This window comes from Myotis nattereri, assembly GCF_964212035.1.
Source record: "Myotis nattereri genome assembly, chromosome: 1".
NCBI classification, from domain to species: domain Eukaryota; kingdom Metazoa; phylum Chordata; class Mammalia; order Chiroptera; family Vespertilionidae; genus Myotis; species Myotis nattereri.
In genome coordinates, this window is record NC_138075.1 from 215,529,643 (window position 1) to 215,818,000 (window position 288,358).

Here is a 288,358-nt window from a genome sequence, read left to right on the forward strand (position 1 = left end):
CACTCAGATGGGGGGACCGCTGGCCCTTGGAAGGGGTCTCTGAGCAGCAGCGAATACACCAGTGGTGAAATCAGGTGGTCCTGGTCACATCCTCTGAGCCACTTGGAGCATGTGGGGTCTGATCACAAAAACCCAGCTCACCTAGCTTGAATTAGAAGGGGAGTGACTTTTCTCTTTTAACCAAAACTTCCAGCTGGATCTAGGTTATATAGAAGCTGACTATCTTCAACTCTTCATTCTTCTGTGTCACCTCCATTTCCAGTCATCTCTTTTCTCTTATGGCCCCTCCTCAAGCTTCAGTCAAAAGAAGGCTCTTCTTCAAGTCACTCTCAGGATGAGCCTGGGTTGGTAGTGAGGCGGTCACTGACCAATTTCCAAAGTTGTTCAGGTGGTGTATTAACCAATTGTGGAACCACTGGGTGACTCAGCCTCACAAGGACCTCACATCCAATGGGGGAAGTTGACTCCAATAAAAACTGGGTTGGGCTCGGCCAGCGTGGCTCAGTAGTTGAGCATCGACCTATGAATCAGGAATTCATAGTTCAATTCCCAGTCAAGGCACATGTCCCGGTGGTGGGCTCAATCCCCTGTGTGGGGCATGCAGCCAATAATGATTCTCTTTCATCATTCATATTTCTATCTCTCTCCCCCTTCCTCTCTGAAATCAATAAAAAAATATATATTTTTTAAACTAGTATGGTATTAGACTATTGGGAATGGATGCTGTGTGAACAATAAATATCTTACAATCACATTGGACAGATCACCAAAAATACCGGAGTCTCAGTTTTCTCATCTGTTTAATGGGTATAAAATACCAATCCCATGAAACTATTAAGAGGATTAAAGTAATGTAAACAAAAGCCCTTGTCATTAAGAGAGCCCTATTCAAATATAGGATATGAATATCACTATTGATCTTCAATAATAGAAAATAATTAAATGGGAAGAGAAAAAAAACTAGAGAGAAATGAATTCATAAAAAGGTATGTCATTCACAAGAGAGATGAATATGGCAGCAGAGAAAATTAATCTAGGCCTCAAATTTAAAAATAAAGGTGTCCCCCTGGCTGGTTTGGCTCAGTGGATAGAATGTTGGCCCTCAGGCTGAAGAGTCCCGGGTTTGATTCCGGTCAAGGACGTGTGCCTGGGTTGCAGGCTCAATTTCCACTGTGGTTGTGTGTGGGAGGCAACCAATAGATGTGTCTCTCTCACATAGGTGTTTCTGTTTCTCCCCCTTCCTTCCACTCTCTCTAAAAATTAACAGAAAAATATCCTCGGTTGAGGAATAAAGACAGAAAGAAGTCACATGGCAGTTTGCTGAAGAATGAGTCCGGACATTGGCAGGGGGAAACTCTGTCTAGGATTGGGAGCAAGGAAAGTCTGAGCATCCCGAGGATGAAGAGGGGCGCTCAATCTCGGCAGCCAGGGGTTGGGAGCAGCAGGAGCAAACAGCAGTGGGAACCCACAAGGAGCTCCAAAGACAGATGTTAGCGTTCTTCTGTAGACAAGAAAAATGCTGACTCTCCTCTCCAAATGTACATAAAGGCTTTCTGGGCCTACCTCTGTTCCCTGGCTCCCTGGACGGCCTTGGGTCGGCACTACACACAGTTGGAAAGATAAAGGCATTAAGGTTTGTTTTATGGAAAGCAAACATTTGTCCAGCATTTAACTTGGTAAGAGCTGCGTGGGCAGGGTCATTAGATAATGCTTATTTCTCTGGAGGGAATAGGCCAGTGGGAGAATGGTGGGGCAATGGTGCCTCCATAGAGTAGCAGTTTTGCAGGCGAACATCTGGCTTAAATCTCACCTCTACCAAAACCTTGTTAAGCACTTCCAAGACTTCTGTGCACCATTTTCCTTGTCTTTAGAATGGGCTTACAGATATGTGCTTGATCTCCTAATCATAAATGCCCCCAGAGGTTAAGAAAAGGAAGATAAGATAACCTCTTGTTAAGATCCACAGGGCCAGGACTATATCTGCCTGTTTATTGCTTCGTTCCCACTGCACAGAATAGTGACAAGTACAAAGTATGTGCTCAGGGTGTTGTGTGTCAAATAATTCTACATGAATTGCTTTGTTTATTCCTTGTATTAAAAGGCAGATGTTACTCGTCATTCTACACGTAACCCAAATAAAACAAGACCACCTTAAAAGAAGCACAAATCTTACCTGATGGCAATGAAAAGCAACAAATATGAAGGTTGTACCTCGGGGGGTGGGAGGCAGGATGAGGTAAAGAAGAAACCGCATTGCACAGCCAGAGCGGACCTTCCTTCCCGAGCTCAAAACTCCACCTCCCCAGGGACCGCCCATCTCACGTCTTCTCTCCTCAGCGCTCAACACTCTCAGCCCCCAGAGGTTCGAGAGCCCTCTCTCCTCTCCACTCTCAAATTTTTTTCTCCCTGCGGCAGTCTAATAGATTTTCTTTTTTTCTCCCCAAAACATTTCTGTTTACACATTAAATTTATTTCAACTGAAACAAGAATGTAATTCCATATTCTTTTTTAACATTTTTATTGATTTCAGAGAGTAAAGGATAGGGACAGAGAGAAACATCAATGATGAGAGAGACTCACTGATTGGCTGCCTTCTGCATGCCCCACACTGGACTGAACCCGCAACCCGGGCATGTGCCCTGACTGGGAATCGAACCGTGACTTCCTGGTTCATAGTTTGACACTCATCCACTCAGCCACGCTGGCTGGGCCCATATTCTTACGTTCATTGTGCATTAAATACCAGTCCTGCTGCAGTCTTCCCAGAACCCACTGGCCCCTCATTCCTAACTGCCTTGGTCACAGTTGCTTCTCTGCAGAGCTTCTGACACTAAAGGAAGCATTTTGCTTAGATTCTACAAATCTCCATCTTGACTCTTGTCTTTATGTTTTTCTTCTCAGCGTCCATTCTCATCACCACAATGACTCCACTACCTACTCTAAAGTCACAGGTTCTTCTGTCTCCTCCTAAGCGTCCTGTTTCCTCTCATCCTCATAAAGTGGATGCTGAGCCCCAGGACTGCTCTCATCTGGAAATTTTTTAATTCTAGAGAAATTAATTTGTCAGCATCTCCTCAGAGCCATTTAGAATAGATTCATAACTTTATCCATTAAAAATGCACTCATTTATGATCCCTATCATACACATCATCTATATATATAAAAGTCTAAGCAACCAGCCGACCAGCTGAACAGCCGGTAGCTATGACATGCACTGACCACCAGGGCGGGAGACGCTGAATGCAGGAGCGGAAACCACAGGCATGGGAACAGGAACAGACTGATTAATCTCAGAGGGAATGAGGAGGAGGGGGGAGGGCAGGAAGATCTTATATGCATACTAGATGCCCGGTGCATGGATTCATGCACCAGTGGGTTCCTTGGCCTGGCCTGTGGAAATCAGGTAAAAACTGGCTCTCCCCCTGAGGGGTCCTGGATTGCGAGAGGGTGCAGGCTAGGCTGAGGGACCCCACTGTGCACAAATCTGTGCACTGGGCCTCTAGTTAGAAGACAAGCCCTTTAAAAATAAACTGTGCGTGGAGAACCCCAAACAAAAGGAATCCAAAGAGGACCACACCAAGACACATCATAATTAAAATGCCAAGAGCAAAAGATAAAGAGAGAATCTTAAAAACAGCAAGAGAAAGAAACTCAGTTACCTACAAGGGAGTACCCATACGACTGTCAGCTGATTTCTCAACAGAAACTTTGCAGGCCAGAAGGGAATGGCAAGAAATATTCAAAGTGATGAATACCAAGAACCTACAACCAAGATTACTTTATCCAGCAAAGCTATCATTCAGAATTGAAGGTCAGATAAAGAGCTTCACAGATAAGGAAAAGCTAAAGGAGTTCATCACCACCAAACCAGGATTATATGAAATGCTGAAAGGTATCCTTTAAGAAGAGGAAGAGGAAGAAAAAGATAAAGATACAAATTATGAACAACAAATATGCATCTATCAACAAGTGAATCTAAGAATCAAGTGAATAAATAATCTGATGAACAGAATGAACTGTTGATTATAATAGAATCAGGGACATAGAAAGGGAATGGACTGACTATTCTTGGGGGGGAAAGGGGTGTGGGAGATGCGGGAAGAGACTGGACAAAAATCGTGCACCTATGGATGAGGACAGTGGGTGGGGAGTGAGGGCGGAAGGTGGGGCGGGAACTGGGAGGAGGGGAGTTATGGGGGGGGGGGAAAGAGGAACAACTGTAATAATCTGAACAATAAAGATTTAATTTAAAAAATAAATAAATAAATAAATAAATAAATAAACAAACTGTGGATCTATAACACAGCAGCTGGCTCTCTGCTCATTACAGTAGGCACCAAGGCTAATGTTTAACCACAGCCTCAATTAACTTGGACTTCAAGACAAAAATCCTCAAGATCCTCACTGTTAGGCTTATTTCCCAATCTTTTCTGTGAACTGGTAATGAAAACCATTTATTTACATAAATAAACGGATTTCTTCACATTTCTTGTGCTTTGTTCCCTGTGTATTCATTTGCTCCATGATTTGGATTTCCCCTCAGTAAGAAGATTTCCCTGATTGTCAATAAATTTGAGCTACAGCAAAAGACATTGCCAAATTCAGAGGTTTCCCACCGCTGAAATTTTTTGATGTTACATCAATGAAATTTATAACTAAAATAAATTCCACTTCCATTCCCCATTATGAATTCTCTGAGATGAGTAAGAGTAATACTGGCTGAAGGCGTTCCTATATTCTTTATATGTATAGAGTTTATTCAGTGTATGAATTGCGGATGTCTACATTCATTACATACACGGGGTGCTACTCCTGTGTGAGTTTTGTAATGTTGACAGTTGTTTGGGCCCTGCCCAAAGGACTTCGTACAATCGTTCCATCCATAGGGCTTTTCTCCAATCCTCACTTTAGGCAAAGCTAGAGTCATGGCTGAAGACTTGGCTTTCTCACAGTCTTTCTATTCATAGGTTTCATGTTTATTATTAATTCTTTGGTGTCTGGTAAGGTCTGAGTATTTGCTAAAAGCCCCATACTCATTACATTCACAGGCTTTCCCGCAATATGTGTTCTCCAACAGAGTAAACATTGAGCATTGGCTGAAAAAGCCTTTCACATTTATTATATCCACAGCATCTTTTCTCCAGCATATACTCCTTGATGTTGAGTAAGATAAGAGCCATGGCTAAAGACCTCCTACATTTATTATATTTACAGATTTTTATTCCATTACGAATTCTGTGATGTTGGTAAAACTTTGAACATTGATGAAGGCCATCCCATAATCCTAACTCTCAACAAATTTCCTCAGGATGAAATTACTGCTCTTAAGCAAAAGAATTAAGTAATTTTCAAATTCATTACCATCTCAATATTTTTTCTTCTTTTATAACCAGTTTTATGCTTTATGGTAAATATGTTTCTTTAAAACTTTGATCACGTGGCTGATGTTTGTGTGTTCTCTATCAGAAAAGGCTGTTGAACAAAAACAAACAACAAATAAAAACTAACTTCAGATGAAAACATCCCCCAAACTTGTTATATTTGCGTGTGTTTTTTTCCCACAGAACGAATTTCTATCATAGCTACCTCTGTCCTCAAATTGTTCATCCCTTCCCATTTTTGCCTGAACAAAACATCTCTAGGATATGGCTTGCATGATTTTCCCATCATTAACTTCCTGTGTAGCTCTTGGTAAAAGTCCAACTTTGGACTTCACTTCTTTGCCGCACAATCAGATTGCTCCCCTCTCTATCGATGGCTGGTTCTGTGGAATACATTTCTAATGGGACACATGATCAGAAGTGAAAACTCACAGCCACTATGATGAGGAAATAATGGCTCCCAAGAACATGCGCATGTCCTCATCCCTGGAACCTGTGAATATGTTACTTTACACAGCAAACAGGACTTGGCAGATGTGACAGGGTAAAGACCTTGCAATAGAAGATTAGTCTGAATTGCCCAGGTGAGCCCAATGTGATCACAGGGGTCCTCAAAAATGGAGGTGGAGAGTGGAGGCGGAGGGTGGAGGCAGAAAAGAGGAGAGAGGGAGGCAGGGAGATGTGACTGCAGAAGAAAGGCCAGTGATGGGATGTAAGAAGGACTCCATCTGCTGGCTTTGAGGATGGAGGAAGGGAGCCATGAACCTGAGAAAGACAAAGAAACAGATTCTCTCCTACAGCCTCCAGAAAGAAGCACAGCCCGGTGATACTTGCCTGTAGCCTACAAATTCGCGTTTCAGACCCCTAACCTCCAGAATTGTAAGATAAAACATGTGTGTAGTTTTAAGCCAATGAGTTTGCAATAATTGTTATAGCAGCAATGGAGTACCAAAGCATCAAGTGGACTGCCATGACGGCACATAGGGTAGAGCCATCTCTACAGGTTGTCTATGGCGGGCAAGGGAGCGTGCCTCTCTCATCTCCCTTCAAGAGAGAAGCTGCTGTGAGGAGTATAGCAGCTGACAGCGTTGTACTGGAGCATCACAGAATTGTCAGTAAGAACCACCTTCTCGCCTGGGCTGCCCCCAGCCAGTGAGGATGGTGCGGGTACCAGAGCCTAGCCATTCATATCCAACAGGGGCTCCTCTAAAAGGAAATCTTTGATGTGGCTTCCCCATCAGCCTGGCCAAGACTTCCTCAGAGCTGCACTACAGACAGACACTCTTCTTACTAAATTCTCCTTCCCTCCCACTCTTTCTTCACAGCTGTCAGATTTTCCTCCTTCTCCTTCTGATTCCTCTCTCTTTTATCCTACAGGCATTTCCTCCAATAAATCTCTGCACTTTTTTATTCCATCTTGGTGTCTGCTTCTCAGAAAATAAGAAATGAAACATCTAATGCAATGCCTGGCTGGCATTGCTCAGTGACTGAGCATCGACCTATGAACCAGGAGGTCAGGGTTTGATTCCCTGTCAGGGCACATGCCTGGGCTGTGGGCTCAATTCCCAGTAGGGAGTGTGCAGGAGGCAGCTGATCCATGATTCTTTCTCACCATTGATGTTTCTATCTCTCTTCCTCTCTGAAATCAATAAAAATATTTTTTTTTAAAAGAGCTGGCTTCTTGAACCATTCACTCGTGGGAGAGGCAGCATCAGTGAAGATTTGAGGAAAGACACTGCTCTCAGAGACCTTTTGGGTGAGTCAGTAAATCACGGCTGGATTGCACTGGTTCCTAGATTTTCTTTCCATCCTCAGTGTCAACTTCTATCTAGGCCTTTTCTTGACACCACCTCTAATTCAGTGGACACCGAAGTGAGTATGCAAAACAATTCATTGATGGCTAGGAAGTTCTTTTTTTTCCATCTTATTCTTTAAAAATTCTTCCATAATTTATAAGTAAATCAATAGACCTATAGTGGGGGTACATGCACAAAAAAGTTCGGCTGATGGGTGAACAGTGTAAAAACTTTGGACACCAGTTTTTAATATCTCATATTTCAAACTTTCCAGATCCTTTAAGGTTATTCATTTTTCAATCTTTCACTCACCATATATTTATTGAGTGCCTACTATGGGGTACCTGTGCTCAGTGTGGGACTACATTAAGGTGGAAAATTTCCTTGCCCTTACTGGGATATATAGACAGTAAAAAATTATTCAAAATATTTATGATTATATCATAATAAGTACAATTTTTATTTTTAATAAAGTAGGTAATTTATTTACATTGTAGAAAATTTATTTTTTAACATGAAAGAAATATTTTTAATAAAGTAGGTAATTTATTTACATTGTAGAAAAATTTTTTTATTATTATTATTAGCTAAGGTATTACAAATGTTTCTAGAGATGATGTGAGGTGCTGTTTCAAATGAGGTGGTGACATTTCCTCTCTGAGAAGGTGGCATTTAAGTACAAGTTTTAAATAAAATAAAGGCATGAATCAAGCAAGGATGGGATAGGCTGCTATGACAAACAGACCCCACAATACAGCTTCCCAAACAGGGTCAATATTTATTTCTCTATTGCCTAACAGACTAAATAGTATAAGTAATGCAGAGCTAATACAATAGGAGCTGGAAATTTTCTTTGTCTTATCTGCCATCCCCTTGAGCGGGATCAGCAAACTTGGTCCACTGTCTGTTTTTGTCAATAAAGTTTTATTGGAACACAGCCATGCCCATGCGTTCACATGTTGTCTTGACTTCCTTCATGGTCCAGGTAGAGTTGAATAGTTGTGACAGAGACCACATGGCCGTCAAAGCCAAAATATTTACTATGGGCAGTGCCCTCTGTATTGCCAGGATTTGTCTCTTGCTCCAACAGTGTCTGGACAGAACTGACCTGGGATGCCCCTCTTCCAGCCTCCGACCACCCTCCAATCTCTTTCCCAGTCACCACTTTTAGAACCACCCCAGCCGTCCTCAGCCTCTGAGACCAGCCAATGCTGGTTGTTTTTTTTTTTTTTACCTTAACTCCTTATTGCAGAGCAACCATGAGCTCCCAAATTTGTCAGAATTATTCCACCGAGGTGGCGGCTGACGTCAACCACCTGGTTTCCCTACACCGTGGGCCTCCTACACCCACCTCTCCCTGGGCTTCTATTCCACACCTACCTCTTGCTGGGCTTCCATTTCCACCATGAAGATGTGGCCCTGAAGGGCGTGGGCCCCTTCTGCGATTTGGTGGAGAATAAATGTGAGGGCACTGATGCAAAACCAACGCGGTGGCCACATTCTCTTCCGGGCTGTGAAGCCTCCCCAGAGGAGTGGGCAAAACTCAGGACGCCAGGGAAGCCGCCAGGGCCTTGGAGAGGAACCTGACCCAGGCCCTCCTGGAGCTCCCTGCCCTGGGTTCTACCCACGCAGACCCTCAGCCCCGTGACTTCCGGGAGAACCACTTCCGGGGTGAAGAGGTGAAACTCGTCAAGGAGGTGGGCAACACCTGACTCACCTCTGCAGGCTGGGCGGCCCCCAGGCTGGGCTGGGCGAGTGTCTCTTCAAAAGGCTCACCCTCAAGCATGACTAGGAGCCTTTGGAGCCCAGAGGCCTAGGAGGGGCCTCTCTACATCCCCCTTGGAGTCTGGCTTCTGCCTGAGCCTCTCCCTGAAACCACTAGGCATCCTTGTACCAACCTGGAGCTCTCTCGCATGGGCCAAATGGGAACAAGAAAGCTCTTTGCAGGGGAAGAAACATTTTTTTTTACTATGTGCCACTTTTCTGTAAAAAGTTCCCGCTCCGAGCTTTGGCTCATTGTTTAGAAACGCATTTTAGTGTCACCTTTGCCCTGGTAAGCAGTTAGCTTCACTGAAGCAGGAAAGACCCAGCAGAGAGAGGCACGGGCCATTTCCCTGGTCCTCACTGTCCAGGTCACTCAGAAAGGCTTGGGATTACAAGCACATAGTAGGATATGTAGCCCCATGCTCTCTCCCCTTCCCCCCCCCCCCCAACCCTTCCCCCGGCGCTCCCATAACGGGATTTTTGTGTTGTGACCCCACCAGACTCACCATCCCCAGAAATACCCTAATCCCACACACTGGCCCTCCCTCCTCACTGCTCTCTGGGGGCAAAGAGTTTTTGGTGTGCCTGTCACCCAGTGTAGGAGGAGTCACAGCATGGAGGGTGCTTGGAGCTGTGAATCCTTTGAAGAATTTGCTTCTTGAACTCAGGAAATCCCAGCAGGACAGTTAGGAAGTTGGGTCAGAGATAGGAGTGGGTCTACCTGGAACGCGACCTCCGCTGGGCAAGCACCAGCCCACCCTGCCCTGTGGCCCTCCCAACTTCAGAGAGACTGACACTATCCTGGGCCTCCCTGATGGATTGTACTACCCAGGGCCTGGCCAAGGGCTGATTGGAAAAATGTGGATCTGCATTGTGTCAAGATTTCACAAAGAGAGGAAGATAAAGAGAACCTCTTCTTTCCATCCCTTGTGTTTGTGAAGTTTGTCAAGATTGAAGCAACTCAAATAACATCATGATTTGTGGCTGTGAGGCCTGGCATCATCCTACTTCATTGCCAGAGCCGTGTTTAACTCGCAGATAAAATAAAGAGCAGGAGACTTGAAATATCATTTCAAGAGATGCTGGTGCCTCTTCCAAAGTTTCAGAGGGCAGGACCATCTTCCATCTCATGGCCTGTGCTATATAAGGGTTCCCCTGCCCCACTGGATGCATAATTAGATCCCAAGAAAGAAGCCAGGACATGAGATGCCATTGTATTGGGGGCTTTATAATCAATCAATCTAAAATTGTGAGATTATTATGCTAAGCGAAATAAGCCAGTCAGAGAAAGACAAGTACCATATGATTTCACTTATATGTGGAATCTAATGAATGAAAGAAACTGACAAACAAAATAGAATCAGGGGCATGGATATATGGAACAGACTGACAGGTCAGAGGGGAGGGGAACTGGGTAAAAGAAAGTGAAGAGAGTAGCCAACGAGCACATATACATAGCCCATGAACACAGACAACAGAGTGGTGAAGGCCAGGGGAGGGGTTGCAGGGGCTGGGTGGAGGTGGGCAAGGGGGCAGGGGGATGGGGGGAAAATAAATAAATAAAAGCAACTCTTTTAGATTGGTTCTCTGTGCTAATCAGAATGGTATGAAAGGTTGGATGAAAGGTTATGTGGCAAAGTGAAAGGGGTGAACCAATAGAAGTGTGCAGGAATGAGAAGGGGTAGGCAGTGGGTCACACTGGCCCATTACCAAGAGTTAGCATGTAAGTGAGCAAAACTGCCTCAGGAGAGACTAACAGGATCGGGCACCCTCTGCCTTCCCTAAGTCCCTCCGAAGGCCCAACCTCTCCTGGTTGCTCCATTTCTGGTACCAAGTCCTGAATGGGGTTTGTGCTAAGGTGAACATGACTGGTAAGAGCCCAACATGGTCCCAATCCTGCCCATCTGCTTGTTAACAAGGATGAAAGACGGACTCTGGTGCTGGCATTCCAAAGCCAAGAGGGAGAGGTTTGGAGAGGATGCACCTTCCAAGGCCTCCTACTGCACAGCCAATGGATGGGTGCCTCCTGGGCCCTGGAGTACAGGGAGGCGCCTGGCTTTCTGAAGGGTACCGGGGCAGTGGGGGCGGCTGGGGGTGGCGCTGGGGGAGTTAAAGGAACGGAAACCTGGGAATGGCATCCAATCCCAAGAGAGGAAACAAAGGAGAGTTAAAGGTTGTATGGTATGAAGGTAAGAATGCTCCATATCACCACTCTGAAAAGCAGTTTGGCAACTTCTTACAAAACTAAACATATACTTACCATAAGGCCCAGCAATATCATTCCTGAAATTTTTCCCTAGAGAAATTAAAACTTAGGTTCACACAACAACCTGTACATGAGTGTTTATAGCAGCTGTACTTGCAGTTGTCCCAAACTGGAAACAACCTAACTCGTCTTCCATAGGTGAATGGATGAACGCTCTGTGGTACAGCCAAACAAAGGAATACTGCTCAGCAATAAAAAGAGAACATGCCATTGATATACACAACAAACTGAGTGGGCCTCCGATGCGTTGTACTGAGTGAAAGAAACCCAGTGTGATTCCATTTATATGACATTCTCAAAAGATGAAATGATGGTGGAGAACAGACCAGTGGTTGCCAGGGTTTGGCGTAGGGGAGGCTTTGTCTCTAAAGGGCAACGTGAGGGAGTTTTTTTTGCTTTGCTTTGTATTGTTTGTGATGATAAAACAGTTCTGTCACTTGATTGGAGTAATGAGTACACAAATCTATACATGTCCACAAATTCATAGAACTCTATATACACCCGCCCTCCAAATCAACTGTACTGTATGATCATTTAAGACATTTAAAAATTAATAAATCTTTTTTTTTAAAGTGCCTGGTATAGCTTATAGAGATTTGAGTACCAATTCTTAGCAGATCTGACATCCCTCCATCTGTTCATTCACCCATCATTCATCCCTTCATCCATCTATATATTCATTTATCTATCCATCCATCCATCCATCCATCCATCCATCCATCCATCCATCCATGCTGGGCAGGTATTAAGGATGCGCAAACAGAAAGCTGAGTTTCTGCTCACAAGAAACTCATCTAATGGAGAAGACCAAAACATATGTACTACTGAACATAGTTTGATAGAGTTGTGTGCATGGTGGGATGGCAGTGCCTAGGAGGAAACCCTAAGTCAGACTGAGAAGAACATAGATGGCTTTGCCCTCAAAGGATCTGTCTCCTCATTTGGAAGTTTGAAGGAAATAGGTCTTTCTGCCTCAACTATTTTACAGGTTTTTTTGGGGGGGAGGAATCAAGTTCATAAAAAGGTCTGTAACATGCAGAGCATGGTCATACAGAGAGCCTTATGATCATTCAGATTCAGAGGCGCTGTTTGGTCTCTCAGATCAAATGGGTGGATTTAAGAAAAATGACTTTGTAGGTGATGTTACAGGGGGAAGAAGACAAGATGTCTCTGCAGCTTTTCCAGGCTGTTATGAAAAATGTTTTTATAAATTTGTTTTTAAAGTTTTTTTCAATGAAAACTGAATTTTACTTCTATTCAAGCTTTCCCCTGCTGTGCTAACAATTTGATTTCTACAAAACTGTCTGGAAGTGAAAATAAAATAGACCTATTGTAGGAATTATAAACTAAAATCATATGTGATGTTTTTTTTCTAGTATTCATCCTAAAAGATCTCTCAGACTTCCATTTGTTTTCCTGTAGAAAGTAGATCTATAACCGATGGGTATAAGTTGAAGGTAGACATTATTTTGGCTCATACATAGAAGAATCTTTTAAAGGGTAGAATAAATAATAATTTTTTTTAGTACTTATTATATGCCAGGCACTGGACTGAGTATTTTATAGTCATGATCTCATTTAATTCTAGCAACAACCCTGAAGGTAAATGCTTACTTCCATTTTGCAGGTGAAGACTCTAAAGCTCAGAGGGGTAAGTATTCATTTAAGTCTTTCAGAGAGTCAATGTTAGTGCCAGGATTCCAATACAGTGTGTAAATTACAAGCACAAGAGAGAGATTGAGAGTAAAAATATATTTAGCATAGTTAATAAGTGTTTAATACCAGAATATAATAGAGCTCATAAGTCAATGGCAAAAAAGGAAGTGCATGGAAAATGAGAAAAAAATGAGTGGGTAATTCACAAAAGAAAGAATACAAATGATCAATAAAATCCAAAAAGATGTTTAATATGACCAGTAATCAAAAATGCAAAATAAAACAAAATAGCATTTTCATCCTTCAGATTGGGGGAAATTGAAAACATTGATTAAAGTAATGGATGATTATGGATAAAATATGGAACCTGTACATTATGGGAGGGGGAAAATCTGGCACTTCCATTCCATTGTATTTTTTTAAATGCACATATTCTCTGACCCAGCAATACCAGAGTTCTGGTGTTCTTCCAACACCTGCTCATGTGCTTGAAAAGTGTGTGCAAAAGTGTTCACTGGGGCTTTGTCTACAACAGCAAAATTCTAGAAATGAACTTAAGTCACTTAGTAGAAAATGATAATAGTGTGGCATATCCAAAACATGGAATACCACACAGTAATTTAAAAGAACATGGTAGATTTATATGGGCTGAAAAACCTCCAAGATAATTCTTAAGTGGAAAAAGAGTAAGTTGCAGGAAAAAAGATACAATAGAATATCCATGGGTACATAGATGGGTATTTAATGTACAGAAAAAGGATATAATATAAAATAACAACAATGAATACTTCCAGGAAGGATCCTGGAAGTTGGTGGTCAAGTTTCATTTTTTTGCATGAGCCTGTCCAATTTTCCCAACACATTTATTGAAGGGACGGTCTTGACTCCATTCTATGCTCTTGCCTCTTTGTCGATTTCTGGGTTCTCTGTTTTGTTCCATTGATCTATATGCCTATTCTTGTGCCAGTACCAGGCTGTTTTGATTACAGTGGCTTTGTAGTATAACTTGATATCTGGTATTGTGATCCCTCCAACTTTGTTATTCTTTCTCAATATTGCAATAGCTATTTGGGGTCTTTTTTGGTTCCATACAAATTTTAGGAGTATTTGTTCTAGATCTGTGAAAGTTGCTGTTGGTATTTTAATAGGAATTGCATTGAATCTACAGATCACTTTGGGTAGTTTGGATATTTTAATGATATTAATTCTATCAATCCACGTACATGGTATATTCTTCCACTTGTTTATATCTTCCTTTGTCTCTTTTATCAAGACCCTGTAGTTTTCTAAGTACAAATCTTTTACCTTCTTGGTTAAGTTTATTCCTAAGTATCTTAATTTTTTGTTGCCATGGTAAATGGGATTGTTTTTTAGTTTCTCTTTCTGAGGGTTCATTATTGGTGTATAAAAACATCATCAGTTTATGGGTGTTACACCATACACAAGAATAAACTCAAAATGGACAAAAGACTTAAATGTAAGTCATGAAGCCATAAAAATCCTAGAAGAAAATGTAGGCAGCAAAATCTCATATAGCAAAATTTCACCAATACATCGCTTAGGACAAGAGAAACACAGGACAAAATAAACAAATGGGACTACATCAAACTGAAAAGTTTCTGCACAGCAAAACAAACAAGCTTCAAAATGAAAAGGGAACGCACTGTATGGGAGAACATATTTGCCAATGATATATCTGATAAGGGTTTAATTTCCAAAATATATAAAGTACTCATACAACTCAACGAAAGAAAAACAACCCAATTAAAAAATGGGCAGAGGAGCCTAATAGACACTTTTCCAAAGAGGACATACAAATGGCCAAGAGACATGAAAAATGGTCAACGTCACTAATCATCAGAGAGATACAAATTAAAACAATTAGATACCACCTCACACCTGCCAGAATGGCCACCATCAATATATCAACAAACAACAAGTGCTGGTGAGGATGTGGAGAAAAAGGAAGCCTCATACACTGCTGGTGGGAATACAGACTGGTGCAGCTACTATGGAAAACAGTGTGGAGTTTCCTCAAAAAATTAAAAATGAACTTCAATTTGACCCAGTGATCCCACTTCTAGAAATATATCCTAGGAACCTCAAAACACCAATCAGAAAGAACATATGCACCCCTTTGTTCATAGCAGCATTATTTACAATAGCTAAGATCTGAAAACAGCCCAAGTGCCCATCAGTGCATGAATGGCTAAAATAACGATGGTACATTTACACAATTAAATATTATGCAACTGTAAAAAAAGAAGGTTCTCTTACCATTTGAGACAGCATGGAGGGACCTTGAGAAGATAATGCTAAGCAAAAATAAACCAGTCAAAGAAAGGCAAGTATCGTATGATCTCACTTATATGTGGAATCAAATGATTGCAATAAACTGATGAATAAAATAAAACCAGAGACATGGAACAGACTGACAAATATCAGAGGGGTTGGTGGTAGGAAGAGATTAACCAAAGAACTTATATGCATATATGCATTGCCTATAAACACAGACAATAGGGTGGTGAAGGCTTGGGGCAGGGTGGGAACCTGGTGATGGGAGGCTAGGAGGGGAAAGCAGGGTCATCTGTAATACTTTCAACAACAAAGATTTTTTTTTAAAAAAAGAATGATAATGTGACATTAAATGACATCGATATTCCCATCTGTTCAGCCCTCTTTTACCTAATAAACATTTAGCGAACGCTTCTAATGCACCAGACATCGTAGGAACAGCTGGAGTTGAGTTGTAATTGCAGCAAACATGGCTGATGGAGCCCTGCCCTCCAGGAACTCATGCTCATTGTGGAAACAGGGACTGTGAGTTACAATACCACAGTGTAAGCTCTGAGACTGGGCACGTAGGTGCTGCAATTACTCTGGGGCCTGTTAGTGCCCTTCTAAGATAACTGAATTTCAAATCAAAGGTTTTATTCTTGACTGGCATATAAATAATCATTTTTTTTCCTTAAATCTGACATTTCTCCTTCCATTTTATTGGTCCATGAAGGTGGCTAAGATCAAGAGTTTCACTCTGACCCTCCCATCCGCAGTAATTAGGCCAGGTCAGCATTATGGTGCTTAAACATTTCAATGCACTTGTGCTTCCAATTGCTTTCACTTTTAGTCCAGTTAATGGATTCGGAAGCTGTTAATTTCCCAAAATAGCAAGTGGACACGTGGGTGGATCAGATGCCAGCTGGGCACAACTCTCTAAAAGGTTCCCGTAAGAGCAGTGTTGCTGGCTCCCCACACCTCCAGGCATGTGAACCTCAGGTTTTTAGTGACCTAACAGTGTGCAGCCGCCTCTTCCTGGCCTAATCGGAGCACATTACTGAACGATGATAATAATGATGATGTTGTAGGACTCTTGGCTGGCAGAGGTGAGATCCAGACCTCTCCACCATCCCCTGAGATGTTCTTGGGGAATTTTGTCCTTTAATTTAGGGAGGAGAAAGGTGTTGGATGGGGCTGTGCAGCAGGACAGCAGGGAGAGAGGGGGACAGGAGGGCCTTTGGATGGAGTTTGTGGAGTAGAGCAGCTGGAACTCTTTTCACAGGAGGTTCTGGCCCAAGTGGAGCCATCTGGGTGCTCAGTTCCCACCCCTGCTTGCTGGGGCCCACAAACTGACCATTGTGGAGATGTATGGAAACAGTGTTCTTTCCATGGACTGTAACCTACAACCAAGATTACTCTACCCAGCAAAGCTATCATTTAGAGTTGAAGGGCAGATAAAATAGTTTCCCAGACAAGAAAAATCTAAAGGAGTTTATAGCTAGCAAACCAGTATTACAAGAAATGTTAAAGGAGCTTCTTTAGGAAGAAAACGATAAAAAATATGAATAATAAAATGGCAATAAATACATATCAATAATTACTTTAAATGCAAATAGATTAAGTGTTCCAATCAAAAGCCATACAGTGGCTAAATGGAAAACAAAACACGACCCTTACTGTCTACAAGAGACTCATTTCAGATGCAAAGACACACACAAACTGAATGTCAAAGAATGGAAAAAAATATTTCATGAAAATGGAATAAAAAAACAAGGCTGAAGTAGCAATACTTACACCAGATAAAATAGACTTTAAAACAAAGACTATAAGACAAAGAATGACTCAGCAAATCCACATTTGGGTATTTATTTGAAGAAACCCAAAACACTAAATGGAAAGACATATACATCCATATGTTTATTGCAGCATTATATGCAATAGCCAAGATATGGAAGCAACCTAAGTGGATAAAGGAGTAGTGCATATACACAATGAAATATGATTCAGCCATAAAAGAAGAATGAAATCATGCCATCTGCAACAACATGAATGGATCTAGAGGGCATTGTGCATAGTGAAATACGTCAGACAAAGAAAGACTAAATACCATATGATTTCACTTATATGTGGAATCTAAAGAACAAAATAAATGAACAAGAACAGAAACAGACTCATAGATACAGAGAACCTTTTAAAGACTGACAAATGAGGAAAGGTGGTTCGTGAAAAAGGTGAAAAAAATAAGTACAATTTGGTGGTTACAGAATAATCATGGGATATAAAGTACAGCATAGAGAATCCTATCTAATAAAAGAGAAACATGGTAATTAGCCATACGTACACTACCCTTCCCATTGGCTAATTAGGGCGATATGCAAATTAACTGCCAGCCAAGATGGCGGCCGGCAGCCAGGCAGCTTGAAGCGAACGTGAGGCTTGCTTGCTTCAGTGACAGAGGAAACCAACGTTCCCCGCCTGCCTTGCCGGCCTCTGAGCTTGCAGTTTGAAACATTGTTACAAATATAGATGCTAAACAAAACCCCAGAAACCTGCTTTCAGCCAGCTGGGATCTCAGAACTGGAGTTGATACAGTGTTTCAATTATAGAACCCAAACAAACCAGATACCTGCTTTCAACAGCAGAGGCCTCAGAGCTGGAGCCAGAGCTAAAGCTGGCCCAGAATAAAAAAAAGAAAAAAAGGAGCAGTTGGGAGCTTCAGTCACCCGCCAGCCTGAAAACAGCCATCAGCCCCTCACCCAGTCTGGCCAGGCACCCCAGTGGGGACACCCACCCTGAAGGGTGTGTGACCAGCTGCAAACAGCCATCATCCCCTCACCCAGGCTGGCCAGGGACCCCAGTGGGGACCCCCACCCTGATCCAGGACACCCTTCAGGGCAAACCACCCAGCCCCCACCTGTGCACCAGGCCTCTATCCTATATAGTAAAAGGGTAATATGCCTCCCAGCACCGGGATCAGTGTGACAGGGGGCAGCGCCCAAACCCCCTGATCGCCCTGCGGCTCTGTGTGTGACAGGGGGTGGGGCCACAACCTCCCTATCTGCCCTGCTCTGTTCCTGACAGGGGAAGGCGCCCCAACCCCCTGATCAGCCCTGCTCTGTGCCTCATAGGGGGGAGCTCCCCAACCCCCTGATCGCCCTGCGGCTCTGTGTGTGACAGGGTGCGGCGCCCCAAACCCCTGATCGGCCCTGCTCTGTGTGTGACAGAGTGTGGCACCCCAACCCCCCCCCTCCCCGCCCCCCCCACGGGCCCTGCTCTGTGTGTGACGGAATAGAGCCATAACCTTCCCATCAGCCCTGCCCTGAGTGTGACAGGGGGCGGTGCCCCAACTCCCCTATCGGCCCTACTCTGTGAGTGACACGGAGGAGCTCCCCAACCCCCTGATCGACCCTGCTCTGTGCGTGACAGGGTACGGAGTCCCAACCCCCCTGATGGGCCCTGCTCTGTGCGTGACAGGGTACGGAGTCCCAACCCCCCTGATGGGCCCTGCTCTGTGAGTGACAGGGGGTGGTGCCGCAACCTCCCCATCGACCCTGCCTTGAGTGTGACAGGGGGCGGTGCCACAACCCCCCAATCGGCCCTACCCTGAGCATGACTGAGGGTGGCATCGCAACCTCCCGATCCGCCCTGCTCTGTGCATGACAGGGGGCAGCGCCCCAACTCCCCAATCAGCCCTGCTCTGAGCCCGACCAAGGGCTGCACCTAGGGATTGGGCCTGCCCTCTGCCACCTGGGAGCAGGCCTAAGCCAGCAGGACGTTATCTCCCGAGGGGTCCCAGACTGCGAGAGGGCACAGGCCAGGCTCAGGGACCCCCCTTCCCCCCGAGTTCACAAATTTTTGTGCACCGGGCCTCTAGTATAGTCAATAATATTCTAATAACTATATATGGTGCCAGATGTATACTAGACTTAGTGGGGTGATCACTTGATAAGTTTATAAATGTCTGATCATGGGGTTGTATACCTGAAACTAATATAATATTGTATGTCAACTGTAATTGAAAAACAAAAAATACTTTTTAAAAAAGTGTGTGCAGTGTCACTTATAAAAGCAGAAGCTAAAAGTAATATCAAAATATCCAACTGTATGGAAGTATTTTAGTAAATTAAAGTACACACGCTTAGTGGAATAATAGACATCACTAACATGATAGAAAGGTATTGAAATGTGATTATGAAATAATGCCAAGCGAAAAAAATGAGTATGCAAAAGAGTAAGTATGCCAAACACATTTTAAATTATCTAAATGGTGAGGTTATAGAGGTTTTTACTTTCTTCTGTTTAAAAAATAAACACTTTTTTTTTCAGAATGCTACTGAAGCCATATATCTCATTTTGAAAGAAAAATTAACTTAAAAATACATTTTCAAAAAGTTGTAAAGTGAATATTTTATATAGAGTATGATTCCAAATTTGCTTTTTTAAAATATGTGTTCAGAGGAAAAGGCTGGAAGAATATTCACCAATATCCTATATAATAAAAGGCTAATACGCAAATCAATCAGATGGCTGAATGACCAGTCACTATGATGTGCACTAACCATTGGGGGCAGACACTCAGTGCAGAAGTTGCCCCCTGGTGGTCAGTGTGCTCCCACAGGGGGAGTGCTGCTCAGCCAGAGGGCTCATGGCTGGCAAGCACAGCCTCCGCGGCAGCTCTAAGGATGTCCGACTGCCAGCCTGAGGGCTCCCAGACTGCGAGGGGTTGCAGGCCGGGTTGAGGGGACCCCCTCCCCCTGAGTGCACAAATCTAGTGCACTGGGCCTCTAGTTAATAACTGTTATTTTGAAGCATTTGTATTGAGGATGATTTTAATGCTCCTACCAACATGAAACATGGTAAATTCATCATCATCATCATCATCATCATCATTTACTGAGCCCAGCTGGGTGCTTTGCACTCGTGACATGTGGTGTCCCAGCAGCCCTCTGAGGTGGGTGTTACCCCTGTTGGCGCATGTCCCAGGTGAGGCGATGGAGACAGAGAGGCAAAGCTACCTGCGTGAACCCAGCTGGGGTTTGCTAAGTGACAGCCTTGTCAGACAGACATGGAGCTTGCCTTCCTCTGTAGCAAGGGGGGGTGTGTTGTTGTTGTTTTTATTCATCAGAAATAATCCATTATAATTTCTCCCAAAAAGGCAGCCATCTTAAGAAACAATTGCTTAAAAACACCTACAAGATCGACATGTATTTTTTCCCCATTATAACGTGAATCGCATGCTCACTGCAAATCTCTTCAGAAATGAAGAGACGTAAGTAAGTGTAAAGATAACACACATTTCAGAGCTCCACCTGACTTATGTGCTTTTTTTAATTTTATTTTTCAGCTACAGTTGATATTCAATATTATTAGGTATAGGGAAACGAATATTAGTTTGTATTCGTTTCAGGCAGCCAGTGGGAGAACTCCAGGGGGCAGTCGCACCTAGTCCTCCGTGGGGCAAGGGGGCATGAACTTCAGCATGCCCCCTTCCAGACTAAACCAGCGTGGCCAGCACAGGGCAGGAGGTAGGGAAGTCCGGCCAGTCCCTTCCAGAAGTCTGAGACAGAGGAAGGAAAAGAGGAAAATGCCAGCATCCACAGCGTGGGGGGGGGGGGGGGGTCTGGGAGGAGAATGAGGAATAAGGAGCGTAGAGATGGGCAGTCTGAAATCCCGAGGAGAATTTTTAAAAATGTCAGGCTGCCCTGTGATGTGCGATTTCCCATTAACTTCCTCTGGCTTCTGGACTACGTTTCTCTGAACGTGGCACCACCTTAGGAACAAGTCACGTGCAGCGTGAATAGACCTAGAGGGCATTATGCTGAGTGGAATAAGTCAGGCAGAGAAAGGCAAATGGCGTATGATTTCACTCATATGTGGAATCTGAAGAACAAAATAAACAAAACTGAAACAGACTCAAATGCCGAGAACAGACCAATGGCTGGCGGAAGGGAGGGGGCTCCCGGGACTGGGTGAGAAAGGTGAAAGGATTCAGAAATACAGACTGGTAGCTACAGAACAGTCCTGGAGATGAAATTACAGCGTAGGGAATATAGTCGGTAATAGTGTGATAACTGTGTAAGGTGCCAAGGGGGACACTGGGAATATCAGGGGAAACACTCTGTAAAGTATATGATTGTCTAACCACTCTGCTGTATACCTGAAGCTAATACAAAATAATACTGAATATCAACTGCAATTAAAAAATGAAATTAAAGCCCTAGCTAGTTTGGCTCAGTAGATAGAGTGTCAACCTGCAGACTGAGGGGTCCCAGGTTGGGTTGCAATCAGTGGCATATGCCTGGGTTGTGGGCTCAATCCCCAGTGGGGGGCATACAGGAGGCAGCCAATCAATGATTCCTGCTCATCATTGATGTTTCTATCTTTCTCTCTCCTCTCTCTCTCTCTCTCTCTCTCTCTCTCTCTCTCTCTCTCTCTCCCTTCCTCTCTGCAGTCAATAAAAAAACATATTTAAAGAAAATGAAATTAAAAATATAAATCAGGTGGAGCCCTGAAATTTGTGTTATATTTACACTTATATACTTTTCTCCACTTCAAAAAAAAAAAAAAAAAGTGCCGTGAGCATGTGATTCATGTTATAATTAGAGGCCCAGTGAATGAAATTCGTGCACTGGGGGAGGGGAGGGTGTCCCTCAGCCCAGCCTGCACCCTCTCCAATCTGGGACGCCTCGGGGGATGTCCAACTGCCAGTTTAGGCGCGATCCCTGTCAGGTATCCCTCTCACAATCCAGGACTGCTGGCTTCCAACTGCGCACCTGCCTGCCTGCCTGATGGCCTCTAACTGCCTCTGCCTGCCAGCCTGATCACCCCCTAACCACTACCCTGCCAGCCTGATCAATGCCTAACTGCTCCCCTGCTAACCCGATCGCCTCCAACTGCCCTCCCCTGCCAGCCTGGTCACCCCCAACTGCCCTCCCCTGCCTGCCTGGTCGCTCCTAACGGCCCTCCCCTGCCGGCCATCTTGTGGAGGTGGGCACCGCCATCTTTGAGGGCATGGCAGTCAATTAGCATATTCCCTCCTTGTTGGCTGTGGGTGCTGCCATCTTTGAAGGTAGGGCAGTCAGTTAGCATATTCCCTCTTTATTAGATAGGATGAGTAAAAACAAATATCGATCTTGTAGGTGATAAGATGGAGAATGGTTTGGGGAGCAGCTATGGATTTCCTTAGCCAGGAACCCACCAAGATTGCTCGTGTTCCATCCTCCTGGGGCAGTAGTTGCCAGAGATGAGTCCCCAACACCCAAAGACTGGAGGAGTCACCCAGGCTCACGCTCAGCCCAGCACTGTGTGTCTGGGAGTGAGAGGCAGGCCTTGCACCGTTTCACCTCACTTTAGTAACTTAATATCAATTTGCCAGGAACGGTGCCCAATCAGAGGATAGGGCTCGAGGCGAGAGGGGCCCTTCCATTTCACCCAGTCTATTTATCGTCTGTCTCCCGGGGTGGACTGAGAATTTCCATCTACTTGGCTCATGGCTTACCCTCAGCACCTGGCACAGTGCCTGGCACTTAGAAGGTATCTAATAAGTGTGTGCTGAGGAATGAAATGAGGGCTACCACCCTGGAAAACGCATCACCTCTTCCCTTGAAAGCCCTCACGTCTCTCCTTGGAATTCTCTCTTTTTTAGTTTAAATCTATGGTAATCCTGGCTCAGAAACTCAGAGTGAAAGATCCAGAGTGGGCCAGGAAAAAAAACCCACGCAACAGAGCTATAAAAGGATATAATAAGCAAGCAAGTATTGGCTCTCCTAATGCTGTGCTCTTTATACATGTATTTTCCCAAACACATACTATATGCCAAGCACTGTGCTAGGGAACTGGAGATACAGACCTTTAACCTGGCCATGATCAAGGGGGTAAATAGAGCATCCCTGGAATTAATCATAAAGCACTAATAATAAGCGAGTGTCCAGTGCTATGTTTCAGGTGTTGTTCTATTAGTAAGTGCTCTCCCTCTGTGGCTTTTTGTTTTTTTAATCCTCACTTGAGGATATTTTTCCATTGATTTTTAGAGACAGTGGAAGATAGAGGGAAAGACAGAGAGAAATATTGATGTGAGAGAAACACATCTATAGGTTGCCTCATGCACAAGCTTGGACCAGGGCCCAGGCCGGGAAGGAGCCTGCAACCAAGGTACTTGCCCTTGACCGGAATCGAACCCAGGACCCTTTTGGTCCCCAGTTTGACGCTCTATCCACTGAGCCAATCTGGCTAGGGCAGTGATGGCGAACCTTTTGAGCTCGGTGTGTCAGCATTTTGAAAAACCCTAACTTAACTCTGGTGCCGTGTCACATATAGAAATTTTTTGATATTTGCAACCATAGTAAAACAAAGACTTATATTTTTGATATTTAGTTTATATATTTAAATGCCATTTAACAAAGAAAAATCAACCAAAAAAATGAGTTCGCGTGTCACCTCTGACACGCGTGTCATAGGTTCGCCATCACTGGGCTAGGGCCTCGCCGGGTAGGTTTGTTTACAGGTAGCATTGAGTTGTTATGCACATTCCGCAGCTGAGCGCGCTGAGACAGAAAGGTGAAGTAATTTGCTCATGTCCCACAGCTGGTGGTGAAGACCAGGCTTAGGTTCCTGCAGTCTGACACCTGTGCTCACCCTCATCGTGCCTTGCAAGGAGCTTCCTGAGAGGTGGCCCCGTGGTCACTGGCCTCCGTCTGAATCGCCAGGGATGCAGGATAAAAGTGCAGACTCCCAGGCCTCTGGGAGGGAAGCCTGGAATCCACATTCTTCAACCACTCACCTGTGGTTCAGATACGCACGAAAGCCTCTAACGCACAGCACTCACATGTGCCACGTTCACTCCTGTGAGTTTACAAAACCTCTAGCACCTGCCCTCCTAACCCCCTCCGCCCCCATGCCTGCCCACTCATCCCCAGAATGGAATAGGAATGTGGAGAGAGGAAAGGGAGGGAGAGAGAAAGGAAGGAATGAGGGGAGGGAAGAAGGGAAGGAAGAAGCTTGTCCCAAATTGGGCTCTATGGGTTTCAGGCCAGGGCAGGTCAAGCCTCGCCCTCTGCACCTCTGCCTTGGACATAGCAGCAGGCTCTGCACAACTATGGGGGCAGCAGGCTGGATGACCCTCCAGGGAGGCACCTTCTGCCCAGGGGAAGTACTCGGGGCAGCCAGCCCATGGGGCCGGCAGGGGAGTGGAATGTAGCTGTACCTGATTGTTTCTGCACTCTGTCCCATCCGAGGGTGGGGTCCGTCCCCATCCGCACCCTGGGAAGAGCCAGCCAGCAGGACGAGTGGCTGGGAGGAGGCGCAGAGAGAGGCATCCTGGCTCCAGGGGGCTGCAGGGCACTAGGATAATGAAGAAAGCTTCATGCTACAGGAAGTGGTGCGAGGATGGGCTGCGGGTCCACTCGAGGGGTATCCACCGCTGGTTCTCTCCAGCAAACCACGTGGCCACTTTGAGTCTCAGTTTCCTTGTGCATAAAATAAATAATCATGATTGTTAGGTGGCTAATAATACTACCTGTGACTTACTGAACACGTTCTGTGTGTCAGGTAGTGCCTGGAGGCAATCAGTCCATCTCCATAACAGATATCTTTGAAGTCATTTTCTTCCCCATTTGACAGAAGAAGGAAATGAGTCTTAGAGAGGCTAAGAAACTTGCCTACCCATCAGGCATGGCTTAGTGGTTGAGCATTGACCTATGAACCAGGAAGTCATGGTTCGATTCCTGGTCAGGGCACATGCCCGGGTTGTGGGTTCGATCTCCATTGTGCGGTGTGCAGTGTACAGGAGGCAGCTGATCAGTGATTCTTGCTCATCATTGATGTTTCTATCTCTCTTTCCCTCTCTTTTCCTCTCTGAAATCAATTAAGAAATATATTTTTCTTTTAAAGAAAGAAATTTGCCTAGTGCCCAGCAGGTACCCAGTGAGACCAGGATCTGATCACAGGCCTAACACCAAAGCCTCTTAATAGCTACTGCCTGCTTCTCCAACGTTCCTGCCACTCCTGGTGTCCATGAAAAAGTGCCTGAAACATGGGATGGTCATGGTTTCAAAGAAAAGAGGTGCCACCGTCTTCCCAGCCCCACATCTGAGCCTTGATGGTAAAGATGTCTCACTGAGTTCATCTGTGTCCAGCAGGGATTCACCAGGACAGAGTGTGTAGCTCTGTTGACTGAGAGATTGTCAGTACATAAGGGGACCCAGAGGTATCTATCCAATGGACCAAGTTTCAGCCCAACCAAGCAGATGTCAAAAACAGGGGTCCTGCTGTTGCCTGCTTTCCCAGAGGTCTAAACTGAGGGGCCCTCTGCGTGATGGGCATTAAGGGGCTTTCAAAACCACAGAGCTTCATAGAAAACCCAGACCTCCCAGTCCATCCCCCTCTCTAATTCCCCTCCCCCGTGTGACCCTCAATCACTCCTGCTTCCATCCCTTCCTCAAACAAGCCAAGCTCCTTCCCACCTCAGGGCCTTTGCACTTACTGTTCCTCCTGCCTCATTGCTTTCTCCAGGTCTTCACCAGCTTCCCACTCCTTGTCACCGAGTCTCAGATCCTGGTTCTCTCCTCCAGGATCTTTCCGGACCACTCCATCTCCATTAGCACCCTCAGTCCATTCCTCTCCACCACGTCTTCCTGCCTTACTTCCCTTGTGGTGCCTAACGCGACCTGACATAATCTTGTTCATATTTGCTTATGGGCCTAGAAAAGTGCCTGGAGAATGGTGACTCTCAACAAATATGTGCTGAGTGGATGAACCAATACATACATGAATAAAAGAATGAGAAATCTTGCAAAAAATTTTTTATAATACGGTTCCAGGAACCTCTATTCAAAACTACCCTCTCCTTTCGGTTAACAAGGGCAGAGAGCACAGAAATAACACTGTGGTTGGTAACAACCAGCCGGCAGTTATATGCACACACATGGCTGGGCATGGTTCCAAAGCTAAAAAGGCACTAATTGCTTTTCTATAAGGAGGCAGAAGCACAGCCCCTCCGTGTCCTTTAGTCCTGATGGTCTGCATTATCATATCTGTTACCGTGTTAATGGTTCCTGTCTCACACAGCCAGTTTGGGCCTCGCTCTGCCTATGTCTGGGATGGTGGGCAGGTTCCTATGCAGAGACCAGAGGGACTGGGGGAGTGTGTGTATGTGCGCTCGTGGCCGTGTGTGTGTGTGTGTGTGTGTGTGTGTGTGTGTGTGTCCACGTGTGTGTGCATGTGTGTGTAAAAGCAGCGACACTTTGGGAAGGGTTAACTCCCGGCCAGGCTATGCTCAGGGCCCCAGGGCTGGCCCAGGAGCGGGAGGGGTGGGCCTGGAAGGTGGAGCGGGCTTGGCTTGCATTGGCTGCCTTTTCCAAGACAGGAGTGCAAATGCTTGGCCAGCTGGCCTGAGCGTAGTGAACTCAAGTCTCCTGGAGGAATGGCTGGAAAAGCCCACACCTGGAGGACCCTCCCTCCCTGCCCCTCCACGGCAGGTCGCATCTGGGAGACGCTCGGGTCCTCAGAGGCTTGAGTGACAGTGAGCAATTCACCGGCTCGCCAGCACTGGGTGGAGAGCAGCAGGCAAGGATGGATGCGATCGACAGCTTCCTGGTGAATGGGAGCAACATCACTGTGCCCTGCGAACTAGGCATCGATAATGAGACGCTTTTCTGCTTGGATCGGCCCCGTCCGTCCAAAGGTAGGCGGCAGAGACTCTCCTTTTAATTCAGAAAACTCGAACGGAGAGGGAGAGATCAGCAAAAGGCGAGGCTGGCAGAGAGAGCAGGACCACGTCTCCCTGAGGCAGGGCTGGGAAAAGTCGTCTGGGCAGAAGTTTGGCTAAGAGATCAGAAAGCAGAACAGAGTCAGATATTCTCTGTTGCCCTCAGTCAGGAGAGTGGGATTAACGGCCAGGACTTGGGGGAACAAAAGCAGTGGGAGGAGGCGCTGAAGGCAGTGCCAGCGAGCCAGTGTAGACGCTCCAACTTACCAGCGTCACAGAAAAGGTGCTGTCAGGAGCCAGCTGTCCCCTTTTCTTGGGGCAAATCCGGCGTGAAGAAGTGATTAACGCTCAGCGGCTCGGAAAGAAAGCCATCCCTTCTCCCTGGGGAGCTTTGTTCTTAAGAAAAAGTGGTTCTCTGAGTGATCCTTGCACAAACCAACCTTTAGGAAGCAGCAGAATCACTCTGCTCGCCTCCTCCCCCTCCCCACCCCCACCCCCACCCCCCAGGTTGTCTCTGCAGAACATTGTCAGTATGGGGATCCTTGGGTTCAATGATCACACCCCTGTGTGTGGGGGGGGGGGGGGCGGTGGGGATCAGGAGGAAATAAGCATGTGCTGAGGTTTTAACATTCTGCTCTGATCACCTCCATCTCTCCGTCTTGTCCCTGCTCCCCCCTGCAGAGTGGCAGCCGGCTGTGCAGATTCTCTTGTATTCCCTGATATTCCTGCTCAGCGTGCTGGGGAACACCCTGGTCATCACGGTGCTGATTCGGAACAAGAGGATGAGGACCGTCACCAACATCTTCCTGCTGTCCCTGGCCGTCAGCGACCTCATGCTCTGCCTCTTCTGCATGCCTTTCAACCTCATCCCCAACCTGCTCAAGGATTTCATCTTCGGCAGCGCCGTCTGCAAGACCACCGCCTACTTCATGGGTGAGTGGCTGTGGGGGGTCGGGGGGGCCATCTCTGGCGCTCGCCCCTGACCCCCCTGGGCCCCAGAGCTTCCCAAACCCCTGACAGCCTCAGCGGAGGGGCCCTGCTGAGCGTGAAAGACAGAACAGCCGGCTGTGCGGGCTGTGTGCGAGGTCACAGGTGCTGGCTTCAGGGTGGCTCGGGCCTCACCACTCCCCAGAAGTCCCTCCTAAGTGTATGTTTCTGAGGTCATTTTCTTGGAGTGGGATAAGTTGATAAGAAGCCATGGAAGAGGTTCGTTTTGCTTGTTTCTGTTAGAAAAAGAGGTGCAAGCTGCTCGCTCACTTTCTGGAAGCTGTTGATTGTAGCCTGAGCTCTACCCAGCCCCAAGCATGGTTTGGGGTGGCGAGGAGGGGGAGGAGGGTTCTTGCCTTTGCTGCTCTGACTTTGCCAGGGAACAGGGGCTGTGTGAAACCCCGGTCATCACAGCGCTGGGTGCCCTGCTCAGGACTCACTTCCCAGCCGGTTCCCCAGAAAGCACGGCCTCCACATCTAGACGATGAGTTGAATTTGCTCGTGGGGGCTGTGGGGTCACTAAGCCGACCCTGAGATATGCAGCTCCATGCCTGTGCCAATCAAAATGTTGATGAGGAGGAGCAGGATAAAAGTCACAAGAGCTAATATTTTGTAGTTCTTGTTATGCACCTGATGTTATGCTAAGTGCCTTTACTTCCATGATCTCATTGTATAAACCAAACACCCTAAACACAGTTAATTTTCGCTGTCCCCCAGAAGAGGGAGCAGAGGCACAGAGAGGTTAATAATGGGCCCACGGACACACAGGCGGTGAGCCGCAGAGCTGGGATTTGAACCCGGATCAGCAGGCACCCCACAGGTATGAGCACACTGCCCGCCGCTGTGGCTCTCCTGGAGCTGCACAGAGTCATGTCTCTCCGTCCCCTTGTCTGCACAACTGGGTTGTCCCTGGCCTGTTCTGAGCTCTAGTTTGGAGGAAGAGGAGAGGCGGGAAATGGACAGACTTCCATGACCGGAAGCTTTAAAAGCCTGGGTTTCTCCCCCCTGAGGAAGCGGGATCCAGCAGTAAGGAGAGTTTGAGGAATTCCTGGCCTGTGTGGCATAGACCAATGCCCAGGAAAATGCCGTGGGTGTCCAAGTCCTCGAAAATAAAAATAGGCTGCTTTACCCTCAGAGCAATTAAACAATGAAGGAATCATGATAACTAGCATCCCATGGTTCCTTAGGCTTATGATAATATTATTTAAGAATCTTAAGCCAGAATACATAAAAGGAAATCTAAAATTTGCTAAGCGCCACAAAATGGTTAATTTTACGTTATGTGACTTTCGCCTCAATCAATAATGTCTTTAAACATAGCTAAAATGAAAAGCAAGATAATGCTGCAAGTGCTTGCAATAGTGTAATGGTGTTCTGGGACTTGTGATTTCAGTCACTACAAATCTCCCCTTCATTTGAGTTCCCTTCAGTGCTATTGCTGGCAGCCAACAGGCATCCAGCTCCTACGATATGTCGTCAAAAAGGGAGGGTGGGTCTACAGTCGCTGTGGTCCCATCACGCTGAGGAGTTTGGGCTATCCTCTCTACTCCAAATGGCATCGCCTCCTTAGGTCCAGGGAAGCACAGCAAAGCTGGTCTCAGAACATGAGTTTTTATTTCATGGTTATTACAGTTTTCTTTAAGTCTCTAAGAAATACTATGCATATTCTCCCTAGAAAAGGAACATTTTTTTATACATGGTCTCAGAGGAATAATTTATGTCCTCAGGCTAAGAACTTCTGCTCCCAAACTCAGATAAAGTCTTAGGTTTAGTATATCACCGTAAGATATAATCAGAAGAAGTGACAGAATTCATGGGTGAAGAATGAAGGGAACTTTAAGGGGATACAACATTATAATAAAGTAGACGCACACAAAACACCAAAGTTAAGGGAAATTAAGCTTTTTTGACTCTACTTCCATACATCATCTTAAATGAGTTGTTTTGATGTCTTTCTCAATTATGTTACATACTTATTCTACAGAATACAGAAAAACAAAGCATACAAAAAAGCAAGAAGAACAAGAAGGAAGATGCTAGACTTCCATGCAGAGAAACCTGTAGTTACAGGATGGAATTTTTCCTCTTCACCTTTTTTATCATGGGTGGGGTTTATTTTCCACAAACTACATTTTGAAATTTAGAATGTTTCACTCCTATAAATAGTCTGTACTAGAAATTTTCAGAAAGAGTTTTAATGCCCTTAGCTCAGTGACCTTTTGGGGTCACAGTCCTTGAGAATCCGGGTGATCAGGTCAACTTCACTAGGCAAATGGTGCTCAAAATGAGAGCTTTTCTGTGGGTTACTCCAAAGTCTCCTCTATGGCATAGGAACATGTTTCGTTCACCTGGTTATTAATTAATGAGCACAGTCATCCTGAGAAAAAGTGAGGTTGTAATCAAGGTCCGATGTACTTATCTGAGCATTTGGCAATAAGGTGTATTTGCAAATACATTTCTTTACTTGCTTCCTTCGATCGTTTTTGGAACGAAGCTGGGAATAGACCATTTTTCAAAGAAAACATATACATATATGAGATTGCTTTACTCTCGGAGCAATTTCCTTTGATAGCAAACCCATGCAGAGCAGATATGCTTAAGCAAATGTGCAAATAAACGTTGGATTTCAGAGCCGACAAAACCGACCGCTTTGTTCCTCCCCAGGCACGTCTGTGAGTGTATCCACTTTTAATCTGGTCGCCATATCTCTGGAGAGATACGGTGCGATTTGCAAACCCTTGCAGTCCCGGGTCTGGCAGACGAAATCCCACGCTTTGAAGGTGATTGCTGCTACCTGGTGCCTCTCCTTTACCATCATGACTCCGTACCCAGTTTATAGCAACTTGGTGCCTTTTACCAAAAACAACAACCTGACGGCGAACATGTGCCGCTTCTTACTGCCCAGTGACGTGATGCAGCAGTTCTGGTAAGGTTACCAGGTGTCCATTTGTTTGGTACAACTATTGAAGTTTTTATAAAAACTCAGATGTATTGTCCAGAGTGCCTGGGGTGGGGGGCGGGGGGGGGGTCAGTTTCCTGAAAACATTTGGAGAAGAATCATTCTAACCTCTTTCTAGGACAACAGTGATAGCAGACACGCAGTGCTCCGTTTTAAATGCCATGTGTATGTTAATTCGATTGATCCCCTCAAAACCTCGGTACTATTATTGTCCCCATTTTACAGATGAGGAAACTGAGCCGCAGAGAGGTTCAGTAAACTGTTCAGTCCTCAGCCTAGCTGAGCCAGAGCCTCTGTGCTTGTCCACTGTGCAGTGTGTTTCCGGATCGCCTAGAGGGGGTTCAGGCTTGATGATTGGGCGGCTATGATTCTCTAAGAATGAAAGATAGAGTGAGGATGAGTCTTAGACCCCGTGTGGTTTTCTTAGAGCTGCAGGGATGATACTTGTACAGAGCACTTGACTGCAAATAAAAAGGCAAGATTCCAAACCTGTTTCTTTGCTGGGTGACGTGGGACAAGTTTACGTAAGCTCTCTGAGGTAGAAGTTCTTTATCTCTACCAGGGTTTTGTGATACAGATCTTTTTTATCTACCTCATCGGGCGGCTGTCAGATTCCAATAAGAGCATGTGTATAAAACTGTCATTAAATATCTTTCAAAAGGCTACACAAATGCAGTGTATTATGCTTACTTATTCAAAGCATGTTTTACAAGCAGGGAGCTAGACATTTTAAAATGCTCAGAACTGAGATAATCTGCTTTATTTGCCTTCCTTTTTTTTTTTCATTTCAACTCAGTAACACACACACACACACACACACACACACACAAGAATTATGTTGCAAATGAGAGGGACTTGAAAAGAAATCTTATCAAAACATGTCCAATTGAAATGAGAAATGGCTCGGCCACCATGAGCCTCTGACAATTTTATGGCCTCGTCACGTAACCTTACACATGCCAGGCTGCAGTGACTGAGGGGTCAGACTCATAAAAGAGGAGGCCATGACATTCAGGAAGCAAACGTGTTTAGAGAAAGCACAGCTGTGCCCACCAGGCACCCAAGTGGGCACACCCCGTGCCAATGTGCCACCGCCAGCCAGAATGCCATATTTTGCAAAACAAAGTAGGCTTGCCATGATCCCTACCTGTGCTGGTGATTATTCAGTTGTCACAAAGTCAACAGATGGCATAGTGATATGCTTAAGATCACAGGTTCCAGAATCATATGACTTGGGTTCGAGTCCCACCGTTGCCACTAGCTGTGTGACTTGAGACAAGTTATTTAAATCTCAGTTTCCTGTAAAGTAGGCCTTATAATACTCCCTACCTCAAAGATTATGATGGGATTAAATGTAATAATAGCTATAGAAAATGCTTACCTAGTGTGTAACACATTTAATAAGTCCTCAATGAATGTAAGCTCATATGTAGACTTGTCTCAGGCACAAAACATTTCCAATTTAACAAGTCCTTCTTAAGAGACTTTATCAGAAAAAAAGAAAAGGAGCAAATAACTTCTAATGACTGAACCTCCAGGCATGGAATTTCCAAGGCTAAGAAATGCTGGTAATGACTGTGTTTGCCCCGACTAGATTGAATAGAGATGAACCCTATTGATTTCGTCCCATCTGCGTTGGAAATACTGGATTGCCGGTTATTGGATTTCTTTTTATTTCATTAGGCACACGTTCCTGTTGCTCATCCTCTTTCTTATTCCTGGAATCGTGATGATGGTGGCGTATGGATTAATCTCTTTGGAACTTTACCAAGGAATAAAATTTGATGCTAGCCAGAAGAAGTCTGCTCGAGGTAACTGTCTTGCAGCTGTATGTTTATGCCAAAAGATCACACAGCTTGCTTTCTGTAACTTAACTAGACATCCCCATGGTCAGTCTCAAGATGAGCATCTCTGCTTCCTCATCTGAGCAATGGGGAAATCATTCCTCTCCCAAGGGCGCCGAGTGGAATAACAGGAGATAATACACACAGCCCCCAATGGAAAGCCGTGGCCCACATGTCCCAGACTTTCTGTAATGTCGTATTCAAAAGGACCCCCTTCAGCCACTACAGCTCATTGTAACCCCAGTCCTCCAGCCTGTCCCCTCCCTTCACTGTCCCATAGGAGTTGCCACCAAGCCTCACCCTGTCCCCATCCATTACAACCCACTATGCACTGGAATTCACCCCAACACCTTTGCTGTCATAACTTTTCCCCTTGCTCACTCCACCTCTTCGCCTCGCTCTTTCCCTCGTGTGTGACTTGGTCTCTCCGGCCTCTTTGGTTTTCGTTGATTGTTGCTCACTGTCTAGATTCCTCATGTGAAAGCAGTCTGGAGGCTTAGCAAGTGAGCAACAACCTTTCCACCAAGGAGCCCGGGAAAGAAGGACAAGCGTGTGAATATTCATTCTTCAATCATTTTTTAAAATATATTTTTATTGACTCAGAGAGGAAGGGAGAGGGAAAGAGAGAGAGAAACATCAGTGATGAGAGAGATCATTGATAGGCTGTCTCCTGCACGCTCCCCACTGGGGATGGAGCCCACAACCCAGGCATGTGCCCTGACCAGGAATCCAACTGTGACCTCCTGGCTCATAGGTCTATGCTCAACCACTGAGCCATGCCGGCCCTGCCTCTTAGGTTGTTTTTAAGCCTTAGAATCTACCTATATAAAATGCTGTTTTATTTTGTATATTATGGACTAGTATGTCATATATCGCATACGTTGTTGTATTAGTTTTAAGTGGCTTCTCATTGGTAGGAAAAGGTAGTATAGATCAATGCTGGCCCATGTTGCCTGCCCCATCCTTCCGTTCAAGTTTGATTGGCCCCCTTGTTGGAGGGGGTGCTGGGCCGCTGGGCGGCATGGCCCGACCTGAGCAATAAGCGGCGTCCTTGCCCACGCAGAGAGGAAGGCGAGCACCGGCAGCAGCAGCGGCAGGTACGAGGACAGCGACGGCTGCTACCTGCAGAGGCTGCAGCCCCGCCGGCAGCTGGAGCTGCAGCGCCTGTCCGTCGCCAGCGGCCGCGGGGCCAGCCGCATCCGCAGCAGCGGCTCCGCCACCAACCTGCTGGCCAAGAAGCGGGTGATCCGCATGCTCATGGTCATCGTGGCGCTCTTCTTCCTGTGCTGGATGCCCATCTTCAGCGCCAACGCCTGGCGCGCCTACGACCCGGCCTCGGCCGAGCGCCAGCTCTCGGGGACGCCCATCTCCTTCATCCTCCTGCTGTCCTACACGTCCTCCTGCGTCAACCCCATCATCTACTGCTTCATGAACAAGCGCTTCCGGCTGGGCTTCCTGGCCACCTTCCCCTGCTGCCCGCACCCGGGGCCCCCGGGGGCGCGGGGAGAGGCGGGGGAGGAGGAGGGCAGAACCACGGGTGCATCTCTGTCCAGGTACTCCTACAGCCACATGGGGGGCAATGCCCCCTGAGGGCAGAAGGAAGCAGGGGTGCTGAGGGAGGGAGAGGAGAAGAAAGCAGGAGCCAACAGGAGGCAGGCAGTGAGAGAGAAGGGAGGCTCCAGTCCAGGGGGAACTAGCCATGGTTGCTCCTCATCCTGCCTCCTGGTGCTGGGATGGGGCCCTGGCTTGTTTTCTTGAGTTCAAGGCAGGACATTTTCCCTAACATCCCCAGGAGGAAACCTCAGCAGGCGGGGCACTGAGTCCAGCAGGGTTCATGCTGCCAATGTAATTGCCAGCCTGCACCTGCGGGGGGAGGGGGCCTCCTGAGCTTTAGAAGATTCTAGGCTATCGAAGGTGGGCTCTCACTCATGTGACACACTTCTAGCCTCTGCTGATGAGTTGGGGTGGCTGCTTTGCCCCTGGGGAGTCTATTCCTCATGTGCGTTCTCTAGTCACCCCCTCATCGTGACCACAGAAGGGAAGAGGGAGCAACCCCTCCCCTGGCTGTTTTCTGTAGTAAGAGAGCAGCGTGACTTTATCTTCTTGAGGTCTGTCTAGGTCTAGGACGTGCAGAGGCCTAAGTGTGTGCCATCATCAGAATAGCACAAGAAACTGTCTCAGAGACGGAATTTGGAATTCCTGTTTCCCAAGTGAACAGAGAATACCAGGCAAAGCAGCTGGATCAAATGGTACTCTGCGATAAGGAGTGGTGAGTGCCAGAAGGCGCGTAGAATTTTTGTCCATGTTAATGCTATCTATTGCTTAACTCCACTTTCACATGGTGATAGTAAGCCCCGTGGCTTTTTTGCCTCAAATTAATTTTTCTTACTCATCTGGCACTTCCTCTGTTCCAGAAAGACCTCCAGGTTACGAAGGAGAGTTGTATGCTCCGCGTGCCTGGCCCAGCGTGGAGACACGCGTAGTCGGGCCCAGAATAAAAACTGGCATCCTTGGACTCCGTTAACAAAATAGCTTTTGACTGTCGAAGCTGCCTATGCCTTTAAGTGCAATCTACCCATTTGCTAATAATTGTATTGATTTTACATACATGTGTACACTGAACATATATGTTCTTTATATATAAGTATATTCTTTGGTGTGTGTTTAAAAAAGAAAAGTATATGGATGCTGGAATTCAGCAGTGTTATAATTTTACATTTCTGTGCAACAGTTGGAGTTTCGTGTGATCGTCTTGTCTTTGCAAAATCAGTGTTGAAATCTCTCTTCTCCAATTTACAAATCTCAAAAGATAAAGATGTGAGCTCTACATTTAGATAACAAGAAATGCCTTTCTAGACTAGAATGTGTCAGTCCAGCCTACCAGCACTTCTTTCTTTTGGGGGGTGGGGGCAACATTGTCCTGTCTGCTTAAATAAATTAACAAGCATTTTTGACTAAAACAAGTTTACATGCCAGCGTAGGTAAAACAAAACAAAACACAAAGCAAGCTATAGCTTCCATGGTTCTGAGCATCTAACAAGTGAGTTTTTTTTTTCTTTTTCTTGTTTTCATGGGGCCTGACATGTTACTTCATAGCACACAAGGGCCAGTGGTTTCAATTATTGAAAAAAAAATCACTGTGGAAGAGAGAAAGGGGAGGAGAATGGCAAGAATGATAATGAATGGGGGTAGGGACGTTGTCTAATTTAAGAAGATAGGAGTGTCACCATTTGTTTTTTTTGGGGGGTGGTCACATACTAATGGACAAGAAATTGGAGGATGTAACTATTTATTATAGGAGACTTTTCAAGTCAGATGTTCGTTTTTCTATTCCTCAGACTGCAATAGAATGTTAATATTCATAACCAGTCATCTTAAAGATTTCAAAGTAAAAATTCAGCTGCTAAAATGGTAATTATAAAAGGAGTAAGAAATTGAAAATGTCTACAATATTTGAGTAAATCCTACAAAATCTACAATTTTTCTACTAGAAGAAGCTTTCCCCTCTGACAGTGTTAGCATATAAATGAAGATAAATGACCCCCCCCCCCCCATTCTTGGGAAACTCTGGAATTTCCAACGGTGTAATAACCTAAGAATAGGTTGCTAGATTTAGCAAATAAAAATACAAAATGTCTGATTAAATTCTAATTTCAGATAAAGTACTCATGCTAAAATATTTTTTAGTGGAAGTATTCAGGTCCCATGCACTAAACACATTCCTATAAAGTAATTTTTGACTCACATAAAAATATAAACAAGATTTCCCAGATATAGACCAATAAAATACCCCCTTCACTAAATTTCTTGGAAGGTCTTTCATGCAATAAAAGCTTTTTAAAAATAAAATAAGAAAAATACTATTAACTTTCTGAACCTGTGCCTGACCTTTGGGAATGGTAGTATCAACAGGCTGATTTTACTGTTAAATTTATTTATTTATTTTTTAATCCTCACCTGAGGGTATTTTTCCCATTGATTTTTTAGAGAGAATGGGAGGGAAGAGACAGAGAGAGATATACATCGATGTGAGACGCATCAATTGGTTGCCTCCCACACGCACCCGAGGGCTGGGGACCTAGCCTGCAACAGAGGTAAATGCCCATGTCAGGAATCGAACCTGGGACCCTTCAGTCTGCTGGGCGATGCTATAACCATTGAGCAAACCAGCTAGGACTCTTAAATTAAAAACATAAATCTATGCTAGTATTTTGTTGAGTCAGCTGCCTTTATTTTATGCCAAAGTGGATTACCAATTTGAATTTGAAATACAATGACCATAGAGTTAAGAAAATAGATTCACCTAGTTTCTGGTATTTTCTAGTGTCTTCTGGTAGCTTCCACTCGTCGGCAGAGTGGCAAGTTACAACTTGAATGTATCTTTAATCTTGTCACACCATGTGTCCCAGTGGCTTCCTCACCCTCGTTACTGCGGTGATCTCTCACTATAAACGTGTAGTGATGAATGCACAGAGCATGCATCCATGTGGTTAGTTACACAGGTTTGTGTGTGCTTAACAGCTAGCTCCTCCATTCGGTTAAAATGTCATATTCATGAGGCCAGTGACAGTAGCTGCTAAACCCCCACTGTATTCCCTTCCAGTGTTTTGCCTGGTACTCTGCACAAATAGTACTGGGTGCTCAATAAATCTTGTGCCTGAGTCTGCTCTGCCTCCAGTGCTTTTGGGGGGGGCTCTCTTTCCATCCACGGCGGTGATTCTCGGCAAGGAGGGCACATTCTTGGGGCGGGGGACAGCACCAGGACTTCTAGAGGGCTTTTGCCAACTCCGCATGTATCCCCACCCAAGATTCGGCTGTGTGAGCATTTGCAGCCATCTCTCCCCCCCTTTTTCTGTGTAACTGGAGCTGTTACTAATGGGAGGGTGTTGTGCCTGTGAACAGTGTAAGACACAGATAAAAAAAAAAGTGTTGGGGAAAAGGACAAATACTGTAGATTCCACTCAGACGAAATATCTGAAGTCATCAAAATCGTCAAAACAGAGTGGAAAGGTGGTTACTTGGGTTGGAGGAGGTGGAGGGGGAGCAGTTTTGGTGAGTATGCATAGCGTTTCAGTGTTGCAAGATGAAAAACCTCTGTTGTGCAACAATGTGAAGATACTTAACACGAGTGAACTCTACACTTAAAAATAGTTAAGGGGGTGAATTTCTATATTTTGTGTTTTTAACACAATTAAAAGGGGATGGGAGGCGGGAACCACGAGTCTGTAGTATCCCTCTGCTTTGCTCCTCCCTGCCTTTTCCCTTTGGGACAGCATTAAAACACCGTGACCTCCTTTGCTTAACCACAAATGCCTCCTCTGAGGGAAAGAGGATGTCCTCTAGCCTGGAAGTCCAGAACTCTGTGTCCAAATCTTAGCCCTGTCACTACCTTGTTGTGTGGCTCCAGGCAAGTCACACACCCTGTCTGGGCATCTGTTTCCTTGTGCAGAATGAGAGGTTGTTGCTTCATCTCTGTGTGATCAGTGGATCAGAATTTGCTATGTCCCTTATCCCACAGCTTCCCTTAGTTCCATGGGCATCCCATCAACTTTGCAATCAGAGAGGCCCCCTGACCCCCAAGCACATAGCCATCTCTGAGGAGGACTTGACTTCCAGGAAGGCTGTCAGGGCAAGAAAGGAGAGGCCCATGGAGGAACCTGAGGGCTCTCAGCCCCTCGGTCACCGCTGCCCAGAGCAGCTTCCGGGAGGCAAGTCTCTGGACCACCAGCTGCGTGCCTGTGGAAATGTGGGCATAAAACTCACTCCCACAATGAATGTGGCCTGGGTGAGAGGGCAAAACCATTATTAAAGCCGGCTTGGTGCACTGTGCAAGTTGCTGGTGACAGCAATCACTCATAGAAGGGATAGATGAATGTCTACTCATTATAGTTTCTGATTTAATTCTCAACATGAGGCACCATGTTCCACATCTCACAGGTAAGGAAATTAAGGCTCAGGGGAGCTGGTACATTCCAAGGTTAGGGAGCTAGGAAATGACAGAGACAGGATGGAGCCCCATTCTAATGCCAGCAGGCTGCCAGCAGGCTTAGGTGACACTTAGCAGTCTACAGAATCAATAGCTGGCGATTTCCTTCCTGCGATGCTTCACAGCTCCTCATCCTCCGCTACAAGGACCCCAAGGAGGAGATACCCATGTCTGTTCCCACCTTCCCCCTCCCTCCAGGACATTCGGTCCCTACCTCACCCCCCCCCTACCCCCGACCCCGCACCCCCTCCCAGCTCCTCTGATGTGGAGGATTTCAGAGCAGGCTTCCTGCATGTGTGCCCTCCCTGCTTCTATCCCTGTGTTTATTTTTTTTTCCTGTGTTTATTTTTAGAAGGAAGATAACAAATCCTTTGCCACCTCACTGGGAAGCCAGGAGATACTATCAGTCAACAAGCTTTCACCTCTTTGGCAAATTGTCAGTCTTGTTAACGTAGATCTATTTTCTCAGAATCATCAGAGGAGAGGCAGATACAGGCCAATTTATCCATCAGCCTGAGGACTAAAACTCCTGGCCTGCTTTGCCAGCAGTACCTTTTTATCAAGTCCCCCTCCCTCGGGAAGTCTGCAGATTGTTGCTACCTGCAGGCCACCACTAGAATCCTGGGATGTCCCCCGAAACCCCCAAACCCGTCATATCTGAAACAGAGCTACTGTCATATCCCAAGTCGCTTCTCCTGATTCTCTCTGCCTGCTCGTGGTACCCCCACTCTCTCAGATTCTCAGGCATTAAAGTCTGGCCCATCTTTTAAAGGATGGTGTCAGGACATGGTGGGGAACGCCAACTTTGGAATCAGAACGACCAGAATTCATATCCCAGATCCGATGCTCGCCAGCTGTGGGCTAGAAGCTGTCACTCAGCCCCCCAGTCTTAGTCCTCAACTTAGCACTCACAGGGGTCTTGTGAAAACCAAATTATATTAAACAATATGAAATAACATTACATTTTCAGTGATATTTTCAAAGATATTAAAGGGGACTTTTCCAGACTCAGTTCGTGCCCGTGGACAGGTGCCTGGAAAATGCATCACCTGCTTGAGAAAGTCACACACAGGGAGGGTGAGGGCTATGAAAACCTACAAAAGTGCCCCCAAGGGGAAGAGCCAGCATTTGCACATCAGCGATGATAAAGGGCATTGACCAATGAAGAGGAACCACAGGCATCACCTTCTTTCACCCCTAACCCTCCTGCCATCCTCAAGATGAAACCAAGCAAGGGAAGGAGGGGAGGAGGAAGGGAAGGAAAGAGAGAGAAAGAGAGAGAGAGAGAGAGAGAGAGAGAGAGAGAGAGAGAGAGAGCACTTTATCTCTACCATAGTACCATAGCTGTCTTGACTGGGACCTATCTGACTTAGGGAATAAAAAAGAAACTTCAAACTGGATGTGAGACAAAAGGTTTGGTTGCTATCATACTGAACACCGAAGATGAAGGTGTTCTAACGATCAGATGGGGAAGCTATGGCTCTGGGCAGGGGACAGGAATAATCTAACAGACAGGGATTGCAGACAGAGGTAGGAGAAAAGGAAAGCTATTCCCTAACTGCCCTACATCTTTGAATGAATGTATCGCATGCGAACAGACTCCGGCAGACGGTAGGTACTTAATGAATGCAGCCATCAAAAGCAGTGTCTCAGTCATTAACCCCGTCTGGCTGGTCTTTTCAAGTTTTATTGAGAACACGCTCATCAGAATCATTTGTTACTTATCACCTAGAAAGTCAAAGGAGCTTCTCTGGCAACCCCAATTCTCTCTCACCTCAGTTCACCCCTCACTCTGGTGACAGATTGGTTTCACAGATATGAGGTCCAGGTCCTCTCACCCCTGCCCAGGAATTCTCAGTGGCTCCCCATTGCCTAAAAGCCCCACTTCCTTAGCTTGGCACCAAAGTCTCCAGCAACTGGGACTCCACCTTCCTTGCTTGTTGGTCCATGTCCTCTTCCTTTCAGACCCGGAGTTGCTCTTCCCCAAGCACTTCCTTGCACGCCTGCCTCCCTCCGCTGGGGATGTGCTCTTGAGCTCTTCCTGATAAACCCTCCTCTTTCTTCCTGGCTCAGCTCACATGTCATCGTCTCCATAAAACCTCCCAAATCCTTCCCTGAACTCACATAACACTCCCCTTGTAAATTTCCAACAAATCTGCCCCCCCCATCCCTGTCCTACTTTTTATCATTTGCATTATACACAGGCATTGAAGGTATTATGTTTAGGAAGCAGGGCTGGGGAGGAGAGTCTAGATCTGAGGAATCAATCATAGTGAATCTGTGCTAGACATAACAATCTCATTCTCTTTTGTTAGTTTTTTTGTTTAGAGGTAAGTGGTTTTCACATTTTAACACAGAGAAACCTTATTTTTCTGCCCATCTCCTGCTCCCCACCGTGCCCCAAGCAATTCTGTATGGATGCCCCAAAGAGGAAAGAGATAATAGCCTAGTTGTGCGAGTTGAAGGAATGGGGCTTTGAGGCAGTGCCTTGACATCTTCGTGGAATCCCGTGGGTTCTACAGAACATGGTTCAGAAGCCACTCACTTAGCTCTATTAGGGCCAACCATCTGTGAGCCTGGAGCCTGCAATGTCAGCCTGTTTTCCATCACGACTAGCCGGGAACTTCAATTAAGCGTGGCCTCCCCAGGCAGGACCTTCCCTTCCACTTGCCGTGCCCTTGGTTTTGAGGAGGGAGCAGGTCACTTTCCATTAGGCTGTCAGTGACAAGCACCCTCAGGCGTCATTCAGGCGCAGCCTACCAGACCCTCCCTGTGCGGGTTCCTGCCCGCAGTGCACCGGCCTGGGGAGGGGGCCTGGGGAGGGCCAGCCAGAGTCGGGGGTTGTCTCCTGCCCCATCCTGAGAGTCAGTCTTTCCCAGACTGGCCTGTCCAAGCAGTCCTGGCAGGGCTCCTACCACCAACCTTTCCGGTGAAAAAATAAAATCCCAGCTGGCTCTACCCCTGCACTAAAGGGCTGTGATTTCCTAGATTCCCATCTCCCCTAGGGGGATAAACCACCTCTAACCTGAGGTCTGTCCCCAGCTCCCACCACTGGACTCCTCAGCCCTGATGAAAGCTTGCCGAAGGCCTCTTCCCACTGATGCTATGACAGCGGTTCAGCCTATCAGCAACAGCCACGGTGCCCTTCCGAGATTTGGTGCAGCCAGGGCTTCAGTTTACACAACTCATCTACACAACCGTCATTTACTGTGTGGAGGGGAAGGAGTCCGTGGCCCAGGAGAGGGCCTGTCGGGAGGAATGCACGAACCTTCCCCATGGACTTCAGCATCTAGCTGTGAGCAGACCCTGGGACAGGAGGTCCAACATGTGTTACAAATTGTGTCTCTCCCCGCAACCCCCAAGTTCATATGCTGAAATCCTAACCCCCAGGCCCTCAGAATGTGCCTATTTGGAGGTAGGTCCTTTAAAAACGTGACTAAGCCCAGATGGTGTCATTCAGTGGTTGAGCGTTGACCTGTGAGCCAGGAGGCCAAGGTACGATTCCTGGTCAGGGCACATGCCCAGGTTGTGGGCTCAGTCCCCACTGTGGGGCATGCAGGAGGCAGCCGATCAATGATTCTCTCTCATCATTGATGTTTCTGTCTCTCTCTCTCTCCCTTCCTGTTTGAAATCAATAAAAGTATTTTTTAAAAAGAGATGATTAAGTTAAAAAGAGGCCATTACAATGGCCTAATCCAACTCGGCAAGTAACCTCATAAGAAGAGGAAATGGCCCACACAGGGATATGCTAGCACAGAACGACAACCATGTGAAGAGGCCGCAAGAGCGTGGCCCCAGTAAGCCACGGAGAGGTCTCGGGTGAAAGCAGCCCTGCCGGCACCGGACCTGCAGCCTGTAGACTGAGGAGAGATAACTTTGCTGTTTAAGCCCCCTCGTCTGTGGTATTTTGTTGTGCGGCCCTAGCCGACACCCCCGCTCCCTGAAGGATGCAGGGCTCAGAGGCCACTGTCACTCCTTAGACCTGAAACCAACCCGAGCTGCTCAGAGAAGACAGAGCCTCAGAAACACCCGGTCCATGGCGCTACCTGGAACCCTGAGACCACAAGATGAGTGCTCCCACCTGCTCCTACACCCCCTCCCCCTCCGCTGCCTCTGTCTTTCCCTCTGTCTCTGGCTTCACCCCACAAGCCCAGAGCAGCAGCTGCGATAAGGAAACAATCAGTCAGGAAACAAATAAATGAGAAGGGCGGGTGAGAACACGAATGGTGGCTGGGGAGGTTTGTGCTGAAAAATTCCCCGCGTGGGGCCAGCAGATCCCGGGTCTCATTCTGCAGGCGTTGGTGGCCACATAAAATACCAGATGCCACTTAGGTCTGAACGTCAGATAAGCAAGGAATAATGTTTTCGCAGAACACGTCCTGAGCCATGTTGTGTTTTTATTTGCTAAATCTGACGACCACACCCAGGGGCTCACCGGGGCAGGTGCAGGGGGCGGGGAAGGAAGGCCAGGGAGTGGACGGAGAGGTGAGAAGACATGGTCCAGAGCAGCACACAGGGCGGGCGGGGCCTGGCACACAGCGGGTGCTGAGCAGTTAGGAAGAGGGAGAGCTCGCCTCTGGGTGATGTGTCTCTGGCCGGGGCTGACGGGGCCGGACACTGTCATTGTCCCTGCAGCCCCCCATTGGGAGTCAAGGCAAAGAATCCCAGTTGTGTTTGTTTCCTATTGCTTAACACATCACAAACGTGTGATCTTCCAGCTGTGGAGGTCGCCTGGGCTGAAATCAAGGTGTGAGGAGGATTGTGTTCCTTCTGGAAATTCTAAGGGAGAACCCATTTCTTCCCTTTTCAGTTTCTTGAGGCACCATGGCCTTTTCATCTTCAAGGGCAGCAGTGTAGCCCCTTCAAATCTGTCTCTGCTACCTCTTGCTCCTCCCCTCTCCTTCTCTCTTTCTCTGCTGCCCCCAACCAGCTCCTTCTGACTGGGGCCCTCCTGTCTCCCTCTTATAGGACCCCTGTGATCCATGGTCCACCTGGAGAACAGTGTCGTGCCCACAGGTTCTGGGATTAGGGTGTGGACATCTTTGCAGGCCATTCTTCTATCTACCACCAGGTCTCTCCCCTGTGACCTCCACCACCTTGCCAAGGCTTGTGAGGGGGACACAGAGCCTGACCAGGATCCATGGCTCCTGGCTTCACAGCAGGGCAGCGCTGGCAAATCCAGGTGCTGAACTCTGTGGGCTGGGACTCCGGCAGGGCCATGAGAGGTGTGAGGGGAGGGCGGGGGTCCCGGCAGAAGGAATGTGGATCTGAAGCTGAAATAAACACAGCAGGCTCATCTCTTCTGAATACGCTCCTCGGCCTGCCCTGTGGGGACGCTTCTGATACTCGAAGACCCGCCTGAAATATTGCTTTCAACCAGGTTTGGGTGGAGAGAGCACAAATCCTTTCTCTCAAGGTCACAGCCCTGGGGCAGCCTTGGGCCCTGCACCTTCTCAGCCACCGCTCCCCTGGCAGGCCCCCGGGAGAGACTCTGGCCCTTTAGAACAGTGGCTGTTCATCTGTAAGGAAGCAGCACAAACTCGGAGGCTTAAACAACAGAAATTGATTCTCATACAGGCTGGAGGCTGGACGTCCAAGATCACGGCGTGGCAGGGCTGGTTCCTCCTGAGGGCTGGGAGGGAGGATCTGCCCCAGGCCTCCCTGCATCCTGGTGGTTTGCTATAAACCTTGGCATTGCTTGGCTTGTAGATTCAACACCCCATCTCTGCATTTCTCTTCACATGGCGTTCTCCCCGTGTTTGTGTCTCTGGGTGCAAATTTACCCTTTTTTACAGAGAAGCCAGTCATACTGGACACAGCCCACCCTGTTGACCTCTTTTGAACTAATTACATCTGCAATGACCCTGTCTCCAAATAAGGTCACATGCCAAGGTGCAAGGGGGTTATGGATTCACTTATGAATTTTGGGGGTACACCATTCAACCCATAACAGCAACATAGAAACTTCAATCTCCTGATGTCACAGCGCTCTGTGAAATGGGCATGAATAACCATGTCCATGAAGTAGTCACCCATCTCTCTCATCGTTTTCATAGAATGCTGACCCCTCTGGTCCTCAGCTCACGTCAGAACACACTCTGCCCCATCCTCACGGCTCCTTGAGGTGGGTTTTATTACCCTCCTTGTACAGCCGAGACTCAAAGAGGTGGAGAGACCTGCCAGGGCCACATCACTCATGAGGGCAGAGCATGTATCATTGGCCCCTTCAGAACAGGGACCAGGCCATCAGGCTCAAGAACTGGACTCGCCAAGGAATGTCCCCAAAAGGGAATTGAGTCTCCTGTGGGGAATCGAGCAGGTGCCTGGGCCTGAACGGTTCTGGCAAATTCTCTGTATTTGGGTGTAAGAAGTGCTATCAGCCACGGAACAGTCACCTGCATCGGTACATGGGAAGCGTGAGCACGTGGGGAGGCCAGCCTCCAGAGACAGAGGAGTCTACACCGGGGCCTATAGAAGGAACAGGAGGTCTCAGGTCACACTCACACGGACGCAAGGACTGACATTTGCCATTCAGTGCTCACAGACACCACTCCACCCTGCCCTTGGAGAGTGCAGGCAAACAGAGCAACTTCCCCAGCCCAAAGCAGGACATCCTGGTAAAAAGCAAACGGAAGCGAAACCTAGTTTTCAAGTTCGGGTTTGCAGGAGAATGTGGGAAGACTTGAATACAAATTCGGGTTCCTGGGCCTTGTCCTGACAGTCTAGTGCGGGGCTCAGGGCTGTGCATGGTTAACAAACCCCTAGGCGGTCTGTTCGCAGGTGGTTCTTGGGGATGTACTTACAGAATCTCTGCTCTGAAACTTTCTGTACTTTAGAAGGGTTTATGGTGCAATGGATCTTACCACAGCCCCTGACCGTGAGCCGCAGGTGGGACTGAACAAGAAGCTACATGGTCCAGGGCAGGGAAAAGAATTCCACAGACATTAGGGAATAAACGAAGAGCTTGTGGCATTCCCAGGGAGAGCCATGCTGGCTGACTCAGCACGCCCTGGCTAATTTGGAGAGCACTCCTGTGGGAGCAAGCAGAACGGTGCCCGGTGTTGTGTAGCATGGCAAGCAAGGCTACGAGGGCACATTTAGGACCCTTCGCCTTGCTAGCTGTGAGCCCTTGGGGAAGTGAACAACCTCTCTGTGCCTCAGAACTCTAGTCTATGAAATGAGGGGAGGGGGCAGTGTCCCCCTCGGAGGGAAGCGCAGAAAACAAAGGAGGTCATCCTTTTAAACAGCGCTTACCACGTCAAGGGTGCTCAAAGGTGTCAGCGAACACTGTCCACCATGAGTCTCTGTTGGAATCCTTGCTGCTGCTTCTGAAAGGCTCCTGAAGAGGAAAGCGCACACATGCGATGCTCCATAAACACGTGCTGGATCCCAAGACACGTGCACCCAGCACCACCTGACCGCATTGCTTTGCATTTGTAAACCTCGCTCAGGTGCTGCTCCTATCTCCAGCCTTAGGCCCAACGCACCTGAGGGCAGGCCTAGTGCCCTTGATCCTCTCCACGGTCCTCCACCCAGGGTCTGCCCCAGGTAGGTACCCATGACACCGACCAGCCCCCAAGTCACTTGAACAAAAGCCCAGATAGAGATGGATCCCTGGGACAGTTATATCATTTCCCTAACCCCTCCTCTCATCCTTGAAAATGGCTCACCAGGGCTTCATTGCCCACAAAACTGGAAAGGCAAGGTTACCCGTTCCTCATTCTGAGGCTCCTTCACTACCCTGATGACTTACGGATAAGCACAGGTGGCCCTCATCCACCTTGCTCAGAGCTATGCACAGCTGCTCTGGAAGAGGGGGAGGTCAGGGAGTGAGCCCGGCCCCTCAGGCGCCCAGAGGCAGGTTTCCCTGGGTGGTTTTTTTCATAATGGGAACGGGCCCTGCATCTGGGATGGGCAGGAGGCGGCAGCAGGTACTCCGCTCTTGGCTCTTGCCCACTGTACTCAGGAGCCAGCACCACCAGAGGAAGAAAAAATGCTGCTGTCCACAGCCCTTGACATTCCCAATCCTTTTGTTTATTGAGGTGGGTGCTGCTGAGCTGCCAGCAAATTGCAAGATCCAAGCCAAAGGTGAGAGGCTCTGCGCGTGCGCGCTGCAGAGCAAACGGGAAAATGTGTTTAGGTCTGCCCTTGTCAGTTCCGATCTGTCAATTTCTTATTTCTAGCTCGGCAATGACAAAATACGCTGATTAACTATGAAAATAACCAGATATTGAATTTCCTGTGCAAAAGATAATCTCATTAAGGCGAGTCTGAAACTCTAGGTCCTGGCCCCCTTACCCCTTGTTCTTACAAGGGGAATTTAGAGAAATTCAGGTATACTGGACAGTGGCTGGGTTTTTAGTGGGGAGGGTGGTGCTACCTCCCTCCTTTCTCCCCCCACCATCCTCTGCAGTATCTGAACCAAGAATATAAAGGTCCAAAGAGGGTCGTAGAATCTGATCAATTTTGGCCCAAAGAAGTAAAGTGAGTGGAGCCTGGAGCCCTGAAATTTGGGGTGAATGATGGAAAATCCTTCACAGAATAAAATTATGGTGCCTGATAGGGTAATATGACCTACAGACCCTGGTTCCCATTTGAGCTTCATTGTCCTTATTCTGTGAGGACCCAATAAAACTAAAAGGGATTAGTTCAATGTGAGGCACCGTGTGAGGTTGGTAAAGGTGGCCTTCGATGCCCAGGCTGCCTGTGGAAGATTAAATTACTGTTCAGCAAAAATTACTGTTCCTCTTGACACCAGCACCTCTCCATGGGAAGCATGTACTTCCCTGCCCAGAGTTATTGGGATTGATTGTGTGACATCTTTGGCCAAAAGGATTTAGATTTAGAGGAATAGGGGGGTGGGAGGGATAGGGAGCAAGTTTTGAGCCTGGGACTGAAGAGGCATTAAATGTTTCCATTCACTCCTCAGTTTACATCTGGTCCTGATGTAACTGAGAAACACTTGGAGCAGATTGGGGACCTTACCCGCCACTTAGAACCAAGACCAGCAGAGCCTCGCACAGAGCAGCTGAACCCAAGCTGACCAATAGACACTTGAGCCAGAAATAAATGCTTCACACATGTCACTGAGTTTTCGCATGATTTGCTGTGCACTGCCCTTCTCCTCATTTCCTATTACCTCTCTCTGTCTCCCATCTTTACCTCTGTCTTCTCCCTATTAAAATCTTTCAACCTAAAAGGTCTGAGCCTCTTATCTCTTAGACTGAATTTTAACTACCAACTTTTCCCTCCCAAATATATGTGCTTTTTAAGTCACTTGTGTCTTTGCATAAAGACAGACATTGCTTTTAGGACTTCAGCAAGTGGGAAAGGCAAGTACAGACTGGGGACATCATTCTTGGGTCTCCTGATTTCATATTCCTAGCAGTCTAGGGTGAGGCAGACCCCAACATATAGATGATTTTTCTGAAAAACTCCAAATTCTGACCAACTGTGGAAGAAGGGCTCAGCAAGAGCCATGCCTCTGTGTCATTCTATCACTTGCTTTGGAAAAGTTGAAGAATGGGCTGGCAAGTCTCGCTGGGTGTATAAGGACTTCCCCACCTCCCCACCCCTCCCTTACAGTTTGGCCAGATCCCCAGTCCAAATAGCAGTGTGTGCTCAGAAGGATGATTCATGTTAGCAGAAGGCTCCAGAGAATCTCTCAGGGCCCTTTTGTTTATTAAATATAAAAACCCATGTTTAAATGCAATGTCAAAGGTATGACACGGACCAACAGGATCCAAGACAGGCTGTTGGCTCTAACCTTCAATAACTAGATGTTCTTCAAGTTTTGATTTCTGGGCTTACAGCCTCTAAAGATTTTCCAAGAACCTCATCCTACTCAAGGAAGAGGTCAACAGAGGCCGGCAATGCCTATCTTTTTCTTTCCATCATCTATTCTTAATGGCAGAGGCTGTGGCCTTCATGTTGGAGTAGAGTCCATAGTTGGGTCAAAATTATTGTCCATAGAAGGCAGTCATTCCTGACTGCCTGGCCTGGGCTAGAGAACACCACTGTGTCCTCCCATAGAACCCCGACTTCAGGTTATTCATTCATCCCCTTAATAAAGAGATACTGAGAATCTGCTGTGTGCCAGGCTCTGCTCCCGGACCTGGGGGCACATGGAAGATGGATAATGCCCAGGTGCCCTGGTTAGATTCTGGAGGTAGAGAGACAGACAACATACAAGTAAATAAGTGAGCGATTTGGTAACCAGGACTTTGAAGAAAATAAAACAGGGTGGCCCTGACCAGTTTGGCTCAGTGGATAGAGCATCGGCCTGCGGACTCAAGGATCCCAGGTTTGATTCTGGTCAAGGGCATGTACCTTGGTTGCAGGCACATACGCAGTAGGGAGTGTGCAGGAGGCAGCTGATCGATGTTTCTCCCTCACCGATGTTTCTAACTCTCTATCCCTCTCCCTTCCTCTCTGTAAAAAAATCAATAAAATATATTAAAAAATAAAATGGGGTGATGTGATACATGTGAATAAAAGGGGGTGCCTCACAACTAGGTAGGGTGGTCAGAGAAGAACAGGAGCGGAAGCTTCCATGCTGCTTATCCTGTGACAGACGTATTTATTCTAAGTACTTCATGTGTATTACCTCTTCTAATCCTTACCCCAATCCCATGGGGTGGGTGCTGCTATCACCCTTATACAGATAAGGAAACTGAGGCACAGAGAAGTAAAGTAACTTGCCCTGCATCACACAGCTGATAGGGAGAGGAGCTGGAAGGCAGGCTAGGTGTTGGTTCCATAGTCCATACTCCTATCTAATATGCAAAGTATTGATTGCCTCATGGAGCAGGTCACATTGGAGCTAAAGTAATAAGTAATTGAAGTAATGGGAGCCTGAGTAATTAGAAAGGGTCAGTCATGTAAGGATCTGGGAAAGAGTGTCCCAGACAAGGGGTCAAGAAGATCACTGTGGTCTTCTAGTCAAGAGATACGGGGGGTTGGGGGGGGGGGGAGGTGTGGACCAGAGGGGCAGCCGCAGGCACAGAGAGAAGTGGCAGCTTTGGGATCTGTGTTCCCTCTGTGGTGTTACTTCTCATTGAAATGTCACCTTTCCTGCTGAAATACAAGCTCCAGGAGGGCCACACCTCACCTGTTCTGCTCACCTTATGTCCTAATGCCTCATATAGTCCGGAATTCATAGGTACGTTTAATAATTCTTTTTTGGGTTAACAAATTAGTTAAGTAAATATGTCCTCAACCAGTCTGATGTTGGTTTGAATCCCCAACCCTTCACCTGTTCCTTGTTCATCCCTGAACAAGTGACCGAACTCTCTGCTCCTCATGTTCATTTCCTGGGCCACGGGGATAATAAGACGACCACAGGATTGCGTGTTGAAAGAATGAAATGAGACGTCTTGTAAAAAGTAAGGTCACCGTAGAGTAAGTCCTACAGCAATGTTGGTGTCTAACTTTCTTTCCCTACTACATACAAACCACAGTTGTTCCAGTGACATGAGCCCATTGTAGAATCTAGAATTTAAAGGGACTCTGAGCCCTGTTACTCACAGTGCAGTCTAAGGACTAGGCCATCGGTCTCCCATGGGAGCTTCTTAGAAATACAGACACTCAGGTTCCACTCCACTGAATCAGAGCCTCTGTGGGAGGGTCCTGGTTATTTAAGAAGCAAACCCTCCCCTCCCAGGTGATTCTTATCATTACAGAGACAATTAAAATAAGTTGAGCCTGCTCTAGGCCAGGGTACCATCTATTTTATATTGTTCCAGCTACATGGACCCCAACCCACTACCTTGCTGCCTGGCCTCTGAACATCGCTGCTAACCCGCTCCCTAGCTGCAGTGGCTGACACCTTCCACTCCCAGCCGAATTGACCACCTGACTCGATGTCCATGCTGGACCCGTCAGCTGAGCTTGGGAGGGTCCAGTAGCATCACACACAACAGGACAACGAGCCTGGCTGGCTGGCTGAACAGTGTCGCAGCTCCCGGGAGAGGTGGCTTCTCTCTGACAGGCCTCCTGCCTCACCTGCTGAACCTGAGGGGCTCTGTCTGTTTACCCCCTGGGATCCCAGAACCACTGACTGGCTGTGGAAGGCAGCCTCAATTCTGAACCATCAACCACACGTTTGTTTAAACCCTGAAGACAGAAGTCCAAGAGGACAGATTCTTATTAGCCTAGCCAACAGGTCCCAGGTCTGTTTATGTTCACAGCTTATTAAGCAACTCTAAGCCTAGATGTCATAAAATGTTGTTTTCATTTCTAAGATATAATCAGACCTTCCGGAAAGAAACTTTTCTTCTCGGTGCAGAACTCACCTTAGGAAGGCGTGGGACCGCTTTGCATTCTCGGTGAATGTGCTCACTCGGGGTTGCTGGGCAAGCTGACATAAGAGCGCCTCGCGGAGCACCGGGCCACCTTTGTTTTGCACCTCGATGCACCTGCTTGGAAACATCACTTAGACACCATCTGTACTGGGATGATGACAGTAATCAGGCTAACACATTCCTTCGTAAGGGCGGAGACCCTGTCCGCCATGACTGCCCCCCTGGGCACAAAGTGGGCGTCCAATTCCTATTTCTTAATACGTGCCATGAAGCACGGAGATGTAAATGGGCTTTGCGGAGAGGCTCCTCAAGATGAGGAAGGAGGCCCCTACAGTGCGAGTGTTTATCCAGAGCTGTTTGCCTGGGAGCCTTACCTGTGCTGCAGCTGACTTCCTGCCGTCACACCAACTATTTTCCCGCCAAGTTCAAACCTGCTGCCATCTACTGGCCAACACTGAACATCACCTTTACCTCCGTGTACTTCCACTTTAATTAAGCCTACGTGGAACTTAGAGCATTTGTGGGTGAAGGGTGCCTTTTCCTGCGTACTATGAAGATGTGTAGAAGAGAATCGTTTGTAAGCAAAACAAGGACCTAGAGTGTGTCTCTGTGTTTTCTCTTGTCTGACTATGAGGAAACTTCGTGTGTCGTTTTAAATGCCTCTCGACTTAGACTCACGTGTCCTAATTACCAGCCCATCTGCAGAGCCTGGGGGCTTTGTGCGGGCCCGTGGGTCATGGGGAAATGGAGGGACCCTCACATCCTTGTGTGCCCTGAGCAGGTGAGAACAAGGCAGCACAGATGAAGAGGGTGTGGTTCTGGGGTCCCAGGGGGTAAACAGACAGAGCCCCTCGGTTTTTCCTTCCCAAATGTCCTGAGATGGTGCCTGGGCTGTCCGTCTCCTCCTAGAACTCAAGGTTCCTGAGATCAGCGGCCTCGTCTATCTCCACTCTCATCTCCCGGCACCCAGCACAGGTCCTGGCAGGTCGCAGGCGCTCAGGAAACAGATGCTCTGTCACATCAACAGGCAACGAGTTTATTAGAATCTTCTGTTGCAAGGAGAAGACCATTTCTGGGTTAAGCCAGAAGAAAAGTTCTTGACCTGGTCATGGAAGAACTGGGAATCTGATATGGCTTTTCAGCCAGTGGGCCTGGGGTTCCCCTGGTGAACCCAGAACCCCCACGTCTGCCGGGTCTGAGCCCAGGCTTTCCCTGTGTTTGTTTCATTCTCCAGGAAGAAGCTGGCAGCAATGCAGTCCCCACCCAGCCTCCCAGGTTCACACGGATCAGCGAGGAGAAAGCCAAGTGGGCTCTTGCCAGATTCCCGGGAATCACTCTGGTTGGACCAGCTTACCTCACGTTACCAAGCCTGAGCCCATCTCCGTAGGCGGAAAAATGCAGTGTTTTCATTGGCTCATATCTGGGTCATATGCTCTGCCCCAAATCGCTGAAATGCTTCCCTCACTGACCACGAGGTTGAGCGGAGAGCGCGGGGGAATACCTCCTATGAAGATCTGTTATGCTATGGAGGAGAAAAGGGGACGGATGCTGAGGGGAAGACACAAATGGTCCCTCCGTACCATCCATGTCAGGGAGATGGTAATAAGAGCAGCAGCATGGAGGGCGGACTTCTCCTGGGTACCACTCTGGCACTTTACAAGCATCTGTGCAATCCTGCCGACAACCAAATGGCTGTATCCTTAGTCCCCACTTACAGGTAAAGCGGCACAGAGAGGTTAAGTAACTTGCCCAGCCCAAGTTAATACAGCTCCCAAATGGCAGAACCAGGACTCAGACCCAGGCATCCATTTTAAGCCCATACCTTTTTTAAAAAGTCCATACGCGGAAGTACAGCAGATATAAAAACTGCAGAGAAAGCCCAGAAAGGGGACAGCTGACACCCAGTGCCAAGCAGAACCCTGACACATAGTAGGTGTTTTGTACCTATTTACCAAATGACCAAATGGTGCACTGGTTCCACCCACGTGCATGGAATGTCTTCACACTGCAAGTAACTGCATTTCCGGGAAAGTACTTTCTGCTACTTCTGTATCCTCCCTGGCTGGAGGCTCAGGAGGGGGGGGGGGGGGGGGGGGCATTTTTACTTTTAGGGGGAAATGAGGAAGTGAGCGTGATTAGAGGAAATATTCTCCCCCCCCCCCCCCAGTCTCAAGGAGAATTCTCACTCTTTCTTCCACCTTAGATTTTCACCCTGGGCAGTAATTCTGGAAACGGCTTTTCTGGGTGATCTTGATGGCATTCCCGCACCTGCTCTTCTGGGAAGCCTTCCTCAGAGACCACACCTATGCCACCTGCCAACAGTGGGCAGGGCCTGCCAGCTCCCACATGCTGTAGACTCGAAGATCTAAGCGAGCACCTGCCTGCAGAGTGAGGGCCTGGGATCCTGGTGTGGGGGGGAGGGGGCGTGCAGAGAAAGCCATTGGTCCAGAGCTAGTCCCTCCCCTGGCCATGGTGTCTGCAGGGCACCAGGTGAGCATTTCCCAAGATTGAAATGAGCAACTCTGCGGACTGATGCTCCTCCTCTGAGTAAGCTCTGTGCTTGGGTCTGAGCTGGACCTCCAGGCGTGAGAGACACACAGCACTCACTCATTCATCAATCCATTCACTCACTCACTCACTCACCCACTCACTCACCCACTCACTCACTCACTCACCCACTCACTCACCCACTCACTCACTCACTCACTCACCCACTCACTCACTCATTCCCTTAGCCACCATTTCACTGACTTATTTGAGCAATTACCAAGTGCTGACACTCTTTCAGGTTCTTGGGTTTGAAAGAGAGGGACAACGATCCTCCTCTTCCCCATACCCTTGTGCCATAAGACACCCGCTCATTCTATGAAGCTGAGACTCTCTGGGGATCAGCCATTAAGCAAATAATCACGCACAAAGGGACAGGGAGCCGATAGCGGGAGGCCTGGCAGTAGGGGTGGGAGTGACAGGGAGCAGCTCCCAGAAGAAGTGATGTTGGGACCGAGCCCGGCAGAGTGAGCTCCAGGTGAGGGGTGTTGAGGGGAGGGGCATTCAGGCAGAAGGAAGAGACACATGGACAGGCCACCATCTCTTGGCTGTTCCATCAGTTGATGAACACTAGGGTTGTGTCTAGTTTGGGGGTATTATAAATGCCGCTGCTTGAAGCACCCACAGGACTCGGCCCAGACCTATGCTTTCATTCCCCTGGGTGTGGGAGTAGGGGCCGTTGCTTTACTTGGTAACATACCAGGTGCTTCAGAAAATGGAAGTGGCCCGTCCCTCCCTGTTCATCTCTGAGGGGCTGGGCCTGGGACCTCCCCAGCTCTCACCCCACGTTGCTCTGCCCTGTGGCCCTGTCCCTTCCCCACACCCCTGCACTTTGAGAATCCAGGACTTTTATAGAAATGGATTTTTAGAGAGGAAGTGCCTGGGCAGGGAACGGGGACTGAATCTCATTTCCCGGGGCCTGGCCCCCTTGTGCGCTGGGCTCAGGGCTCGGACGTGGCAGTTGCTCTTTCTGTCGAAGGCCCAGGCTCAGGAGCCCGTGGTGGCCCAGGGAAGCCACAGAGAGATGGGTGTGCTGGGGGCAGGCCCTGCCAGTCCGCTCCAGGGTCACAGCCCCACTGGCCCAGACAGGCTGGTGGGAGACCTGCTGAGATGCAATTTTATAATCAACCTGTAATTTGTTATCTCAGAAAATAAATGAACAATCAATACTGCTGCTCCCCACGCCCTGCCCCCGCCAGGACAGGAGCCAGCGGAGCCTGGCCTGTTTGCCGATCCATGTCCTCCCGTTGGTTCAAAGGAGTCTTCCGTTTACTGTCAACATTTGCTTTTGAACCCTTTTATTTTTCATTATTTGCTTCTGCTTGGCCTTGCCCGGCGTGGGAACACCCGGATGCCGGGCCCTCGCATTCTAGCTGTTGGCATCTGTGGGATCCTGCACACCTGCGTGACCCTCAAACACCGGCTTATCTCACCTGACCAGGACACCTTCAGGCTCCCAGAGGTTGTGCAGAGGAGTGGCTGGCGGTGACCTCACCCGCTCCCCCGGGAAGGCGGCCTCCCACCCTGTAGGAGAGCAGGTCCTCACTGCTGGCCAAGGAGCCTGATTCAGCCTCCGCCTCTCGGTCCGTCATTGACTCCAGGCTCTGAGTTCTATGCCCTTGACCTTCGGGCCCTCTTGCCAGCACTAAGTGGGCCACTGCTGTGCCTCTAGTCTACTCGGAGGTTCCCCTCCCCTCCAGGGCTCATCCCTCCATCCAGAAGCCCCTCTCTAGCCATCTCTAGATAGACGTGCCTCTGGGTTTTGCAGAAATCCCAAGTCCTGGCACGGCTTTCCTTAAGAGGGCCCGCTTCTATGGCAAGGAGGGAGAACTCTGCCTACCTCCTCCCAGCTCCGCCTTTATATTCTCTGCTACCCCGGCAGCTCCTGCATTTTGTGAAACTCAGTTTGTGATGACAAACAGTTTCTGGGTGGCTGGGGACAGGGAGCATTCACCTTTCTTACTAGAGAATTCCCAATGCCTCTCAGGCATCAGTGAGACGCCCCTCACCTACTGTATGCCAACCGCTTTACACATTCACCTGCATTTTTATCTTTCTCAACAACCTCAGCGAGGCAGACACCACTACCCGCCTTTCACAGGCGAGGAATGCTATTTAAACACCGAGCAATGATTTAAATGAAAACTGTATCGTAATTCTATTTGGAGGAAAGGAAGAGAGAAATGGGCGTGAAGGTACAGACAAGCAAAATCCTCATCTGCCATAATAGCAAGAAGCTGGCAGAGAATATTGATAGGTCAAGAGACAGAGTATATGCATGTTAATTAGAAACACAGGTAAATGCCAGAAGGGAGAACTGAGTGGAACGCAGCTAGCTCTGGGGAAGTGGAGAGAGATGAGGAAAGGTAGTGCAATTTGCATTCACGCATTTTAGTGCTCTATGATCGTCCTTAACCTCATGGTTGCATTACTTTGCTTAAAAGAATAAAATAAAAACTTTTAAAATTGGGGGAGAGGTCCTGATTTAACTGAGTAGCAAATACTGGGTTAACCCAAGGAAATCAATTCTTAACCCCAAGGGCAGAGGTTCCCAAACTCCCTTGACTCTCAGCACCTTGAACATCTTGCTAATTTTTTCATGGCTTCCTGGGCTAAAGGAAATACCCGCCTGCTCTGTTTATGAAGGAATTCCGTAAAAACAACTTGGCAGTCACTTACACAGTGTTTGACAGATGTCACTATGTGTCCCACAAATTCAAAATATCCTGTGCAGCCCTAGCTGGTCTGGCTCAGTGGCTAGAGCGTCGGCCTGAGGACTGAAGGGTCCCGGGTTCAATTCCGGTCAAGGGCACATGCCCGGGCTGCTGGCTCAATCCCCGGTGGCAGCTGATCAATGATTCCCTTTCATCATTGATGTTTCTATCTATCTCTCCCTCTCCCTTCCTCTCTAAAATCCATAGCAATAAAAATAAATAAATAACTATCCTGTGTAAAAAAGTTCACCTCATGGCTTTCCTATTTATTGTCTGTGCCCTGAGCCCATGTCTAGCATCTTTCTCTTTATATTGGTGAGGATTCAAGTTGAGAATAAACACCTCGCTGAGTGTCTGGCACGTGGTACACAGACTCAGCACCATGAGGAATATAAGAAAATTCTGAATTGTACCACGAAGGGCTGTGGGGGCCACCTCCTCTGAAAATATTTACAAACCCTACCCCCCATATTAATTGCGAATTAGCTAATATCCTAACAACCTATCCCCCAGTGAGTGGACAGTCCTGCCCACTTTGACTTACCTAATAACAGGAAACCTCATTGACAAAAACACCAAATTGTTTGTTTACCATCCCATGTTCTTGGCTGCCAAGAATCCCTCACTCGCGATGTTTGTCTTCTTGTCTCTGCATTGCCTCTCTGGTCTTGCACAGTTCCTGTGTCTTCCAGATGCTCGTCACTGGTGTGCCATTCTTTTTTTTAAAAAAAATATATTTTATTGATTTTTTACAGAGAGGAAGGGAGAGGGATAGAAACATCGATGAGAGAGAAACATCAATCAGCTGCCTCTTGCACACCCCCTCCTGGGGATGTGCCCGCAACCAAGGTACATGCCCTTGACCGGAATCGAACCCGGGACCCTTGAGTCTGCAGGCTGACGCTCTATCCACTGAGCCAAACCGGTTAGGGCAAAGGTGCCCCATTCTTTATCAGCTTCTGAATTAAGGCAGGGATCTGGGTGGTCAGGACAGACTGGACACACCATCCAATGGTGTGACCAGAAAGCACTTAATCATCCATTTGGCAAGTACTTACTGGGTACCTACTATGTGCCAGGCTCCTTGCTAGGCTCTGGGGACAGTGAGGAATGTCCCAGGTCTCAAGGAGCTTTCAAGCTGGTCGGAGGAGAGAGAAATAAACAAATGGACAAGTAAACACACAAAATGCCAGGTGGCGGTGAGTGCTGTGACGAAAAACAAAGCCGGTGGAGGGGACAGAGTGTGCTGGGAGCAGGAGCACAGTGTTGCACAAGGTGTTTAGGGATGGCCACTGGCAGGAAGCGAGGGCAGCATGGATGTTGGGGCCATCTGATAAGACTGTCCCAGATACCGGGAACCGTCAGTGCCAAGGCCCTGCGGTGAGAGCCTATTGGTGAAGTCAAGGAAAGACAAGGAAGCAGTGGAGCACAGTGGACCAGGAGAGGGGGGAGATGAGGACTTTGAATTTTACCCAGAGCGAGACGGGTTCCCTGGAGCGCTTTCAGCAGCAGAGGGACGCATTTGCAAAGAATCCCTCCGGCTGCTGTGGAGAATAGGCTCTGTGAGGGCAGGGAGGCAGCTGGAGGAGCAGATACAAAGCTTCTGTAATAATTCACGTGAGGACCGTTGGTGGCTTGGCCCATGGTGGTGGAGGTGTAAGTACTCAGGGTTTAAATGCACGTTTTGAAGGAGTCACTGACGGAAAAGTGTGTTTAGGTCTGTCCTTGTCAGCTCTGATCTGTCAATTTCTTACTTTTAGCTCGGCAATGACAAAATACACCGATTCAGTATGAAAATAATCGCTGATACTGAATTTCCTGTACAAAAGGTAATCTCGTTAAGGTGAGTCTGAAACTAGTTCCTGGACCCCTTACCCCTTGTTTTTATAAGGGAAAAATTTGAGAAATTCAGTATACTGGACAGTGGCTGGGTTTTTATTGGGGAGAGTGGTGCTTTCACCAACACTCCCCCCCCCCACCCCCGCTCCCGCCACCCAGTATCTGACCCAAGAATATAAAGGTCCAGAGAGAGTCATGGAATCTGCTTTTGAGGATTATGCCTAAGCAATTGAAGAATGGAGGTTCCATTTACCAAAGGGGAAGGTTGGCTGGGTAAGGGGAGCCCATGGGGTGAGGAACAGAGGAGAGGAGGGAGTTTTAGATCTAAGTTTGAGATGCCTGTTAGCCTTCAGACGTTGAACAAGCAGTTATCTCTCCAATTCTGGGGTTCAGGTGAGATCTCGGCAGGAAATATGAATTGGGGAGCCAGCCCCATAGAGACATGCGATGGGGAGAGCTCACCATGGGAAGAGTGAGGTTGGGGGAGAGGAAGGGCCAGGCCTTTGCCCTGAGGCTATCCAAGATTAGGAGGGTGGGGAGGTGAGAAGGAACCAGCAAAGCCTACTGAGAAAGATCATCGGGAAGTGGGAAGCTTGGTGTCCTGCAAGCCAAAGAAAACGAGGTTCAAGTATCACATGGTCTCACTCATATGTGGAATCTAATGAACAAAATGAAGTGATGAAGAGAACAGACCCAGACATAGAAGCATGGAACAGACTGATGAACCTCAGAGGGAAGGCAAGGGTGGGAGGGGAGATATTAACCTGGGAATTTATATGTATACTAGAGGCCTGGTGCACAAAGTTCATGCATGGTGGGGTCCCTAGGCCAGGCAGGCGGGCGATCAGGGCCGATCAGGGCCAGACTGATTGGGGCCCGAAGGCCCCGGCGGGATCGGGAGAGGTGGTGACGGTCGGTCACCGGGCTGGGTGCACAAGGAACAGATGTCAGAGGCCGATGCTGCCCTCACGCCCCGCCACCCCACAGTTCCCTGGCTCCTCCCCTCCTCCTTCTCTCAGTGCTGGTGCCAGTGCCAGTGCCGTGCCTCCACCAGGGGCCTGCTGGCCGGGGGAGGGACAGGAGGAGGTGTCGGGAGAGGTTTTGATTCCCAGTTTGGAACGTGCAGGAGTCAGCCAATCCATGATTCTCTGTCATCGTTGATGTTTCTATCTCTATTTCCCTCTCAGAAATCAATCAAATATCTATTTTTAAAATGCAAGGTTTTTAGAGGAAGAAAGGTAGGGCAAGGGAGCTGTTGACAGGGGGGCATTTGAGATCTTGCTCACATTTCAGACAAGATAACACAAGCTGGTCCTCAGGGGGTGACAGGTGAGGAGTGGCAGGGGGTGGAGCAGGGCGCTGCCGGCTGCGGAACGAACTGTAGTAACTAGGAATGTCTGTGATAGTGACACCGAGCATGTGTTGGGCCATCGCTGGGATCATTCATCCCCAAGAGGTTTTGATTCCGGACGGGAGGAGAAACACGGAGATCAGCAGGCCTTTCTTAGCCTAGACCAGTGATGGCGAGCCTATGACACGCGTGCCAGAGGTGACATGCGAACTCATTTTTTTGGTTGATTTTTCTTTGTTAAATGGCATTTAAATATATAAAATAAATATCAAAAATATGTCTTTGTTTTACTATGGTTGCAAAGATCAAAAAATTTCTATATGTGACACGGCACCAGAGTTAAGTTAGGGTTTTTCAAAATGCTGACACGCCGAGCTCAAAAGGTTCGCCGTCACTGGCCTAGAAGGTGACGCGGGCGGTAGGAGTGGGTGTCCTGCTTCCCTACAACTGTGAGCACACAGTGTAACTGCACGTGGACGTCAGTCAGCAGCCACACCAATGCCCAGCCAGCCCTGGGGGCTGTGTCCTGCGCCCTCTGGCTGTGCTGCGGCGCCATTGGCCGGGGAGGCCGAGGCCACGCCCCCAAGCGCAGGTAGTGTCAGAGCTGAGGTGGCTTGTCAGCACTGCGTCCGCCACGGAGCTGGACGGGGAGCAGCTGTCCCTGTGACTGGCTTTGGAGTTGGAGGGGCTGTGCTTCCTGCACGTCACCAGTGAGTCCCTGAGTTCGCAGTGCGCCGGGCGGGGCCTGGGGAGGCCTTTCCCTCCTGCAGCTGTTCTTCCCAGGGTGGCGGCATTGGCCATTTTATTTTTTTCCAATTTATTTATTTTATTGGAAAGCAGGCTCTGGGCTTGCGGTTCCTGGGATCCCTGGGCCATAGCGTGCACCTCCAGGCCTCAATGCGCCCCCCTCCGCCTCCTCCTGTATCGAGCACCTGGCACCTGGTGGTCAGTGGGCATCATAGCGACTGGTCAACCGGTCATTCTGATCGTTCCGCTGTAATGGCTGCTGGGCTTTTATTATATAGATAATGCATGACCCACGGACACAGACAATAGTGTGGTGAAGGCCTGGGGCGGGGGCGGACTAGAAGGGGCCAATGGGGGCGGGGCAGGGGGGGGTCAATGTAATATTTTCAACAGTAAAGATTAAAAAAAAAAAAACTGGGTGGAATCAGCTGTGTCAACTGGGTGAACGGCATATGCAACATTTCAAAGCAACACTGATAAAGCACTCTGCACCTAGGTAATGAAATATGGGCTTGCCAATATTTTATAAGCAGCTCAGAAAACAGAAAGTATTTCCTATGCCTTCACATGCTGCTTCAAAATACTGTTGCAAACATGCTGTTGCAAACGGCAAGAAGGAAGAACTAAAAAGGCGAAGCTTCCGGTGGCCTGGGCTCCAGCACCTACCTACAAAGTCAAGCTCTGCGGAGAAGCTGGGCGGGTTTGAGAGCCAGGCTCCCACACAGACAGCTGGTTGTCTGTGAATCTCAGTGCCCACACCTCTCATTTAGGTTTTTGTGATAGTCTCTTGAACTTTGTAGAATTGCTCTCCTAAGTAAGGGAACCCAATTGAAAATGATGGTTTGGGGTTTGCTTTTTTCAAACCAGTTTTAAAACTCAGGAGCTATTCGATGTGCCGGTAATTTCTGGGCGCAGCAATTTTGTCCTGGATGCTAAAAGGCTCTCGATTTGACGCATCGTTACCTAACGCAGGCCTCTGCATCGTGACTGTAATTGTATGTGAGCATTTCGGCTTTCACACCGGCCACCCTCTCAGCTTGCTTGTGACTTGGTATATAAGGCCTTCCCAATTGTAATGAGAAATTTTAATTCTGTGCCTAAAAAACAGTGAGGCTAATTCTAAAACCATTCTTACTGAGTTAATGACGCGGAACACAGTGGCGTTAGCTAAAAACAATCACCCTTATGGACTGAAGAGACATGGCTCTTTCGTCTGAGGACACACCCAGCCGTGGACAAACTACGGCCCACGGGCCGGATCCAGCCCGTTTGAAATGAATAAAACTAAAAAAAAAAAAAAAAGACCGTACCCTTTTATGTAATGATGTTTACTTTGAATTTATATTAGTTCACACAAACACTCCATCCATGCTTTTGTTCCGGCCCGCCGGTCCAGTTTAAGAACCCATTGTGGCCCTCAAGTCAAAAAGTTTGCCCACCAGACCCTCGCTACTCAGTGGGGTTCTCTAAACCCACAGCATCCGTCACCTGGGAGTTAGAAACTCGGACATGGAGACCCACACTTGCAGGCCTACTGTGAGCCAAGGCTTTTTCACACCCACTTGGGGGAGCCTACAAGCAGCCGTTTGAGAAGGGCTGTTTACAACAGGCACTGCCCAGGGCTCAGTCTTGGACCTCTTTTCTACCTTCTCACCTCCCTCAGGCTTGTACAGCCATATCACTGTTTCTGGGAATGAACAAAAACCAGGTCCGAGCAAAGCTCATATTGACCTGGGAAGACCCAAGCCACAGCAAGTCCTGACCCGACTGAGGACAACCTAAGCAGGTGCCGGGGCTCTGAGGCTGCAGAGCCAGGACCACAGCTAAGGGCTTTACGTTGAAGCTCCTTCCTACTAAACTGTGTGCCGGGTCTCTTCCCCCCGCATCGCATCCCCCCCTCTCCCCTACAAATGCCTAGTGGAGAGCTGCAGAATCAGCCACCCCAATGAGAAAGCAACCTGAGCACCATCACGGGTGGGCTCATTCCTTCATACTCTGGTCTCTGAGATCTGGTCCCCTGAGGCCAGCATATGAGGTCCAGAAACGGAGCTCGTTAGACTTGGCTATGAGGGTAAGAGATAAGACCCATTATCTTCACCTGGAAGCTGGACAAGGCGCGGAAGTATCCAGGATGATTCTATGTAGATATGTGTAATTTGGCATATATATATATATATATATATATATATATATATATATATATATATGGCTTGGCTAGGGGGGTTAATAACATTATCCAAGAGGTCAGGGAACTAAAATCATAACTTAAAAAATCCAAACACCTGGCTTCTGGACACTTTCAAGGTAACATTAGGAGATTAAAGTCAGCAGGGACTACATTCATATGCTAGAGGGCTGGCTATACACCTTTAAATTATTTTTTAGCACATTTAAAGTGCCACCTATAAATCCCAAGTTAATAAAATAACCTATTTGTTTAGTATGAATGTTCCTTGTAGTCAAAACCTGTCCCATTTCTGTATTAGAGTATCTGTCTGCCTTTTCTACAAACCAAGATGAGTCATTTCTACATGTGCATTAACATCTTTATCTAAACTACTAAACACCTATGTGCCAGGCACACAGACCACCTCACCTCCTCCTCAGCACAGAGAACTGGGTGTGTGACTGTCGTCTCCCAGGTCCTGACAGGGCCTGTGGCATACAGCTCTGTCTCTTGGCCTTAAGCTTTTAGGACCTAACTTACAGTAATCAAGAGGAATCACCTCATTTGTACTTTATACACATCAACTTGACTTGCCTCCCTCAGGGTTTTCTAGTACTAAACCTTTTTTTAGGGTTTCTACTTTGTACCTTTCTAGTTTTTGTTTTATTGTGTGTGTTTTTGTGTGTGTGTTTTTTTTCAGAGACGACTGCCTTCTGTGATCACTCTCCACTAGAACCGTATGAAGCTTGCCCTCTCCATCCCTATCACTGACAACCATCCAGGGAGTCAATGACCACACACACACACACACACAGACAGCATCTTTCATAAAACCGCTTAGAAAGTGATTGTGTACTCTTTACAGGAAGGGGCACAAGATTATTCTCTTCTAAATTAATCACTATCAATCTTAGCCTTTAAAGGCCTCACAATACAAATTCCAACTGCACTGTTCCTTATTTATTTAACAATTACTATTTTTAGAGCAAGATGTCTTTAGCAAAATCCTGGTAACTTTATTTAATACTTTTTTCTTTGAGAGGAGGTCAGATAAGAAATAAACTATGGCCCTAACTGGTTTGGCTCAGTGAATAGAGCGTCAGCCTGCGGACTGAAAGGTCCCAGGTTCGATTCCAGCCAAGGGCATGTACCTTGGTTGCGGGCACATCCCCAGTAGGGGGTGTGCAGAAGGCAGCTGATCCATGTTTCTCTCTTATCGATGTTTCTAACTCTCTATCCCTCTCTCTTCCTCTCTGTAAAAAATCAATAAAATATACTTTAAAAAAATAAACTATGACTTAAAAAATACAGAAATTTCCCCCTTTTACCGTTTCCCTGTTCAACAAAAATAGGCACTGTCACTCTCCCTAGGAGCCCCAGGCAAAAAGCACAAACCAGTTTATGTTCTTTAGAATCAGGCCAAATGACAACCTTATATTGAAAGGTTATTAAGTAATATTCTCCAATCTTGTTGGAATTAGCTAGAAATGTTACTGAATTGGGAGAGAGGCCCCTTGAGGGACAATCCCATTTCCCCATTCAAAAGGGAGGAAAAAGAACTCCTCCCTCTCAGTGCAGCAGCACCCAGTAAACAACACTGAGGAAGGAATCAGCGCAGCTACCACTCGGGCGATGCAGACAGCAAGGTAGGGGTGTCCGTGTGCAAACGGTCACGTGGAATTTAATGTCATCGTTATGAAGTATTCTGACACCAAGACGATAAAGCATGCACCAGGCCCATTCAACAGAAGACTTTTACAATGGTTTACATTTCCTTTTTATTAATTCCTTGAAACTGCCCATATTGCAGGTTTCTCATGGATGAAATATGGAACTGAGCAGATTCTTTTTTCTACAAAATTATGGTATAAACTTGCTCAATTTTCTATCTTATTGCTAACAAACCTTACAGGCGCACAGTTTGTAAAATAAACCCCTTAAGGACTGAATGTGTAGAGCATGCTGCAAGGTACAAGAAATAAGCTGAAAATGAGCATATAAACCTACAGTTGGACCAACACAGTACTGAATGCTGGCAAACATTTATCACAACACAGGGAAAATTAATAAGAGGGGACACAGTTCAGTCCTGAAAGGGTTAAATAGAAACCCTAATATATTATTGTTTCTAACCATCCAACCCACATTACAGTGCTTGAAACAAAGTCAAAGTCTGGCACAGAAAATTACACACATTTGTTCAGTATTCATCAGAAACAGCTGCTTTCGAAATCAAAAGTAAGTAACTTGGTTAATAATTGAATAGCATTTTGTTTCAAAAAGGAACCCCCCTCCCCCCCCATGGATTATCTGGTTAAACATGACTAGTTAGCTTTCAAAAACTGCATGGGGAATATTCTGTGAGGGCACAGACGGTACCAGTTTCATTAGAAAAATAAACAAAAACTAACCAGTTATGATCACAAATAAGTCTGTGCAGCAAGAGTGACAAACAGGTCACTAATATATATATATATGAAGATGCCTTCAGTTGCCACAGTTTAAGAAAAGTCAGCAGCAGGTTAAATATTACTCTAGTGTTCAACTCTGAAGTCATTCAAAATACGAAGGGCATTCTACTTTTAAAGCCTTTCGCTTGCCTTCCCAATCGGTGTGATCCATTCAATGGAACTAATAAAAACATATTGGATCACAGACTCGGCTTCTATGCACATTTTTTAGAAACTACATAGAATCATGAGAGCAAAAGATACACTTCTAAAGCAGAATTAAAAAAACTCAAATGTACTGTCCTTTCACTGAAGCAGTTACCATTCTAAGAGGGTCTTCATGACAGAAAATGACCGGCATCTCTAATAATGCCACCAATGGGGGAAGGGGGGGGTACCTTTTACTATAAAGAGGACAAGGCTCCTATAAATTATACACTCAAATGATTTACAAATCCACAAAACAGATTTTTTTAAGCAGCTGACAAAAGAACTCCTCTAACAGTAACTACAACAGACAAACCATTTCACTCTTCAGTTTGTGGTTCACAGAATGACCAAAAATAGCAGGGGAAATGCCTATATAATAAGTACATTCTTGGACTTATCAAAAAAACAAAACAGGAAAAGAGTTTACAGCCTAATGTTTCAATTGTCTTATTAAAAGAAACAAAGAGCCAAAATAAGATATATTTAAATAATCGACAAGCAAAAGTTCACTTTTAATAAAGTCATAAACTTGAAGGATTATTTTTGAGCTGCAAAGCTGGGTAAGGACGCTTCAAAAGTGTCTCATCTGTTATCAATTAATTTAATGTAATTTTACAACTAAACACCACACCTGGGAAGTGGAGAAAACGTGTGAGCCATTAATAATAAAGCAGAACTGAAAACATTTGCACTCTGAACAAAAGCACTGTGCAAAGGCTGCTGGCATGACAACAGAGAGAAGAATAAATACTACTCGGAAAAAGGCAAGAAAAAGCCAGTAAACAGTCAAAACAAAGGAAGATAAGGCCACACTGAATTCTGCCCTTCATCACTGACAGATTTAAGGAGTGAGGCAGGATCGGCTCACAGAGAGAAGCTAGTGACTGGGGCAGTGTGGAGAGAAGGCTACGTGCAGTCTAATGGGTAATTGATTGCAAAGGCTTGCAGAAAGAGAAAATCAGTAACTCTGATTCTACCACGAATATGTTTTACAAATAAATGACTTCTCCCTTGAAACTGAGGAAGAAGTGATTTAAAGATGTTAGGAATCCTATTTACAATGACACAATCTGAGCAAAATGAGTGAAAACAGCAAAGTTGAAAAAGAAAGATGCTACTAACAATGATGTCGAAAATAGCCCAGGACACCAGAAAGACTATGTTCTGTATGGAAATAACGAATGTACAGTTTTCGCTCACAAGGTGCTTTGGCTCCTGTTTTATGGGACAGTAAAAAGCTTACCACCATCTAGAGGTAGTTTTTACTCTAACAAGGGTGACTGTATTACTAGACTGTGTCCTAGGACATTACACACGTGGTTCCTGTACTAAATGTAGCCCAACGAGTCTGCTGCTATTTCTAAGGACCGAACAAAGGCACAACCAAAGTGCAGAAACAGAAGCAATGTAAAGGAACGGGGGAACTTGGCATGTAAGGCCAACATCACCGTGGACGCACTCAAATCTTAACTGAAGGGCAAAGAAATGTTTTCTGAGTAGGAGACATCTGTGGAGATGCTCAGTACTGGGGAAGAAAAGATTTTTAAAAAAGCAGAGAGAGAATTGGAAAGATAAGTTACATTTGCATTTTTATAATCTCACAACTATCTGTTTCTAAAGTACTTGTCTTCCAGCTACTTTAGTTCACCATCTAATAAGAGCATCTTGTTTTAAGGTTACAATGACATCTTGGACTAGGCTACCAAAAAAATAAAAGGTCAATAAAAACATGCTTCTGCTGAGATTTTTCTCATTATGCAATAAGGGCACCATCTTCCACCTGGTAGCAAATATTTCTATGATTTTTTGTTGTTGTCATATGTCAAAAAGGCAGAAAACACCCTACTGAATGAAATCACTGGGAACATTACAAGTTCAAAATAAAATGTTTAACTTACACATAATACAAATTATGTACAAGATCAGGTGGGGGAAACCTGAACAAATCCTGAAACATGGAGACACATGTTTGCATGGGGGAAGGGGAGAGAACACTTCAAACACCAACATGTCCTGTGCCATTAACTCATTCATGACTAAATGGCCACACTTAATCCCATGTAAATGTTAGAACCACTTGGATCACCACTATAAATACATTTTTTTAAAAAGAAAACATGAAAATAATTGTCAAATGTCTGAGAATAGAGACTAGTTCATGTACGTGGCATGTATTGCAGGCAAGGCAGAGGCATTTCTTAAAGCTTTTGCACAGACTTCATATAATCTTTAAAAAAAAATGCAGGGCTTTACAAGATTTGACTTGCTGAAATCAAAACAATTTCAACTCATAAAAAGTCGTAAGACTTCAGCTTTAAAAAAACAAAGAAAGAACAGTTCCAGCCGTAGACCAAAAAAACCTGGGAGTATGACAGTGAGACTCGGCAAGCGTGGTCAGGCTTGGAACCTGAGCGTACTGACGGGCAGAAGCTCCGAGGGGCAGGGAGAACACCTGCTGGAACAGGTGTGCTCTATGCGGTGCTATAAAAGGTATGGTGAACATGTACCTTTACTAAAGCTTATACAAGGTCCTTGGTCCATAAAACTATGTTAGATTTGTGTCTTCTAGTTTCATTTTTATTCCAGCCACATCTCTATTTCTTGCCCATTTAAACAAAACCAACCAAAAATAACAGCTGAAAAAAACCGGAGTTCCCAATAGTTTTTACATGTCGATGATGTTTTTTTGTTTTACTGTGGCTTCTGCACTTCCAATCAGCACTTGCGGATCATGGGGTTTTTGAACAGTATCACCTGGTATGAAAAGTTTTCCCAAGAAACCACAAAAGACTGTTCACTTTTCTCTCTCTCTCTCAACATTTTGCCGCACTGGAGTCAGTTTAAGTCCTAGCAACAAGACGGTAGTTAGGACACCACTGTTGCTGTAGATGATGTGACGTTGGTTGAATTTGTGCTGACGTTTGTGTAACTGCCCTCGCTGTTTGTGTTTGATTCATTAGGGGGCACTTGGCTTGAATTGGCTCGAAGGATTGCTCCCGCTGCACTGCAGTGTGGCCGAGGCCCTGGTTCTGGTGTGTAGGTAAAGGTAAGGCTGGTGGAATAAATGATTCCATCATTTCGGACCAAAGTTACTGGAACCTGGACTGGCTGCCGGACCCATCTCCAACCTTCTCGGAATGCAGAAATGTCTGGGACAACACAGAGCATACTTTCTCCACACCTGAGGAGGAAACAAACACAAGGCAAGTTTTAGAACTGAAGCTTAAAATTGGGTTGCTTAATACATAACAATCAGTATCAGGAAAGAGTCTCAGATACCCACCCCCTCCAACTCTGGATGATGTAAAAAGTTTTACCAAGTACCTGTACATCGTTTCTGCTTCTACATCCCCAAACCACACTCGTAAATTTGGAGTGAAATTCTGTCCTGTGAGTTCAAGCATTGCGACGTCCCCGCCACCATTTAGCTGCAATTCACAGAAAATCAGAACAGCATTGAGAACACTTTTCACTCCTCATTAAAGTGCACAGATTAGTTTTTCATTCAATTATCATTTGCGAAAAATGGGTGATTAAAGTGCTTCTTTTAAATCACATGCTTATAAAGACAAAGTAAGCTTAAAAATCAAGGTAACATCCAAGTTGGTTTTAAATTTTTTTTGCATAAAATTAGGCTCTTATTTTTGTTTTTCTATTACCAATAACATAGAACAAAATACCCAAATCACAATATTTGGAGAAAACTCAAAATTATTGTGAAATAAAATTATGCTAAGTCATAGCTGAGAGAGGTTACAAGGAGGGAAAAGTCAACTTGTGAGTAGGTAGTCTCACCTGAAGACTCTCTACGACAGGCACGGGTGTGACAGGGGCGAGGACAGGGCCCATTCCCTCGTAAAAGGTATACTCTGCCTTATCCGTACTAATGATTGTCCAGGAAGCTCCATCATTTATCATCTCTTTATTTGGTTCTTTTGGGCATGGAGTGGCCTTATGAAGAAAGTATAAAAATTTTTATATGCATTGCAGCATAAGACAACTTTAATAAGTAACATTTTTAGACTAGAGTTAGCATGGAAAGAATTTAGTAAAAATTTATAAACTTCACAAGCATGGTGCTTTGCCAAATCCTAAATAAACACAAACAGAACCCTATATAATAAAAGACTAATATGCAAATCGACCGAACATTGGACTGACCGATTGCTATGATATGCACTGACCACCAGGGGGCAGACACTCAACGCAGGAGCTGCCACCTGGTGGTCAGTGCAATCCCACAGAGGCAGCGCCGCTCAGCCAGAAGCCCTGAACTGGGCTCATAGCTGACAAGCGCAGCGGCAGTGGTGGGAGCCTCTCCTGCCTCTGCGGCAGCACTAAGGATGTCCGACTGACAGCTTAGGCCCAGGAGCGGGCCTATGCCATTAGTCGGACATCCCCAAGGGCTCCTGGACTGCAAGAGGGTGCAGGCCAGGCTGAGGGACCTCCCCCCACCCCCGAGTACATTGGGTCTCTAGTATTAACATAAAAACCTGACACATAGTTTTTATTATAATACTAGAGGCCCAGTGCACAAAAATTTGTGCACTTGGCGGGGGGGGGGGGGGGGGTCCCTCAGCCCGGCCTGTGCCCTCTTGCAGTCTGGGACCCCTCGGGAGATAACGACCTGCTGGCTTAGGCCTGCTCCCGGGTGGCAGAGGGCAGGCCCAATCCCTAGGTGCAGCCTCTGGTCGGGCTCAGAGCAGGGCTGATTGGGGAGTTGGGGCGCCGACCCCTGTCATGCACAGAGCAGGGCGGATCGGGAGGTTGTGATGCCACCTTCAGTCACGCTCAGGGTAGGGCTGATTGGGGGTTTGGGGCACCACCCCGTCACACTCAAGGCAGGGTCGACGGGGAGGTTGGGGCACCGCCCCCTGTCATGCAAAGAGCAGGGCCCATCAGGGGGTTGGGGAGCTCCCCCCTGTCACGCACAGAGCAGGGCCCATCAGGGGGTTGGGGAGCTCCCCCCTGTCACGCACAGAGCAGGGCCCATCAGGGGGTTGGGGAGCTCCCCCCTGTCATGCACAGCATAGGGCCGATAGGGGAGTTGGGGCACCGCCCCCTGTCACACACAGAGCAGGGCGGATCAGGGGGTTGGGGCGCTGCACCCTGTCACACTCAGGCCAGGGCCGATCAGGGGGTTGGGGCGCTGCACCCTGTCACACACAGAGCCGCAGGGCGATTGGGGGGTTGAGGAGCTCCCCCCTATCAGGCACAGAGCAGTGCTGATCAGGGGGTTGGGGCGCCTTCCCCTGACACGAACAGAGCAGGGTGGATAGGGAGGTTGTGGCCCCGCCCCCTGTCACACACACACAGAGCTGCAGGGCGATCGAGGGGTTTGGGCGCTGCCCCCTGTCACGCTGATCCCGGTGCCGGGAGGCCTCGCTGCTCCGCTGATCCCGGTGCTGGGAGGCATCTTACCCTTTTACTATATAGGATAGAGGCCTGGTGCACGGGCGGGGGCCGGCTGGTTTGCCCTCAAGGTGTCCTGGATCAGGGTGGGGGTCCAGCTTGGGTGCCTGACCAGCCTGGATGGGGGGATGATGGCTGTCTGCAGCTGGTCACACACCCTTCAGGGTGGGGGTCCCCACTGGGGTGCCTGGCCAGTCTGGGTGAGGGGCTGAGGGCTGTTTTCAGGCTGGCGGGTGACTGAAGCTCCCAACCGCTCCTTTTTTTCATTTTCTTTTTTATTCTGGGCCAGCTTTAGCTTTGAGGCTTGGCTCCAGCTGTAAAGCCTTCGCTGCTGAAAGCAGGTATCTGGTTTGTTTGGGTTCTATAATCGAAACACTGTTTCAACTCCAGCTCTGAGATCCCGGCTGGCTGAAAGCAGGTTTCTGGAGTTTGTTTAGATTCTATATTTGTAACAATGTTTCAAACTGCAAGCTCAGAGGCCGGCAGCGGCAGGCAGGGAACGTTGGAGTCCTCCGTCACTGAAGCAAGCAAGCCTCATGTTCGCTTCAAGCTGCCTGGCTGCCGGCCGCCATCATGGCTGGCAGTTAATTTGCATATTGCCCTGATTAGCCAATGGGAAGGGTAGCGGATGTATGGCTAATTACCATGTTTCTCTTTTATTAGATAGGATGAAATATTTCAGTGACATATTAAATAACTGGTAATACCCTTCAGAATAAGCATTTCTGAGTATACCAGTACCTATATAATTTTTTAAATAAAAGGTCAGTATCTATGATGTAAATAGCTGTTTAAAACTCTTTAGGTATCCTGACTTGCTTGGCTGGCTCAGTTGGTTGGAGTGCCATCCCATTCACCAAAAGGGTGTGGGTTCAATCTCTAGTGGGGGCGAGAATGGGAGGCAACCAATCAATGTTCTCTTTCTCTCCATAGCTCTCTCTCTGGAAATCAATGAAAATATACCCCCCCAGGTGAGGATTAAAAAAACAAAACAAAAAAACCTCTTTAGGGATTCCTAAGAAAGAGAGATTAGAATACTCTCCTGCTTAGAAAACAGCTAGAAACCCATGTACTTTCTTAAGAAGCAACCAAGATGTGAATCAATAACCCCCACCCCTACCTTAAAACACCTGGACCAGTCCATCAGTGCTGGGCTGAGGAAACAGCTGTGTGTGGCCATACCTCTGGAACAGGTCTCCAGATGTTTACAAACTAGTTTCCCATGAAAGCATAACTCTCCTATTAAGTAAGATGCCCATGTCATGAATGTCCTCAGGAAAGCCTTCTGAATAAATGTAGTTAAAAAATAGCTTTTGAAACATGTCATCATTACTATCTTGGAAGACCCCAAAATAAATCTGGTGAGAAACTATGAACCCTCCCCCTCCATATACAATGTGTGCACACAACTTCAGGGTATTCACTGGACACCTGAAATCTACTTTTGGGTTATCCAAGAGGCCTTCTGTCCCCCAGAGCTAGATGTTAACTGTTTCTCGGAGAACATGTTCATGAGTTTTGAGTTCTTCCCTGAGGCAGGGTGACCATGTCGGAAGACTGTGGGTTGAGAACCCTTGGACTTGAGAAAACATCTGAACACAGCTTCATGTATTTGGATACAATGAACATTAAGCAAGAGCTTCCTGTTTCTGTATGCTATTGACCTAACACACATTTTAGGTTTCACCAGTAATTTAGAAACCTACCTGAAACTGGATTATTCTTTCTTGAGAAAGGCACAAGTACATTCTTTCTGTATCCTTAAGGTAAAATGCACATTTGTGGAGCTGTGACACAGGGTCATCTGCGTCCAGTAATGCAGTCTGCTTGTCAACTTTTCTGATTATCTGTGTGTCAACAATTGAACAAGAAAAGGCTGTCACATATGGAGAGTTTTCAGTAGGTATACTTTCGATAACCATAGAAATAAGCTATATAATAATACATCCCTTACTTGTCATGCACAAACATTTATAAACAACAGACCAGGTATAGAAAATGCCTTTAGATCGAAAGCATGTTAGAAGGTGTGACCTGTCACCTCTTCCAGAAGCACATTAAGCCAGGGCAGGCGCCTTGCTTTCTAGATCAGGGCTTTTACACTTCAATGTGCACACAAGTCACCGAGGGTCCTTGTTCTGAGCCCATAAATCTTGTGTGGGGGCCACAGATTCGGCATTTTTAACAAACTCCCAGCTGATGCTAATCCTGTTGTTCTATATCAATGGTTCTCAACCCTGGCTGCACATTAGAATCACCTGGGAATCTTTTTAAAATCCTGATTTCTGGGCCTCATCCTCCGGAAATTCTGTTTCTTTGTTATGGGGTGGGGCCACAACATTAGTAACAAAGAAACAGAATTTCCGGAGGATGAGGCCCAGAAATCAGGATTTTAAAAAGATTCCCAGGTGATTCTAATGTGCAGCCAAGGTTGAGAACCACTGGTCCATATTTTAAGCAGCAAGTTCAGATGACCTTTCCAATAAAATACAGTGACAAATTTTTAAAAAGTAAAAATAAATGACATAATCCAACATGAAAGGAAAAAACTATCTTTAAAGGCTACATTGGTGTAGTAGTCAGCGTAGTCCATTATCCAATATATATATAAATGATACCTATTTTAAGTGTGTATACACACACACACACACACACACACACTTAAATACTTGTAATAGGTATCATTTTGCAGATTAGGAATGGACTCAGGTGGTCAGGTACGTTCCTCAAAATCACCTGCACTGTAGCTGAAGGACCAGAATATGATTCCAGGGCTGGCTGCTTGCCCAGTCTGAACTCTTTCCATTACATGCCACGAGATTATAATCCAAATATTCCACAAAACACAGATGGATAGCTGAAAAATAATCCTATCAACCCTCAGAGCCACTGGTCACAGGGAAGGCAACCACTAAGTGTTTGATGATTATGAAAGTCACTCCCAGTAGTAGTATACAAACACTTAGAACTATCTCCATGTGAAATCAAACGAAAACTTCCTTGACTACATGTCCTCGTCCCTCCCCCTCACCATCCCATTTCACTTCTCTTTACAGAAAAGAAAACTCTTCTTCCTCACCATCCAGCCTCATGAACTCTTTCCAGACTGTTGTCTCCAAGTCTCCACTACAACTGCTCTTATCGAGGCCACCAAGGCCTTCCAGGTGAATCAGTCCTGTGCGCAGCCTCTCTCCTCATCTGATCAGCTTTCTCGGAAGCGTCTGACAGACATTCTCCTTGCAGAGACACTGCTCTAATTGGCCTCCCAGTGCAGTCCTCAAACCTCTTCCCTCCCCTCGCCATACCTGTACTTCCTGGACTATTTAGAGCAGTGGTTCCCAAACTAATTTGGCCTACCACCCCCTTTCCAGAAAAAATATTACTCAGCGCCCCCTGGAAATTAATTTTTTTTAAATTTTAATAGCAATTAAACAGAAAGATATATGTATTAATGTTTCTACCTTTTTCGTAAAATATAGTAAAGAAAGGTGTAAATTAGAAACACTGAAGTTTGAAATTATGAAACTATTTATTGAACTCAGAATAGAAAGGTAATACAAAAAGAGTTAAAACAAATGCACCTGTGGCCATCACCGCCCACCAGGGGGCGGTAGCGCCCACTTTGGGAATCACTGACTTAGAGGCTGGCAACTCCTAGGTTTACATCTCCAGCCCTACCCTCGCTCCAGCACTCATCTTGTATATTTAATAACTACTCAACAGTTTCACTTAAGATGTCTAATAGGCTATCTCAATCTTAATCAAAAACAGAATTTTTTATTTTCTCCGAAATCTCCCCCAACCCCAGCTCAATAAATGGCAGCACCGTTTACTCAATGCAAAACCTTGAAGTCACCCTTGACTCCTTGTTTTCTCACACCCAATCATCCAATCTGTTAACAAATCCTGTTTGGTGTACTTTCAAATAAATCAGTCACCACTCATCATCTTGCACTAGCATTACAATCCTAGTGCAAGATACCACTGCCCACTCTTGTCTGAATTATGACAAAGGCCCAACCACCAGCATCTCTGCTTCCACAGTTACCCCCTATGTTCTCCCCTCCCCAGAGCAGCCAGCATCATCCGCCTGTGCATAGATCAGCCGCCATTCCCTGTTTAAAACCCTCCAGTGGCCTGTTATCATACATGGAGAATACAAAGCCCTTAGGCTAGATAGAGAAGAACTTTACAAGATGTTGCCCGTGGCCAACCTCAGAGCCTCCTTTCTTGTCAAGTGCCCCTCCATCCCTCCTCCAGCTCTAGCTGCAGTGGCTTCCTTGCTGGTCCCCACACATTCCCGCCTTAAGTTCTTTTTGCACAGATTCTTCTGTCTTCCTGAAATGCTCCTTACTTGTTTGTGTTCCCCCAACTTCATTCTGGCCTCTGTTCAAATATCCCCACTTCAAAATAACTTTTTTGATTACTCTAAAACATTTTCCCAATTCCTATCCCTTTATCCTTTTAAAATCTGCCTTTATAACGTTTATATTAACCTTTTAACTTATCATACCACTTATATTAATCTTTTAAGTATCTCTTTAGCTGATTTTCTTCTATCTCCGAATTAAAGCGTAAGCTCCATGAGGACAGAAAGTCTGTCTTGTTCACCTGGCACATGAAGTTTCAGGACTATTTGTATAATCCATGTCTGCATGTAGGACTGTAATGCTTTGCTCCACAATGAACATCCTTACTAGTAATTTCTCACAGAAGTTTTCTAAGGATTGAATAAATCAACATATGTGAAAGTGCTTAGAACAGTGCTATTAATATTATATAGCACTGTTGATTTTTACCACTTGATTGTGTTCACAGATTTTTCTCCTTTAAATCACAATTGCAAAAAAGTCCCAATCTTTAAGTTCTTCATACTTGCACATTTTTAGCTCTGCAGTCTATTAGAATATTTGTCATTCTACTTATACCACCACTAATTTTTTAGTTTAAATAGTACATTTTTAGTAATTAAAGCTTCTAAGTCTGAAAGATTAATGAAACATAAGCAAAATGTTTCAATTCAATGCTAAAATCTTATGGCCATATTTAAATTTAACAAGGATTTTAGAGAAATAACTGATTTTTTTCAATGCTGTTAGTCTAAAGCTTCCTGTAAAAGTCTGTAAGCACTCACGCATGCGTCTCCCACCAGGTTCAGAGTCATGATGCACCTACAGTACTGCTGTTCGTGTATCCAGTTCCTCTACTAGCTAGTCATAAACTCATTCAGGACATGGGCCATGCGTGGTTCAATTTTATTCTCCACAATATTTCTTTGGACACATAGTTGAATGAGCTAGCTCTCACCAATAAAGAAACCAAGGATGTCCACTACTATTTGTCTAAGGAAATGCATCAGTTGGCTTTTAATGCCAAAGCAAATAAACAATATCCTTGAAATAGAGTGATACATAATGAAAAGAACTCAAGAAAAGAACTTGACTTGGTTTGTTTTTTCATTTGCATCTTCCCATTTTTTTACACCCTTCTCTCCCTACCTTTACTCTTTTTTTATTATAATGTCTCAGTTAATGTTTTATACATTAATATTACTACATTATCTTAGCGTATGAAATTTTAAGGGCAAATAAAAATCACCTTGTAAAACCATGAAAACATAGAAAAATAAACAATAGACAAAGAATTATTGTATTTACTTAATTACAGACTCAGTCACTGCTGAAATAGTACCAGAAAATGTAAGCCAGTAAAATATTTCACCAGAGATAAATATATATAGTAAATGTTCTTCCATTCATCCCAATCCCCAACCTGACTTTGAATCCAACTTACTTGAAAGTCTCCATCTTTACTATAGCTATATTGCTTTTTGTTTCAGAAAAAGAGGGTGAGCACGTGGGAGGGTATACTCAGAGCCTTTGCTTTCATTTTGGTAAGAAAAGCAGTTTTTTACTATTTCATGATCTCCCTAGTGAACAAAAATCCCTACACTATATGCCTCTCTCCCAATTTCATTTCCTTTTTAATAAATTTTTCTTCTTGTGGAAGAGTAAATTGGTAAAAATTAACTTATATATATTTCTAAAGAAATAAGAACATCTATGTTTCTGAAAACTTGGTCCTATTTGGGATGCAGTAGGTACCACAAAAAAATGAATACAGTGTGATCTGCATTAAGAAATCACAATGTAATTTTACAGCGCCCTCTATTGAACATGCTCAGATACACAACCAAAAAGGAAAAAATGCCACCAAAACTTACTAGAAACAGTTCGGCAGGAAGTTATTAAGAATGTATTCATAAAAACTGGCTAATTGCCTTAAAACATTTTAAACATAAAGTGGGGTAAAAATGTCAATTATAAATGCTTATTGATATCTCTTTTTAAATTAAAAAGCATGAGCTTGAATGTTGTGGCGTTTTTGTTTTCTTAATTTTTACTACACATATTATAAAAGCAAAAGTGGAGCCATACCAATCTCGGGAGTGCCATGCCAGTAACGGAACACACAAGTTTGACTGTTTGTCCATAATGGATGTAGCCATCCCGAACTGTGAACTCTTCTCCTTCAGACTCATCATCATCCACTGGTGGAGTGAAACAGAGATCAAACTGTTATCTTTTAGAATTCATTCATCTGCTTAGGAAGATAACAAAACTTAATAAATATACCCCCACATCTTGTTATCAAAAAGAATTTAAAAGCTTCACACCAGAAACATCAAATGCAATTTTAATACTCACAGAGATGAATGTAAAATGCTCCCCACTGCTGAGAACTGGCATGGAAATTACCTCCTTCTACATGCAAGTATCTGGTACTAACGGTCTGGGATCGAAGTCGATTAAACAGAGCCACCTTGGTTCCTGAGGCAATGCATACTGCAGAGAAAAAATAGCTCCGGTTTAGGTGACTGGAGGTGAGACAGAGAAAGAAGGGATCGGTACCTGGCAAGTTATGGTTGTTCTTTATTATAATTTAACTCAGCGGTTCTCAACCTGTGGGTCGTGACCCCTTTGGCGGTTGAACGACCCTTTCACAGGGGTGGCCTAAGACCATCCTGCATATCAGATATTTACATTACGATTCATAACAGTAGCACCATTACAGTTATGAAGTAGCAATGAAAATAATTTTATGGTTGGGTCACAACATGAGGAACTGTATTTAAAGGGCCAGAAGGTTGAGAACCACTGATTTAACTAGAGGGGGCCGCAGGGCGGTTGGCCAGCTGGCCCACCCCCTGGTTGAACTCCCAGTTGAACTCCCGGTCGAAGGGACAATTTGCATATTAGCTTTTTATTACATAGGATATTTACATTATATTAAATTAGTATTATAATTTAACATTCTTTTAACAAATTTTTAACCCTCCAAAAAATACAGGTTAATACTCCCGACCCCCCCAAAAGAGTCAAGGTAATTATCATTAACAATGTCAAGCTGAAGACATAAAATATGCCCATAAAAATCATCTTTAAATGAGAACTATACAATATGTCTAGAGAAGTGCTATTCAATAAAGGAAAATTATTAAAATAATAAATGTCCAACAGTGAAAATTGATGAAATAAATTATAATATCTATTACCATTTAAATAACATGTATCTAAATGCACTGATAAGAAACTATTCATAACAAACCAAATACAATGATGTTCAAAAATAGACCCAGAGTCATTGAAGCATGAACAGACTGTTGAACTTCAGAGGGAAGGCAAGGGAAGGTGGGTGGGAAGAGATTAACCAATGAACTTGTATACATATATGCATAACCTGTGGACACAGACAATGGGGTGGTGAAGACCTGGGGTGGGGGAAGGATGGGAGTAGGCTGGAAGAGATTAACGGGGGGAAAAAGAGGGCCCTTATAATACTTTCAACAATAAGGATTAAAAGAAAAAAAGAAAAGGGACAAAAAACTCATCTTCCTAGAATATCGCTGAATGGTAAGCAGACTATAAAATACTTGGTATGTATGGTTACATCAGGTAAATGTATATATTCATGTGACTGCACATGTGTCTCCCTGTGCTCATATCCAATCCTGTGGAAAATACTCATAGGGAGGGTCAAGGAGGGTTACCAAGTAGATGACACTTGCCTCTAGATATTGTGATTAGAGATTCTGATTTCTTCTAAATACCCTCAAGTATACAGCACTGCATGAATTTAAAAAACAAAACAAAACAAAACAAAAAATAGCCACATCTATGCAAGCAAGAAAATATTCTGAAAGTAAAATGTTCTCTGTCACCAAGAAACTTCGTTAATAGAAATTCCAAGTTGAAGAGGTTAAATAAAATCCTGTTATTTGAATTAGAAATAGCCTGAATACATATCATTATATGCCTCCTGATGCAAGAACACTTCACCACTAGGAAGTGACCCTTGCCCTCCAGCAACAAAAAAGAACCAAAGAACAACTAACTTAAATCTGACCAAGCTTCTCAACTGACTGACAAAACTCTCTCCTTGACCAAACTTTAGACAGGCTCCCCTGGGTCCCTTCCAGGGGCCCTGCCATTGGCCCAGTTATTGCAAGAATCTTGCTAAGCCATCCTCCCACTCTAGTTATCTGATCAAGTTCCTCCCCAGCCCCCAAGCTTTACATCTGATATCCTGGGCCTGCCCTTAGCAAGCATTCTGTTAGACTGGTTTGTCAAAAATCCCTCTACCCCGGATGTCTGTTCCTAGTAATGTTCCATCCACTGACCCTCCCAGCCCCTCACTCTGCTCCTTGCCTATAAATCCCCATTTGTCCTTGTTGTATTAGGATTTGAGCTCAATTGTACATTGAAGTCTCTTTTCCCTATTGCAACAGTACTGAATAAAATCTGTCTTTACCACCTTTAACTAGTGTCAGGCAGTTTCTCTTTACCACCACCAATATACAGAAAATACATTAAACTACATCAAGGAAATGAAATTAGCAAAATCCACTCTGTGGAAAGCTCTCATGGCCAAATGACTCGGTCTCTTAAATAAATAAATTACAAGGAGAGAGAGAGAGAGAGAGAGAGAGAGGAGAAATGAAGAGGGAATCTACAGATTAAAAATACTCAAGGACGTGTCAACACAATATATATTGTAACTTCTGGTGGGCCTTATTTAAATTTTGATTCAAACAAAGAGCTAAATAATTACATTTTATACTATTTCAACACTGACTAGATGTTTGATGAAATTATTTCTTTTTATAATTATTTTATTACACTAGAGGCCCGGTGCATGAAATTCGTGCACGAGGGGAGGGGAGGAAGAGAGAGTATGTCCCTCAGCCCAGCCTGCACCCTCTCCAATCTGGGACCCCTCAAGGGATGTCCGACTGCCCGGTGTGGGATCGGGCCTAAATGGGCAGTCAGACATTCCTCTCTCAATTCAGGACTGCTGGCTCCCAACCGCTCGCCTGCCTGCCTGCCTGATTGCCCCTAATCGCTTCTGCCTGCCAGCTTGATCACCCCCTAACCACTCCCCTGCCAGCCCCATTGCCCCCAACTGCACTCCCCTGCAGGCCTGGTTGCCCCCAACTGCCCTCCCCTGCTGGCCTGGTTGCCCCCAACTGCCCACCCCTGCTGGCCTGGTCCCCCCCAACTGCCCTCCCCTGCAGGCCATATTTGACCACATGGGGGGCGGCCATCTTGTGTTGGAGTGATGGGCAATGTGCATATTACTCTTTTATTAGATAGGATGTTTATTTTCATGTGATGTCATGGTGATTATATTAAAAAACAAGAAACTTCATCTTTCAGAGACACATAGAAATATTTATAGACTAGGGGCCTGCCGGGAGCCGGTCCATCCTTGCTGTTTCGAGGGACCTGGCATATATGGCATACTCTTCTTGATATGTTTGCTCACCTTCTTTGCACTGTGTGTTTTAGCCAAGGTCTCCTCTCTGAGAAAGGTTGTTTCCCCAGGTAGGGATTTTCCCCTGAAGTTAGGGAGGGAATAAAACCCCTCAACTAAGTGCCAGGCGGGTAATTAATCACTTTAACTATGAACAATCATGCTTAAGCTACATAATCTTTACTCCCTGGAATGGAGATAAGAAACGCCCTAACCTTTGTAATAGAGATTGATAGGATTGAATCAACTGGTATAAATACAGATGTAATAAGACAGCAAGGGACAGAGAGAGAGACAGAACCTAGGCACAGAACCTACACAGAACCTACAGACAGAAGAACTTCGCTGGAGAGAACATGGCAAAAGATCCTGGACTGAACCTGACTACAGAAATTGGCAAGAGAACCTGACTAGAACCTGGTGACTGAACCTGGCTGGAGAACCTGGACAGAACCTGGCTGGAGAACCTAGCAAGGGAACATGGCTACAGAACCTGGCTGGAGAACCTGGAGAACCTGGCTGGAGAACCTAGCAAGAGACCATGGACACAGAACCTGGCTGGAGATCCTAAACAGAACTTCGCTGGAGATCCAGACCAGAACTTGGCTGGAGATCCTGGCTAGGCTGCTGATCAACTGAACGCTGTCTCCGTGTCACTCCTTCTTCGCCGACTCCGTCCACACCTTTGGGGACCCCTGGACCTGCTGGGGTTGGACCCCGGCAGGGGCCCGGTGCACGAAATTCGTGCACTGGGTGTGTGTGTGTGTGGGGGGGGGAGTGTCCCTCAGCCCAGCCTGCCCCCTCTCACATACTGGGAGCCCTCAGGCGTTGACTCCCATCACCCTCCGATCGCCTGATCGGCCCCTTGCCCAGGCCTGACACCTCCGCCAGAGGTGTCAGGCTTGGACAGGGGACCCCCATCTCCCCCTGATCACTGGCTCTGGCCCCCGCCCAGGCCTGAGGCCTCTGGCCCAGGAATCATGCCTGGGCAGGGGACTCCCATCTCCCTCTGATCGCTTGCTCCACCCCCCGCCCAAGCCTGACGCCTCTGACCCAGGCTTCAGGCCTGGGCAAGGGGACCATCATATCCCCCCAATCCCCGGCTCCGCCCCCCACCCAGGCCTGATGCCTCGGCCAGAGGAGTTGACCCTCATCACCCTCTGATCACCAATCACCGGATCGGCCCCTTGACCAGGCCTGAGGCCTCCGGCAGAGGTGTCAGGCCTGGGCAGGGGACCCCCAGCTCCCCGCGGTTGCAGGCTCCGCCCCTGCCCAGGCCTAACGCCTCTGGCCTGGGCGTCCGGCCCAGGCAGCGGGGACCTGCAGTGGCAGCGGGGGGCGCCGCGATTGTGGGCTTCGCTTTAGGCCCAGGCAAGGGACCCCTAGCTCCCGGGACTGCCAGCTTCGACCGTGCCCAGCTCCCATCGCTGGCTCCACCCCTACTTCCTGCTATCACTGGCCAGGGCGGCAAAGGCGCTTGATTCTCTGATCATGGCTGGGGGGCAGGGCAAAGGCGGCCCCAGGGCCGCCTTTGCCCTGCCCCCCAGCTCTTAGCTCCCCCCTGGGTTTCAGATCACTGTCAGTGGCAGGGGGCTTCTTCCTGCTTTCCCTTTCGCCTCCCTGCATTGTGCCTACATATGCAAATTAGCCGCCATCTTGTTGGCAGTTAACTGCCAATCTTAGTTGGCAGTTAACTGCCAATCTTAGTTGGCAGTTAATTTGCATATAGCCTTGATTAGCCAATGAAAAAGGTATCGTCGTACGCCAATTACCATTTTTCTCTTTTATTAGTGTAGATGATACAATGTCTTGGATTTGCATCAAACTAAAATGAGGGTAGAGTGGGGTATAGAATGAAGATGAAGTTAAAATCATGGTTAACGTTAGAACACAGGAGGTTTCATTTCATTATGCAACTCTGTCCAGTATGTTTGAAATATTCCATAAAATAAATAATAATAATTACTGAGTGAACTAAAGAATCAATAGGATATAAAAACCTGTAAGTTCATAATAAAAATAAAACAAAACAAAATAAGAGCAAGCAAACAAAACAAAAATCCTAAAACCTCATTATCACCTTCAAAGAATATTGTTGGTCTGCAAATTAGTAAATAAGCATTTATCCTGCTTTTCTTCTACTGACTACATTTGAAGCAAACAGCTAGCAAATGCAGAAATGATGAGTAAAAGTATTAGAAAAGTCACCATTTTTCAGCCCTTGATGAACTATTTGATTTAAGCATTATCAATGACTACTACTAAAACCTTCAGATTAAAGACTTCTCAGAACTTTGTAATGGATAGGCTGGGCTAATAATAGCTCAATTTACTATAATCAATCTTAACATGACAAGAAGTGGGATGTTCAGATATTATATGACTTCTGATTCCACAGGAATGAACATATATAGGACCAGCTAAATCTAAAATAAAAGCCTTGAGGTCTAACCACCAATTTATGGAAAATATGAGACAGAGAAATATGTAATCGGCCAGATCTGGAATGTGGACATTCCACAGGAAAAATGACCCGTCTCTTAACAAATAAATGATAAGGAAGAAATAAACGGTTGGAGAGGGAGAGAAGAAACTTACAGATTAAAATGCATGATCTTTGTTAGGATCTAGTTAAGCCAATTGTTAAAAAACAACAAAAACACTACTGTAAAACCATATTTCTGAAGAATGTGATAAATCTGCACATGGCTTGGCTTTTACATCAAAGAACGGTCAACTCTGTTAGGTGTAAGAATGTTAAAAAAGAAAGTTATCTGTTAGTCACTACTGAAGAAATGGTAGCTGAAAGGATAGGACATTCAAGATTTACATTTAAATATTCCAGCAACTGGAGAAGGAAGTGCTGGTGGTGATGGAGATAATGAAACAACTGATAAAAACCTGCTGAGGCCAGGTGGATGGTCACCTTATGCTACTTTCTCCCTTTCACTAAGTTTGAAAGTTTTCATAAGAAGAAGTTACAATAAGAAAAACGGGCATAGGGGTTGAAATGTTTAATGCAAACAGACAGCATTCATCTCTTGAGGATCTAAAACTCTGCTGATGAGACAGCAGTCTCTGGCAGAGAACCGTGTTAAAAACGTTGTGTAGGTTCTCAGGACGGTCTTGCAAGGCCCATCTGATATTACAGTGTCCCTCAAAGAGGCGCTTTTGACATTCTTGGTAAATCAACTTTGTGAAATGGGACTCTCTTGGCCCAAGACACCCAAAGCTAACATCACTCCCTACAGTCACTGTGACAGCAAAAGGGGAAAAAAACTCCTATTTTCTAAATGTCTCTGGAGAGCAGTGATAAACCAAGTCTAGTTGGTTCCCAGACCAGGTATTGTGCATTTAAAAAAAACAAAACAATAAAGCAGCAATAATTAATGAATGCGACATCTTCAGATAAAGTGAGGGCCACAAAAATATTAGTAAAGAATGAATTGACTATCAAAACGCAATTTTTAATTTAAAAATAGTAAAATTTATCTTAATTCATGGTGGGAGTTGGGGACAAAAGAAAATTGAAGTATATACATACAGTCAGCATTTTTCAATGACTGCTTCTTTTTGGACGGTTTGGAGATGACTTTTATCCGCTTGCTGAGGAACACACCAATGTCATCACTGTTGCCATAGAACATCTTTACAGACAACATGAAATGCTTTCTCTTGTCCGAATCAGATATGTACAATGTTTTGGCTGTGCAATAGTTCTGTGAAAGAAAAGGAAAGTTTTAATAGCACCAAAACTGTGTTGGTTATGGATCTATAACTCTGTATGGTCATGGCTAGTTTTGATCAGGCTTACATGAAGTAATTTCAATAAGGCTGAATAAAACCAACTATAAAATTACTGAAATTAATCTCTGATGACAAAGTACAGTCTTCCTTATCAAGTCTATAAAATACTAACATTGTGAACTAATTTACCCCCTCTAAAAGAATTTTAAAGACTAGTCTTTTTTTGTTTTATATAACTCTACATCTATATCATAGAATTATCAGTATTAGTGGTAATTTTTAAAAATAGAATTTTATAGCTAAAAGAAATCTAGACTGTCTTTCTGTAAAGAAAATATATAAATAAGGCCATCAAAATCCAATCAAATTATGTAAAAAATTTAGTAGTGGTTCTTCCCAAGATAGCACATTCAATGTAAACACCAGAGTAACCACCTATAATCCTGATGAAAACAAGGTCAATACTAGTTGGATGACTACAAAATATCTTACATCAGAAAGGGCTTCAATGAGTATATTTTACTTAAAAGACTCTTCTTAAAATGTTAACTTTGCCTAATGGGATAATTCATATTGTATCATCAAAAGAACTGAATTTAAAGGTACTAGAAAAACTAAATCCAGCAAGACATGTCAGTCTATCAGAAAATATATTCTGGTAATTAAGAGTTACAGCACGTGTAAAACAGCAAAGACACTTGAAAATGCTACTTTTTCAAACATGTATGAGAATTCTAAAATCTCTCCTATTCCCCCGATCTCTGTGAATTAGGGAAGGGACTAAATTAATGACCTTTTCCAAACTAGGTAAAATGATACTCAAACAAAGCTAAAGTATTTAAAATATCTGAATTATCTACTTTAAAAAAAAAATCAATGCTCTATTTTAAAATTAGGCTAAGCACATTTCTATGACTACCTCTGCTGTGTATTTCTTTTTAAAAGCAGGGCAAATGTCACTCATTTAAAAAAATAAATAAATACATTCTAGGGTTTTAATCTTTGAATTTTACTCACAGGCAATTTTAGTAGAACAAAATAATGCCATAATTTATTTTACTTCTCAATAGCAAAGTTATATTTAAATCTTTAGATGCCATCTTGAATATTTTACACTCAATTACGTTTTTAAAAATCAAAAGTGTGGTAAAAGTTTTGAGACTGTGTTCTGCAGAAGACAAAATGAAGACAAAGCTAATCATACTAATCCTACCTAATAAAGAGGGAATATACTAATTGACCCTCACACCGTCACAAAGATGGTGGTGCCACAGCCAATAAGGAGGGAATATGCTAATTGACCCTCACGCCATCACAAAGATTGCGGCGCCCACAGCCAATAAAGAAGGAATATGCTAATTGACTGCCACACCCTCAAAGATAGCGGCACCCACAGCCACAAGACGGTGGCACCCAGTCCCCTCAGCTCCACTGGAGAGGCAGGTGGGCCTGGCTATTCTGTGCGCCTACCTCTGGAATCCCCCAGCCGCCCAGGGCCGGCCGAGGCTTGTGCTGCTGGCAGTGGGAGCAGCGGAGGTGTGATGGGGTGTTGCCTTCCCCTGATCACCAGGTCACCTCCCGCCCCTGAGGGTCCTAGAACTGTGAGAGGGGGCAGGCCGGGCTGAGGGACCTCCATCCAGTGCATGAATTTTCATGCACCGGGCCTCTAGTCTATCCTATCTAATAATAGACAAACATGGTAATTGACCGTACCTTTGCTACACCAACAAAGATGGTGGCTAATTTGCATACTGCAGGCAGGGCAGGACAGTGTGAGCCGCCAGCCCACCGCCATCCAGGGCAGCCCCAAAAGACCCAGGAGCCAGCCTGCTTTGCCGCCGGGGACGCAATCAGGTCCCTGGCAGCAAGGCAGGGCGTGACCCAGAAGACCCAGAAGCTGCCTGATATGGCAGTAACTCTATCAATAAGCACTTTGAAAGTCAGTGGCATAAATGCACCAATTAAAGGACAAATTATGAGGGTGAATCAAAAACAAAACCCACTTTAAATATAAAGACACATATAGATTAAAAGTAAATGAATTAAGCTGCAGCCTGTTTTGCTCAGTGCATAGTGCATTAGCCCGTGGACTGAAGGGTTCCAGGTTCAATTCCAGTCAAGGGCATGTACCTCAGTTGCTGGCTTGATCCCCAGTCCTTATCAAAGCATGTGCAGGAGGCAACCAATCAATGTGTCTCTCCCTTTCCGTTCACTCTCTCTAAAATTCAATGGAAAAATATCCTTGGGTGAAGATTAACAAAAACAAAGTAAATGGATTAAGTAACATTAAAGAGATTATAAGAAAAATATATTCCAAATTTTGTTAGTTGTATAATGGTTATGTTTAAATTATTAACACCTAAGAAACTGGGTGAAGGGTACATATAATATGCTGTAGTACTTTATAGGTTTTTTTTTACATGTATAAGATTATTTTAAATTAAAATATTAAAAAATTAATAAAATATTAATTGAAATGTATCTACATTACATGAAAAAATCTAATTGCTTCTAGCATAATTTATTAAATTGTGCTAAAATTTACAAGGATTCAATTTAAAAATATCTAAATTCTAAATGATATAATAAAAAATATATAATAGTGCAGTTATAAGCACTTATCTGAAAATAAAAATTTAAAAGAAGTGAATTTAAAAAAGGGATTAGCCAAAGAAAATATATGCACAACCCATGGACAGACAACAGTATGGTGATGGCCAGAGAGAAGTGGGGGGCAAGAGCTGGGTAGAGGAGGCAAAAGGGGGAAAATAGGGACATCCTATATAATAATAATAAAAGGCTATACACATTGACTGAACGCAGAATGACCAGTTGCTATGATGCACACTGGCCACCAAGGGGCAGACACTGAATGCAGGAGCTGCCCCCTGGTGGTCAGTGCACTTCCATATGGGTTGTGCCACTCAGCCAGAAGCTGGCTCATGGCTGGCCAGCGCAGTGGTGGTGGCAGGAGACTCTCCCACCTCCGTGGCAGCACTAAGAATGTCCAACTAACGGTTTAGACCTCCCTTGTGGGCCTAAGCCTTTAGTTGGACATCTCCTGAGGGCTCCCTGGCTGCCAGAAGGATGTCTGACTGCAAGCTCAGGCCTGATCTCCCGGGGAGTGGGCCTAAGTCGACAGATGGACATCCCCCAAGGGGTCCTGGACTGTGAATGGGCGCAGGCCAGGCTGAGGGACGCCCCCTTCCCAAGTGCACAAATTTTTGTGCACCAAGCCTCTAGTATATATATAAAAGCCTAAGCGACCGTTACCGGAATAACCGGTCGACCAGTTGCTAAGATGCACACTGACCACCAAGGGGCAGATGCTCAACACAGAAGCTGCCCTCTGGTGGTCAGTGTGCTCCCACAGCCAACCTCCCAAGGCCGGCCAACCTCCCATGGCCCCTCCCCCTGGCCAGCCTCCCACGGCCCTGATTCGGACTGGGCAAGATGCCCCAATCAGTCCCGATTGCCGGCCAGGCTGAGGGACCCCACCTGTGCATAAATTCATGTACCAGGCCTCTAGTACAAAATAAATAAAAAAACCACAGTATTTGCATTCAAACTGATCCTTTCACCCAAAGATCTCTAAGCATTCCAATATGTTGTGGCAGGAGCCTTGTGTAAATACTTTAAAAAGCATGAATGGTCAAATTAAGCCTAACCTCTGGAATTATTCTGCAAATATAAGACAAAGCCTAGGAATATGGGTTATCAATATACTAAAGCAGACACGCATAGGGAACAAAAATGAAATTTGTATCTAAATGAAGGCAATGACATTGTAATGGCAAAATTTGATTTCTAACATTAAGGGATATGATCAATATGAGAAAACAGTGTTAACATTAAAGGATATTATCAATATCAGAAAAGAGAAAATAATGAAACCTAGCAAAAATGATAAGACAAACTAGCAAACAGGAAAGGCAAAAAAAGAGTAGAGAAGGTTGGACTACACACAAAGGGCTTTATTTTGTTTGGAAAAGGCAAACACACATATATCTCCTTGGAAAGAAAGGAAATACATCCCTAATTACAAAAGTAAGCAGTTTGAATGCACACACACACACAATCACACCTGAGATAATTTTATTAGAACTATTATTATAAAAAATATATAAGGCCAATGACCACAAACTAGTCAAATCCCGTAAGAGAAAAGGGGAGAAGTCACTGACTCAAAAAGCATTATGGCTTTAGGAAAGTGAGTAAATAAAAACTAAAGTTACATTTGTTTCATCATACCAAAAAGCTAAATTAGCTACCAAGATTCTAGAAAATGGTACATAATCAAGCTTTCTATAAATAGTACACAGTTTAACTTAAAAACAAGTCAAACATCTACTCTGAAATGAAAAAGAAATACTGATCTAATGCTGCAAAAGCATTGTGGTGATTTAAGTGAGACAGGAGCAAAGTGCCTCTTTCTCAAGTTCAGCATCCCACTGCTCAGGCTATCTTTGCCTACTTGGGCCCAAACATACCACATTCTCATGCCTTAATGCCCCAAGCACATGATTATGTCCTTCTTTCTGCCTGGAATGCCTTCTACTGACTCTTGACAAGTCTTACTTTATATAGACTTCTCTAATAGCATTTTTCCATTCAAACTAAATATTAACATATAATTTCAGCATATAGGCATTGTGCTACCCTATTAGTAAGTTTTTTAAATGCTAATAATGCTTAAGCTCTCAGGCATTCTTTTCCTCTTCTGCAAATTTCTAGGGCGTAGGGAAAGAACATAATGGTAGAAGTTAAGGCAAGATATACTAAGCATGATTCTGGGAAAGGTGAGTGGGAATGCTGTTTGGTTGGCATTACTTCCCTTACAATTGCTGGAAGCTGAAATTAGTTAAAGCAAGCAATAATTAACACGGTTATATACACTGGTCTCTAGAATCCCTGGCATCTCAATATCTAACTGTCTAACCTAATTAATAACAGTACCAAATGTTGAGATACAACTTGAGACATAGAACTCTGACTTTCTATATGAGGAAAATAGGTAAGACATTTAGGCCTATTAAATAAATTCACCACTTACATATATCCTTAACTTTGGCTCAAGGGTCATAACTTAGAAATACTTTATACTGCTTTATTTTCTTTTAAGATGAAACAACAACCTTTATTGTAATAAGTTTTATCGTAAACCTAACTTGAAATACATAGTTGACAAGTCTTGCTGATAAAAATTACAAAGATATAAATGACATAAAAAGACTCAAATGTGAAAAAAAAACTGATATTGAGGATTCTTATTGCTCAACTATATATATAAAAGCCTAAGCGACCATTCCAACAGTTGCTATGCCATGCACTGACCACCAGGGGGCAGATGCTCAAAGCAGGAGCTGCCCCCTGTTGGTCAGTGCGCTCCCACAGCCAACCTCCTGTGACCAGCCAACCTCCTGCAGTCCCTCCCCCCAGCTGATTGGCCCTGATTGCCAGCCAGGCAGTTGGGGGCGGGGGGGGGGGGGGGGGAAACCCATGCACAAATTCGTGCACTGAGCCTCTAGTTCTCTATAAAAGGGCTAAAACTGAATTTGAGAGTACAAATCCCCTAGCTCACCACCCTCAATGCTGCCCTCCAACCCCTCCTAGGGCCAATTAAGGCACTCAATAAAAATATATTAAATGACAAACTAGCTTTTTATGCATTATTTTAAAAGACATTTATGTGGTCACTAAGATCAGAACTAACCATCTTTTTAAATTTTAATATCAAGGGAAAACAAATGTTAAATGCTAAGTCAATAAAGAATTATTTTTGAATACCAAAGGTACAGATTGAAATGACAGCTCTTTAAATTTATAACATAAAATTAGTAAAACTAATTCATACGTTTCATTCCCAGAAAATTAATTTTTAAAAATCCCTAAAAGTCTTACTAAAGCTAATTGTGGCTGTGCTTGCCTATAGCATAGTTCTGCTCCACAAAGAGGTGAGGGAAAACATTTATGATCTTTATAACCCAAGTCAATGCCTCTAAGAATTTATCTCTATCATTTTGCTTCTAGCATAAGACTAAGATTAAAAGAGCAGAGTAAAATACTATTGAACTATGCATTTATCATTTGAGCATCACACCCCTCTCAGATGAGTGATTAGACTCCTAAACTTATTACTTCCAATGGAAACCTGATTCACAGCCCGCTAAAGCTGCTGGCAAGCTGAGTGCCACCATTAGATATCAACAGCTTGAATGCCATGAATCATGACTAGACCATAGCCATTTGAGAAGTTTATTTCTGGTTCTGATTTATATTTTAAAGAGATTGCTACCAATAGCTGACTTGTACATACTTTAAAACATTTATATCATGTCTTATCAGGGGGCCTGAAAACTCAAATAGTAGCCAAATAAGTAATATAATGTAAATGGTGAACCAGGTATACAATAAAGAACGGGGTGGGGAGGAGGAACGAATCACTACCACAAAAACAAATAAGGACACTACTAGATTCTGGTACATGGTGCCTTTATGGGGAATCAACAGTTTTAATTTACCTTTCCTTCCAAGTTCAGCTGCTGCATTTCTTGGTCACTATTTCCTATTCCAATAAATGCACATGGTTGAGATTCTTGTTCAGAACAACCATCCCGCTCCATTTGTTCTTTTTTTTTCTTCCATCCGCTGCCCATAAGATACACACAAGGAGGTGGGCAAAAAAACCTGAAACAATTTGAACAAAAACAATGCAATTCAATTTTAAAAATGCATTTTCTTGTCTGAACATCCTATATAATAAAAGTGCAATATGCAAATTGACCGAACAGCCAAACAGTGAACCACCACCCGGACAACCATCCGGGACCACACTATGACACCCACTGGTGCCAGGCCAGCCAAGGCGGGTGTGATGTGATTGGTCAGGGGCTGGCCATCACCCCATGATTGCCCCACAGAGAGAGGCCCAGGTCACCAGCCAGCGGGGTGATCAATCAGGGGAGTTCCACAATCATCCCAAAGAGGGAGGCCTAGGCCACTGATCAGGGGGCTGCAGTGGGTGGGTGGGACTTCCCTCTGCCAGGGAAGCCTGGGTGCTGGAGAAAAGCCAGTGCTGGCAGTGGGGGGAGGAAGGCCTACTCTTGCACGAATTTTGTGCATCGGGCCTTTAGTAAGAATATAAAAATCATATTGAACTGCACTAAGTTAGCTCCTAATGAAGCCCTTTCTAATGCAAATAGTCACATGAGGATACCAGAAGCAAAACTTCCACTAAGACTACATTTGTTCAGGTAGGACTCACCTGTGTAGAGTGATGCACTCAGTTTAGAGTTCTGAGCTATTAAAGTTCAGCAAATCTAATGTACTCTAACATATTACAAAACACAATACACCACACCACAGGATCTGCAATTACTAAATAGGTCTCAAAATGAGGTAGTATTAATTAATGACATTATTGCTATGGATATTACAACTAACTATCCTATCTAATAAAAGAGAAACATGCAAATTGACCATAACCCTGACACACTTCCCATTGGCTAATCAGCAGGATATGCAAATTAACTGCCAACCAAGATGGCAACCAGCAGCCACGCAGTTGAAGCGAACAGGAGGCTTGCTTGCTCCAGCGATGGAGGAAGCCAAGGTTCCCCGCATGCCGCAGCCCGGCTCTGAGCTGCAGTCTAAGCAACTATGTTGCAATTACAGAAGCTAAACAAGCTCCAGAGACCTGCTTTCAGCCAGCTTCAGCCTCAGAGCTTAGAGCTGCAGTGATGGCAACAGAGTTTCAATTATAGGAGCCAAACAAATCTAGAAACCTGCTTTCAGCCAGCTTCGGCCTCAGAGCTTAGAGCTGCTGTGATGGCAACAGAGTTTCAATTATAGAAGCCAAACAGACCCAGAACCTGCTTTCAGCCCTCAGAGCTGGAGCTGGCTCTCAGCTCCAGGGACAGCTATAGAAGGTAAATAAATCCCAGAATAAAAAAAAAAAAGAAAAAAAGGAAAGGCTGGGAGCTTAAGTTGCCCTCCAGCCTGAAAACAGCTCTCAGGCCCTCACCCAGACTGGCCAGGCACCCCAGTGGGGACCCCCACCCTGAAGGGGTGTGACCAGCTGCAAACAGCCATCAGCCCGTCATCCAGGCTGCCCAGGCACCCAGGCGGGACTCCCACCCTGATCTGGGACACTTTCAGGGCAAACCAGCCGGCCCCCAACCGTGCACCAGGCCTCTATCCTATACTACAGGCAGGGCGGGACAGCGCAAGCTGCCATCTGGGCCCCATGTGCAGCCCTGGGCAGCGGGGCATAAGCCCTGCCCCCAGCCAGGACCCCTGTGTGCCACTTGAGCCTCCAGCTGGGACCCCCGTGCCGCTTAAGCCCCGCACTGCTAAGCCCTGCCCCCAGCCGGGACCCTATGACTATTGGAGAGCAGAAAAGTGCCACTGGGCCCTGGGTCGCTGTGGTAATCCGGCCATCGCTAAGTAGAAAAGTGCGGCCTGTAGGCAGCCCCCAGCTGCGCCTGATCCGGGAGCAGGAAAGCAAGCCTGGCCTGAGGGCAGCCCCTAGCTGCGCTTGATCCGGGAGCAGGAAAGCAAGCCCGGCCTGCGGGCAGCCCCCAGTTGCACCTTCTCCCTGGTCGCCATGAGGATCCGGGAGCAGGAGAGCAAGCCTGGCCTGTGGGCAGCCCCAAGCTGGGCCTGAAACGGGAGCAGGAAAGCCCGGCCTGCAGGCAGCCCCCAGCTGGGCCTGCTCCCCGGTTGCCATGGAAACCTGGCAGCGGGAAAGCCCGGCCTGTGGACAGCCCCCAGCTGGGTCTGCTCCCTGGTCGCCATGGCGATCCGGGAGCAGGAAAGCCCGGCTTGCAAGCAGCACCCCTATCCTGGCCATAGCTCAAGGGAGAGTACAACATGCAATGGAGGCCAGGAGCCTGAGAGATCAACACAGAGGGGCTCCTGCTCCAAGCTTCCATGGTGTGGCTGGGGGCAGGCCCCCGGCACAGACACACACACACACACACACACACACACACGGCAACTGCTTCGAGCCTACGTGGCGCGGCTGGGGGCAGGCCCTAGCAGACAGACACACACACACACACACACAGGACGCCTGCTCCAAGCCTCTGCTGCCAGACTGTGGCCATCAGTAGGACATCCACTGAGGGCTCCCAGTCTGTGAGAGGGGCAGGCTGGGCTGAGGGAACCCCACCCCCCAGTGCAGGAATTTCGTGCACCGGGCCTCTAGTATCATATAATTAACCTATAAAATAGAATTAGAACAATGGCCAAAGTACAGACTTTCAAAATAGCAATAAAACTAGTAGAAGTAAAAGTAAAGTGGATGATCACTGAATTATTATGCCTTATATATCTTAAACCCACAACACCTGGTGCATGTGGACAAGTGAAAGAATAATACACTGTATCTTTTCAACTCTCAAGACTTCCAATACCTTTGTTTCACTAGTTGCCAGAAACCTGTCCTCACAAATTCTTCCCACCTAGAGTAACATCCTTATAATCTTCTCTTTGGCAATTAAAAAAATATCTATTTCAAAGCCTAGCTCAAGCCCCATCTTTTACATAGTTCAGATCATCAATCTAGTCCTTATCTACACTAATAAAAGAGAAAAATGGTAACTGGCGTACGGCGATACCTTTTTCATTGGCTAATCAGGGCTATATGCAAATTAACTGCCAACTAAGATTGGCAGTTAACTGCCAACAAGATGGCGGCTAATTTGCATATGTAGGCACAATGCAGGGAGGCGAAAGGGAAAGCAGGAAGAAGCCCCCTGCCACTGACAGTGATCTGAAACCCAGGGGGGAGCTAAGAGCTGGGGGGCAGGGCAAAGGCGGCCCTGGGGCCGCCTTTGCCCTGCCCCCAAGCCATGATCAGAGAATCAGGCGCCTTTTCCGCCCTGGCCAGTGATAGCAGGAAGTAGGGGTGGAGCAAGCGATGGGAGCTGGGCACGGTCGAAGCTGGCAGTCCCGGGAGCTAGGGGTCCCTTGCCTGGGCCTAAAGCGAAGCCCACAATCGCGGCGCCCCCCGCTGCCACTGCAGGTCCCCGCTGCCTGGGCCGGACGCCTAGGCCAGAGGCGTTAGGCCTGGGCAGGGGCAGAGCCTGCAACCGCGGGGAGCTGGGGGTCCCCTGCCCAGGCCTGACACCTCTGCCGAAGGCCTCAGGCCTGGTCAAGGGGCCGATCCAGTGATTGGTGATCGGAGGGTGATGAGGGTCAACTCCTCTGGCCGAGGCATCAGGCCTGGGTGGGGGGCGGAGCCGGGGATTGGGGGGATATGATGGTCCCCTTGCCCAGGCCTGAAGCCTGGGTCAGAGGCGTCAGGCTTGGGCGGGGGGTGGAGTAAGCGATCAGAGGGAGATGGGGGTCCCCTGCCCAGGCATGATTCCTGGGCCAGAGGCCTCAGGCCTGGGCGGGGGCCAGAGCCAGTGATCAGGGGGAGATGGGAGTCCCCTGTCCAAGCCTGACACCTCTGGCGGAGGTGTCAGGCCTGGGCAAGGGGCCGATCAGGTGATCGGAGGGTGATGAGGGTCAACGCCTTAGGGCTCCCAGTATGTGAGAGGGGGCAGGCTGGGCTGAGGGACACTCCCCCCCCCCACCCAGTGCACGAATTTCGTGCACCGGGCCCCTAGTCCTATATAATAAAAGCTAATATGCAAATTGTCTCCTCGACTGGGAGTTCGACCAGGGGGTGGGGCCAGCCTGCTAACCGCCCTCGGCCCCTCCCCACAGCCAGTCCAGCCCTATAGCCCCTGATCGGGGCTGGCTGGCCGGACCCCACCCATGCACAAATTCGTGCACCAGGCCTCTAGTGTAGGTTATAATTTGCTTTTGCTCAATTACATATTTTTACTTGTACATACTTTAAAACATTTATGCCATGATTATCAAGGGGCCCGAAACTCAAATAGTAGCCAAATAAGTAATGTAAATGGTGAACCAGGTGTACAATAAGTAAGTAAAAATATCCTTTAATTACCCAAAGAGGGAGGATCCCTCCCTTCTTTCTTGAACTACCTAGCCCTCATGGTAATTCCCACTTTTTGTAGTTATGAGTATAGGAAATTTTTCTTAATTCAAAACCACTGTAAGAAAAACAAGAGCTTAAATACAATTATAATTAACTACTGGTGTGTGGCTCTGATGACAAGACAATAGGGCAGTGATGGTGAACCTATGACACGCATGCCAGAGGTGACATGCGAACTCATTTTTTTGGTTGATTTTTCTTTGTTAAATGGCATTTAAGTATATAAAATATCAAAAATAGGTCTTTGTTTTACTATGGTTGCAAATATAAAAAAATTTCTACATGTGACACGGCACCAGAGTTAAGTTAGGGTTTTTCAAAATGCTGACATGCCGAGCTCAAAAGGTTCGCCATCACTGCAATAGGGAATGGCAAGCCTGTGAGTATACCAATCACACTGCTGAACACAAGTATATGGGCCTAGTGTTGGTCACATCCTTCAATTGTTCAATAGATCCCTGAAATCAAATTTTAGAACGTGGCCACTAAATGATGCTTTGTAAGCCAACAATATGCAGACTTAAGAAAACTGTATACCTGCTGCATACGTGTGTACATGCATACACAGACACTGTAGACTGGATTTGGTGCTCAGGCCTTTCTACCAGTAGTAATATTACATTCTTGTTTGCTCCCTTCTCAATACCTATTACAATATTGATTGAATAAAAATATATGATGGCATCCTAGCCAGTTGTCTCAGTGGATAGAGCGTCAGCCTGGAGATTTAAAGGTCCCAGGTTCGATTCTAGTCAAGGGCACATGCCTGGGTTGTGGTCTCGATCCCCAGTGGGGGCCGAGCAGGAGGCAATCAATGATTCTCTCTCATCGTTGATGTTTCTATATCTCTCGCCCTCTCCCTTCCTCTCTGAAATCAATAAAAATAGTATTAAAAAGATATATATCTATATGATGGCACCTTCTTTTTGCTCAACTTTCAAAGACTACTTAGAGGCAATCTACATATTATACAAGAAGTGAGCTGGGCTTATTTAATAATGTTAATTCACCAAATTATTTATTGTACCAGGTGCTGCAAAAATAGTAGTTTCAAAATAAAGGACAAAAATTTCTGTCCTGATGCAGCTCTCATTCTAATAGGAGAGACAAACAATTTTTTAAAAAGGTAAATGAGTAAAAGAATGTATATAGTCTGTTAGCTGGTGATAAGTACTGAGAGAGAGAGAGAGAGAGAAAAAAAAAAAAGCAGGAAAGAGGGCAGTTAAAATGTCCAAGACCCAGTGGCTGGGGGAAAGCTTCTGTAGGAAGGTGATTTTGAGTCACAACCTACAGTCACGGGTGTCTGACAAACAGACCAAGTGGCTGGAGTAGGGAAGAGGAGGAGAGAACAACAGATGAAGCCAAAGATAATGGGTAAGTAGATCAAGTAGGCCTTTAGGAGTCAAGCTGAGTAAGGAGGGAAGCCTCTGGAGTTTCCTCATATTTATCTAAACCATCAGAGCAGCTTTCATGCCTGCACACTTTCACAGTGGACACAGAGGTCACAGGCGAGGCAGTGGGCTCAGCTCCAGGTCACTCCAAGGTCAGAGGGATTCCTGAATTAGCTGGGCTAGTTCTGGAGTTGGCTCAACTCAAGTCCACATCAGGAATCGCTCTGGTCTCTAATGCTGAGAGCTGCCCAATGATTACCATGGCACAGACTCAAACACCTAACTGGCATACATACTCTCAGGAATATCAATTTTGGAAACTCGTCTCCTATTAGTATTTTACTGAACATTAATGTTAAGACTTCTTAGTAAATTGGTATACCAGCTATAAAATTCAAAGCGTTGTGCTTTAGTATAGCATACCAAATATAGTAGTCAAATCCCATTAAGTTTTCATAAAAAGTACTTATATTCCCCATCTGAAAAATATAAAGAGGGCAAAACCTGTAAAAGACTAGGTAGTACTGATTCTCTCAAAAGTCCTGTGATAAAAGGGCATGAAACTAAAAAATGACAGGAGGCAAGACATTCTTTATCACCCAAAGCACTGACCAAGGTTCTTTACTGAAAGTGCTTTTTCAATCGTAATAAACAAACAGAAAAAGACTCTTAACTGCCTTTGAGCTAGCCTTGTTTTTTTAACCAACTCTACAACTATCCCAAAATATTGTGAAGAAAACAGCAAATCCAATATAATCGAAAGAGATTTCTAAAATGTGATGTCATTTTAAAAATATTTAAAATATCCTAATATTACACCTCCTAAAAACAGCTAATGAATCAAACTTTCATATCCACAACTTCAGTAGTAACATAATAAAATAGAAGATAAGTTTATGCACCAAAAAGAGGGTAGAATTTAAAGGAATGGTGATGTGGGGGGAGGGACCCTAAGTAATGATTAAAACACACCTTTCTAATGAGGTGTGAAATACATTTTTAAAATTTGAATAGATTGTTAATGTATACAAAAAACTCAGCGAGTAAAAAGTTTGACCATCAGGAGGCCAGCTAACAGAGTTTAACAGCTGCTGTGAAAGGATATTCTATGAAACAATGTGCCTTTATTTTCTAATCTTTCCCAGTAGCTCTAAGCACCTATGACAAACATTGCTTTTTTATGCCACTTGGTGGCGATATAAACACATTTATGATTTTACTCATTTTCTAGTTCAATCCATTTTCATCTTCAGAGAATGATTCAACAACTTTTCTCTTATATCCTGAGATAAGATCTGAAAAATACCTTACAGATTCAAAGAAGTCTTTTTATTCAGCCCAGTATTTAAAATAAGTTAGGTTAGATGAAACCCAAGCACATAATTTACATTATCTGATCACCTTTGCAGAATCATTACCCTTTGGTGACTATTCAATTCAAAAGCAACAAACAAAACAAAAAACACCTTGGAACTGTCTGCATGCCATAGTTATCTCAATTAACACATTCTCAGTATGACTTCAGAGTCCTACTCTAATTATCTAAATGGCTTTACTGCCTCAACAGCATCACCATCACCTTCATTACTGCTTAAGTACTTTCCTTGACAAAGCTGAAGGAATGTTAATATCAAATGGCATCCCCATTTCTTTAATGGAAAATATCCTCTATACAAAATAATCTTTAAAAGTTTATTTTTCAACTTGCAAAGTTCTTCTTTCTTCCATGAAAAGGTAAAACTAACTACTAACATAAATGGGATACCGGATGTGCTAAGCAAACAAATTTTGTTATCAGGCACAAAAGTTAGTCTGAACAATTTATAATTAAAGAATTTCCTGACCAAACTTTTCCAGCATCTTTCACTCGAGTTATTTTATACGCTAAGAGACTGTGGTCATGTCCCCACGATACTTCACGCTTTATGCCTTAGCAGCTTTTCAGAAAGGCCCAAATCTAGATCAACAAGCAAGAAGGCACATCTTCCTCTTCCCACTGTGCACTCTTCTCAATGAGTAAGGGACCAGACCTCTTCCAGGAAGGCTGGACTGCATGAATGTTTTCTTACTATGAATACTTAAAAAAAAAAAAAAGTAATTTTAACTGGTTTCCACCTTTATTGTAAAACTAATACATGTCCACTCAAGAAACATTAGTACAAACATGTAAAAATATAGGAAAGTAGTTACTCTAGGTCTTTTCATCGTTTTCCCTTCATTCTTTGGAGGCTAGAAGCTTAGGCTCTTCAAGCTTTCCTTTGAGTGGTGTTTTAGATTGGCCAGGCCATATCCAAATAATAGGAAATAAAGGCAACCACAATAAAAATAAATAACCCTTAAATCAAGATTTTAACTTGATAAGCCACTACAACTTGTTACTCATATACTTTTAACAGTGACTAATAAACAGGGACGTTATCTGGACTTAGATGTAATTTTTTGAGTAGCTCTGCCCTTCTGTTATTGCCACTAGGCCTGTTATCCATCATAGCATTAAATGACATCCTAACTTTTAAAATTCTCACTAAAGATCCTTTTGCATAGTACCTGGCACCTAACAGGTCATCAGAAATAAAGAAATGAGTGAATGAATCCAATCGTACTAAAATGCACCTTCAAAAATCCAGAGAAAGGAAAGCAGCAGTGCCTGAATTGGTATCCACACAGTAAATATGTCTAATCTTATTTCCATTAGATCTAGCCCAGCCTCACTCAGCTGATGGTAAAAGGAATAATCCTAGGCAAAGTTTATTTACAAAATGGATGTCTTTAGGTATCTTAACCTCATCCTCAAGCCCTGTTGTAAATAACCAACACTCAAACACAAACTGGAAGGCTATGGAAATTAGGGCAATAAAAAGAGTGAGACATTTGGAATTATAGACCCAGGAGTTCTAATCCTGGCTACATGGATTTCCAAAGTGAACCTGGTATTTGATTTCTAGTTTACTCACTCACAGAATGGGGATTATAATATACCTATTTATAAGACTATTCTGAGAATTAAAATTTAAAAACACTTGTAAATGCACTTCCAAAACAATGTCGGGCTCAAGACTGGGAAACTTTCTTCCTGAGATTCACTGTGAGGTGCAAGACTGGCCTAATTTGAGATTCATCTCAAATAATGAAGGTATTGCCTTGCTAGGTTTTGCTTAGGAAAAATCAAACCAAAAGCAAAAAGAAAAAAAGAGAAAACACCAAACCCAAAAAGCAGATGATCGGCTATGCTCACACTCAATTTAAATTCTCTATCTCTCTCTCTGAATTTCGAGTACAACTTCATAAAAAAAGGAGCCACTATCTTGCTTTGGTCTTTATGTCCCAAACTGCAGATACCAACTTTTTCCAATATTTACTGTAAATCAGATGATTAGTTCTACTAGTAAAGAAAGATAAAATAATCAGAAATTTAGCAAGCTTGAATGATGATATACAAGAACACTTCGCAGTATGAGTCCTAAATACTGTTTTCACTTGTTCATCCTATTTGAGGACAAAATTATCATTAAATAGCTTCACCTACTTTTCAGCTCAGATTTAGAGAACTTTAAGGAAGAGACTCCTTAATTTTCTTCCAGCATGTAAATTAATTTAATTATATACTTACATTCACTTCTTATACGTATGTTAAGATTTTCTTTATCTATGATTCCACCCTTCCTTTCAACCCAACATCCAAACCTGAGTTTTCATTCCTTTTCCCACTTTAGTTTCATATCTTTCTAGCCAATTCAAAAAATCTTTCATCTTCCCCCATAAGCAAGCCTTTCGTCCATGAAATGCTTAATTTAAAAATGCTGTCTGAAAGACAAGACTAGAGAAACTATTAACAAGAAAATTCTAGGAATAAAGTGAAAAAACAAACAACCAAAGTCCACAATCATACATCATAAATACTGAAATTTATAAAATACTGTGACAAGTACTAAACATAAAGATCACTTTGTTGTAACTTAATTTTGGCCAATCTTACTTATAAGCCATTTTTGTAGTACCAACATTTATGTAGTACTAACTCAACTGTTGTTTTTCCTTTTTTTTTAAGATTTTTTATTTCTTTGCTTTTTTATAAAGAGAGGAAATGAGAGGGAGAGGGAGGGAGGGAGGAAGGAAAAGAGAGAGAGAAACATCAATCAGCTGCCTCCTGCATGCCCCCAGCCAGGGATCTGGCTGCAACAGGGATATGTGCTCTGACTGGATCAAACTGGCAACCTTTTGGTAGAAGGGACAATGCCCAACCAACCAACTGAACAACACTGGCCAGAGCTGTTTTTTCTTCATCTGAACAGACACAGGGGCAAGGTGGAGAGGACTGGGAGCTCTTTTCTTTATAATCACTCCATAGTTCAATTCAGGGGTTTGTTTAGTCTTTTCCTTTTTAAAATGGTACTCAGGCCCTGGCTGGTTTGGTGCAGTGGATAGCGCGTCAGCCTGCGGACTGAAGGGTGCCTGATTCGATTCCAGTAAAGGGCACATGCCGGGTTGCAGGCTCAATCCCAGTGGGGGGAATGCAGGAGGCAGCCGATCAATGATTCACTCTCATCATTGATGTTCCTATCACTCCCTCTCCCTTCGTCTCTGAAATCAATAAAAATATATTTTAAGCCCTGGTGGTTTGGCTCAGTGGATAGAGCATCGGCCTGCAAACTGAAAATATATTTTAAAAAAATGGTACTGAGGGTCACATCCTAAATAATAATCCTATATAATAAAAGCCTAATAAGTGTCCGACCGTTCGTTCGACTGTTCAGTCACTATGACGTGCACTGACCACCAGGGGGCAGATGCTCCGACCAGTAGGTTAGTTTACTGCTGGGGCCCTGGAGCCCTCCTGTGGTCCCTCCCCAGCTGGCCAATCTACCGCAGGCCTGCCTTGGCCAGCCAGCACCGATTGGCCCCAATCAGGACTGGGCGAGATTGGCCGGACACGCCCTGGACGAATCTGTGTACCGGGCCGGTTTCAGCCCGATCCCCGCAGGGCAGGCCGAAGGACCCCACTGGTGCACAAATCCATGCACCAGGCCTCTAGTTTATTTATAAAACTACATTTACCACCAAAAGGAAAGCTACTTTTTTGAACAAGCTAATATATCCCAGAAATAGAATATCGTGAAGCCCCAAAGAAAAATTATAGATTACAGTTTGTAATTATCAGGGATTCAACCAGATGATCTCGACTAAATCTGCCATAACTCACTTTGTTTCTCCTTCAATAGAGACAAATCCCTACTTTTCATTTTGTACTTGCAAATAACCCGAGAAACAATTTTTGCATATTAACACATCATTTGCAAATTCATGTGACAGCTATAATGAACTACCCACCAGAAAATAATAATCTTACCTTTTTTCATTTCCATATGACTTCTGTGCAACTTTTGCGTGAAGAATAAGTACTGTTTGATCCCCTCGCTCTTTTAAGTAATTCCGCATTGCTTCCCTAAAATAAAACACAAATATTACTATTACAGGGGTGAGGTTTAAAATATTACTAAGCTCTGTAATGAGAAAAATGCTGGTGAGTATATTTTAAACAAGCAAATCTAAAAGCAAAAACATTAAGACAAAACAAACTCATGAACTAAATTTAAAGCCCATTATACAATGGGGCAATAAATACTGCTCATCTTCAACTTTATACTTTTTTCTTTAAAAGAAGAAACTGTCTTTCATTCTTGGAATTTATGATGTAACTGAGCTAAACCACAATTACAATTCCAGAATCACTATGTACATTGCTAAATTTGGTTTTAAATTGTTCATAAACTTAATGACATGCAATACTTTGTATTTAATTATCTACTTATTAGAATGAGTGTTTCTCAGTGAATACAAAGCCATAACAAATCATTAGGTCATCCAAAGTTGTTATTATGTTCTTAAAATAACAAGCCTTACATAAAGACTAAAAAAGGGATATCTCATGTACATATAAACACACAGTTACTGAATAAATTTTGAGGGGAAAAGTTAATTTTTCCAAGTACAAAGCACTCCAACTACCTATTTATTATGTATAAATTATATAAAAAGTTCCATGTGTTAAATATATTTATTTATTCAATTATTTTGCTAAGCAGTATAAAGAACATTAGATCAAATTTATAACTATGAATCAGCAGAATCCCAATTCTGGACATTTGCACACAATGCAAAAGTAAAGCAAAGTTGTTTCAAAGATAATAATCAGGAAACAGTTTTAATAAGTTAAATGCTGTTTTACTTATCTATACTAATAAAAGGGTATTATGCTAATTAGACTGGGTGGGCCGGACATCTTCTGGACATCCGACTTCCTTCAGGACAAAGCCAGGGTGGTGGGGGCCGAGGCAGAGGCAATTAGGGGCAATCAGGCCAGCAGGGTAGCAAGCAGTTAGGGGTGATCAGGCCAGTGGGGGAAAAAGCAGTTAGGGGTGAGATCAAGCCAGCAAGGGGGAGCAAGCAGGTAGGTGCGAGATCAGGCCAGCACAAGGGAGCAAGCAGTTGGGGGTGAGATCAGGCCGGCGTAGGGGAGCAAGCAGTTAAAGGATGAACAGGCCGGCAGGGGAGGGCAGTTAGGGGGCGATCAGGCTGGCTGGGGAGGGCAGTTAGGGGGCAATCAGGCCGGCAGGGGAGGGCAGTTGGGGCATTGAGGCTGGCAGGGGAGTGGTTAGGGGGTGATGAGACCGACAGGCAGAGGCAGTTAGGGGTGATGAGACCGACAGGCAGAGGCAGTTAGGGGCAATCAGGCAGGCAGGCAGGAGAGGGGTTAGGAGCCAGCAGTCCCGGATTGTGAGAGGGATGTCCGACTGCCGGTTTAGGCCCGATCCTGCAGTCGGACATCCTGAGGGGTCCCAGATTGGAGTGGGTACAGGCTGGGCTGAGGGACATGCCCCCCATGCACGAATTTCATGCACCATGAAATTCTATCTAATAGCATCTATCTAATAGAAATTCTATATTCCAGTATCCTATCTAATAAAGTGGTAAGATGCAAATTGACCATCACACCGTCACAAAGATGGCAGCACCCACAGCCACAAGATGGCGGCGCCGAGTTCCCTCAGCCCTGCCAGAGTCCCCCAGTCCTTTCAGCCCTGCAGGGTGTGGGGAGGAGTAGGTGTGGCTGGACCCGCCCTCAGCCCCCCAGCCACCCAGGGCCAGCCCGAGGTGCAGGCAAGCCTCAGATGTCAGCTGCCCAGCCGCCCAGGGCAGGCTCGAGGCGCAGGCAAGCCTTGGATGGCAGCTGCTCAGCCGCCCAGGGCCACCCAAGGCTTGTGCTGGTTACCTAACCAGGGCCGGCCAAGGCTTGTGCTGCTGGCAGTGGCAGCAGCAGAGGTGTGATGGGGCGTCGACTTCCCCTGATGGCCGGTCGCCTCCCGCCCCTGAGGGCTCCCAGACTATGAGCAGGCCAGGCTGAGGGACCACCCCCCCCCCATCCAGTGCATGAATTTTCATGCACCAGGCCTCTAGTTATAAATAAAAGACGAATGTATTAGGATAGCTACACAATAGTAGTACAAATGTGGGGAATTCTAGACTTGTAGCACTTAGAGAAACTATGTGGCCTGGGGCAAATCATTTAACCTCATCCAGACTCAGTTTCCTATCTGATAATAACAGATGATATTGCTAATCTAACACAAAGTGGTTGAGGGGTTTAAAGGAGATAATCTAGAAGACAGTATTTATGTTTACTAACTGAAAACCTGTTAGCTGCAAGACCAGGCAGGTAACAATGGTCCAATATATTGAGAATTAATCCCTATCCCTTAAAAGGGGCTTTAAAGTTCAGTGAAGACAACAGCTCAGAAAACAAATTGTAATGAAATACATGATCCAAAGAGGTATGATCAGTAGGGGAATGTCTATGTAAAGGAGGGGAGGGGTGATAAAGGACTACATGCTAGGAAAACTTCTTAGAAGAGGTCATCTCTGAAGTAACAGGAGTAGACAGAACAAGTAAGCATCCCAGGGTCTGGGAGTAGTATGGAAAAGGTCACGACCAACCCTGCACATTTGCGTACAGTGAGATAATCAAGCTGAGGAACAAGGCAGCCAAGACAACAAAACAGCAGCAACATTCCTTGAGTGTTTACTAAGTGTCAGGTGCTTAGCTTAACACTTAAATGCATCATTTCATGTAATCCTCAAAATCCAAAAGGGTATGTGTGTCTTGCCCAATGTCTTGCAATTAACAAGTGAGAGTCAGAAATTAGAATCTCAAATTCTCTTAAGATACTAACGTAAGCCATGGCCATGAATAAAGCTGACAAGTTGGGAGTCAAATTGTGAAAGGCCTGCCAAATCCCATGAAATCTGACATTTGTAACTTAAATACTCAGTATGAAAGTTTAAGCTAATTCAAATATCACTCTGATAGATGAGAATCAAAATGGTAGCAGTTAATAAATTTTTTAAAACACCTAGAGAAATACTTAAAGTATTAAAAAAATACACACAAAAAATCTCGTTGAAAATTGAGAAAAGATCATTTACTTTTTTATCTTTACCCCATTGTAGAAAACACCATGTGTGGAACTTGGATTTTTCAATCTACACAAAAGGCAATTAAATGATCTTGAGAATTTTTAAACAATTAATTTTCCTTCTTAGTTAATTCTAGTGGTGGAATAGAGAAAAGATTAGACAACAGAGAGACAAGACACACTTGAAAAAAGGCTCATATACTAAGAAAGAAGCAAGAGGAGGTAGTAGAGAAGATAGAAAAGACTTAACAACTCTTTATATCTTTTGTTTGGGGAGAAGTGGATATATATTAAGAAGCTGACATGTCAACACTGAAGCGCCCCAGACCTCCATGCTGGAAGTATTCAATAGGTTGTTGGAAATACCTGTACTTCCAGAGAGGGGTCCGGGCTGCAAAAGTGGGTTTTACTGGTATATCGTTGGCAAATGAAGCCACAGAAGTGAATGAAATCTCCCAGAATGAAAAAAAGAGGAGGGAAGAACTGACTATGGAAGATAAAACGACTGAATGTCAGTATTAAAGGATCAGCTAATGTTGGAATCCATAAATGATGGTGCAAATTCCACAAACCCTCCCAAGGGTGGAAACAGAGAAAGCATATTCTCGAACAGTGACAGATGAGTCAAGAACAACAAAATGAATAAAATAAATGAAGAACAACTGGTAAAGGGCAGAACTGAAACTGTTTACTAGATGCTATGAAAGCATACAATCTCGAAAGAAAGAGAACAATCAAAAGGTGAGATGCTGCAGAGGTCAAAGTCACTTACAGCAAGAAGTCTAACAAATGCCAGCTAACAGAAAGCCTTACATGTTATTTATAAAATCAGAGAGGCCACCGTGATGTCTATTTGTAAATACCCTCTAAGAGAAGCTGACTATGGAAGGTAAAACGACTGAATGTCAGTATCAAAGGATCAGCCAATGTTGGAATCCATAAATGATGGTGCAAATTCACACGAACACTCCCAAGGGTGGGAACAGAGAGAGCATATTCTCGAACCTGTTGGGTACTGAACAAGAAGAGGTGCAGCCTGGGAAGGATAACAATGGTAAGAGATTTGAGTGTTGCTAAGTCAGGTGGCTAACTATAGAGTTCAGTGTGGAATAAGAACAAACAATAAAAGCCAGAAGGTACAGATGTCCAGTTCCTAACATGAGACTTGAAAAGTGATATATGTGAAAAGATCTCACTTAGGTCATAATATATTGTCCCTTCTACATATTGTTGGTTTCACTTTAAAAATTCGTTAAGACTTTTTGCTTTTATGTTCATAAGGAATACTGGTCTATAGTTTTATTTTCTTGTAATGTCTTTGCTTTTAGTAACATGGCAATACCGTCCTTGCAGAATGAATTGGAAAGTATGTTCTGCTCTCCAATTTTCTGGAATGGTATGTATAAAACTGGCATAATTAATTTCTTAAATGTCTGGTAGAATTTAATAGTGAGATTACCTGAGCCTGTAGTTTTCTTTGTGGGAAGATATATAACTACAAATTCAATTTCTTTAACTATAATGCTATTCAGGCTATAAGTTTCTTTTTGAGAAAGCTTTAGTAGTTTGCTGGTTTCAAGGAATTTGTGCTTCTTCAAAAGCTAAATTTACTGGCAGAAAGTTATTCATATTTGCTTGTTATTCTTTAAATATTTGTAGAATTTGCAATGATGTCATCTTTCTCATTTTTGACAGTAGTAATTTGTAAATAATCAGATCTCTATCTGGTATGATTGTCCTGCTTAGAGTTCTTTAACATTTCTTGCAGCTCATGCCTGTTTGTGATGAACTATTTTTCAGTTTTTATGTCTAAAAGTCTTAATTTTACCTGTGCTGGGTATAGAATCCTAGGTTGCTATGTTTCCCCCCCTTGGGAAAACTGTCTTGCTCCACTGTCTTCTTTCTATCTAGCAAGAAGATGAAAAATCCCATAATCTTTATCTTTGTTCCTCTGTACGTAATTTATCTTTTATCTCTATTGCTTTTAATATTTTCTCTTTATCACCATCTTTAAGCAATTTGATTATGATGTCCTTCAGCACTTTGTACTTGGGGCTGAGTTTCTTGAAACTATAGTTTATCAAATTTAGAAAAATTTCAGACATTATTTTTTCACATATTCTTTTAGCCATACCCTTCCCCCCTTCAATGACTCTAATTACATGTATTTTATCTACTTGAACATAAACCACAGCTCACTAAGGATCTTTTTTGTTCAGACGTTTTTTTCATTTTGGATAGTTTCTATTGCTGTTATCAGGTTCACCAATCTCTTCATCAGCAGTGCAAATCTGCAAATTAATCCTAGAAATTTTATCTTTTCATCTTTATTCTTTTTTTTTTTAAATATATTTTATTGATTTTTTTTTACAGAGAAGAAGGGAGAGGGAATAGAGAGTTAGAAACATGGATGAGAGAGAAACATCGATCAGCTTCCTCCTGCACACCCCCGCAACCAAGGTACATGCCCTTGACTGGAATCGAACCTGGGACCCTTGAGTCCGGAGGCCGACGCTCTATCCACTGAGCCAAACCAGTTAGGCCATCTTTTCATCTTTAGTACTGCAGTTTTCGTCTCTAAAAATTTGATTTGGATCTTCCATGTCCTCTATTTAACTCATTCAATCTCTCCTCTAGCTCAGGGATGCGCAGTTAAAGCCTGTGGGTCAAATTCGACCCACTGCCTGTTTTAGAAATAAAAAATTGTACCCCAATATACAGACATACCCACTAGCGTACACATTATCCATGTCTCCTTTTATGCTACAACAGAGTTGAATAGTTACAACAGGGGCTGTATGGGCCACATAAAACTACACTATCGACCATCTGACCCTTTCAAGAAAAACTGTAAATTCCTGATCTATATTAGAAGACAAATATAACTGTTTTATTGCCTCTAATTCTATTATCTGTGTCATTTCTGGGTTGGTTTTGACTGGTTTTTCTCCTCATTATGGTCATATTTTGCTTGCTCTTTGTATGACTGATACGTTTTGACTCAATCAATTTTACCTTTTTGAGTGCTGGGTATTTGTCTATTCCTGTAAATATTCTTGAGCTTTGTTCTGATGCACAGTTAAGTTACTTGGAAAGAGTGTGATTCTTTCAATCTTGTTTTTAAGTTGTTAGGTAAAACCAGAGCAACATGTAGTCTAGGCCTAATTTTGCAGCACTATGGAAGCAAACCCTCCCGAGTACTCTAGTTGATGCATGTGAATTTTAAGATTTTTCCACACTGGTTTCTGGGAACAGGTCCTATTTGTAGTAGTGATTGAGCTTTAGGAATTCTTCCTTCTAATTCTTTAGGTTGGTTTCCCCCCAACCTTGGGTAGTCTCCTCACACACACGTGCTGATCTATACTCAACTGAAGATAGAGGGAACCCTCTGCAGATCTCTGGAACTCTGCACAGCACTTTCCTCTCCAGTTCTCTGCCCTGGAAACTCTAGCCATCATGGCCTCCTTAGAGTCCCAGCTCCATCTCAACTCAAGGTGCTTACTAGGCTCCATCTGGATGCCCCCTCCCTAATCATGTCGTGGAAACTCTCCCCAGGCACTAAGCTGGAGCAATTGTAGAGCTCACCTCATTTGCCTCCTGTCTCTCAGGGATCACCTGTCCTTTCTTGCCTGCTGTCCAATATCTTGAAAACCGCTGTTTCATAAATTTTGTCCGGGTTTTTAGTTGTTTCAGGCCGGAGAGTAATTCCAGTCCCTGTTACTCCATCTTGGCCAGAATCAGAAGTCCTAAAAGCTACTAAAATTTTCCAAACAGGGAAAATTGCTTAAAGGGTAAATGGAAAATCATGATAAAGTAGATGGGACCTAACTATATTATTTTATGTATTTAAGGAAAGAAATTTTTCCTCATGTTTATCATCATAGTATTGATTACTATTTTTACAGGGTATCCAATTAAGTAACTAATTTATCCATCAAAATATATTTTATTGTTAGGAGTCACCCCAACCTACTGCTGCTGGTAATGAAATAAAAATATTTATCAATCAATTTTTAAATTATCTATACATGTGAATTCAACAATTCCACTGAGTATTTCTTCAAAATATGTAACAATAAGTAACTGAAAATATATTTACATGAACCTGTGAGACAAGTTATATTTTCCTATCCCACGTCATGTGGAATATTTATGTAATGCCTTTTTAAAAGTTTTTTAATGTTGATTAATGTAATTTCAGAATTATAGAAAAGTTGTAAAAGTAGTACAAAGAATTCCTAGTCCCCTTTCCCCCAAACATTTTACCATGTTTGTATACGATGTTTTAAACCATTCAAGAGCACACTGTAGACATGTCATCCCTTTACCCAAAATACTTTAGTGTTTATTTCTTAAAACAAAGGCACTCTCTTATACAATCACAATGCAATACCACGGATACAATATTTGTATCTATAGATTTTATTCACATGCCGCCACTGTCCCACTAAAGTCCTTTACTAAGGGGAGAGGGGGGACAGTGTTGAGAAACTACTGCCCTCAGGCCAAATCAGGATGGCCTCCAGTTTCTCAAAATTAAGTTGAGCTGGAACAGACATGCCATTCATTTACATGTTTTCTGTGGCTTATTTGAGGATATAAGAAGAGAGTTGAGAAGTCCCAACAGACTCGGTGTGCCTCAAAAAGCCTAAAATGTTTGTTATCTCGCCCGTTAACAGAAAATGTTTGCCAACTCTCTAGCTTTAGATCAAAATAAAAATTTTTTCCTGGCAGAAGATTTAGTTAAATTTAGTTTTCATGTCTTGTTGGTATTCTTTAATAAGGTATTCCTCAGTCTTTGTTTGTTATGCTCTTGAAAAATTAGAAGAGTAAATGCCATTTATTTTATAGAATGCCCCTTATTTGCATGTCTGATGTTCTTATGCTTACATTTAGACATTTACACATTTTTGCAATAACAGCACAAAGGTAATATTATGTCCTTCTCAGGATGCACATAACATTTATTTGTCCTATTGTTGGTATTTAGATGACTTCATTAAGGTGGTGTCTGCCAGGTTTCTTCGTTGACATTATTATTTTTCGCTTTATAAATAATACATACTTGTGAGGACACACTTAGAGACTATGTGAATACTTCGTTTCTCATCAGATTTTAAACCAATAGTTTAAGCATTCATTGATGATTTATGCCTGAAACAATTACTGTAGTGGTTGCCAAAGTGTGATTTCCTAATTCTGGCATTCCTTCTACTTTTATTAGGTAAAATTCTTCTGTAAGGAAAAGCTATCTCCTCTGCTTCATTTACTGAATCATTTTTTAACTCAGTGTAGGTTTCTTAACTATCATTTTATTATATGGATTGTAATCCATTCCTATAATTTATCTTGATGATCAAAGTGCCCATGATTTCGCTAAAAGGAAGCCTCTTCAAGTTGGCTCCCTTGGAATCCTTCTGGCATGTCTCCATCATTCTTTGAGTGCAACAGCTTTTAAGTAACAGCAATAATGTGGAAATTATCCAAATGGCCATTAATGTAAAAATAAAACAAAAGCAGTGTGAAGACAATGTAGAGAATGAAGTAGAAGATATATACACAGAACAATAGTCAAGTATAATGTCAGACTTTAAAAAGAAGAAAAAATACAGGCATATGTTTATATGTGCTTATAATTTTCTTGAAACATACTAACAATGCAGGATTAGCATTAACTCTAGGACTAAAACTGTGGAAGTGAATGTCTTACATTTTATTTACAACCATCGACTGTTGGAAATTTTTAAAATCATTTTCAAGATTAATACTTTTAAATTTAACATTTGCAATTAAATCTTATAAAATTAATTTATATCATTGGAACACAGTATATTTACAGACTCATTAAAATGGGTAAAATCTTGTGTTTTCTGTAAAATTCTTTTCTAAAAGGATGTATTAAGTATCTTTCAAGTCCCATGTATAATCAACAAATTGTGACTGGTTAAATGGAGCCAGATATAGAAAACTATTTTTTACACTGTAGACCTTGTGATATTAACTATGACACCCAAGATTATATTCAAAGGCTTACTTTCCCCTTTGAAATGTATCCTCTTATCCTGATATTTTTATGGGGGGAAAGGGGATGTAGGATAGAGAGGATGGGACTAAGCTTATAATCTAGATACCAATATATCAATAACTTCTTTTCAAGATCACCTAATACAGTTTTGAAAATGACAGGATCTAACACTTGTATGAAATGTTTTATTGAAAGGCTGACCAATATAATGCTTACCTAGTGAGTCGTTTAGGTGGAGGCCGCTCACCGAATTTTCTGGGGGGAAAAAAAAGAAGAAAAAAATTAAATAGGCTATATGACATAAGCATTTTAGGAAACATGAAATCTCTTTTATCACATATACTTCAACCCTACTGACCACTGAAGAGACAAATCCTCAGGTAAACATCAATACCCCAAAATAGTAAAATACAAAAATGATTCCTAAACAAAAACAGCACACTTGAAGTAGGCCTCTGAGCAAGTAGCAGACTGATTAGATGAAGATTTCCGGTACCTTTCAGAGATACTTTGCAAACAAAAACCACTAACCAAACTCCCTGTCTCACACCATCTACAGCACCCAGAAAAATCCTCACAGCCCAAGAGGTAGTGTAGAGGTCACAAGTGTTTATCACGAGCTGGGACTTAGCTATACACTTTTTTTTAAAATTAAATCTTTATTATTCAGATTATTACAGTTGTTCCTCTTTTTCCCCCCATAGCTCCCCTCCACCTGGTTCCCACCCCACCCTCTGCCCTTACCGCCTCCCCCCACTGTCCTAAACCATAGGTGCACGATTTTTGTCCAGTCTCTTCCCACATCCCCCACACCCCTTCTCCCCCCAGAAGAATAGTCAGTCCACTCCCTTTTTATGCCCCTGATTCTATTATAATCACCAGTTCATTCTGTTCATCAGATTATTTATTCACTTGATTTTTATATTCACTTGTTGATAGATGTGTATTTGTTGTTCATAATTTGTATCTTTACCTTTTTCTTCTTCAAGGATACCTTTCAGCATTTCATTCAATACTGGTTTGGTGGTGATGAACTCCTTTCACTTTTCCTTATCTCTGAAGCTCTTTATTTGACTTTCAAATCTGAATGACAGCTTTGCTGGATAAAGTAATCTTAGTTGTAGGTTCTTGGTATTCATCACTTTGAATATTTCTTGCCACTCCCTTCTGGCCTGCAAAGTTTCTGTTGAGAAATCAGCTGACAGTCGTATGGGTACTCCCTTGTAGGTAACTGACTGTTTTTCTCTTGCTGCTTTTAAGATTCTGTCTTTTGCTCTTGGCATTTTAATTATGATGTGTCTTGGTGTGGTCCTCTTTAGATTCCTTTTGTTTGGGGTTCTCTGCACTTCGTGGACTTGGAAGTCTATTTCTTTCACCAGGTAGGGGAAGTTTTCTGTCATTATTTCTTCAAATAGGTTTTCAATATCTTGCTCTCTCTCTCTTCTTGTGGCACTCCCATAATTCGGATGTTGGTACGCTTGAAGTTGTCCCAAAGGCTCCTTACACTATCTTCATATTTTTGGATTCTTTTTTTTTTTTTTTTAAATATGAGGAAGGGAGAGAGATAGTTAGAAACATCGATGAGAAACATCAATCAGCTGCCTCCTGCACATCTCCTACTGGGGATGTGCCTGCAACCCAGGTACATGCCCTTGACCGGAATCAAACCTGGGACCTTTCAGTCCACAGGCCGAGGCTCTATCCACTGAGCGAAACCGGTTTCGGCAAATTCTTTTTTCTTTTTGCTTTTCCGGTTGGGTGTTTTTTGCTTCTTCGTATTTCAGATCTTTGACTTGATTCTTGTGATCCTCTAGTCTGTTGTTGGAAGTCTGTATAATATTCTTTATTTCAGTCAGTGTATGCTTAATTTCTAGTTGGTCCTTTTTCACTACCTCAAGGGTCTCACTAGACTTATTGAGGATCTCATTAAATTTATCGGCGGTCTCACTAGATTTCTTGAGTGTCTCACTAAGTTTATCGGCGGTTTCTAGAAAATTCTTGAAAAACCTTATAACCGTGGTTTTGAACTCTATATCCAGTAGTTTGCTTTCCTCCATTTCTGTCATTTGTGACCTGTTTCTTTGTCTCTGCATTTTTTATGCTTCCCTGTGTTGATAGAGTGGCTTTCTTGTGCTAGGTGTCCTATAGGGCCCAGTGGCTCAGCCTCCCCAATTACCTGAGGTGGACACTCTTGGTGCACCCCCTTGTGGGCTTTGTGCACAGTCTTGTTGTAGTTAAGCCTTGGCTGTTGTAGGTATCACTGGGAGGAATTGACCTCCAGGCCAATTGGCTGTGAGAATCAGCTGTGTCTACGGTGGGAGAACTTCTGTGCTGGAGACACCCTTCTAGGGCAAGACTTACTTCAGTGGGGCTTTGGTGCTCACTGAGTCTGCCCCCTGAGTGTCTCCCTTATGGATCTGAGGAGTTGTAATCTGGATGGTCCCACTCTGACCACTGAGTACACTGGCTCTTGGATCTCTAAGGAGGTGCTAATTTAGCCTCTGCCTGAGGCTACCCAGCAGGAGCTCAGCTGTGAAGGAATACAAGCTGCTGTGGGGCTTTGGGCCAGCTGCAGTTTGTTAGGTAATTTTCAGATTGCAAAGGGCCAGGCCTGTCATATGCAAAAGCGGCGCACAGCTTGGGCGGGGCGGGGTCTCAGGGGATCAACAGGATGGAGCAAGCAGCTATGGCTGCTCCTCAGTCCTGCCCTAAGAGATTCGCTTCTCAGTGTCCCGCGCTGCAAGCACCTCTGAGAGAAAGCCACCCTCGAGGTCCGACTGATGCCAGACAGTCTAGCCCAGCTGTGGGAAACTACGGCCCGCAGGCCGGATCCGGCCCATTTGAAATGAAGAAAACTAAAAAAAAAAAAAAAAAAAAAAAAAAAAAGACCGTATCCTTTTATGTAATGATGTTTACTTTGAATTTATATTAGTTCACACAAACACTCCATCTATGCTTTGGTTCCAGCCCTCCAGTCCAGTTTAAGAACCCATTGTGGCCCTCAAGTCAAAAAGTTTGCCCACCCCTGGTCTAGCCTCTCCCCGTATAAGTCTGGGTCGCCAGAGACTTGCCCAGAACTGGAGTTCAGAGCAGTAGGGAGCTTGAGACTCCCTCCCAATTGAAAAAGACAACCGTGTCCTCAGCTGCCAGCCCTTTCCATGTGCGCCTCTGTACCTCTGCACTTTACTTCCACACCGCACCTCCTTTGAGTCTCGGTATGCTTTTCTCTTTCTTTCTAGTTGTAGAATTTCCACTCAGCCAGCCTTCCTGTGGTTCTGGATGACATCTGTTTTATCTTTTAGTTGTATTTTTGAAGTGGTTGTGCAAGGCAACAATTTCCGGTGTTTACCTATGCCGCCATCTTGGTTTCTTGAACTATACATTTTTAATACACTCTCCTCTTTAGTCATTATAAAATAATTCTGTAAGGTGTATATTTGCTCATTTTAAAGATGAAGAAAGCATCTTTCCCAACGTTACAGAGTAAATAAATGGCAGCAGAATTGAGATTTAAACCTACATGCTGACTACATAACTAGCATATGGTATACTCCCCTTCATAATGAAACTAGAGGCCCGGTGCATGAAATTCGTTCACAGGTGGGCCGGGCTAACCTCTCGCAATCTGGGACCCATTGGGGGAATGTCAGGCCTAAACCAGCAGTTGGACATCCCTCTCGCAATCTGGGATGCTGCATGCACCAGTGACCATACTTTTCATACAGGTGAAAGGCATCTTGCTGTTGTATGGGCAGCTACATTTTTTTGCCCTGATTATAAAAAGTAGTACATAATATGATCCTTCTGAGGTAGTAGTACCATTTTCCACATTTTATTGGGGGAGGAGGGGGGGACACAAAAGCAGAGAGAATTGGCGTTGTCACACAGTTGTAAGTGTCAGAATCAGGGCTGACCACAAAATTGCAAGCCAGAGTCGATGCATGTAATTGCTGCATCATCCTGTTTTTTTCTTCAGTGTTGGAGTAGCTTTGCCAGGTTTTAATTTTTAAATCTAAGAGACTGTTCCCAATATATAGGGTAGGGTCCCTAGGCCTGGCTGGTGATCAGGGCCATCTGTGGGGTGACCAGTGGGCAGGGCGATCGGGGGTCCCCGCTGTCACCCACCTTGGCTGGCGACCTGGTGCCACCCGCTGGCTGGCCCTGCCCCCCGACTGCCGCCGCTGGTCACCTCCCTCTCAGGGGACAGACGCTCAACCCAGGATTGGGGGCAGCTCCTGCATTGAGTGTCTGCCCCCTGGTGGTTAGTGCATGTCATAGTGACCAGTCATTCTGCCATTCAGTCAATTTGCATATTAGGGTTTTATTATATAGGATAGGCCAGTGGTCGGCAAACTCATTAGTCAACAGAGCCAAATATCAACAGTACAACAATTGAAATTTCTTTTGAGAGCCAAATTTTTTAAACTTAGCTATATAGGTAGGTACATTGTTATTAACTTAATTAGGGTACTCCTAAGGCTTAGGAAGAGCCACACTCCAGGGGCCAAAGAGCCGCATGTGGCTCGTGAGCCTCAGTTTGCCGACCACGGGGATAGGCTAAATGGACTAAGAGAAGCCTTTCAACTAGTTGGCAGAGGGCATTACTCAAGGGCAACCTGTATTACTATTTTTTAGTTGTAACTGCTTATGCCAAAATAACTAAAGGAATTACCTATCCTATCTAATGAAAGAGAAACATGGTAATTGGCGTACGAGTGCTACCCTTCCCATTGGCTAATCAGGGCGATATGCAAATTCACTGCCATAGTTACAAAAATAGAAGCTAAACAAAACCCCAGAAACCAGCTTTCAGCTAGCCGGGATTTCAGACCTGGAGTTGATACAGAGTTTCGATTGTAGAACCTAAACAAACCAGATACCTGCTTTCAGGAACGGAGGCCTAAGAGCTGGAGCCTCAGAGCTAAAGCTGGCTCAGAATAAAAAAAGAAAAAAAAAAGAAAAAAAGGAGCAGTTGGGAGCTTCAGTCCCAGCCTGAAAACAGCCCTCAGCCCCTCACCCAGACTGGCCAGGCACCCCAGTGGGGACCCCCACCCTGAAGGGTGTGTGACCAGCTGCAAACAGCCATCATCCCCTCATCCAGGCTGGCCAGGCACCCCAGTGGGACCACCACCCTGATCTGGGACACCCTTCAGGGCAAACCAGCCAGCCCCACCCATGCACCAGGCCTCTATCCTATATAGTAAAAGGGTAATATACCTCCCAGCACCGGGATCAGCGGAGCCGAGAGGTCTCCCAGCACCGGGAACAGCATGACGGGGGGCAGCGCCCAAACCCCCTGATGGCCCTGTGGCTCTGTGTGTGACAGGGGGCGGGGCCACAACCTCCCTATCGGCCCTGCTCTGTTCCTGACAGGGGAAGGCGCCCCAAGCCCCTGATCGGCCCTGCTCTGTGCCTGATAGGGGGGAGCTCCCCAACCTCCTGATCACCCTGCGGCTCTGTGTGTGACAGGGTGCGGCGCCCCAACCCCCCCTCCCCACGGGTCCTGCTCTGTGACGGGGTAGAGCCATAACCTCCCCATCGGCCCTGCCCTGAGTGTGAGAGTGGCGGCGCCCCAACCCCCTGATCGGCCCTGCTCTGTGGATGAGAGGGCAGCGCCCCAACCCCCCACCCCACGGGCCCTGTTCTACGTGTGATGGGGTAGAGCCATAGCTTCCCCATCGGCCCTGCCCTGAGTGTGACAGTGGCGGCGCCCCAACTCCCTGATCGGCCCTGCTCTGTGGGTGATAGAGGGCGGCGCCCCAACCCCCTGATGGGCCCTGCTCTGTGCATGACAGGGGGGAGGTCCCCAACCTCCTGATCGGCCCTGCTCTGTGCATGACAGGGGGGAGCTCCCCAACCCTCTGATTGACCCTGCTCTGTGCGTGACAGGGGGGAGCTCCCCAACCTCCTGATCGGCCCTGCTCTGTGCGTGACAGGGGGTGGCGCCGCAACCTCCCCATCGACCCTGCCTTGAGTGTGACAGGGGGCAGTGCCCCAACCCCCCAATCGGCCCTATGCTGAGCGTGACTGAGGGTGGCATCACAACCTCCCAATCCGCCCTGCTCTGTGCATGACAGGGGGCGATGCCCCAATTCCCCAATCGGCCCTGCTCTGAGCCCGACCAGGGGCTGCACCTAGGGATTGGGCCTGCCCTCTGCCACCCGGGAGCAGGCGTAAGCCAGCAGGTCGTTATCTCCTGAGGGGTCCCAGACTGCGAGAGGGCACAGGCCCGGCTGAGGGACCCACCCCCCCAAGTGCACAAATTTTTGTGCACCAGGCCTCTAGTCTATACATATAAAACCCTAATATGCAAATAGACTGAACAGCGAAACAACCGAACAACCGGTCGCTATGATGTGTGCTGACCACCAGGGGTGCACACGGAACATGGCAGGCGTCAGCGGCAGAGTGCGAAACATGGCAGGCATTGGCTCCGGCAGGATGGTGGAGCAGATTGGGGCGCTAGTCGCTATCATTGGGGCAAGCCTCTGGTGATTACTGGAAATTCTTTGCTCCTGCGCACTGCAGTCCCGCCGGGAGCTTGCACCTGCTGCTGGCACTGGCCCCTTTACACCCACTGCTGCCGCCAGAGCCGCAGCTTGCACCCACTGCTGGCACCCAGAGTTGGCCCCGATTGCTTGGCACCGTCAGCAGGTGTGAGCGGCGGCTGCTGGCCCCGATCGCCCCTCAGGGCTTCTCCACTTCTCCCTGCTCCTGAGGGGCGATCACGGCTGACAGCCACCTCTCGCGCCCGCTGCCAGCCCCACTTGCATCCGCTGCCAGCCCCACTTGCATCCACTGCCGGCGCTAGAGCCGTTGCTCACACCCACTGATAGCGCTGGCCCCTCTTGCACCCACAGCCAGCGCCGAGCCGCCACTCGCACCCAATGCTGGCTCCCAGCGCCAGTCCCAATCACTCAGCGCCATCAGCAGCTGCAGGCCCCAATCGCCCTTGAAGGCTTTTCCACCTCCCCCTGCTCCTAAGGGGCGACTGGGGCAGCAGCCACCATTGGTACCTGCTGACAGTGCCAGCCCCGCTCACACCCACTGCTGGCGCCAGCCCCAATCACTCTGTGCTGTCAGCGGGTGCGAGAGGGGCCGGCACCATCAGCGTGTGGGAGCAGTGATGGCGGGAACAGGGCTGCCAGCAGACAGGGGATGGGGCCATGACAGGAGGGGCTGGGTGGGGGCACAGAGGGTGGGCTGAGACCCGCTCCTCTCCCCACTGCAGCCTCACGGCCCACAGTTCCTTTCAAGGTGCATGAATTCGTGCACTGGGCCCCTAGTGATGTTAATAAAGACAAGTAAGTTCAAGAATCATCTAACTCCTACATGGTAACCTACTATTTCCTCTGAATAGGAAATAAGGTCTTCCTGAACAGATAGATGAAGGCATAGCTCTTGAAGAAAAACAACCAATAACATTTTATTTTATTCTTTTAAGCAAGATTGCAGTTATAAACAGCTTAAATAGCTTGTTCACCATCACAGTTACAGGCTGTGGAGCCTAATTTGACTTAAGATTTCTCTATATTTGTGATGTTCCACAGTTATTAATTTTGATGATAAAAGTTTTAGGAACCCATGCAGCTCATTTTGTTGGGTAATTTAATGCTATATGATATTGTTTATGACCTCATAATTTATAAACAATGGGTGTCTGTGACTATGAATAGTTTGGTATTTTCACTAACCCTCAAATATTTAAAAGTGACTTTAATTGAAGTAGCACCAAAAAATGAGCAAATAACCCACATTTCTGTAAGAATTACTTATTATTCTCTTTGATTTTATCTAATCGGATATAAGATTTTTAAAATAAAAACCAAACCAAAAAAATATGTTTTAGTAGTAACATCAGCAAAGCTGTTAAGAACACAGGTTTTAGAAACACTGAACTGTTGATTAACCCATGATTTGCAGTTATGGAATGAAAGGCAAAAATCTACTCCTAATCTTTTTTCATAGAAAAGATTTTTTTGATCCTTTGAAACTGATTAAATGTAGCATTATAGCGTATGATTAAAGTAAAAATGCCTCACTAGGCTTGATATAGAATTCTATATGATAAAAGCCTAATATGCTAAGTGTCCGGTCATCCGTTCAACCAATCAAAGCGTAATATGATGATGATATGCTAAGGCCACTGAACCACTGACTATGATGTGCACTGACCACCAGGGGGCAGACGCTCCGACCAGTAGGTTAGCTTGCTGCTGGGGTCTGGCCAACAGGGACTGAGCAAGATGGACCGGACACGCCCTGGAGCCTTCCAGCGGTCCCTCCCTGTTGGGCCAACCTCCCGCGTCCCTACCCAGCCCCGATTGTGTGCCGGTGGGTCCCTCACCCTGGCCTGACCCCTCAGGGGATGTAAGAGAGCCAATTTTGGCCTAATCCCGCAGGCCAGGCAGGCCAAGGGACACCACTGGTGCATGAATTTGTGAACCAGGTCTCTAGTATTTTATAAAACCCAGGGAGTTTAAGATATCTTTAAAACAATTCTTAGCTTATATATTTTAAGAGCAAAGTTAACTTTATAAAGATAAAGTGGGGTGCAGTCAGAATCTACCTAACAGCTTAAAATGCTAAAAATTTTAGAGACAGTTAACAAATGAGATAAAACTTTTCAGTGATGCCACTACCCTACTAATTATTCCAAATATCAAACATCTTTGGGATGTAACACAGGATCTAACACAGGTTTATTACATGATTAGTTTATTATATTCTGATTTAAGTGTAAATTTTCTTTCCTGCTGCTCTAAAATGATTTAAAAATTAAATTAAAAAATTAATGTTAACAATGGTCTTCTTTGGAATACCCATTACATGAAGTCAACAATTACATAAGCATGCTTGTGCATCACTCATCACTCTTGCCCTCATAGGAAACATGAACAAGGGAACACAAGCGTTCGCCTGCTGAGCTAGAACAGCATTTCAACATGATGCACCGTTCTCCAGGTATCATCCTCAGGCTAGGAATCTTATAAACATTAATAAGATTGCATTGTTTCTTCAGTATATAATAAAGCATCTCCAATAATTGTTGTGTGCATCCCAATCCTCTTTTTGAACCAGAAGTTTGACCAACCAAGATCTTTTCATAACAGGTGTATGGTGTATTTAACATTCCAAAAAACAAATAAATAAAAAAGTAAATATTTAAGTACCCTAGGGACACTATAATCCCATGAAATAATAAATTAATTCCTCACTGTAACAAAGAATCACTGCTATCAAATTTATCTTTTTGACATTAGAGGTTGTCATTATATCATTGGCATGAGTAGATTTTTCAAATTTTATGCATACTATTGAAATGTAATTTTGATTAAATGTAATAATCATTCTTGTTACATATTTAAAGGGAAAAAATTATTATTCTAGCCTGTTGGGTTTTTTTTTTTAAGTGATAAGTGACAGCTTAGATAATGTTGGTTATGCCCATGTCCATTCCTTCTTGGTCTGTTCTGTACTTTTCCTTCAGGCTGGGACTGGCAAATGAAACACAAAAATCTATGTACCATCATTACCTAATAATGTTCATATAATCCTATGGCTCAAGAAAATTTACATTACCCAAAATATATTGTTATATGTATAACTTTAAGCTGGTAAATTCATTTTACTTTAACTTCACTAGCTTTCCCCTTCTAAAATAACAATGCTCTTGTAGTCAAAGTAAGAACATGTTAATTACAGTTAAATTACATAGTTAAATCTATTTTCATATACCTGGAAGTGTAAAGTTTTTTTTAAAAGTTTTCCTTAATCATTAAATATTCTGTAAACAGTATTGAGGTTCCCACATATCCTTCAATCCATAAGATTTTTCAAATAAAAAGTCTACATAAACACTACACGTATATTACACACTTCCTTTTTGTTCACCATGGAGATGCAATATTGTTTTCTCCCATAACAGACACATTTGCTTCTATATTTACCAATCTGCTAAGGAAGTATATGACCACAAATGTATTGAAAACAAACATGATAAAAGCTATCAAAACTTCACCATCTTAACACCTTTTCTAGCTAATAGATGTTTCACACGAGAAAACCAAGTCAAAAGCCAAGGCAGGGGCAGAGGGGAAGACAAGAAAAAACTTTTTAAAATATAGAAAAATTTAGTAATTGTACTGCTACAAAATAAAATAAAAACCCGTAACACAACATTAGACCTTCTATTTTAAAAACATAGAGCTGGCTGGAAAAACAACCTCAAGTCATGTGTGAAATTTATCTGCCCTTGGACTGTGAAACTAAAAGTAATTTCCTCTATTTTTCTGTATTTCACAAATTTTGTTTAATGAAGAAATACAATTAAAATAAATTAAGGCAAGAAACACTGATGCGGTATTTGCAGAAAGGAAATAGAAAACAGCCTACTAAGTCACACAACTTTGAGCAAGACGTCAGCCTTTGTCGTGCTTCAATTATTAGTTTTGAACCTGCTCTTACCCTAAGAACCACATTAAATAGCCAATACTGCTTAAAATTTCCAGGTGTAATCAATGGTCCTTGGCTACTGGAACAAAGATGACCAAAGTATGATGTATTCTCCTGGACTATCACGTGTATGTAACATGTTTCATAAACAGAACAAATATCCTATGGCCCCATCAGGTAGAGTAACATGCTCCCCTTCTTTCTCCTATACTGGGTAGAACATTTGAAAAGCACTGTTTCCTTAATTTTTAAAGTTCATTTATCCTATCTTTTCTTTTCCAATAATAATAATTTAAAAAAAACAAACTTAACTTTATAACAAACTACCAGCAGTTTGTAAAGAAGCAGAAAGAATGGAAAGATATAAATGCAGGATGACAGAGACCACCACCTCCAGCCATTCTCAGTAAACTGGCTTTTGGGGTATCTCCAATATTATTGCCAGATAAAGGGTACCTTCCCAAAAATCCATACCTGAAAAGAGATTGTTCCCACATTAAATCTGCAGTAGCCACCAGCCTCATTATCCAGATGGCACAACTAAGTTGTGAGAACAATGACTTCCATTAACATCACATATAAAGATCTTATATGAAAATCATGCACCTTAAAACCTATGGATGGCTTCAGCAAGAGGTGGCAATGAAACCATGAGCAAACTACTTCAGTTGCATGTATCCAGAGACTGACTGGGACAAACTGACATCAAATGCCTCCTATTGTGATGCATCAAGAGGAGCAAAGTGTCTCTTCTATGATATTACTGCCCCAAAAATGCAGAGCCTGAATCTAAGCATGAAGAAACATAAACCTAAATTGTGGAATAGTCAACAAAATAACTATACTTTAAAAGGATCAAAGTTATGAAAGGGAAACAAAAAATAAAATAAAAACAAAAAACAAGGAACTGGCCCAGAGTAAAAAGAGACTGGAGGACCATGATAACTGAATACAATATACTATCCAGAATTTACTTCTGCTATAAAGAACATTACTTACATAAGTGACATAATCTGAATTAAACCAGATTAGAGAACAGGATTATATCAATTTTGATTTTCTGGTTTTGATAACTGTACAGAGGTTATTAAGAGACTGTCCTGCCAGGCCAGTGTAGCTCAGTGGTTGAGCACTTACTCATGAACCAGGAGGTCATGGTTCAATTCCCAGTCAGGGCATATGCCTGGGGTTGGGGGGTACACCCCCAGTAGGGGCATGCAGGAGGCAGCTGTTGATGATTCTCATCATTGATGTTTCTCTCCCTTCCTCTGTAAAATTAATAAAAATATAATTTTTAAAAATGCAGAGAATGTCCTCGTTTTTAGAAACACTAGCTTTAGTACTTAGGGCTTGGTATCTACTTCTTCTTTTCAAATGTTTCAGGTAAAGAGAGAGAGGGGGAGGGAGAGAATACAGAAGGATAGAGCAAATGTGGTAAAAATGTTAACACTTGTGGTATCTGGATGAACTTCTTTGTAATATTCTTTCAATTTTTCTATAAATTGCAATTATCTCACAATAAAAAGGCCACACTCAGAGAAGCACTAATCTCCTGATCAAGTTGCCTGCCTAACCCTGCTTGCCACGAAACCTGGTGGTGACAAACCTATCCAAAAAAAAAAAAAACATCAGTGGAAGGTGACACATAAGATACTTTGTGGCCAGCTTCTTGGCATAGTTTTTACGTTGTTATGAAAGTTTTTTAAGAATTGCTTGCTGTTGCCCTGGCTGGTTTGGCTCAGTAGATAGAGCATCAGCCTGCGGACTGAAGGGTCCCAGGTTCAATTCGGGTTAGAAGCATGTACCTTGGTTGCGGGCACATCCTCAGTAGGAGGTGTGCAGGAGGCAGCTGATCGATGTTTCTCTCTCATCGATGTTTCTAACTTTCTATCCCTATCCCTTCCCCTCTGTAAAAAATCAATAAAATATATTAAAAAAAGAAAAAGAATTGCTTGCTGTAGATTTAAAGTCTGATAATACCCAGTGTTGGTGTACACATGGTTAAAACAAAACTCTCATATACTGTTGGGAGCTTAAATTTGTGCAATGTTTTTGGAAAACACTATTATAATTCAAGATGTGCATAGCTTTGAATTTCTAACCATTTCAATTCTGGAAATGGATTATTTAGGGAGACAATTGTGACTTTGCAAAAATAAAGTACCATTTGTATTAACAAAACAATTGAAAATCCATGTGTGCAACTAGGAATAAATTGCTGTTTACACAGCCCCTCCCAGTCATCCTATCCTATATAATAAAAGGTTAATATGCAAATCAACTGAACGGCCGGTCACGATGAAGCACACTGACCACCAGGGGGCAGACGCTCAATGCAGGAGCTGCCCCATGGCGGTCAGTGCACTCCCACAGAGGGAGTGCCACTCAGGCAGAAGCTGTGGCGAACACAGCTGCAGTGGCAGGAGCCTAACGATATCCGACTGATGGCTTAGGCCCGCTCCCCGTCAGTCGGACATCCCCGAGGGCTCCCGGACTGCGAAAGGGTACAGGCCAGGCTGAGGACTCTCCCCCGCTACCCCCCCCCCCCCACTCCATGCATGAATCTTGTGCACTGGGCCTCTATGCCTATATACAACATACAAAAAGCTATCCAGTTAGTAGCATTAATTTTTGAGTGAAGAAGTAAGACCTACATTCCATCCCCTCCCAAGTGCATATATAAAACAACAGGCACATCCTTCACATACTTATTAGTAATAATGGTAAACAGCAGCAAAAATTCCATTTTGCTCTAGAATGCATTATATTCTTCTACAGATGTTTCATTCTTTACTAATTAAGTCTGGCTTAGGTAAATTGCAAAATGCAATTGCATTCTTTGGACTTCGACTGAAAGCCATTAATACACCAACTCTAGAATACAGGTGGCTTAAAATAAAAACAGAGAATGGCATGTAAGACTTCTAGCGCCCCGCCCCCACCAAACTATCTGAGTTGAGCATATTATTGCTGATAAAGCTCAATAGTAAAAATGCTATGCCACCAAATCTGTACAGATGGGTACTAAAAGACATGTACAAGAATGTTCATAGCATCATCAGACATAACCCCAAACCAGAAACAACACAATGACTATTGTCAAGGGTCAGATAAAACTACAGCAGCAGCCAACAGAGCGCTATTCAGCAATGAAAGTGAACCAACTATCACTACACATGCGATGTTGAGTACTAGCCAAAGAAGCCAGACTCTAGTACAAAAATGCATAATTCTGTTTACATGAAAACAAAAGCAAGAAGCAAAATTAACCTATAGTGTTTGACAGATTATAGGTTACCTATGAGAGGGAGGTATAGAGACTAGGAGGCCACAAAAAGGGCTTCTAGGGAGCTGTTAAGAATTCTTAAGTCTCCATCTGTGTGGTGATCACACATGCACATTCACTCTGTGAAAATTCACTCTACTGTACATTTATGATTTGTGTGATCTGCTATTCTGCAGGCATATTACTTAACTTAGAAATCTATTTCTTATACATATTGTTTAAAGTTTTTGGAATGAATGGCTGATTTTGAAAATAAGTTCTCTCCTGGTTGAAAGAAGTTCTTTCCTGGACTCTATTCCTATTGTCTTCAAATTCTATTTTAATATCAAAATTTTACAAGACAGTGACTTCTTATCCTCAATTACACCATTGCAGGATATATGTATTTCATATTAAAAAAAACTTAAATATTGAGCCAATGACGATGAATGTTCTGATGAAATTGGTCCTCTTTCCTTTCCATCCAAATTTCAGGTAAGATGTTCCAACACTCTTCTCTCCTACTTAGTAGGCAAGTGATTAGATACACTGTGGTCCCCCGTTTGGCAAATCATCTATCACAAGAGTATACTTTAAAAAAAAAAATCACTAATTATGCAATGCCATGAATAAATACTGAATATGTACCAGGATTAGAATGTTCCTGTTAATTTGAAAACTGGCTTCCTTTGCCTATCTCACTAAAACTGAGATGAATTGGGAGGAGAGAATGGTGTAATTGTTTTCTGAGATTCTGGTTCCTTTCTTCTTTCATTAACCATTTAGCACACATTTAAATGCCTACTGTATTAGGCACTGTTCTAGACCCTTGGAACACATAGCAGCAATTACACTTAAACATGGCTCCTATCCGTATCAAATGCACTACAATAGCAGCTACAGGAGGGCCATCCTTGGGCTACATACCATGCATGCGTATCTCACTTCATACACATATCAATCTTACAAGATAGGTGCCATTATTCTCAGCTTAGCAACTACTGTGCTCAGGTTCACAAAATGGTGAATTTGGTCCAAAATGTAACTAGAGTATAATGTTCACGATTTTCCATATTTTGTACATTGAAATAGAATTTAATTGCATGTGAAGAGAGTGCCCAGAGAATAAATTTTTATGGGAGAATTATAAAATGCACTAATTGATGCTAAAACTTTCTATAATACAGCATAGATTTAGTTTGTTTAAGTGAGGGGTCGACAGAAAACCTGAAAGGAAACTGTCCTTCATTATCCTCCTAATAACTTCAGCTACTGATTAAATTTTGTAAGGGTTAAGAGTAAATTTTTCTTTGATTACTAAAAAGTGAGAAAATGTTTTCTAAAGCTGTAAATAGATAAAATTCATGAAATCTAAAGACATCTGCCATGGGAGCCACACCTTGGCTATTGAATACATGTAAGTATATACCGTAGACACGTGTACGACTGCATATGTGTATGTTATAAATTTGACAATTATTCTTGCATTTTCCGTGAACAAGGGGAATAAATTACAAATGCAGTGGGAACTATGAAAGTTTCATGACTTTAGTGTTTAGACTATCAATCACTTTCTACAAAGGACATTTTTTCAGAGTTAAAAAGGACCAAGAATCTACACAGACATCTTCAGTTTAACAAAGAGGTTCGGCAGTCTTCATTTTTCTGTTGGTAGAAATTTTACAAACACAGTACCAGCCCAACCTACACCAAACCATGTTTGGCTAATTTGTTAGACAGCCAAACCTTTAATACACAACTTGGTATTCTAAAGTATTTTAATTCAGCAGGGCATCTGCCCTTTATTTTCCTTTTAAATACTGTAGATTAGAACACTTATAGATGGTATAACCCAAATAAGGTCTATTGCATAAAGGAAAAGCTATGATTCGGGTTTGTAAGGAGTTACGCTGTTTCAAAGAAGCATGTCCCTAAAGGCAAAAAATTGAGAATAACAATTATCATCTTAAAACATGTAACATAGGACACTGAGTTAAAAAAGAGAATATGCAATATGCAAAAATGATAAAATAATCAAAATTCGTATGTTCAGAATGAAGAAAAGCTTTCCAAAATGTTTCTAATAACACCATTACATGAATAAGGAAATGGCATTCTGCTTGAGTGTTAATACCCAAAACAATACATTTCTTCTGAATTGTAATTTAGCTTTCTGTTATCACATGTCATATTATAATCATCAAACCTACATTTGTGGTAAAGCCAAAAACCACTCTGAAGAAGTGGTCTTAACCACAATTGAAAGCTTAAAGGATGGCTTCCTGCCAACGTGTATCTGAGCCATTAACCTGTCACACTGCCTTCATGCATTGCTAGGACACACACAAAAAAACAACAAAAACAAACAAACAAACAAAACAGCCCCAGCAGCTGGCCTCCCAGGAGATCCTGATGGTACAAAATCTGACAGCAAACTGGTTTGCCTTGGGTGGCACTACAGGCAGCCTAATACTTCAACTACCATTCAAGGAGGTTCTGCTCAGCACAGGCAAAAGGAAAGGTTCTGAATTGAGGTTTACTATGAAGTAATTAAAAGTATTCAAGCCCTGGCCAGTGCTGGCTGGCATGGTTGTCCTGTACACTGAAGGGTCAAAGGTTTGATTCACAGTCAGGGCACACACCTGGGTTGTGTGTAATGGGAGGCAACCAATTGATGTCTCTCTGGCATCAATGTTTCTTTCTCTCTTTTCTCTCTTTTCTCCTCTCCCCTCCTCTCCCCTCCCCTCTTCTCTCTCTCTCTCTCTCCCCTCTTCTCTCTCATCTATCACCAATGGATTTCATGTAACCCCCTTACACCTCCTCCTTTGATTATAATGTATAAAATAAGATGCAAAACTACCATTATCTGGAGCATTTTCTCAATCCGTTGAGATTTTGCTTCTAGGCAATGTCAGTTTGGCTCAAATAAACTCATAAAAATCCCCTTCAAGTTTAAACCTTAGTTTACATGTTCTCATGCAAAATGCCTTGCAAAGCCACAATGCCATAGGTTACTGTTGTTACTAGCTCAACAGTAGCAATGTTTGTTAATGAGACATGTTGACATGTCAAAAAAGTGATAATCCAGTTTCTAACGAATTCTATGAAGAACTGGTATCAAGATCTAAATGGGGCTACTAACAATACACCTGAAAAGGAGCCCTTAGAAGTTTATATTCCTTCATGTAGTTTTGTTGAGTCTGAAACTGAAGGGTGATAAGAAAAAAATCTAAGATATTCTAACTTAAATTACAGTGGCTGGAGAGTAAGAGATAGAACTCTAACAAACGACCTCTCACATCCCTTGTTTTTGCTGGTTGGAATTTCAGATTAATTTACAGGTGGCTATTTTGGAAGTTTTACCTCTGCTGGGCATCATCTAACCCAACCCCTCTCTCCCCCTTTGTTTACATGTGGGCTTTCTGCACTGCTACCCCAGCCAATCTACAAAAGCAGCCATTTCTTCTTCCATAAACCCTGCTTCACCTTCCCCCATCCCTTTTTGCCTACAGTTCATGTAAATTCTTTCAGGCAATCTCCTTCTCCTCCCTCCCCACTACTTGAAGTATAAAAAATCTTGCAAAACTCAGGCATGGCAAACATGCAGTTTTTTCTACCTGACCATGCTGTTGGCTGTTGTTTTTTAAAAATATATTTTTATTGATTTCAGAGAGGAAGGGAGAGGGGGAGAGAGAGAGACAAGTATCAATGATGAGAGGGAATCATTGATCGGCAGCCTCCTGCACGCCCCACATTGGGGATTGAGCCAGCAATCCCAGTATATGCCCTGTTTGGGAATCAAACCGTGACCTACAGGTTCATAGGTCCGACGCTCAATCACTGAGCCACACCATGTTTAAATTCCATGCCCCCAAACTGGTCTTTTAGCTAGCATTTTTTTGCTGAATAAAACTTTACTTACAAAAAAGACTTTCAGCCATGGAAATTAAAGATTTTTAGTTTAACATTTTGGCACCCAAATAAAAGGGCCACGCTTTGAAACAGCAGAAAGGAATGCTGCTGTTCGGACTCACCGTGTGACATTAACAGAACCCCCAGATGTGCTCCTTCTTTTTTCTACCCCTCTGATACCCTGGATTGAGCAAACCTACACCTTGTGATAGAAGCACACGGTTTTATTGGAAAGCGTATTCCCTCAGTAAAGTGTCTGGAGGTAGCACCCAAAATGTGATGAGATTGCTCCCTCAGTGTCCCTGTGGGGTGGGTTCCACGTTCACATCAGAATGTGATGGAAAGAGCCATCCTCCTTCCTCAGACTGGTGGGTTTAAGGGGAAGCCCTTAACTACCTTTGTAGTTTATCTTTGTCTGAGATCATTGACCTCAGAATGGCATCTTATGGACATTGCATGTAATTACTGTTTCTCCCACCCCCACTCCACCAATGCTATTTAAGTTTAGGTATGGAAACTGTGAGAATGGACTTTTCCATGCTTAAAAGAGTACTCACCCATTTACTGGGAAGGAGAATTCACAAAACAGCAGCCTACACACCTGAAAACAACTTCCCCATCCATTATTGGTTGAAAGCATTTTAAATTGCAGGAGTCAAAACTCCAGCCTAGCTGGCATGGCTCAGTTATGAACCAGGAGGTGACTGTTTGATTGAGGGCTCCATCGCCAGTGTGGGGTGTGCAGGAGGCAGCCTATCAATGATTCTCTCTCATCAGTAATGTTTCTCTCTCTCTCAATCCCTTCCTCTCTAAAATCAACTAAAAAAAAAACCACAACAAACACCCTCCAAAACTTCCAGTCACTCCCCTAAAACACTAAAGGGCTTTTAAAATAAACAAGGTTGATTTGTGTGCATTTCTTTTTGTCTAAATAGGCTAAAAATGACAAGTTAGAATTGCTCAGAATGTTTTTCTCCCTTCTAAATTTAGACTGACAAGAGAAAATATTTGTGAAGCTAGCTTCTTGGGCCTAAGGTATGGATATATTTTGAGACTTATTTGTACTAAGATGGTTATTTCTGAATGAGTAGGAAGAGCACTGTAAATTGGACCAAGAAAGTTCTAGAAGGTTTATAAAGAGAAATCTTAAAAAAGGGAAATTTTATATCAGGTAAAGCTGAATAAGATTTCATTTAAATAAGCAAATTTAAATATCAAAAGTAAACTGATACAAGAGATTTGTTCTTTTTCACTGGGTTAAAAAAAAACAGTTTTTTCCTGTATTTATCATTCTGCTCCAGGTAAGATATTATGAAAAAGTTTTCTACTTAGAAAGCAAAGATTCTATGTTTTATTAAAATAGCTGTGTTTTACCCTGGCTGGTGTGGCTCAGTTGGTTGGAGTGTCATCCCGTGCACCGAAGAGTCGAGGGTTTGATTCCCGGTCAGGGCACATAACCAGGTTGCAGGTTCGATCCCCGGTTGGGGAGCATATGAGAGATAGCATATTGATGTTTCTCTCTCTCTCCCCCTCTCCCTTCCACTCTCTCTAAAATCAATAAAAAATAAAACAAAATAGTTTTATATTGTCTTAATAGGTACTTGATTTACTCAAGAAAACAAATGTCTCTAGAATAAGAACTAAGGTTTTACTAACAATAGGTAATCTATTTTTGTTTCATTATCTCTTATAGTCATTTTGAGTAAATGGATAATTTAATATTGCTTTAAATTTCTCAGGGTTCTTAAAAAAAGACTTCCTTAACCTGGAATTGGTTTTGAGTTATTTGAATGGCTCCTGGAATATCTCTAATATTTGCTCTCCTTATAAAACAGAAAATTTAAGCTAAGCAGGCCAACTTGATATACTAAAATTATATGGAAAGCTTTGTCAAATAAAGAGTATGTGTATTTTATATACTTTTTCATTTTTAATTCTAATTATCTCAAAATGTTATATTAGAGAAAAGCAAATTTCTTTGTCACTGCATTATATAATCAGATCTGTAACCTGTCATTTTAAGTATTTTTGTCATTTACAGTCATTGTTCTACTCTTATGCTTTTGCAAATGTGTTTCACCTTCAGGAAGATCCATGGAAAAGATTCTGACATCCTAAAACAAAGGTTTCTGAGAATAAAATTTCAGATATACCTTTAAACTGGATGAAGATTTATAGAATTCTAAATAACTGGAATCATTCAATACTGGCAAATGATCAAGATACAGAGGAATTAGTTATGGGACTGAATGACTGAGGATAATTAATTTTATGCTCTTTTGTTTAAAACATTGCTAATCTTGTTAATGACCTAGAGCAACTTGTTAAGTTATACCTTTGTCGTTTATATTTTTCTGCCCACTTGATCCCTCCAGAGGAAACACTTAATAACTATTATTTTCATGACAATATGATTATTTATAAAAATTCAGTAAGAATCTGTTTTCTTTATAAGAAGACACAATTGAAAACTGACTTTATTACCAAGGCAAATAGAATGGTAATGTTTGAGAAGATTTAAAAGAGCCTATATGATCAATTGTTATTCTTGTTACATTTATACAAATAATCAGGCCAGATTTATTGAAACTACTAGTAGACTCATGCAATAGATAAGTTATAATTTGGCAATATTTGATAAAAATTATGATTTAGAGCAGTGGTTCTCAACCTTCCTAATGCCGCAACCCTTTTTAATACAGGTCCTCATGTTGTGGTGACCCCCAATTTCATTGTTACAAATTGAACATAATTAAAACATAGTGATTAATCACAAAAACAATATGTAATTATATATATGTTTTCCGATAGTCTTAGGCGACCTCTGTGAAAGGGTAGTTCGACCCCCAAAGGGGTCTCAACCCACAGGTTGAGAACTGCTGTTTCAGAGGAAATTGCATTTCAATAGAAACTATAATATAATATATATATTAGATTCTGTTAACTGTCTTTAAAGTTTTCTTTTTCACCTGTAAACTGGACTACATTCTGAATTCTTTTAATTTTAAGTACTTGGCTACACCCCTCCAAACTAACATTCCATTTTTCTAAAATCCTCTGATTTGGAATTAAAGCGCAGCTAGATGACTTGATATAAACATCAGAGAAATCACCGTAACAGCTCATGCTTAAACAACCTCAGTAACTGGTGCTAGGTAAGCTGGCACATCTGATGACCTCACCAGAGACATTCCAAGTGCAAAGCAGGAGAATCGGATGGCCACTGCTGGCCATCACTCCCTCATTAGAAGCTTTATGCCTTCCACCCAGAAATCTCGACTGACAACCTTACAGATGCAGAAACTGCATTGATAATGTAGGTGAACCATTAACTTTTTTCTTTTGTTTCAGTAAGAAAACACTTCTTCTTTAGATGCCTAACTGCTTCCAGTAACCTTTTAGTAACCTTTGCTATACCTGTTGCTTCTTTCCATTATGTAGATCCATAAATCAAGTCCCAGCTAATATTAATGCTCGCTCAAGAGACTGAAATAACCACTTACACCTTTCCAGAAAAAGTTACTCTTCAAAGAAATGGAAATCCTCATCAGTGGCTGATAATACTAAAATATCTCTCATCACCTAGCTGTAATCCTTGGACTTCCCTCCTCCATGGGACATGATGGCCTAGGAATAAACCTTCAAAGCAACATGGGACAACACCCTGAACATGAAAGGGCCATTTAACCATAATTAAAATCATGCAAACATTCTACAGGAATGTTTTCTTCGAAAGATCTAAATGAAAAGGGGGCAATGGTAAGAAAAAAATCTTGATGCTCTAAATTACAATGGCCTGCGAATGAGAAACCCACAGAACTGTAACAGACTTCTTGGGGTCCCAGGAGTACGCCTGCACCTTTCCCTTCCCCCTCTTCTTCCCTCTCAGGTGTGCACCTCCTAAACTTTTAAGGGACCCCAGGGGACTTGCAGCCAAGGGAGCAATGGGTAGGGGCCCCCTTTTCTCTTGACTCTCCAGTGAGCTGATAATAGCCCTGCCTTAGCTCATTTCTCTCCCATAACATTTCTAGAGACAAAGTAGTCCCACCTACTCTCTTTCCTGTTGCTTCTATTATCCTAAGCCTTTTCTTGGTTCACTGTCCCAGCTTTAATAAATGTACTCTCAAAATCAAAAACAACAATAAGATTTCTCACATGCCTGTTTTGCCTGTTGGGAGTTTCAGATTAATTTCCAGGTGGCTATTTCCTCAGATTATTTTAACCAGGCACCATCTAACTACAGAAGCCCCCTCTTGCTTACACGTGGGCTGTCCAGACTGCTACCACCAGCCATTCCACAGGAGCAGCCATTTCTTTATTCCAACTCTGCTGGCCCTGCTTCACCACTTCCACCCTTTTGCCTACAGCCCAAGTAAATCCTTTCAGACCACCTCTTTCTTCCTCCCCCCTGGTAGTTTAGACTCCATGACCCAAGACCGGTCTTTTGGCTAGTCTTTTTCCTCAATAAAACCCAAGATTTTTACATTTAACATAGGAAAACCTACATATACCAGATGCAGGTCTCCAGCAAGTTCACCCAGGCAATTTTTTATTGTAATAACAATATTCAAATGCTAATATAAGACCCATTATGTCTAAGCCACTAATAATGATGTGGCTAACAATTCTGGGCTTTTAAAATGGTGATAGCACCTAAATTTAAGAAATTCTCAATGCTAAGTATAAATCTTAAATTGTCATTTTAATTGTTGATTTTCCCCCCTGGTTATCCACCAATACTTTGGTTTGGTTCTATTCCTCAAGAATAAATACGAGTGGTCTGGCCATTATACCAATGAACTGCTTACTGTGAAAGAGGAACACAACCTCTCCTCGGTAAGTTCTTCTCACTTCTGGACTACTTCCTAGGACCTACCTTTTATGTTACCACACTCCTCAACTAGTTTTCAGACTCAAAAGCACTGTTCCCATATTATTCTAAACAGGAAGAATTTAGAACAAATATTCTTGTTTGTTCAGACTGCATAGAAATGTGGACAGGGCACTGAGGGGTGGTAAGTGGAAAAGAGAGAGAACACTGAAGTATGAGAGAGCAGTAAAAAAGACAGACAGATTGCTGAGCAAGTGTCAGCCACAAGCAGAAGAGAAATAAAAGAGTAATGGCGTGTCTAGAGTCCATAAAAGGGCAACTGTCTACCTTCTAACAAACCAAATCTGGAAATCCCAAACATGGAAATGTTTTTATTCAAACAACAGCTTTTCTTCTGTAGGCTATGAGCACAGATCACAATCATTCTTGCCCTATTAAAAAAAAAAAAAAAACACCAAAAACTCACGACTGAGTATCTACCATGAGAAAAAACTGTTGAATAATTTCATAAACTATTTCCAAGTTTTTTCCCCCCAAAGTCCAGGTCTTTTCTAACAAAACACTCTAAGACTCACAGTTAGTCTAGAACAGTTAGTCTAGTTCTCAACTTGTGGGTCGCGACCCCTTTGGGGGCCGAACGACCCTTTCACAGGGATCGCCTAAGACCATCGGAAAACACATATATAATTACATATTGTTTTTGTGATTAATCACTATGCTTTAATTATGTTCAATTTGTAACAATGAAATTGAGGGTCACCACAACATGAGGAACTGTATTAAAGGGTCGCGGCATTAGGAAGGTTGAGAACCACTGGTCTAGAGCTTCAGTCCCTCCCCATCTGTAAAACAGGAATGTTAGGTCTAACCAACTGGGGAGCTGTGTGAAGACTAAGGATGATATTCATTCAGTGCCACCTATCATGCACTCAAATTTTCTCTTTAGATTTACAAACCCCAACTCACAAAATAGCGGTGATGACAAAATCGTAAAAATTAATATCATTTCAAAAAATAAGATTGCTTTCTTAAATGTCTGCTCAGTCTCTCCATATGTAAATTAAGAAGTAGGAAGGTAATGACAGGACAGATAGATATTTTAAAAACTTTGTATTAGCAAAAGTTCATTCATTTGACAAATATTTACTGAGTTCCTCCTATGACTAGTCCCAGTCCCAGGGGTAGGTACACAGGAGTCAATAAAACAAAATTTATATAATTGAGGGGAAGGGAATTGAGGGGATTTGAAAATTGGCTCCAGTTTAGTCTACCTGCTCCAAGTAACCCTTGTTTAATCTATACTTACATGGCTTAGTTTTTCCACAGGAATTTCAACAAAGAAAAAGATTGCACATTGTTCTTTTGCTTGGTGGTAACCAAAGAATATGGACACAGTTTTGAAGAAACAGCTGCCACAAAGTGACAGCAGGAAACCCTGCACTCTCAGCAGGATAAACAGCATGAGGTAGAAAATGATGAAGTCCGGAACCCCGGCTGAAATAATGATGAAAAACCAAGCAATGCTACTGATATGAGTAGGAAGAATTGGATACTCTGAAGTAGACTAGGTCGGGGGGGGGGGGGGGGGGGGGGGAGTTGAGGGGATTTGGGGAAACAAAGTAATAGAAAAAAGGACTTCAACTCCCCCCTTCTCTGAATCCATAGACTCTTGTTCTCTGCTTCCACCAAAAGTAGCAACATATGCCTGTACACACTGGTGCAAAGACAAACACCCATCAGCATGGTAGTGAACTCACTGGTTGGGAGTTACTACTTTATCTCTTGTAATTTCAAAACAGGATTTCTAAGTTTGGTATGTCGGACCCAGTTCAGAGCAGGAACTATGTATATTCGACTCAATTTCAAGAACTTGCAGAGAAAAATGAATTGTGCTTATTATCTTTTAGCCTTTTATTCTGGCAAAGATTTCTTCCATTTTCAACTCCCAAGTATAGAAAGCTAATGTAGAATTTCCACTGTTATGAAACAATTTACCAAAAATCTTTAGTCTGTTTTCTATTGAGGAAAAAACTGTATTTTAGACACAATCTTAAAACATACATATCACTCTATTTTATAAAACAGCTTTGATTAATGCCACTCCAAAACCATGCCGGTTATGTCCTATTCTCCACTCCTTAGACAATGTCCTGTAACAACCTTCACTTCAAACGATGAGGATGTTAGGGGGAATCCTTGAAGGTGATGAAGAGACTAGTGATTACCATTAGAAACTACAGACTGACCTATCCCACTCATGTCTCAGCAAGGCAAAACAATACAAAACTAATACTGCTCCTGAGAGACATCTGTGATTACGGGAGGCATACACTTAGTGGAACTAAAACTATCCAATCAATATACACATAAAGTGTATACATTCTGTTTATTTCAGCATTTTAAAACTGAAACAAGTTTAAAATACTGTTTTCTATATTCAGTGCACTCTGATATTTTAGTTTTTATTCTAAAATGTCTTATTGCTGGTTGTAACCCACTAAATCGATTTCTTGACTCACTAATGAATGGGCTACAACCTGCGTTTTGAAAACTACAGCTTTAGAAGATGCACAAAACAACCATCTTCTTTCACTGATGAGTAAACACCCAAAGAACTGAAAACATCAGTTGAATAGTGATTGTTTATTGAATTCTAGGAAGATCAGAGGATAAAGTGTAAGACTCAAGTTACAGAAAAATGTAATAGCACTCCAGCCCCCAAAAGAGTTTCCTGTTCTGGCATTTAATCATCACCACTTTTAATAACTGGCTTCCTACATACACAACCCTGCACTAAGTGTATGTAATTTACACACATAAAATGCAATATATAAACTATATAATTATGTACTTGTTATATTTTAAATATATAAATTTATTTATTTATTTTGCCCAGATCATTCTTACAGCCTGTCAAAATAACAAAGTAAACTCCGAGTGGGTGGTTCAGTTGATCAGAGCATCGTCCAGTACACTAAAAAGGTTGCAGGTTTGATTCCTGGTCAGGGCACATACTTAAATTTCAGGTTAGTTGCCTGGTTGGGGCCCATAGGAAGGCAACTGACTGATGTTTCTTTTCTTTTTTTTTTTTTAAGTGTTGTTTTTTTTTTAATATATATTTTATTGATTTTTTACAGAGAGGAAGGGAGAGAGATAGAGAGTTAGAAACATCGATGAGAGAGAAACATCGATCAGCTGCCTCCTGCACATCTCCCACTGGGGATGTGCCCGCAACCCACGTACATGCCCTTGACCGGAATCGAACCTGGGACCTTTCAGTCCACAGGCCGATGCTCTATCCACTGAGCCAAACCGGTTTCGGCAGACTGATGTTTCTCACATCCATGTTTCTCTTCTTCCCTCCTCTCTCTCTCTAAAAAAAAAAAAAAAAAAAAAAAAAAAAAAAAAAAAAAAAAAAAAAAAAAATCAATAAACATATCCTCAGATGAGGCTTAAAAATAGTAATAGCAGCCCCTGACTGGGTGGCTCAGTTGATTGCAGCATTGTTCCATTACACCAAAAGGTTGCAGGTTAAATTTTCAGTCAGGGCAGGTTCCATCCCCAGTTGGCAATCAATCAATGTTTTTCTCTCTCTCTTCCTCTCAAAAATAATAATAATAATAATAATAATAATAATAATAATGGAAACATGTCCACAAGTGAGGATTTAAAAAATAACGATCATAATAAAAAAATAACAAAGTAAGTGTTTGATCTGAAACACAGGTCAGTTGGCCCCAGAGCAAACCTAAGCTCTTGACAACTATTATAAACTCTTCCAAAAAGATAGGAGGTCCCAACTCTAGCTGTGCATCAAGAATCCTCTGTGGAGTTAAAACAAAACTAGCAAATAATTAAGAACTAACCCAGAAAGAGATGTTTAAAGTTGAATTAGAAAATATTAGAGACATATAGTTTATAAACCATGTATCAAATATCATATTATGTCAGAAGAAATCTTTTTGGACAGTAGATACTATTGTGTGCCATCAGACATAAAATACCTGACTCAAATGATTGCCATCACCCATTATAGACTAGAATGTAATATAAAGCAGTTTTATCTTAGGTTTGATAACTAAATTCCTTTAAGAATTTAACTGCTGAGATGTCAAAAGGATCTTAATATAAGATAGTCTAGCTAATAAATATTACAGACTGCACCAGTGTATTCTATTCAATTTATCTATTCATGATTTAAAACTCTATCTTCCCAACATATTTTCCTTCATTACCTAAAAGATAAATAATTCTGAACCCAATGTAACAATGAATTCAGCATGCTGCCTGGATTGATTCACTTCTACCACCCTTAAGAAATCATTTAGTAGCAAGCACACAGTACAAAACTAGGAGGTTTCCAAGGTTTTAAATAATAAAGAAATGGTTTTGCCTACATCACTCAAATTAAATGTTATAAACATAAAAACCTAAAAGATTTTTGATGGTTAAGTGAGTAATACAAAACCTGGAATCACCACTACTAGCAACCACAAATAACAGTAGGACTACATACCACAAACACATGAATGATTAACTGTATACATACAATACCACTATTAATAATTATTCATTTTCCTCCCAGTAAAAAATTCTGTGTAAGACAAAGCAAGCACAAACTATGAATGGTCCAAGTAAGAATTATTTTGTTTGGTAAAATTAATACCCCAACTACTTCCCGTTCAGGCTACCTACCATGAAATTACAGCACTGCAGAGAAACTAGTCTGACACAAACCAGAAAGATAATTACAGAATTATTATAACACATGAATAATCCTAAACTATCTGGTTAAAGAAATTACAACTCATTACTATTAAAATCTAGGGGAAATATCTACACTACTGTCTTCTCTAACCATTTCAAAAAGAAAGAAAATTCACTCATCAAGTTTGTGATATATAACTTTTTCCTTACAAAAATACTACTGCCATAAATCCATAACCACATCTGCAATCTAATATTAGAATATCTGAAAATACAAGATAATTAAACACAGAATCATGAACGTTCATTCTATCCATGACCTTGGGGTCACTGGGAGATTTCTAAAGCATACCTTTTAATCCACGCCATGGTACTTCAAGAACATGTTAAGGTAAGTCACAGCTTGGGACACTTCGATGCACCTCAAAACACCTCAGCCAGTGTATCTGTATCATTCTCTTTTCCTTTTGAGATCATAATGATTCCGAAGAACTATAATGCTTCCATTTGAATGATAGTCTCATAATTTCAAGGACTTAAAAACAAAAACAAAAAAAAGGACTTAAATGTTGGTATGTTAAGCCACTAGTACACTGTGTTAACTGCTGCCATGACTAAGAAAAACAAAGCTGCCACTACGATTATGTAACACTGTCATTTTTCATGTGAACCCTATATGAATGAGGAGTATATGCCAGCAGTCAGAATGACAGCTCTTGCTTCATTGAGATCTACTAAAAACCCCCAAAAATCTGACCCAATTATTCTTCAATTTTCTTCTCAAGGAATGAAAAATAACCTAAGACAGATATTTGCCAGGTCCACCTCTAATTAACCAACTATTCTCTTTTGTGTAGAATGAGAGCTGGAAATCACCCATACACCTGTATAAAAGGAATTCACTAACTGACACAGCAGGGGTTCCTACAAACAATGCCCCTCCTAGTGTTAATATTACTGAATCATTTTAATTACATGGAAGTCATTAACTTAAAGAGCTCCTTCCGTTTCCAAAGTTTATTTCTTTGAAGAGCATACATATAAATGAATAGATAGGTGGCTAACTATCAAGTTTTACTGCTGCTCTGTGATTATCTTGGCAGGTTCCTCCTCACCCCACCCAACTTTCTTATATAAAAACATTAAAAACATTTCATTATTAAAATAATACAGTAAGAAGTGTTTGTATCACACTTTAAACCTACATTTGCTTCAAGTTTGATAATTCATAGTTACAAGAAAGAAAGAATACTCAAGCTATATAAAACTAACAAATTATGAGTAATCCACACATATTGATGTTATAAAACAATTAAAATTACTTCAGGATGACTGATCAGGAAATTTTTAATAAAAGCAATCTATTAAAGGGCTTCCAAGAAACAAGAAAGCATGGAGAAGTTCTGTCACACCCTGGGTTTGTGGAACAGCTCATGTAAAGGTTAATAAGCAGGGAATAGAAGATTACAAAGGCACAGCTAGAGTTAAAAATTATGTGCTAAAGAGAAAGTGAAACTAATTTCGTGTTTGTAAGGGTAGATTCAAGTGATGAAAATCTTTCAAGTCCACTGTCAGAAAAATTACATGTTTCTGAGATTTAGGTCTATTGTAAATTGTGGAGAACACAGGTTACAAAATGTAGGTCACTCTTCAGAAAACTGATGGTGGCAGAACTGCACATGGGTAAGGCCTCTACAAGAGTAGGTAGGAAGAAACTAATGAACAGAAACAAAGGCCCCAGCCCAATGAAATCACTGCAGCCACAGCCATCTTTTTCACTTATCATTTTACCACATTAGTGCAACGTCCTGAGTTCACACTACAGCTTTAAACCACTTAATGGCTCTGTATTATGTATACAACTTCCTGGAAGGACATCCACATTGTTTCCTATATTCTGTGCCTCCAAATCAATGCATCCTACACACATTCATCAGGTTAATGTTCTGAAGTGCAGCTTCAGAACAGTGGGAAATACAGCAGCATATAAATATGTTAGATAATAAAGAATGAAAGCCTAGATCTGATGCACTTACTACCATGTTGAATTTTCAGAACGCTAGTCTACAAAGGAGAAAATAGAGGTCCTCTGGTCAAGTGACTGGACCCAAGAATATGTGCAATAAGAGACTAGAACTCGGACCCAAAATCTAGATCTTCTAGCTGGAATTACAGCACTTTTCTGCTATAGTATTGCTGTAGAGCACTGTTGGGGGAAGAGGGTGGTACTGGGGCTAAACTAACATTTGTTGACAACATTCCAAGTAAGTACCATGCTAAGCACTTGATGTTACTTTTTTTTATCCTGATCTACTCAAAAGACTGACTAGTTGCCTCCTTTTACTGAGGCTCATTCAGGGAGATTGAAGTGATCTGCTTAACATAAAATATCAAAGACTAAAAGTGCTGGGACAGATAGTTGATCTCACATGTCCAACTCTAAAACCCACTCTCATGTTGCTATGCCAACCTACCTTCCAGAAGCAATAAAAAAAAAAAAAGTCCAGCACATAAGTTTATTTTTCAACCTGAATGATATAGCAATAATTTACTTTTATAAATGCTTCCTACTCAAAACCCAGTCAATGCATATAAGCAGGTTTTTAGCTATGGTTTAGCAAGAGACTATATATATATTTACTAAAGCCAGTAAGAAGGGTCAGAATTATATTTAATCCCTTAAATCAGAAACTTCATTTGATTCCTACAAATGAAATCTTTTCATTAAGTTATGGACTTGAAGATCTTTTAAAGCTGACTTGCAATTCATAGTACTGCCAAATTTCTAACTTGGCCCTGTCCCATGGACTGCTACCAGCAGCAACCTAATGGGAAGATAAGTCATTGGAGGTGATGGAGGTGAGGCCAGTCAGTTATCAGTAATAAAAAGGACAAACAAAATAAAATAAAATGATCGCTCTCTACTACGTTTTTAAGAGATGTTTAAACTAAAAGAATACCCAAAAGCACTCAAAAAAACAAAAACAAAAAATCCCCCAAATTAAGAACAGGAAACTCCTAAGCAACTTCAAGATTTGAATGGAAACCATGTACTCATACTGCATTCCAAAACTAACTGATGTAGCATACTAATGTATTTTAACATCTTAGATAAATCAAAGAAACTTTTTTTTTAAATTTCTGAAACAAAATATTGCAGAATTATATTCAAGGTTTCAAAGCTGTTACAGTAAGAAAATTAACAGGCCATTTAAAAATATCTTAATAACAGCATTAACTCTTCTATATAACTCATTTTACAAACATTAATGTCCAAACAAGTTAAAAAGCGATACTAAAATTTTACAGCTTTTAAAATACATCTAGGTAGATTTACTCCCTAAGTAATTGTTTTGATAAGGAACGGACACAAAATTAAGAAGGAAGTATGAAAGAAAGAATGTAGGTTGCTGGGTTTGGTTTAACTGGACAACTGCATTCTCATAGGGTCTTTTCTGACCCAGCTCTGGTCTCCTCCTACCAATAAAGATGCAACAGATAGGTTCTCTCCATACTGGACTTTGTACATTTCTCAAAAGATACCATGGTGCTTCAGATCTCTGCACATGCTATTTCAGGAGCAGTGGTTCAAATAAAATTTAACATCACATGATAATACTGAAAAGAACAATATAAATAATAAAAATATAATATAAAAATAAAAGAAAAAAAATAAATAGATGAGACTAGGGGTAAAAACAATTTTTTTTTAAATATTTTCAGTGCCTACAATGTATTACATACTATATGCTTAGCCAAGTTGATGTTTTTACATAAATCTCATAGACTTATTAAATGTAAGAAAGTTTTGAGAAGAAAAATACTGAAATTGAGTTGATGAGGCAGTCCAAGTTAAAAGCTATAATTTAAGCAATGTATTTTACTATAGACACTTGAATTTTAAACAAGTTTTGTCAACCAAGTACCTGGAAACAGTCTTATTATATAATGACAGAAAATTAACCATTGCTACTATCAAAAGTATGAAAATGACATATGCTAAGAATTTCAACTCTAAACTAGTTTTTGCCATAAGAATTTCAAATATAAAGCTAAACCTCATTGAGTAATTTTCAAAGAATCTTTCCAAGAATCATAAACGATTCTAATTCCCATCTCGATAGTAAAACTGTAATTCCTTTCCAATTAAACTCTGGGGACAAGGGTATGTCAAGCACCTATAGTTAAAAGACTGAACTCAGGATCAACTAAAAGACACTTGTAATCTAGCAATTCTAGATGATGAAATATTCAGCTAATTTTACTTTAAGGGACTCCGAACTGGGGAAGCTCTTTTCTTAAAATGTATATCCTAATTTTCAGTAACACTGAAAAAAACTTCAATCAAACTGCCTGCTCTTGAAGTGGCCAATACCCAGGGTTCAACTGGGATATTCCCGCAGTTTTGGTTAGAATTCTAGATGGCACAACATGGACAGGCATAATTTAAATGTAAATACACACATGCATGCATGCGCATGCACACACACACACACACACACACACATATACATACACACCCCTATCCTTTTTCAAATGGATTAGTGTACCTGGTTGGAGACCAAAGCTAGGAGGGTAGGGACAGGGGAGAGAAGATGGAAGAACAGTGGTCCCAAAGTACTGAGTAAAGGATGTTAAGGAAGGAAAAGTAATAATCAAGTAAATCAGCCCATAAAAAAACACTATTTATTCCAAACAAGCAAATCAACAGAAGCTTCTTTCTAGAATCTGAGAGGAAACTAAGTAAACAAATGCTAAAGAGCATAAATCTACTTCATTTATACTTTTTATGTATCTATTTATTTGTCTATTTATAAAAATCTTTATGGGTGAAATGAGTTTCTCCCTATTACTTAGTTTCTCCTTTCATTTAGTTGCTTAGGTCTCTTTTTGTTTACAATAAAATGTAAATTTGGGTAGCTTAAAAGATTATGTAGTCATGAATGACAAAGACTGTGTTAATCAAGTTCTGAACTTGGAGTCAGGAGTCATAGGTTAGAAACTTACTTGGATATGTAACTTCTGACCAGTCACAACTTATCTGTAGATAATACCATTACAAAATTGCAGTCGGAGTGCTTAAATAATGCTGAACTGTGAAAACACCCAAAACACTGCCTGGCAGGGTAGGCACAAACATTTATTGACTTTGAAGGCACAGTTCGGTAATTAGTTACTGCTAATGCCACAACTCTAAAATCAAAATAAAACATTTTCCTAGGAAGATTTTAATTTAATGCTCAAGAAATACTTAAAGTTAAAAAAAATTTCACACTTAACATTTATTCTAATTGTGTGGGTAATGACCAAATCTGTGGCTCTAATTCATGCCTTCAAGCATCCTCTCCTTTCTTGTGACAAATTCTCTTGTTCAACAAATACCTGAACATCTATAACATGACCAAAATCCTTATCAGCATGATTTACATTGTAATTAAAATGCCAACTGGTGGTAAATGTGGAGAGAAACAGAAGGAAAAGATAAGGATGAGGTGCAATTTTAAATAAGCCCTTGCTAAGGTACTATTTGAGCAAAGATCTGAAGGAGAAAGGAGGATTCCGGGCAAAGGGAATAAACAAGTCCAAGAACCCTTGAAGCAGGTGTGTTTTAGCAAGAAGGTCAGTGGCTACAACACCGGAAAATCGCAGAAAAGGGTTTTAGGAAATGAGAGGTTGAGGTTAAGTTTGTGAGGACTGGTGGGAGCATGCACACACATGTTCTTGGGGACACCATAAGGTCATGAAGGTCTTGAGCTTTTTACTGCAAATTTTGAGTCAAGAAGATCAAGAGATAAGGCGAGGAAGATCAGCATGAGTCTGGCTGCTGAGCGAAGAAAGACGGTACGGCATAAGGGAAGAGCAGTCTATTTTGACTATGCAGGTTAATGATGACAGTGTCTTACACCATGGTGGAAGCAGTGCAAGTGTCACAAGTGATGAAACTATGAGCATACTTAAAAGTCAAAACCAACACCATCTACTAACATACTGGATCGTGGAGTTGAAGAAAAAAAGGAAGAGAGCAATGGTGACTCCAAGGTTTCTAGTCTAAGCAACCCAAACCATGGAGTCTGAGATGGGGAAAGACTTCAGATTTAAAGAAGTAATTGGGTTTGGACATAATAACAGAATATGCTTAGATAATCTAATAGTTTGTCAGAATTTTCTGCAAAGGATAGGGAGATGTGACAAGTAAGACTGGCCAGTTCTTGTTTGCAGCTGGATTTTTTTTTAAAGAACTGATGATGTAAATGTATTATGTATTAAACAAGTAATTTAATAATCTTAGTATTTTAATTATGCATCCTCTGCCATATGTCCTTGAGAGTATTAAAAGATAATATGGTAAGAATATTAAGACAATTTCTAATTACAGAGACTAATTTAAGGGAGACGGTCCAATAAAGGCAATTTCAGCTAAGAAGAGTAACCTATTATCTGATGCTCTCCAGTCAAAACGCTTGTCTCAAACCTGTAACTTAGAAATAATGAGTTTAACAGACAACATTCATGAAGTGCTTTCCACATGCTAAGCAATCATTTAAATACCAACTACCTTTTCGTAGCTTATCTTTTACGATGAGGTTGAAAGAAATTAATTAAGCTAAGAACTATCCTTTAGCCATCCTAAAATATTTTAAGAGTCTCTAGGAAATTCTTTTGATCTATTTCTTTTTATTACCATTCTTCATTTATATTTTATATTCTCTTCATGCTTTTCAATTTTCCAATGCCAACTGTTATGAAAGCTTGATAAGTAGTAATTTGTGTGGGTGTATGTTTTAATAGGAAAGGAACATGAAGGAAAATTTTATGTTAATGAGTTCCAAAACAGAACACATTTTCCTGAGGTGGAACTGTGTTAAAATGTTATTAATAGAAGTCACAATTTCAGGCTGTGGGCCTACAAGTACAGCTCTGCTAAGTAGAAATGGACTGCAGAGAACTTGGAAAGTAAATTTATATTTTCTAGAGAGTAATGAATAAAAAGAGAAAGGAACTGCCCTAATATACTTAATTTCACCTAGCTTTTCTCATTTTACCTTAAGTTATAAAATTACTCCCACAAAATAATCAAGATGTTGGAGACAGTTTTACAATTAACAGGTAACACCTACATGATGGCAACTCAATCATCCCTATTTAATGATACCCATAGCGCTTACGTTATTTCATCAGATACAGGGGCTGTTTTATTTCATCTACCTAATAATTCAAATTCTTTCCAAACAATTCTCCAGTCAACCAGACTAGAACACCTTCTTTGTTTGGGGCATTTCAAAGTATACATAATTTTATACAAATTACTTAACACTCACAATAATCCAATGATTATATTAAGAACTCCAGGTCTTCTAAATCCAGTTAACTTTATACTATACCTTTAACCATCATGGTAATACTATGATAATACTTTGCTTATCCTACAATGAATAGGATAAGCATTTTAAGTTATTCATGATATTTTTTTTGTTATACAAGTAAGATCATGAAGGTCTTGAGCTTTTTACTGCAAATTTTGAGTCAAGAAGATCAAGAGATAAGGCGAGGAAGATCAGCATGAGTCTGGCTGCTGAGTGAAGAAAGACGGTACGGCATAAGGGAAGAGCAGTCTATTGTGACTATGCAGGTTAATGATGACAGTGTCTTACACCATGGTGGAAGCAGTGCAAGGGTCACAAGTGATGAAACTATGAGCATATTTAAAAGACAAAGCCAACACCATCTGCTAACATAATCACCCTTGTGGCAACAAATAGAAGAGCTACACAAGAGTGCAGTGTTCTGAACAATTTTACAAACTCAATTTAATTGTATTCACCCTCCAATAACTAAAAACAAACAAACAAACAAGAACCCACCCCCACCCCCCCCAAAAAAGCATCCTGTGTTCATCAGCAGATAGATGGACTTTAAAAATGTGGTATATACATACAATGAAATGCTATTCTGCCTTCAAAAGGAAGAAAATTCTGACACCTTATGTATACACCATCAATGAACCCTGAAGACATCATGCTAAGCGAAATAAGCCAGTCACAAAAGGATACTGTATGACTCCAGTTATATGAGGTACCTAAAGCAGTCAAATTCAGAGACAAAAAGTAGAGTGATAGTTACCAAGGGCTCAGAGTAAGGGGAAATGGAGATATTGTTCAAGGGTTCAGAGTTTCAGATTAGGAAGATAGAAGAAGAAATTGAAATATCATGAATAACTTAAAATGCTTATTCTGGAGATTGATAGTGGTGATGGTTATACAACACTATGAATGTACTTAATACTACTGAAGTGTAGAGATAAAATGGTTCAAATAAATGTGGCAATTATAAAATAGCCATGGGATGCAAAGTACAACATAGGGATATAGTAAATAATATTGTAATAATTATGTATGGTGCCAGGTGGGGGTGGGGGGCTCACTTTGTAAGTTACATAAGTATCTAACTAGTATGCTGTACACCTGAAACTAATGTAATATTTAATGTCAACTGTAATTGAAAAATAAAATATCAAAATGGTTAAAATGGTAAATTTTATGTCACAATAAAAAAATTCTGAACATATTTCATGGAAATACATCGACAATGGATAGTAACTTATCTTCTTCCTTATATTTTAATAAAATTTCTCCTATTTTACCTCAAACCTAGTTCTCATTCTATTTTTATCTTCATAAAAGGCACCACCTATCCACTAGATAGCCACAACATTGAATCATTTCTCTTCTCATCCTAAGCCACCAAAGCTCACAGATTTTATCTCTGTATCACTGCTTGAATCTGATTTCTTCCTGTCATTTCTAATGCCATGGCCTTCAAAATAGCACATGATCACTGTAACAGCCGCACAATCTCCCATCCTCAAAACCTAGCCTTCACAGTTCATCTTGCAATAAAGTTCGTGTATAAAGTGTTTCAAAAGGCCTCCATTGTCTATTCAAGTTTAAAGTTCTGAACAACACATTAAAAATTACTTCCTTACATTACAGTTAATTATAAGCATTGCTGCATTCCCCACTAAGGCACAAACTACCAAGGACGAAACTGTCTTAACTCATCCTTTACAAAAGCTTAAGGTGTTCAAAAGTCTTGGCTGTAACAGGTTTTCAAGAAATACTCCTGAATAGAATTTGTTGAAAACAGTTCAGTGCATGATACCAGACAGTTTGTAGATGGGATGTGTTTAACTTCCCATTAAAAATGTTAACAGGCAGTATCAAATCAAATAAAGATCAATAAGAAGGTTTACTAATAAATGGAGTTCCATTTCAACTTAACTTGGTTAAATGAAAGCTTTGAGTTGGAAAAGAGAATAAGTCTCAAAAACAATGAGATGACACAGGCAAAAGTAGAAAAGTATATAACTTTTAATGGCATTTTAATAGAAAACAGTTAATCTCTACTGTAACCTAAGGGGAAAAAAACTCTTTATATCCCCTTTACATCATGAGTCTCAATACCAGTGGTTCTCAACCTGTGGGTCGCGACCCCTTTGGGGGGTTGTACGACCCTTTCACAGGGGTCGCCTAAGACCATAGGAAAACACATATATAATTACATATTGTTTTTGTGTTTAATCACTATGCTTTAATTATGTTCAATTTGTAACAATTAAAATACATCCTGCATATCAGATATTTACATTACGATTCATAATAGTAGCAAAATTACAATTATGAAGTAGCAACGAAAATAATTTTATGGTTGGGGGTCACCACAACATGAGGAACTGTATTAAAGGATCGCGGCATTAGGAAGGTTGAGAACCACTGCTCAATATAATTATTGCTTCTGTATATTCTAATTATTTGATCAGTTTGCTGTGTAAATCTTTGCCAAAATACCAGTATCTTTTACCATATTTTGTGTATATGATCCTTGTGACCTATATTTAAGTCAAGACAAAATCCTGTCTTCCTATAAATATTTTATATTAAATAAAAGTTGATAAGAATGTAAAAATTATTTTAAAATGTTAAACTTTCTGGACAGTGTTCCTTGGTAGTTGTATATGTTATGTCATTCTCTGAAGAAAACTGAATTATGACAACTGCAAATAAGAACTAACATTTATTAGTAAACTTACTGTGTAAAGAAGATTATCTAGTATTACCTCATTTATTCAGTAGCAACTCTACGGTTAGGTACAGCAATTAATATTCTATTTTATAGATACATAAACTGCAGCTTAAAGAAGTTGAATAACTTCATTTAAGTGAAAGGGCCAGAATTCGAAGGCTAGTCTTTCTGATTCCAAAATTAATACCTGCCACACATTCTATGCATTTAACAAATCAAATTAAAACAAAAATAAAATCTGTTCTGCTACAAGATATGTTTCTTTTTCATTAATTACTTCTTGGAAAACTAAAAACAGAATAATGCTGGTGTAAAAGCCAGTCATGTTGCTTCATGCAATTGGGAACAAGCTTTTGTACAATTAAAGATAAACCTTTCGCAAAAGATGAATATTTTAAGGGGAAAAAACTGTAAAAACCTACAAAAAAATATTTTCCTTCTGGTAGGTATCAATTGATTTGGTGGCTTCAGAAATTGTTATTCTTTCAGTTAGGTTAACATTTGACAAAGTTGCCTGTGCAGATGATGAAGATGGAAGGAAGGAAGGAAGGAAGGAAGGAAGGAAGGAAGGGAGGGAGGGAGGGAGGGAGGGAGGGAGGGAGGGAGGGAGGGAGGGAGGAAGGAAAGGAGGGAGGGAGGGAGGGGGGAGGGAGGGAAGGAGGGAGGGAGGGGGGGAGGAAGGGGGGGAGGGAGGGATGAATTCCCCCTGGATTAATGAAGTCTGGATTAGATTTTTCAATATAAATAAAGTCTCTTAGAAGTAATGCCCTTCCGGGACCTAAAACCAGAAGGAGGAGGCTGAACCTCAGGTTAAAGTTGAAAAAGCCAAAGATTGATGGCAATACAAAGTACAAGTGCTAGTCCTTTGTTTTTTATTAGAATTCCTATTGTTTTTATTTAGTATTCAAGATCAAAGTTCCATGGATTTTTAGTAATCTATCACCAACCCTTTTCCCCCCATAAGCTTAATGGTTTTACAGAACTCAAAGTTTGTCAAGATATACTAGTATATGGCATTATGGCAACAAATCCTGTATGCATTAGAAAAAAACAATCCCTATGAGCCTTCAGTACTGGACTTACTAAAACACCATGATAGTTTTTTTGTTTGGTTTTGCTTTTGGTTTTTTAAAGGATGTGAGGTGAACGCCAATCCTACAAAGAAAATAATGAATTTGTGTCACAATTGCTACCATTAGGACAAAACAATGCAGAAGTGGAGATTAATGCTACTTTGAATTTAAAATTGTTTAGATTTTTTTTATTAATCTGCAAACAAAGATCAATGGCAACTCAATGTGATCCCAGACAAAGTAGACATGAGATACACACACCCCAAAGTAACTCTTTGGGTACATCCTTTGTAAACATTATTACTAGAGAAGCTGATACTATGGAGAATGACCCTACTGAGTAATCCATTGTATAAACTAAGATAATGGTTCCTATCCACCATGCATATATTTCCAAATATATAAACATATCTATCAAGACAGAAAATTCATATAGAAAGACTAGAGGTCCTATACACAAAATTCCTGCACTGGGGGGCAGAGGGGTCCCCTCAGTCCGACCTGTGCCCTCTTGCAGTCCAGGACCCCTTGGGGGATGTCCGCCTGCCAACTTAGGCCCAATCCCCCCGGGGACTGGGCCTAAGCCGGCAGTCAGACATACCTCTTGCAGTCCAGGGCTCTCGACATTCAGGACCCCTCACTCCTTACCTCCCGCCACCACCACTGCGCTGGCCAGCCGTGAGCCCAGCTTCTGACTGAGCAGCACTTCCCCTGTGTGAGCGCACTGACCACCGGGGGGCAGCTCCTACATTGAGTGTCATAGCGACTGGTTGTTCCGCCATTTAGTCGATTTGCATATTAGGGTTTTATTATATAGGATAACTATAGTTTGTATAGAAAACAGGCCATATAAGCAGATATTTTGACAGATGCAGTTGTCGTGAATTAATTGTTCATAACATAAGCATTCTTAGAAGAATTCTTTCAAGTGATGCCTGGAGACCAGATATTCAAGTATGTGGTTAAATGGGTTCTGGTACCAATTCCAATGTGGGAAGGGGGTTTCCCATTACCAACAAGCAATTCTCTGGACACTGGTAAAGTACCTAAAATTCAATCCAATTCTGCCACAATCCATCTAGATAGAAAAATAGATCCTACAGATTAAGGGTTCTGTCCTACAAGCCTGCTCTCCCCCTTCCTTCTGATGCCTGTCAAAACCAGGTGCATTTGACAAACCAGCTACAGACTGAAGGTTCCCATAACTGCCCTCCACTACCCCATTGGGTTCACTTAATTTGCTAGAGCATCTCACAGAACTCAGGGAAACATTTTACTTATTAAATTACTGGTTTATTATAAAAAAATATAACTCAGGAACAGCCAAATAGAAGAGAGCTTCCATGCCCTCTCCAGGCATACCACTCTCCCATCTCTTCCACGTGAGCACCAACCTAGAAGCTCTCTGAACTCTGTCATTTGGGTTTTTATGGAGCCTTCATAATAGCCGATTAAATCATTGATTCAACATAAAACCCCTTTTTCTGCTCCCTGGAGTTTGGGAGGTTAGGACTGAAAGTTCCAACTCTCTAATCAGAGGGCTGTTGGCCCCACTGGCAACAAGCCCCCATCCTTAGGCCCTTTCCAAAAGCTGCCTCATTAACATAACAAAAGACACCTTTATTGGTATCTGTGCTTAAATTCCAAGGGTTAGAGGAGCAGTGAGCCAGGAAAACCAAATATATATGAGAGAGGTATTTTCAAGTATATACTTTTTATAAATCACGGTATCATAATGGTAAAAAAATATATATATAAGAGCATTATCAGTACTTACATTCCTCATATGTCAGAGATTACATACTAATCTGTACAGTTTTATCACATTTATTGTTTAACAGGGCTGGGAGAAAAGTCATGCAATTTTAATAGAATAAAGCAAGTAATTATTTAGGTAACCAAAAATTAATGTAAAAATACTTTTGTTTACTACAGAAAAGTTCCCTTTCTTTATAATTATATTTTGCTTGGGCAAAGAAATTAGTTCCAGTCCCCTAATTATCATCAAGTTAAGAGTAAAACAGATATTCAAAATCATGTTTCTTACCAAGAGTTGACTCACCTGACATTTTATGACACCATGCAAAATACAGAAGCAATCCAAGCAAATTATTCTCTTGCATACCCTCATCTCCCAATCTCACACACCAAACCAGTTTGCCCTATCAAAATGAGGGCAACCTGAAATTAACGTTGTTCAGACCAAAACTCATGAAATCACTTCATACAACATATCTGCCTCAGGGACTTCACATTTGCTGTTCCTTCTTGCTAGAATATTCTTCTCCCACATACATGCATGCCTCACATTCTCATCTTATACTTAAGGTCCTTTGCCCAAATGTCACAATGTCAGTGAGCCCTTCCATGAGTAGTTTATCTTGTTGCAACTTCTTCCCAAAACTCCCTATCTATCCTATTTCCAACTTTCTTTTTCTTCTAAAGCCCTTAACTCAATATCTTACTTATTTTTTTAATCTCTCACTAAAATGTAACCTCTCTACACTTGCAGAGATTTGTGTGTGTCTGTTTTGACCACTTGTATATATTCTAGTGAGTATCACAAATCAGAATACATCACTACGTTTCAGTCTGTCAGACGATCCCAACTTAAGGGAAGAGTAGGTGTTCCACATTGTGAAAGGGTTGCCAATGGTGCTCTCATTGGCTGATTGGTTTCAACATTACCATAAATTACCCAGTTAATGACCTGAGCCCTCAGAAAACAGGTGAAGGCCTTAAGATGATTTTCACAACAAAACCGGTTTTGGAGAAAATACTAATAACTCAAGCACACTAAGTAAGTAAATGGTAGTGGGTACCTCCAAGTATTCCTTCTTTACCAAGTAAAAATAATGATTAACTAATCAAAAATGGCTACATCAAGATAGCAATAAAGATAGAAATAACCAAGATAACTTTTTAAAATATAGATTCACATCTACTATCAGCAACAACCTCATCCTCCTTGTACATTTTGCCTCAAAATATTAGCAAATGACAATGGAAAGCAATCACAACTAGTAAGATATTTTAAAAATGTACTACCTAAAACACCTGTAACATTTCAGTATGTATTGAGTTTCTTATCTCTGGCAAGGTTTAAAGTCATGATTTCAACTCAGTGAAAATTTTCACTGAATTTAATTACGTATGTTTAGATGCCTCTTTAGCAGTTTCTTATAAAATAGTGTAAGATTAAGAAGCCACATAGCATGAGGATAGACTGGTTCTTCCTGTCATGGTAGAAAGAGCTGAATAATGGCTTGGGGAATAGCATGGACATAAACCAAAATATATTTTTCTGTCAGTAAATAAGTACTGTATAAATATGTACAGAAAACATTGTTGAAGATATTGGGGTGGGAAGGAAGAACTATTAGGAAGAGTACAGATTGTGGGAAATTTACCATAAAGTTGGTAAACAGTATAGATGGTTTTCTAATATGCCATAGTTTACAGTATTTGCTGGCTTGTTAATGAAATGCAAAAACTTCTAAGAAAATATCTACAGGAAAACACTGTCAAATATAAATTAATTCTACAGCTTAGTATTTACTGAGTGCCTTCTACATGATAGGCATTCTGCTATGGGCAATGGCTGGAGCACTGGACAAAAGACAAGGCTGTTTTCAGGAGAAAGCTTCTTTCACTTCTTTACCAAAAGTAAAATCCATGAGAGCATTATCTGCTTTAACCAAACTAACACAAGATTTCTGTAAAAAGCTTACTGAGATCCGTCACACAAGAAACTCATTCATTTCATCTTTCATTAGCAAGCAAAGAAAATGACCACAGAATGGCACAAAGTACCACCAGGTGTTATGGATAGTTTTATAAAACAATATATCTTCATACGATAAGGAGTGACCACAAAAATCTCTTGTAATGAACAAATGTTTGCTCTTTATCTCGTGGTAAAGCACTTAAAAAGGTTGTGAAACTTGACAAGTTACTCGTTTTTCTTATAATGTCCAAGAATTGATTGCTTTTCCTGTGAAAACAGGCAACTTCCTGGAGTATGCTACCTCGCAGTTATTTTTGTAAAATTAAAAACACTTAAGATAAGCCTGGCATTTAAACAATGGCTTTTCAGCTATGAAAACCACTTGATTTGTATAGAAATTAAATGAACTTGGAACTAGCTCTTCAAATGATTCCATTACAAAGTCTTAACTAAGATTTTAAAAAATAATGAAGTGTATTCTGTATACTTTATCACAATTTTTAAAGTAACAGTGATATTTAAAATACACTGCTCTCTGCCCAGCTGTCTTGGCTTAGTGGCTGAGCATCAACCTATGAACCAGGAGGTCATAGTTTGATTCCGGGTAAGGGCACATGCTGGGGTTGTGGGCTCAATCCCCAGTGGGGGCATGCAGGAGGCAGTGGGTCAATGATTCTCTCTCATCATTGATGTTTCTATCTCTCTCTCCCTCTCCCTTCCTCTCTGAAATCAATAAAAGTATATCAAATACTAGTGATAAAAATAAAACACTGTTCTCAATAAAAAAAAAAAATACTTGGAATATAAAAAGGATTTCTACCATTCTATTAAAAGTATCTTTAAAACTTTACCTCATTTTTATCACAATATTTTTTACCATTTCAAATTTCTGTACATATTCTAATGTGTGTATTAGTAAAGTACAACACTTCATTATAGTTTATTACCACATAATCACATAACTGGGGTACATGTTAACTCTCTATTGATATGTGTGAACAATTACAAGTCGAGCCTATGATATAGTACAAACACAGAACAAACTGCTGCATGTGTTCCATAGCTCTGGCAGTATATGGATAAAGACCCCAAACACAGGCAACCTTCTTTGGCTTCACAGGAATCAATTAAATCCACCACCTCAGTTAATCACTAGACCCCAAGCAAATTTTTCAAAAGAATCAGAGTATAAGTATAACCTCTCCAAATAAGACAATCATTGTGAAAAGATTAAAAAGTTACATCAAATTCATGAATGTCCTCAGTCACAGCATTACTGAATGTGTATCCCCCACCCCAACAAAGCCCTTTTCATGCAGACTTTCCATTAATACAAGAGAAGCTCCACAACGTTATAGATAAGGAAACAATAGGAGTTTTTCCAAAACACAACCTGTTTGTACCTATCTCCAAAATGTCACTGAGTTTCTTTGTAATCTCCTTAAGAAATGACTTCAAACATTTCTTGCTATAGGATAAATACAGCCTACAAAGTTTTTAGAATCTTAATAGTTGACTATTAAGTGTTTTTTAAATTTCAGGAGCATAAGTATACATGTGTATTACCAATATGTGTGTGTGCATGTTTTTATATCTTCAACAGGAAAAGAAAAAAAAAACATTTGAAAAGTGAAAGATAATCCCACTTATAACGTGTAAAATCTCCACATTAAAGCTGAAACAATAATGTTGATTTTGTAATTGTAGCCCTTCCACACTAAATTCTCTACAAATATTCCTCATACACAACAGAAACCTACCTTTTATCCTAACAAACACCTGCCAATCCCTCAAAGCACTGGATAGACTGGTCATCTGACTAAGCAGAAATGAAAACAGCACACTGAGTTCAGGGCTAATGAAAGTCAAAAAGCAGAAGAGGAATCCTTGAAAGGACAGTTAAGGCACTGGTATCCACTACTAGGCGATAACTCTCACAAAAACAGACTACCTTCCCCAAGAGCACAGGAACTGCACATTACACTTCCAACTTTTAGAAATTGTGAAGTTCACTATGCCATTTTAGTATCTACATCATATTCCATTACCAGGTGTGATTTTTCAAACGTATACCAAGTCGGTGTGATCAGGAAATCATCCAACATATATACGAACCTCAGTAGGCACTGTTAGGAACTAGTGCTAGAAAAGCCATCTGTTTGATGGAAATAATATTTCTACTTCCCTAGTGATTACAGCTATCAGTGACAACTGTGAAATCCCAAGAGAAGAAATTTAACTGCCTCAAAACTTTAATTATTCATATAAACTGGCCAAGAAATTAAAGTTAAGTGTTACACAAAGGGCTCTCCAACTCCTTAATATTTTTCAGCTAATTATTCCATTGGTAGTCTACATCTGCTCTGCTAAAATTTGGTTATGAATCAGAAGTAATTCACTGGGAATGATTTTATATCTAAAAGTGACTGTGGATAATAATTAAATTCACAAAAATTGTTATTTTTAATGTGCATAAAATCTTCCTGAAAATATGTCCCATAAAATAAAAGAACAGATGCGACTGTAAAAGTTCATTTGTTTCAACTACAATAAAAGTTTAAACTCTTTCAACCACTAGGAAGAATGAAGAATGAGACAAACTGAAGGACAAGAAAGTTAATTTTAAAAGCATATTTAATCCATAGTTTTTTAATATCTTCAATGTTCAACAATTTATGATGAGAAAGTATGTTAAGCACTGCCTTTACAGATAAAGTAAATCTATTATGATAAGTTAAATACATAAATAGTTCAGAGATCTGCAAATATATACTCTAAAACCTTCAGAAACACTGATCATAATGCCACATATACAATGATGGGGTTTTTTTGGTTAGGGATTTTCATTTGTTTCAACTATTGTTCTTACCTGCCGCCACCCCTTTTTTAAAAAAATAAACATTTTCTAGAATTCTTTGAAGAAATTTATCTTCTGGATTTTTTGATAGGACAAACCACAGCTCCATCATTTCTTATAGCTCAGTTTCAGGATGGTCTTGAATATCTCAGAGTAAAACTACTAATAATTTACAGTTAACTATGTGGACCTACTCAATAACATTGATACTTCTGAAATAAAAATGGGTCTATGTGGCACACTCAGTCCAACGTGGGGCGCCATATGTGCCAAGCCAGCTCAGCCAGGCTCGGTGAGCCCAAGTGGGGGCGGTGAAGGATTGAGAAAAGACAGACAGGAGAATGAAAGCTGGGAATTGGGGGGACGCTGCTTCTCTGATGGAGAGACAGCGCCATGGACTATAAGCCATGTCTTTATTTTATAGCCAGATTCCATGAGGCAATGTAAGGGTGTAGCCAAGATGTTTACAACATTCTCGTGGGTTTCGATCCTGCTCAATCACATGCACCTGAACTCTATCAAGCCCTCATTACTCAGACACGTGGGGCCATGTGTTCGGACCATAGGTTCAAGCTTACAACTATAGCTGTTGACTGTAATTGTACTGGAAGGGCTTTGCCCTCCAAGGTGGGACTTGCACATGGCCATGACAGGACAGTGCCTTTCTCATTAGTCCGAGGCTTAAACCTGTCCAAACACTGTAGCCGCTCTCCACAGGTATATGCACTATGCCTAAAACTATATGTATGAGCTAATCACACTAAACAGAAAATATTTAGTTCCAAGCAACCCAATATTTATAGCTTTTAAACAGTAGCTATAAGACATCATCAGCAAGTGCAAGCACAAACAGTAGATGCTGAGAGCAAAAATATCTGATGACAGAAACCATGTCCATAACATCTTAAAATTTCAATTTACCTTTACACATATATGAATAATACGTATAGTGAAAGAATCACTAAAACAATAAAGCAAGGTATTCCAAATTCCTTCAAAGTAGCAGAATGATTGTTCCAAAGATTACCAGAATAGAAAACTCAGTTTATACTGTCCTAAGTCACCCCCCATCAGAACACATTTACCCTTAGGGATTCACAAATAACAAACATAGAATTCACTGCAACTGTGGTTACCATTTGTAAGCAGCCTTTCATTGCTCCAAAAGGCTCAGCATTGTAGATGCTCATCAGTTTTTAAGCCACATCCACAGCTGCTGCCTTAGAAAAAAACAAAATTTCACAGCAAAAACTCTAAAATGACATTTAAACAACACTTTAACATAAAACAAAATTAAAAATACTCCAGTATAGTAGAAAGAATGTATCTGTAACACCAGAAATATGAGACTCAAGTCATTCTGAATAGTAATACCTTTCATTTACGTGGCACAATAATTATTTTCTAAGCTCTTTGACACATATAATATCATACTTAAGGCACATATCAAAGAGGTAGCATTTACACTGAAAAGGTGAACCAGAGATTGGTTATTAAAAACTGTAGGAATACCATCTCACATCTGTCAGAATGGCTATCATCAACAAATCAACAAACGACAAGTACTGGCGAGGATGTGGAGAAAAAGGAACCCTTGTGCACTGCTGGTGGGAATGCAGACTGGTGCAGCCACTGTGGACAACAGTATGGAGTTTCCTCAAAAAACTAAAAAGGAAACTCCCATTTGACCCAGTGATCCCACTTCTAGGAATATATCCCAAGAAACTAGAAACACCAATCAGAAAGGATATATGCACCCCTATGTTCACAGCAGCACAATTCACCATAGCTAAGATTTGGAAACAGCCTAAGCGCCCATCAGTAGATAAGTGAATTAAAAAACTGTGGTACATCTACACAATGGAATACTACGCTGCGTTAAAATAGAAGGAGTTCTTACCATTTGCAACAGCACGGATGGAACTGGAGAGCATTATGCTAAGTGAAATAAGCCAGTCAGAGAAAGATAAATATCATGATCTCACTCATTTGTGGAATATAATGAACAACATAAAGTGATAAACAAAAACAGATCCAGAGACAGAGAAGCATCGATCAGACCGTCAAACCTCAGAGGGAAGGTAGGGGAGGGGGAGAGATCAACCAAAGGACTTATATGCAGGCATATAGACCTAACCAATAGACACAGACCACAAGGGGGTGAGGGCATGAGGGGGGGGTGGGGGATGGGGGGTAATGTGGGGATAAGGACACATATGTAATAACTTAATCAATAAAGAAATTAAAAAAAAACCTGTAGGAATGAAAACTTTTTTAAAGGGGGGAAAAAAGAACAATGGGAAGTCATACGTATTGACACCAAGAACTACACAAGAAATACTGTTCCCAAGTAGCTGAATGTGGCGAGCCGGCATGGCCATGGCATACTCAGACCCAGGGCGCCTTATGTGCCATGCCAGCTCAGCCTGGTTCAGTGACCCTGAGAGGGGACGGTGAAGGATGGAGAGAAGACAGACAAGAGAAGCTGGGTCTGGGTGGGACGCTGCTCCCGGATGGAGAGACAGTGCCATGGACTACAAGCCATGTCTTTATTTTATAGCCAGATTCCATGAGGCAACGTTAAGGGTGTGGTCAAGATGTTTACAACATTCTCATGGGTTTCAATCCTACTCAATTACAGGCACCTGAACTCTACCAAGCCCACATCACTCAGCCACGTGGGGCCAGGTGTTCGGACCACAGGTTCAAGCTTACAACTATAGTTGTTGGCTATAATGTGCTGGGAGGGCTCTGCCCTCCAAGGTGGGACTTGCACGTGGCCATGAGAGAACTGTGCCCTCTCATTAGTCCAAGGCTTGAACCTGTCCAAACACTATTGCCGCTCTCCACAGTTGAAGAGCAATATGATCCTATTTATGTGAAGGAAGGACAGACAGAGAATAATTTTTTTTAATCACATATGCATGGAAATGCTTTCTGTGGAAGTATGGAAGAATGCTGCACATCAAACTCTAAAAAAGACCAGAAGCAGGAGGCACCATTCCTTACGCTCTTAAGCTCTACATTCACTCTTTGAGCTTGTTAAACAACATACTTAGAAATCACTTTGGGGGAATAATAAATATTTTTTAAAAAGAAAAACTTGAAAGGATAAATATACATTAAAATATTGTTAGGATTTCCATTAAGAAGAAAAAAAAAACACACTAAAGAACATACTCCCAATTGCTAAGGTTAATTTTCTAGTGGAAGACTACAGTGACTCACTTTACAGGATACATTTAAATAACTTTTGAGGCCCTGCAATACATATTTTTCCAATCAGAAAAGTAATCAAGATGAGTGTTTAAGAAAAACTTCCACAAGACAGTCACTTTCCTGAAATAATTATATAAATAAGCTACGAAAATCAACTGCACAGCTAAGCTACCATGCAAATTTAAATTCTAATGTAATTTAAAAGATATTTAATTTACCAATTGACAACTTCCAGGAGTTACAGCTAAGAAATTAGGCTAAGTGAATGACATGCTACTAAATCCTGTATGTAAAATGTATACATCACACTATATATCATGGAGGAAGGTCAGGATGAAGAATAGCTTGTTTACCAATAATTATGAAATAACCTTTGCAAGCTATAGCTATGCAGGCTATTTTTAACATGACAATAAGTGAAGCAGCAACTCTCACTAATACAGTACTATCCATTTAATCAAATAATGGCATTCAAATACTAATGGTTAAAGCTGTAAGTAAATTACCAGAACTATCACTACTATCTCTCAAATGCTAAAATTCATTTAATTCACTTCCTTGACATTTGGATAAGCACAGATTTTTTAATGCATCCCATTGTCAAGAGAGTAATATTGTCTTGACATATACACTAAAAAAATAAAAATAAAAATAAATAAATAAATAAATAAATAAATAAATAATAAATAAATAAATCACTGTATGAAAATCAGGTTCAAAACCAGCCCATCTTTCAGTATAAAATTTCAAGTTGTGGCCTCCTTCCCAATATGACAGTCTTCTTTTCTCTCAGCCTCTTCTGTGGCTCCATTTTCTCTTCCAGATGCTTTAGACACTCGGACAGCTGAAATTCAGTGCAGGTGGCAAAACTAAGAAACCAGGGGGGCAAAAGAGAGACTGAGTGGGCCAGATGTAACTGAACCCAGGCAGTTCCTGCAGACAGGGGTGAGGAAAGCACAGTGGTGAAGACGCTTCAATGAAAACAAGTGTATTCTCAAAGAAGCCACCCTGGTCAGTAGGAAATACAAGATGAAGAACACAAGAGCATCAAGAACAGGAAAACAGCAAAGAAGGGAAAAACAGGCAGGCTCAGAGCTGACCGATCAGTAAGCAACACTGGCAGCAGCACTCTACCCACCAGGGCTCCGAGGCTAAGAGATTTGTATTCCTGGTTTAAGTCCCCACAAAATAGTGGGGGGGGGGGGGGATTAAAAAACAAAGAGCATGTAACATTAAATTAAAAGGCAGCTGAGTGGTATAAACAAAAAAGATTAAAAGACCAGCATAAGTCTCTCTCCAAAATCAAACCAGCAACTAGTTACTAGTACCAGCTCAGTCACTGAGTGTGTCTCGGCCATTAGCTAAGTGTAAATTATTTGTGTCTGTGCCTATGTTCAAATGAGTGGTCAGTGGTTCTCAACCTTCCTAATGCCGCGATCCTTTAATACAGTTCCTCATGTTGTGGTAACTCCCAATCATAAAATTATTTTCGTTGCTACTTCATAACTGTAATTTTGCTACTGTTATGAATCGTAATGTAAATATCTGATATGCTATATGTGTTTTCTGATGATCGTGACCCACAGGTTGAGAACCGCTGCTAGAACATAAGATTTAAAAAGTCTTCTCCAGCTCTGATGTTTACTAAATCCAAGGAACTGAAATAATCGATACTTATCAAGCAGGATGTAGTGACATTTTATGCTATGGCACTCCACAGAGAGAGCACAATATACCAGAAGTAAGTAAGAGAACATAGAGACACAGCCCAGTAGCCGAACAGAGGTCACTTCATCATCTTTCATTAAATCCGGTAGGAAACAAATTCCATCTCCTCCATCCACAGTCTTAAGAAAAACCATGGCCCTAAAATTTAACCATTGGGCTTCACTTTAAATACATTAAGAAATAGGAAATGTAGTCACTTGTGAATTTCAATGAGCCTCCCCTTCAGCTTCTTTCTACAGGACATATTCTAAAGCCATTGTGCTTTTCATTTTTTTAACACACTAAGTAAGCTTTCTACTTGCTGTATATTTCATATTTAACTTTAAAAAGTATAGTCCAGAAATGGTAGAAAACTGAACATAATCTAGGGGTCAGTTTCCCTGGAGGTCCTCCATAGAAAAAGCAATCTTTGCTGAACATAATAAGCCTTATCATTAACTAAATGCCACCTAGTGGCAAGTGTATATACTAATATTATTAAATCCATGCAAGTCATATTCATCCAACAGGTAACATTCTGACCCATTAGCAATTGCTCCATAATTATACAAGATAAGCAAAATAATGATCCTGTCCTTATGGAGCTCAATGACAGATTAAATAGATAATCAATACAGATACATTTATAAATTGCAGAAATATGTTAAATGCTAAGTATTCAGCATTTATTAAAAAGCTAAAAGAAACAAATGTTACGCAGGTTCTCCTATGTTATACCTGTTCACCTCACTCAGACTTTCCCATTTCTAATTACTTCATCACTAAGGTTTCAATTGTTCAGTTGTTCTTCCTTAGCCTATCTCATTCTTTAGGTTCCACTCCAGAAAAGGAAAGAAGGACCTACTACTTTCAGAACTGAACTAGGCATTTTATTTCCCCTATCTCATTTAATCCTCACATGAATACCTTGAAATTTTTTTTACTGTTTATTTTATTTTATTGTAATCCTTACCCAAAGATATTTTTTCCATTGACCTTTAGAGGGAGAAGGGGGAGAGAGGAGGAGGAGGGGGAGAGGGGTGGGTGGAGAGGAGAGAGGGAAAGGGAGAGGGAAGAGGGGAGAGGAACATCAGTGTGAGAGACACATGCTGACACTCTAACCACTGAGTAACCAGCCAGGGCTCCAAATTTTTAGACAATGGCAAGACTTAGGTTAAGCGATACGCTCATAGCCACAGATCAATTTTAGAGATAGTGCACTGATTCCAAAGCTTCCTATACCATTCTGCCTCAAAACGAGCTGCTTTGTTTTTCTATTCCTGGGCCTACCAAGATCATATATTGATCATGTTTTTCGTATGGTCTCCATCAACTCCAATGTATTTTACTACACTGTTTATATTCAGCCTCACTGCTTCAAAAACATTCAGTAACCCCTCCCCACCCCATATGAATGATATTCAAATCCTTAGCTTAGCACTCAAGGTCTTCTAAGAGGCCCCAACCACTTTCCTAGTTTTATTTCCTACCCCTCCCTGTCAACTCCCATATTTTCTATGAACTTTCCTCCAGTTAAAAGATAATCATTGGCACCTCTGTTCTCACCAACATTATACATCTGATATAGCACTTATAATCTCTATTGTAATTGTCTGTGTACTTTCCACTAAATCATGGGCTTCACCAAACCATCTTAGCCATGTTTATATTAAGACCAGTACATACCAGTGTCTTATACCTATTAAGTGCTCAACCAACAGCTATTTCTTTAACATAGCTATTAAAACAATTATAAAGGAGAACCACTAAAACATGGTTATACTCATTTCCTGTAACCCTTTCTTCATGTCTCAGGACCTCAATGTTTCTGCTTCCTCCATTTGCTACATAGATCAGGAGCTTTTTATAGAACTATATAATTTTTTGCATGAAAAATTTTCTCACACTCAAACCAAAAGTTAAATAATTTGAAAAAATGTGCTGGGAACTATAGAGACAATAGAAAGTTCAGTGGTTGTCAGGGGGTAGGGAGGAGGGAAGAATGAATAGGCAGAGCACAGTGGACTTTTAGGGCAGGAAACGACTCTGTATGGCAGATATATTTGTAGATACATTACATATTTGACCAAACCTAATGAATACACACCAACAGTGATCCCTAATGTAAACTATGGACTTGGATGATAATAAGCCTAAATAATAAAAGCCTAATATGCTAAGTGTCTGGTCATCCATTCAACCAATCAAAGCATAATATGCTAATGATATGCTAAGGCAGCTCAACCACTCACTATGACGCGCACTGACCACCAGGGGGCAGACAGCTGACTGGTGAACCAGTCGCTATGATGTGCACCGACCACGTGGGGGCAGACACTCCAACTGGTAGATGAGCTTGCTGCTGGGATCCGGCCGATCAGGACTGAGTGAGACGGGCCGGACACACGCAGGAGCCCTCCCTCGGTCCCTCCCCAGCTGTCCAACCTCCCGCATCCCTCCCCAGCTTTGATCGTGCACCAATGGAGTCCTTCAGTGCACCAGGGGATGTCAGAGAGCCAGTTTCAGCCTGATCCCACAGCCCAGGACAAGGGACTATACCGGTGCATGAATTCGTGCATGAGGCCTCTAGTGTGTCAATATAAGTTCATCAATTATAACAAATATACTGCTCTGTTAACGGGGGAGGCTATTTATGTGTGGGGGCAGGGTAATAGGAAATCTCTGTACCTTCCCCTCAATTTTGCTGTGAACCTAAAACTGCTCTAAAAAATAATATGTTGGTCGATTCCCAGTCAGAGCACATACCCAGGTTGCAGATTTGATCCCCAATCGGGATGCTTTTGGGAGGCAACCAATTGAGGTTTCTCTCCCACATCGGTGTTTCTTTCTCTCTCTCTCTCCCTTCCTTGCTCATTAAAAGAAAAAGAAAAGTCAATAAAAACTTTTTAAAAATATAAGCTGGCAAAATAAGGCAAGACCTTAGTGGCTCTGCAGTTTTCCAAAAAGGTAACAAATACTCGTTTCAATTATGCAAATGAGCTTAAAATTAGTATGCTCTATCTGGAGCAAGACTAGTTCCAAAATAAGTTGTTTAACTAGAGGCCCAGTGCATGAAATTCGTGCGGGGGGGTGGGGGGGGAGTCCTTTAGCCTGGACTGCACCCTCTCAAAACCTGGGACCCCTCAGGGGATGTCCAACTGCCAGCAGTTGGACATCCCTCCTGCAATCAGGACCGCTGGCCCCTAACAGCTCACCTGCCTGCCCGATCGTCCCAACCACTCGCCTGCCTGATCACCCCTAACCACCTCTGCCTGCCGGATCGCCTCTAACCACTCTGACTGCCTCCCTGATCGCCCCTAGCTGCTCGCCTGCCTGTCTGATTGCCCCTAACCACTCGCTGGGGGGCGGCCAGCCGGGGTGAGGGGCCGTGGTTGTTCTGGACCCTGATCATTCTGGTCATTCCACTGTTTTAGTCACTGGGCTATTATTATATAGGGTTTTTTAAATCCACATCATTGGTTCTATACTTTATAAAGCAACTAATATTGTAGTTATATAACACAATCTTTACCACACTAATAAGATTCCAGGTTTTAGAAAGTTATAACCATTTTTCCTGGTTATATAAACTTTTTATGAGAAACTATTCTTATATACTAGAGGTCCGATGCACAAAAATTCATGCAAGAGTAGGCCTTCCTTCCCCCAGCTGCTGGCACCAGCTTCCTTCTGGCACCCAGGACCCAAGCTTTTGTCCTCCGGCCGCCGGCAGGCACCCGGGAACTGGGCTGCTTCCCTCCTCCAGCTGCCCACAGGCACCCAGGACCCGGGCTGGCTTCCCTCTGGCCCTGGCTTCGTCAGGATGTCCGAAATGACGTCCAGTCTATAATTAGCATATTACCCTTTTATTACTATAGATTATATAACCTAATTAATGCAAAATGCACACACAAAAAATTAGTTCTAAGGCCAAATTAAAACTTTTGAATATATAATAGGAAGCATGGGAGGGGAATTAAAAGGGTCAACTTGGTTTTCTAGTATATTTCATCTCATGTCTTCTTAGGATATCTATGAAGCAGTGTTTTCTACATCTTCTCATTTTTATGAAACTTAAAACCGTGTAAATATTCCCAAAACTGCCGTGAATATGACCAATCTGACTGAAAAGCTGTCATGCTTATTACCATGCATTGTCTCAACATAACAAACCTACACGAATATTTATGCAGATAGGTAATTAATACCAATTATACAAAGCAAGCCATAGAGACTTCATTGCTTATTTTTCCCCACAGTATGTTCAGGAAATACATTACTCTTTTCACAACATTAGGATATCATTTCATTTCTTGGAGCAGAAGAAAGCCTAATGAGGCATACACGATACCATGATGTTGTGCCAGTACTATAGGGGCATCCAGAACTGTGGGCAGGTGTCTGAGAGATGAGCACTCAACATTCCTACATTATTACAGCTGTCCAAACAGAGAAAAAAGTAGTAAGAACCAGACCCCAAAAAGTTGGGGGTGACTCAATGACAACATCCGTGGTCAAGCAGTAATTTACCAAGTATGTCTGCTCAAAATGCAAAGGCACATATTTCAAGGGCTGCGGTCCTCTGCACTAAATACACTGCTGCCTTCCTAAAACATGACCCACAAACCACAGGTTGCATATTAAAAGTCCATCCTGAGCCCAGACTGTGAAAGGTTACCAGAAGAAACCAATCGTTATAATCACAATATTATGTAGAGTGCTTTACTATATACAAATAACTTATACATCGTTTTAACAATTATAATTTCACATAGCTTACCATACTTGATAGTCACAATGTGCCTGCCAGATAAATAGAACAAAATTATCATTCTCTATTTTATAGAGGTAGAACCTGAAGCTTGGAGAAAGTATCTGTAAGTAATCTGTCCACAAACCTGAGTCTCTCTTAAGATGATCAACTTATTATTTGGTTCAATGGCATGGATCACCCTAAAATGTAATCTATAGTGTCTTAAGCCTATGCACCTAAGTACTAAAAAAACACTTAAAAATAGTGAAACCTTTTGAGAAATACTTAACAGTCAACCACCTAAAAAATTTGAAATTTAAGCTTGTCAGTTTTGTACAACAATACAGCATTTTCTAACAATCCAAAAGGAACTTTTGCCTAACAGTTTTACTATACTGTTCTCAGGGGCTATGAAACTGCCTATAGCTGAAAATATCCATTCCTTTGGGTACTTCAGCAATTAAATTCCCTACAGTATCAGTAACTTTCCTGCATATATATCAAATTCCACCTCATAAACTATCCACTCAGCTGCCTCTCTTAATGAAGGCTGCTAGGGGGAGCCATTGAAAGGTTTTGTAACTTAGGAGTGAAGTGATCAGATTTGCTCTTCAGAAAGACTGCGGGGGGAAAAAAGAAAATAAAAAAGAAAGACTGTGTGGAAGGTTGGATAAAGGGGGGTGAGTCTAGAAGCAAAAAGAAGAAACTGCCAATATCTATAGTAATCCAGGTGAGAAATGATGAGAGCATGAACTGTGAGAGTGAGGATAAAGGAGACAGATAAAAGCAATTTTTCAAAAGAGAAAATTACCTGTCCTCAGTGATTACAGGTAAAGGGTTAGTGTAAGAGGAATCCAAAAACCTGGTTCGGGCAACTAGTTAGGACGTGATATCATCTACCTGGAACAAAAATGCAACAGGTTTTGATATATTATATAAATAAACAAATATATATGGAGAGAAGGAGGGAAAGAGAGAATGAATCCCAAGTGCAAGGGTCAAGTCTAAAATTATGGTCCTGGTTGTTAGAAAATATTCTTGAGAACAACTGATAAAGCACTCAAAATATAAGGTATATTGGCCTAGAGCAAGGGTGGGCAAACTTTTTGACTCGAGGGGCACAATGGGGTCTTAAACTGGACTGGAGGGCCGGAACAAAAGCATGGATGGAGTGTTTGTGTGAACTAATATAAATTCAAAGTAAACATCATTACATAAAAGGGTACGATCTTTTTTTTTTTAGTTTTATTAATTTCAAATGGGCCGGATCCGGCCAGCAGGCCGTAGTTTGCCCGCGGCTGGCCTAGAGTCTAGTGAAAACATTTTGTGGTATTATTTTTTTAATATTACCACATGCACAAAACAAGTCACTGGAAGAAAAGCATCCTATACTTTTAATTGTTTATTACATTTGAGTTCGACAGACCTTCAGTCTCTTACACAACACACATTACATACACACCACCCTGTAATTTATTTTACTTCTCCCTCTCCCTCTAAGCTTACAGGAGGAAAAAGTATCTGTTTTATTAGTGAAACTATCCTACATAATAAAAGCCTAATATGCAAATTGTCCCCTCAGGCAGTCGTTTGACAGGGAGTTCGACCGCTCGCTATAATGTGTGCTGACCACCAGGGGGTGACGCAAAACATGGAAGGCATCGACAACGTGCTGCGACCTCTCACCAGCTACCTGGGGCCAGGGTAACGGGAAGGGGGGGGGGGGGCTGTGAGAATGTGGGGTGTCTGCGGAGCTCGCTCTCACTCCCCCTGCTACCATCCCCTGGGATGCCAGGGCTCATGCACCAGGAAAGCCCCCACACTCAGGTGCCAGGTGCCCATGAGGAGCCCACCCCATACCTGCACGGCCTCTTTCGGGTGAGCCAGGCCACAGCCACCAGGGCCGCAGGGGCCGGTAGGGCTCCCCTTGGGTTCGCACATCGCACAGGAGCCGGTCTGTGAGGCTGGCCAGGAGAAAGCACGCTACCCACCCAGCTTTCATGTGGCGCCACTGGGCAGCCCAGAGGCCCATGCTGTGCCCTGGCCCACAGAGTCTGGCCATGCTCACCCAAGCTCTGCATGGGGACTCGGGTGCTGTGACTCAGGCAGAGGGGGTCACGCAGAGGCCCGGGGGCCCAGGTGCTACCCAGGGCCCAGCAGTCAGCTGGGACCTGCCCTTCCACACCAGACATTTGCACTTCGATTGCTGGCCAGGCCTAGGGACCGCACTGGTGCATGAATTTTGTGCACTGGGCTACTAGTAATACATATTTGGGTGGTTGTTGTTTTTCATCCCACTATCACCAATGTGACTTACCAAGAACTTAGTTCATAACCTCCTACTTGACTTCCCATAAAATATGACCTATTTCACATCAGCTTAATACAGTAACAATCCCTAGACTCTAACCACACCTTTCATCTAAGGATGCTTTCTCCAAATCCGAAAGCACATCAGCCCTGTGCAGATGTGGCAAGTTGTTACAATTCCCATTTTACTACACAGTTAGGAAACTGGCCCAGGGGAAGTAGAGTAACTTGGAAATAGTCAAGAAGCCTGATGCCAAAAATAACAACTTTTAGTCAATCTATGAGAAAATACTCCCCCTAGTTGAAATAACATGAAATTCAGTACTAGGAGAAAGTGAAATGCAAAATGTTTTAAAGCCTCATTCTAGGTTTTTAAATTTTATTTTTAAAAATGACCAAATACTAGAATTAAGACAATTTGCAAGAACTTTCAAGCACACTCTTCTTCTCCCTAATACCTTATCTAGAGTGCCAAAAATGACTTAATAAATTACAGCTGGCAAGAGAGTGCCTTTTCTCCCAAACCATTTTTTTTTCTTAGCCACTTAAAAGACATTGATAGAAATGTTAGTATAGGACAAGAGGTAACTTTTTAACAAATTTAACTGCTTAAAATTTACTACCTAGAAGAATATATTAGAATAGCTCTCAAAATATTGCAAGTAAGCCTATTTTTCCTGAAAATATACTCTCTATAGACACATCTGCAATATGCTTAAACAATAAATTTAAAGCTTAAATCACCAATAATCAGAAAGAAGGCCTCCCAACAACAGTTCATGTGATATATTTTTACATTTGCTATTGTTTGATATAATTTAGTAAAAGCACTGTTTTATTTGGTCACCATATGCAGGTCTTACACACCCTGGAGACAAAAAAAACACAACTTGATTTGTCAAAGTTGCTTTCATGATATAGGTGTGATCATTCTTATACGCACAAGTCCTTCCATTATTACAATACTTAACATTTACTTAGTGTGCAAAACAACAGTGTGCTCAAGATTTTACCTTCAAAAGAATGAATATACACTAAGAACTAGTAAGGGAGACAAATGATTATTAGTAAAAATCTATTCAGGGAACCAAGACAGCAAATTTTCACTAACGCCTCACCTATCACTCATGAAACATGATTTCCTGTTCATTAAAATTCAAACTACTAGTTCTAATCACAGCCTTCAAATAAAATGCTTTCCACTACACCACATTCCCCGCACTAAATCTTTCATATCCTCTACTAGTAGTACTTTTCGTGGAACTTTAGTTTACAAATGAAATGACCCTCCAAATGATTTTTATAGCTAACATATCTTCTGTGATCAACTAGTAGGGTGGAAATCCTGGAAAATCTAACTAACACGGTCTTCTTCCCAGCACCAGGCTATTCAAGCCAAATAAATACACCCCACCACCCTCCCCGCTGCACCCCGCACAGAACGCCAAGCTTTTCACGCTACCATCACAATAAGCACTCTGAAAATGCAAAGCCCCTTCCACATTAGAAGAGCCAGGACATTAAGACTATTTACATGCACTTTTCACTGCATTTCATTAACGCGTTCCACAAACAGAAACTGCAGTCTTAAGGGCTTTACTCATCTCAACTCCAAAGATGGAGCGGAGAGGTTGTCATAAATCTACAGAGCCGCGGCACATAACTGTAAACTCTCTAATGAGTAAGAAAAAGTGGAATAATCACATCAATTCCTAAGGACGGTGCCTTCCTTTTTCCTGACAAAGCGGGAGTTGCTGGTAAAATAACTAAACTCCACACCTAGAGTCTCTAGAAAATGCTAAAATTCTCCACGCCACGAGTTTTTAACATCAAAATTCACTTAACTGCTACCCACATACCAAATGAATAACCAGTGTGGATATCTGAAATTATCCTCACACACCAACTGGAAGAAAAATAAATAAATATGTCTATACCTGGCGCCTCTTCTGAGCGTCCTACAATAATACCCTCCGCGAAGCCAAAGCTACACCAGCTGCCCTTGGCCTAGGTCGGACGTCAGAAACCCAGGACCTGGTGGGGCGGGCGGGGGGCCCAAGAACCAAAGCCCCGATCTTTTTCCAGGGTTACTGTTCCCAACAAAACCACCACAGGCCCAAAGAGAGCCGGCCAAGAGACCTGCAGACCTTGCAGTCCTGAGAGACACTGGGGGAGTGGGGACGCACTCCCGAGAGAAAGGGGTGCGGAGGGGAGCAGCGCCGAGGAGGAAAGTAAGTGTCCCCACGCGCCTTGCAGACCCACAGAAACCGCTCACCCGGGTCTGCCCGCGCGGACGGGCACCAGATGGAGCGAGTCCCCGCCTCGGGCTCAGACAGCGCGGCTCGGCCGGCACGCACAGTGGGGAGTGGATCAATCACCCGAGGACGGGAGGGGAGTGGGGGTGCCCAACGAGAAAGCCACGGGTGGGGAAGACAAAGCCTCTGGGGGTGATCAGGGACCCAGCAGAGAGGGGAACACATGAGAAAAATTAAAAAGAAAAAATAAAAAGAGAGCAATCTGGTGCCTGGTCTGTGGCAGGTCACGGAGGGACCGAGTAGAGAGGGAAACAACAAAGGGGCACCGGAGGGAGGGCAGCTGCGGGGAGGTGATAGAGATGGGATGCGGGGCGCGATGGGTCGGACAAAGCGCCCACGGCGGCGAAACAAAGGGCCGGGGGTAGAGACTAGCGGGGGGCAACCGGGGAAGACAAAGCGCCCGGGGCCGGGGGCACGGGCCAGGCGAGGAGGGGCACGGGTCGACCCGAGGAACAAAGCTGCGCGGGGCTGGGAGGCCGGGCCCACGAGCGGCGGCGCGGGAGGCGCGCGGAGGGCACTGCGCCCGCGGGTCCCGCGCGCCCGGCCGCACTCACGCCCGCACCCGCCGGCCTCGCCGCCGCCGCCTCCTGCCCTCGCGCGCCGGAGCCCGAGCCACCGCGGCGCGGAGCGGGCAGCGCAGAGCGGGCAGCGCACGGCCACACGCCGCCGCGCTCCGCGCACGCGTCACCGCCCCCGCGGCCCCCAGGCGCCCGGCGCGCCGCGGTCTCGGAACCCGCCGAGAGCCGCGGGCTAGGAGACGCCCGCAACTTTCCCGGTTCCCAGCGATCCGGTTCCCCCAGACTTACCCTGTCACAACAGGCGCCATCTTCCACAAACTCTCGCCAAAACTCCAACCCTCGCGAGATCCCCCCAGACGCCTTCCCCGGTCCCTCTCCCCCGCCCCTTCCCTCCTGCCTCACGCCTCGATTCCACCCGGCCCCCGCGCTCCTGCTCCCCTCGCAGCCGACGCGGAGAGCCAGACGCCTCGCGCCGCCCGCGGAGCCGGGGATCCTGTTCGCTGCCTCCCCTGGAAACCTACCCCAGCGATGGAGCATGCGCAGGCGGCCCCTCCGCGGGCGAGCCCTCCGTGTGGTCCATGGGGAGCGCTCCGGTTATCCGGGTTTTGAGACGCGCCCGGAGGGACGTACGTGGAGTCCGAGGAAAACCGGAGGGGATTACAACGGGGACGGGGAATGGAGGGGTCAGGAGGCGGGGCCGAGGGGAAGGTCCTGGGAAAATCGGCCGCGTTTCACAGGCCTAGAGGAAACACCTCCTCAAATGGGTGTTTTCCAAGTGGCTTCCCGCTCACTCTAGTTCCCAGCCCTTTTCATTCATTCAGACGTTCATTGGACGCCTCCGTAATGCTAATGTCAGCGTTGGGAACTGGAGCTACCGAAGCCCAGAGTTGGGCGAGTGACAAACCAGGAACTGTCTTCGTTCATGCAACCCGCCCCCCCCCCCGCGCCCCGGCCCACCCCATGCCAGCGGAGATTCGGACAAAAGTGCAATGTGGTTCGACCCTCCAGAACTCTGTCAAGTGAAAACTTTTGCAGTTGAGCTCTGTCGCCTTAGCTTTCCTTCCCGGGTATGAAACGAGGTCAGGCCAACACCTCTGGCAAAGACATCCCTAATGTCCACCTCGCAGACACACCCCGGGGAGCCGGGTAGTTTTCTCCGGCGGTGGAGATCCACCACTCCCCCGCCCCGCACTCCAACCAGCGATCCCACTGGGGCACCGAGCTGCCTGCGGTGCGGCGTGAGCCTCCCTAGGACCTCACAGCCCCCGGCCCGGCGTGAACCCGGGTGCATACAGGGGCCGACTCTGCCCGGGTCCTCCCGTGGGCCTGGCATCGTCGACGACGCCGCTTGCTGCCTGAAATGTACCTCGGGCGACCTAAGCCTGGAAGCCCCCCGAGCAAACTTGGCTTGCGTGGGCACTGAACGAACAAAAAGGAGCAGAGCAGGGCCCCAACTCGCTCCCGCTACCTGTAGCACCCCCTTTCCGAATTCCGCTCCCCACCTCCCCGAGCCCTTTCAATTCCTAGAGATTCCCAGAACTAGCTCTGCCTCCCGCAGGGAGCCCCAAAACCCGGAGAACTGGAATTCGCTGCCCGAAACCTGCTGAACGCGCTGCAGGATCGGCGCGGCACGCGCGGGCGGCACTGCGCATGTGCCCAGTGCGGGCAGCCCAGTCTCACGCTACACCTCCTTCCCACCGCCTTCCACTATGCGACTCAGACACAACACGGGCCGTGGGAAATTTCGTAAACCTCGCGAGAGTGCGCCCACTGTTGCCTATGCTTTTCTCTCCAAATCTCGCGAAGTCCAAGCGGGACAGGTGTTTGTCTAGTGCAGCTCCGGGCACTGTTCGTGCCGCGTGCCCGGCCGGCGGGCAGGCGGGCAGGCGGGCAGGCGGGCGGGCGGCCGGCCGGCCGGCGTGGGCGGGGTGGGAAGTGAGCAGCTTGCCACCGAGGCCGAGCGGGTGGGCGCGTGGCGGGGAGCACAGCGGGGCGGGAGGCCAGGAAGGGGCTTGATGTCTCGCCTACACACGCCGCCTGACACTTTGTGGAAAAAAAAAGAGCTTGGGGGGGCAGAGGGGGGGTGTTCTAAAGAAAGAAAGGGAAGCCAGGAGATTGGAAACCCCTCCTGGTGTGGATGGTAAGAAGTCAAACTCTGGGGCTGGAGGAGCCCCGAGCTGGTTCCCCGGGGAGGTTTCCTGTCGCCCTTCAGGAGCCTGGTACTTTCCTAAAATGTGTTAGACGCCTCGCCCCCAGCCTCCGGAAACTGATGGCCCCCAGCGTCGGCTTTGAGTCATGCCTCCGAGTCGCCTCGTCTGGCCACCACTTTTCTTGCTTTTAAGCAAGTTCGGATTCTCTTAGCTACACTCTTCTAGCAGTTGGTTTTCTTTCTGATCTACCCGCTGGCCTAGGGATTTGGGTAAGGAAAACAAACAAACAAACAAACAAAAAATAGAGCTGCTCCCAGCGCTCTCCCATTGTTGCCTGTATAGATTCCGCTTTCCATTCATGGACACAATTTTTAAACCTCTGCCCCCCAACACCGCCCCCCCCCAACCAATCTCTTCCTAGCCTTTTTAAATGATCCCTCTATAACAGTTTCTGTTCTTTTTCTTTTCTCTCACTAATATGACTTAAAATACTGGTTTTGCTTTCCCTCACCTTTGTGTTTGATGAAATATTCATTCCATTTTAAGCATCTGTCATCAGATGCTTTAGTGACAGTTGTTTTAAATCAGAAATTTTTAGCCTTTTTCATCTCATGGCACACACAAACTAATTACTAAAATTCTGCAGCACACTAAAGCATTTTTTGCCCATCTGAGGGACAAAAAAAACAAACAGTATAGTTTGGATTCATTCACACTGGACAACTATTATTGTGTTGGCTGTTGTCATGTTTTATTTGGAAATCTAAGGAAAAAGAGATCAGTGCGCCTAACCAATATTCATGTATTGCATGTTTGAAAAATTCTTGCGGCACACCAGTTAAAAAATTGCTGTTTTAAATGCTCCCCTTCTTTTTAGATTGATTATTTGTCTAATGAATTCCTTCTTAAATTCTCCAGCCAGGCACATTTCAGATTGCCCTGGTGTAGTTTCTGTTACCAGCGTAGCTTTGAATTGTCTAGGAACTGGTATACTGGTATCTTGGTGACATCATAGACCTACAAATGTAGAATTGAGTTCTGTTTTGATTTTTCGAAGGACAGTAAGTACTAATCTGCTGGTTGTGCAGTAGGCAAGAAATCGACTTTTTGAGTGGTATTCAAAGTTGTTAGTTTGTGTGCATTTACCTATCCCTTGGATTACATATATCACACAGCAAAAGAATATATAAGGACATTTAACACAATATCTCAGTGCAAGTCTGATTCGGAACAGGATAGCTCAGGAGGAAGACAATGCTCTTGGGGCCTTCATCCCAAGAAGTCCTTTCAATCATGGTCTAGTCCAGGCCATTAATCTCATTTGGAACCATGGCCATCTGAGGACCCCAACCATGGAAAGCCATGGGAACCACACATCAAAACACAACTCATCTTTACCCTAAACTTTAGGGCCTAAAACATGCTCTTCTCGCATGCTTTCCCCATCCCAGTAAATGACAACTCCATCCTCCCCCTTATTTAAACCAAGAAGAACCTTAGAGTCATTCTTGCCTTCTTTTCCCCTCACATCCACCATGCACTCTAACAAAATCATGCTGGCTCCACTTTCAAAACATAGCCACAGTCCAACCAGTTCCACACCTTCATGGCTACCAGTCCAGTCTCACCCATCTCATTTCTCATGTAGTTGGCAGGAAGTCTCCTAACTGGTTCTTCCTTCTTCACCTTGCCTTCCCGCAGCCTGTTCTCAATAGAGCATTCAGAGTAACCCTCTAGGACTCTCCATTAGTTCCCATTCACTATGAGGACCTACACAGTCTGGTCTCTCGCCGTCCACCTCCCCCCACCCCACTCCCACCCACCCCCTCACTGACCTCACTTACTTCTTCTTCCTCTTCCCCTTGCTCACGGAGCTCTAAGCAGCAGCCTTCCTTGCTGTTCCCAGAACATAACTCCTGCCTTTGCTCTTTCCCTCAGATGCCTGATGGCTCATTCCTTCACTGTTTTCAGGTCTTCGCTTAAGTGTCACCTCAGTGAGGCCTTCCCTGACCACCCTTCACAAAAGTGATTCCTCATGTTCCCTGTTTCCTTTTTTATTTTTCCTACAGCATTTATCAGAAACTAATATACCATATCTCATACCTGTGTATTGTGTTTACTCTCTGCCTCCTCCCATTATAATGTAGTCTAAATGAGGGCAGGGCTTTTTGTCTATTTTTTTCATTGTTCAAACGTTAGCCACTAGGACAAATGCTGTAAGCATTTGTAGAATGAATGGGATGTCTTCCACTTTAAATATTTTTTTAATTGATTTGAGAGAGAGAAAGAAACGTCGATTTGTTGTTTCGCTATTTATTCATGCATTCATTATCAGCGGTTCTCAACCTGTGGGTCGCGACCCCTTAGGCGGTCGAACGACCCTTTCACAGGGGCCGCCTAAGACCATCCTGCATATCAGATATTTACATTATGATTCATAACAGTAGCAACTTTACAGTTATGAAGTAGCAACAAAAATAATTTTATGGTTCGGTCACAACATGAGGAACTGTATTTAAAGGGCCAGAAGGTTGAGAACCACTGCTTAGTTGCTTCTTGTATGTGCCCTAATCGGGGATCCAACCTGGAACCTTGGCATGCCCGGATGATGCTCTAACCAACTGAGCTACCTGGCCAGGGCTTGTCTGTCTTCTACTTTAGAATGGAATGGAAATGATTCTGAAGGCTCCCTACTCCTTCCAAGATTCCAAACAATATTGGAGTCAGACCAGCAATGAATACCCCCAGTGCTAGCCTGCCCGCAGAGGAGAAAGGAGCCGATAGAGCAGCCACCTGTGTTGACTTTCTGACAAAAAAGTTCCTACTCCTGGGTTAGATCAGAAGATGGGCCTTCACTTTCTCAAAAGGTTTCCATTAATCTCCATTTTAGAACATCAGAAAAGAAAATGCTATTGGCAGGCTATTAAAAAACAAGACAGGTAATCTCATGTGTTGCTATTGGGAGTGAAAATGGGTGTAATCTTTATGAAAACCATTTTGATAAAACTTGCCACTACTCATTAATCCTACAATTTCATGTCTACAAATCTATCTCCCAAAGATACTTACACATGTGAAATTACTTACATAGCAGCATTCACTGATGAAAGAAAATATTGGTAACAACCTAAATGTCAATCAAGAGATGTCGTACTTGAATAGTAGGCATTTGTTAATAAGCAGAGGCTGCTTTTTATGTGCTCATGTGAAGGGATCACAAACTAAAAAACAAGGTGCACAATAGGATAAATATATCCTTATTTGCTTATGCGTATCTAAAATGGCTCTGGAAGGACACACTAGAAACTGTAACAGCGACTGCTTAGCTCTAAGGGACTCAAAAGTTGGAGGATGTAGGTGAGGCGGTGACTTGCCTCGCAGCCTGCTCTCTTGGATCCTTTTAATTTTGTACCAAGTACATGTATTGCCTATTGAAAATATAAAACAAAAAACGGGGAAAGGAAAGGAATAAGTGTGCAAGAAGAAAAAATTGACCAAATAAAATTGTATCCTTTCTCCCACTGCTAGAAAACCATTTTCTAATAGAAGAGCAGTTCTCAACTTATGGGTCGTAACCCCTTTGGGAGTCGAACGACCCTTTCACAGGGGTTGCCTAAGACCATCGGAAAACACATATATAATTACATATGGTTTTTGTGATTAATCACTATGCTTTATGTTCAATTTGTAACAATGAAAATACATCCTGCATATCAGATATTTACATTACGATTCATAACAGTAGCAAAATTACAGTTATGAAGTAGCAACGAAAATAATTTTATGGTTGGGGTCACCACAACATGAGGAACTGTATTAAAGGGTCGTGGCATTAGGAAGGTTGAGAACCACTGTAATAGAAGTTATGAACATGATATACCATCTCAGTAGAGTCAAAGAACTATAGAACTGTCAGCACTCCACCCCAGTCATGTGTAAACACTGAATTCACCATCTATTCAAACAGCAAGCTTGGAGTCTTGATTTTTGGTGCTTTATATCAGGCATGAGTTTTGGTGGTCTACAAAGATGGATAATGCAGAGAACTCAGGGGACTTCCTGCCTAACAGAATACATAGACCAGTGACAGTATATAATTCCAGGATAGATAAATGAGTTTAATGGCATTGGGATACAATGGAAGAAGCACAGAACCCTTGCCTGATGGGCCAGGGAAACCTTGCAGAAGTGACTTTTGAACTGCCTCTTACTGGAGTGGGAGCTCGGAAGACAATAACAAAAGAAAGAAGCTTGAGAAGCACAGGAAACAGCTTGTTCAGGCTCTGAGGTGTGAAAGAGCATCTTGTATTCAGGGGAACTCCAGGTGGGGGGTTGGTGCATATAGAAGCTGGGGGAGGGGGGAATGAGGTGGGCTGGCATCCTAAGCAGGTTCTCAAGAAGGACCTGGTAGAAAGGTGGTGCTCAAAAGTTAGTGGGGTGGGCATCAGAATCATTAGGGTCCCATTCCCTAAAACTAAATGCGGAAACCTGGACAGGACCCAAGAACAGGTATTTATTTCTAGCAGACTGGTCCGGGATTAGGATGCAAACTGTCCACCAACCAAGCTTTGAGAATCTTTGTTGTAGAAGTTAGATGTAATCTTTCTTCAGGGATTTCGCATGAAAGGGAGTTTTGACATGTGGTTTATTTTTAAAGCACAATAAATGAGATATGTAAATATTAGGGATGAGTTTGTGAGCCCCTGAGTGCATATCCAATGGGTATGTGACGCAGTTAGTGGCAGTAAGATAAACATCCCTGGAGGGGGTCACATTTTGCTGTGGTTGTTAAAACACAGCGACACACTTCAACATTGCTTTCATTCTAAGATTAAGTTATACCATCTCCTCTTAATGGGACACACTAAAACATTCCAGATTTTACTGTGCCGCCTCATGATGGAGAACATGGATGGGCACGAGTGCCACATTGCATGGTTCAGGTTGTAAGACCTTAGACAAGTTATTTATCCTATCAGTGCCTCAGTTTTCTCACCTGTAAAATGGAGATAATGGCACCTCCTTCACAGGATTGCCATGAGTATTCAAAGTGTTTATTATGTCTAAAGCACATGCCTGGAAGATAATTGTTAAAGTAGTGTTAGTTTTTATGACTATTTTATTTAATAAATTCATAATTGCATTCATCTGATGAGAATTCTTGCAAAACATGCCAAAATGTCTTTAAAACTTCAAAAATCTATGTTAAATTGGTCAACTATAGTGATGATTTTATCCAGATCAGTGTTCATTCCTTTTTTAAAAAATATTTTTTTATTGATTTCAGAGAGGAAGGGAAAGGGAGAGAGAGACTGAAACATCACTGATGAAAGAGAATCACTGATTGGCTGCTTCCTGCACACCCCCTGCTGAGGATCGAGCCCACAACCCAAGAATGTGCCCTTGACCAGAATCAAACTTGGGACCCTTCAGTCCGCAGGCCGACACTCTATCCACTGAGCCCAAACTGGCTAGGGCTCATTCATTTCTTTATCATATCCTACAAACATGTCAATATTATTATTATTGTTTAATTTCCAAGAGATTCTCAAAAGGTTGGGAAACATGTTGAAGATGGCCAATGAGAGCCTGGGAGGATGTAAGGATGTGATCAGATTGTGAGGTGGCTATGTGCATAAGAATGCCTACTGATAACTAACGTTAGAAATTAGGAGCCTTTCAGTCCACAAAAGTTTTTTTTTAATCTATGTCTCACCTTTTTAAATAACAGTATCCCTATTGTTTTCTACTATGTGTTAATTAAGGTTAATAAAATTGTACAGAAGATGGAAAGAGTGGCAAGAAGGATTTCATCAGACTATGTAATTCTGTAAGGAAAATGAGCTCTAACTCTAGATTCCAAAAAATGACGAGAACACTGAAAATGAGTCATGGAATGGGCTTCAGGAGAACTTGAAAAATAAGAATAAATATTCATCCTTTTCTTTTCCCAATTGTGTTTGATTTTCACAGAATTATTTGGCCCTGGGATTATTTTTTTGGGGGTGGGGGGAAGCCCCCCCCACCCAGTTAAGCTTTGTTTAACTTGCTAACATATGCAGCAGTTCAAAGAAGTGAAGCAATAAAAAGCACGGGCCATTTACTCTAGTGATGTGAAACAAGAATAGAATCAAATGCACATTTCATGAGAAGAATGTGTACAAACCTAATAATTTGTTAGAAGTTTTCATAGCCAATGTAACTAGAAGAAAATGTTACTATGTGTGATTGATATATCTTGTTCTTTATATGTCATGAGCAAGATAAAGGCAGTTAGCACTAACTATACAAAAAATGACAACATCATATGAATCTTAACATCATATGAATCATAAAATTCCAGTGATCTGTTTATAAAGGACTATATCTAAACTTTGATTTCCTAAACTTTCCCCTTAGCCATGTATCATAGATTGTAGTGGTTTGGGTTTCTGTGTCAAGGCAATGTTGCACACTCATAGCTAAAAACAAACAAACAGCTGGGGTATGAAGGAAAGAGCATTAGACTAGCTCTACCATTGAGTCCTACCTTCACCACTAGCCAGCTGGCTAACCTTGGGCGAGCTAATTTTTCCTCATCTGCAAATGGGAAATGTAAGACCTATTGCTAAGGGTCATTTTGAGAATTTATTGAGATATTCCATGAAATAACTGGGTACATAGTAGGTATTCAGTAAATGTTACTTCTTTAGGAAATTTTTCTACCCACACCGATGGACTAATTCTATTCTTTTCTATTTGATGAACTAATACTCCTTGCCTTAGAGATCAAATTAGTTTACAAATAATTAAATGGAATTATCTTCAAATAAGTTCATTATATTTATTTTTGGTTGGCACATTTATTTGTAAAAATTTAACTATGGTAGCCTTAACCGGTTTGCTCAGTGGATAGAGCGTCGGCCTGCAGACTGAAGGGTCCCAGGTTCGATTCTGGTCAGGGGCATGTACCTTGGTTGCGGGCACATCCCCAGGGGGGTGTGCGGGAGGCAGCTGATCGATGTTTCTCTCTCATTGATGTTTCTAGCTCTCCCTCTCCCTTCCTCTCTGTAAAAAATAAATAAAAATATATTTTTAAAAAAAATCAATAAAATATATTTTTTAAAAAATTTAACTATAGTTATATAGCAAATCAATGGAACAATTTTCTCCTCTGGCCCGTGTTACTATTGACCTTGGGCACTGATGGCCTTTATCAATGTTTTAAACGAAACCTATCAGAAAGGTTTCTCTCTGCATCTGTACTATTTTGTGTCACAGATAGTGTAATGATAAGCATCAACTTGTAGATGATCTTTGTGGCTAGCACCCTTGTCCAAAATAGACTAAGGACTAAGAAGATCAACTTTGGAACCATTCTATTCAAGCACTGACAAACACTGAGAGAGAATAAACAATTCCCATCTTGTGCAATACTTAACTCTGTTCAAGACAGCTGACTAACGAGAATCCCCTTGAATGTCATAATTGACTTGCACACTATAACTTTTAATATTACTATTATGTAAATACGTCAATATTTCTCATTTTTATTAATTTTTAAAGTTTCATTTGTCATGTCAATGTAGGGGAATTTAAAATATCTTGTGAAATTACTGCAGAAAAAAATACTTTCTAATGAAGCTATTACTAAATATTGAGGACAGACTTGGTTTTATGCAGTACATATGTCTGAAAAATTTCATCTCAATCTCATAATGATGTATTTAACTTGTAAAATGCATTTGAGAAACTCTAAAGGGATGTTTAAAGACTCCAAGTCAGTTATTACAACTTGTATAGTCCCTATGTGTACTTTTTGCTACTTAAGTGATTATTTAACTAAATTCTCTCATGACTAGCATCCTGTGAAAGGTGAAATAAATTGTATTAAGGTGTTATAAATATCCCACTAGTGGAAAAATATTTCTCAAGATCTCAACTATAAATCACCTCCCATTAAGTGCTTTGGAAAAATTTGGAAATTTATGCATGCTTTTTTTTTTTTTCCTCTGAGCTTTCCAAACACTTGGCTTAAATGTTATCCTCAGAATTACTTTTGACTTCAGTGAGAGTTATAAACGATCATCTGAGAGAAGAATTTGGCTTCTAGTTTTCAAGTCTAAACTTCTCCAGAAATGTTCTTATGAAATGTGAATCTGATTTTCATCACATAGTTTTACCTACATAGCATCATATTTTCCTTCACCAGCAAACACTAAGTATTTTATTTTTAAATAGCACAGCTATATCTGTATTTGCATGGTACTTTCCAAGTTTCCGAAATAGGCACCAAATCACATAATCTAGGCAAAAACAAAGAACTTAAGAACTGAAAGATGACTTCTGAAAAACAGATTATAACAGAAGTATTTCGTTTTATGCATAGAGGGTTTCAAAACGTTGTATTCCAATCTAACATACAGCAGGTCCGCTTTCTATTTAAAGGGATATTGTGATACATAATTGGTAAGTGACAATAAATATGAGTGATTCTACACTATCCTAAGCCTTCCTACAAACATTCAGTCAGTCCTCCAAGACAAAGCTACAGGTAAGTAACTTTATTCCTGCTTTTACAGATGAGGCTCAGAGAACATGACTTGCATAAGTTATACTTCTAGAAGTGGAAGTTATGATATTCAATAAGTCCTTTATTTTTTGCTATAGAAATTTAAATTATTTTATTATTATGACCTGATAGATAATATCTTGTGTCAAATATACAGAGTACCCAATTATAGCTTTAATACATTATTTACAAAAATATAAATGCTAAGGAATGCAAAAATCTATTTTTAAACAGCTGGTAATTAGATATATATTATAATTATATATTACATATATATGAATTAGTAACAGTGGGTGGCTAAGGCAGGAGAAGACCTAATACTCTTGTGGATTTTTTGCCATGTTTATTATTTTAAAAAATAATTCACCAAAGACATCTCAAGAAAAGAAAATTGCAGACCAATAAATATAGACACAAAAATCTTCAACAAAAGACTAGCAACCATCAAACAAACTGGGAATAGAAAGCAATTTTCTCAACCTGTTCAAAGGTAGCAATGAGAAATTCAGAATTAGCATCATATTTAAAGGTAAAAGATTGTTGCTTTCCAACTAACATCAGGAAAAAGACAAGGATTTTAATTAGCATCACTTCAAGGATTTTAATTAGCATCTATTCAACATTGTATTGAATTTTAACCTGGTAATTTAGCAACAAAATGAAACAAAAGGCATCCAGACTGGAAAAGAAGATGTAAAATTATCTCTATTTGCAGGTGACATGATCTTACAAATAGAAAATTGTAAGGACTCTACTAAAAATTATTAGACCTAAGATTTAAATTCAGCAAAGTTACAGGATACAATGTCAATATATAAAAATCAGTTGTATTTACATATGTTTGCAATGGGCAATTCAGAAATAAAATTAAGAAAACAATTTCATTACAATAAAAAACCAATAAAATACTTGGAAATAAATTTAATTAAAGAAGTGTGATTCTTATACTCTAGAAACTATACAACATTCTTGAAAGGAATTCTGAAAGATCTAAATAAATGGGAAGTCTTTCCATGTTCATGGGTTGAAAAATACTATTATTAAGATGGCAACAGTCCTCAAATTGATCTATAGATTCAACATAATCACCATCAAGATCCCAACTGTCCACTTTTCAGAAATTAACAAACTGTTTCTAAAATTCATATGGACATTCAAGGAACCAGAACAGCCAAAACAACTGTGAAAAAAAGACAAAGTTGGAGGATTTAAATTTACTACAAAGCTGCAGTAATCAAGACTGTGGTTTTGGCATAAGGTAGACATATAGAAAAATGGAATAAAATTGAGAGTCCAGACATAAACCCTCACATTAATGGCCAATTGATTTTCAACAAGAGTCCTAAAACAGCCTAATGGGGGTGGTGTGGGTATGGGTGTGGGCGGGGGTAGGGGTGGGAGTGGGGAAATAGTCTTCAAGAAATAGTCCTGGGACAACTAGATAACCACATGCAGAAGAGTAAAGTTGGGCCTGAACTTCACAACATATATAAGTTGACCTTAAACTGCATCATAGACCTAAATGTAAAAACTAAAACTGTAAAATTCTTAGAAGAAAGCATAGGTGTAGGAAATGGGCCTCTGTGACCCATGTCCAGCATGGTCGGCTTGTGATCGAAACAGCTGCTGAATTTCCCCAGGGCAAGCAGAACGTAGGGAGGAGGGGAGAGGATGTAAGAGCAAGGAACTGTGGGCGTGGGCCAGCATCCTGGTGGAAACCTCTGAGGTGCCTGTCTCAGCTAGACAGGGAGGTGGAAGCAACTAGAAAAGCCCAATTTTTTTAAATGCCCAATGGGAAACAGCAACACCTAGGCGACATATTAGGAAACAGGTGACCCCATAGTACTCAGCCAATGAGGAACCGGAGGAGGGACTGAATAAATGGACTGTGTTCACTGCCCTAGGTGTGCCTGTATGTGTGCCTGTACAATCGGATGCACACCTGCTCTCAAGAACGTATTAAAAGTCTCATTTTTGCCATACTCCTGTCTCCGACTCCATTATTTGATTTTGGACAGGTGAGCATTTCTCACATAGGGGTAAATCTTCATGACCTTGGACTAGCAATGGTTTCTTAGATATGACACCAAAAGTATAAGCAACAAAAGAAAAAAAAATAGATAAGTTTAACTTCATCAAAACCAAACTTTTGTGCTTCAAAGGACACTGTTAAGAAAGTGAAAAAGACACCCTACAGAATGAGAAGATATTTGCAAATCATACATCTGATAAAGATCTAGAGTCCAGAATATATAAATGTGTAAGAATTCTTAAGACTGAATAAATAGAAAGACAAATAACTCAATTGAAAAGTGGACAAAGATCTAAAGAGATATTTCTCCCAAGAAGATATGCAAATGGCCAATAAGCACAGGGAAAAATACTGAACATCATTAGCCATGTGGGAAGTGCAAAGCAGAACCCCAATGTAGTAGTAGGGTAGCAATAATAAAAAAGACAGAAAATAGCAAGTGTTAGCAAGGATGTAGAAAATCAAAACACTCCTATGTTGATTGTGGGAATGTAATCTGAAAAGGTTAAAGATAAGAGATAGCATATGACCCAGGAATCCCGCTCCTAAATATATACCCAAGAGAACTGAAAACATATGTCCATGCAAAAACTTGTACATGAATATTCATGGCAGCATTTATCCTAATAGCAACAAAGTAGAAATAACCCAAATATCCATCAACTGAAGAATGGATAAAAAATGTGGCACATCTATAGAATGGGATGTTAGGCCATAAAAAGAAATGAAGTACTGATACATGCTTCAATATAGATAAACCTTGAAAAAATGCTAAATGAAAGAAGTGAGTTACAAAAGGTCCCAAATTATATGATTCTATTTATATGAAATGCCCAGAATAGACAAATCTATAGAAAGTAGATTAATGGTTGCTTAGAGCTAGGGAGTTTGGGACTGGAGGGTGTTGTGAGTGACTGCTAAAGGGCAGAGGACTTCTTTTTGAATGATGAAAATGTTTTGAAATTGATTGTGATAGTGATTGTACAACTCTCTGAATATACTAAAAACCATTGAATGTACACTTTAAATGGGTGAATTATATGGTATGTAAAGTATATCTCAATAAAGCTGGTCACAAGAAAAGCAGAAAAAATTAAACTTTATTCAATTAGATGCTTTAAAAATCACTGTGATAATAGCCCTTATTTTATTTACAGGCTGATATAAAATGTTCAAGCGCAAGCAAATAAGTAATAAACTCCATAGAAAATCAGGGAATAGTTTATTTACCCTCTAGCTTCATAGTAAGTTCGAGATTATATATATACTAGAGCAGTGGTTCTCAACCTTCCTAATGCCATGACCCTTTAATACAGTTCCTCATGTTGTGGTGACCCCCAATTTCATTGTTACAAATTGAACATAATTAAAGCATAGTGATTAATCACAAAAACAATATGTAATTATATATGTGTTTTCCGATGGTCTTAGGCAACCCCTGTGAAAGGGTCGTTCAACCCCCAAAGGGGTCGCAACCCACAGGTTGAGAACCGCTGTACTAGAGGCTTGGTGCACAAAATTTGTGCACTTGGGGGGTGGAGAATCCCTCAGCCCGGCCTGCAACCTCTTGCAGTCTGGAAGCCCTTGGGAGATGTCTGACTGATGGCTTAGGCCCACTCCCTAAGCCATCAGTCAGACTTCCTTAGCACTGCCACAGAGGTGGGAGAGGCTCCTGCCACCATCGCTGCACTCGCCAGCCTTGAGCCCAGCTTCTGGCTGAGCGGTGCTCTCCCTGTGGGACCGTACTGACCACCATGGGGAAGCTCCTGCGTTAAGCATCTGCCCCCTGGTGGTAAGTGCAGGTCATAGCAATTGGTCGTTCTGCCATTCGGTAGATTTGCATATTAGCCTTTTATTATATAGGATATATATATATATATATATATATATATATATATATATCGTAAATGAAGAAGTCACAAAACAAAATAGAGTGGAACAAATGTCAATGATAAATTTAAAAATAGTTTTTTTTGGATTTCCTAAGATTAGAAACAAGAAAACTGTCAAATGAAAAGGTATAAGCATTCTTTTTTAAAAGGTCTGGATTTGAAAAGAAAACTTTTCTCTGAAATGCAAACCATCCTTATTACATGAAAGCAATAATTTAAGAACCTGAAAAAAATACTTTTTAATTCATAAGTAAACTGTATCTCCCAGATATACTTAGATATATTTTTTATTTATTGGGTTGACATTGGTTAATAAAATTATATAGGTTCCAGGTGACATTAATATAATTATATAGTTTTATAATACATCATCCATATATTGTATTATGTGTTCCTGACCCCAAGTAAGTGACCTGATCTTATTTTAAGATAAAGGAATAGCTGGAATTATTGAGTACCAACTTAATCCAAGGGACTTCATGTACAGGATTTTATTTGACCCTCCCATAATCCTGAATAGGACTCCTCCTCCCCTTTTAGTAGATAAGGAAGCTATGGCCTAGAAAAATTAAGCAACTTTCCTTAGCTCACACAGCTACAAAAGTAGCTAGAAAGTGAATGCTACCCTTTCCTCTAACCTGCCCTGTGCTCGCCTGCTGAGTCACTTTATCCCTTCATTACCATTGGTGAATTAAGAACCCAAAGACCTGGGGACTTGTAAGGGAAATTACCTAATGGATATGCAAATGTTACTTTGAGGACCCAACAATCAGGACACCAACTCTATGCACTCTGGAGAGCTGATGATAGGGGTGGAGTTGGAAGTGGAATTTCCTTATTTTCCAATGTGGAAGGAAGGAGAACACCCCAAGGAAAGGAGAAAACCCCAAAGGAACCTTCCAGCTCTAAAGGTTAGTCAGTTTAATGCTCCACCTTAAAGGAGCTGAAGGTACCTTAGAACTCACATAGCTATTTCTTCCTCTCCTGACTTAGTTTTGTCCCAGGATCCATAGCTGAAGTATCGCCTTCGTGGCTGCAAGGACTACAATTCCATAAAGAAGTGAAGGCCCCTGCTGGGAAGCACAGGCCAGTCAAACCAAATCTGTCTCAGTATAACCATCGAAATTGGCCCTTGGGTAACTCAGTTATCTCCTGATAGCCTCTACTCCACCATATACCTATCCCACTCAGGGCCCTGATGCCTCAGTTTACCCTCTCCTATTTTCACTGTTTTGAATCTGTTCCTCTCTCATCCCCTGATTCCCAAAAGGAATATTTATTGAACGCCCTCCAGGAGCCAGGCACTGTGCTAGGCCCTGGGGAGACAGGTTTGAGCAAGTAAGACAGGGTCACGGCCTTCAGGGAACTTGTATTCAAGGATGGAGACACAGATAAGAAAAAAAGGATAAACAAATAAATAAGATCATTTTTAGTAGTGATAAAAGCTATGCAAAAACTTAAACAGGAGTGAAAAATGTGAGCTGACTTTATTTAGATCCACGGCCCTTTCAATAGTAAATTCCTTTCGTTGCACTTAAGCTGCTCCAAGTACCGGTACTTTGTGTAATTCTCTTAAAAAGGTTTTGTGACCTTACAAGTAGAGAGCAATGACCTTTACAATATTAAATTCATTCTTTAGACCAGCAGTCTGTAGACACCAAGTTCTTTCAAAAGTATAGACTTGGATATTTCTACTTTTCTTTGGTAAACTCTACACGAGAAAGGAAAGCTAGGAGCATTCAAATTCCGAGTACCAATTATAAAAGGGCAAAGCCTCACACCAATTATTTACATTCCTAATCCCACCCCCCACCCAGACATGCAGGCACACCCATGGGTGTTGGGTGCTTATCCCTATTTTATAGGTGTTGGAGGTGAGACTCCCAGCGTTTAAGCAATTTGCTCAGGGACACTGAGGTCAGACGTGAACAAACCAGATCTGAAGCCAACCATCTTTTTACCTCCAAGTCAAGCACCTTTTTACTTACAGTCCCAGTTAACCTATAATTTCATGCATGCCTACTCCTTCAGAAGCCTTGCTTCTTCATTAAGAGGGTTTATTAAAAAACAAAACAAAACAAACAAAACAAACTGTGAAAGGAGTCAGGGTATATTAAAAAGTTTCTGCATAAATGTTTCAGCATTGCTACAAAATTTATAACTTCCCACTTCATTTTGCCTGTAAGGTTACATATTATCCAAACTAATTATATATTTGTAATGGGAATACTAAATTATTTAAAAGCAGTCTTAACTATCTTTTCTGAGAAGCTGCTTGGTTGCCAGAATAGTGCAATTCCTGTTTGTGTATTTACTAAATTTACTACAATTTAGATGAAGAAAGTCTCTTTCCTTTGTTCCACCCAGTGAAATGATGCATTTTCAGGATGATTAAGAGCAAAACAGCCTAAATTGCTACATTCGTTCAAAAAAATTTCTCAGAATGGTATATTAAAACTGAAACTGAAACATTACGGAAGTGGTAAAATCCACTCAGATTCAATTATTTATGGGCAGAAAAATATTAGATACCATCAGTGTCTGCAGATCTACAGAATGTGTCAATAATTTTTAAAACTAAATTTAAAAAATAAGTGTGAAATGTAGGGTGAATCCTCTTGATGAGGAAGCTATTTTAAATAGGTTTAGGAGAGTTACTGAACGTAGCAGACTCTTAAAATTTAGTGAGGTATAAAAAGTGACACACAGAAGATATAAAAATATTAAACTTTGCCAAGAAGAATCATTTGGAAATGTCACTGGCATGCAGCTTCTTAGTTGACTCGCCCGCCCTTGTCCTGTCCCTAAATCTTTTTTGAGGTATAAAGTATTTATTTCATTGCCTCATTTCTGGTTCAGTGTCCGTCACACTTTTGGAGCGGGGGGGGGGGGGGGGGGGGATGTGATGTTGCTGTAGGACAGGGTGTATGTTTTGAGGTACTAATTCCGCTTTCTCTGTCCTACGTTTTCTCTTGGAAATCTAGATTTCAGATGCCTCTAAAGTGGCTAGTCTTACTTCTACCTAAATTCATTTTACAGATCTAGTTCTTCTTGAAAGCGCTTTTTCAGAAGATTACTTTGTATTTCAATAACTACACCGGTCTTCCTGCCTCTAAAATGTGGACTTTCCTGACCCAGTGATGTCATCTTTGGTGCTGTCCCTTGCTGTCCTTGCCACAGCCCCCCTCCCACCCTGAATCACTCTGCACTGTTAGTAACACCAAGCGAACGCGCTGAAGAACAGGCTTGTCAAGCATACTGCTTTGAACTTGAGTTTTATAAGAATTTCTAAGCCAGAATGTTTCCTCAAATGATGGTTATATTGAACAAATATTAGTTATTAAGGAGATCCCTTTAATACATCTTCTTCCTCTTTATACCTGGTGGAGGCACACAGCTGTATGGAATTCAACTCTGTCCATCTCGTGTGAATCCCCGCAGGGTTTGTAAAACGGCAACCCATAATCCCCTCTTGAAAAAACACTGATTGTTTGTGCTTATGCTAGTTCCAAATATTACAATAGTTTCTGGATTTTAGCCACATTCCTCTCTAGATGGTCATCTGGGAGACTTTGTTTATAATGTGTGTTTTGAATGAAATTTTAAAATTCCAAGACCACAGGATGTATGACTCAATTGTGGATTAAACTTAATTTTGCATTTTTTGAAAAGAGGCCCTACTTCAATTACAATAGCAAACATTGAATAGAGAAGGTATGTTTTTTTCCCCAAGGATTAGTGTTTGGAAGAAAGTAAGTGAAAACATGCCATTTCCAAGAATTAGGGACTGTTTTCAACATGGCCTATAGCATTCAGTGGGTGTTTAGTTGGATTCAAACATGAAGCTGTATTATGGATATTAGAAAGGCCATTTTCTTTAGGGATTGTGATCATTGTGATTTTAAAATCAGAAACAAAATCCTGAACTTAAAATAGCCCCCTCACTCCACCTGAAAAATAGTTGTGTTCCTGGGGATAAACAGTGTAATAGCAACTTTTTTCTTAAGGCAACATGAAAAACATAAAAGCTCCCTTGGGACATTTTCCTTCTAAGAAACTCCACGTTTTTTCCCCCATACCTTTTGATTATTTTAGAAACTGGTGCTAATTAAAGAGCCCTTTTAGACTTTAGGACACAACGAGAGACTTAATGATAGACTTAATAAACCAGCATGTCTGACTTTAGTTGTTTAAGGCTCTGGCTCTTTCGCCAATTGCCACTTGGATGTATTCTCTCACTCTCCACTGATTATAAAACAGAAAACAGTGAACACAATAGACAACACATGTAAGCTAAGGCCATTGACATTCTCAGTCACCATAGACTTATGGATTTCTCCTCAAAATGTTTCAGTTCACATTCTCTCTATAAATCACACACACACACACACACACACACACACACACACACACGCATCAGTGATTTCTATGACATAACCTTTCTGGAATTCTATAAACACAGGATATGAAACACGGGTTAACCACTTGTCTAGGAAAGAAAATAAGCAGACAGTTGCCCACAGAACACATCTTACATTGGGTTTCCATGTATGCCAAGCAAGTGATCCAACAAAGTGATCGCTTTGAGTCCCTGACTGAATAATAGCAGGACCTTGAAAGCATGACTGCAGTTTCAAAAGGATGCTGCTTGTTAACAGAGTGCATGGTGAATTATGGCCTCTGCATTCAGCTCTTTCCTTTATTGTTGACACTGATCTTCAGAGAGAGTATGGTAAGTAGCTAACTGCATATGTAAACCTTACATTAGGCACAAAGAAAAATATTATATTTAGAAAAAAATGCAATATAAAATAATGTCACTGGTTTAAAAAATCATGTGTTATGCACTAAGGTAAAGAATAAGATATGAATAGGTAATTTATGGCAGCGTTCTTAAAACTATTTTTTTAAGTTGAGTGAAGAAGAAATGAGTAAAGAAATGCCCTAAGGCCCTAGCCGGTTTGGCTCGGTGGATAGAGTGTTGGCTTGCGGACCAAAGGGTCCCAGGTTTGATTCTGGTCAAGGTCACGTGCCTGGGTTGCAAGCTCCTTCCCGTCCTGCGCCCTGGTGCAGGAGGCAACCAATTGATGTGTTTCTCTCACATTGATGTTTCTCTCTGTCTTTCCCTCTCTCTTTCCACGCTCTCTAAAATCAATGGAAAAATATCCTCAGGTGAGGATTAAAAAATAATAAAATAAAAATAAATGTCCTAAGTATTACCCTTCTTCACTAAGTCACTGACATTGAGCCTGATTAATATTGCCCCCAAACAGTGACACAATTCACAGCTTTATGCTTAGCAGCTATATTCAACAGCAGTGTCATAGGCTCAACTCTATTCTCAGCTACCCAGTGTTGGGAAAAAAAATTGTTAGAGGTGGAGTGGGAAATGATGTGACTGACAGCCTTATGTCCTTGTAATTACAGTGGTAGATCACCATGCTAAATATTAGCAACTTTTCTAATCTACAGAAGCAATGATATTGGGAAGCTATGCTGGTACTACTACTACTACTACTACTACTACTACTACTACTACTGGTGATTACAGAAACTGCTAATTCAAGGATTCAAATTAATCCCTCTAAACTCTGCTTAAAACGGATCCAAAGGAAGGATCTTCCATGGAGGCAGAGAGAGTTCGTTCTCTCCATTGCACACTTACGGACTCATTTGGGCTCATTAATTCAGATGCTATTACAGCAGTTCTAAATGGGAAGAATGTGTTTTCTCAATTACTGATGTCAAATGGACATTGCAGTAGTGAAGTGATCTACTGTGGTCATACAATTCCTTCTACTTCACCACTGGGGTAACTCTAGAGCAGTGGTCGGCAAACTGCGGCTCGCGAGCCACATGCAGCTCTTTGGCCCCTTGAGTGTGGCTCTTCCACAAAATACCAACTTCTGTGCATGGGCCTCAAAGTTTCAATCGCACTGTATGTGCATGCCCGCACGTGGTATTTTGTGGAAGAGCCACACTCAAGGGGCCAAAAAGCCACATGTGGCTCGCGAGCCACAGTTTGCAGACCACTGCTCTAGAGCATTCAAATCTGAATGTGAACCCAGCAGAGGGGCCAGATTGTGAAGGGAGGGATTCCCTCAGGTGGCTCTGTCTTTTCCTTCAAACATCCTACAGCCGTGGCGGGCCGGATCCGGCCCGTTTGAAATGAATAAAACTAAAAAAAGAAAAGACCGTACCCTTTTATGTAATGATGTTTACTTTGAATTTATATTAGTTCACACAAACACTCCATCCATGCTTTTGTTCCGGCCCTCCAGTCCAGTTTAAGAACCCATTGTGGCCCTCGAGTCAAAAAGTTTGCCCATCCCTGTCTAGAATCAAACGAATATAGGACGTAGGATGGACAGGGGCCAAGCTGCTGAAGATCCACAACCATCACCTCTCTTCCAAGTCCCAACTCAGCTCTGTGATCAATTCCTTGGTGTGATATAGCCAGGAGGGGTAGAAGGGACCTCTAGCAGACTTGCTTTTTTCACAGAACCAATTCTTTGGAAGAGAGAATTGGGTGACGTAGGGTAAAGTGTGCTTTAGGAATCCCTGCACATTCTTTTACCTCTTCTACCACTATCAGAATTTTTGTTTATTTTTAAATTTTATCTTGTTTTTCTTATTTCATTTTTTTCTTTTTCTTTTTTTAAAAATATATATTATTGATTTTTTACAGAGAGGAAGGGAGAGGGATAGAGAGTTAAACATCGATGAGAGAGAAACATCGATCAGCTGCCTCCTGCACACTCCCTACTGGGGATGTGCCTGCAACCAAGGTACATGCCCTTGACCGGAATTGAACCTGGGACCCTTGAGTCCGCAGGCTGACGCTCTATCCACTGAGCCAAACCATGTAGGGCAATGTTTTTATTTTTCAATCTTGACATCAGCATTCTCCTCTCCCATCTCATCAGTATTCCAGTCCCGCACTCCATCACATCAAAGCCAACCCTCTGCTTTCTAAAAAGACAACTACATAAAGCAATTCATATTGTGAATGGGAGAGAAGCATTCCTCTTCCCCATTCATGGACATGTGCATGCATATGCATGTGTGTGTGCACATGCACCCACACCCACATTCATAACCTTCTTCTTGGACAGCAGCCATCCTTGTCATTATGTAACAAAGTCATTCTGATGGAGTAAATGTAAGCCTAATGGGAGAGGAGAAAAATTATCTTGTCATTTTTCCTACTTAAATATGTTCAATTATTTACAGTGATTCATCCCAAAGCCCAAGGCTAGTCAGTCTAGAGGAAATGTGTAGAAGAGATCATTTGTAGGAAGGACAAGAAGTAAACAGGGCAACACTCACTCAGGTACCCAATGGTTCATCCAGATTCCTCTCTTTTCATCATCAACCCTATCCAATTCATTGACAAGTCCTATTGGTTCAATTATCCAACTATGCCCCACATCTAATAAGTTGTACCATCTCCTCATTAAATCCCTGTCCAGGGCACCATCACCTCTCTCTAGGTACCTGCCTGACCTTTCCAACTTCTTCCTACTTCTCTATCCTTAATACCTACAATCCATCTCTACAGAACAACCTGGAGTGATCGCTTAAAAATATAAATGATGCCAAGGGTTAAAGACAAAGAATTTTAAAAGCAGCAAAAGAAAAACAGTTACCTAGATGGGAGCACCCATACAACTGTCAGCTGATTTCTCAACAGAAATTTTGCAAGCCAGAAGGGAGTGGCAAGAAATAATCAAAGTGATGAATAGCAAGGCCCTACAACCAGATTACTCTACCCGGAAAAGCTATCATTTAGAATTGAAGGTCAAATAAAGAACTTCACAGACAAGGAAAACCTAAAGGAGTTCATTACCACCAAACCAGTATTACATGAAAAGTTGAAGGGTATTCTTTAAGAAAAGGAAGAAAAAAAAAGGAGGAGGAGGAGGAGGAGGAGGAGGAGGAGGAGGAGGAGGAGGAGAAGAAGAAGAAGAAGAAGAAGAAGAAGAAGAACAAGAAGAAGAAGAAGAAGAACAAGAAGAAGAACAAGAAGAACAAGAAGAAGAGCAAGAACAAGAAGAGCAAGAACAAAAAGAACAAGAAGAAGAAATAAAAAATATGAACAATAAAATGACAATAAATACATATCTATCAACAATTGAATCAAAACAAACAAACAAGGAATCTAATGATCAAAATAAACTGATGAATAATATAGAAACAGAGGCATGGAGACATGGAACATACTGATGAATCTCAAAGGGAAGGAGGTGGGAGAGGCAGGAAGAGATTAACCATAGATCTTATATGCATATATGCATTACCTATGGACACAGATAATAGGATGGTGAGGGCCTGCGGTGGGGCAGAAACTGGGTTGAGGGGGGCAATGAGAAAGAGAAAAAAGGGAGATATCTGTAATACTCTTCAACAATAAAGATTTTTAAAAAATAAGATAAAATAAATATATTCAAACACTTTATGAAACCAAATATATATGTAAATCATGTGTTATTCTCAAATTAAAACTTTCCATATATATGTCTATTGTGTATTTTTGTTATTCCTCAAGCATTTTGCCATGATAATTAGCATTGAAAATTCTTTAACACAAAGGCTAAGTGCTGTTTTACAGAAACAAAGATGTTAGGAGCTTGAAGGTACCACCTCCTAGAGTCTAGACTCACCTGGAATAGAAAAGGTGGGTGATGACAGTTATCAAAGAGAGGAAAGCTAGCAGAGTCCTGGGGGCCTACAGTCGAGGAAGAGAGGAGAATGCTGGGAGCCAACTTGGGCTTGAGGAGGGCCTGGGCTGAGCAGTAGAAGGACCCCTAACTGCTCACTCTCCCTCCTCACTCCTCTCAGATATTATAGAAATATATATATATTTGATATATATATATTATATATATATAAATAATATATATGTATATATATATATTACATTTGTAAGTGAATACCTATTTTCTCAGAGCACATAAACAGTGTCCAAGGGAGAATACTTTTAATTTTTAAAATGAAAGATTATTTACTTCACTATCTACCTACTTCTTAGTTTTAAATAGAAATAAAGGTGATTCGTTTTTATCTATTTTATTGGCAATTCTATTCTGGAAGGAGGATTCTAATTAATAAATGGAAACATTAGTAAGAACTATAACGCCTAAATAGAAGAAAACTAAGCCATCTGCTTGGGGGGGGGGGGAGGTGGGTATTTAGGGTGTATTTTTCAAGAGAGATCCTTGCAGAACCACAGTACTTGGAAAAACGCACATTATACAAGAGTTACACTTGAGTTCCTTTATGGCAGGACTGGACAGCTGCTTGCACCTGCCTTAACTTCTTTTTCAGATGAAAGTTATCTATTCCAGGATCCTATAACATGCAGTATAAATAAAGATTTGGTGCCAGTCAGTCATATATTTGAAATTCCTTCAGGGGGGAAAAAATTGGCCAAAGTTTTGACAGGATTACTTCTCACACCCAGGCTCAAGTAGACTGGCTCTCCCTGGGAGTAAGAATGTGTATGGGCATCTCACCCTCAAAGTCACAGAATCATTGCATTTTGGCCCCCAAAGGGACTTTAGAGTTCATGGGGTCCAACTTACAATTTTACATTTTTCTATAATATTATATTGGCATTTCTTGCTCCCTTAAAGCAAATATCCATGGCCCCTGATTTAATTAGCAATATCGAAAACCTATAGTTCTATAGGTGCCTGCTAGAAGATGTCAAGACAAAATAAATAAGATTCAGCAGCTCATTCAAGGACTCCCACTTCTACTCCTGACATTTAAGAGAAAGAGTCCAGCAGACAGATCAACCATCCATTCGGGTATTTTCTCCAAGTTTCATCCTTAACTTGGCAAAGAAATTAGAGAGCAATATGCCTGGGCCACATTTTCCTTAGCCTCTTGCTCAAATATATTCACCAAGTTAAAGGTGAGATATGTCCTCTGTCTACTCACAGGGCTGGTGTGAGAATATCTTTCCCACATGCATGATGAAAGATACTGACCACAATGTCAAGTGGTGTCAAGTAGTATTATCTCAACGCAGATCCGTGTGATAAATTCCTTCTTGAATTTAGTTTCAGGCAATGATAACATGTATAGTTACTTTTGTCAGAGAGCGAAACCCCTATAGCCTATCACATTTCTCTTTTTCACTTTCTTTGCTGCCAGAAAAATACGCACCAAATTTATTGCCAAGTATTGTAATCTGATCAACTCTGGTGCCTAGGAGTATTTACTTCTCCTGATTCCTTCTTAAATATTTTATTTCTAAACTGCCTGGAACAATTTCTGAAGTAGGTAAGAGTTGACAATAATTTAAATTAATGAAGAAAACAAGTGGTAGGCAGTAAGGAACAGTCAGATGTGCCAATGACACTTGTCCATATGCGAAGGCGTTTCTGACAAAGTTTCCATCTGTAGGGCAGTGAAGAGATCCTGTGCTTTGTGTCAGAAAATCTGAACTTAATTCCCAGCTACACAACTTACTTGCTGAATAATCTTATAAAAGTCACCTAGCCTCCATTGCCTCATTTCTAAATAGGGACAGTAATGCCTTTGATCCACTGGGTTGTTGTGACAACCAAATGAGAAAACATGGTGTGATGCTTTCTGAACAGTGAGTCATTGTAGAAATGCTCATTGTTATAACTTCCACACTGTCTTGCAGTGCCGAGCCACTCTAGTTTAAACAATACATGATGCTTGTGGAAGTTTTAAAATAAGTTGACAAATTCACAGATAAGTCCACACATTCTTTAAACTCCCCCTTTTAAGAGATGGGGCCTAATTTCTCTCCCCTAGAGTGTGGGATGTATGTAGTTAACTTGTTTCTAGCAGATAGAATGTTACAGAAGCGACAGTGTGTGACTTGGTCGTGAAAAGCATCGTCGCTTCTTGCTCTTGCTCGCCCATCACTCTTTGTAGGTGAAGCCACCTGTTGTGTTGTGAGGCTGCTTGAGCACCCTCCAGGGAGGTCCATGTGATGAACAACTGGAGCCTCTTGCCCTCAGTCATGTACGTGTGTCATCTTGGAAGCAGACTCTTTGTCCCCAGCAACTTTTCAGAAGACTGCACCCTCAGCCAACTTTTGTGACTACTAACTCCCGTAACACCCCAAGCCAGAACCACCTGGCTAAGCCACTCCTGATTTCCTGACCCTCAGAAACTCTGTAAGTGAATAGATGTGTATTCTTGATTAAAGTGCCTAAATTTGGGGGTAATGGTTACATAGCAATAGATAATAAAATATCTGTAGTTACCTATCCATCCTCTTGGAGAACACCGCTAAGGACAAGTAGCAAAACTTACTCTTCCCAGCTGTTCTACTTAAAAGAAATTCAAATATCTTAGAATCATTGCATTGGGAATCACCTCAATAAGTGGTGGCAGTTCCCTCTTTTTACAGATGGGAAAACTGAGATATAAAGAGGTTAAATGAGATGCTCAAATGAATAACAAAATTTGGGCTAGACCCTTCCCTCATCTTCTATTTGTTGTCATCTTTCCTTTGTTCTTTTCTCTAAAAAGCTCAGTTTATTTTTTAGCACAGATCTAATAATAGCATGGTTCAAAATTGATACTCATTTTCTTTCTTCTATAGCATACCATCTTTCCTTTTTTTTTTTTTACCTGAAAATGTGCCAACCAATAGTTTTTAGTTTATGATATCATTTTACAAAAGAAAGGGCATTCTTCAGATAAGGAAACTGCACAAAATGAATAAATGTTGATGTGAACACCTGCTATTTGTAAGATACTGTACAGAATCCAAGAAGATTAACTAAGTCTAAATTCTGGGCCTTAAGTTTCTCACAGTCTGATAGAACAGGATGTTCTAAGTGAACAGAACAACGACTTATGGGATATTGAAGGGCAATGAGATCAGATGTGGGATAGAAAAATATATTTGGCCAAGAGACTACGGTATATGTTCTACAATCACTCTCTCAAGTGATGTCTAAAGCCAGTCTTTAAAATTAATAAGGTAGGATGAAAAAAAATATTTTACAGACTTTTAGGTGAACCTCTTAAATGCACTCTCAGTGGGTAATTTTATTCATGTAGTCAACAAACTACTCTGGAGCATCAGGCACTGTGCTCAACTCAGGCAAATACATCATGTTAGGTCTGATTGAATAATTGAATGGACATCCCCTCCCCTGGGAACTGACCCTTAGACCACTTCACAATAAATAGTCTCTTTTGCTTATCACTTGCTAAGACCACATTCCACTTGCTAAGACCATTCTCTTTCCCCTTAGGACCTGCCCAGAGAATTCTCCCCCCAGAAAAAGCCCATCCAGAGTCCTTTAAAATCTCTGACTCCCCGTCCCTGGGTGCGGGTGCCATTTGGGGGCTCAGCCCATCTGGTTTTACAGATAACCTAACAAATTCATAATTTTTTTACCTCTTTTGGCCTCATGCGTTCCTCCTTTGGCGACCCAAACACATAATTTACATTCAGACAGAGGTGGCTTGAGAATTTCTATGTAGATAGGATTAAGAAGGTAGCCAACTAGTTGGAAGATGGGACTGAGGACTTGTCTGGACTCTGCATTTGGTGACCTGCCATTTTTACATAGAAGTTTTAGTGAGGGACTCCAGAGTCTATGGCAATCATGACCCTGGGAGCCATTACTACATATGTATTAAATATGGGAACAGTGCTTTTCTTTGGCACCAAATCATGCCCCTGGACTTCTCTTTCATTCTATTCTCTCTTTTCAAACTGTGGAAGGAACCAGGCTGTAATATGTATTTGCTAAAATGTCACGACAGAGAGATCTTGGAGCAGATGCTGAAAAGTGACTGTGAGGGTTTTACCAGCACTAATGCAGACACTGCTGTTTCTATACGGGGGATGGGCAGCATGCAGTGGCATAGGGATAATAAACGTTTATAGTTTAAATGGCTAAGTTGCGGGGTAATTTTTTTACCAAGCGATAGTAAACTGAAAGAAGGGGGCAGGTGCTATCCATTCCAGCTCACTAGGGCCTGGGTGCCACCGTGGCAGTGGTGGGCGTGTGTAGGTTTAGGGCGCTTGTCTGGGGATGGGACTGCTACACAGAAATGCCTTCCAGATTCTGGACACTGAGATACACGTTTGAAGGAGCATTTAAGCTTAACTTGTTCTGGGGATAGAGCTTTCCCATCTCAAGCAAAAGGGGGGAAAATAGAGTTGAGATGGACCAGATAAGGTGCTTTGAGTTACTCTCAACTTGGTAATGCCAGTTTCTAAACAAACAATTGTTAGTTGCAAAGCCAACATGTATTTCCTCTAAGTATGAAGTCCAGGGCTGAAGAATCTTAATTACAGAAGGGGTTAGACCACCTCTGAAAACCCAATAACACACCTGCTAAGGAAAGGCATTGTAGCTTGTCCTGCTGAATGAGTGTGAGGTCAGCAATCTTGTATTTTGCAGCCTTTTTTTCATTTCACTCCTTGTTTCTCACTTTTGGATTTAGTAGGTAGCATTACATATAACAATAAAATAAATATGATTTAAAAAAAACTTCTGAGTTTGAGAGGTGCTCTCAATAATTATTATCATATTTAATCTTGTAATTTGGATATACTGATTAATTTGAATCTTATGACAAAATGGGGACTTGAGGATTAGGTGACCTGTCCAACATCCTTTACCTCTAACTTAAACTTCTGGGCGCCAACCCAGAAAAATCACTGTGTTGAAAGCTTATTCAAATGTGTTCAGTAGGAAAAAAAAGAAAACCAGTAGCTTATGACTGTTTTTGCTTTAGAAAATTTTATGGCATAGCTTTAGTTTAAAAATAAGAGTCAAGGTCTCTCCATGTTATCTCAAAGGGTAAGAGTATTATGTTAAGCGAAATAAGCCAGTCAGAGAAAGGCAAATATCACATGATCTCACTTATAGGTGGAATCTAATGAACAAAAGAAACTGACAAACAAAATAGGTCTAGAGATATGGAAGCATGCAACAGACTGACAATTCTCAGAGGGAAGGGGGCAGGGGCTGGGAAGAGATTAGCCAAATAACTTACATGCATATATGCATAATCCATGGGCACAGACAATAGTGCTCGAAGACCTGGGAAGGAGGCAGGAGTGGCGAAGAGGAGGTCAATGGGGGGGAAAAGGGGACATCTGTAATACTTTCAATAATAAAGATAAACTTTTGAAAAAGAGTCTACACTTAAAAAAAAAACAAAGGGACAGTATTTTCCTGAACACAACTAAATATGTCCTTCTATTATAATATTTCAAAATTTTGTAATTTATTGATTGATTTCTAGAGGGATGGAGGGAAGGAGAGAGAGAGAGAGAGAGAGAGAGAGAGAGAGAGAGAGAGAGAGAGAGAGATTGAATTGTTGTTCCATTTATTTCTGCATTCATTGGTTGATTATTGCATGTGCCTTGACCTGGGACAGAACTTGCAACCCTGGCAGATTGAGATAATGCTCCTACCAACTGAGCCACCTGGCCAGGGCTCTATTATAATATTAAACTATTATGAAATAAATCAAGCTCATTTTTTTAGGTCATAATTTAAATTTCTTAAGTGTTTATTTGAATTGAATATGAAATATATCACTAAACTCTCTTGCATCAGTTTACTTTTTCCCCTCAGATGATTTTTTATGTTCTCAAATTTAATACTAAACTGGAAATTAACATTCAAGTGCCATCTCATCACAGTGTGAAAATTTTAAATGGTGTTGGCAATTTATCCCAGAAGAAATAAATGCACCAGACATGGTCATGTTCATTTGTTTCTCTTGGTGACCTGATCCTACTGGTCATAGCAAAATTCCCTTTTAGATGATTCATAGGCAAAATTTACATTAGCCAAAAGAAAAGGAGGATTAAGGATGAAGGCAATTATTTACAACTCGCAGAATCACTTGAGGATTGCATAAAACTATGATGGTCTCCCTAGATAAACTCACATGGAGTTTGCATGAAAATTTGTGGTGGGAGGTCCTTCTTGATCTAGATAATTTGGAAAGGATGAAGCACTTTCTTTGAAAGGACTGTACAACTCAGATAGAAAGGGGGAATTAAATTAGAAAAAAAGAGTTTTAAGAAATAACTTCACAAGACCAAGACAAAGAGCTATTAAATTAGCATAATTCTTCTGCCAGACATGAAGAAATTAGAACTCTTTATTTACATGTAGCCAGTTGAAGATAGGGGATAAGCATATTGAATAATTCCATCTTTTTGATTTGCCTATTCTGGAGATAAATACACATTTTCTTATATTTTGTTTTCATTGGCTGCTAAAAGCAACCCACAGAATATAAATCTTTCTCAAATACTAAATATTTTAAAATTATAATAAACAAGTCAGAGAGAATTTTAAGATGATGTAGGAGAGTGGTTTCAAGCTTTTTCCCCTAAGCAATGGGACTCTCAACACTACCGTAAAATACAACAGATTGAAATGGCATCTTTAGCATAAATTGTTTTGTATATGTTAAAATTAAAACAGCTCCTTATTATAATGTCATTTTAAGGGGCTGTTTTTGTTTAATACAAACATTTAGAAATGGGACCTAATGGAAAATACTGATGGCCTCATCATCTAATGGGTTTTTGTATTTAGTTTTGGTTACTCAGTAAATATTAAGAAAATATTGATTTGGGTATAAATGTAGTTGCATATGGTAACAATTTTTTAAAAGTCGCCCTTCGATCTCAGGATACTGTTTAAATACATAGAAATGGGAGGAAATGTTTTATTCAAAATCTACATAGAAACAGGATAGCATGTGGGAAGTGTCCAATTAGTGATATACTAAAAATTAATATAAAACTCTTTAAACAGACTGTACATCTGCTTGAAATTATTTTACTGTGATAAAATATACCTAACATAAAAGTTACCATTTTAATCATTAAGTGTATAATTAAGTGGCATTAAGTACATTCACAAGTTTGTACAACCATTACCAGCATCCACTTCCAGAACTTTTCCATTATCCCAAACCATTTGCTTTTTTTTTTTTTTTAAGAAAGGTTTTCCAGCCCGATTATTAAATTATTTCATTGCCCTCCTTTAGGAAGATTCACAGGAGAAAGGCAGGAGAATCATCAGCGTCTAATCCACAGCATGAATGAGAATTAGCTGTTCGAAGAGTATTGGAAAAGCATCACATGGTTTTTAATCCCGCCCCTGCCAGCCCCTTCCGTGTATGACAGCGCATCCAGAGCAGGACTCCCCAGGCGGACTCTACCCTGACTGGGGGGACCACTTTCACTGAGCTCTCTGCTAACTAGAGAGAGAATGAAGCAGTGAGTGGGGCCTCTGAAAAATGCCGTGTCTGGCATCAATCAATCCATTTGCTTTTAATAACCAATTTCTAAACAGTGAAAAAATAAAATTTGAATCAAATGTTTGCAAAGCTCCTAAAGCACCTCAAAGAACAGTTTTAAAAGTATGGTCTGCTCGGTTATCTGAGGCAGAGAGAATGAACTGACCTGGACAAGTGCCACGCTCTATGATTAGACTAGGGAAGAAACGGGACTTTCCTGGCCACCAGACAGCTTTCTTCTTTTTGACCCTGACATTGGGGTGCCAATGTCTCTTCATGGTTCTAATCTTTAAAGACAATTTCAACTTTACTCACAAAAACCCTTCCACCTCCCTCTACCTGAAAATGAGACGTTTGAATGCGGCATGCAAAAACCTGCTACCTTCTTGGGAGGTTCTACTGAAATTCATCATCGCTTGTCTAGTCTGGTCTTAGATTCATCCTAAATGAAAAGCAAGTCTAAGCAACTACAGGAATTGGTATAAACATTTCAATATCGTTTGTAGAACAGCCTATCTTCTTCTGTAAGTGGTCCCTCCATGTTTATGCGAAGGCATGACTCACCGTCCCCTTTCACCTTAGCCTCACTTCTGTCGAATCGGGTGTAATTTAGTGATAGTTATGAAGAACTGCCAGGTATGACAGACATTTACACAAATAAATAGCTAAGATTCATTGAGTGCCTACTATGTGCCAGGCAATTTCACATCTATGTATTAGTAAATTCTTTTAGCATTCCACACTGCCTACATATAGATTCGTTCTTCACATTGTCCTTTGAACTGCTTTTAACATCTTTTTGTTTCCCTCGTGAATGAATGAGTTAAAGTCTTGAGCATGTGGTTATGTTATATTTGTTCAAGGGTCAAGACTTTACCTTTTTGAAAATTATATTTTAAAACCTTGTCTTTAGGTGAAAAAAATTGAAGATGAACATGAAGTATTCGTGATAAAGTAACTAGAAAGCAAAGGCAGCAGAGAGAGGAGATGGGGGCAGAATTATGAAGAACTAATTAGGATGTCAATGCCTGGGCATTCCCAATCATAATACCATAGATACTCAATAAATATTCATCATAGGCGCTAGTAGCTGGGAAAATAAGAGATAGATAGATGATACATACATAGATAGATAGATAGATAGATAGATAGATGATAGATAGATAGATAGATAGATAGATAGATAGATAGATGATAGGTAGATAAAATAACCAGCAACTAGGAAAAAGAATATGAAGATATCATGCACAAATAATTTGCAAAGATGCTGAATCCAATTTTTAAAAGCGTGACGGAAACCTATGGGGAAAAGTAATACATTCAAAAACACTAAGTGTGCCAGCAAAACCCTGCCTCTGGGCTTTGGGGGCTGAAGAAGGTCAGGAGGGCATTTCTCTCAGTGAAAAATATGAGCCCCTAAGTACAGACCGTCTCTCCCTTCTGCTAACACTTGCCATCTTTTCCTCCATCCCTGCTGCCGTCCAAGATAGTTTTATCTCTCACCAAAGAGATGGACAGCCCCGCTGCACCCCTGTAGGGCTGTGTGTCCTCCACACCTTCCTCCACACAAATCTGACTTTCCATGGGGCTGCCCCAACTTTCTTGCTTGGCCAGGTTGGCCCTCAGGAGCCATGCATTGGAGAACCCAGACTCCATGGCCCTCAGTCTTACAACCTAGTCCCCAACCCGAGAGGAGAGAAGCTCTTGTCGGGTGGTGCAGGGGGTGGAGCGGAGATTCCTAAACATACACTAAGGAATTCCATTAATGTTGGGTTTTCCATGAGTGCTCGTCTTACAGAGGGGGATCAGAGTCCAATTTTTACAAGCTTGGCTTTTTCACTTCTAGAAAACTATGTGGCCTGATGATTCCGTGCCAGCAAAGATAAAAAATACTATCTCTCCAAAAGGGGGGAGAAATTCACAGCTGATTTCATAGGCTGAAGAAGGAGGATGTTATTTCATTCGGTCGTTGCTGCAAGGAAAACAGAGAGAAGGATTTTCTTTTGCTAAAATAACATTTCTCTGAAGATACAGGGACACTAAACCTAACTTTAAGCTTGCTTATTTAAAGATATTTGTTAACACCGTATGTGCATCAAACACTCAAAGCCACTACTGAGGGTCTGATGTCCTGGTGAAGCAAAGGCTTGCCTTTCTCTCACGAATTTAAATGATTCTAAGTGTTTCACATATAGCATTTAGCCAGCAAACCAATAAATAGACAAGTGATCATCAGAGAAAGCATTCCAATGTGTAACAACAGAGCAAGGACAAGCCTAGAGCCCAAGGCGACTAGATTTTCTGTAGATTGTATTTTAATAGACTTCTGTGGATTGCGTCATTCCAGGTCAACAGAACATGCAGCATTAACCCACACATCCAGCCAGCCTGGCCCAAGCAGAACCCTTAACCCCCCGAGCTCATCTAGCATGCCACAAATTCTAAGGCTTTGTATTAGTCACCTTCCAGAATGTGTTTTAAATCAAAGACTTTAAAAATAGACACTTTACATTTCTAACAGCTCAAAGTTAGCATGCTATCTTACTATCTCCTCTGAGCCATAAAAACGATGTGGTTTGGAGAAGAGGTGACAATTGTGATATGTTGAAACACCTCCTGCCCGGGTGGTTTTTCTCCGGACCACTGACTTGACATGTTGCTTAACCACACGTGAGTCATGTAGACTTTCTGGGTTTTAATTTCTTCTTCCGGAGTTTTTGATACTTCATTCCTTTCCTACCTCACCCGGCCTTTGGGAGGAGTAAGTAGAAGCATAGATTGCTAGGTCCTACCTTTTCATTTTCTTCAGAGAGAAACAGGTCCCCACAGGGATTCAGAGTCTGGCCTGGAGTCACAGCCAACGAGTGGCAGAGCTGGGATCTGAATCCAGGTCTGTGCATTTTAACTGAACCAGTTTAGGATGCCAGGTTGCCAGGCTTTGTCCCAAACTGAAGTCAGGGAAGCCGCAACAGCACAGTGGAAAGAACACAGCTAAAGAGTCAGACATCCTGAGGCTGTCTGCCACTTTCTCTCTGTGCAACCTTGGGTCTGACCTTGTGTTAGCATGTGAACTTTCCATGACTCTTCTTCATTTAGGAAATATCAACAATGATACTTAACTCATTGGTTTACTGTAAACGTTGAATGACAAAGTGGCCAGCCCCCCATCACTTCAATGTTATCTTCCTCCATGCGTTCTAATCTCCCACCTCCAGCCCTGGCCCTTCAGACAGATCCTCCTTGATCAAAAACTATACCTTCCCATATCTATTTTCTGGTTTCAGAAATTTCTCAAATTCATTCATTCATCATGCAACAAATACTTATTGAGCATCTAGTATGTCCCAGGCACTGTCCCAGATGTTAGGGGTGCAGCCGTGGACAAACCAGCTCAGATTCCTAAGCCTTAAATTTTCTATCCTGTTGGCCGAGGGTGTGCATGGGGTGGGGTCAGTTGCAGAAGATAAAGAAGAAAACACAGAAGTACTGGTACATTGTAAGGCATGTACAAAGCATGTTGGGAGGTGACAAGGGTTATGGAGGAAAATAAAGCAGAGAAGAGGGTAGGATTGGATTCCTCAGGGCAGGGACAACATCTGTGGCCCGAAAAGTCCTCTCTGTCCAGAAAAGGTAACATCGGAGCAAAGATCTATAGGCGGCAGGGGTGTGGATTAATACTCTCTTTCCCCACCAACCAGAGGTGATGCAGACATTGCCCTGAGAGCCAGCATGGACCTGAACAGAGTCCCAGGAAGGTGCCCATGGCGCTGACGGGGTCTCAGCCGTGTGCAGCTTTCTAGAGGGGAAGGCGGTTGGAGAAGCAAGCGCCGGGGGGTGTCTGCAAGAGGCCCCGGGAAAGGCTGTGGTCACCCTGATGAAAACTGCTGCCCACTTCCCCACTTCCCCCTGAAAGCGGACGGGGACAGAAGTGGCTGTGTGAACTGCTCCTGGGCCAGTTCCTCTGGGCTCTTCTGAAGGCGGGTGGACATCCCTGGGTAAAAACCACCCGCAGAGAGTTCGTCCCTGGGCTTGTAATATATGCCCTCCTTCTCTGAGATTGCAGAACGGCCTTGGGAATCGACGTTCTCTCTGCGGCTGGCCGTTTTCCAGCGGGTTAGAGCTGGACCAGCCCTCATCCCGCAGCCTGCCAAGGCTGGGCGGCGTGCTGGGCGGCAGCCGGCCCTGGAGGTCAGCAGCCAGCCCGCTTTGGAAAACAGGGAGCTTGGAAAAAAAAGTCACTTGAGTTTTATAAAGTGGTAACTACTGTGGGGCTCTATGTAATTAAACCTAAATGCCATTTTCCTCCTAAAGCTCTCGGGTGAGGTAACAGTTTGCTTTAATGTCAACTCAGGAAGTTTTACCCAAGAAAAAGGAGGTTGGGGGTGGGGGGCTGTTTGCCAAATCAGGAAATGTGAATTAACTGACTGGGAGCTGCGAAAAGAGACTGAGGCAACCCAGAAGGGAAGTGGGAGAGAGCAAACGCCGTCCCACAAATGACTAAACTTGGGCAACACACGCCAATTTTCATTGCAAGTCAGTTCTGCCGCCTGAGCCTTCCTGTTCATCGTGGGTTGCCTTGGAAAGCTTGGAGGCACAGAAAATCCCAAACGTCACGCTGTCTTCGTGGAAGGGAGTGCGAAGGTATCACCAGGGGCTCCGGCCTCTGCAATGTAAACACTTGACCTTGGCCATGGAAACGCTTGCTCTCCGAGTTTACCCGAGTTCCCTATTCACACCACAAACTTAACCACAGCTTTCTGTGCAAAGTATAGTTTCAAACAATGACTACATTATGTAGATCAAATAGGACTCTCCTCCACCCCACCACCCCTGCCCTGGTATTAGGCCTACCTCATGGTTTCTAACACGCTTGGCTCACCCTGTGGACAGAGAGAAGAAAGCCCTGTTTAAAAGCAGGTGTTCGGCAACCAAGAATGAATCACTTTGGAAAAAATGAAGGCAAAAGGCAAGTTCATCTGTCACCGAGTCTGGATATTTTTTTTTTAGAAAATAGAAGTAACCTTTCATTTTCTCTTTTCTACAAATATCTCTTGGTTTGATCTAGGAACAGACGTCAAATGTCTGAAATACAAGGAATTTTGTCCAAAGAGTTTTTGCCCTAAATGCCCCCCCCCCGCCCGCTTTGAATTTCTGTATTCAGTCCGGATTATAGAATCCCTGCCCTAGTCAGGAGGCATTTTAAGGGACAAGGCAAGTGATTCAAGGCACTGGCACTGCAGGAACCTACAATCCTCAGCAAGTATGTGTGCACGGGTGCATGCCTGTACATATGTGTATGTAAGTACACACATGTGGATGTGGAATGACACTGTGTAGAATGAATGAAAGGAATTCCAAATTGACAAACCTGGTTTCACATAGAAGGCTTGGTCTTCGAGGTAGAATCTTGCATGCTAACTGCTAACTGGACTTGGGGGGATGAAGGTGGATGAAGCACACTCAGGAAATACTACATCCCATGCTTGGCAAACTCTAGTCCCTGAGGTGCTTGTTGAAAAATCTCTGAGCTCCCATTTCCAAAGACTCTGAGTCTTAGTCCACCACGCCAGTCATTCCACATGCTGAGGAACACCAGGTTACTCTCAGCCAGAGTCTTTCTCCTTCCATGCAATCTTTCCATTCGCTCTTTGGCAAGTTTGTCGCTTCCTTCCGAGAGCCTGGATCTTTCTTACAAATAAATGTTAGTTGCCTGAGAGTAAGTTGGGATGCCCATTGAACATGGCTCTTCTTTTCTTCCCACAGGGATTCACCTCCCCTTTCTCCTCCTTCATTTCCCTCCCTTGAGTTCTCCTTCTGCCTCCTTACCTGTTCCTCCTTTTCCTGAGTTTAGTTCAAAAAGTCATATCATGAATTTCACTAAACTTTACAGTGCTGGGATTATAAAAATGACTTAAGACATAGCACCTGCCTTTAAGAAGCTGACGTCTGTTTGAGGAGACAGACTGATTAAACGTCATTTCAACAGGGAGAGCCACGTGTTAAAATAGCTGGAAGTGTGGGCCTCCCAGCAGCCTCAGTGAGGGGCGCTCAGAGGACAGGGCATTCAAGAAAGGGCTTTGAACAGCCCACCTGCTCTGATTTTCCAGTTAGCTGAAGTGGGGAGACGGTGGCACATCCTGGCCCCAGCATCCCAGCCACCCCCACCCCCACTATCAAACTCAGGCATGAGTATCTGTCAATTGCCAATTTACCAAGAGAACAAACAGCCCAGAATGCCAAGTATCAGGGAAAGAGAGCAAAGTTGATTCAAAATTATAATGATAAAATGATATGGTGTCCAAATGTCCAGGAATTGAACACACATTTATCAAGGTCATATATGAAATCTGCTCTAAACCGAACTTCTAAATTTAGATTTGTGCTTGCCTCATTTGCATAGAAAGGGCATTGTGGTTGGGAGGTAGCAGAGGAATTGGGAGACAGATATTTACCACCCCTTTCCCCACCAGCATCCCCAGCCCTCCTCCACTGCTGCTCCCTCTCCTTTCAGTCCTGCTTGACCTTGGACAAGACACTTTCTACTTTTTGGGTTCCAACTGGTAACGTAGGCATTAAAAATCCCTTTGCTTCCAGCTGCTAGACAATGAAGCCCAGATTTATGCAGGAATTCTGGCAAAATCACCTGAACTGGCTGAAGGAGCAAATGGTGTGTGTGCCTTTAGTGAGGAGAAGGGAGAAGACCCACATTTTAGTTCACAGTACTCCTTGCTGGCTGATTAGAAAACAGATTCATTAAGGCTTAGGCCCAAAGTGTCAAAGAGACCAAAGAGAATTACATCATTTCCTCTGAATCTTCCCTACGGGCAGCCTGGTATGGAGAGAATGACTCAGGCCACAGAAATGAAGCAAAAACAGCTCAACTTCCAATACTGATTATTTTGGATCAGAACCTTACACAGAAGAGGATGCTGCTTTAGAAAAATAAAGGAGTGAGGCAAGCAGAGAGGGTGATTTTCTGACGGGGATGACAAAAAGATAGAGAGGGAAATTGAAGCTAAATCATGGCAGGTACTATGTTCCTTCCTCCCTCCATATCAGAGTCAAAACAGCATACAAACTTCACTCAACCAAGTTGTAGGAAATTCAGTCAAGTTCTTGGAATAGAAGAGTTGGTTTAGAAGCTTACACTTAAAACATTCTTTTATTATTCTAAGAATGTCAGTTGTAATTGAGTAGAAAAATTAAGTTGGGAGACCTTTGTACTCTGACTACTGCAAGTAGCTGCTACTCTTATATTGAAATTGTAAAGTTTCCTGACATGAAAATGCCTAATTAGGTTCATTCCCTTGCCTCTAGCAATAACATGCACTTAGAAATCTATTGTTCTTGCTCAGGTGATGATAGAATATGGACATTTACATACGAATACAAGTTGCCTCTCTCTCTCTCTCTCTCTCTCTCTCTCTCTCTCTCTCTCTCTCTTTCTCTCTCTTTCTCTCTCTCTCTCTCTCTCTCTCTCTCTCTCTCTCTCTCTCTCTCTATCTCTCTCTCTTCAGTTAGTCCAGTGCACTCAGAGGAGCGCAAGAATGATCCTTGGGCAGCGTCCATGGCAAATTCCTAAGCGGGGAGTCTGTTATTCTGGCTGCTGAATTGCATTTACTCTGGGAGGCTGGACCCAGGACAAGGCTTGTCCCATCTCCAAGCCCCACCCCCTTTAGACTCCCAGACTCTGGAACACACACAAGCAAATAGGACTTGGGGAAAATCAGGCCCTCTTATATTTTACAGCCCGGATGTAGAGATCTAGTCAAGTTCCATGAGCCCCAGTAAAAACGAGTAAATGGGTTCCTGTGTAACCCCTTCTCCTGCCCTACCTTGAAATCAAGAGAAGAGACAAGTTATTGACCATTTGCTTCATCAAAAAGTGCAAGTTTAAGGATTTCTGGTTTTAAAAATTAATGATATAGAAGAGAAGTAAAGTACCTCTTTGGAACTTTTGCAATAAAGTGATGATTAAGAGGTTTGGATTATGAAGAGAAATTTGGAACATTTTTTGATAATAGGCACTTCTAAGTTTAGCACAATTTTATCTGGGAATTGGGGTGTTTCTGCCACTGAAGCTTTCTCAACTGGTGCCACCAGTGATACCTGAGCTTTTGGATATTGAATCCTTCCTTCCTTCCTTCCTTCCTTCCTTCCTTCCTTCCTTCCTTCCTTCCTTTCTTCCTTCCTCCCTTCCTCCCTCCCTCCCTCCCTTCCTTCCTTCCTTCCTTCCTTCCTTCCTTCCTTCCTTCCTTCCTTCCTTCCTTCCTTCCTTCCTTCCTATAGGATGTCTACTATATGCTAAGCAATGTGGTAAGTGCTGTGAACACTACAGGGAATGAGACGTGGCAGAACAGTCTGCTTGGGGGAGAAGGACTTGCTAACTTCAGGCAAACCATAAAATACCTGACACAGTAGGTAGAGGGCCACAGGGGCACAGGGGGAAGGCACCAACATCATCTTGGGGGTTAATGGACATCCTTAATAAAGTGATAAACTGAGTTGAGATTCAAAGGCAATGGACAGTTAACCAGGAGAAGGGCATGGTGCTTTGGGGGGAATGTCTGTTTCAGTGTGGCTAGATGGGAGAGGGAGAAAGTGAGTGTGTATTTGTGCAAGAGAGGGAGCGTGTATAGTGGGAGGAAATGTGGAAAGAGAATAGTGATGAGTGCAAGGCTGGAAAGATGAACAGGAAGGGAACTGCATGGCAAGATAATGAGTTCTGAGAGCAATGCAGGGCTATTGAAGAATTTTTAAAGTAGAGGAAATGGCAGGATCAAATGTATCGCTAAGGGAGATCACTTTGAAGGAGCTACACTAGGGAGGGACAAAGAGGAGAGGCCAGTTAAGAGGCTGTTGCGGTGCTCCAGGCTAGATATGCTAGAGATTTAAATTAGTAATAATTTATTTGTTAACTCAACATATATTTACTGAGGCTCATTGGGACCAGATTGTGAACAAAACACATCTCCATTTACAGAGTTTAAAATCTGGTGGAGGAAACAGACAGTAATAATTCAATTGTACAAATAAATGGAAAATGGCAATTGTGATAACTGTTATTGTGGGAAAGACTGCTTTCTCCCCAAATATGTTTGTGTCTTTGTCCAGGCAGACAGGTGAACTACATTTCCCAGCCTCCCTTGCAGTGAGGTCATGTGACTGCAGTCTAGCCAATGATATCTAAGTAGAAGTGATGGGGCTTGGCAGAGAAATAAACCAAAAGGAGCTTGGGCCCCTAAATGTGTGGAGAAAGTTGCATTGCCAATCTGAATGCCAACCCAGAAATGTGATGTGAGCAGGAGATAGCTGAATAATTACATATTTGGGTCTGTTTGCATCAGCTTAGTCTACCATAAGCCAATATATTTGCAAATGAGAGGCACAGAGTAAAGAGAAAGAATAACGCTGGGGGATCTGACATACCTGGGGAAGAAAAGTCAGGGAGATTTCCTTAAGGAGCTCTGAGGATGAATAGAAATCGATTGACATGGATAGATGTGGACAATTCAAGAAATATATAACAGGTAGACTTTGTGGAATCAGATAACTGGGTATGTAGCTGAAGGAGAAATTAAAGGTAATACCTAGGATTGTGCTTCTGGAAACTTGATGGATGATAATGCTGGCATAAGAGCATCCAGGAAGAAGAACAAGTTTGGGAGAGGAATAGGGGGTGGGTGGGTGGGTAGGGAGATAAGATCAGTTTTGGACATGTGAAGTTTGTGGTGCCTGAGGACCACACTAGAGATGCCCAGACTGTTGGAATTATGGCTCTGAAGCTCTGAAGGGGTTAGAAGGCAGATAGAGTGTGGGAAGTCATTTGCCTATGAATAATAATTGAAATAAGGGAACTAGAGCAGGTGACCAATGAGATAGTGTAATGTCAGAAAAGCAGAGAGTCAAAGATGGACTTCTGAGAAATACCAACACAGGGAAGAATCTAGGAAGAGTCTTCAAACAAAACACAATAGAAAACCTCTCAAGAATAGCAGTCAGAGTGCTAAGAGGAGATTGAATGAGAAAAGGATCCTAAAGCTAAGGGAAACAATGTCAAATGTCTATCTTTTGATTCCAATTTAAATAAGAACTAATTTTTCTTTGATAATTTTGCATTATAGGAATCAATTTAGGATGGTCATAAGACATTGCTAATTAGACAGCCTTGTTTAAAGGTTCTTGTTTAAAATGGTTGAAAAGTTCTTACTTGCTGATCGAGGGTTTAAACTGATGGTTTAGAAGTTCTGCCTACAGTTATCTAAACTGCACAAGATTTCTTTCAAAGGGTCACTGGCCTGGTCACATTCCTGGTCCCTACAGAACATCAGATATTTCGGGGTGCTGTTTGGGTCCACATTATCATTAGAACAGAGCAGAAGGTGGAAGTAACTTTAAAGTATAGTCATATATTCCATTGTAACAAGAAAAGTACAATCTGGCCTCTTCAGTTCCTTTCACTGCGGTTTTCTTTTTTTCCTTTGATTTTGCAAAGTTGTCAAAAGCTGATTTTGTTTGGAATAACTTCAATAACCAAAAAAGGACCAACCACTTCCCTCTCTTCTTCCCCTTTATCTTCTATTTACTTTTCTCAGTTCTCTTACCTTTGACCAAGGGACTTAGCCTTCCTCATTTCTTTTCTACTTCCCAAAGCCCAGATTAGCTCTTCTGGTTGACATAAAGCATTTTTCTTCAAAAGATTAGAAAAATGCTTTTCTGGCTTTTTCTTTTGCCTTTATTCCCTACCTCCCCCCTCTTGAAAAAACAAACAAACAAAAAAACAACGAACAAACAGACAAACAAAAAATCCGCTCCTCTTTCCTGCTCTTCCATCATCTCAGCCCTCAGTCGTTGTATCCCTCTCTTCCTTTCCTGTCTCTTCTCACTATTTTCCTGCTCATTTTACTCTTTGCCAATCTCCTCTTGTCCTATTTTTAAGTAGTCACTTCCTATTTAAACTAAGTTGATATTCAAGGGCAGTGAACAGTTTAGGGCCACCATGAGTCAATGCAACATTTTCCTCAATTCCCAAATTGGTGTGTTTTAATGTCCTCAACTACACAATGGGCACAAGCATGCCTTTTCGCATGCACCCCCCTATTATATTTTTATACCTTTTATATGCAAGATACTGATTTAAGTGATTTAAGGAATAAGACATTGGTCATTTTCTCTGTCCATGAGGAGTTTGCCACAAATAAGTAAAAATGTATGTTTTCCTAAATGTAATTATAGCAAGAGGTGTCTTGCATGAACAGCATAGGCAATGAGTGGGTGGTGAGTTCAGAGAAAACAGGGATTGAGGTGGAGTCAGGAAACCAAGATGGCAGATGGAAAAGGAGAGGGCCTTGAGGGGGGCCATGGAGGATTTGCATGCCACGGTTAGGCAGAGTCAGGGCCCCTGAGGAGTACAAAGGAGTAAGACATTTCAACAGGGAGCACTTCAAAATTAAAAAGTAATTGTGAGGCACTATTATTTCCATCCTCTTGTAAGTCAACACGATTAATAAAACAACTTCAAAAACCCCCACTGTTTGGCTATTTAAAATCGTCAGACTTATCAGAGCTCCTGGGTTGTAAAGGATCACACAGGTAACAGCTGCCTTTTCTATCCTGTGTCAACTAAACTTTTTGTCTACAGATTCAAGAGGTAAGAGAGTTTAGGGTAAAGAGAATTACAATGTTTATAATGTTCAATTCCGAGTATGCCACCGCTGAAATGGAACTCTAGCCAAAGTCTATTATAATGAGAGAACAGTCAGCAATGACCCTTTATTTTTTTGGTTTCTACCCTTAAGTTTAATTTTTTTTTTTTTTTGGTCCTGATTAGCACCATTAGTACATGGAAGATTTGTATTGTACCAGACTAGTCATACAAAATACCTGCCATGCTCAAAGTTCCTTTCTAAACATACAGGTTCATGTTTTGCTCAACACAATTCTGCCACCTTGTCTGCAGCTAAGGGACCCAGACACATTTCCCTTGGGGTTGGGTGAGGCAGCCATTCATAGACTTTAAGATGCCTTATGTGAGTACTCTGCCCAATGGGAGCATAGATCTACCCACACACCCAATCAGATCCTCTCGTTCTCATGGAATTGGATGGGAGCCCTAGAGAAATAAAAAAACAAAAACAAAACATAGGTGAGGAGGCAGAAGAAGAGAGACCCAAAGCAGAGGCAGAAGAGAGCAGTAGGAGAGGAGAACAGAGAAATGGCAATTAGTAGTGAGCAGGCTGGGAGAGACAGGAGAGCAGAAGAGAAGCTAAGTCATGACTATGGTGCACAACTAGAACTGCTGAACAACTAGAGCTAATATTGCAAGAAAAATGAATGATGCTCCACGAAGCCTGGCTGAGCGGCCATTGAGATCATTTCCTGTGCTTTGTCACTTCTCCATGTATTCTGAAAACAAATTCCCCAATGACTGAGGTAACACGAGCTTGTCTCTGCTCCTTCTTGTAGAAAGAATCTAGCTCACAGTGTAATTTAGGGAGTATGTTTTCACCCAGGTCACCATACGCAGAAAACATTTTCCTAGGCCATAGTCATAACCTGTTGAAGTTTAAGCATTGATGATATGATAAAATCATGGATTGTCCAAGTTACTCAGGTGGCAGATGACCTTCTCTTCTTTTTGGTTCCTCTATCTTTAAATGTCTCTACCACCAGCTAATATTGAGAAGATAGATAAACGCAGGGAGAAGAAGCTCAAGTTGGCTACTTATTATTTCTCCTCACAGTGTGGTGATAGAAAAGTAGAAACTAAAAAGTATGTGGTATAGCATAGAGAAGCAGCATATAACTTGGTTTATGGGTATGTACTTGAGTTTGGACTTGAGCATGACTCAACCTCTTTATGACTCAGTTTCTTCAACTGTAAAATAGGAGTAATTAATAATACTATTTTATAGGATCATTTTGAGGATTAAATGACTTATTAGATATAAAAGGCTTACATGTGATGTGTTAGTGATGATGATTATCATTATTACCTACCTTTTAGGGCTAATTAAGGATTAAATAGGATAATACATGTAACACACATAGTGGAGAACCTGACACATAAACTAAACAAATACTAGCAAGTTCTATAACAACAACACAACAACTAATACTATAATTCCTCGAGTAGTTTCTCAGTTAATGGACTGATCATTTATATTCTAATCTACTGCGTTGGCATGTATGATTGAAAGCTGCAAGTAACTATAGGGTCTCAGAAAGGTAGCTTCATGTGATGAGAAAGTCACCAACCGGGAGACCAGAAGTTTAGTTTCAGCTTCAGCACTAATGGGCTCTGTGACCTTGGCCTAGTCATTTGATCTGAGTTTCCATGTTCTCATTTGTTAATGAAGGCCAAAATGTTCCCCCAGCTCATAAATGCTGTGATTCTAAGTCTTCATGTGGTTTTAAAACTTGGATTGTGGATATTCATTTACAAGCAAATCAGAATCTGTCCTTGCAGATTACTTCAATTACTTTAGACCTGCAAGAAATTTCCTGTTTCATTTTCTGAGACCATTTTTCACAGGATCTGAAATAAGGACCAGTGTAAGTTCTAGTGTGTAATGTTGCTATCTAATCGTCACTATATTTTTAATGTATATTTCTGGCATATTATAAATAGCTGGAAGTTAAGCATATACAAGGACAGTCACTGCAATTAGGTATGGACAAGAAAAAAATGTTTTCGAAAACGTCTCTGGCAGTATCTAAAATTTCATATCACTGTCTTATATTAGCTTCATGGACTCATATATTAATAAATTTTATAAAGTTGTTATCAGTCCTCTCCGTTACTCCCTGATTTCTTCAGAAACATTATCCTAGTTAAAATTTGTGCATTTTTTTTTCAGAAACCTTCTATTCCATTTTTATTTCCAAAGGCAGGGTGGGGCTGTGGCTTGGCAGTAAAGGGTGTGGTTTGGATGGGGTTGGCTGGGCAAGGGAATAAACACTACAACATGTGGTCGGGAGGACAATTCAGTGTCTAGAGATTGCACATCCTTGAGAGTCTGTGTTTATGCATAAACTATCTCCAACTGGTTTAGAACTATTCATGGATTTAAGGAAGTGCTAGAGAGAGAGAGAGAGAGAGAGAGAGAGAGAGAGAGAGAGAGAAAGAGAAAGAGAAGAGGAGAAAGGGAGAAGAGGGAGAAGGAGGAAAAGGACGAGGGGACTAAGAGGAGAAGAAGTGGAGGAAAAGGGTGAAATAATACTTGAATATGAAGCATGAAAATATAAGAGGAGCGCTCTTAACAAACATCTAGTCCAGTTACTAATTATTCATAGGGAATCTGAGGCCTAACGAGGCCCAGTGTTTGCCAGAGATGACTTCATCACATGGTAACCAACCAGGAACAGAATTTAGGTGATGGCTGAAGTATATATCCATTCGTCCCTGTGTTTAAGTAGCCCTATTGAAAGACTTCTATGTGAAGGTATCATATTGCACAGAATGACAAGACTTATGTTCAAGGGGGAGAGAGGCTATAGCATAAGCTAGTGACTCAATAAATGGGAAAGATGAAATCAGAGTATTGAGTGATTGAAAGAAAATAAAACTGGATGTTGGACACAGAGGGATGTCACAAGTGGGGAGGGATGGCTTCTCTGAGGAGTTAGAGAAGCCTTGACACAAAGGAAGCAACCAGGCAAAGGCTGTGGAGCAGAGCACCCCAGGCAGAGGACATGGCAAGCTCTAAGACCCTGAGATTTGAAAAAGAAAGTCCGGGAAGCTGCAGTGCTGAGAGTAGAGGGGACAGTGGTGTTAAGTGGAGGTGGGAGAGGGAGGCATGGGCAGGTTAGGTAGAGTGGTAAGCACCACAATCAAGGACTGGACTTTATGCTCCATGCAATAGGAACCCCTGGAGAGTCGTAAGCAGACAGTGGCATGACTTGGTTTACAGGTAAGAAAGCCAGTCTGACATATTGTCTGGAGAATGGATTGGAAGGGGCTAGAGTGGAAGCAAGGATCCAGCTAGGATGCCGTTGTACCTACCTGTCTAAGTGCAGGATTATGTGGATCAGAATGATACAGTGCAGGTGGGGGAAAGTGGGCTGACTGGAGCTCAGAGAAGACACAATTAGGCAGGTCCCCCTCCTTGTAACTCAATATTTTTATTACTGATAGGGGGAGAGATGTTTATAAATAAAGTAAAATTACAAAACCTTTAAACATGATTATCATTATTTTGCACCAAAGTAGTTTTAGGCCATCTAACTATTTAATGACATGATTACTATTTGTGAACTCAGAGGGACAAGAATCTCCACCCTCATTACCCTTGAACTTTAGAATTAAAAAAAAATAATTCACAAGAAAGAAAACAGATGCCAGGATTTTCATAAAATACACAAATAAGCTTCCAATTTATAATCTGAAGTGAATGTAGATTTTGCTCAATTTCATATACACTTTGGACATTTCTACTCACAGAGACATTCATGCTTCAATGATTTTAGTCATGACCAGGAATGCTGAGGCAAATCCATAAACTATACAGTTTAAAGGTAGACTGGCAGACTTCAGAAATATTTGTAATATAGAAGGCTGAAATATATGCTTTAAAAAATTTAACTAACCAGGAGTAGCTGACAAATTCAATTATTAGAATCTGATGTAAGAGTTTTGTTTTATTTTGTTTGTATTTTTTTACATTCTATAATAGCTTTGGCAAATACTACTTTGACTATATGTGTAATATTGGGTTACCCAGTTTAGACTATTTTCTCAAGTGTGGAAAAGGCTCAAGCATGACATAAAGCTCATGGAACATGGCCCAAACCTACAGCTTAAATGTCCCTGTATTATCAGTAGCCATCACTGAATATCCCTAATATTCCCCAGATGTTCTAAACAGGTTCAATATAATCAATCCTTGTAGCAAACATGTAAGTTTTATTATCAGTCCCTAGTTTAGAGAAGAGACAGCCGGGGTTTAGATGTGGCAGAGCCAGGTCAAGAAGCAAAACCAGCCTAGTTCCTAGGCCCCGTCTTCCTGACAGGCCCATTTTCATGCATTATTCATTCTGACTCTGGACTAGAGAAACATTGATACATACATTCACATTCATGTTCAAAAACTGATGTCCTCCAGCCAAAGGCCTATTTGGCTGCTTGTGTTTCCCTTTGCAATGGCTCTGATCTAGAAAGTCTGCAGCAAGTGAACCACTAGGTTAGTGTTTCTGACTTGAGCAATGTATGAAACTCTGGGATAGAAAATAGAAAATAAAAATGTGCTCTTGATTTGAACTACTTTTCAAAGAATGCATCTGTAAAACCTATGAATAGAGAATTTTAGTTATAACCTCTTTATACTTATAGTTTTTACATATGCAATGATAGAACCCAAAGCAAATTTTAAAATTATATTCAAACAGAACTATGAAAACCTATAGATATTCTGTGGTCTACAACATTGCAGCCTTTCCCCTTCATTGTGAAAACAGTGCCGACTACTCCATTGCAGATTCTTCTATTTTTTTAAATTTAAATTCTGTATTGTTTGAAGTATTATATATGTCTCCTTCCCTCCCCCCCCCACCCATTGACCTCTCCCCAGCTGCTCCCACCCCCCAGCACATGCCCTCACCCCCAACAGTCTGTGTCCATTGATTATGCCAACTTGCATGCATGTAAGTCCTTTGGTTGATCTCTTACCCTGGCCCTCCCCACCCTCCCACCCACACCTTCCCTCGGAGGTTTGACAGTTTGTTCAATGCTTCTATGTCTCTGGATCTATTTTTGTTCATCAGTTTATATTGTTGCAGATTATTCTCATTTGGCTCCTCAGTACTATGATGTTCCCCTTCCTCCAGCATTTTTCTCTATTCAAACTACTTACAAACCTGCATTCTGCAATTGGAGTGAACTTACTAGGTTTGCCACCATTCTTTTTGTGTTACTCCTTGACTTGGCATCATTGCAATCATAACACAACAGTAGATAAGCGCATCAACATTGGTTGACAATAATTGGTTGGAAGCTGATAATTCCAATGGTCCAGGTAATACTTACAACTATTTTTAGATGATCTTTAAAATGAAAGCACACAATTTCATTGTGTAAAGGAAATGTGTGACCCTGGAAGAGTAGGTCTGTGAAAACTTAGGTTTCCACAAGCTCCATTTTAAGAAAACTTGTGTTTACATAATACAGTCCCAGGTTCTCTCTTAATTTGGGGGATGGTAATGTTTAGTTTCATTCAATGTCATCCACACATCATACTATAGAATACAAAGTAATTGAAGAAAAGAAAGAGATAAATATTGATCCTGACTTAAAGAGTTGTCCACAATTTATCAAGTGGAAAAAACATTATGTCAGAGTTGAAAAGAGGGACTCAAACAGACGCTTGTACAACAATGTTCATAGCAGTATTATTCCCAGTAGCCAAAAGATGGAAACAACCTGGGTGCCCATCAACAGATGAATAGATAAACAAAATGTGGCCTATAAATACAATGTAATATTATTCAGCCATAAGAAGGCATGAAGTTCTAACATACACTACCCTACTGCATGGATGAACCTTGAAAACATTAGGCTAAGTGAAATAAGCCAGACAGAGAGGACAAGTATTGTATCATTTCACTGATATGATGTATCTAGAATAAGCATATTTGTAGGGACAGAAAATAGAATAGACATTATTAGGGGCCGGGAGCAGGGGAGAATGAGGAGTTATTGCTTAATGGACAGAGTTCCTATTTGGAATAATAAAAAAGTTTCTAAAATACATAGTGGCGATGGTTGCATAACACTGTGAATGCACTTAACACCACTGAATTGTACACTTAAAAGTAGTCAAAATAATGAATTTGATGTAACAATTTTTAAAAGAGCAATATGTCAAATAACGTATTGTATGGTTGTATATTATATATGTTTGTGTGCAAGTCAACACATATATATCACATACATGCATTTGTAAATGCCTAGACATTTTTCTCTACAATACATCCACAATTGTTAAGAGTGAAGTGGTGTGTTATGGGTTGAATTGTGTCCCCCCCCCCCCAAAATATGTTAAGTTCTAACCCCTGGGACATCAGAATGTGACCTTATTTGCAAATGGAGCTAATTGATCATCTGCCTCCTGCACGCTCCCCACTAAGGATCAAACCCACAACCCTGGCCTGTGCTCTGAACAGGAATCAAACCATGACTTGCTGGTTTATGAGTAGATGCTCAACCACTGAACCACACTGGCTGGGCAACATGGAGGAATTTCAAAAAACACAACATTGAGCAAAAGAAGTCAGATACGATAAAAGCTTGTACTGTAGCCCTAACTGGTTTGGCTCAGTGAACAGAGCATCGGCCTGTGGACTCAAGGGTCCCAGGTTCGATTCCGGTCAAGGGCATGTACCTTGGTTGCGGGCACATCCCCAGTAGGGAGTGTACAGGAGGCAGCTGATCGATGTTTCTCTCTCATTGATGTTTCTAACTCTCTATCCTCCTCCCTTCCTCTCTGTAAAAAATCAATAAAATATGTATATATTTTTTAAAAAGCTTGTACTGTATGACTTTATTTATACCAAGTTATAAAGTAGCTAAAACGAATCTGTGTTATTTGTTTTTACTTTTATGGGAGTAGTGATTAGGAGGAGGATCAAGGGGAACTTCTGGGGAATTAGTGATGCTCTGATTTTTGTCAGTGGTGGTCAGATGGGGTGATAATTTATTGGGTGTATGATTTATGTACTTTTCTGCATACATGCTACAGTTCAGTAAAATCCTTACTTAAAAAAAGACTTTAAAAAGTTTTCTCTTTTGGTATTAGATGTTGCCACGTTTCCTTTGGCTTTTGAAATGCTATTGTTTTTCTCCTTGTCTATTAATTCAACAAATTAAAAAAAAATGATCAACTGTATGCAAGGCACTATGTTAGGTAAAGAACTCAACCACACCATAGGAAGATCAGACATGTTTGGAAGTTTGACAAACTCTGTTCTGAAAGATGCTTGTCAAGACTTTCTATTAATCCTCAAGATTCTTTACTATCAGAGATTCATATTCCCTTGTTGGCTTCTGCATAAAACTGTTTTGACATAGTGGTCACCTCCCAGCTGGTGCTTTTGGCTTTCGCCCAAGAAAATCCTGCTTTCTGATCTCTGCTCACTTGCTCTCCCCAGCTGTTAGTAATCTTTAAAATTTTAATCTGCTATCTTGAATATATCAGATTCTTCCTGGCTCCTCTCTCCCACCATTCCTTTAAGAATTTGAAGAATGAAAAATTCCTTCAAGTCACTATTTCTATCCCTAGACTCAAACTTACTCTGCTCTCAGAGCATTGCCCATTATTATATATCTGGAATATAACTGCTGCAATTCCAAAGGGATATAGTTTGCTTTCCCTGTTTTGTATTAAAGTTTGTATTGGCTACAAAATTTTCAAGGGCAAATACTCTTGACTTCAATAACAGGTAAACAGATCTCAACACTACTATATAGCATTATTTGGGAGGTTCTAACTATGTAATAAGACAAGAAAAGCAAATGAGAATTTCAATTTTTTTAAAAGGTAAAGTTATTTTTGTTTACATTTAATATACTTTCAGGCCTAGAAATCCCAAATGACTCCATAAAAATAATAAACCAATATGAGAATTCGTATAGCAGCTGACTATAAATATTTTTAAAACTCAACAAGTTCTCTTTATATTAGTACTAAGTTATATACAGACATTACAAAATAAATATTTAAAAATGGTGTCATGAACAAATTTAACAAGGGAAGTTAGAGCTTATATGAATAAAGCAGTACGATTTAATTGAAGAAAACAAAGCATGTCTCGAACAAATGGAGACACATACCAAAATCTTGGCTTAGAAAAAAATCATGAAAATAAAACCCTTTCCAAATTAATAAAAAAATGTTATTGAACTCAGTCCAAATCCAACTAAACAGCCCAGTAATGAAAAAGATCTGAAAAATAAAAATTCAAAAATTGTCAAGAGGATCTTGACTTGATCAAGAGGATTATTAAAGAATAATAAGGGACAACCTGCTCTACCACATATTTTTAAAAAGTTCTATAAAGTGACTGCAATAAAAATAGCATAGTATGTCACAGAGGTAATAACACTATCACAGCCCTCAAGAATGGTCTTTATGAACAGAGTGCTTGCAAATGAGCCACACCTGACCACAGTAGGTGGCCAGGTCCCTAAGGAAGACAGCATCCCCTTGAGCTCTGCTTCCCTGAGTGGTTCCATTCTTTTCCCTCCTTTCCATCAGACAGCCAGGCAGCACCCTTATAGCAGACACCAGCCTGGGCTTGAGAGAGCCACCGGTGCAGAAGACCCTGATACTACTGCCCTCAGAATTTGAAGTCTAGTAAGAGAAACTAGTAGGTACAACACTGAAGGACAGCACATTGGCCTGTGGGGGTCTTGCTTCTCCCCACTTCGATGGGTTACCCAAGCCTACAATCCAACAGGTACGTGCTTATGGTCCCTTAGCCAATGCCAGTGGCATTTTCCCAAAGAGCCAAGCTAATGAAATTCCTAGAAAAGCCCATGTCCTTTAGCAGACAACTAGAATGCGAATTATATCTCACTTGCAAACGTAACTTTTAAATATTATAGCAATCAAAACAACAATGAGGTACCATCTCACACCTGTCAGACTGGCTATCATCAACAAATCAACAAATGACAAGTGCTGGAGAGGATGTGGAGAAAAAGGAACACTTGTGCACTGCTGGTGGGAATGCAGACTGGTGCAGCCACTATGGAAGACAGTATGGAGTTTCCTTAAAAAACTGAAAATGGAACTCCCATTTGACCCTGTGATCCCACTTCTAGGAATATATCCCAAGAAACCAGAAACACCAATCAGAAAGGATATATGCACCCCTATGTTCATAGCAGCACAATTCACCATAGCTAAGATCTGGAAACAGCCTAAGTGCCCATCAGTAGATGAATGGATTAGAAAACTGTGGTACATCTACACGATGGAATACTATGCTGCTCTAAAAAGGAAGGAACTCTTACCATTTGCAACGTCATGGATGGAACTGGAGAGCATTATGCTAAGTGAAATAAGCCAGTCAATGAAGGAAAAATACCACATGATCTCACTCATTCATGGATAATAGAGACCATTATAAACTTTTGAACAATAATAGATACAGAGGCAGAGCTGCCTCAAACAGATTGTCAAACTGCAGCGGGAAGGCCAGGGAGGGTTGGGGGGCAGGAGGTAGGGGGGTAAGAGATCAACTAAAGGACTTGTATGCATGCATATAAGCATAACCAATGGACATAAGACACTGGGGGATAGGGGAGGCTAGGGGACTGTCTAGGGCGGGGGGATAAAATGAATGGACACATATGTAATACCCTTTGTAATACTTTAAGCAATAAATAAAAAAAATTAAAATACAAAAAAAAATAAATATTATAGCAATCAGTATACCAAAATCAATTTTAATTCTATATACTAGCAACAAACAACCTGAAAATTAAATTAAGAAAACAATTTTATGCCTGGCTGGTGTGGCTCAGTAGCTGAACATCGACCCATGAACCAGGAGGTCACGGTTCTATTCCTGGTCAGGGCATATGCCTGGGTTGTGGGCTCGATCCCAAATAGGGGGACATGAAGGAGGCAACTGATCAATGATTCTCTGTCATCATTGCTGTTTCTATCCCTCTCTCCCTCTCCCTTCTTCTCTCTAAAATCAATACTTTTTTTTAAAAAAAAGAAAACAATTTTATTTATGATAGCATTAAAAAGAATAAAATACTTTAAAAAATAAGATTAACAGAAGAAGTGTAAGATTTGCATACTGGAAACTAAAAAGCATCAGTAAAATAAATAAAGACCTAAACAAATGGAAAGACATCCCATGTTCATGAATTGGAAGATTCAAAGCAATTCCTGTCAAAACCACAGCTGGTTTTATTGCAGAAATTGATAACCTAGTCCTAAAATTCATGTGTAAATAGAGAGGGTCCAGAAGAGTCAAATCAATCTTTAAAAAGAAAAACAAAGTTGGAAGACTCAGACTTTCCCATTTCGAAACTTATTACAAAGCCACGGCAATCAAGACTATGTCATATAGACAGGAAGATAGACATATAGATTAAGAGAAAAGAACTGAGGGTGTAGAAATAAACCTACACATCTGTAGTCAACTGGAATGTTGTAGTTAAATGAAATATAGGGTATCCAGTTAAACCACATAAACAATAAATAGTATTTTAGTTTGTCCTGTACAATGTTCAGAACACACTTATACCAAAAAAAATTATTTGTAGTTTATCTGATGTTCAAATGGAACTGGGTGGCCTGTATTTTATTTGCTGAATCTGACAGCCCAAAACAGGGAGACAGGGCAGACAAGCTTTGCCCACATTGTCATCTGCCAGGGCTCCAGGGAAGGGGTGCTGGGGGTCCCAAGTATTTAGTCATTTCAATTTCTGCTCAAAGGATTCTATTTTCTTTTCTTTTTTAAATCCTCACCCGAGGATATTTTTCCAATGATTTTTAGAGAGAGTGGAAGAGAGAGGGAAGGACAGAGAGAAACATCGATAGGCGAGAAACATTTTGATTGGTTGCCTCTTGCACTCTCCCTACCCAGGGCCTGCGCTGGGGAGGAGCCTACAACCAAGGTACATGCCCTTGATGGGAAATGAACCAGGGACCCTTCAGTACGCAGGCCGAGGCTCTATCCACTGAGCCTTCCTAGGGTGAAGGAATCTATTTTCTTTACGGTACCACCCTCTACAAGAAAAATACTGCAAAGTGGTAAATTGCATTTAAAAAAAATCTAAAAAAAAATCTCTTGGCTTTGAGCAAAACCATGATGAAAATAGAGAATGAAACAGAATGTAACTAGATTCACCATAATTACTGAAATAATTAAGGAACCATCCCCCATATCCCCATAAACACAGTTTCTATTAGTCTTGTTTCCCTCTGTCTCTCCGTCTCTCTCCCTGTCCCACCCCACATCCCATGCACTGTGACTGGTCTGGAAAAGTTTCCTGGGGTCCTTGGTTGGCACTTGCTTTTAGAACAGCCCGAGGTCACTTTGTGCAAAGCTTACAGTCTTTCCTTGATTACGTTGTGCTGAAAGCGTTAACCCTGCCAGCAGTCACCGCGCAGATTTCCTCAATGAGACGCTTATGCCCCTGCCAATGTTACTATTTATTTGCAAAGTCACTACCATGGACATTTCTGCTGCTCAACTGTAAGCATTGCCAGTGCTTTCTTTATGTCTCTGTTTTTCTTTAGTAACTAAGAAAAGCAAGACAAAGTACAAATAACTGCTTATTCAGAAAGAAATCTCTGATTGTTCCTTAAACCTGCTCCGGGCAGCACATACAGACTTTTGAGTGATCTGGAAAATATGAAAAGCACTTGGCTGGGAGACAAAACCCAAACCGATCTGCAGTGATGGCGAAAGCAGAAATAGGAGCTCAATAATCCAAACAAATTTCTGTGGGACGGATGGCGGCTTCAGGAGGAAGGAGAAGGACTCAGAGGTTAAACTGTTATCTGTGCAGCCATTGCTGAAGGGAGGTGGCAGGGAGGGAGGGAAATTGGGCTTTGCTTTAGGGCCGGCCCCTCAATTGTTGGCTAATTGATTGAAAAAGGCAAATGGGGCCGCCGTCTGCCAGCGGAGGGTTTTATTCTGCCTCCGCCCTCCCCGGGTGCCTCTCTGTGGCCCTCACCTGCTGCTTTGTTCCAACAAAGCTGGCGTCCTGCAGCCGCTGCCACTCACTCTTCCAAGCCGTTGTCCGGCTGTCCTGAGCGTGTAAACCCTGCCACCCCCATCTGCCCAGCCACCTGCCTCCTTGTCTTTAAATACCTCCTGCAACCCTACCACTTCTGGGAAGCTCTCCGGAATTGTCACCACCCACTTGTCTCCAACTGCCCAGAGTCACTGGGAAAATGATCACATCTCATTTCTGTTGCTTGAAAGTCACAGAGAGGGAAAAGCACACATGCTGTGAGGCAGGTGGGCCAGGGTTCATTCGTTGACTTTGTCACCTACCAGCTTGGGGACCTCTGGCCACCACAGACCTGATGATCTCTGACAACTCTAGAGCTATCGTAGTGGGCCACGCATGCATTTCACATCGCACACGCTTCCTTTTATTGTATCCCCATGTTAAAGCTAGAAGGTAGGTGCAATGATGCTCCTAGTTCTACAGATGAGAAAGCTTAAGGAGAGCTAAGAGGACTTGGCCGTGGTCAAATAGCTCCTTCCTCGTGGAGTGGGGATTGGAACCCAAAGGGTCAAGCTCTTCCTGTCAAGTCCAAGCTCTTACAGTGACCCAAATACCAAGTGAGGTGCCTTTATTATGCAATTCTCCCAACAGCCCGATGAAGTGTGTACTACCCACATTGTACTGATGGGCTGGCTATGGTCCCAAGAGCCTTAGTGGCTTATCCATGATCATGCCTCCAGGACGTAGGCAATGCTTCCAAATCAGAGGCTTAGACGTTCAGATAGGAAAAGGAAAAAAAGCAACAACAACAACAAAAAGCATGTGTTGTGTGCTCTTACAAGCGTGCGACATGCTGGGTCAAGTCTACCTAAACAAGATTGTTTTCCTCCTGGATTGCTTGCTCTGGGGGAAGCCTGCTGCCTTTCTATGCACACACTCAAACAACACTGTGGAGAGGAACCAACCTGCCCGTCATATGAGGGAGCCTTACTGGAAGTGGAACCTTCAGCCCCAGCCAGACTTTCAGATGACTGCAGACGCCACTTGACATCAGCCTGCAAGCTCATGAGAGACCCTGAGCAACTCCCAAATTCTTAATCTATAGGGATAACTATTGCTGTTTTAAGCAAGTTAAGTTTGGGAGTGATTTATAGCTCTTTGAAATAACTAATACAGATACTATTACCCTCTCTCGTTTTTTTTGTTTTGTTTTGTTTTTCAATTGAAGGAATGAAAGCTCTAAGAGAGGTTAAGTTACTCAAGGTCACAGGGCTTACGGCCAAGGTCATGGCCACAGTTTATGTGGCTGAGGTAGGATGTAGTAAAGAATTCTTCTCCTTATACCCCAAAATATTGCCCCAGAAGCATGCTACAGAATCCAGGATTCTCTTTCTAGGCTCATTTTTTTGTAGTGCAGGGATGTGCTAATGCAGAAAAATTTGGCATCCATTCCTTCCCTCTCATGAACTTCAGTTCCTCAGGGAGTAATATCATCTACCTGGTTGCGGACGAAACAATTGAATATATTAAAAGTTCAGGCAGATTCTAGGCACTGGATATTTTAAGTTCCCTGCTCTTCCCTTCCAATTCCTTCTTTAGCATCAGGCCGCACTTTGGTGGTGAGGGAAACAAGTTAGCCCAGCCAAGAATCTGTCATTCCCACCCTAGAGGGAATTAGCTCATCAAGATCCAGTCCTCACTGGCAGGAGACTGAGGAGAGCAAAGACAGGAAGACAGAGTTTGTGAGTAAGGGTTACTCCGGAGCAGGCAGGCTTGGATGGGTGCCCTGGAGGGTTTTGGAAGAGCTAGAGGGCACCATGAAGACCCGGAGAAGGCAGGAGTGGGGCCCCGCCTCCGTGAGTGGAAAGAAACTTTTCTTCCCAAATTTACCTCAGGCCGGCATGCCCCAATCACATCACTGAGATAACTGTTGTGTAAAGTATCAGGTTGCCTATCTGCTGCCTCCATTTCAGTGAAGAACTATAAAAGGAGGGCAGCAATTCTCTACAAAGTTTTATTTATTTGTTGTTTTAAACTCATTTGGAGGCAAAAGTCTGTAGCCCCAGGTATAAATAGCTTCAGAGACCCACAAAAACCCAAGTTAAGTGTCTTGGTTTAGGTCACATGGCTAAATAGAGGTAGAGTTTGGTCTAGGACCCAAAACCCATGCTATAAGCACTATGTTTGATCCAATCAATTTGTTTGGGGTTGAAAAGCACATGTCATTTCTTCCACAAAGCGTTTCCTCATGATCTTTGGCAAAGATCACTTATTTAAAAAAATTTCAGGACAAATATGTAGTCTGACATACACTATTAAAGACTTTATTAATCAAACTTTTGGGAACACTTACTATGTGTCAAGCTAGGGATTCATCAATAACAAAATGCAAAAGTCCCCTGCTTTTTCAAAGGTTACATTTAGAAGTGGAGGAGGGGCGGTGTAAGATCAATGATAAACAAAATGTAATAAGCTAAAAGGTGACGAAGAAAAGCAAAAAAGAACAGTGCTTCCCTAGCCAGCGTAGCTCAGTGGTTGAGCGTCAACCTATGAACTGGAAGTTCATAGTTCAATTCCTAGTCAGGGCACATGTCTAGGTTGTAGGCTCCATCTCCAGTGGGGGCTGTGCCAGAGGCAGCCTATCAATGACTCTCTCCCATCATTGATTTTTCTGTCCCTCTCTCTCCCTCTCCCTTACCTCTCTGAAATATATATATATATTAAAAGAAGGGCTGGGGCTAGAGATGGCTTTTGTGGGATGGTTGGTGCAATTTATATATAGCATACTCAGGAATGTTCTCACTGAAAAGGTGACATTGGAACAAGACTTGAAGGAGTCAAGGGAGCAAGCATGTGGTTATCTCGGGGAAGAGCTCACCACTAATGTATATATTCTTGAGTTCTTTCATGCTTGCAACTTTATTCTTCTTCTGTCCCTTAGTAAGTGCTCGAGAGTGTATATTTCGTCTTCTGCTTTCTTTGGGTCTAATATAAGTGCCTCCTGCAGAATGTTATTTGTACCACAGGCTTCTAATAAATGCTTGTTGAATATTTTGGTTAAAGTCATTTTCTCACTATTGCCCATTTTAGGCAAGAAATGAAGGGGAAAATCTACAGTAGTTCAGTACTCTGTCCAATAGTCTAAATTACTAAGAATGTACAAACCAACACTTAGCTGCCCTATCCAACATTCTGGGTTAGTATTTTTTCCTTCCATAAACATTACGTCTAAAAATATTTGCAAGAGTCTTGGCTTCTCCTAAATTCAAAATAGGAAGCCCCTATAGTCTCTAAGTTGCCTTTATTCACCTCCAAACCTCAAAGTGGAATCCATCATTAATATTTTGTAATTATAATCTTTTTGTACAATGAGCTCTGACACTTCTTGAAAATGGTTTCCTGCCTGAGCTAAAGACATCCTGTTATTCTTAATATTTTATGCCACCTAAATATCAAGGTGTCGTGAATTCATAAGGACAGAACTATTCACAGCCAATACCTTGTTCCTCTTTGATTTCTGCAAAAAGTTACACTTCACAGAAACACTGCAATTTCCTTTTGAACAAGACTCTCAGTTCCATACCATTGAGACCCTGACCTTGTTTGATTCAGTGCTTTTCATACAGGTATATAAGCTGTGCTTATTTTACTTGCTCTGATATTTGTTTTGAAAAGACAGACTGAAAATTAAAAAGAATTATAGCAGCGGTGAATGTCACAATGACCCCAACGATAATGATGTTGGGGGAAATGGATTAGAAAATCCAAGTCAGAGACAGAGTCAGCCATTGAGTAATGACTTAACAAGACACATGAAACGAAGACAAGGCAACGTCTTAGAGAAACTAAAGGGACTGAGGGATCAGGGGGTGTAATTCTCTAAAGGGTAACTGAACTCAACCCCAAATGGGGAAGAAAAACTTGTAAGAGAAACAGAAGAGCTTGCTGCTTTGATGCCTGTGGGCATGTACATGCCTTTGAGAATGAACATTAGGATACCATGGCTGTCATTGTTCATCGTGTTTTTCCTTCTAGTGTTTCCATTTGTAGCTGCATACATTCTCTCATGGTCGGTCCTCAGATGTATTTATGAATGCTTTATTTACCATATGGGAAATAAAAGTTCAAGCACACATCAACTATCCTGAAGCCTAATCATTTCAGGATGTCAGATAGAGAAAAAAGGGATTGTCTTCATTCTTTCTACAGTGCATACGATAGTGCTTGAGCAGCTGCTCACCCTGTATGTGAGACCTTCGGCAAATTCTTTACCATGCTGAACTTCACTTCCCTTAACTGTAACATGGGGATAATAATGCAAAACTTAGATGGCGCTTAGGAACATAAAGAAAATAGCCAAGGTATACTAGCTAGGCTCCAGACTCTCTCTTAAACCCTTTATAGGTATAAATTTATTTAATCCTAGTGACAATACTATAACATAGGCGTCATGGTTTACAGATGAGGGACACGAGCAGAAAGAGATCGAAGCCATGTGCTCATAGCCATGCAATAGTGGAACTGGCCACAAAGACCATGTACTCAACTGCCACTCTGAAATATTTCTCTAATGATGCATGTTAAGCACAAAGTCAGTGCTCAGTTGATGCTTGTTATTGCTGCTGTTGTTACAACGAGGAGATACAATATTTCTTATTTCGGCAGATTCAGAAGATTGCTTCCCAGAACTCTCAGACCCCAAAATTGATAAAACAGAGACTAAAAATAATTGGATCAAGTACAACATTTCCTTTTGGATCACCCGTGCTAGATTTACAATTGGACTGAACCAACTGGTCATCTCAATTTTAAAAACAAGTGCTCTGTTAAATGAAATGAGCAGTTCAAGCTTTTTTTTTTTTTAAACCAATTGTTTAGTTCCAATTAAAATAATCAGTCTGCCAATTCCATGAGGCCGTCTCCTATGGTTTTGTGGTTCTTATGGGTATAAGACAGAGTCAAAATATTGATCTCATCCCTTCCGTCAATAAATGGACTTTGCAAACAGGTCACATCATAGAAGTGGCTGTTTATTCTACCTGTGCATTTTTATGTTCAGAATCCATCACTTTTGCTGATGTACAAAACCTACTTCTATGTTTCCTTGTTGGATATTGTCAGAGAACCAGGGGAGGGCTTGATTCCCGCCGCAATGTCAGGGGGAGGAGAAGCAGGTGATAAAAGTGACAGTCAAGTGGAGCACTTTACTGAAGGTGTCAAAATAGATCAGTGGAGATATGTTATCATACTTCATTAACAGATACCGGAATGCAAAATCTATGCTTGTCATTCTGTGGGCCATTTTGATGCTAGGACAATGTGTGGCACACTAATGACTATTTGAAGAAGAAAAAAAAGAGAGAAGAGAAATGAACTTGATTTATTTGCAAGAAAATAAGAATAAAGCATAAGTTGAATCAGAAGTAAAGAGGATTAATGAAACAAGAGAGCTTAGACTAATTGTGCATGGGCAGTAGAGCCTAGTGGTTAGAACAGGGCTCATTTGAATGAGTCTTTCAGATGGAAACCCTGGCTCTGCTACTTAATTGCTATACACTACCTAAGTGTTAAATGTTACTATTGTTATTACTAGAGATCCAGTGCATGAAATTAGTGCACTGCGTGGGGGTGTCCTTCAGCCCGGCCTGCACCCTCTCCAATCCAGGACCCCTCGGGGATGTCTGATTGCTGGTTTAGGTCTGATCCTGCAATCTGGGACCGCTGGCTCCTAACCGCTTGCCTGCCTGCTGGCCTGATCGCCCCTAACTGCCTCTGCCCACTGACCTGATCACCCCTAACCACCTCTGCCGGCCAGCCGGATGCCCCTAACTGCTCCCCTGCTGGCCTGATTGCCCCTAACTACCCTCCCCTGCCAGCCTGATCACCCCCTAACTGCTCACCTGCTGGCCTGCTTGCCCTAACTGCCCTCCCCTGCTGGCCTAATTGCCCCCTAACTGCCCTCTCCTGCCAGCCTGATCACCCCCTAACTGCTCCCCTGCGGGCCTGATCACCCCTAACTGTTCATCCCTGCCAACCTGATCTCACCCGAACTGCTCCTCCCTGCCAGCCTGATCGCCCCCTAACTGCTCCCCCTTGCCAGCCTGATCGCTCCTAACCACTTCTGCCTTGGCCCCTGCCACTGTGGCTTTGTTTGGAAGGATGTCCAGAAGATGTCTGGTCTAATTAGCATATTACCCTTTTATTAGTATAGAGTATTGGTACATTTGTATGCGCTATAATAAAAACAGAAGTTTGTTTGAGTTATGGTGCCTACTACCATGGGAATGGGAAAGGCAAATGTCAGTGACAGGTTGTTCCCACCTTCGGTTACTGTGAATAGTGCTGCAATGGGCATGCGTCAAGATGACCTTTTAGGATCCATTTTATAGGCAGTGGTACATACAACACCAAGCACATGGTCTTCTCGATCAGACTACCTGGGTTCTGATCCTGGTTTGGTGCTTTCTATTTGTTATCTCATTTTTTCTTACTACTATCCTACTATTCTTACCTTACTATCATTATCCTATAATAAGGCCCACATAGCACTGGCACTATTATTAATCCATGTTTTATAGATGAGGGAAACTGAAGCTCAGAGGGGTGAGGTTCCTTGCTCAAGGACATAGAGCTAATAAGTGGCAGGGATGGGATTTGAACCCAGGTCTAGTTACACCTACGTCTGTGCCCTTTGTTAATACTTTATTCTGCCTCAGAATGAAGAGAGAGTTCTAATGCAGTGAAGTGGGATGGAAAAGTGAAGAGGGCAAGTACTGCTGGATAGCAGTCAACACTGGGGGTGGGTACAGTTTCTCCAAATCGCCAGGTTAAGAGAAGCATTGGGCAGTGGGTGCCCTGCAGAAGGGAGAAGACACAAACATGGAGGCCAGCTTTGGAAATCTTCACCCTTTCCTTTTTCTTTTTTAAAAAATATATTTTTATTGATTTCAGAGAGGAAGGGAGAGGGAGAGAGAGGTAGAAACATCAATGATGAGAAAGACATCAGTGATGATTGGCTGCCTCCTGCACACCCCCTACTGGGGATCGAGCCCACAACCCAGGCATGTGCCCTTGACCAGAACTGAACTGGGGATCCTTCAGTCCGCAGGCCAACACTCTATCCACTGAGCCAAACTGGCTAGAGCTTCACCCTTTTTTAAATTGCACCAGCCTATATCCCTAGAGAGTAAAGCACAGGGACCACAACAGATGCTTCTCATTTCACTCAGCTGCACTGCACCCCAACGCCACTGAGGCAGCGATTTGGCCAACCACACCCCCACCTAGAACTTCCACCACATTCAGGAAAATCTACCCAAAAAGAAAGAGAAGAGAAGCATGTAGTTTCTTAAATTTCTCTTAGGCTCCCTGCCTGATTCTCTCTTCGCTGCCTAACTTGTTTTAATTTCTTCCGAGGAAGCCCATGGGTATATGCTGATTTGCTTGGCTACAGTCACGGGCACTTTTTAGAAAAACAAAGCCAAGAAGAGCTCTAAGACTCCCCCGTGACTCACACCATCAGCCAATCCTTGTTTTATTAAGTGCTGATTCCTCCTGTGGAGCTGAGTTAATGGAGGTGGGGAAAAAAAGTCAGGGCCCAAACAAGGAGCCATTCAGATGTAGTATTCAAAACATCAAGGAACAGAGAGTTTCTGTACCAAGCCCTGTGGGGCCAAGTTCTATATGAATGAAAGGGGTGCGGTGGTTCCACAACCACCCGGTCAAGCTATTCGTGGAGACCCAGCTCAGCTCGAGGAAAGACCTATTACTCATGGCCCCCACGCCCAGCCGGCTCAAAATCATTCCCTACGGGAGAAGAGTTCCTTGCACTTTGCCCAATTTCCTTTTAAAATCCGAGTCTTACCTAGAATTTTGCTGATTAGTAACACGTTGTGTTCTTGGGTGTTGGTTTTCTTCCCTTGCTTTTCAAAAAAAAAAGGAGGATTGTAGAAACTTGAAAACAAGATACCAATCAAGAAAATAGAGGCTGGGATGAAGAACCTTGCGAAATGTGGAACAAAATACAGGTTGGAAGGGGGAACCGAAAGCGTTGTAAATCATGGCTATCAGAACAAACCATCACTGCTAATGACATACTTGCGGCAAGGAAATTTAGATCTGCGACTCACTAGATTTCTCACCCTGGAGAGACTCCTCCTGTGCCTATCGTGGTGAGTGTGAGTGTGAGTGTGTGTGTGAGTGTGTGTGTGTGTGTGTGATTGTGTGTTTGAGTGTATGTTTTAAAAGGACTAACCCAAACAGAAAGAGGCAGTCTTCGAAGCACTGGGGGAAATGGCACAATGAGGAGTGATGGATAAAGTAGCCAAACCAAGAGTCTGCTGCTGAAATTACAACCAGATTGCCTCTGAAAAGCAAATAAACTTGAACAAATAAACCCCTGTGGCAGATTAGCTTTCACAAGCCTACCTGCGAGACAATGTCCAGACCCCTTCTTCCAGATGAAAGGCCCATGGCTAAGAGGAGGGAGGGGGTGTGCCCAGGCCACGTGCTCAGTGAACTGCAGGGACAGGGAAGCCCTGCGCTGTCCTCCGGAGACCTGCTCATCACCGAGGGGAGGACACGGGTGAGGATTGTCGGCGGGGCCTGGAAACAAGTAGCAGTTCAGGAAACAGAGAAACCGGAGATGTTAAGGCGCATTCTCTGGGGAACCTGGAGAATGAGAATGGAAAAGCCAGCCGGAGCAAGGATAGGCCAGCAGGGAGACGGGGAACAAATGTGCTGACATCTGACATGTATTAGCGGCACCCAGATGCTCCGTGACTAAAGCGAAGGCTGCTCCGCGTTTATGGATTTCCACATCACAAGCGGCAGATTCTGGGAGAGTGTTCTCGGAATCAGGTGGACATATGGTCGCGAACCCTGGGCCTGCTGCCTCAGAGAGTCTGAGACGGCAGCAACTGCAAATGAAAAAGAATAAATGGATACAAGACCGTACAAGATTCCACTTCACTCTGGGTGGGGATGGTATTAATTCAACCCTGCAGATCTTTGGTCCTTTTCATGGATAACATATATCTTACTCAAGATCATCATAATTGCTAATATTTATTATCGCTGCCTCATGATCTGCCTTTTTCTTTTTCTAATATATTTTTATTGATTTCAGAGAGGAAGAGAGAGATAGAAACATCAATGATGAGAGAGAATCATTGGTCGGCTGCCCCTCTGCACGCCCCACACTGGGGATCGAGCCTACAATCCTGCGCCCTGATTGGGAATCAAACCTTGACCTCCTGGTCCATAGGTTGAGGCTCAACCACTGAGCCACGTCGGCCAGGTGCATTTTCTTACAACACCTCACAGCTACCCTATAAGGGAGCCATTGTTACCATCCATCTCCATTGCAGACAGATGCTGGGTAACCAGCCAAATTGCCATGACCAGGACCAGGCAGAGTTTGGCTCTAAACAGCAGGCCCTGCTCACTGACAGCGGGTCCTAGTCAGCTAACCACTCTGCTCACAGCACTGAGGTCCTGAACTCAGTGAGTTAAGAGATTACCCAGGTCTTTGTAGTGGCAAAAGATACAGGAACGGACTCAAATCTAATTATGTGGCTGCCAATCATGCAGGATCCAACCATTGTATGACTCAGATGAAAAGGCTTTTTTTTTTTTTTTCCTAATGTTGCTGCATAAGCACACTCTACTCTGCTTTTTTTTTTTTTTTTTTTGAGACAGAGGCACAGGTGAATATCTGGGAGTTATGCAAAGGAGCCACTTTCAGGGCTCTTCCTTGTGGTCAGTGAGAATTCATCCACCTCTCTCACCCCCAACGTCGCTGTAGTTGTGGTTCTGAACAAGGAGAAGTGACATCTGCAATGTCACACTGAGTCCTGGAGTGTCTTCCTCATCACTAAGGACTCATCATTGAATGCATTTGAATGATGTTTGGCCTAGTTTTCTCTTTAACCAGTTTTATCGCATGCACCTGAAAGCTGAGAAAAATGGATGATTATGTATGGTATCCATGGCAACCTTCACTTAAATAGAATATGAAATTAACCAGGCTACTCTGTGCCGCTGACGTCCTAGGTAGATGGAGGTAACCGCAGACAGAATCATGTTGGCACGCTTTTCAAGGCAATTTTGGGAATTCTATGCCTCTGGGATCCAAGCAAGGGTCAGTGTAGTGCCCGGGTAACCCTACTTGAGTAGACAAGCTCCACAGAGCCATTCTGAGCCTCTGTTGCTCCACTTCAGAATTGCAGAGATTGGTTGGTTAGCTCTTCTCATTGTTCCCCTGCTCCTGATTTTCCTTAAATTGATCCAGATTTTTTATCCCCCTTCCTCCCAGTTAGTGGCATGACTAATTAGGTGAGAATTAGTTGAAAATATCCTGTTTCTATTTTACTAGGGTTTGTCTTAGATTTAAAAATATATATACATTTCAGTTTTAGGTTTATAGAAAAATTCAGCAGAAACTCCAGAGTTTCAATTGTGCAATTGTGTGGTACATTTGTTTTAATTGATGAACCTATGTTGATACATTATTATTAACTAAAGTCCATAGTTTATGTTAGTGTTAACTATTGGTGCTGTATGTTCCATGAGTTTTGACAAATGCATAAGGATATGTATCCACCACTGCAGTGTCATACAGAATAGTTTCACTGTCATAAAAATCTTCTGTGCTCCACCTAATCACCCCCCTACCCACGCCAAATCCTTGGCAACCACTGATCTTTTTACAGTCTATAGTTTTGTCTTTTCCAGAATGTCATGTAGCTGTAATCAGACAGTATGCAGTCTTTTCAGACTGGCTTCCTTCACTTAATTATATGCAATTAAGTTTTCTCCTTGTCTCTCCATTGCCTTTGATTTTTTTTTTTAACAAACATGTAGACCTATGTTTCTACCAAAATAAAAACTTAATGTCTAGCACCCACCCTGCTTTCCTACCACAAAGCAACACATAGGCTTACTTCTGTTTTCCTTCATATCAGCTACCTCCAAACTAGGTTTTGTTAACATTTGGGTTCCATATAGGTATTACAATTTTGTATATTATATTATAGTTTTCTATTGGAAAACCCTTTTCTTAATATAGGAAGCCTCACCATTCCATTGTCATCAAGGGTTAGTTTTGACTCTATGTGTTACTATTATTTGCCTCCTCACTGTTTCTTAAATGCCACGTCTTTCCTTTAGTAGATTCTTTGACCCAGTTCTAATTTCTAGGGTTCTCTTTGGGGCTGGGTAAGCAGAGGTAGAACAGATGGGACAGGCATTCCCTTGACTGTTGGAGTTCCATTAGAGATGTAGCCAGACCTGTCATTACAGCACTCTGAGGACTGCCCCTGGAAAGTTGGGCTGCCTTGCTTGGCATATTTAACAAGCATGCATTATGCAACTGCTACATGCGAACTCTGTGCTTCAAGAGAAGCCTGTTTCTGTTCTCACTAGTGTGGATGGAAGTCCAGGGCAGAAGGGGCAGGATGGTGGTAATTGATTTCTGAGACTACTCTCTGAACCAGAAAACAATAGAGAGCAATTCAAGGTAATTAACCAATATTAATCATTCACAACTATTGAGAACGGCAGAGATTCTTCAAAACTCTCTATATTGTCTCATTTAATTCTCATAACAACTCTATGAAGTGGGTACTATTATTCTCGTTAGGAAACTAAAGTACAGAAAAGTCAAGTACCTGCCCAAAGGTCAGAGTTAGTATGTTGTAGAGTATGAATTCCAACTTGAACATTAGTCCCAAGAAACGGGCTAAGGTGGGGGCTTAAAGACAGCTTCTCAGTGATGAATCTCTCCTGGCCCTAGTCTGCCCTCTGATGCCACTCTTGCTATATCCCCGGGAAAAATACTGCTCCTGTTTCTCTTCTGCTGGCAAAAAGTGAAGATTAGGGCAAATCTATTCAGCATTTCAAATGAACAATGCAATCAATAGAGGCTCTAGGATTAAGGGCCAAAATATGTATTTGGGTCCCACATGAATTTCTTTGCAGTGAAGTGCAGTGAAGTCAACACAGGCCTTCAGGCCAGGGGAGTTCAGCTCCTGGCTCTACCCCTTGGTGCTGGGAGGGCCACCTGGACCAAGAGCCTTAACTCTTTGTACCTCTACTTTCAGATCTCCAGCAATACCTCTCTCAGAGGCTCTCCAAGGCTCCAATGACTTCACGGAGGCCTGTCCTTCAGAGCTCAGGGAATGCTTGTTCGATCTGAATCCTTTGCTTCTAAATTCTTTTTTTTTTTCCCTTCCACACATTTGGTCAGATTTATTTATTCTTTAGCAATTGAATCATTAAACAATGAGTTTTTATTCCCAATATTTAATAACATTGTATTTGTTATATTTGAGATTGTTTAGCGCTCTCATGGGGAAAAGAAAACACCCAAACATAAATCTTTATTCTATCCACCTACTAGTCCTGCAGCACAATCCTATATAAGAAAAGGCTAATATGCAAATTGTCCCCTGGACCTGGAGTTTGACTGGGAGTTCAACCAGGAGGTGGGGCTGGCCGGCCAACTGCCCTCGGCCCCTCCTCCCGGCCAACCCCTGTTCCGGATCGGCCAACCCCACCCCTATCGGTGGTGGGGCCAGCTGGACCCCACCAGGGCATGACTTTGTGCAGTGGGCCTCTAGTTTTAATATAAAAGATTTACTGACAATTGGATGATTTATATGATGTGGGCAGGGAAATATTAACAGTGATTACAAAGTGGCCAGTCTTATAAGTCAAAAGTGATGATCTTTTTTTATTTTATTTATCTTTATTGCTGAAAGCATTGCAGATGGCCCCTAAGAGCTCTGATCTTTGATCCATCCCTCAATCCACTTCAATACCTGGTTGCTATCATCCTCTAGATCTTCTGGTTTATTGCTGGGAAGCTGATACACTATTTCTTCATTGTAGGATGCTAATGCTTCTTCATGAAGAATTTTAAAAACTTCACATTGAACAATATCTCTTAGTTTTTTCTTATTACAACCCCTTGTTTCAAGTCTTTTGTACAATACACTATTATCTGTTTTCAGCACAAAAACGATATGAAACCAGCATTCAGGGAAGAAATCACAACTGTGGTAATCAACAATAACTCCACCATCACTCGGCTTTCTAACTCATCAACTACTCTATCTTTTTTTTGATTTTTTTAAAAAATATTTTATTGATTTTTTACAGAGAGGAAGGGAGAGGGATAGAGAGTTAGAAACATTGATGAGAGAGAAACATCAATCAGCTGTCTTCTGCACACCCCAATTGGGATGTGCCCGCAACCAAGGTACATGCCCTTGACTGGAATAGAACCTGGTACCCTTCAGTCCACAGGCCGACACTCTATCCACTGAGCTAAACCGGTTAGGGCCTCAACTACTCTATCTTCATCTAAAATGGGATACTCATCCTCGTCATCATAGCTGACATATAACTGCCCGTCTCCAGCTAAATCACTCACATTAATGTATTTCAGTTCTGATCTTGATGCAGGTTCTTTGGCCAGTGTGGTTTTTGCAACTCCTCGTGAGCAGGATGTTCAGAAGCAACATGGTCCTCAATGCGATGGCTCTAGAAAACCTGCTTCTGGATTCTTTAATGTGTGAGATCCAGTGCGAGGCAAGGAATACAGGAACCAGAGACCAAGCATATATAATCTAAACCTACCAGCATATAAACCATCTGGGCAGAGCTTTGTATCTCTTTTGTTCACTGACGGCCATTTGTGAACCTGGGTCTGCCAGGCCCCAGAGTGCTGGCCCTGCTTCAAACACATCCTGGTAGGAGTGCTTATATCGTCTGGATTTTCAAATAAAGTGTCCCTCTGGGGGGAAAGAGGAGAGGATGTGAGCAAAGCTGTGTTTCAATCCTCAGAACCAAATAGGGCCCCTCAAGGGGAATATCCCCAGGCAACACAGTTCTGGGACAGACTTTCACTTCTGTCGCTGGAGTTGCTGCTCGGTCCTCTTTTGGTTACGTCACTGAAAATCTGTCTGTAGTTATTTCCTTATCAGAAATTGAGAGCCTGGGTAGGCACAGCCACAGGCCACAGTGGGCAGATGCGCTGGGCCTGGACTGCCATCGTGGGGTCCCCTGACCCGACTCCTCACTTGGTCAAAGATGAAACTGAGGCCCAGAACAGGGCCTGGGGCTTGATCAAGGTCATACAACTAGAAAGTCTCTGAGGTGAGCCTTGAGTTCGCTAATTCCCTGGACAGGGCTTGTGGTAACTCAACAATGCTTCCATCCGGATGATCCCACTGTGTTTGAATAAGGCAGAAGGGCCCTGCTCTGTTTTGTTCTATTCTTCCCTCTCTTCAAAACCTTTCTGCTCATCCACAAGTATTTACTGAGCACATCTATGCGCCCAGCACTAGTGAGGCCTGCAAGAGCTACAGAGATTCAGACTCAGGCTCTGTCTCCACCGAAAACTGTGAGGACAGGTCAGACCAACTCACGAAACCAGGACAGTCCAACCCCAGGTCTGCCCCAGCCACAGAGTAGGCTGGATCTTGCGGGGGCGGGGAGGGGTGCTGGGAGGGGGGTATTAAGAAGTTCTTTGTCATAGTGGAAGGAATTAGGTGAAAATACCAAGTATTTTGGTTCACATTTTTTGTTGTTTTTTTCCAACTGGGCAAATTTTCCATGCACTTCTCATTTTACATTAAATGAAAGTGACATTGCCAAGAAAGGGAGGATGTGCTTGCTACCTTCACATCAGGAGGCCACACCACGGTTCTGAGTGGAAGTAGGGTGCACAGCCTTGAATCCTGGGACATCTGCTTCCCACAACCTTCCAAGTTACTGGGCATTGAGATTCCTCCAGACGATGATAATTAGGCTTCTGGGGTCTACTTGGGTCCTCTTGGCACTGGGATGCTGGCTAAAATAGCTCAGGCCATAAAAACACCAGAATGAAAATACTTGTAACAACCACACATCCACAGATGCCATGCAAAGGCTATTAAAACCTCCAAAGTACACCAGTGTTGCTCTTCAAGGCCACACCACTGCACAGTTGAATGGAAAAGGACGGGATATTTTCAGGGTGAATTCAGCACCAGTCATTCTAGGCATTCATTTCTCATCCTAAAAATGTCTTCTTCAAGCCCTTCAAAATAATTTATAAAGGTTAACTCCCTTTTTAAATGGTTTTACCAGGCCACAGTAAGGCATGGTTTTTACATATTGCCTTTCTCAATGTGACTAATCATATTAGGAGAGACGAGGTCCAGTACAATTTGGTGGTTGTGACCTATCTACTCTACTCTAGAATTTCGCCACCATCCCTCTGGTCCAAACCACCACCATGCTTTGCCTAGACTTCCAATGAGCATGTTAACTGAATTGTCTACCCTTAGTTTTTCTTTCTCACATGCATTTTCCACAAGACACAGTCTTATTTTTCTCAAATGCACACCTGGCCATGACCTTCCCCCTGCTTAATATACTTGGTGGCTCCCCACGGCCTTTAAGTTTAAACATTTTCCCAAAGCTTACCAATCCCACAGTGATTGGACCCTGCCTAATCTCTCTGGCCTCATCTCGCACCATTTCTAACTTGGTTCACGTCCTCAGATGCTCTATGCTCCCTCTGCCTGGATGCTCTCCCTCTTTCCTTCACTCTGCTAGTTCACACTCACCTTCAGCGACTCTCCTGAGCAAGTCTCTCACTCATTGATTGCAGTCAGTTGAATAGTGTCTCCCATGCCCCAAAGTTACATCCACCTAATACCTATGAATGTGATCTCATTTGGAAAAAGGGTTTTTGCAGATGTAATTAAGTTAAGGATCTGAAGATGAGATCATCTTGGATTATCTGGGTAGGACTTAAATCCAACAATCTCCCTTCTAAAGAGAAAAGCAGAGGGAGATTGGAGAAATCACCACTCTCACAGAAAAGGTCTGCTCCAGTGGAAGGTAAGTTCCTATGGGGCACAGGTGTTATTCATCTGTTCCCACTGCACTAAGAACAGTGTTGGCACAAAGACCCTCAGTAACTCATCCTTATTGGATAGTAGTGATGGTCGCACAACTTTGTGAATATACTTTACAACTTATGTATGGAATTTATGGTATGTGAAATAGATTTAAAAAATAAATAGTCCCTTCATGAATGCATAGACTAGTATTAACACGTATTTATTAGATAAAAATCTATTTTTTTTTTCTGGGACTCAGTTCTTCTCTTGAACTCCCCAGAGGTTTGATGGCATAATATTTTTTAAGAATCTGGACATTTCTCTCCAGTAAAATGTCAATAGGTACATGCCCCGGTGCCCACGCGGGTGCCACAGGGCTTTCCAGATCACTTCAGAGAGTTCTTGACACCCTGAGCAAGGCTGTTTCCATGGACCAAAGTAACCATGTCTAGGTTGGAAGATCTTCCCAAACACTCTTCTAGGTCTGAAAATTATGTGATTCCACACCCCCATGCTCTGCAAAGCACAGGCGATCTAGAGGGGAAGTGAAATACTTTGCTTTTGCTTCCAAGGAGTGACAGTCAACTCAGAGAGAAGGAAATCATCTACTACAAAACCAAGTGGAGAAGTCCAAGCACTTCAGAGAAAGGTTTCAGGCAGGCTCTTAGGTTGAAAGTGCCCATGACTAGGCTTTTCACTGGCATACTGACAAAAGGAAATGGGCAGAAAAGAAAAAAAAAAGGAGAGAAAGAGCACGCAAGCTTGCTTAAGGATTTGAGAACTAGTATAATCAATAAAAAATGGATTTTGCCACAATAAATTTAATAAAAGTGTCATCCATATTTGAAGTAAAAATGTTTATTACTTTATGACTTTCATCACTTTCCTTTCAAAACCTGTTAATGTCATATAGCTTCTTTAAGAAAGGAATACTAACAGGGGTTTTTGATGCCATGGGAATGGGTTTGAAGCAATGCAATTGCTTTCTGCTGCCCTCCGCACCCAGGCAGATCCCATTAGCAAGTTGTGAAGGAGCCACTTTCTACATGAGCCTTAACCCTCCCTCCCTCAACACCACACTTAGTTAACAAGAGGTCTAATAAAGAGGAGAGGATGATGGTCTCACGGGGGAGGGAGAAAGCTGCCAGTTAGAATCTTGATAAATTCAGAGAAGACAATTCTCAGCTGGGGAACCTGGGGAACTGTGGGAACTGTGCTGAGGGTGCTCTTTCCTAATAAAATGATTCTGCTCAGTACATAGCCCATGAGGGACACTTTAGGAACCCTGAGTACAAAGCTGGAATAGAAGGACTTTCTGGGAAGAGTTGTTTTAAGTTCTCCAGTGGGTTATCTCACGGGCGTAGGTGGGCAAGATCATTGACCTCGAAAGTATTTTCTTACCCCACCAACATCACCTTAAGTTAAGAGCAAAGTCTACCACTAAACAAAAAAGGTATGAGAGTAAAGAAGATGAGGTGATGGGAAAGGGAAGGAAGGGAAAAAGGAAGAGAAGGAGCAGAAATGAAGGCAGGAGGAAGAATGTAGCTTGGTTGTCTAATTTTTACGTCCATTAATTTAAACATAAAACCTCGACCACAACTTGACCATGGAATGACTAGGTGAGCAATTGGTACATTGCTACAGTTTGTATTTCAAATGATCATATATGCAAGCCCCAAATCAGGCAACCCTGGACACAATCTCTTGCTAAGAAAGTCTTTGTGAGCCGGAAGTCACCATGTCCAGCAACAATCACATTTTAGGGGCAGAAACTGTAGTGTTTTGTAGCCACTATACCAGCTTCAAAGAACTGATTGTTAAATTTTCAGGAATTTTGCAAGTCAGTTGACATCATGCTGGTAGCTTGAAATAGTCCATGGTGAGAGGATTTATACCACAGGAAATGCTACAGAACAAGGCTCCCCCCACCCCCAGCCCCTGAAAGAGCTGGTTGTTAGACATTTATCAGCACTCTGTCTTTATATATGAAATTTGCAGTTCTAACGGGAATAATACAACACAAAACACAACCAAATACCCCCTAGCCAACCAATACTGAACAAGCACAAAAGCTTCTGAAGAAGCAACTTAAAAGTCATCTTAAAGACCATTATTCAGGAGAGGGGGTGCAGTCTGAGACCCCTGCCCCCTTGCCTAGAGAAAGGAGAGGCCTCCAGAAACTGCTCAGTCAGGAGCTACCATCCTGATGGGCTTCCTACCTGGTCCTTCCCCAGGACAAAGGCCTGGTGGGGCTGAGCACGGGGCTAGCTTTTGGAATGTGAAGGTGACTGTGGGAGCAGAGATCATGAATAGCTCAGGCCAGTGAATGGAGCAGCAGGAGCCGAGCTATGGGTCGATGACTTCCGCCAGGATTGCCTTGGCCCCTCCCCCTGGGGGTGGAGCGTGGGGATCTCAGTTCTATTGTCTCTCACACCAGCGCCAGCCTAGCTTCCCAGGCTGTTCTCAGAAGAGAGCAGGCTTCCTGCATCCTTCCTCCAAGATAGCAAGTCTGGGACAACTTGGGGAGAATAGGGCCACTCCCACTCCCAACCCCTGACAGACTGAGACTAACGCATCACTAAATAAAAGCATCACTGAAGCCGCCTCCCCCACCCAAAAAAGACCATTTATTCAAGCTGTCAACAGACATTGACGGAGTATGTAGGTTGGGGCTGAAAGGCCAATGAAGGCATCTGATAGAGATTCCAGTCATTGAGGATCTTACAGTTCGCTTGGGGAGACAGGCTGGGCCAACATGGAATAATTATGGGAGAGTACAAAGCAAAGCATAATTACACATAAGATTGTCTTGTAAAGACTGGGTACAGCAGAGTTCAGAGAACTCAGGGTGGTTAAAGAAAATTGTGCAAATCTTAGTTCTTTGTTAATTCAAAAGAGTCACAGATAAACCAGCTTCATCCTAATGGGTTGTTAGGTTTGCAGCAAAGGGATCTTCAGACAATTTAAAAAATCCTTTGAGTCTCTTTCCCACTTCCTTAATCTTACTATCAGTCATGAAATATATTATTAGCACAGAGATACCATTGTTCCTTGCAATAGATGGTGACATCTCTAGTGTGTGGCTATTCATTTGTTTTCTGGCCACTTGATCAATGGACCGGCCTTTCCCCCGCTGCACTTGAGAGTGCACTGCCCTTGGGGCTACAGCTGAAGCTACCATTAGAGGAGGCTGCTGATGTTGGAATGGCCTGAGTTTGAATCCAAGCGCTGGAACTTCTTAGCTATGTGACCTTAGGCAAGTGATTCAATTTCTCTGTGCCTCAACTCTCCTCTCTGTAAGATGAGGAAAACAGTCATATCTATCTCATTGGAAAGCTTTGAGGATTATAGTGGGTTAATTCATACAAAGCACTTAGAACAGTCCTGAGCAGGTAGCAAGCACCATGTTTATTATTATTGCAGTTATTCTGCTGAGCTTGTGCACAGACCTGCCATGTGAGTTTTGGGATGGTGTGCAAGTCACTCTTGGTCTCGAAACCCTGGTTTCCTCATCTCCAGGACTGGAATGATCACCCTGCTTACCCTGCGGCACTACCGTGGGGGCTGGAGGAAAGAGGGAAAGCTCTTGGCCAACTGGAAAGTTCTGTACAAACGTGAGCTGTCAGTTCTGGCACAAAATTCCTGCCCTCAAAATTAGCCCCTGGGTTCTTGGTCTCATAGTGTCTCAATGGGTTTGGTGTGTTGCCGCGGTTTCCAGGATTCCATCGCTGTGTCCCAGGGCACAGAGGGATGACTTGCTGTGCCTTTCCATTGAGTACATTCTATAAATGTACTCAAAGCTTCTGCTCGGAGAGTCTAGTTCATTGTTTGCAATCTACCGCTCCCCTCCCATTAGAGGGCAGGCTCCCCAGGGCAGAGAGTGCTTATCTGTTTTATTCATGGCTGGACCCCAAATATCTAGACAAGAACCTGGTATGTGATAGGTGCTCAATACACACTGTGGCAGGAACGACTGCTTGCCATTCTCAGTTCACATTTCCTCCAAATTGGAAAAGTGAACTGAGAGACATCTCCATAGAGATGAATCAGTATACCATAGGCATCCTCAAATGAACAAACACTCAGCACCATGTGTATACAGGCCGCCCTGCCAGTCCTCTGGGGCAGGGGTGGGGGGTGGGAGGCAGGTGTAGACAAGAAGGTATGGCCTCTGTTAACATTATTATTTTTAATATAAATTCTTTATTGTTGAAAGCGTTACATATGTCTCCTTTTTTCCCCCGTTGACTTTTCTACCAGCTGCTCCCACCCCCAGCATGTTCCCTCACTTCCCCACTCTCTGTGTCCATTGGTTATGCTTATTTGCATGCATACAAGTCCTTTGGTTGACCTCTTACCGCCCTTGATCTCAAAGTTAATTTTTTTTTAAGAAGCTGCCCAACTTGAGATTTCATAAATCATCTCATCCACATCCTAATCCTGACCTGCTTGTCCCAGACACTGGCTCCCACAAGTGGATGCTCATATGGACCTTGAAGAACCACAAGGAACCGGCTTCCAAAGAACCATCAGCTCACCATTTATTTGCTAAGGTTTTCCATTTCGGAATCAGATATGAGCCAAGAAAGAACTTTTTGCTGTACTCCAAGGGGCTTAGAAAAGACTCGGTCATTTCCCCACTAAATAAGAGGGGTGGGAAGGGAGAGGCAGCTTGACTCTAAACCTGGAAAAAGCTGAGTGATTTATGGAACCCAGCAGGTAGGTAGCCCTGAAGTAGAAAAGCAAACCTGAGCCACCTGTGCATCTGACACGCCCTGCTTTGCAAGAGAAGTACAAAGATGTAAGGGGCCTTTTCACAGATAATCCTCCTTTCACAAATTATCAGAGTTCAGAGGAAAAAAAGACCCCAAAAATGTTTTCTTGGCTATGTTTCTCATAGTGACTGTGAAAACCCATGAAGGAGGAAAGGGGCCAGGAATTTTTTTCTTTTTTTTTTTGAGGTTATGAAAGCCTCTCATTTTTATAGTTTTGGAAATCCTTGGAGTTTAACTTTGAACTTTAACCAAGAAAAATTATATCTTATAAACAATGGCATTTGTTGATTGGATGAAGGACTAGATCAATATTGGTCTTGGCAACCCGTTTTGGCTGCAATTGCCTGCAGAAATATGCTAGTTGTGGTGTGAAAAAATTATGTCAGTTCCTCACCATGTGCCTCTTTTTCTTGGAGTTTTGCCTGAGAATTAGTTTCCAAAGATACTTCCAGAAGTTAACCTAGCGCCTGGCCTCAGCAGCAGAGGAAGTTACACATAAACTCTCGCATAGTGGCGGCCGCCACGGTGAGCTCCTGGGAGGGAGGAGGAAGCAACCTCGACCTGTGGAGAAAGGGGATAAGGAACAACTTCTAATTCCACAGGGGTGGTCGCATTCCCCCGCACGGCTAAGTTCTTCACTTAGGCTCATCCCACTGAGGGAGAAAAAACACACCAAGCCAAACAACACTAAGTCAGTGTTGGTAAGTGAAAACCATTGCTTTGAAAGAAAATAATCATGTTGCAGCCTCGATGGAGCTGTCTACAATAAAACGTCTTAAATCCTTCCAGTTGGGCGGGGGAGCTGTGGCGGCTGGAGGGGAGTAGGAAAGCTTGCAGTGTTTTAGAGTATCGTATTATCCATTTGTTTTGGGCATACGACTCCATGCCACATGTTTACTTATGCAGATATTTATAAAGAAAATATGCATATATCATATCGACTTTGCTCAGCTCAGCAGAGTGAGTCGGGTTATTTATCCTTCTTTGTAGGTTTGGTCTGGATTTTCACTTGCAGTGTAATAACTTGAGCAATGCCCACAGTGAAAGGCAGGCAATAAGAGAAGCTCAAAAGGAGTCCCACGGCATCCGTCCTGAGTGTGACTCCAGGACTGAAGCCTCATTTGTGCTCCATGGTCTGCACTGGGTTCTTCCACAGTGAGAAGAGCACGGGGCGATGTCCTCCACATGCACAGTTGGCAGTGATAGAAGGCACAGGGCTGGAGCTGCCACCGCGTCCCTTCTCCCTGAGAGAGATGAGTGCACACCTGCCACAGCCCGAGAAAGACTGAGCCACGAGCTGTCCTGAGGACCTGTTGGCTGACCTCTCCCTGTGCTCCTGGTGGCCAAGGGCACCCTCACTCCCCTAAGTCCCTCCCCCATGCAACTGCTACTAGAGACATCTCCTTCCAGACACGTGGCCCCTGGTGCCAAGGCCGGGACCTTGGCATGTCCCTTTGGAAAGGTGGCCAATGCTGCACTTGCCAGATTCTCATGGAGTTTTCTGACCTGTGTCTTGGGTGAAATAAGTGCAGGAGGTGAAATAATTCTCTGCCCAACTCAGGGAGGGTGTGCCAGGGCGCATACTAACAGTAGTAAAACGAGGCTACGGACAGCGCTGAGCATGTACTGCCTACCATGCTTTGTGCTAAGCACTTTGCACGCTTTATTTTACTGAATCCTAACAACCATTTTTAGGAGAGCAGCACTGTTCTCGAGATGAGAAACTTGAGGCTGGGCATCTCACAGTGAGTGACAGTGCAGGGATTTTTTTTCCCCTGGAAGGTCTCCCTGCAGAGCCATGTCACTTCTCACTTGGACTAACGTGCAGGTCACCTCACTGCACTGTGCTCCCTTTGCAAGGCCACATCTCTCAGTGTCTCCACCAGTAGTCCCATCCCCAGTGAGCTGCCCACGCCCATAAACACAATGGGTGACTACACCGATGGTGGAACTGTACCTACCTGCCCTCAAGGACCAGGCGGGCCACCTTCCTCTGTGAATCGTTTGCAGAACTCATACAGCCTTAGCTGAGCAGTGCACTCAGGACCCTTCCTTAGGTCCTGTCTTCAGAGTGTATCAGCTCTTTCATGGGCATAAGGACAATTTCCTCCCCTGGATTCAGTATTCCTTGGGTGCAAGAAATGTGTCCTCTATTTATTTAAAATCACTGGCTCTTAGGCTTGGAAAGAGTCCTTAGACATCACCTTCCCAATTTAGTCATTTTAAAGGGATGGAATGGAGGCCCAGTGAGGTCACACAGCATGGCTGAGGTCCCATAGCAAGAGAGAGGCAGCTTCAGGCCCAGAATCTCCCTCTCCTGACTGTCAGGAGCCACGAGCTGCACAACTGTGAAGTGACCAGGGTTTGGACCCCAGAAGCTGACCTCCAGCATCTATTCAGCATTATGCTATGCTGCCTCTCAGGGTTCTCCTTCCCTCCAGGGGAGGAGTAAGCTGTTTCTGTGTGTATTTGAAAGGTGGTCGTGAAGTTAGTCTGTAAGACAGGAGGCAGAATGGAGGGACAGAATATGCGAGTGGCAGAGAACTATGCTTTGTGCCAGTGGTGAACCCTTAAGCACAATGTTACGTGAGGATGGCTGTATGGGAAGCTCTGAGGTCTGAGAATGAAGGGCAGTGAGTGTGGGAACCTTGGCAACAGTCAGAGAGGGAGAGGCTGCTGGCAGCCATCGCTTTCATGTGGGTTCCACAGGCAGCACAGTGGCCAATCGTTCATTCCCTCAACAGACTGAGCATTTAGTCTGCACCAGATCCTGTTTCTGAGTGGAGGATAGGGCAGTGAACCAAACAGACAAGAATCTCTTCTCTCAGTGAGCTTACATTTTAGAGGAGGGGACAGACAATACAGAGATAAATTCATTCAGGACAAATCATGCTAAGGGTCATGAAGAAGAATGAAGCCAGTAAGGGGACAGAGAGAGACAGGGGTAGGGGCCACTATCCTATATAATAAAATCCCGGGGCCAATAACAGTGTAACGACCAGAATGACCTCTTGACTAGTCGCTATGAGGTTCATTGACCACCTCTCGGTACCTCTCCCTCCCTCCCCCCCTTCCCCCCCACTGGCCTGCATGCTCTGATCACAGGATGGTGAATGGGGAACTGGGATGGGTGGTGGCAGGGCGGGACTGGGGACTCTCGAGCAGGTGGAAGATGGCCCTGATCGCAGGCTAGGCCTAGGGACCGTACCTGTGCACGATTTCGTGCTCTGGGCTTCTAGTTATATATAAGGTGGTCAGGGAAGGATCCACTGAGAAGGTTGCATTTGAATACAGACATAAATATGGTGAGGGAATGAACCATGCAAGTATTTGGGAAAGGGTATTTCAGGCAGACAGAACCATATCATGTAAGTACTTGCAGATCATTATAAAGGTAAAGGATTTTACTGACTGGTGAGAAACTTTTGGGAAGTGTAAGGATGGAAGTGATACAATCTGACATTTGATTTAAAAAGATTACTTGGCTGATGTGTGAAAGATAAATTTGTGGGATAATGACAGAAGTGAAGCAAGTAGACTCTTTATGGCAATAATCCAGAAAAGATGTGCTGGTGTCTTGGAGTAGGGTAGTAGCAGTAGAGGAGGTGAGACATTTTATTTCTAAGCAGGAGACAATCACATTTGCTGGTAGATTGAATGTGGGATTGAGCGTAAGAGAGAGAGAGAGCTAGATAGATATGGAGGAGTCAAGAATAACTCCAAGGTGTTTAGCCTGAGCAAACAGTACAGTGACATTATCTTTACTGAGATAGGAAATAATGAGATTAGAACTGAATTGGGGAGGAGGGAGGAGCGATCAGGTTTTGGATATGTTAAGTTTGAGATGTCTATTGGCCAAGTGAAGATGTCAAGTAGACAGTCAGGGGTCTAGACTTGAAGGGAGAGTTTGGAGCTGGGGATTACCAATGCAGATCAATGGTATTTAGAGCCATGAAGCCAGACGAACTCATCTAGACAAAGAGTGAAGGTAGAGATGAGGTCTAAAGATGTAGGCTGAGAGTGCTTCAATTTTTAGGGTTGGAGAAGATGAGAAGGAACCAGCAAAGTCAGAGAGAAGGTGTGGTGAAAACAGGGAAAAGAAAGTTTTTTGGAAGAGGAAGAAATCAACCAGGTCAAATGCTGCTGATAGTTTGAGTAAGATTAAGACTGAGAAAATTACCATGGTTAATTAACCAGCAGCTCATGGGTATCAATGAAACAATGGATAAGGGATCGGGGACCATCCCCAGATTTCTGATCTATGTAAGCCCTGAGTTTCTTGTGTAATGCAGGGAGCAACAATAAACCGTGGGAAATTTCTGGGATTTGACAACTCTTTTGTGTGTGTGTGTGTGTGTGTGTGTGTGTGTGTGTATAGATGCAAATAGCATTTTTTTAAAAAAATCTTTATTGTTGAGATTATTAACTATTAATGATGTCCCTCTTTTTACTCCCATTGCCCCCCTCCACCTGGTTCCTGCCCCACCCCAGGCCTTCATCTGTGTATGCTTAATTTCTGACTGGTCCTTTTCCATTTTTTTTTTTTGAGGTTTTTAAAAGATTCTTGAGTAACCTTATCACCATAGTTTTGAACTCTATATCCAGTAATTTGCTTTCTTTCATATCTTTCAGTGAGCACCAAAGCACAAAGCTGACCTTTGTGGGCTGTGACTGTGAGCACAGTCTTGTAGTTGAGACTTGGTTGCTATTGGTGTCACTGGGAGGAATTGACCTCCATGCCAATTGGCTGTGAGGACCAGCTTCGACTGCGGTGGGAGAGCTGCTGTGCAGGAGACATCCCTATGAAGCAGGACTTGCTTCAGTGGGGCTTTGGTGCTCACTGAGTCTTCCCCTTGAGTGTGTGCTTATGGATGTGTAGAGTTGTAATCTGGTATGGTCTGATGCTGACCACTGGGTACACTGGCTCTTGGGTCTCCAGGGAGGTGCCACCCAGCAGGAGCTACAGAGAGATCTGCAGATTCCTCCTCTTTGTATCAGATTTGGAAGTGCCCAGACGAGGCCCAGCTGTGAAGCAAGGCAGGCCTGTGGGGTGCCGGGTCTTGGGCCTTTTACTGATAGGTTTGGGACTCCCTGACCCAGCTGCAGCCTGTTTGAGCGATTTAGCTTGATCAAGGACAGGCCATTCATATGCAAAAGCTGCTGCACACAGCTTGGGTAGGGTTGTAAATTGGATGAGGCGGGGTCTTAGGGAATTACCAGGGTGGAGCAAACAGAAATGGCTGCCAGTCAGCCCTGCGGCTGTGGAGGTTCCAGCATAGGAACAATGATTTCTGTGAGCACATCTGTCTGAAGAAAATCTCCCCCGAGTTCCTGCCCTGATGCCAGACAATCCATCATTGTGTCTGCATTCCCCACAGCCTCACCCTGGTGCTGCAGCTCAGAGGAAGCAGGACCTTGTAAGTTCAGTTCATAATGCTGGCCTTTTAAGAGGAACAGCTGGGTCTCCTGCAGCCTCTGTGTCACTGAGCCCCAATCCTTGCTGGTTTTTACAGCCCATAGTTCTTACTTCCTGTAGGGATTTCTTTTCCCAGCTCTGGGACCCTGGGCTGGTGGTCTGGTGTGAGGCTGGGACGCCTTGCTCTTTCAGGCAGCATCTGCAGAGATGATCTCCCTCCTGATTAAAAAAGCAGCACACATGGGTGCTGGACCAGCCTGATCCACGCCTCTGTACCTCCTACCAGTCTCAGTGTGCTTTCTCTACTTCTCTAGTTGTAGGACTTCCATTCAGCCAGCTTTCCAGCCGTTCCAGATGATGGTTGTTCTGTATTTTGGTTGTAATTTTGATGCGGTTGTGGGAGGTGGTGAGTACAGGCATTTGCCTACGCCGCCATATTCCATGAATCCCGGGATTTGTAAATTCTTGATCATTCTGAGTGCAAGGCATGGTATAGGTTTAATTTTGTTTAGACCATTAAATAAATGTGCCTACTTTTTTTTGTTTTTTTGTACTCCAGAGTGTCACAGAACAGTCTACACGTATTGCATTGAGATTTACTTCAATGCGCCTTTGTTTCCAGAGAATGTGAATTGTGGGTGATGCTTGTTGGGGGTGGAAATGGGAGGCAGAGGTAAAGGCAAGGGAAGAGTGGAGGCTTTTCCAATGAAGCCATGAGAATAATCATGGAAAATAAGGGCAAAGCCCACCTGGTTCTTGGAGTCATACTGATGCCCTCTTGGGGAGGAGGCAGAGGCATCTGTGAAGGGAGCTCCACGACATGTTTTTGGCAAAAAGCTAACGCTTTTTAACCTTGATTACCAGAGAGAATTAGGAAATATCTATTCAACTATGTCATTGTTAAGTAAAAGTTACACCATCCTTTTTCCATTGCCAACATTTCAATGATACCACAAGTTTAGGACCACAATTAAAACCAGGAGGACAGAGCCCAGAGGCGAAAGCCAGTCAACAAGTCTGAGTCACAACATTAGAAAAGCATCAAACATTTGGAAAGAGAACAACCCGTCGGGGGGAGGGGAGCTTTATAGTATGCACATTATCTATGACAAAGCTAAATGAATTTCCAAACCTGTTTTTGGAAATTACAGAACAGAAAGATCCTGAAAAATCTCTTGAGAGTAAGGGATAAATAATGGAAATTCACTCATTCGTTCAGTTTTTGTTTGGGGAAACAAACTATATGCCAAGCCCTGAGGACAGATTAGAAAATAAGGTGGATGTGATCCTTGCCCTCACACTGCTTATAATCGGTACAGGTGAGTAAATAGGCAATTATGACCTACTGTGTTCAATAACGTGAGGGGAGAGATATAGCCTTAGAGGTCACAGAGGAGGAGCAGCTAATCAAACTTAAGGGGTCAAGGAGGCTTCTGAGATGAAACAATGCCTAAGCTAAGAATAAAGTGATTTCTGGCCACCTATTACATGTGAGGAGAGAGAGAGTACAGAGGGCACTGGGTTCCATTGCCTGGTTCAGGCCTGGGCTCTGCCACCAGCTGTGGACGCTGGTGATGTTAATCATCTTTCTATGCCACAGTTTCCTCATAGGATAGTGTTGCTACCTGTTTCAAGGTGATACGATGATTAAATCAAGTCAATACGCATTTCGTACAGCATCTAAACCTAGCTAAGTAAAATGTCAGTAATACCTTTTCAAAATTTTGTTTCACAACTTTGAAGATAAAATAATATTTCTAAGGGCTTTTTACCAACATCATCCAAAACCCTATTTTCCTTACATCATTTAAGTTCCTCGATAGCAAATGTACCTACTGCCAGGTCTACAGGCTCTGCCCTTGAGGTGGAGAAGGGAAAAGGAGAACCATCAGAATAACTTACTGGAGGATGGATGACACCATCCGCAGTCACTGAAAGTAGGATAAATCACAGGGTACTGACCCGGCCAAAAACATTTACAAAAGAGAAGAGCCAGCAGAGTCACTGGGACTGAATGTACTGGTCAGGATTTGTGTGTGTGTGTGTGTGTGTGTGTGTGTGTGTTAATTAAGAATTCTTTTTATTGAGATATAATTTACATACCATGAAATCCACCCTTTAAACGTGTACCATTCAGGGGTTTCTTGTGTATTCACAAGGTTGTGTGATCGTCACCAGTGTCTGACCCCAGAACATTTTCATCACCCCAGAAAGAAACTACTTGCCAGGTTTTTTAAAGCTGCAAGTCTGTGCCAGGGTGGCTGATGTAGAAATAAAGGATCTGCGATCAAGAAATTTATAAGCATCATCAGATAAGAACCGTAAAGCTCATTTCCAGGGATTTTCTGCTTCTCATCCCCTGCGAGCTTACGTTAGACCTTCAAACTCTACTGACCTAGAAGGAATATGGACTTTATCCTGACATCAACTAGGAGCCATATAAGGCTATTAAGCTGGAAGGTAGCATAACCGAATTTGTATATCAGAAAATGTGTAGGAAGAAAAGGAAGGAGGGACAGAACTGGAAACAGGGGACTGGGTAGAAACTGATGTTTATCAGGCCAGGGATGAGGGTTCTCTGAACCAGGCGTGGCCACTGCAGAGGTGCAGATGGCAGACAGGTTCAAGAGCGAATGTGGAGCAGAACTGACAGGGCTCTGTGACTGCAGGGAGATGGGGAGGAGAAGAGTCACAAATGATTTCCAGTTTGGATAACTGAAGGGGTTACCCCATTCATTGAGATAGAAGGACCCTGGGAGAAAAGCTGGTTTGGGTGGGAAGTTAACCAGTTCCATTGTGGACAAGTTCAATTGAGGGTCCTGTGAAACATCTATGGGAAGATGTCAATGAGTATGGGGAGAAGGAACTAAAAAGTACTGCTGGTTGATTCTCTCCTCTTCTGTACGTGGGGATTAGACAGGTTGAGGAAAGGTTGATAAGAGGACAAGTTAATTGCTATATAACAGGTACCCACAATCATAATTATATCTATATAATCTATATCTATATCTACATCTGCCTATATCTATCTAATCTATATCTCTATAATCTATCTATAACTATATATAAAATACACACACACATCAGAAAGGAACACAGACAGCGTTCTTTTCCTTCCATAGCATGGACGGCCACCCTGTTTGCTCTTGCATGGTCCCCACATGCTCATCAGCATGTCTCTATGGCCTCAGCCGTGCCTGAACATGACAGCTGCTCCTCAGTATTTGATGAGTGAATGAAAGAAGGCAGTTCCCAGGCCCAGACGATCTAGGAAGGAAGCGAGTTCCTTGGTACTAGCCTTCCAGGCTTCCCTTTGAGCTCTCCTTGGATCTCTCCACATACTTTTGTTGACAGCAGCTTGATGTCCTCACCCTCTCTTTGGACTCATGAAAACCTCAAGATCTTTAAAAACCACAAGAATGACTCCCTGATGGCAGAATGTTTGAATTCATGACTGAACAGGGGAACACATGTCAAGGGCAGAAATTCTCCATCACTCTTCCCAAATCATTCCACACAGCTGACTTCTCACTCCAGGGGCTAACCCTGGCCACATTTCTCCTTGCTAGGAATTTTATAGGAATGAGGAATTCGTGTTTAATAGATACAGAGTTTTAGTTGGGGACATGGAAACGTTTTGGAGATAGATGGTGGTGGTGGTTGCACAACAATGTGAATATACTAATGCTACAGAGCTGTACACTTAAAAAAATGGATGCAATAGTAAATTTTATGTTATGACTATTTCCCCATAATTTACGAAACTGGTGGTCTGGATTTGAACCCTGGCTCCACAGCTCTCTAGCTAGAGGGAAACTGGGCAAGCCAATTTATTTTTCTCTGTTTCATCATCTGGAAAGTGGAGATAGTAGTTTTTACATTATAGAGTTGTTGCTAAAAATAATTGAGTTAATGTGTGAAAATATAACTGTGTGTGTGGCACAAGGTTACTGCTATGTATTATGATGATTACTAGAGGCCCAGCGGGTGAAATTGCACATAGTAGCCCACCGCTGCTCGCAGCCTCGCCCACTGCCCTGCCAGCTTGCAGCCCCGCCCACCTGCCCGCTGCTGCTCCACGTTCACTGCCCCTCCCACCCACCCTCATGGTGACTGGTGGTTTGGTCGTCACGGACACTAGCTTTTTATATGGATAGATTATACTCCAGGTGCTTCTTGAGTTACAGTGAGGTCATATCCCAATAAGCCCATCATAAATTGAAAATATCATAAGTAAAAAATTGATTTAATATACTTAACCTACCAAACATCATAGCTTAGCCTAGCCTTCCTTAAACATGCTCAGAACACCTTATTGACTCTGCCCAGCAATATAAGAGTGTAGTACTAGATATTGCTAACCTGGGAAAAGATCAAAATTCAAAGTAGAGTTTCTATTGAATGCATATTGCTTTTGTGCCATCCTAAAGTTAAAAACTTGTAAGTTAAACAATCATTGTAAGCCAGGGACTGTCTGTATTATTATTTATTATTATTATTTGATTGAGTTAATGTATGACAGTACTTAGAACAGCATCTGGTAGAAGATAATTGTTACCTATAATTATTATATATTTTTATGTCCCAGTTGTAGAAACTGGAGATATATTAATGAATAAAATAAAGTCTTTGCCCCTCTGGAACTTATCATTTAGTGAGGAAAAAAGTAAATGTATGTTATGGCAGATAGCATCTAATATCTGCCTTACAGTGTTTAGTGAAATTGCCTGAGATAATAAATGTAAAGTGGCTGATGGAGCCAGAACCTGGCTCATAATGGGCACTTAATAAATGTTAATTCAACTCTCCTCTCCTCTCCTCCCCTCTTTTCCTCTCCCCTTCCCTCTCGCTTTCTCTCTCATTCTTCTCTCTCAGAGAGAAACCAGTTAGAGAGCAGGCTGTCACTGGGCCCAGGGGGACCCATGCCCAAACTGATGTGGAGGGAGCAGCTCAGGCCAGGGCCCTGAGAGATTGGCGGCAATTTCAGAGGCAGGTAGTTTCTCTCTTGCTGCTTTAGAGGAAATGTGAATCATCTGCTGTTTGGCTTCCATTTCCTGGGAGGCCGCAGGCCCAGGAAATCTGTGGTTTGCGCATCGGTGCTGAGATCAAATGAAATGGCTATTGGCAGTGGGGTGTGTTGTTAGGACCACTGACAATCATCTCTTGAGCCAAATGACTCATCTTGAGCTGGCTCTCCAGCCCCCAATTGCATTCAGTTCCTGAAATGAGTCGAATTTCCGGGCAAAGGGTGATTCTTCCTTAGCTGTGCTGGGCGTAGAGCACATCCGGACCAGGTCGGCTCAGGGCTGATAGGTGTCCAGCCTGTGTCCTGATCTCCATTTTGCAAATGATGGAGAGGAGACCCTGGCTGCCGACCACTTGTGTGTGTGACAGCCAGTGAGTGGTAGAGGCGAGAAGGCTTCTCCTAATGCTCCCACCCCACGTCATGCTGTTTCCCCAAGTGCTGAGGAGACTCCAGCACAACCAAGCCCGCACCCTTACTTCACCCAGCTATACTCCAGGGTCACTCCAGGATGGAAGTCCTGGGCCCACATCTATGTGTCTGTGAAATGCTGTTACCTGTGTCTTTGCAGGTGATGCGGGGACAGTATCACTGAGCCAGGGAGGAGTGGGCAGAATTAGTCTGATGGCAAAGGGAGTGGATGTCGCTCTGGGTGAAGGAAGCAGATGTGCAGGGTACATTAAGAGAACCTGCCGTGTTTTGGAGCAATGGACAGCTGGGTAGGACTGGAGCAGGGGAGGGTGTGGGAGAGAGAGAGAGAGCAGATGAGGTTGGGAGGCAATGGGTGGGGGGCAGGCAGAACACACGGCGTCCTGAACATCAGGCTTAGGGGTCTGTAGTTCATTCTGATGTAATTGGGACCAGGGAAGGTATTTGAGGACAGGATGACATTGTCAGATTTCTGGAGCAAAAAGCTGCCTCTGGCTGCTGTGTGGAGCGTGAGCTGCAGGTTGACCATCTGACAGCAGAAATAGCGGTTGTGTGAGAGCAGAGAAGCTGCCTACCTCGAACTCAGGGTATTCGTTACCTGATTTATTATTATACACAAATGCCAATGCTCTGGAGCAAGTTAAATGGCAGAGTCAGGGCTCAAACCCAGTGGAAAATGTTCAGGAAGGGAAAGTTTTGAAGAGTCTTCAAGTAAAAAAATTGACACCGAGACCAAAAAGGGGAAATTTTATAAGCAAAACCACCAATGTTATATAAGTAAAAATGAGAAAGAATCTCCATGGCTAATCATTCTTTATTCCAAAACTGAGATAAGAGATACCTTCATTTTCAGTACGGAAGCAAGAATCTATTTATTGCCTCTTAGCTGCTCAAATGTATTTCCTTTATTTGGGCAGCAAGCATGTTGCTATGATTAGCTTCTATGACATGGTGTGTGAATGCTCACACTCTCCTCTGCTCGATGCCTTTTATTAGTGCATTGATGATTGTATTAGTTTCCTGTTGTTGCTGTCATAACTTGCCACGAACTTAGTGGCTTAAAAACAACACAGATTTATTATTTTACAGTTTGGGAGGTCAGAAGTCTGACATGGGTCTTATGCAGCTAAAATAAAAATGTTGTCAGGATTGCTCTAGGGGAGACTCTCTTTTCTTGCCGTTTCTAGTTAGAGGCTGCCTACATTCCTTGGCTCGTGGCCCCTTCCTCCATTTTCAAAGCCAGCCATCGCATCATTCTGACCTCTGATTCTGTCGTCACATCTCCTTCTCTGAATCCCCCTCTCCTGTCTCCCATTCCCTTATAAGGCCCTCTGTGATGAAGTTGCAGCCACCTGTGTTCTCTCCATCTCAAGATGTGTAGCTTAATCACATCAGCAAAGTTCCTCTGCCATGTATTCACATGGAATAATAGTGCACATTATCAGATTAAGTCATAAGAAATGGACTCATCTGCCAGTGAGATAATGTGTGATAGTTAAACCTGAGCTCTGGGGCCAGGTACCCTGGTTTGCACACTGCCTCCCCCAACTGCCAGTCCTGTGGCCTCTGAGTACACATTTCCTCATCAGGTCATCGGCATGTTAATCAGACCCACCTTGCAAAATTGCTGTAAGGACCAAATAAGTGCTAGTGTATGTCAGTAACTTTGAGCAGCAACTGGCACATAGTAAGTGCTCATTAAATATTGGCTCTAATTATCTGGTAGATGGGCATCCTATAATCCTTTTTTCTGTGATTGAATTTGATTCTTATTGGCAACAGCTGTGGTGTGTGTGTGTGTGTGTGTGTGTGTGTGTGTGTGTTGGGGGGTTTGTGTGTTTAATAAAAGTCTGATTCCTCATTCCTAGGATTTGTCATCCTATATAATAAAGCCCTAATATGCAAATCGACCAGACAGAGGAATGACTGGTTGCTATGACGCATACTGACCAACAGGGGGCAGATGCTCAATGCCGGAGCTGCCCCCTGGTGGTCAGTGCCCTTCCACAGGGGGAGTGCTGCTCAGCCAGAAGCCCGGCTCACAGCAGCGGTGGCAGGAGCCCACAGAGAGTAGGCCTAAGCCAGCAGTTGTACATCCCCTGAGGAGTCCTGGACTGCAAGAGACTGCAGGCCAAGCTGAGGGTACCCCCTGCCGCCCAGTGCATGAATGTTGTGCACTGGGCCTCTAGACATCTATAAAAGAAAATGCCTGGCAACAGTTGAATCATCCAGGCTAATTAATAATGTTAACTTTTAATAGATGTAACTGGAATATTTTCTAGGACTACCAAGGTTTTTGTGATACATTGGATAAAAGCTTCAAAGAGAAATTTTAGGTTGTGTTTTTCAAATATTGCGTGTGCTATTCCATGAGGTACTTAGCACTGATTTCATAAAATCATACATTCCCTACCTCTTACGAATAAATAATTAGCTATTTAATACATGCTGGCCTGATTAGTTTTAGTAGCATACAGATACATATTGTTTTCCTATTAAAAATAGAAAAGTTTGAGCAGGAGAGCTAATAAAATTATTTTTGATTTTTAAACATATTTTTAAAAGTATCCCCAAAGCCACACATCAGAGTGACATACATTCATACAACTTAAGGAAAGAATATCATGCCTTCTATCATATTTCTGGTTCCATCAATAACTAATTTTAGCAAAATAGTATGCCATTTTTATTGCAAATCAAGTAATGAGAAACAGCATTATTATTCTATTTTACACTGACTGTAAAATTAATTATACAAGATCCACATCATTGTAAATTTGGCTGCTATTTAGTAATCTACTTTATGTGATGCATTTCATAATTTATTTCTCAGTGGTTTTCATAATGCTCTCCAAAATGAATATCAAGGCACTAACTTGAGTTGAAAAATAAAGTCACACTTTTAATAACAAGAAATGCATTTAACTTGGCTGATTGGTTTGACGGTTATATCATATGATGAAACAATTTTCATCAGTTGAATAAGCCATATCTGAAACTCCAAGATTTTGAAGAAAAAAAAAAATTATTTAAGGCATGCAACAAGATAAAGCTTTAAAGGAGTTCTATTCTAAAAGATGGACGAAAATATTCTTATTTGCTCAACTCCTACTGAGACAAATTTATTAACAAAGTGCTTCTGAGTGAAATGATAACAGGTAAAATAATAGTAACTTACAAGTCCTGGCCCTTTTGGTTTACTTCACACAGTGAGCCATTAGTGACTGAACCATCAATCCTTTCTCAAGTTAGGTGGTTTCCAATTATTTACTATCAACAAAATTGGAGCACCTAATCAAAGTGACAGATGTTTAAGAATTATATTGTGCTTTGGATATGCAATTCAGAAGGAGTTCAAAGAACTGCATGTCAGGGTTGTAGGAAAACTCCTACCCTTCCCATTACCACGTTTATGTGAATAAAAGTTCTTAGTGGTCAGATCTATGAAGAAAAAACAAAACAAAAACAGGAATAAAAATGATTCTAAGCCCTGTCACTTTCTAATAATAAGCCCTTCTTGAACATAAGAACTAGCTGCAGAAAAATATCCTCATGCTTCTCACTGAGATGCATTAAAAATTACTTTAAATATAATTATATATCAAATGTTAAAATATATTAATGATATTTTGGTCAATTTTGTATTAATAATAACTTATGATACTTTAATGTGGAAGATTTTTTTTTTAACACTTAGAGCCTAGTGGCCAGAGGAAACAATATTTCCGAATGTGAAAGAAATGCTTGTTTGCATGTTTTTAAATGGGTGATAGTGGGTGGCAAATTGTTAGGGTATTGCTGGAGTAATTAGGCCCCAAGATTTGTTTAAAGTAGCAATCCTACTGTTTTTCTTTTCCAAAAAAACAGCTGGATTGCTACTCTAAACAATTTCTATAATAGATAGGAAATCCTTTGCAACCATTTCATATGAATTTGAAGTGGTAAATTAAAGTTTAGGTAAATTAAATATGTGGGTAGAGGAATGGTTTTCAAATTTCTTTCTTAGGGAGCATGAGAGTGACAGGTTTTGAAGTCGGCCAACTTAGTGCACATTAGCAGGTCTGTGAAAGCAAGCGGCCTGAACCAGAGCATCCCAGCCTCCCACTTGGTCTGCTTTTGAAGGGCGGCTCAGCCGTGACCTCAGTGAGTCCCACTCAGGCTCCCTCTCAGGAAAGAAAGCATCAGCGCCACAGGGCATAGTTGTCAGCTACCTTCACTCTTCAGATTACTGTACTTGATTTGATCAAACATGGCTATCTTCTCCACGTGTATTTGCACTCACCATGTACCAGCACTGTTCTAATAATCATTTTACACATATTAACTCATTGCAGCCTCTTAAAACCCCTGTGAGGCAGGTACTGTAGTATCCCCATTTTACAGGTGAGAAGCCTGAGGCACAGAAAGATTAAGTAACTTGCTAACGGTCACACAGCCAAGAAATGGTGGAAGCGGGGCTGGTTATATATTGATATTCCTTTTTTTTTTTTTAAAGGAGCAGAAAAATATGATTCTATTTTCTGTGCCTAGGTGGACAACTCCCCTACTCCTTTCCTCCCCAAAAGGCCAGCCATGCTCCTTTTTACACCCAACACTTGTTTGGATTACAAGTAGGTTGGATTTGCCTAGGAGGATCCAAAGAATCCAGTTTTGAGATGCAACAGAATTGAATTTGAACAGCCTGACACGGCACAAATGTCTTATTCAGATAGGATGGCTGGGTAATTAGTATTGCAGGTTACTAGTAAAAGGCCTCAAAAGCATCAAGCACTCCAAGAAATATTTTTCCTGGCCTCCTCCGCACAACCTCATCATTCCAGTTTCAGAGGTCTGGAGTAGGCACACTGCTCTTACGGTTTCCTTTATAGCAATGAGGAAAATGAATTACCCAGACAGCGGAGTTGAGGGGAGAAGCCATTTCCCTGCTGTCCCCTGCCTCTGCTTTCCAGAAGACTTCCACTGGGTTTGCCATTTGACACAGGCAGCGGGTGTCGAAACGACTGCAAGAACTTTTGAGGCTGAAAAATATCTTAGGAAGCCCGTCACCTTGCAAAAGGAGACTGCTTTAAAAATACAAACCCCTCCTGAAAAAAAACAAAAAAACAATGGCACCCTCCCCCAAACAACATAACTATCTTAAAAAGAGCCCAGCATTGATAGGAAGATTAGTATCTATACTCTATTTGCTAGCAAGCTAAAATTACATTGAGACAACTCTGGCACATTTCAATGACCTTAATATTCTCCAGGACACTTCAGATCTCTGAGCCAATCCCCACTCCAACCTATAACAGGGAGCAAAGCATCCTAGGCTGTGAGACCTGGTCAGATGGATCCGGGGATCAGCCACTTCCTGTCCTGCCCCTAGCTAGTCTTAAATCTGTTAGAAAAACTGCCCCAAACCTCATTTTTCCCCCCTCCAAAGATTAAACAAAAGAAAAACATAATTTATAATCCTGCCATCTGCGATATTTACTGTTAACATTTTGATGTGTTATCTTCCGTCTTTATTTTCCTCTGTGTAAATGCATGGCTTTGAAACAAAAATGCGATCATAGGAAACATATCACTTATGTAAAGTGCTTTTTTCCCCCTAAGGGTAGGTATCGTCCATATTCACAGTTTTAGCTCGCATCTGAGATTCACACTGGTGGCGTGTCCTGATCCAGCCTATACGCATGTTTAGTTGAGTTTACATAGTGTTAAAAAAATTCAGCCAACTTTCAAAAACGATCAGGATGTTTTACAGAAAAACCCCATTCCCCTTTCTTTGGAAAATCTGACGCTGTAGCCACACGGGGCCTGTGTTCCAGGAAGCCAGTGACTGGCCAGAACTGAGTGCCTTTACGTTGCATTCCTGGCCCATGCGGATCCCTGGTCTGCCTCGCCATTCATAATGGTCATGTAGCAGTTTCTGCCTGTTAGTGAAGACATCTATTGTCCTCAGCTAGGATAAGCAATTTGGAGACAGGGCCTGTTGTACTTTATCTTTTAACCCTTAGGCTCTCAGCACCCTCCACCTACTAAACGCTTAATAATTATGTTACATAAATACTTGAATGAATGGGCTCATTTGTGACCTTTCACACAACCATGTTGCTCTAAGGATACGTGAAGGATCCTGGACTCCTCCGGGGCATCGGGCTTCTTCTGTCCCTTGCAGTGGCTCCCACAGCGGGAGTTAAAGTAGGGCTCCATCCACACTGGCAACTGGGGAACCTGTCAGCCCTCTTCCCCGGGGGTGGCCCTAAGAGCTTTGAAGGGCAGTGCATACTAACCACCTTACTTCCCACCGGAGTGCAGCCAGCTCTCCCGCGGGAGAAGGCGGCTCTCAGATAACACCATGAAGTTTTTCTCTATGTCGGAAAAGAGTAAAGAAAAAGAAGTCTGTCATTATCCACCGGCAGTTGTGCGTAATGTTTGCTTCTCTTCATTGTCTTCTAAGCACTGTGAGTGTGTTCTGGGTGGGTGTTGGCGCTCAGATGAGAAGCTGGGCTTTAGGGGAGGCTAGAAGGCCTCTCGCTCCCTGCGGCTGGCTGCACGTGAGGCCCTGCCACAAGATGGGAGGCGGGCCCTGTAATCCTACATCAGAGCCTTGGCTTCCAAAACCTGATCCGCCAAAATTTGGACTTATATAACTTATTTATTTTAAGCCAGCCCCGTCCAAGTTGAGGACACTTAAGACTCCCTTTTAGAGGAAATTTGGAACCCAACATTATCATTAACTAAATCAGCAAGCAATGGTTCTGCAAAAATACCAAGCGGCATAGTTCTGAGGACTTTTATCGTCATGTTCCCAGCGGAATGATATTGTGTGGTGGTTTCTCTGAAAATTGTTTCTGGGGGTTTATTCATATTCTCTCCCCCCCCCCCCACCACCCCTCTCTTTGTAAACCATGGCCTGAGTTTAAGGGGGGGCTGGACTTCCTGCTGAGTAGGACCGCCCTTCATTTGACCATGTCCTATAAGCCACCCCAGTGATTCTCCAGCTCATTTACCTGGTGGGGCCCCTGGAAGACACACTGCTCTCTGTAGAGCAGGTGATGCAGGAAGCATGATAGGACACATTTCTTGGGTCACGTCAGATGCCTTTTATATTAGACTAGACCCAGCACGTGAAATCGCATGAGGCCCAGACCTGCTGCACCATGGGGCCCCAGACCCGCCGCGCCGTGAGACCCATCAATGCACCTCCTGGTGACTGGTTGTTTGGTCATTACGGCGTTATGATCACTGTTTTTTTTTTTTGTAATATAGATTCTAGACATAAGGGAACAGGGGCCAAGGGCCTGATACAAATGTATGTGAAAAAGATACTGCTATGCTATCCTATCAGGGAAAACCTTGGAAACTAAATTTTAAGGAAGAGGAGAATAATTAAATAAATGGTGGCCATTTTCAATGCATCCCTTACAGATTCATCCAAGTCAGAGAAATTCTTTGGAGAGTTTTTAATGATGCAAGGCAAGTGTTTAAGATTCATTAAGTTAAAAAAAAGTGGAATACAAAGTCACATATGAAGTATGAAGGCAATTATCTTTATGGACAGAGATCCTTAGGAAACACATCACAATTTTAGGAGAAGGTCTATCTCTGCGCGATGGGATTAGGGGTAGTTTTTATTGTTTCTTTATACTTTCCAGCATTTTCAAGCTTCTCCACCATGAGCATTTATTGCTTTGATCGTCAGAAAATAGAGTGATGGTAAGGCAGCCAACTTTGCTGGTGCTGGCAGATTCAGGCCCACACTTTTTTTTGACACCGTTCTGCTCAGCCCCCAACACACTCTGTCCTCCTTGGCTTCTGCAGGGAGGATCTGGAGGAAAAGGCTGGGATGTGGGATGCTGCCGATGCCCAGAGCTACGGCAATTTCCCTGGGGACCTGGAAGTTTGTGGGCATGTAGGAGCTGCATGTGCTCCATCCAGGTTCCTGGGGGCAGATTCCTAGAGCTCCACACATGGAAGAAGAAAGCCCCGCTGAAGGGCAACTTTGCATCTACTGAGTGATCCCATCTTCGGGAGAGAAACAGTGGCAGCAGGACACCCCTTCCCTTGTCCTATCCCCGCCTCCCCTGCTCCCCCAAGACAATGTTGACTGAAGTGCAGACAGACATTTTCAAGTTCTGGTGAGGCAGCCTGGTTCAAGCAAGGTGACGAGGCTGCACACACTGAGCTTTGAAGGTTGTCCAGCTCCGAGGAGACTGGCTTATTCCTCGGGCCAGCTGACTGCTCCAGGCCTGTGGGTTTCCTCCGTGTGTTAAATGGATGTAACATGACTCAAAGCTTCTCTTGGAGCTGTGTACTGTGACTTCATCCTCCACCACCCATACACGTGCTTGTGAAGGGCTCTCTCCAGGCGCTGAAGGATAGTGTCGAAGGGGCACTGGAGCTGGGAGGGAGGAACAAGTCTTTTCTAAAAGAATGTTTATAGGAAAGGAGCAGTCTTGTACCTACCAAGCCAACTACACCCACCAACTACTTATGGAGTGCTTGTCTACATTTTGAACAAGGCATCCAAGAATACCCCCCCAAACTCCTTAGAGAACACCCCACTTCCTCCAGTAGCATCCTTTTCCTGTAAGGCTTAGATCCCTGTGTGGTGTTGTGGAACCAGTATTGGCCTTGAAATCAGTGGCTCTGGGTTGAAAAATCTTACCTCTACTCTGTCACTCACAAGCATCGTGGCTTCAGGCAAGTTGCTTAACCTCTCTAAGCCTCATGGCCCCACCTTCAAAACAGGAATAATGGAGTTGTTCTTGAGTCGTGTTGTTGGATTCAGCAAGTAAAAATATAGAAGCCCTTCCCCCAGTTAAATTAGAATGTCAGACAAACAAAAATAAGCTTTTAGTGTAAGTATGGCCTAAATAATGCAACGGGACATACACTAAAATTTTTATCCTTGTTTAGCTGACATTCCAATTGAACTAGGTGTCCAGCATTGTACCTACCAATCCTATTCTTGAGGCTGAACTACAGGGATTTACCTGACAGTCCCTGCCCCTGGCTCAGTGAGTGCTCTTTCCACTGTACTTCCTCTCCCAGGGTGGGTTCCACCAGGTGGTTAGTTGCTTCCCTCTTCCATGGCAGAGGAGTGAACACTGTGACTAGACTGGTGGTGTGTGTGTGTGTGTGGGGGGGGGGCAGATGGTAGGGGGGCAGGTAGGGAGCTAAGGAGGAGGCTGCGCAGGGCTGGACAGCCCCTAGGACAGTGATGGCGAACCTTTTGAGCTCGGCGTGCCAGCATTTTGAAAAACCCTAACTTAACTCTGGTGCCGTGTCACATATAGAAATTTTTTGATATTTGCAACCATAGTAAAACAAAGACTTATATTTTTGATATTTATTTTATATATTTAAATGCCATTTAACAAAGAAAAATCAACCAAAAAAATGAGTTCGCATGTCACCTCTGACATGCGTGTCATAGGTTCGCCATCACTGCCCTAGGAAGAGTAGAGAGCCCAAGACACACAGGCTGGTAGGAGCTAAACCTCTGCCTAAGGGGCACTGCAAGAACCCTGGCAAATAGTGTCACTGGTCCTGTGTGCCTTGAACACTCTGCTCTAGGGAGCCCGTCAGTGGGGGTGACACCACAGGCCCAAGAGGAGCCCAGATGGGGTACCGACCGCAGACAATTCCCATGTAGGCGTCACCATTCCATGGGCTTCAAAGGCCAACTGCTGTGATAGACAGAGGGGCTTTCCTCTGCTATATATATTTTACAAAGAAGGGATGAAGGTGACTGGTGCCCCAGAGACCGTACTGCAACTTAGGGGAACCCCAGGGTATGTGCTGACACAGACCTGTCCTGCTCCTCCTGTGTCTGCTCCCCTCTACTCCCCTCTCACGAGTCCCCCAGCGCATGGGGTGGAGGCGGACAGGTGGCAGGTCCGCTCTCTGGCCTTTGTGTGCATCGCAAGCTGCTCGGGTGCCCCAGAACCTCAGCTCAGGGTGTAATTTTCCTTCTCTGATCATCTGAATTCCAGGCGAGGAGCTCAGCTGTCGTTGGCTTCAGGGAGTTTTTTCCACCAGGATTGACACCGGGGCCAAGACAGCGCGGGCATGCAGAAGGCATTCTTTCCTGCCATTCAGCTGTGCTCTGCCTTTAGCTGGGGTTTTAGAAAATGGTGCCTTCATCCAGAGGCATCGATAAAAGTTTTGAATTTCATGACAGTGAGAACGCACATGAAGGGAAACCATCACTTGCTGCATTTCCTAATTTGTCATGTTTTTCCCCATATCCCCCTCTCCCCCTCTTTAAAATTAATATCTATTGTCATATAGATTTAAAGTTAAGAAAAATAAGACTATTTTAAGCCAGGCCCAGTGGGGAAAAAAAAAAAAAGAAAAAGAAAGAAAGGAAAAGAAAAATTTAAAGTGACACCTCTGCTCTTCTAGTCTCCACTTAAATCTCACAGTCAACTTGTTACTTTTATTTTGGAAGAGAAGATGTAAACATCTGATTATTATTTACTAAATAATCTTCTCTAAGTAAACTCACTTCTGAAATTTTTTAATTCATCCTAAGGAATAAAGTCTTTACAATGTAGGGTTTGACGTGCTCTATATATTGTCCCACCTTCCATATGGAAATACATATACGCTATTAGAATTTTAGAATGCTCATCTGTGTGCCACTTACAACTGTCTTTCGGAGACGCAGCTCTGCCTCATGGAACTCTGCCTCAGGGATTCCTAGCTACAGCCAGGTTTGAGTGAGGCGTTTTCTCCATTTGGGGCACTGGACTTTGCACGCATTAGCTCATGAGTCCTCCCAGGAACTCTATGAAGACGGTGTTTTCACTGGCCCCATTTTACAGATATGGAAACCGAGACTCAGAGAGATCAAGAAAAGGTCATCTTGCTGGTAAATGAAAGTCTGATTCAGACCAGAGCAGTCTTGAGTTCAGAGCCCATGCAATCACCTCTCTCTTTCACCACTTAGAGAAAAGCATAGGCATCGACACCACCCCTTGCCAGGAAAAAAGCAGGCGGCGGTGCTGTGGAAGAATGAGTTCATTCAGTGCTAAGTGCTAAGTGCAGTCTTCCTGTAGCTGCTAATGCAGTGCGAGCAGTTCCCAACTTGCACAGGGGTTGGATTCCAAAAGTTGTTTGAAAGCAGTTTCCCTGTGCCCCGATGAGCTTCGCACACACCTCTCCTCTTACACCCAGCACACTGTCTCTCTCACATCTCCCCGCCACGGGCTTCCGGCTGCTCAAGGGCAGGGATTTTGCCATATATTTACTTTGGTATCCCCAGCACCTAGCACAGGGCCCAGTCCAGGGAGGTGCAAAGTCTGCATTCACGGTATTAAATTACAAGTCATTTGTTTGGAACTCAGCACACATTTCCCCAAAGAAATGCATTACAAATGCAAATGGAAGGGGAATGTTGCCAACCAGCCCAGAGAAGTTTATTTAAGCTATCTCGTAGTCTACCAATAAGTTATCTGGAGCCGTGGGTGTAGGGTCAGACCTAGATAAACTTTCACATGGGTCAGAATTCATCTTTGACTCCCTCCAAACTGCCTTTTTTTCTGCATCTTCCTCCCATGGGTATCATTGTCTCCAAGCTTCCTATCAATAGGAAGCCTATAGGAGCAGGGGCGCTAGGCCTTCCCTGCTCTTATTCCCAAATAACCTATTGGCCCTCCTCACTAGTCAAAATTCTCATATTCTGAATGCAGTGGAACACAGGTGATCCTCAGCAGGAAAAGAATCTGATTGAATTAATTCTTGCTAATGTGTGAATGATTGCCCTAATATCCCTCCACTTGCATCCCCTTTCCACCCCAATGCCAAGCATATGACTCTTTATAGCACAGTAGTCGAGATGCTAGGATTTGGACACAGATCTCAGTTTGAATCCTGGTTCTAACTCTAAGTTATGTGGCTTCGGTGGAGTAACTTCTGTGCCCTGAGTTCTCTCATCTGTGAAATAGGAATAATTGTGGTTATAAAGAGAGTTAATAGTATTATATCACATATTGGGCCCAGTGCTAAGGACTTTTTATTCATTGATTTGCTTTATCTGCACAACAACCTCACAAGACAGGTACTCTTATTATTAATTATTATTTATTCCTTGCCTTTCTTAAAAAAAAAAATGGCTTTGAGGCAAAAGGCTTTGAGGCAAAGTGCTAGAATGATAACATTTCTGGCAGCAAGGATGGGAGGGGACAGTCACTGTCCAGGGAGATTTTTCGGACAAAGAGAGCAGAGGCTGCTCCAGATCACCTGGGGCCGAGACGTATCCGCAGAGTCCATTCCCTTGCACTGCTCCTGTCTCCACAGCTTCTCCCTTTCCTCTGCCTCTGAAAGTGCCGCATCGGCCAGCGGTCCAAGTTTTTTTCTATCCCCTTTCTTTCTCTTTTAATTTTTTCACACAGCCCATGGCAGCTGCAAGGTGGTGGGGGCCGGGCGGACGCAGCAGCTGCTTGTATGTATGTATGGTCCTCTGTAGTCTTCCTTTGTGAGTCAGGGGCTGTCTGTGTATATCACAGGCTACCACCTGGCAAGACATTTAGTTCCATCTATGTTGTTTAAATGTTTCCGAGATGATATCATATAAATGCATAAGGACGGGAGGACCGTCAAGAAGTCCGCCTCCCGCCCCTCCCGCCCCTCCCGCCTCCGGCCTTCTGCTGGAACCTTAGGGGGACGTTAACCCCTAGCTTAGCAGACAGCTTTGGATTCGCTCCCCAGTCCTTCCCACTTGCCAGATGCAGGGATTTCAGGGCCAGCGGGGCGTGTATTTCAGCAGAAGTAACAGTGCAGTCATGGAAAGCAGTGAGCAGAAGCGAGGCCTGGGCAGGTGGCAGGCTGGCCACTCCGGGCCCCCACAGCAGTGTTCTTGTGATTAAGTAACTTCGCTTCTCTGGGCCTCAGTTTCCCCTTGTGTCAAACAAGGGGTTGGGCTAAACTATCTCTGGTCTCCCCCCCCCCCGGCCCCCCGCCTCCCTCGAGTGTTAAGGCTCTGATTCTGTGATAAACTACTCAGGACAGATGGCCATTCGTCCTTGCTGATGTCACCCCGGGGAAGGACAGTTCACCATGACCCGAGTGAGCCCTTTCAAATGTTTTCTCATCCTTAAAATTGCGAAATTGCCCCTTTTGTAACTAGAAATTTCTCGTAATTTGAGGGTTTTTTGTTGCTGTTGTCATTGTTATTAGGACTCTTGAAAAACGTGAACAGAACTTCACCCTGTCTTCCTATGACAGCGACACTTTTAGACACATACAGAGGCCTGTCTGTTTTAACCGAGATGATTAGTGTTCAAAGACTTAGTAGCAATGATATTCTATTTGAAATTTATATTTCAGAGTTATTTAACACACCACCATTTCATTTGAGCTTCAAACTAAAAATGGGAAGGGGAATTATACTCAGTTTTATATGTGAAGAGATTCAGGATGAATAAACCTAAATACCTTCAACAAGTATCTTATCCTAGGGTTACCAGGAGAAGAGTCAGGACCCAAACCCAGGTCTTTTGACTCAAAGCTTGGTGCTCAGGCCACAAGAACACGTATTAATTTAACACCCCCCCCCCAAGCCCACCCCCAACACACCAGCTCCCTCCACTTGAGTTTCTGCTATGTCCTGGGCACCTTAGCGGGTACTTTGCATACAACGTCTTGAATCCTTGAAACAATGGTGCAAAGAAAATATTATCATTCTTAGTTTCAAGATGGAATAAATCAAAGTTCAGAGGAATTAATTATTAAGTAGTTGTCTGATGGCTAATGAATGCTGAAGGCAAAATTAAACCCACGCCTGTTCTTTTGACAGTATTGCCTTTCACTGAAATATGCATCACCTGAAATGAGATCCAATATAATTTAAGCTTCAGGATTTTTTAGGCCACATGAATTACTCTTCCATGAAAGTACAGTTAACAGAAATCACTGGTTGGGGGAATCCTATTCAGCCAACTCAAACCTCACTCAGTGGCCCTTAAGGTGTCCTGTGTGCTTCATTCTACTTCTTGGACTTTCTTTCCTAAAATTTTACTTGCCAGTCGTTCATAAATATTTTCTGTTGCTTTTTTCCTAGGTCCTGCTAACATGTCTATACTTTGATTTTATTTTATTTTATTTTTTTTAAATATATTTTATTGATTTTTACAGAGAGGAAGGGAGAGAGATAGAGAGTTAGAAACATCGATGAGAGAGAAACATCCATCAGCTGCCTCCTGCACACTCCCTACTGGGTATGTGCCCGCAACCAAGGTACATGCCCTTGACCAGAATCGAACCTGGGACCCTTGAGTCCGCAGGCCAACGCTCTATCCACTGTGCCAAACCGGTTAGGGCTATACTTTGATTTTAAAAGATTGGTATTTCAAGTGAGCGCGGTATTCTTAGTTAAAATTCAAATGATGGCCAATAGCAGAATGGCATTCTAGCTGACTTCCTCTTTCCCAAATTCCAGATTATGTAGCTCAGGATCATTTTATAGTTATTCATAATCCATTTTCCTGACCATTTTCCCCAGTTAACCCTTGTCCATTTAGTATCTGTATAATTCATTGCCTATCTTTTAAAAAAAATTTTTTTAAATTGATTTCAGAGAGGAAGGAAGAGGGAGAGAGAGATAGAAACATCAATGAGAGAGAATGATTGATTGGCTGCCTCCTGCATGCCCTCCCACTGGGGATCAAGCCTGCAACCCTGGGAATGTGCCCTGACCGGGAATTGAACTGTGACCTCCTGGTTTATACGTCGACGCTCAACCACTGAGCCATGCCAGTTGGGCCATTGCCTATTCTCAAGCACACCAACTTTACCTGTGAAATGGGGATAATGATTCCTGTCCTGTCCACACTCATAGTTCTGATGATGTTCAATCAAATGATGTATAGGTAAAGCACTCAGAAAAGAGGAAGAACCATGAACATAGATTACAGTATATTTTGCTTTTGCAAAACCTACACTACAGAAATGAAGCCAAATAATCAGGATTATTCGGTAAGGCTAAGATTTGGATGTTCTGGGTCTATTTATTGTTTATTATATATAATATATAATAATTCTATAAAATAATATCATTTGTCATGAAATTATTTTATGACAAATAATTGATGTGCTTTATTTAGAGCAATAGCCTTTTCACACCGTTTCTAAGGCTGGTTAACTACAGTATCAGTGCTTCCCCTCCAGTGTTTTTTCACCCGTGGGCTTCTTGGCTGCTCTCCTACAAGACCCCACCCTTTCTGGTGCTGTCATGGACCCTGCATCAGCCTTTTCTTATAGACATTTTTCAGTATGAGAGTGAATTTTTTTCTTTTTCTTTTAAAAAAGTATTTAAATTGATTTCTAGAGAGAGAGGAAGAGAGGGAGAGAAACATCAATGTGAGAGGGAAACATCAATGGGCTGCCTGTTGCACACCACCCACTGAAAATGAAGCTATAGCTTGGGCATGTGCCCTGACCAGGAATTGAACCGACAACCCCTCGGTGCACGGAATGATGCCCAACCTACTGAGCCACATCAGCCAGGACAAGAGCACATTTTTTAAATGTTAAATCTTTTTGGGAAGTTCCAAGATGATAATGAACTTCTGCATCCACTGACTGAGAAAATGCTCAATGACAATAGGACATTACGAATAGTAAAACTTTTAAATATCATCATATTTAATCAATCACGGCTGCATCTAAATGCTTTGGGAAAATACAGACATGACTGAGACATTATCCCACCAGGCATGTTTATAAACACTCAGTAAATATTTGTCAAATGAAAGCACAAATAAGAAGAGCATGAAAAGTTGCAGGCAATGCTTGTGGTATTTATGGATTTGTGACCCTTTGCCATAACTCCATTCCTCAATCCCTGCCCTGGGCCCAGAGCTCAGAGCTTGGAAACCACTTGTATGGTTTCTCAAATACCCAGTATACAGTAGACACTCAATAATTGTGCACTGAATGTATGTATGAATGAATGAATGCTACTCTTGTCTCCTAATTAGATTATAGTTTTGAGGATAGCAATTATGATATAGGCCCTTCTGCATCACCTTCAGAACCCAGCATCGTGCTGAGAAAAAGCAGGCTTCCTTCAGATAAACAACTAATTTAATCAGTATCACCTATGAGCAGATGTATTTCCAGAGGAGCTCATTAAAAAGGAAACATCTAAAATTTAAAATACCTACAGGGCATATAGATGCCATTTATTCTAGAAAATTCCTGGTGTTTCTCTGTAAGTGAAAGAAAGTATGGCGTTAGGAACATGGGGAGATGTGTGAGTTCCCACGAAAAGGCAGTGTTGTTGGCCCTCAGGAAGGGAGAGCATCTTCTTCGTGGGACAGGAGCCTCCTCCTTGGAAGTCTGCCTGTCTTCTGCTGGGTAACCTGTGGCCTCAGCAGAGAGGGCCCGTCTGACCAGAAACCTCAGGCAGAGACTGCAGTGGCGCAGGAGATGGTTAGCTCATTACCCCGTGAAGTGGCAGTGGCCGAAAGCAATTTAATTCTTTATAAATCAGGAACTAAAGCATGGTCTGTATGTCTATGAGCAACGCGGCACAGAGAATTTGTTGGAGGGCTCACTCACCTCAACAGCGCAGGAGAGAGCAGGCCGATCATCTTGAAGACAAGCACCTAACGAGGGCCCTTGGAGGCTCAAGTGTCAGGAAACGCTGTGGGGAGAGTCTCCTGCACGGCCCGATGGCCACTTCACCTTGTAGCAAAGGAAGTGAAAGTGTCAAGATGAAGAGGACTTGCAAGCTAACATTCCCTCTAAGGGGGGGGGGGGGGGGAATGCAGACACAGCCTTTTTAAAAAAAAAATTGTTGGAGGGGAGGGTTCAGGAGTACTTTGATTGTAGGGGACATCTATAAAGACTAACAAGAAATACCCTTTCTCATTTCTTGTTTTTTTTCTCAGCTTATTCTGAAATCTTAGGCCTGATTTTCATATATGAGCAGCCTGGAAAACAAATTACCAAAGGAAAAAAGCAGAGAAAGGATACTGCAGCTGCTTTTGGTTAATTTGATTTCCTTTCATGTTTCATGGCTGCCTTGATATTCCTGATCTCAGTTATTTCTGTTGAATTGAGATCGTTGGGTGCCTGGGACTCCCCCAGTCCTGGGCAGGACCTTAACCATAGTGTGGTCTAGATTCCCAGTTCGGTAGCTGTGAGAGCTGCGGTACAGTGACGTCATGCACCCAGTCACAGGCCTTTGTAACCCATGACATCACACTCACCAAGGCACTCCCAAATGCATCCCTTGAACAGAAGTTCAACCCAGGTACAACATAGCTGTACCGTCTCCCTGTCTGTCCCTCTTCAATGAGCCATCTGTCAGTGAAATGGGATATTTCACCTGGAGTGAGGGGCCTGGTGGGATCTGCTGGCTTTGCAGCGGATGGATTTGGGCTGGAATGCAGCCAGGCCAGGCACCATGGGGTGGGTACTACACAGTACAGTGTATGACATGCACTGGAGCCTGACTGACCAAGACATCCTGGTCCTTCCACTTAACTGTGTAACTTTGGCAAGTTATTTAACTTTCTGTGGTTCATCTGTAAAGTGGGAATAAATAATAGTGGTATCTTCCCTATGACTGTAGTAAAGATTAACTAGATTAATACGTACGAAGTGCCAAGAACTGTGCTGGATAGATGACAGACACTTGGTAAAGGCTGTTATTACTGTATTATTAACATATATTATGATTACATATTCACCCATAGAACAATAGCCATGTCACAGGATTGTAAAACTTAAGTGACATGGAATGTGTGACTAACTGAAGTAAAGGAGTAAATGAATTAGCAGTGTGATCCTGGGCCACACTTGATCTCTCTGACCCTTTCTAGTTCCTCTTAAGTAACATGGTGCAGATCAGGGACTAACTGGTCTTGCCATAAGGTGATGAACTTGTCCTGTGTGTCCCTGGCTTTGTCAGTTTTTTTCGTGAAAAGTTCCATATCCTGGGAAACACCTGATGCAGGTAACTGGGACGGTAGTGACCTTGGCCCTCTGTGACCCTTGCTAGGTACATGAATAATTAGTCACTTGTCCCCCACCCCACCTTAGCATTGAGACATGGATTGAGGGGTGTGTATCACAGACACTGTTGATTATTTATGCTAATTCACCTTCCCTCATCACCTTCTTCTTTACTTACTGGCAGATCCTGATTTTATTCTTTTGTTCATTCACTGAGTGGCCATGTGCCCAGAAAAAGTGGCGATAGCCCCAGTTTACCAAGGTGGGGTGGCTCTTGATTCATCTAACCCAAGCATACAACGCTAGTCTCCTTACTAGTGACTAAATTCGTCGGGGAAAGTTGTATGCACTGGTATTATATTACTAGTTGTTAAAACACGGACATGCTCTGTAATGGTTAGTCAAGGTATGTGGCCCAAGTGCTCCGTCTCCTGCCCCAGGATTCCTGTGCTAAACCTCCCCCATTCAGCTACTAAAGGGTTGACGTCTAGCAACACTGGGGGCTTCCTGGGCCCTGGCTCCAGGCCTCCTGCTTTGTTGGCTCAGTGCCCTTGCCTTTGTGTCCGTTATTTATTTTGTAGAATATCTTGCCTGTATGTGACCTAATTCTGAGGACAGGTGGCAGCAATAATAGCTCTATGCAGTTTCCTGTGGACAGAGGTCCCAGTGGCAGCTACCAGGGTCCGGGGTCATGGTGCTGGTTTCCATAGCAGCAGGTACAGTGGTTTTGGCCAGGCCGGTTCTGTGATGTGATTCTAGGTAGAGCCTCTAAGCCTCACAGTGCCCTGGCATTTTAGGGGACACAGCTTTTAATAAATTTCTTTTCTGCTCAAAATAACCATGCCACTTAGCTTTTGCATGTACCATGCCACCCAAAACTTAGTGGTGCAAAAACAATAACCATTTATTAAGTAGGTCTTCTTAAAGGTCACAAGGAAAAGCATTAGATCCTTTTTGGACTTTGGCCTACTCAGAGGGAGAAGTGGCTTTTAGTTCATCTTTCAAGGATCTGAATGGCCTTAGGCAAATAGTAAAGAATCAGATTGGCTTGTGAGTTTTCCAGGCAGAGGAAAGGATGATACATGGTCTTAAAATTCAAGTTAATGAGCAATAATTCAAAGTCTTCCAGACTTGGTAGAACTCTCTTTAGTTGCCAGGTCTGAAAATCAAGGAAAAGAGCAGGCAGATAACTGAGCCAGGAGGGCTCTTACATTGGAGACTCCCTGAGGATACGGGTGGTGCTTTCTCTTCACTTTTTTCTTCCGCCATAGAGGTCAGCATGGTGTTCTATGCATAAGGAGCATTTGAACAACTACCCTTTCCTCATATGAAAGGTCAAACTCTTTGAAGGGGACTTTTATTTATTAAGAATTTTGGGGATACAAACAACAGAAACCAACTCCAGCTATCTTAAGGAGAAATGGAATTGATTTGAAAGATACCAGGAAAGTTCATCAGATCTGAGGAACTGTAGAACAACCAGGCCTTGGGAAGAGCAGAACCTGGGCAACCCTGCAATGACAGGTATTGGCACAGCCATCTAGAACACTGCCATGATGTGAGAGGGACTATGATTGTTCAAGGCTCAGACAGGGTTCTTCTTGACTAAGCAACTGTGGCCAAGGGAGCAGTGCTCCTGGGAGCCCACATCTGTGATTCAGGGGATAATGCCTAGAGAATGGGGATTTACCGTGAACTCAGCAGCCATACACAGAACTGCCTGTTAAAGACTGTGCATCAGTTATCTTTTGTGCATAAGAAACTATCCCCAAACTGGTTTAAAACAGCAAACATTTTACTTGTTTGTGATTCTGTGGGTAGCAAATTGGGCTGGGCTCAGCTGGGTGGTTCATCTGTTGGTTTCACTTGGGGTCATTCTTATGGCTACAACTATCTGGCAGCTCAATTGAGGCCACCCAATCTCCATTTCCAAACCACATTCTTAGGGCAAAGATGTGTGTTCAGGTGCAAATCAGGTCAAGAAGCACATTTATCCTGGACGCAGTGGCTTCTTTTGATTCAGCATGAGAGGAATGGGGAGATTAGGAGCAAAGGGCAAGAGTGGGCAGGAAAGCAGAAGGCTCTACACAATGTGTGATGGATAAATTCCCAAGGGAACTAACATTTATCAAGTATTTATTATATGCCACACCCTGCCCAAAGCATTTGTCAAAAAGATCCTATTTTCTCCCCCAAGTTGTCTAGAGAGGTAGGCATCAATATCTTATTGATCCCATTTTACAGATGCAGAAGGGAAGCAACTTGCCCAAGGTCTCAAATTCAGTTAAGTGGCAAAGTCAGAACTTGAACTCAGATCTGTTTGCTTTCAAAGTCTTTGTTTTTTCTTTTCCCCATGCTGCTGTTGACTCCATCCTTGGAGTGGAAGGTAGCTAGTATATCTCTGCCTACAAATAAAAGAGAGGGCAGGAACTCTGGCCAGTAGCTAAGCCGTTCTGAACTGAGAAAGGAGTTAAGCAGGAATGGAGGAGTGTCGAGGATGCTCTGAATACGTCCACCTCCTTTGTCCACACAGGATGTTCATTAGGTAATTGTTCATAATTTGGGTCAGTTCACATTATGCTCTTGACTGTATAAGTGCATGAGTGTCATCTGACAGTGATTGGCAAATTCATCCTACTCTTCAACTTCTCAAGCTCTGTGATCTCAGGAAGTAAATAAGGATACAGCATGGGCCGAAACCGGTTTGGCTCAGTGGATAGAGCGTCGGCCTGCGGACTGAAGGGTCCCAGGTTTGATTCCGGTCAAGGGCATGTGCCTGGGTTGCGGGCACATCCCCAGTGGGAGATGTGCAGGAGGCAGCTGATCGATGTTTCTCTCTCATCGATGTTTCTAACTCTCTATCTCTCTCCCTTCCTCTCTGTAAAAAATCAATAAAATATATTTTTTTAAAAAAAGAATACAGCATGGATTAGTGATTATGATGCGATTGGGATATGAATTAAGGGCAATCTCAGTTCAAGTCCTGGATCTGCTCCTTATAAGCTGTGTGAGCTGAAATGTTCTTGATTGCACATTGGGATAAGCACTGTTTACAAGTGATGGGGTCATTGTGAGGACTAAGGTAGTAATGCACTTACGAGGCATTCTATTCAATGCTGGGGAAGAACTATTCTGACTCAACCACTTATTGGCTATGGGATCTCATGCAAGTTTACCAGTCAGAAGAGGCTAGAGTAGACCATGCTGCTGTAACAACAGTCAGAAAATATCAATGGCTTCCCACACAGCAGAGAAAAAGTGCTTGCTCACACACATGGCCATTGTGGATTTGCTGAAGCTTGGCTTCTCTACCCTACTCTTGGGCCCAGAGCAGCCCCCATCTGGAAAACTGCCAGTCTGTGTGGCAGATGGAAAAGAGAGATGGCCAACTAGGAGCTGGAAGACACGTGTCACCTCTGTCTACTTTTCATTGGTCAGCACAAATCATATAGCCACTCCTGAGTTCAACAGTACAGGGGTGGAAAATCCTGCTACCCAGAGGGGAATTGAAGGGAAGAAAACTGTAAGATGTTATCATATAATCATATAATTTACCACCGATTTATCCTGAGTCCCAGCTCTCTCTAAAGTGTCCGATGCATAGTAGGCATTCTTGAGAAGAATATTGTCATTACTTTCTCAAGTGCTCTTGGGGCCCCTTCTTCTCCCAGTTTGTTCTAAAGATGTGTCAGACGCAAAAAGTCCAGTTGTGCCTTATTTAGCTCAACATCTGGAGAGACTCAGCTGTACCACATATTTGTTCCTAAATCACTGAATTGCTTACTGAATTGGCCGCAAAGCCACCTTTTCCAGACAGGAGAAGAGGAAAAACTTACTTGCGAAGAAAAAGAGAAGGCTCCTCTTGGCCAGGCTGAGGCCTCTTTTGGAGATGGGCCATAGTAAACAGAGCAGATTTATAACAAGGAGGATACCCCGAACAGAGAGTGAAATAGAATCCCAGGGGCTCAGCAGGGTGGAGCATGGAGTGGCTTGTCAAAAGGCTGTCATCTGCCAGCGCTGTGATCTCAGACAAGCTCCTCCACTTCTCTGTGCCTCAGTGTCTTCATCTGTAAAAGAGGGTGGTGGTGGGGATTCTGCTGTCTCTCATTGAGTGGGGATGAGAGAAAAGGAAAACAAAATATATGACAAGTTTTATAAACTATACAAACCTTTTCACAATGGTTTGACAAAATGGTTAAACTTAATAAAACAATTACATTTAACAAAGATAGAACAGTGTACAAAATATATCTGACGATAGCAATAATTTGGTTATAAATGTGGACATGGTTGTTGAGTCCCAAAAGCATGGAACACACTCCCAGTTCTTAAGGATCTTCCATGGGTGGCAAAGAAGAGAAAGTTATAGTAGTTAGGTATTCAAGTTGCTGGCAACCATCTTATGCTATAATCCAGCATTAGTCATGGTTGACTACATTTTTTTTTTCTCTCTAGAAAATTAGGTGGAGCGTGCAAACACACAGACGCAGCGTGACCTCCTGGAACAAAACATCGTCGACGTAGTCTCGAGTCAAGATTGAGAGACCGGAGGCCAGGTGGGCTGCTTGCTTTGTTGCCTGGGTGCCATTTGGTATCATTTCCGTATTTCACTCAGTCAGCGTTGCTCAACTTCCACTTTCTCCATCATCAAAAAGTATTTTTAGTCCCTTTCATTACCGGAAACCTTTGGCATTGTTCTCAGGGCTGGTCAGATGGGGGAACATGAGTTTCCCATTGTTGGTACATCTGTAAATAAGGCCGGGCAAATGCATCTTTACATCTTGGGGGTGGAGGGTTGGTTCCTCTCCCTTGAGGCCGCATTTCATTATGACCCTTTGACCAAAGCAAAGGTGTGAGAAGCTCACTCGCCGATGTGAACCTGGCTCAGCTCTTGATGGAGTAGATGGCTTCCTAGGGGCTTTGCCTCACCCACAAGACTGGGGTATGGGCCCCTGCTCTGTGTTCCTGTATCCGTCGTCGTCCTTGTCCCCATTATTTACATCACAAGTGTGTAATCATGTGGTGCTCACACTGTGCCACATACTGTTCTAAGTACGTTAAGTGTGCTAACTCCTGAGACTGTCACAACCATCCTATGAGGTAGGTATTTCGGGTGCCTCTGTTTCCAGGGGAAATTGAGACACAGAATGTTTAGGCCCTTCCCAAAGGTGGCACTGTATGAGAATGAAAGGGGTTTGTGTCTGTAAAGTGCTGCACACAGTGCCTGGCACCTCATAAGTGCCCTAGGAGCGCTTGTTAAGTGAATATGCAGAGTCTAGGCCAGTGATGGCGAACCTTTTGAGCTCAGCGTGTCAGCATTTTGAAAACCCCTAACTTAACTCTGGTGCCGTGTCACATATAGGTATTTTTTGATATTTGCAACCACAGTAAAACCAAGTCTTATATTTTTGATATTTATTTTATATATTTAAATGCCATTTAACAAAGAAAAATCAACCAAAAAAATGAGTTGGCGTGTCACCTCTGACACGCGTTTCATAGGTTCGCCATCACTGGTCTAGGCCAAGCTGGACTTCAAGGGGCTGAACGTGTTTGCAGCGTCTCAGGGCCAGAGGCCTCGGATTTTCTCTCTCTCACAGTGGGAACTTGGCCAGGTTGCTCATTCCTTTCTAGGACTCATGGTTCTCCCTTGTAGGATATATCTGATGATGGAGTTAAACTGTTCCCAGGCCAAAATGTTGCTGGTTGTGTATCACATGACAGGAACTTCAGTTGTGGGGAAGGTGGCTACAGAATTTACCATCAACACCCAGTGTTAGGAAGAGTCCCTGTGTGGAGGCCTATTTGTGCCACGGAAGATTTTCCCCCACTGAATTCAGAAATCTACCTGATAGAAAGAGGCTCATTTCCAAGACTTGATTCCCTAGACCAGGGGTGGGGAACACCTGGCCTGTGCGTCATATAAGGCCTACGAAATCATTTGGTCTGGCCCTGCCAAGGCATTAGGGGTGAGTTCATTAAATGTCTGACCAAACATAGCAGGCTAATTTTTAAATTGATAATTTTGTATGGATTGAGGATGATGTTATAAATATCCAAATGGCCCTTGGCAGGAAAAAGGTTCCCCACCCCTGCCCTAGAACCTCATAACCAGAGGTGGTAATAGCATCAGAGGCATAGTTCAAGGGCATCGAGAGCAGAGTGAATGTGGAGAAGTTCTTCAATGTTAACTGCAATAGCATTTGAGGGGCCAGGAAACAAACTCTATCTCTTGGGGTCCTGGGACAGAGCGGATGCTGGGAGAAGCTGTTGAGGTGGGCAGACTGTTGGGAACGTGGGGAGGGATGTGGATGAGGGAGAGCCAGCTACCAGAGTGTCAGAGGTGCGGATTCCCCAGCTAGCCATCTCTTGGGGAATGACACCAGGTACTACTATGACCCATGACAATAGATGAGGGTGAGTCCAGACCTTCTACCATCATCTCATTGGCCAAGGGCAGGAGAGGTTAATTGCCCCCACCCTTTGATGGATGGCTGAAGGGAGGCTCAGAAAGGTTAACTGACTCACCACCTTGTCACAGCCTTTAAGTTGGGTAGTATTTGAACTTCGGCATCTGAGTCTCTCATAAAGGATCCTTCTCAGCCTTCCACAGATTCACATGACATGAACTTTTCCATTTCCCTTCTGACTTTGGAAAAGCTGATTTTCACTTCCTTCTTCAACCTGACTCTACAAATATCAGTCCTTCTTAAAGTACTTCCGTGATGGGGGACAGTGAAGGGAATGCCTCACCCACTCCCCATGTTTCCATGGGAGGGGCCCTCTATTCTACCCCCAGAGAGAAATATATGGGAGAAACATGTCTGCTACTCCACTCTCTTTCTCTCCTCCTAGAAAGAGAAGTAACTTTCTCTGGCAGGTGAGGTTGGGGAAGGGTCTTCTCACGGGGGTGCAGCCTTTTCATCACTGTCCTTGGGAGCAGCCTGGCCGCAGGGAGCAGCCATCCTCAGCTTCCCATGGAAGCAAGACTCCAGCCCCTCTTCTGGGAGGTGGTTTATCCTAAGGTTTTCAATCAGAAGATATTTGGAATCCCAAAGGGTCTTGGAGAGAAGCCTCCACTTTCTCCAGCCTGACAACCAGAAATGATGCTGCTTTTTCACTACTTCTGACAGTGTCCTCTGTCTCTCTCTCTCATCCACTTGGATCTGAACCCAGACCAGCTTGTGGCAAATTGTTACCATTATTGTCTGCATCAACAGGTGCCTCAGTTTCTACAGGGGAGGCATGCTTCTTCTCTTTGGATGCCTCTCTGTGTGTGCATGCAGCATGCATGCACCCTTGATGACCATATTCTTACTAATTTTTAATAATAGTCCTTACGGAATATGCAATCTTATTGAATCACTTGGTCCTGCTTGTAATAATTCACTAGTTTACTTAGTCAACAGACGTCTATTGGGCACTTGCCTTGCACCTGGTTCTGTTCAAGGAGTGAAGGATGCAAAGGTGAAAAGACCCATTCCCTTCTGTGGAGGACCTATCGATTTGGTGGGGAGAAAACATGGAAATAAGAAATATATAGCCGAAACCGGTTTGGCTCAGCGGATGGAGCGTCGGCCTGCGGACTGAAGGGTCCCAGGTTCGATTCCGGTCAAGGGCATGTACCTGGGTTGCAGGCACATCCCCGGTAGGAGATGTGCAGGAGGCAGCTGATCAATGTTTCTCTCTCATCGATGTTTCTAGCTCTCTATCTCTCTCCCTTCCTCTCTGTAAAAAATCAATAAAATATATTTAAAAAAAAAAAGAAATATAACACTAGCATGCTTGTTGTAGTGGAGACAGAGAGTGCAGCAGAGGTATAAAAAGTGTTACAAAAAATGAGGGCCAGGAGGCCCTCATAGAACAACTTTGAATTGGGGGGTGGAAAAGAGAAGGACTTGGGCAGGTGGCCAAGTGAAGAGAGGGCACCCTTCCAGACAGAGATGCATATACTAAGTCATGAGACATGGGGAGAAATGGGAGACTCAGAGCGCAAGTAATTTCCCAAGGTTGGGGCTGGAGTGCTGGGTGGGGAGTGCCAGGCAGGGGGTTCCAGGAAGCTGGAGAGAAAGAAAGGGGTCAATTTATTAAGCCCTATTGTGCCCTGCTAAGGATTTTGAACTTTATCATGTGGAGATGGGCCTTTGGGAAATAAGTAGGTTTAGAAGGATGGTGACCTCGCTATGGGATTAGTGCCCTTTTAAGAAGAGACACCAGAAATATCTAGTACCCATCTCACACCATACATACTTATTACAATATTTTTATTGTACTTTACATCCCCATGACTAATCAGTAACTACCAATTTATACTGCTTAATACCTTCACTGTTTTTACCCATATCTCCAGCCCCCCGACATCTGGCAACCATCCAAATGTTTTGCGTATCTGTTTCTATTCTGCTTGTTTGTTTATTTTGCTTTTTAGATTCCACGTGTAACTGAGATTACATGGCATTTGTCTTCATTTCTCTGGCTTATTTCACTCAGTACAATACCTTAACTCCTTTAGCTTTTTCTTGTCTGGGAAACTCTTTATCTCTCCTTCACTTCTAAATGATAGCTTTGTTGGGTACAGTAATCTTGGCTGTAGGTCTTTGCTTTTTATCACTTTGAAACACCAGGAATATAATAAATGTAATTGGTGCCTCTTAAAAAAAATAAAAGAAGAGGCACCAGCAAGCTTGCTCTCACTTTCTCTCTCTTGCCACATGAGGACAGGGCAAGAAAGTAGCTAAACTTTTGCAAGCCAGGAAGAGAGCTCTCATCAGAATTCAACCATGCTGGCACCCTGATATTCAAATTCCAGCCCCCAGAACTGTGAGAATATATTTAGAAAAAGTCTAGTAATTTTCCTATGATTCCCCAAAAATCCATGTTGCCAAATCAGGGGTCACTCTCCTCTTATCTTTCTTGACCTTTCAGCAGCAGCCAGCAGAGTAGACCACGACGTTTTCCTGAAAGCACATTTTCTTTGCTCTCTCTGACACACATTCTATAAGAGTTGTCTACCATACTCACTCTTGTCCACCATGGACCCTCCATCTAGGTCTCTTTGGCTGACTCCTCCTCCTGAACTTGATCTTGACTTTTAAAGTCTGTCTTAGATCCCATTGTTATATGCATCCTTTCGTAGTGACCTCACTAGTATTTGCTTTAATTCTATATAAATGTAGGTCTTTTCATATCCAGTTCTCCATCACTGACATCTCTTAAATACTTCAGAATCATAGCCAGCTGCCTACTTGGCATTGCCTTCTGCATGTCTAGCAAACTGTGTGTCCACAGAGAATTCCCCAGTCTTCGTTCCCTCAGCCAATTGTCTCACAGTCTTTCCATCTTGGTAAACAAGTGCTTCCATCTTCCCAGTGACTCAAGTCAAATCTATGGGTTTTCCTTGATTCCACTCTCTCCTTTAAATTTCATATCAAATTCATCAAGAAATATTGCAGATTACTGCTGAATATTTCTCTTCTGTTCATACCCTATTCTAGTGGTCGGCAAACTGCAGCTTGCGAGCCACATGCGGCTCTTTGGCCCCTTGAGTGTGGCCACGAAGTTTCAATCGCACTGTACGTGTGCGCCCGCACGTGGTATTTTGTGGAAGAGCCACACTCAAGGGGCCGCAGTTTGCCGACCACTGCCCTATACCAGTGGTTCTCCAACTTTAACGTGCATCAGAATCACCTGGTGGCTTGTTAAAACCAAATTGCTGGGCTTCCCTCACCCTCAGAGTTTCAGATCCAGTAAGTTCAGAGTGAGGCCTGAAGTTTGCATTTCTAACACATTTCTCAGAAAATGCTGCTGCCATACTTTGAAAACCTTCAACCTATAGTAGCAGCTTATCAAGTCCCCATTATCTTTCACCTGAACTACTGCAACAATCTCCTAATTTGGATCCATATTTTTACTCTCATTCCATTTCATGAACATTTTTGGTATCTTCTGTCCTCCTAGTACTTTAAAGAAATATATCCTTCTTATATTTGGGGAAATTCCAGCCTTGAAAATTTCCTCCCTAAAACTAGAATCTAGGAAACTCAAATTCCTGGCTTCTTCTGCAACTGGGTTATAAGCTGGTGCCTCAGGCTCTGCTAGTCGGTATGCTTAAGAGACTTTTGATTCAGTGGTGAGCAGCTTGAAAAAGGAAGCCCTGTGCAACTTTTTTTTTTTTTTTTCTTATTTAAGAAACAGCTAAGTCAACTGGCTTTGGGGGTGGCAAGGATGCCGGAGCTGAGTTCCTCACAGAAGGATCACCACTGGGGCATCCGTAGTAGGGCTTCCCTCCTTGTGGTTTTAGAAATTATCCTTGGACCTTTGACCCTGAATCTTGTTTTTCAGATCCTCCAAAATATCTATGAGCTGCTCAATATTCTTTAAAAAGACAAAATTTGAAAAATAAATGCATAACATTTAAATAAATTTCTGCTAAACCAGCCAGAGTCAGCTTTGTTATTTGCAATGAAGAACTCTGGGTGATACACCCTTTTGTAATCCATTCTCTGCTCAGTAGAGATCACACATTGATCTGATTCAATCATGTTTGAGGACAGATCAACTCCTCAGCTTATCTTACAAAGCCTCTGGGACCAGGCAGCCTCCTAGGGGCCTCCACCTCATCTGGCATCACTCCCCTCCTTGCCCACTTTGATGGGACCCCATCGACCATTGTTTATTTCCTCAAATGTGCCAAACTTGCACCCACCGTAGAGCCCTTGCACAGGCTGTTGCTTCTGGCTGGCGGTGCTCCCTTTGGATCTTCACATGACTGACTTTTTGTTTGTTATTCAGAGCTCAAATTGCGCGATATAAATGACATCTCAGCAGAGAACTCTTTCCTGACTACACAGCCTAACATGGCCAGCGTCCAACAAAAATCTCAGTGGTTTTCTCTTCTGCAGAGCGCTAATCACTGTTTGATATTTTTCTTATTTGTTAATTTATTTATTGTGTGCCCCCTATACCCTATAAAGATCAACTCTGTGAGAGCAGAAGTTGCATTTGCAAATAGATTTACCCAGTCTGTTGCTTGTCTTTTCATGTTCTTAATGGTGTCTTGTGAAGCACAAAAGTTTTTAAGTTTGATGAAGTCCAACTTACCAATTTGTTCTTTTATGGGTCATATTTGTGGCATCATATCTATAAAATCTTTGCCTAACCCAAGATCATTAAGATTTTCTCCTATGTTATCTTCTAAATGTTTTATTATTTTAGCTCTTATTTTTAAGCCTATGATCAAATTTGGGTTAAATTTTATGTATGCTGTGAGGTAAGGATCTAAGCTGTGATCTTTTTTGCCTTTGGCCATGCAATTGTCCCAACACCATTTGTTACAAAGACTATCCTTTCCCCCAATGCATTGCATTGACACCTTTGTTGAAAGTCAATTGACCATAAATATCAAAATAAATATAAGGATTTATTTCTGAACCCTCAATTCTGTTCCATTGATCTATGTGTCTATTTGATCATTTCCTTTTTTTTATTGAATTTATTGGAGTGACACTGGTTAATAAAATGATATAGGCTTTAAGGGTATAATGCTGTGACACATTATTGCATTGTGTGCCCACACCCAAAGTGAAATCTTCCGTCACCATATATTTGACCCCCTCTACCCTTTACTCTATCCCCAACCCCCCTTCCCTCTGGTAACCACCATACTGTTGTCTGTTTCTGTGAGTTTTTGTTTTTCTTGTTTGTTCATTCATTGCTTTCAGTTTTATAGTCCACCTCTGCGTGAAATCATATGGTTCTTTCCTTTTTCTGTCTGACTTGTTTCACTTGGCATGATATTCTCAAGATAATGATTTTGATTTGTGGTATGAGTTTAGGGCTGAAATGGAGTTTTTCTCCCTCAGAATGTTTAATAAATATCCAGGCATTGTTTATCGAATAACCCGTTTCTTCTCCATTGCTTTTTTTTATGGTTGTTAAATGGTTAAAAGACATTTTTATAGGAACCTCCTCCATGTTACTCTGACTCATCCCATTTCCCCCCTATCCAGCACCTTAGAAGCCCCTAATTCTGTATTCTGTTTAACCAAATGAGAAAGATTGTCCATCCTCGAAAGAGCTTAGGTTGGCAAATAGGAAGAGGACACTGACATATTAAAATAATAAACACAGAACAGATATTTGCGTTGGACCTCACAAAAGTGCATTTGTGGCACAGTAACTGCAATGAAGGGCTTCTGAGGGGAGTTTCATGTTTGCTTTGGGTGGGGTTGTGGACACTTAATCTGAAAGTCACCCAACCCCTGCTCAGATTGTTTCTACCTATTTGCCTGACACTATTTTAATCTTCTGGTGCTGGCTGTGGGATTTTTAAACATCAAATGACTATGAAATTCTGAGAGAAGACTCCACCCACTCCAACAGAGTTTAAAAGTTCATCATTTTTCTGAATGAAGACATACTTGTAAAATTTCCAGAAGACCTAAGGCTGAAAGGTACAGTTTTATGACAAGTGATTCAATTAAGGTTCACTTAATCTTGACAGGCTGTGAAATGCCGTTGAAACCAAGAGATGAAATGAAACTCAGAAAAATGTAAACTGCTGCATTTTCTTTCAAACAAACAAACAAAAACCAATGCCAGTGTTAAGGAGGCTTAATAAAAAAAATGAAAAAAAAAATTAAATATGTTTTATTGATTTGAGAGAGAGAGGAAGGGAGAGAGAGATAGAAGAAAACACACAACATCAATGTGACAAAGAAACATCCATCAGTTGCCTCCCATATGCACCCCTACCAGGGACCAAACCCATAACTTGGGCATGTGCCCTGACCGGAATCGAACCCGGGACCTTTTCGTGCACAGGACGATGTTCATCCAACTGAGCCACGCTGGCCTGGGCAAGAATGAAATTTTAGTTGCCTGAAAATTCGGTGTGGTTGTATGGACTTAGGCCTGTCTGTCTGCAAGGAGCAATGACATGCATTAGAGAAGGACACGCTGAGAAGAGTCAAGGAATCACAGGGAACCCATTTCAACTGCTCCCTGGCCGGGTCTCCTTAGTGTGGACACTCCGGCTACACGAGGAAATGCGTCTTACTTGGGGCAAGGTGAAAGGCGCTGCCGCCTTCACCACCACCACCACCACCTCCGGCAAAGCAAGCATTGCATATTTAAAAACACTGCAAACTTATCCCCATTTCCTAAGTCATCAGGAACTGGGCTTTTGGGAGCTCAGCCTAAAAATTAATTTATTCATTTTTTTTTTTTAATGTTAGCTGTTGCTATTCTTTTCCTGACGGATACTTTAAAGGTAGGGTAGTTGAAATAAATAAATGAGATATTGTTTTCCCCACCTCTCACTCTCTTTCCCTCAATAAAGAAATTAGAGCAAATAAGTCATTGGCAATTTCAACAAAATTGCCAAAACAATTTTGCAACTTGTTTATACCTATTATGGAAGTGAAAGTGTTAAAAATTCAGCAGACTACACAAGAACTTTGTAGATACCTTCTATACTGAAAATGGTTTTTAAAAACTTTACACATGCTGTTTTGTAATCTTTTGAAATTTAATGCAAAATAAAAAGTTTATTCTTTCATTAACTATTTTTCTATAATAGTGGCTTTGGAATTTTTTTAGAGTGAACTATTTTTAAATGTGAAATCTTAATGGTTATCTGTTGCTGTGTAACAAATCATGTTAAACTTTCACTCACATGGAGCACAAGTCACATAGGGCCCAG

The 288,358-nt window shown here is 42.8% G+C and overlaps 2 protein-coding genes and 1 pseudogene across 8 annotated transcripts; 1 reads left to right on the forward strand and 2 right to left on the reverse strand.

Moving 5' to 3' along the window:
* Nucleotides 1-26,708: 26,708 nt before the first annotated feature.
* On the forward strand, nt 26,709-34,224 carry CCKAR (cholecystokinin A receptor; the record flags this gene model as incomplete). Its single annotated transcript, XM_081100213.1, has 5 exons — nt 26,709-26,820; nt 27,526-27,777; nt 30,496-30,757; nt 32,474-32,601; nt 33,698-34,224. The coding sequence occupies 5 exons, from the start codon at nt 26,709-26,711 to the stop codon at nt 34,222-34,224; spliced, it is 1,281 nt and encodes a 426-aa protein (XP_080956339.1).
* Nucleotides 34,225-66,761: 32,537 nt separating this feature from the next.
* On the reverse strand, nt 66,762-171,132 carry RBPJ (recombination signal binding protein for immunoglobulin kappa J region). 6 transcript variants are annotated; one of them, XM_081083063.1, is made up of 11 exons: nt 171,071-171,132; nt 111,037-111,075; nt 101,672-101,767; nt 90,441-90,606; nt 83,717-83,891; nt 77,067-77,204; nt 76,797-76,909; nt 72,066-72,206; nt 68,743-68,898; nt 68,272-68,375; nt 66,762-68,128 (listed from the first exon to the last, which is right to left on the reverse strand). In XM_081083063.1, the coding sequence occupies exons 1-11, from the start codon at nt 171,127-171,129 to the stop codon at nt 67,813-67,815; spliced, it is 1,503 nt and encodes a 500-aa protein (XP_080939189.1). In that variant the 5' UTR covers nt 171,130-171,132; the 3' UTR covers nt 66,762-67,812. The 6 variants fall into 6 exon arrangements, with proteins under 6 accessions (XP_080939189.1, XP_080939190.1, XP_080939192.1 ...); XM_081083064.1 differs by having other exon boundaries at nt 170,838-171,079; XM_081083066.1 differs by lacking the exon at nt 68,743-68,898.
* A 66,803-nt stretch (nt 171,133-237,935) lies between these two features.
* LOC308527920 (adenylate kinase isoenzyme 6-like) lies at nt 237,936-238,685 on the reverse strand (annotated as a pseudogene). The gene is made up of 2 exons: nt 238,485-238,685; nt 237,936-238,254 (listed from the first exon to the last, which is right to left on the reverse strand). The product of its transcript is annotated as an adenylate kinase isoenzyme 6-like (transcript).
* Nucleotides 238,686-288,358: the final 49,673 nt, after the last annotated feature.

Excerpts from the sequence above, each read along its gene's own strand:
- RBPJ (XM_081083062.1), bottom strand. The coding sequence starts at position 111,140 with ATGTTTCCTAAAATGCTTATGTCATATAGCCTATTTAATTTTTTTCTT. Across the intron at positions 72,207-76,796 it reads GCATGGCACTCCCGAGATTG|ATAATCAGAAAAGTTGACAA; the intron begins GTATGGCTCCAC and ends GTTGACACACAG. Across the intron at positions 68,376-68,742 it reads CTGTCGTAGAGAGTCTTCAG|CTAAATGGTGGCGGGGACGT; the intron begins GTGAGACTACCT and ends TGTGAATTGCAG.